General features: G+C 51.1%; 6 protein-coding genes across 17 annotated transcripts; 4 read left to right on the plus strand and 2 right to left on the minus strand.

Annotated features, from left to right (window-relative positions):
• Positions 1-4,276: 4,276 nt before the first annotated feature.
• VPS45 (vacuolar protein sorting 45 homolog) lies at positions 4,277-48,249 on the minus strand. Of its 5 annotated transcripts, XM_084823878.1 has the most exons (15): positions 48,042-48,235; positions 46,668-46,802; positions 45,574-45,634; positions 42,824-42,903; positions 41,494-41,562; positions 40,303-40,440; positions 39,061-39,171; positions 36,868-37,002; positions 35,504-35,617; positions 34,473-34,640; positions 30,269-30,427; positions 29,368-29,475; positions 28,445-28,566; positions 19,226-19,357; positions 4,277-4,921 (listed from the first exon to the last, which is right to left on the minus strand). In XM_084823878.1, the coding sequence occupies exons 1-15, from the start codon at positions 48,132-48,134 to the stop codon at positions 4,828-4,830; spliced, it is 1,719 nt and encodes a 572-aa protein (XP_084680004.1). In that variant the 5' UTR covers positions 48,135-48,235; the 3' UTR covers positions 4,277-4,827. The 5 variants fall into 5 exon arrangements, with proteins under 5 accessions (XP_084680004.1, XP_084680000.1, XP_084680003.1 ...); XM_084823874.1 differs by lacking the exon at positions 19,226-19,357 and having other exon boundaries at positions 4,282-4,921; positions 48,042-48,249; XM_084823877.1 differs by lacking the exons at positions 4,277-4,921; positions 19,226-19,357 and adding an exon at positions 23,434-23,472 and having other exon boundaries at positions 48,042-48,249.
• Positions 48,250-67,422: 19,173 nt separating this feature from the next.
• Positions 67,423-114,457, plus strand: OTUD7B (OTU deubiquitinase 7B). Of its 7 annotated transcripts, none has more exons than XR_014786308.1 (13): positions 67,423-86,192; positions 89,855-90,005; positions 91,836-92,006; positions 92,824-93,045; positions 96,853-96,954; positions 98,495-98,622; positions 99,190-99,302; positions 100,285-100,412; positions 101,423-101,572; positions 102,096-102,210; positions 102,902-102,986; positions 103,768-106,634; positions 106,770-114,457. XR_014786308.1 is itself a non-coding variant. In XM_084824245.1 (13 exons), exons 3-13 carry the CDS (start codon positions 89,921-89,923, stop codon positions 105,109-105,111), a joined length of 2,643 nt encoding a protein of 880 aa, XP_084680371.1. In that variant the 5' UTR covers positions 67,423-84,130; positions 86,098-86,192; positions 89,855-89,920; the 3' UTR covers positions 105,112-114,457. The 7 variants fall into 7 exon arrangements, 6 of the variants coding, with proteins under 6 accessions (XP_084680371.1, XP_084680374.1, XP_084680377.1 ...); XM_084824245.1 differs by having other exon boundaries at positions 67,423-84,130; positions 86,098-86,192; positions 103,768-114,457; XM_084824248.1 differs by having other exon boundaries at positions 67,423-74,298; positions 86,098-86,192; positions 103,768-114,457.
• Positions 114,458-122,550: 8,093 nt separating this feature from the next.
• MTMR11 (myotubularin related protein 11) lies at positions 122,551-165,422 on the plus strand. Of its 2 annotated transcripts, XM_084824690.1 has the most exons (18): positions 125,460-126,009; positions 127,577-127,686; positions 128,983-129,055; positions 136,560-136,696; positions 138,046-138,118; positions 139,334-139,476; positions 140,893-140,971; positions 141,088-141,244; positions 143,484-143,571; positions 145,125-145,213; positions 146,141-146,271; positions 147,784-147,856; positions 150,295-150,365; positions 152,468-152,640; positions 152,957-153,127; positions 154,801-155,055; positions 155,805-156,086; positions 164,519-165,422. In XM_084824690.1, exons 3-18 carry the CDS (start codon positions 129,007-129,009, stop codon positions 164,621-164,623), a joined length of 2,076 nt encoding a protein of 691 aa, XP_084680816.1. In that variant the 5' UTR covers positions 125,460-126,009; positions 127,577-127,686; positions 128,983-129,006; the 3' UTR covers positions 164,624-165,422. The 2 variants fall into 2 exon arrangements, with proteins under 2 accessions (XP_084680815.1, XP_084680816.1); XM_084824689.1 differs by lacking the exons at positions 125,460-126,009; positions 127,577-127,686 and adding an exon at positions 122,551-123,311.
• Positions 165,423-171,385: 5,963 nt separating this feature from the next.
• SF3B4 (splicing factor 3b subunit 4) lies at positions 171,386-177,130 on the plus strand. Its single transcript, XM_084823834.1, has 6 exons — positions 171,386-171,444; positions 173,480-173,608; positions 174,050-174,592; positions 175,052-175,243; positions 175,734-175,904; positions 176,641-177,130. The coding sequence occupies exons 1-6, from the start codon at positions 171,411-171,413 to the stop codon at positions 176,823-176,825; spliced, it is 1,254 nt and encodes a 417-aa protein (XP_084679960.1). The 5' UTR covers positions 171,386-171,410; the 3' UTR covers positions 176,826-177,130.
• A 10,507-nt stretch (positions 177,131-187,637) lies between these two features.
• SV2A (synaptic vesicle glycoprotein 2A) lies at positions 187,638-235,129 on the plus strand. Its single transcript, XM_084823833.1, has 14 exons — positions 187,638-187,725; positions 188,773-188,833; positions 201,362-202,287; positions 216,218-216,398; positions 216,981-217,132; positions 217,626-217,759; positions 218,988-219,077; positions 221,105-221,215; positions 221,413-221,501; positions 227,817-227,981; positions 228,197-228,330; positions 231,006-231,209; positions 232,124-232,283; positions 234,465-235,129. The coding sequence occupies exons 3-14, from the start codon at positions 201,702-201,704 to the stop codon at positions 234,646-234,648; spliced, it is 2,190 nt and encodes a 729-aa protein (XP_084679959.1). The 5' UTR covers positions 187,638-187,725; positions 188,773-188,833; positions 201,362-201,701; the 3' UTR covers positions 234,649-235,129.
• Positions 235,130-237,654: 2,525 nt separating this feature from the next.
• Positions 237,655-241,097, minus strand: BOLA1 (bolA family member 1). The gene is made up of 2 exons (XM_084823835.1): positions 240,995-241,097; positions 237,655-240,551 (listed from the first exon to the last, which is right to left on the minus strand). Exon 2 carries the CDS (start codon positions 240,539-240,541, stop codon positions 240,095-240,097), a length of 447 nt encoding a protein of 148 aa, XP_084679961.1. The 5' UTR covers positions 240,542-240,551; positions 240,995-241,097; the 3' UTR covers positions 237,655-240,094.
• Between the last annotated feature and the right edge of the window lie 27,938 nt (positions 241,098-269,035).

Genomic DNA, 269,035 nt, shown 5'->3' on the forward strand with positions numbered 1-269,035 from the left:
AATGAAATTCCACATGAAATTCAGCCTTGTCTGAAGAATCCGGTTAAAAAAAAATTAAAAATGGGATTTTAACCCTTTCAAATTTGGATTTTCAAGCTGAGATTTTGGAGAGTTTGCTGGTCAACAGGAACTAAAATCCCAAGTCTCATCAATGAATTAAGGGGAAAACTTCTCAGATTAGATTATTTCTGCATTTTCCATTCCACCCCTGAAAATCCCCTCAAATACAGGCAGCCTTCATAGTTCAGGTGGTTAAATATATGTGTTAAATTTTTGCAAGCTGATTGATGCTACGACAATTGGCTGGCAATCCTTCCCCTAATCCCCAAATTTCATTTCACCGTTAGCTCTGCATCTTTCCCAGCTGGGGTCCCCACATCCCCTCCCCTCACGTCACTCCCAGCTTCTTGTTACTTTATTATTCCTGACCAAATTTTCACAGACCTGGGATTGGGTTGCTCCACTCGCAAATTCATAGAACCAACAACCATGCAACTCAAACTAAATTTGTGTGTGGGGGGGGAGGATTAGCATCTCTTTCTTTGCTTTGCTTTTCGTTAAGTAGCACAACACAACATTCAAAAAGTAGGTAGAATTGTTCTCCTTCCTCCCTGGATCCTTATTCTTCTTCTAACAATGAAGGTTTTCTGGAAGAACAGAACACACAGCTGGCCCAAATCCACCTCCTTCCGGCTTCTGCTGTTTGGTTTACCCTTCAGGCCACCTTTGGTTGCGCCACCTGGCGCCAGCTGGATTCAAGGGATGTACACGGTGGCAAGGGGATAAGATATGAAGCAGGACACCCCGAGGAGACAGAACTCTCCAGGTGAGGCAGAAAAATCTGCCTGGGGCTGGGGGGAGAGAAGAGACAATTATCTCTTATCTAGACTATCTAGACCCATTTCAGTCAGGCTTCAGGCCTGGGCATCGGACAGAAACAGCCCTGGTCGCCTTGGTGGATGATATGAGAGGGCTCTGGATAGGGGCGAATGCTCCTTCCTTGTTCTCCTCGATCTCTCAGCGGCTTTTGATACCGTTGACCACGGTATTCTCCTGGACCGCCTGGAGGGGTTGGGCATAGGGGACACCGTATTGCAGTGGTTCCAGTCCTTCCTTTCCAGCAGGTACCAGAGGGTAGCACTGGGAGAGGAGGTTTCGGACCCGTGGCCGCTCACTTGTAGGGTGCCACAGGGTTCCATCCTCTCCCTGATGCTAGTTAACATATATGCGAAGACACTGGGGGCTATCATCAGGAGGTTTGGGGTGCGGTGTCATCAATATGCGGATGACACACAGCTCTACCCCTCGTTCAAATCTTCACCAAGGTTGGCCGTGGAATCCCTGTCCAAATGTCTGGAGACGGTGAGTGGCTGGATGGGGAGGAATAAGCTGAAGCTGAACCCTGACAAGACTGAGGTACTTCTGGTGGGAGAGAAGAGGAGGCTGGGGGATGTTGACCTGGTGTTGAATGGGGTACGGCTACCCTTGAGAGACCAGGTCCACAGCCTGGGGGTCATTTTGGACTCCCAGCTGTCCATGGAGGCTCAGGTGTCAGCCATGAGCCAGGCTGCGCTGTACCAACTCCATCTGATACGGTGGCTGCGCCCCTTCCTTCCCGACCATCTGCTCCCATCGGTAGTACATGCCCTGGTCTCCTCTCGTTTAGACTACTGTAATGCGCTGTACGTGGAGTTACCCTTGAAGACGGTTCGGAAGCTGCAGCTGGTACAGAACGCGGCGGCTCGCCTGATTAAAGGCAGCCACCGGCGAGATCACATCACTCCAGTGCTGAAGGAGTTGCACTGGTTACCAGTTGTTTTCCGGGCCAAATTCAAGGTGTTGGTTTTGACCTTTAAAACCCTATATGGTTCCAGCCCAGCCTATCTCAAGGAGCGTCTCCAGCAACGCCAGACAGGCCGCTCAACAAGATCAGCCTCAGATGGCCTCCTCTCTGTCCCATCAGCCAGGACAGCTAGACTAGTGGGGACGAGGGAGAGGGCCTTTTCTGTGGTGGCCCCCACTCTGTGGAACTCCCTCCCTAGGGAACTCTGCCATGCCCCCTCTTTAATGAGCTTCCACCGTGCATTAAAAACGTGGTTGTTCAGGCTGGCATTTGGGGTGGGTTAGGGTATTGTAGAAAATGTTTTTATTGTAGAATTTTATTATATGCGTTGTACATCGCCCAGAGTGGCTGGGTGACCAGCCAGATGGGCAATTAATACATTTAATAAATAAATGATAAATAAAAACATGCTTGATTCTTTCCCTCCGCCTCAGTTCCCACACAGGTAGCCCTACAGTGGATGAATTCATTTGTCAGCTTTATTTCTTATAGCCCACTTTTGGGTCGGCATGCTGAAGGAAGGCAACCTTCCTTCAACCACCGGCACACCCCTGACAAATCAATGCAAAAAATAAAATAAAAAATAACGCTGCAAATGGGGAAATGAGCGTACAGGACATGGTTCTTGATGGAGAAGTTGACAGGCACTCTTGTTTCCTCCCCGCCACTGATGGCCTTCAGTTTTACTGGGGATGAAACCAATTTTTGTCTACCCTGGTCATTTGGGGGGCCACTTATACCTTGCCAAAAAAAGAGGAACGGCATGACCCAAAGAAGAGGCCCCAAAGGGGGCACCAAGTCGCATAACGTTCACTTATGCAAATATGTGGTGCCACTGCAAATGTAGAAATAACAACTAGAATTCAAATCTGAAATGCGATACATCTCACCGTAGGAGAGAAGCCTGAGCAGGTGAGCTCAGGTGCGCCTGCAGGTCATCCGCTGTCTAGGAGCTACCTGTGGTTGGGCAGCTCCAAGGCCCCCGTCCCTCTCTCCCTCCTTGGGGCTCCTAATTTTAAACCAGACAGACCTTCAAACAGAGGCCACCTTCCAATAGCAGACAGTCCTCTGCCAACTCTCCAGAACACAGGATGGTCCTCCGCAAAGTAGGACACCTGGCTACCTGTAGGCCCCGGTGGGTCATGGGTCAGATCTGCCTTTGTCCTGCCCTACCGCCTTCAACAGCCCCCCCCCCCAAACACCACCTGAGGCAACAGCCTCGCCGAGCCATCAAGGGACATCTTGAAACCAAAACGGTCATAGCGAGCCAATTCTCCCTGCAGCCACGGCCTCCACTCCCCAGCCGACACAGGCGAGCAAATTCTAAAAAGGAGTTTTTCTTTGTCTCAGAGCCAAGCTTTTTGATAAGGTGGATTTGAATCAGGGCTGAATGCTATTTAGCCAAAGCCCCAGGGACAATGGAAGCCCCCAACCTTTGACCCTGCGTGGCCAAAGGAGTGCTCAATGGGAGCGACTCCGGCGAACAGGGGAACTAAACAAGAGAGCAAAGACAAGGCACTCGTTTGGCATCAGGGCTACTAAAAGAGAAAGGAAAGGGGCCCCACAAGGCGCTGCCGCCAGACGCCAGACGGGGCGGGGGGAGTTAACAGAGTAAAAGTGTAACCTAGAGCGGGGTGTTTGTATGGGGTGCTGGTGGAATATGCTCGGCTGAATATGATCTTGGACTTACTCTGGCCAACTAGTGATGGTCCATTGTGCCATTTCCTCCAGGCACTGCAGGGGAATTCGACAACTCCTTCCAAGTTGCCTAGCTTACTAGGAATTAAAATTACTGTTATTAAACGTTAGGGCCCACCTTACAGCCCCAGGAGGAAGTAAAGTCAGGCAAACTCGAGATGCAATTGAAGCAAGGCTTCGTGCAGAACAAGAAGCTACCAGGCAGATTCAAGATGGCGCCAAGAAAGCTCTGGGCCGGCCCACCATCACGTGCCTGTAAATGGGCAGGAGTGTGGCCAAGGGCAGAACACACGTGCACACACAAGCCCTGCCCTGCTTGCATTTGAGATGTCCCCTGGGAGGACACGGCATATCGGAGCGGGGGCAACTTTGGAGGGTCTGGGCGCCACTTTCCAGCCCCTGCAGCCCCCCGCAGGTCATGCGCTTGCTGCAGTCTGGCCGCACAGCAGCGGCAACTCCCCCCAAACCCTTGAAAACAAGCTAAATTCACTCTTTTAAACGACCCACACCGGGGGTTGCCTTTACCGGGAGGCAAACCGCCCATGTGTTTTGCTGCTGAGCAGTGTGGCGCAGGCCATTTCAGCAGTGTGTGCCCCAGAAGAGGATGGGGGGGCACACGTGGCTTGTGTGTTGCCCGCCCCCAGCACAGAGGATCCAGCCCTCTCCCCACAAGCCAAACAACACCACCCACCAATCACACAACGCTCACTCTTCCATTAAAATGAAGACAATGCTAATTATCTGCCAGAAGACCATGAGTTCCTTTTATTGGAGTTCACACCACTTTCATTTCAAGGGACGGGACCCATTGGACCTGGGGCGGGTGGCTTTGCCGATTTGCAGCATGGGAGCAGGTAACAGGCAGGTTTGGAAAGGAGGGAATTCAAACATCCTCATGATAAAGGAGGAAAGGGAGGGGGGAAAGGTGGACGAGAGGTTCCGAATAGGTGACATTCTTTTCTCAGTTCCCCATCGGGGCTGGTAAAGATGGATCTGGAGAGTTCAGCTTCCCGGCCACCTCCAGCCGCTCCTTCTCATTCAGCTCCTTGAAAAAGGAGAAGCAGACAAGTGACAAGAGCAGCATCGAAGCCTCTCCAACTTCAGGGACGTGGAGGGAGACTCGGATGTGGGCTTCCAAAGTGCTTCCCTGGACTTTCAAGCACCGGGCAACGGCTTGCTCTGAAGGAAGGTGAAAGAGTTCAGCAACAGGATGGAGACACGGCCGGACACGCAGCGGATGCTTAGTGGTCTGAGACGGTCAGGGGTAAGAGTTGGGAGACGCAGCTTCAGTGCAGCCGCGTGCTTGCTGGCCTCGCCATCCCCTGCGAGCTCTCTGTGGCCCGTCCATGGAAACCAGCGGCCGAAACCTCTTCCAGGAAGCTGGGAAGCAGAAACAACATGGGGGGATTAACAGAAGGGCCTTGTGCACAAGGGGATGGCTCACGCTTAAGCAGTTTGGGGCTGCACAGCCCAGTCTGTTTGGTTCCGCCGAGCGGGCTGGATTCGGGCCCTGCAAGTGCAGAAAGGGACGGAGGGAAAGTGGGTTTGCGTCAGCCCAGAAGCAGAAAGCCAGGCTGCTCTTGGGCATATAGGGGAGAAAAATGTACCCAGACTGCAGGGCATCACATTGTCAGGATCGGAGCCCATCGCAGGCCCTGATCACAGGATTGGAGCCTGTCCACCTCCCACGCCGCTGCCTGCATCGGTGTCCCCAAACCCAGCGCCTGATGAATCGCCTTCTCTGAGCCCCCCCCCCCCAGCACTCATTGACCGGTCAATGCCATCATTTGCGTCGGCTCTAAATCTCCTTGCCCGCCCCCCGAGAGAAGGCAGGCAAGATGCGGAAGGGACAGTGGAGGCCTACATAGGGATGGTGGAGGCCTACGTTAGTATGAACTGAGCCCCCCACCCCGCCTCACCCCACCGGCAGCTCCTCCTGCATCAGCCCTCCTGTCAGATGCACCCCGGGAACCTCCCACGCCCCGTTAATTAGCCCTCGTCACACAGAGCGGCCGGCTGTGTTTTCGTGAACGGCCCACGCGCGAGGCAAGGGCTGCGACACTGGGAAACTCACACGGCTTGTGGCCAGCACGAGCACCGTTCCCGAGCCCGCCCCTTCCCTGCTCTGCTTCCCTTGGGGGGAAACGCGGGGCCGTTTCGCCCTCCCCACCCCCTCAGTTGGACTGCACGCAAAGGGAAACTTTCCCTCGTGCCTCCCATTCTCTCCATTACAAAGCCAGGAAACGGCTTTGCTCCGGTTTGTTTTTTCCCCTTGCCTCGTCGAGAAACACGCTGTGCCGAACGTGCGTCACGGTGACACGGAGGCCGCAACCCTGCGTGACGCTTTGCCCCAAAAGAAGGAAAGCCCCCGCGCTTGTTTGGCCACGGCCCCCAACTTGATGAGGCAGCCCCCTCCACGGCCCAGAGGCTTCGCCTGGTGCCCCGCTTGCGAGGTCGGCCGGTGGTGCCGGCATTGCCGGGGTGCCATTCCACAACGCGCCCTCCACACACCTGGCGGCCCCCAAGCCCCGCTTCCAAAGAGTGCAACGGGAGCTGGGTGGCAGCCCCACTGGGGCTGAGCCCGCAAAGGGCTGAACCTGTTCCTTGGGCATTTTCTCCATTCAGAATGGGCTGCACTAGGGTGGAGACATGCCCAGCAAATGCCTCCGTGGTACTTTCCTACTTCAGGACCCGGCTTTGTTATGGTCACACGGCAAAGAGGGCAAGAGCTGGCTTTGGTGTTAGCATCTCTCTCTCTCATGCTCACATGCGCTACATTTGTCTACCTGCCAAGATAAAAGTGTACAACATTCAGACCACAATCCAAGAATGACCAGAAGCTAACTACATTTGAGGTGATCCCCTAAAGAAGAGGAGGATGGGGGCTCGGGCGGAGGAAAGCCTCTGTGAGTAGGGATGTACGAACCCCCACTGTCCAGCCTGGGGGGGGGATTGCGGGGCAATTCAGGCCACTTGGGCCCCTACGGAGTCCGGAGCCCAGCCGCATCTGCTGGAGTTGGCGGAGCAGCTCTCTGGCTTTGTACAAAACATGATATGCTCATGGCGGCTGCCATCAGCCTATCTTGGGAAAACTGCAGCCATAAATGACATTGTACGTCATTTGTGGCCACAAAGCACTTATTTTTACCTAAATTGCCACTTTTTACAGCTGTATTTAGGTAAATGTAAGTGCTTTACGGCCGCAAATAGCATACAATGTGCCATTTACGGCCGTAACTTTCCTGCGATAAGCTAATGGCAGCTGCCATTAGCATATCACATGTTATAGGAAGCCGGAGAGCTGCCTTGCGGGAACTCCTCCAGACGCGGGGGTGAGTGTGGCCGGTCCGCCGAGGACTCTGGAGGTCGGATTCTTTGGAATCTGGCCTCATTTGAGTCCATGGCAGATTTCTCCAGCATCCCTATCTGCGAGTAGCAAGTTCCTAGAGTGTTGAGACCACCACTGAGAAGGCTAGGAATGTCATCAAAGCTAGGAACTGAACCCGGAGAGCAAAAGAAATGCCCCCGATAGCGAGGCTACTTAAGACATGGGAAATGATGGCTGCAAAGCAACCCAACGCAGCAAGGCGGAAGGCAAAACGGAAACATCTTTTGGAATCTTCGCACCAGAATGATTTACGTGCAAAGGGATCAAAACAAGAGAAGGGACCAAAATGTGGAAGAGCCGATATTTCTCGCTGAAGGCTTCTTAGGCCGTAAGCCAGAGGGCTGGTTCTTCTGAAGTCAACTACTGTGCAGCGCCTGCAGCACCGCGCAGGACCGCCCTTTAACATAGGAGGATGCTGTATGTACTACATCAGCCCATTGGTCCAGCCAGCTCAGAATCGTTTACACCGGCTGGCACTGGCTCTCTGGGGATTTCGGACCCTGGTCATCCCCAGCCTCACCTGGAGATACTGGGGACTGAACCCGAGACCTTTTGCATGCAATGCAGGTGCTCTCCCACTGAGCTATGGGTTTGCCCCTGAAAACAAAGATTCCAGCCCTCATGGTTCTGAATAATCCATCACCCCCCAAAATAAAACATGGCTGAGTGGGGAAAGGAAGAGGACAGCTGTAATGATATCCTTCTCTTAAAACAACAACAACACGCACCCTAAGAGAGGGGATCCACCACTAATACTCCATCTTATCATCTCTGTGGCTGGTGCTCATTACGGCACAGAAAGAGCCAGATGGGGTTTCTCTAGAAGTGGGTTTATTATTTTTATTTAGCAATTGCTTCCACCACTGGCAGATGCGGCCAAATGAACTTAATCCTCAACTGCGGGTGGGGGCTGGAGCTATGAGAAAAAGAACTTCATTAAGCGGGCAGCTGTGTGTGTGTGTGTGTGTGTGTGTGTGTGTCGGGGGGGGGGATATCCCCTCCCATGCATATTATGTGGGGAGAGGGCAGAGCTTTTAGCAGCTTCCCCCACCCGGTTCAGGGACAGGAAAGCCCAGGTTCCAGTCAGGGAAACGCGGAGAAGCGGAGCGTCAATTCTGGTTTAAAAAAACCCAGAGAAGTGGACATAGATAGTAAGGGAGAAGAGGACGAGAATGACAACGGAACGGAACTTTGGGCGGCAAAATGTCTTGGGCCGGGCCTAGTATGGAGGCAGAGTTCTGGAGCTTTGGGCAGCCAGGACAAAGCAAAAATGTCCCCAAACCACAAAGCCCCCTGCGCTCCAAGCAGCAGAGGCTGGTGGCTCCGGTGTCAGGGCGGCGGTGAATCCACTCCAGGTTTCAGTCAGAACCAGTCGGACCTCTAAAGAAAGCACTTCGGAGAGCTCCTTTAGAGTTCAGGCTGGTTCTGACTGAAACTGGGAGCAGATCCACCACGCCACTGACATCAGCGCCACCAGCGTCCACCGGTTCCAAGCCCAGCACTGGCTTGCTCCACCACAGTAAGCATAGCCCAGATGCGTCCCCTCTGCCGACGGCAAGGCAAGGGGCTGGATCCGTGCTCTGCTCAGGGACACAGGAAGCCGCCTTCTACCCAGCCAGTCCGCTGCACCATCAAGCTCGGTCCTGGCGACAGGAGGGGGGCAGAACCTCTTTCTGCTCAAGGGCCGAAGGCAAATTCGGAGGAGCTTTCGGGGGCCACAGTCCAGCGGTGGGTGTGGTCACAGGCAAAGGGGGCGGGGCCAGAAAAACGACCATATTTTAGCCTGAAGGCCTTAGTGCCAGAAACTAGGTCTGAGGACAGGCATTGCATCGAGAGCTGCGCACGAATGGCCTCTCGAAATTCTCCGGCCTATCTGCGGGCAGAGAAACTGGGGGGACAATGTCCCCGAATTTCTCCTAGGAGAGGAGAAATTCTGCAGCCGCTTCTCGCAGAGAGGGCTCACCATCGGCAGGGGCTGTAGCACAGCTCCTTTCTTCCTTTTCCCCTCGGGGTCGCTGGTTCACTGCGCTGCTGCTGGAGGTGGCAACAGCATCCGCTGCGGCGAGGCTTCCACTTTCCTGAGGCAGGATTTTGAACGTCTTTGGGTGGTATTTTTGAGCTGACCTAATCCCTGCAAGGCGGCCGAGGGGGCTGGGGGTGTTTTCTCCCTCCCTCCCACATCTTTCCCTTGCTCTGCAGCCTCCCAGGCCAACTGCACTTCCCAAACCGAAAAAGCCCCATGGGGGGAATGGCCTCACAACGTCTTCCCCACGATGGCTTTAACTGAAGTGCGGGAAGCTGAGGAGGCCGCCGGCCACCACAGAGATTATTGTCCAAATACAGACAGGATGCTCATGTACACCCCTTGGCTACCTCATAAGCAAAAGAAGGACAAGGACCCCAAAGCCAACCCATGAGAATCTCTCCGAAAGTTCTCCTCCTTTGAAATTTCTTTTCGAAAGCAATGTCTTTTCTATCCAACTGAATGAGAACAGCTGAAAAAAAGATGGGTGAAATTTTCGGCACAGCACTAATTTCTACCTTTTAGAATGAGGAGGGGAGGGAGAGAGAATGCACAGAAGGCAGGAAACTGCCAAAAAAAGGGAAAGAGGTCATGGCCAACTGGGGGAGTCCAGAAGACAGATGTGGCCCTGAGGCTCAACACCTCTGGCACAGGCCGACCCGATGCGGCAATTCCTCAGGAGGCCTGCGAGGAAAGAGTCAGTGGGCGGCGAGGAGATCCCGGAAGACCCAGGCTGACTGGAAGGAGCTGGGGGTGGGTGGAAGAGGCCAAAGTGGCAAGCTGGACGATGGGCTCAAAGGGTCCAGCCCCGCTCGTATGGTGTGCCTTCTCCGCAGGGGTGTATTCGAGGTAGGCAGTGGAACAGGTTATCTGGGGAGGTTTTTGCGGAGGGTGGGGGAATGTCATTTCAAAACACCCTTGCCCTCACCCTAATGTCAGCAGCTCCCCCTGGCACCCCTTTGGGCCAGAGCTGCTAGGAAAAGTCACGCCAGGCCTCAAGAAGCTCCTGCCTGCAAACCCAAACAACGTCAGGCCAAAAGGCCCCAGGTGCCGCGCAACTTGAGCATGGCACCGGCCGGGGTTTCTACAGAGGCCAGGAATAAATGACTCCTCCGGGAGGATCCGATGGCCAAGGAGAGAGGGGGAGGCACTCCAAAGGCCCCTGGATGAACAACGGCCCAGTAGCTCCCCTCTATAGAGCACTCCCAATCAATCATTCATGAAGGTATCCTGTGACGCAGAAACGAGAGAGAGAGAGAGAGAGAGAGAGAGAGAGAGAGGTGCGAGCCACCCCCATGCAAGGCTGGAAGCCAGACAAAAAGATTCATTTACGCAGAGAGTCTGAAAAGGAAGCTGCTCTCCATGGACTTCCTTCCTCCACCATTCCTGAAGTGGAAAGCTATAGCCAAGTCTGCTCTAAACCGCTCCACGGCTAAGCCCAACCCTTTCTTAAGCCAGATGCCAGCTCAGCCTTCATAAGGGCTAGAAACTTGATTTCTAGCTTGCTGGGCTAGTTTTCCTGTCAGCCTGAACCTAAAGTAGTTTTGTATTTTATACTGTATTGTCAAGGGAAGTCAAGATTCTCAGGACGCTGAAGTCTGCACCACGTTCTCCTCATGAGCAGCAATGGATGCTGGGCCTTCCCATAAGCCACACAAATGGACTGGCCCTGCTTTCTGTCCCCATCTTGGCCACTGACTTCCTGGGCGACGTTGGGAAAGGTGCCCCCCACCCCCGGCTGGGGAACAGAATGCTACTTCCTATCCTTGGAGTTCGTCAGAGGCAGCGTCATAGCAGTGGGGCTCTGGAATTTTCAGTGGAGGCTTCAAGGTGGCACAAGTCTCAAAAATATAACCAAAGCTGCGTGTTTTGTGTGTGTGTGTGTGTGTGTGTAAGAGAGAGAGAGGGACAGACAGAGACAGCGAATGAGAAAGAAAGGGAGAGAACAAACAGCTAATTCTTATCATATTTCTGTAGCCAAAGTGCTTTAACATAGTCTAGGATGCCCTACGCACCTGTATTAATTTACCCCAAGCCCCATAAATGTGAGCCACCTCTGGTTGGCTGTGGACAAGTCACTTCGGCCCCCACACACCCACCCACCCACCAGGGCGCTGAGATGAGAGAAGGGTCTGCTGTCACCCGCGGCCCATTTGTGAAAGAAGGTGGCGGAGGCGGAAGGGAGCCCAAAGACTGGTTGCTCCATCCAAGAGACCCTCCCTGAAGCCCCAGAGGAGGACGGTAAAAAGGCTTTGGGATTGTACAGTACTTCTGATGCCCCATATCAACTGCCTTAGTAGTTTTTACAACAACCGTGTAAGGTAGGAATAGTAGCATTACCTTCCCATGATGGGTGAAGGGGCTGGGAAGGTATCTAGTGAGAGATGTTTTTATTAAAATATTTTTAAACATGTTCAGTAGTACATAAATCTATGAAAGAAAGAAAGAAAGAAAGAAAGAAAGAAAGAAAGAAAGAAAGAAAGGAAGGAAGGAAGGAAGAAAGAAGGGGCTTTTCTCTCTCCCTTTGGGCAGCACACATACACGTTCAGGCCATATCACAAACTGTTTTGGAAACCCTCTTCCGTCTCGCAAGTGGTCATGGGCAGCAAAGTGGTGACGGACCTTGCTCCATGAGTCCGGATCAGCATTGCCGGATCAGCATTGCCTGCTGCCAACCACGTGTTAGACGACAACCCACCCCCCGCCCACCCCCCCGCCAGCATGGCGGTGCAGCGACTCTGGTTTTCCAGGCTTCAAAACACGACAGCACCAGCTCAGAGGAGGCTGGTGGCTCCGATGTCAGTGGGGCAGTGATTCTGCCCCAGGTTTCAGTCAGAACCAGTCAAAACTCCAAGGGAGCCATCCAAGGTGGTCCGCACTTCTGGCCGAGACCTGGAGCAGGTTCACCGCCTCACTGACATCAGAGCCACCAGCCTCCACTGGACCAGCTAACTGGAGCAAAATGTGCAGCTTCTGCTGTTCACTGGGCAGGAACAGGACGTCCTTCAAAAGAGCTTCAATGCCGGACCGTTTATTACGTCAGCAAACGCCGCAGGGGCCGGCCTGAAATCCATCTCCAAACCAGCCTTTGGAAAGCCCATCCCCCTACGGAGCAGGGATGCTGCTGCCCAAATCCAGAATGATTTGAATGGGGGGGGGGGGAGGCAGGTGCTTAAATCCAGGAGAGTTTTTCTGGATTTAGGGAGGGGAGGGCTCTCTAGAAAAAGGCCCAGAACAGGTTTCCCAGTAGGCCCAGTTCATGGCTCCCCATGTACCAATGACATAGGGTGGTCATGTGTCCTACTTTACAGAGCACAGACCTCTATTTGACAGGCTGACAGAGCACTATCCCATGTCCTCTGTTTGAGGGGTGCTCTCATTCTCAATTGCAGTTTATTCAAAGAACCCGAAGGAGCTGATGGGCAGGAAGGGGCCTTGAAGTTGCTCATCCACAGTAATCACTTGGATAGCAGACTGAACAGGCAGACATGACAAATCACCTGGGGCTGGATCCAGGCTTTGCCATACTTAGAGTAAACCCATTGAAGTCAATGGGGCTTAAGGTAGTTGTGACTACCTTAACTCCCATTTACTTTAATAGGTCTGCTCTAAGTATGAATAAATCTGGATCCAACCTGTGGGACCTGCACTATGGTGAAGTGTACTGTATTTCTATTCAAATTACAGTAATTATTTCTAGATTTGCATCTATACATATAAGTTAGGGTATGGCATGTTACACAAATCCTTGCCCTCTTTTGTCCTCTGTCTTGGCTGTGCACTTTCTCTTTCTCGGTGATACTTGGTGGCTCACAGCAGTTTCTCTGCAAGGCCTAGCAAAGGAGCTCCAGTAATCTGGGCAGAATCCAAAATGATTTCTGGACTGGACTGGATGGCGTTCAGTCACCTGAGTAGCGATCATTTAAAAAAATAAAATTTCCATTGTCAAGATCAGGGACTAAACAGGCTTTAAGGCTACATGGAATAACAGCTCAATAAGCCATAAAGCATGCAGGGGGGAGAAAGCTAATTTCACCAGGATTTGGTAAAAATGTGGGTTAATACAGACTTGCCTTTGTAACCCACTTTCAGAGAGTTACTTAAACCTGGGATCCAGCTGAAAGGCCGTGTCCCACTTCGGGGAGCAGAACCCCCCCCCCCCCCGTCCTATCCCCATGTGTTCCCAGCAATCGGCAGTCCGTCTCTCCTTTCAAGAGCAAGAAACCAATTAATCTCTCCTGTGCTGTGACAATAAGGGATACTTCTGGGGTAAGCAGATGGGGAAATCTGTGTGAGCACTTCCAGAGAGGGAGAGAGCATAGATGTTATTGAGAGCGGGGCAGGGGTTCTGTCTGCCTGGGCACAACTTCTGCCCTGTGAGCTTACCCTCCAAGACCAAAGGTGTTAAAAAAAACAACTTTAAAAAGACCTTATTTCTATATGCATTTTTTAAAAGGAGAGTCTGTAAAGGCTTACAGAGAGGAGGTAGCTCAGAGGCAGAGTCCTTGCTTTGCAAGCTGAAAGTCCCAGGTTCAATCCCCAGCATCTCCAGGTAGGGCTGGGAGAAACCCCCTGACTCAAACCCCAGAAAGCGGCTGCCAGTCAGAACAGGGAATTCCAAAATAGATGGACCTATGGTCTGACTCAGTATAAGGCAGGTTCATAGGTTCTTATTCCAACCAGCTTTTTATTGAGAACCACGAGGATCAGGACCTAAACCTTCTTACGGACCTAAACCTTCTGTGCTGCCTGTTCTTGCTGCCTTTTGCAAAAAGAGAGTTGCAACGGCGGTTGCTCCCTGTCCTTGCCAGATGCTCCCAAGTGGCAAGTGGAAAAGTCTGCTCATTCTCCCCTCTCTCAGCCCCAAGATGTGGCACTCGCACCCCCATCCCTCCTACCCAAAGTGCCTTTTGGCTTGGAGCTCGTCTGCGGATGAAGACGGAGCAACGCTAGAAGGCACGGGGCACATGCCCTGAGAGACCCTCCCTGTACGCTGCCTTTAGGAAATGTGAAACCGAAGAGCGGAGTCCAGAGGTCCCGCGCACCTGCTCTGAAACTTGAGGGACAGCGCTGTCCTCGCAGGGCCGGGGGGCGGGAGGGGGAGGCAGCTTTTAGCCCTCATTAAACATAAATGCCGCAACCACACGTTGAAACAGCCTGTTCTTAACTGCTCCCCTTGGGATTTTTATCGCCTGCTCACTCCAAAGGAGCCCTTACATGAACTGCCGGCTAAGTGCTTATTTTGAGAATGTGGGAATCGCACTTGCTTGCATCCAAAGCAGGCGGAGGTCTTGGGCGCCCACGGACGGCATCAGCGAGGCCGGCTCCTCTGTACTGCAAGCCTCGCAGTCGGCCCCTGCCAGAAGTGGGCGTTGCTTTGGCTCCGAGAGCAAGCCAAAGGCTGGTCCAACCAAACCTCACCTGAGCGCTCGTCTTTTAATGTTTTAATATCTTTACAATTTTAATATTGATGATTTAATTATATTTTTAACTTTTATACAGTTGTATTTATATTTCTATTTATAGGTTTTAATTGTAGCAGTTTTAACGTTGTAAGGCCACCTTGAGTCCCAGTATTGGGAAAAAGGCGGGATATAAATAAACATAATAATAATAATAATAGGTGGCTGAGCCCTCGGTCTGCGAAATGGGCATAATTGTGCTGCCCTGTCTTAGAAGGCCATTGTGCTTTATGGAGATATTGCAAACGAAGCCCTTCGGACACATGAAAAATGCCACAGAAACAACATCTTCCTCAGAATATTGTAACAAACTGACCGTGGTAGGAGCGTTACAGTCTGTTGAAACTGTATTTATGTGCTGTATTTACGCACTTGTTTCTTCTGGTATCATGGTCATGTGTATTGACTTCCCCTTCTCTATTATCCGAATTCTGGATAATAATTCTGGACTTACCCTGTCCTTTATTCATACATTTGTGTTAATCTTGCCCTGTTGTTTAGACCTGAATGTGTTCCTGGGAATCTGTGGTCTGCTGCTATATTAATAAATAATAAAACAACAACAAATAATAAATAATAATAAGTGATACAAATAAAGAATAGAACAATGCAAATAACAAATCTATGATAATAGATAAATAATTTAAAAAGTCTGGGTTCCCCAACTGAGCCCCATTCAGCCTTGCAAATCTGAGCTGGTGACGGACTGAGCATTGTCCCCGGGTGGGATGTGGAGGGCGAAGCCCAAGACCCGTAGCTCACTTGCCAGAGATGGGTGCAGGCAGGTCCAAGGAAGCGGGCAGGAAGGACGGCGTTCTGCTTGCCTCAGATTCTTGCCTAGATGGGCCAGTGTGGGGCTCACGGCAAGAACCTGAGGGAAGCAGAAAGCTAACAAAAGTTAGCTTTTGTTAACTGGGGGTGGGAGAGGGAGAGAGGTCAACACTGATCGATGGGAAGAGAAAACACAACCCCTGAGAAATGTCTTACTTGGGTGTGGTAAAAAAAAAAAAGGCCACATTGCCTTGCAGTCTAGGCACAAAAAAGGGGGGTTGCAACAGCTGTCCATCTTCCCTGGAGCATTTGGCCCCAGACTCGGAGAACCATCATGTCATGAATGGCAACAGCCATTTCCTAGAACTTGCCTTCTTCTTCTTCTTCTGGCGCCATCTCCTATCGGAGGCTGGCTATCATTGCAGCTATTTTTGCTTTTGACGTAGGGATGTACGAAAGTCACTTACCTTTTAGCGAAATTGATTTGCGGTGGGGGGGAGGCGCTCCGTCCCTCCCCCCGAAATTCTGGCCGGGGGGGAGGCGCTCCGTCCCTCCCCCCTGAAATTCTGGCCAGCTGGCTCCGCTCTGCAGGGACTCCGTGGAGCCGCCAGCTGGCTCCGCCAGCGGCCAGACATCCAGCCGTTGGCTAGCAGGGACGCAAATGGCGGCAGCCGTAGCCACCGCCGTTTGCGTCCCTGCAGTCAGCTGTGATAGGCTACGTAAATGTTTACATAGCCTATCACGGCTGATTTAAAAGAAAAAAAAAAGCAACGCGCATATGCAAATGGCGGCGCCCATGGGCGCCGCCATTTGCATTCTTTATTTTGGCACGTCTTAGTCTACGTAAACATTTATGTAGACTAAGACAGCGAAAATAAGGGGAACGCGAATAGCGTAGACGCTACGCTATTTGCGTTCCCCTTATTTTCGCCGTCATTATTATTTATTTTCCCCTTATTCCCCTTATTTTCGCCCCATGGGCGCCGCCATTTGTGTATGCGCGTTTTTTTTTCTTTTAAATCAGCCACGATAGGCTACATAAACATTTACATAGCCTATCACGGTGGTTTTTTAAAAATCTAGCCGTGATAGGCTACATAAATCTTTATGTAGCCTATCACGTTTTTTTTACTGGAAATGGCGGCGGCAGCAGCCGGTCAGAAGACCGGCTGCTGCGGCCGCCGAACCGCCGCCGGAGCCACTGCCGCCAGGAAGATCCGCCCAAGGTAAGTCCTGTCCCGGGGGGGGGCGGGGGGGCAGACCGTTCCACCACCGATTCCGGGGGGCTGAATGCGCTGGCATTCGGCCTCCCCGAGATTCGTGGCGAAATTCTCTGACATCCCTATTTTGACGCCGCCGCCCTGAAGAGTTGTACAGAAGTATAGCTGAACCAACCTCTCCCTCAGATCCTTTCAGCACGATGTTCGTCTTCTTCCTGTTGGTCTTTTTCCTTCCATTTTCCCTTGTATTATGAGTTGGAGAATGGCGTGTTTTTCGCCTCAGATAATATGACCAAGGTATTGTAACTTTCTTCTTTTGATGGTCTTGCCACTGCATTTAAAACATCTGGAACCAGCGGGGGCCCAGGAAGCTGCCTCATTTTATTTATTTGTTTGTTTGTTTATTACATTTCTACGCCACCCAATAGCCAAAACTCTCTGGGTGGTTCACAACAATTAAAACCATAAAATACAACGTAAGAGACAGTACAAAAGTTTAAAACTACAGTATAAAAGTAAGCGTCAAGACAAAACCGAGCCGCAATGCAAAGATTTGAAATACAGTAGCAGATTTAAAGCAGAGACTGAAAGACTAAAATGCCCGGGAAAACAAGAACAACCCCTGACAACAACAACCCTGGGAGGCAGGGTAGGCGGGGGGCCACAAAGTCGCCCAGTGAGCTTCAAGGCCGAGTGGGGACTCCCCCGAGTCCCAGTCCAGCACTCTCACCACTGCGCCATGCAGGCTCCCTGATGCCAGGTGTCAGAGCAGTGCTAGAGCTGGGTCAGGCCTGTCTCCCTGGGCTTCCAAGCGGGGTCTTCCCTAGCCCCACCTGGAGATGCCAGGCATTGAGACTGGGCACTTCTGCACGCAAAACAGGCGCTCTGCCGCGGAGATGCACCCCCCGCACACAACAGGGGCTCTCTAGACAGACACCCAGGCTGTCTAAGGAGTCCCACACGCAGCCACAGGCTGTTCTAGGAGTCTGGGATTTTGTTTGTTAGCAAAGCTCAGTGCCAGCTGTAGAAGCCGAGGGATTCTAAGCGCAGGTCACGCGCAAGCCAGCGACTGGTTTCCTGCAGAAGCAGAATCCCAAGAGCACGGCTGGAGAACAGCCCCACACATCGCAAAACAGCAAAAGCAAAGGGAGGAGGAATGGAGGGGGGGAGGCAGGAAAGGGCCCACAATGTTGCAATGACTTGCGAGGAATGCAGGAAGCCCCGTCAAGAGCCCCAGCTTCCGATCTCGCTTCTTTGCACGCTGCATAATTCACACTACGAGAGGTGATGACGCAATGCTGCGACACTCTCACAAGGAGAGGGAGGGGGGCGTATCGGGCTATTCGTGCCGGTATCTAAATGAAGCCTCCTTGGACGGAGACAGGAGACCTCTGACTGCCAGCCCACGGAGACGAACCATGCGGGATTTGCTTCTGGCCTTGTGCAGCACGTCCCCTTGTGAGGCGATTCCCTGACTGCTCGCAGAAAGGCTAAAAGCGCCTTGGTCCCTCTGAGCAAATGGATCCCTCTTTTCTTAGGAATGGGTGGCATGCGCCCAAAGAACTCGGATCCAGAATACGTCATGTAAAACTGCATCTGAAGGATCCAGAATACGTCGTGTAAAACTGCATCTGAAGGAGGGGTGTCATCTGAAGGACGAGTATCTAGAGTATCCAGGAGTATCCAGGACTGTCACCTGAAGGAGGAGTATCTGGTGTATTCAGGAGTATTCAGGAGTATTCAGGGGTATCACGAGGAGTATCAGGGGTATCCAGGAATATCAGAAGTATCCAGGAGTGTCATCTGAAGGAGGAGTATCAGGAGTGTCCAGAGTATTCAGGCGTGTCATCTGAAGGAGGAGTATCAGGAGTATCCGGAGTATTCAGGAGCATCATCTGAAGGGGGGGTATCAGGAGTATTCAGGAGTATTCAGGGGTATCATCTGAAGGACGAGTATCCAGAGTATTCAGGAGTATCTGGAGTATTCAGGGGTATCATCTGAAGGTTGAGTATCGGGAGTATTCAGGAGCGTCATCTGAAGGGGGAGTATCAGGAGTATCCAGGAGTATCTGCAGTATTCGGGAGTGTCACCTGAAGGAGGAGTATCTAGAGTATCCGGGAGTATTCAGGGGTATCATCTGGAGGAGGAGTATCCGGGAGTATCAGGAGTATTCAGGAGTGTCACCTGAAGGAGGAGTATCCGGAGTATCCAGGAGTGTCATCTGAAGGAGGAGTATCCAGGAGTACTCTGGAGTGTCATCTGAAGGAGGAGTATCCAGGAGTATCCGGAGTACTCCGGCGTGTCATCTGAAGGTGGCATATCCGGGGTATCCAGGAGTGCCATCTGAAGGCAGCGTATCAGGAGGATCCGGAGGACCCAGGAGTGTCCTCTGAAGGAGGAGGATCGTCTCGCCCCAGTCAGTGCGCAGCGCCCGCAGGCTGCTTTTATTCCCCGCCCCGAGGATTCCAGTCGCAACGGCGGGGCCCGGAGAGCTTCGGCTCCGGGGCAGCGTAGCAATGAAATAAACGGACGCGCGCTCGCCGGCGGATAGCCAAGGGCAGCGGGAGCGCGCCCACGAGCGGGGAGGCACGGGCTTCTCCAGCCAAAAGCAAACAGGCGTGAGACGAGTGCTGCCAGAGGAACAGGGCGCCGCGCATACCCGCGCGGCTTCGCCGGTCTCGGTGGGGTCGGTGACCGCGGCTCCTGCCAGGAGCCCATCGCAGGCTCGGACTCGGCGCGCTCTGCGGAGGACTAGGGCAAAGGCGTCCCTGTCGCCCACCGCTTCCACTGCCCGCTTCGGGCCTCGGCGTCCAGCTTACCTTTTCGTGTTGTGGATGATGGTCCCGCCCAGCACAATCCGGACCCCGGGGGTGGTGCGGTTGAGGTTATAAACAGCCAGGGCCTCCTCATGGGTCGCTCCTCCGATGATGAACACGATGATGTCCTGCGGCCTGCAACAAACAGGGGCAGGTGGGTGGGGCGGGCCAGAGGCGGCCGTGCGAGGCCAAAGTGCTGTGCTGGCGGGCGCCCGGCTGGGCCTGGCCCCGGCGCCTGCTCACTGGAGAGGCGTGAGGCACGGCCGCTCCACCAGCCCTCCTTCCCTCTGCCCTCCCAGCCGCCTCCTCTCGCGTCGCAGCTGTGAGCCTGCGGGCAGGGACTGTCTCATTCCTACTGACCCCCGGGGGCCACTTCACCTGAAGGATGAGACAGAAGTGCCGAGAGCGAGAGGCCGCGAGGCCGCCCACGTCGCTGGGGCAGCAGGGGACGCGGACTCTGCAAACGCCGATTGATCGGGGGAACGCCGGCTGCTGTAATCCAGCCGCCCCCCACCTGGTCCCCTCCGGCTGTGTTGGTCCTCAACACCCGCCGGCCCCAGTAGCACGGCCAGTGCTCAGGGACGGAGGAGCTGAGGCCCGAAACATCTGGAGGGCGCCAGGCGGGGGAGGCAGCGGAACGAGTTACCAGAGCAGGGGTTCAAGTGGCTGCTCAGGGTGCGGGCGCGCATCGGGCGGGGGCAGCGGCTGCCAAGCCCACTCGGGCGAGGGAAGGCTGCTGTGTCGCCAAGGGTTCTGCCCTGTCCTCAGGCACTCGCTCAATTCCGCTGGGTGCTGGCCGGGGCGTTTGCCAACAACAGCTCTCGGAACATTCCCAGCCACTTCTCGCAGGGCAAAGATCGGTGCCGGGAGACAAGATGACCTTCAGAGCCAGTCCGTCGTTACATCTTCTCTCACCCCGGGACCCTCCCTTAGTTTCCAAGGAACTGGGGGGGGGGCGTGGGAGACGGAGCGTTTCAAGACCTCTGGCTCGGGGCTCGCGGCCCGCTGCGCTCCACATCAAGAAAACACAACCGCTGGTGGCCGGTTCTGAGCAGAGGGGTGCGCTCGCTCTCTCTCAACCCCCCCGCCCCGGCTTTCGCTCTGTTCTGCTGCATCCATTTTTTCCCCACTCTGCGTATTGTCATCTCCTGTTGCTAGGCTGTGTCATCGCTGGTAACAATCTCTAGCTGCCCTGGTGCTTTGTAAGAAGTCTAAAAAAAGGACGAGGCTTTTCAGTCGGAACAGATTCCACGCCCTCCTCCCCCCCCCACACCAGGAAGAGGGCCAACAACGTGTCCAAAAACTGAGAAATAAAAGCGGTGCTGCAAGGTTAATTTTGCAGGCTGGTTTGCGCAGAGTGTAAGAGGAGCAGGGCGAGAGCAGGGAGGGAAATCTTCTGTGTGGGTGGGGGGGGGCATTAACGTAGAAATGGGCCCAGTCAAAAATGGGCTGGCATTTGGAATAGTAAGACTCAGGCTTTGGATTGAAGGTTGTCTTTCTTTTCTTTTGCTGCATTGTGTAAATTGTTATTTGTTACTGTTCTCCCCCATTTGATTGGTGTTGGGGGGGGGGGTCAATGTTGTTTATTATACTATGGTTTCTTGTTTGCACCCTGCTTTGGGATTGTTTTATAATGAAAAGCCGGTAAGAAACTTCTTAAATCACACAGATTCACACACACAGACACACAGACTTGCACAAAGACACAGACCTGCAAAGACACAGACAGGCACGCCTGGGGACCCGCCCACACAGACACACTCTCAGACAGACAGACACTCACAGACTCGCACAGACGGAGACGCTCACAGACTCACATGAAGACACACTCGCAGAGAGACACACAGACACACTCACCTCTCCCATCCAAACCCCAAGCTGGAACAAAATGTGAAATCTACCCATCCTGCAAGTCTTTTAAGATTCAGCTGGATATATTTAGCAACTGCACCAAGTCACACCCGCCGGGGCCGGCATGGTTCACCAACATGATGGGTTTACACACCGGTGCAGATGTGAGTCACGCAGGATTCTCTGTGGTTGCAGTCAGCCGGGGGGCGGGGGGGAGAAGAGGGCAGCGTGCAGCATCTGACAGCAGGCTCATTTTTGAGGGGCGGGGGTGGGACACACCATATGGACGGATGCTCGGGGACTGATGGGTAATAAGAGCCCCTGAAAAGGAGAGGAGTAGGGTGAACAGCACGTGCTCCGTATCATCTCTCCCGGCGGGAGCTCTCTCTAAAGGCACTGCCCTGCAAGGCCAGCCCAAGACATGTTGCTGCCTGAGGTGAGGGAGCAAACAGCTCCGCCGCCCCATATCAAGACAAGGAGCGTGATGACCCCCAGGCGGCCAACTCATTTGGACACGTGACGCGGAAAATGCCACACGTGCTTCTCCCCTGCCGTGGAAGCAAAAATACAACGATTAGCCATTTGCTGCCCTGTCGTGACACCCAAAAGTTGCTGCCTGAGGCGACGGCCTCACTATGCCTAGTAGTAGGGCCGGCCCCTCTGCCCTACCCAGTTGTGGAGACCATCATGCCCCTTCTGGAGAACTCCTCTTTGGAGGGTGACCTGAAGTCCCCTGAGCTGAAAAGTGTTGTGCAGAGGGACTTGGAGGCAGATCAGGGGCCTCTTGGGCCCTCGGGAGAAAATGGCCATCGGCCCGCCAATCACGGCATGGTCAGCCCGCTCTTGGACTCAGAGGCAGGCATGGAGTGGCCATCCAGCCCAGGAACACACATGCCCAAAGGGGCAGGCTCGGCCAGCTATCAGACGCAGAAGTGCCTGCCTGAGGAATGAGGACTCCCCGTGAGTAAAGGTATACTTGTGAGTAAGGCTCTACTCCACAAGCAGCACTGAGGGCCTGCAGCAGTGCTCTGGGTGGGGCTCTGAAAACTCAGGTTTACAAGCCTGCGGTCCTAGGCACAGAGGGCTGGAAGAATGCCTGTGCCCCAGCTCCCAGACTTTCTCCTGTGCTAACCTTGCTCTCCTCTGAACCTTGAACTGCCTCTTGACCTCACCTTTGGAACCGACCCCAGCTAATTCCCTGGAGCTCTGCCCCTCCATCACCGTAAGGAAGAGGGTGTCTCTGCTTGGGATAATGCAGACTCGGTTACTCCAAGGTGGCCATCAAGGCAAGGAAGAGCCCTCTGAAAATTTGGGCAGGCGCCCCTCTTCACTGCCCCTTTGCGAAGAACTCAGCGGGTTTCTTCTCGTGCCTGGATAAGCCCTTGTTTGAGATGAGGCAGGTGCGCAAATGACTCGTTGTGCACAAGGATATCGCAATGTGAAATCGTCGCTCCCCCGCCCCCCAGGCTCGGTTAGTGGCAGCAATTTCGAGGTCTGGAGGGTGGGAAGGAGTGGGTGTCTGGCGCTCATCTGCAAACACGGGAGGGAGGGGACTGTCGGCTGCTGAGATCCCAAGAACTGGGGCGACTGAATCTGACGACGAAGATGCGAGCAGACGTGGGCTGGCCAAAAAAAGAGCGCTTTCTGGTGTACCAGTGAAGTGAGTCAGCTTATGGAGGAATCGGAGCATGCAGGTGAAAACAATCCAAGACGCTCACTCCAAATGTTACCGGGGCCTCCCCACCACCCTCCAAAACAAAGATTCTACTGCAAAAAGCCCCACGCCCCAAGACACACGAGACGGGGAGGTGGCGTTTTGTCCTGGCTGGTGTCACGCGGGCGCTTGCGCGGACTGCCGTTGCCCCACCTTTCCAGAGGTTCGCAACGTTGAGGCCCTTGCACTGACAAGCGGCCTGACAAACCTTACCCCATAACTTGTGGGGCGGGAACTAAGAGGGGCCCCAGCTTCTCAGCAATAGGGGTGGAAAAGGTAAGGTCTCCTTTGGCCTGGGGGGTCAGTTGCTCTGCATTGCCCCTGCCCCGTAAGTAACAAAGACATTTAGCTCAATAAGCAGAAAGAGAGAGAGAGATGTTAATTTCCATTTTGCATGCTGTAGACAGGTTGCAGAAATTGCTTTAGCATCATGAAGAATTTGTTGGGGGGGGGGATAAAAGCAGATGGTTCCCAGTAACACCCCCACCTCCCCAATCCATCCATCCATCCATCCATCCATCCATCCATACCCTTCAGAAACAATTGTCGGAATCCGTCATAAACCAGCCCTGAGATCAACCTGGGGCAGAACTGTTATTTTCCTCGCTGGCTATGGAACAGAGAGCAACGCAGTGACGGACATGCAGTTCCAGTAGAAGGTCACAGAGGGGAAAAGCTTCATGGTCTGAAGTGGAAGGAAAACAGCGACCGTGAATCTTCTGCGGTGTTGCTTTCCCAAAAAAGAGAGAGTAACCATTACATTCCCAGTTTCTTGTGTCAGAGAAAAACCTTACAGTCTTTTTTTTTTTAAACAGACTTCCCCAGCATGGCACCTTCCAGATGTGTTAGACAACAGCTCCCATCAGCCCCAGGCTGTAGGGGATAGGAGTTGTGGTAGTCCCACACATCTGGGGGGCACCAGGTTGGGGAAGGCTGCTCCTAAAGCAACAGGAAAGTATTAGCGGGAAGGAAGGGCGAGGGAATGACTGCAGAAAGCTCAGCAGATATCCGTAACAGCCAACGCCAGGGCCTGTTTTTCGGCTAAATAAATACCATCTTGCCCTGGTTATGGCTTTTTCCTGAACTACAGTTGGAGAAATGCAACTTAACAGTTACGTTGCTTGGGGATGGGGGGGAACGGATCGTTTTATGTTGCCATGGTTTGGTTTCTAGCTGTGACAGCCCAGTGTGGAACCCTGTTTCTCTGTGCAAAGCGTCTGGGGTTTCAACAGCGGGGACACAAGTGGTTTTGTGCTGGTGCCGTTGCCGCTCACCCAGTTTGCCCAGGCAGGGAGCGGGCCTCCTCACTACAGCGCCACCCCTGTGGGTGGCCCTGCAGCCGCCACCTCAGCAGAGATCAGGAAAGACAAGCGGGACAGCTGGGCCACTGCCTTTGGCTCCAGCCCAAGAAAATGGGGAGCCAGAGCGTATACGGAGACTCGCTGGAGCCCGTGTGGTGCGGTGCTCCAAACAGAGAGGCGAGACTGGGGCCCTGCCCAGCTGTCAAGTTCACGGCCACGTGTGGGAAGTCAAGAGCCAAAAAACAACAACGACAACCAGGGGACAGGGGGAGAGCAACACCCCAAATAGCCATAGGATGGGGTGGGCCACTCATGGCCTTCCAGATGTTTTGGCCTACATCTCCCATCAGCCTAAGCCAGAAGAGCCAAAGGTGAGGGATCATATTTCTTTATTTATTCATTACATTTATATCCTGCCTTTTTTCCTCTTGCAAGGAACCCGCGGCAGCTTACATTCTCCTCCTCCTCTCCATTTTATCCTCACAACAAGAACCCCGTGAGGTGGGTTGGGCTGAGAGTCTGTGACTGGCCCAAAGTCACCCAGTGAGCTTCCATGGCCGAGTGGGGACTAGAACCCGGATCTCCTGGCTCCCAGTCCAGCATTCTCACCAGTACACCATGCTGGCTCTCCACTTGTAGGCTAGAACATCTGGAGAGGAACAAGTGGCCCGTCCCTGACGTAGGAGCAAAATTAATTCAGCACCACGAGCAGGGGCTGAATTAATTAGCACAAGTAAAATTACCCACATAGTGTGAATTAAGGCTCTTCAGAAGAAATTTCATTTTCTTATTTATATACCACCCTTTCTCCCAAGGGAGCCTCCCAGGAAGAGAAGCTGGGCAACCCACTGATATTGATAAGTTTTCTTTCGGCGTCTAATTCGAGGTTCACATCTCCCCTTCTTTCTTTCTTTTTGCTTTGAGGAAGTACTCATCGGAATTGTCTTTACCCCGCAGTCATTGTAACAAAAAAATCCTGCATCAAGGATTTTGCGTGGCAATAATGGAATGTCTGCATCCTGATAAAAAAACAACAACCCTGTGCCCACATCTCACCCCACATCCTCCAGCATTGGGCGCAGCTGAAAGCGTGGGCTGACTGGGCTTTGCTCGCCCTGCTTCGAGAGACGCCAAGAAGGGAAAAGAGCAGCGCAGGACAATGAAACACCGTCCCTGTCCCGTGAGGGTTCAGCTCAGAGGAGCCGCGCTCTTCTCTTCACACCCGGGAACTAGGCTAGAATTTACTTATATTTACAGTGAAAACTGAGCACGGCAGAGGGCTACGGTTTGCGTCTGGTACCAGAATTCTCTCCTGGCAGCCATGGCAACTGAAACTCAGCCCTCATAGGGAGTTGAAATCGGGACAGAAAGAGGATTTCCCGTTGGGGAGGAAAGCAACCCACTGAGTTCAAGGTGAGATTTAACGTAGGGGCGCAGGGGAGCGAGACTTTCATTTCAAAAGTATTATGTATCCTTTAAATCTCCTTTTAAAATTATTATTACCATTATTACTGGTTAGTAAGATCTTTGGCTGGTTAAATTGTTACGCTATATTACTATATGTTCGCTGAAGGGCAATATATGGTTACTGGAAATGAATTGTAGGCTTGCTTCCTTGCTATAAGACTGATGATATGATACTGAAATGTTAGGTTGATTATTTATGCTGTACTGAATTGTAATATTGCCAATGTTATAGGTATAACTTTTAAGCAGAATGGGATTTGAAATTTCTGTGTAATGGAGTTTAAATTTAATTTCTTTAAATAATTCTTTATGTTTTTTCATCCTGCATCAAGGTTTTTTTCTCTTCCTTCTTCTTCTGTTTTCTCTTTCTTTTCTGTTATTGCTGTGTCCTCTTAAGAATACTGTATTGTTGGGAAATTGTAGTTATTGATTAGGTTGTTGGAATTGTTTATTTCATTTATAAAGTTAAAAAATAGAATAAAAAGTATTTAAAAAGCGGGGGGTCTGGTAAAGGAGATGTTCCTGGTTTACTGGATGCACCTCCGGCTCCCAGCCATCCCCTCCAGATCAGGTCCGTCATGACTGTGACGCACAAGACGATTATGCTGCCGCCGTTGCCACTTCTGAACGGCCAGCCAGACGAGGACTCCTCTGGCCTGGCTCAGAAGCGCTGTGCCACCGCTAACACTCACCGGCTTTGTGCTGCCCCCACCCCCGTCCAGGCGATGGGGGACATTTCCCGGCAGGCCTGACAAACGACCAGCAATTTTGCCTCATGTGAGCTCTTAATTCCCCTTGGCTGACCCGTAACTCCAGTGATTGATGTACCAGGGCTGTCAAGGGCCCTGCGGAGTCCAGGCAACATTTGGGACAACATGTTTTGCACCCCCGCCCAGGGAATTAAAAAAAAAAAATTATCCGAGGGATTGTTAGTCCATACAGTGGAAGGGAAGGGAAGTGAGACTTAGCCACCAGAGAGAGAGTGAAGGCCCCAAATGTCCTGCCCCCGATTCCGTTCCCATGCTTATGTTCCACCTCCATTATCAGCACCTTCATGACTGTATTGCAACAGTCCCTGACCCAGCTTCCTCCTGACGTGGTGTACTACAACTTCTACCATCCCCAGCCAGCACAGCTGGCTGGGGATGGTGGGAGTTGTAGTATGCTGCATCCAAAGGGGGCCAGGTTGGGGAAGGCACCTGTTTGGCGCCACAGCCCTGCTGGAGAGAAGAATACATCCTGAAGCTTTTACGTAACTCCCGAAATCCGATCAATACGCTGTTGCCCCAGGCAAGCGAGCACAGATGTCAAGGGCACCGGACAACAACAACATCCCCACCAGCTGCTGAAACATCATTGCCAGGAACGCTCCAGAGTCACTCTTATGAAACCAGCACATGCATTTGGGCAATTACACTCGGCTTGGGGTATTTATTCTTTGACCTCAAAAAGCCCTAAGGTCGCACTTTGTGCAAAGCCTTGCGAGGAAGGCGTGGTGCCATCCAGGAAGGACTTTGGGAAATAAGAGCCCCATGCCAGTCAGCAGAATGAGCAGCAGGGCTGGCAAACAGAGCAGGGTTGGCAAACCACATTTTGATGTAAATAAAGTCGCACATACAACCATCTAAAGAGGTGCGGGGGGGGGGGGCGGTAAGGCTCATAACACCTGAGTCTAAATGGTTTTAGGGCAAGCAACACAAAGGGCAAAACCTTGAAATCTAATCGGGGTAGGGTTTGATGGAAACTTTGGCGTTGTGACGCATTCACAAACAAATAAATGCAAATTCTTCGGCTCATCCTCACTTCACATGATTTTACTATGGTGCGAGAGTGAGCTTGGGGCAAACATGAAAACGTACTTCATTGCTGAAGGCTGCAAAAACTACTTCGGCACCTTCGTGCTGTAATGCTACACGCCAAGCCAGCCAGGGGACAGAACTCCATGAAAAGGGGCAGAGCAAAAGGGAAAAGGGGTACAGCCAAAGTAGCTTAAGTATGTTGTAGCTTAAAGATCTTCCAGCAAATAACTAAGCCCTGAGGCATTTCAACCTTTTTGAGTGGGGGAAAAACCTACAAAAACTGGGAAACCACCCAATGGGTGATGGCTGTGGGGAAGGGGGCATGGTCATTTGGGGAACCCCAAAAGGCCAAACTGGAACCCCAGGTGGGCTGGATTTGGCCCCTGGGACTGAGGCTGAATACCCCTGCCTTGGAGGGAAGGGGTTGTGGAGTCACTCTCCAGGGTTCATTCCTTCTGCTATCTCAGCACACACACACACCCTCCACTAACCACATCCAACCAGGTCAGGTTACCAGAAAAAACATCCTCCTTGACTGTAGGGCAGCGGGGTAGTGGTAAATCTGGAAATGCAGGAGATCATTGTGACAGTCTCCAAGGGCAGTTCAAAAATTTCAGGCCGCTGTGTCGATCCATGTCAACAAACCAGTTCTAGGAGTCCATCTCCACCAGGAGCACGTCCTTGGTAAAGCGAAGAGGCCTTAACTGCCCATTCCAGGCCAAGGCATCCCAAAACTTTGCATTCCAACACGGAACAACATATTGTTGCTTGGAAAATTCATTCCCCCACAGCCACAGTGAGGGTCTCAGCTGAGCTCAGAGGGAGCAGGGAATTCTGGGGGGGGGGGTGGCAGATGACATCAGAGCCCCTGCTCATGAAACAGTGCAGGGCTGCATCCCTGCGAGCCCGGCCTCCGCTACACCACTGCTGTAGGGCAAGCTGAAACGCCAAATAGTCTCTAGTTGCCACAGGAAAGAAGAAATCCACCACACTTATCACCCTGGAATGTCAGAGACGTTCCCCAATCAGCGATCGTCGCTGACGGGCAAGCCCCACCCGCCCAGCCCCGGCCACATGGCGTCGCCGTTACCTGTCGCGGAGTGTGCTGGGACCGAGGTAGGGGTACTGGTTGTCCTTCAGCTTGCCCTTGATGAGCTGGTCGAGAGTCTCGTGCAATAAAGGCTGGTGCTGGGTGTAGACGTTTTCAACGCCCTGCCCGAAAGGCACAAGAGAGAGCACGGTCAGTCCTCTTGCCCTTTGTAAAGCATCATGCGCAAGGGTGCAAGAATAAAAATAAGCATGGAAAGCTGCATGTATAAATGCTGCCAATTATCAGGGATGTATGGACTTCGTTAAATCCGCTCCGTCTGTGTTTCACAAGCTGCTAGGCATCTTTCATTCTGTCTTCCATTCATTGATGGAACTGGATGTTCCTGTTTTATTACCAGAATTTCGTTCTACTTGAGCTAATTTGCATTAATTAATGTGCGTTTGCACAACTGCGCATTAGCACTAATGTGTATGTGCGCTAATGTGCTTTAGTGCTAGTCTGTTAAGTTAATCTAGTTAAATCCTAGGGTTGGAAGGGGCCTATAAGACCATCGAGTCCAACCCCCTGCTCCATGCAGAAAGTCTGATTCCCAGGAGGTCTCCCATCCTAGTACTAACCAGGGCTGACCCTGCTTAGCTTCTGAGATCAGATGAGATCGGGCGCATCCAGCCCTTAGAGACATAGTCACACAAATGCGTTAATTCACATTAGTTAATGCAGATTAGTGCTCATGCGAATTAGCGCAAATCCCCCCCCCCAAGTGAATAATTGGTTTGCAAGTCTGCAGAATCGGTGTGACTTAGAAAAAGCCAGTCAACAGCAGAACTCGCATGTCGGATTCATAGAAATCCAAACTCATTTTAATCTGCTCAGATTTCTCCGACATTCCTACCAATAACTCTACCAGTAGCATTAACACCACCGATAGTATTAATACTACCAATAGTACCACCAATAATTACCTTCAGTCCTTTGAGGAACTGCTTAGTGATGGCCACAGCATCCTTGGAACTGAAGAGGTCGCTCCCTCGAACCCGTTTTCCTCCATATTCTACAATGGCAGACACCAGCTGTTTGGCAAGAGGAAGAGCAATGCCTGTGGTTAAACCCAGAAACTTGCAGTCCTCGCCACGCTTACTTGGGGGTCCGTCCCACCGTACACAGCGAGGCTGACTCCCAGGCAGACATGCACTGGGCCGCGCTGTCAAAGGAGCTGTGGCAGACTGCCAGGGGTCTACCGGGCATCTGAACGTACGCACAGCCCACGGCGTGCTCCATCCAGGCCTTCCCACACAAGCTCAACGGGTTTCAGGAAGGGACCCAGCCAACTCTGGACATGTCCCAGAAAAAGGCACACATCTAACCAAGCCCACAGTGGGGCTTGAATTCAAAATGGCAATATTTAAAAACACACCCACTGCTCACCCTCCATAACCTTTCCTCCTAAGGAAAAGCTTTCTTCCCCCCAGCAGCAGCAGTGCAGTGGAGTCAGGCTTTGCAGGGATGCTGCGCCAGCTCATCTTTGTTAGCAAGGATGCTGACGTCCTCTGCCCCCCCCCCGACTTCCCTGTTCCCCCTGAGCTTGGCTGCAGTCCTCACTGTGGCTGGGGGAAGAGAATTTTCCCAGCAACAAGGTATTGCCCCTGTTGCAATACAAAGCATTTGGGGGCAGCCTGGTCTCGAATGGGCAATTAGGACCCATTAGCTCTGCAAAAGACCTTCTCCTGGGGGAGAAGAACATGGCTAGGACTGGCTGGTTGATGCACATCAACACACCTGCCTGCATGTTCGGCCTCTCCGGGGGGGGGGGGGCTGTCATGATGAGCCCCAGCGCTTCCGAAGTGACCGCCCCACCCCACCCACCTTGCGATGCCTCTCGGAGACCCCTCGGGTCTTCAGGTCCGCCATGAGGCCCGGCAGGCCGCTGCTGCTGTGTCTCTCGTAGTGCAGGGCGTAGAGCATCACCAGCCGGACCGCGTCCAGCTCCGTCACTTTGGGGTTCTGCAAGAGCCGCCGGACGTTCTGCGGGCGGAGAAGAGGGGCCGCTCAGGGCTGCACCGGAGCGCCGGCGCCCCACACGCTTGCTCGTTGAAGCAGGGCGTCGATTTTGCCTGCGCCTTGAGCGCAGCCATAAAACACGCCTGCATTACGGCCAGGATGTCCACCCGAGTCTTCCCGAAGCTTAGTCGCCACAGGAGGTGGGAAAGAGACACCGGCAGGGAGAACAAACCTTACGGTGCACAGCTGATGCACCATTCAAAGCATCAGGATCTGAGCTTCCAGGAGGCCTCGAACCCAAGCCTGAGGGTTCAAGGCCTGCTGCGAGCCAAAACTGAAACATTGAGGGGCATCGGCGTGTTGGCCGGGATTTTTTAGGCAGGAAAATACCTCTGAGCGCTTACAGAGTGCCTTTGCCTTGCTCCCAGAGATGCGCTCCATAGATTTATGGGGGGGGGCGCGGGCTGGCCCCGCTCAGCTTCTGGGGCTGAAGCCAAGGCTCAGAAAAGCCGCCAGGGCCTGTGGCTAGAAGAGAGCTTTTAATCTATAAAAGTTACATGGCTCTGCATTTTGTGCGTGTGTGTAAAAATAAAAAAAGTATTTGAATCTGTCTCCCACGGCAGTACAAATACTCGAGGACAGCAGGGGCTGAGAGACTGTGCCGCGCAGGGGTGTAGTGGTGGGGGGTCTCACAGCGACGAAGACCCGGGGCTTTTTTAAGAGCCAGGTCTCAGCCAGGTCCCTCCTGCCCCCGGCCTACCGCTGTGGGCCAGGCTCTTGCAGCCATCTCCTCCCCTTCCCTGCCGCCGAGCGAGGGCGACTGTCAGGGTTGGATCGGAGCCCATAGACCCCCAAAGCAGTTCTGATTCTGAGGAAGAGATAGAAACCATGGCAGAGGAACCCGACCGCTGTTCAGAGGCGCCACCGGAGAGAGAGCCCCTCCCTGCTCACATTTCTGAGAGTGGCAGCGACCCTGGCAGGCAGGGGTAAGGACAACTGGAGCTTCGGGACGCGAGGCGCCGGCACAGGGACAAGCGGCAGAAGGAGGGTGCCGAGAGGAGGCGCTCAGCCTGCTTGGCGCGACGTCAACAGCTGCGCCCTGATGCCCCATGGCAAAGGGGTGGACTTTCGCCTCCTAGCCCTTAAGTTCGGAGGCTTCCCGCCTTTACCCTCCAAACGGAGACCAACTGATTCCCTAAGGCTAGAAACCCCTGGTAGGCAGCTCTCTCTTAAGTTTCCCTCATTAGGCTCCGGCAATTAGCATCTGTAAGCATCATTAGGGTGAATGGAAATAAAGCCTTGGAAAGGAGCCCCATCGTCTGCGTGTTGATTCTGGCTACGTGAGGATTTCAGAAGGCAGTGGGGGTGCTCCTGACAGCGACGCTCCCATAGACGATCATATTGTGAAAACCTGAAGTGTTGGTGTTTGAGCGAGGGAGCAAAACAGATCTTAACACCCCTGCATCTTTTCTCAGATGCCCAACTGAAATCCCCCCCACCTTACTCGCAGCTGCCCTGTTTCAGGAACCCAGGTGAAGGCCGTATATCTCACAAGGTTGGACAATCGGAGAAGGGGGCGGGGCTGCGGCTGTCCCAAAGGGACCCCGCACTTCTGAATGCGCCACGGCACTACTGGTGCTACGAATCCGGAAGTCAGCCCTGGGTTCGGATCTTGCCTCTGCCCTGAGCTCGCAAGGTGGCCTTCAGCAGGCCGCTCCCTCCCGGCGCCATCTCCCCTCCCCAAACACACACAGTCCGCAGCACGTGCGATAAGCACGCTGACTTTCCTCATACAGGCGACAATAAGGATAATACGAGAATAGTGCTAACAACGTGTTATGAGTGATCGTGGTTATGATCGCTGCATTATCATCTATTCTTACTTCAACACTTATTCCCAGCATGAAGTCTGGAGGTGGGGGGGGGGGCTGTGCTCTCGGAGGGGGTGGAGTCTGTACTCTTGGGGTGTGGAGGGGCTGTGCTCTCGGGGGGACTGTGCTCTCGGGGGGCTATGATCTCAGGGTGTGGGGGGGCTGTGCTCTCAGGCGGGGGGGCTGTGCTCTCAGGGGTGTGGGGGGCTGTACTCTTGGCGGGTGGGTGGCTGTGCTCTTGGGGGGCTATGGTTTCGGGGGGTGAGGGGGCTGTGTTCTTGGGGGGTGGGGGGGCTGTGCTGTCAGGGGGCTATGCTCTCCGGATGTGGGGGGCTGTGTTCTCGGGGCTGTGGGGGGGCTGTGCTCTCAGGAGGGGGGCTGTGCTCTCAGGGGGTGGGGGGGCTGTGCTCTCAGGAGGGGGGGCTATGCTCTCAGGGGTGTGGGGGGGCTGCACTCTCGGGGGGCTGTGCTCTCAGGGTGTGTGTGGGGGCTGTGCTCTCAGGAGGGGGGGGCTGCACTCTCGGGGGGCTGTGCTCTCAGGAGGTGGGGGGGCTGTGCTCTCAGGGTGTGTGTGGGGGCTGTGCTCTCAGAAGGGGGGCTGTGCTCTCAGGGGTGAGGGGCCTGTGCTCTCAGGAGGGGGGGCTATGCTCTCAGGGGTGGGGGGGCTGCACTCTCGGGGGGCTGTGCTCTCAGGAGGTGGGGGGGCTGTGCTCTCAGGGGGCTGTGCTCTCAGGGTGCGTGTGGGGGCTGTGCTCTCAGGAGGGGGGCTATGCTCTCAGGGGGTGGGGGGCTGTGCTCTCAGGAGGGGGGCTGTGCTCTTGGGGGTGTGTGGGGCTGTGCTCTCAGGAGGGGGGGCTATGCTCTCAGGGTGTGTGGGGAGACTGTGCTCTCGGGGGTGTGGGGGGGCTGTGCTCTCAGGAGGGGGGCTGTGCTGTCAGGGGGTGGGGGGGCTGTGCTGTCAGGGGGTGGGGGGGCTGTGCTCTCAGGAGGGGGGCTGTGCTCTTGGGGATGTGGGGGGCTGTGCTCTCAGGAGGGGGGGCTGTGCTCTCGGGGTGTGGGGGGGCTGCACTCTCGGGGGGCTGTGCTCTCAGGAGGGGGGGCTGTGCTCTCGGGGGCTATGCTCTCAGGGTGTGTGTGGGGGCTGTGCTCTCAGAAGGGGGGCTGTGCTCTTGGGGGTGTGGGGGGGCTGTGCTCTCGGGATGTGTGGGGGGGCTGTACTCTCGGGATGTGTGGGGAGGCTGTGCTCTCAGGAGGGGGGCTGTGCTCCCGGGGGGCTATGCTCTCAGGGTATGTATGGGGGCTGTGCTCTCAGGAGGGGGGCTGTGCTCTCAGGGGGTGGGGGGGCTGTGCTCTCAGGAGGGGGGGCTATGCTCTCAGGGGTGTGGGGGGGCTGCACTCTCGGGGGGCTGTGCTCTCAGGGTGTGTGTGGGGGCTGTGCTCTCAGGAGGGGGGGGCTGCACTCTCGGGGGGCTGTGCTCTCAGGAGGTGGGGGGGCTGTGCTCTCGGGGGGCTGTGCTCTCAGGGTGTGTGGGGGGGCTGTGCTCTCAGGAGGGGGGCTGTGCTCTCAGGGGGTGAGGGGCCTGTGCTCTCAGGAGGGGGGGCTATGCTCTCAGGGGTGGGGGGGCTGCACTCTCAGGGGGCTGTGCTCTCAGGAGGTGGGGGGGCTGTGCTCTCAGGGGGCTGTGCTCTCAGGGTGTGTGTGGGGGCTGTGCTCTCATGAGGGGGGCTATGCTCTCAGGGGGTGGGGGGCTGTGCTCTCAGGAGGGGGGCTGTGCTCTTGGGGGTGTGTGGGGCTGTGCTCTCAGGAGGGGGAGCTATGCTCTCGGGGTGTGTGGGGAGACTGTGCTCTCGGGGGTGTGGGGGGGCTGTGCTCTCAGGAGGGGGGCTGTGCTGTCAGGGGGTGGGGGGGCTGTGCTGTCAGGGGGTGGGGGCGCTGTGCTCTCAGGAGGGGGGGCTGTGCTCTCGGGGTGTGGGGGGGCTGCACTCTCAGGGGGCTGTGCTCTCAGGAGGGGGGGCTGTGCTCTCAGGAGGGGGGGCTGTGCTCTCGGGGGGCTATGCTCTCAGGGTGTGTGTGGGGGCTGTGCTCTCAGGAGGGGGGCTGTGCTCTTGGGGGTGTGGGGGGGCTATGCTCTCGGGATGTGTGGGGAGGCTGTGCTCTCGGGGGTGTGGGGGGGGCTGCGCTCTCGGGGGGTACCTGCCTGCAGAGCGCTGGCGTGGTCATTCTGGCAAGCCAGGTCCTGCTCCACCTCCGACACCTCCAGCAAGTTCCTCTCGCTCACCAGCCGCGAAAGCTCCCCCACGACCGTCACGTGCTTGGAGACGGTGCCAGACATCTTCTTGAACTGCGGGTAGTTCTCCACAAAGGCCTGAGGGACGGGAGAGCGGCACAGCTCACAGCGTCGGTCATCGCAGGGAGGAGGAGCAGGCAGGGGCGATGCAAAGCTATCCCGGGTCAGCAGTCTTTGACCCCGGCGTCAGGGCCGTCTGCAGCCTTTTCCTGCCACCAGAGGGTCACGTGGCAGGCGAGGGGCAGGCGTGCCCCCAAAGAACTCAAGAGCACCCCAGAAACCCTGACAGCGTGGCAGACCACCCTGAGACCCGCATCCCACTCGCTCAGGGGCTCCACCGTGCCCGGAGCAAGGCCCGGCACGAGATGCAGGCTCTGCTCTGGAACGCAGGAAGCCGCCTCCTGCTGAGCCGGTCCGCTGCTCCATCAAGCGTGGTGCTGGCTACAGGAGGGCTGTCGAATCTTTTTCAGCCCGAGGGCCAAATTCCATTTCCGCGAAGCTCTCTGGGGCCGTGCTTGGTGGGCGTGGCCACAGTCGAAGGGGCAGGGCAAAAAGACCGGCAGGTCTCAGCGTGGGGCTCTTGCGGCTAGCAGCCACGCCTTCGGAGAGGCATCTCAGCCTTTGGGAACGAGAGCAGGGGAGCGCAACCCATCGCTGGCTGGGGAAAAGGCAGGGGGCAGCGGGAGGGGCTCTGGCCTTCCAGGGAACCTTCCCACAGACTGCCAGCGTTTGAGGCAGGGGTCTTTTCAGCCCTTCCTGGAAATGCCCAGGACTGGGCCTGGGCTGTCTGCATGCAAAGCAGGGGCTGTACCCCTGAGCTCCGGCCCTTCCCCGATGCCTCTGGCCCAGCAGGCCCCCGGAGCTGCCAAGACCCAAGCAGCTAAGCCAGCAGGGGAGGTGCCTGGCTGCCTGCCCATCCCGACGCCCCACTTCCAGGGTACCTTCATGTCCGCGATTGACTCCACCTTCTGCTGCCCCTTGGGCTTCTTCCGCTGGAAGTCCTCCATGAGGTTCTTGATGTTGCTGCCGATTTCCGCAAAGTTCAGATACATGTTCTGAGAAAGGGTCAATGGGGTGGTTTGAAGAGGAGGCAGCTGGCTTAACAACACGCAGCCGCCCACACGCCGGGGGGAAACGCTTGGCGAGGCACCCCTGTATTCGCACACGTGGAGCATGAACAGGGCGCGCCTCAGCCCTCACATGGGCCGCTGAACGCTCTCCACAGACTACAAAGGCAGTCAGGAATGAACATTCCTCCTCCAGTAAGCCAGTGCGGCGCTGTGGTGAGAGTGTTGGCCCGGGACCCAGGAGATCCGGGCTCTAGTCCCCAAGCGGCCCTGAAGCTCACTGCTATGCGACACTCACTGCCTCTCAGCCTAACCTCCCTCGCAGGGTCGTTGTGAGGGGAAAATGGGAGAGGAGGATCATGGAAGCCACCTTGGGTTCGTGCAGGAGGAAAGATGGCAAGATATCAACGTAACAAATAAAGAATTGGGCGCATAAGACCTGGGAATGTTGACTGGGAGTTATGGTACATGAGCAGCTATTTGTGTAAACGGCCAGCGCGACTGATGCAAGATCTGTTTCCAGACACAACGAGTGCTGCTTTAAGACTGATCACCAGGCTGGCTGGAAGGAAACATGCAGCTGATTAAAATCAGAGCAATTCTGGAGGGGTGTTCATGCTGTCCTTGGGCATCCTGACGGAGCAGAGGAACATTCTGATCAGCTGGAGTTTGTAAAAACGGGCTTGGCACTCACGGCAAGCTTCCTACGTTTTGTAAGTCATTATTTTGTGAATTACTGAAAGGCTGAATGAGATCTTAAATCTTTTTTCCCCAACGCTTGGTTTATAAGGATTTGCTTCTGCCGCTAGAACAGCGGAGAGATGTGGCCCAGCAACAAGTAATTTAAACTGGACCAGAAAACATTTTCTCCCAAGGACTCAAAATCTACAGATATGGACTTGTTAAAGGCAATTTGCTGAAACAGATTTTGACCAAGGAGCAGTTTCGTCTGCAGGGGGGGAAAAAACCCCTGACACACAGCCACAATTAGGACATGCAAAAAAATGGTGTGCTTTGGGATCAGGGCTGGTGGCAAGGATTGGCATGGCTGGGCACCTGCCTAGGCCCAACTGGGACAATTTCCTGCCTGTGATCCTGAGGGGAGGCTTCATTCTACATCCGTAGTATAGACTTCAGTTCAAAACATTTGTTGCGGGTTTGGGGAGAGGAAAGAGAGCACGCGCTGTGGCAGAATCAGAATCCAGATCCTGCCACCACGTCGCAGTCTAAATACTTACGTTGGCGTAGAACTCGTCGTTCTCGGCAGACAAAACCACCTCCCGGAGGTCCTTACTGATCCCCGGGACTCGCGAGAGGTCAATCCGATTGTTGTTAATCCCAAGGAGCTCATGGACCATGGCTTGGTACGTCCACTAGGCACAGGGGGAGGAGAACAAAGTCAAGGAGGAAAAGGCCAGCGAAGGCTCCTAGCTAGGAAGGCTGCATTTTTATTGCTTGCTTGCTTGCTTGAGTGACTGATTGATGGCACTTGTATGCCTCCCCAGAACACAAAGATCTCTGGGCCGCTGGCAACAAAGAACAATGTAAATGCAAAGCAAAACATAAAACCAAAGACAACGTAACATACAACAAAACCAAACCTGCAGCACCCCAAAATTAGATGCACAGATGTTCAACCTGACAGAGGTAGCATGCCCTCCAGATGTTCTGGACTACAACCTCCATCAGCCCTAGCCAGCATGGCCAAAGGACTGGGATGATGAGGGGTGTAGTCCAAACTATCTGGATGTACCCATGTTGCCTAGCCCTGCTGTATGAGTTACTTAAAGGCCTGCATGACCAGAAAATACCACAGGGATGGCGCCAGGCAAACCTCACTGGGAAGACTTTTCCAAAATTGGGGGGCCACTACTGAAAAAGCCCTCCAGGCTCAGAAGAAGAATGGCTCTGAATTCTGGTTTCTAAGGAGAGCCAGTGTGGCATAGTGGCTAGAGTGTTGGACTGGGAGCCCAGAGATCCGGGTTCTAGTCCCCACTCGGCCATGGAAGCTCACTGGGTGACTTTGGGCCAGTCACAGACTCTCAGCCCATCCTACCTCACAGGGTTGTTGTTGTGAGGATACAACAGAGAGGAGGAGGATCATGTAAGCCACCTTGGGTTCCTTGCAAGAGGAAAAAAGGTGGGGTATAAATGCAAGCAAGCAAGCAAGCAAGCAAGCAATAAATAAATAAATAAATAAATAGAAAACAGGACTGGGCTATGTCCTGCTTGTGGGCTTCCCACTGGGGCATCTGGTTGGCCACTGGGGCAAACTGGACACTGGACTAGGTAGGCTTTTTGCCTCATCCAGCCTCAGGGCTCGTCTGATGTTCTTAAGCAGCAGGTGAGCTGTTGAAGCGAGGGAAGTTCCAAAAGCAACTGGAGTGATGGGAGGATGTTCAAATAAACAGAAGATAGCACACAGATCTGATGAGATGTGACATCCTAAAGCAGGGGTGTTGAACCTATTTCGGTCCAAGGCCCATATTTGTTTTTGGAGAGGCTCCCCGGGGGACTGCATTCCAGTGGTGGGCAGAGCTGAAGGTGAAAAGTGTGGGGCCAAAGATAAAAGGTAATGTAACTCTGGATCCTGGCTGCTGTGTTAAAAGAAGGGGGTTTGAGTGCTTTTTGCCCCAGTGCTGATGTAGTCAGGATTTGACCTCTGGACTTGGCCAGGGAGCAAATGCTTGGCGGGGCTCTTGGCGCGAACCCCAAACTTGGTTCCCTGGCTGGGACTGATGGGAGTTGTAGGCCAAAGCATCGTCTGGGGGGTACCAGGTTGGGGCAGGACCACTGATGCTTCAGAACGTACGGTAACGTGAAACAAACAGACACACCACCAGAAGCCAATGGAGGGGCGTGCTACCAAAGAGACCCCCAAGGAGGAAAAGTCTAGCTGACACAAAGTGTGTTTTCTAGCATGCGGATCGTGCCAGTAATAGCTTGAGTGGGTCCAGCCATGGAGAGGTAGACAACGGATTCCACTCCTTGCCCGTAGTAAACCATTTGCCATCACTGTTCACTCGGCCGCCACAACTGCACACACACCTGGTGCCACCCTCCCTTCAGGCCTTGGGGTCCCTTGTAGACACCTTGTGGAGGGGGCTTGTCAGGGCCAAAAAGCAGGTTGTAACTTTTTTTTAAAGGAACACATCTCTTCTCAAAACCCGCCTCTTCCAAGGAGGGCTTTGGCTTAACTGTTAAATCCCCTTCCCAAACTTAAGCCAACATAATTATGTGTAACAATCGTTTTCTACACTGTACATTGTAAGCTCCTAGGAGGCAGGGACTTTTAAGATGTAAATTAAGCTCTCTAAAGCGCCACGCACTAACTGCACATCCTTGCGCAAGCGCTGGGTCAGGTCGCTCACCAGGCCTCTTTCCAGCACCTCAACGGGCCTTTGAAGCAGCGGCAAGAAGAAGAAACCCACCTGGTTCAGGAGCGGGGTGATGGCATCATCTGAACGGTCGAGAAGCAGCAGTAATGGGGGGACTTCGGTGCGCCGGAAGTCAAAAAGTTCGTACTCCTTGGTGATCACTTGCTGTTTGTGGGGGTGGGAGTGGAGAGGACCACTGGTTAACCAGAGATGGGACCACAGAGTTCTCTGTACTCGGAGCACTGCTTTATTCTCTGACCCAGCTTTCCCCGATTTGGGGCTCTCCAGATTGTTGGGACTACAACTCCCAGCATCCCCCCGCTAGCCAAGCTCTAACGCAACACTAACACTGCAGAAGGAGAGAGGCTTGCCTGCAATTGCACAGCGCAACGGAGAACAGAGGGCTCCCCCCACTTTCATCGTACGTTTCTAAACGTACGTTGCCTTTCCTGCCTCTTCAGTGCCCTGCATTTGCCACTCAGTGTCGAGGGGACTGCGTGGCATGGTGCAAAGAGGTTGGACGGTGAGCCGGCATTTCTGGAGGCTCCCTTCCTAAGGATCACAGTGAAGAACAGAAGAGCATCCTTGACGCTGGATCAGACCCAAGGTCCACCTGGTCCAGACACCTCCAGGAAGACCACAAGTGGAGCATAATGAACCCACCCCTGTGGTTTGCACCCTGGTATCTGGTTCTCGGAGGTAGACTCCCACTGTACAGAGAGGCTCTGCTCCTAAGCATCACGGCTTTTAAAAATATAAGAGAAGTTCTGCCGATTTAGGCCTGTTTCCCAAAGGAAGGCACAGAGGCAACAGTGGCCCCTTGTTGTTCCCCCAGGTACACTCCTTCTGAACATGGAGGCTCTGTACTAGCCACCTCACCACCCCTCCTCCTCCTCCAAAAATGTGTCTAATCCCCCCTTACAGCCTTCTAAGCTGGTGGGCATCCCCCCGCCTTGTAGCAGTGCATTCTGCATTGCATATTTATTGGGGGGGGGATATAGGGCTACCTTGCGGGGTTGGTGTTTGGAATATTGCAGAAATGTACATGAATCTACCTGAAAAATATGCCTTAGACCGGGCGGGTGGGGAACCTATGGCCTTTCAGATGTTGGACTGCAGTACCTATCATCCCCAAACATGCTTACTGGGGCTGATGGGAATCTGAGTCCAACAACAGCTTCAGGGCTTCAGGTTCACCCCTCCTGCTTGGGAAATATGCTATGTAAATGCCAAATGCTTTTTTTTTTTTTAGGCGGGTCGCAGAAACCTGTTCAGACCCAGAGAGCGAAACTGTACCTTGACGCATTCTGCAAGCCTCTTCGCCAAGTCGGAAGAGAGCTGGTAACGAATCATGGGGCACTTCTTCAGGGACAGGAGCAAGGCCGTCAGACCTTGGGTGGTGCGGGACAGCTGGGCGGGGTCCCAGCTGCGACCCTGGAAAAGTGCAATGAAAGGAAGATGTCTGCCTGTTCCTGGTTTACGTAGCCCCCCTTCCTGGATCCAGTTTCTTGGCCATGCTAGAGCAGGGATTGTGAATCGCCTGCCTCTAATAACAGAAGAGGATGTGTGTCTGTCTGTCCCTCTGTCAGTGCCATAGCTCCAAGACAGTGAGGCCTAGACACTTGAAACTTGGCACGCATGCTCAGGAGACTCTAGGGGTTTGCACCTCGGTTATTTGGCTTTTAAAATAATTAATTAATTCAAACAAATGTTAATGTGTCCAAGCGGTCAAAGCCTGCAATAACATCTTCAGTCGCTAGGTGGAAGACTTCCCTAACCAGTGCGTAGCTTTGCAGTCCATACGGTCTGAAGCCACATGAGTTTAGTGGGCCGAGGGACAGTGTTATACACCCACCAGGAGAATGGAGTGCACAGACCCTCCCTCAGGGGGCTGTAGGGGTGCACCACGGCAGGGGCCATGCCTACAGGTGCCAACAACTGTGGCTTCATTCAGAAAGGGTGGGCACTATGTGTCCAACTCTGACAGCTGCTTATGTTGGCTTAAAGGCTCCACTGTATCAAACTAAGAACTATCCCAACCCGTGTGAAGTCAGGTGCATTTGCTAGTGAGATATAAAATGAAATTGTGCATTTCACACACTCACACAGTAGCTAGATAATGGCTGTGGAGCACGCAACATTTAAAGTTGAAGGGTTTTTCCCCAATTGTACACTATTTTAGGTGCCCTATAAAATAAGGGTGATGATGATACTAATGCTTCACGATAGCCCCTCTTGCCACACAGAGAAATATTATCAAGCAGCCCACCACCTGCACATACGTCTTAAAATGTCGACATTCGACAGCCGCAGAAGCCAATGACGGCAGGACGACACGGGAAACACCGAGCGACTCTGGCTTTCAGCACATCCGCTTGTCTCTCCACCTAGCAAGCCCAAAGGCAGCAACGTACCTCCCCCAACGAAGGAAGAGGTGGCGAAAGCCTCGGGTTCCGTCCCCCTCCCCAGCCACCCCAGGAAGCATACCTGACAGCAGACTGGGATGTTGAAAGAAAACACATGTGGATTCGTGGCAATGTAATCGCCGTAGAATTCCTGCCAAACAAACGCAAAACGGGCTGATGTCACGCTGAGGCTCTGGCAGCAATTTAACATTGGCAATCAGACGTGGCTGGCCACGAATAGGCTGTGGCTGCCAGCCTGGGCTCCTGCTGCCCTCAGGGCCACAAGGCAAAGAGAGGTGACTGATTTGGGGCACCATTCAGAGGTGGCAAAGTGGCCTCGAATGTACTGTTTCCTCTCTGCAACCGGGCGTGGTGATGTGGGCGGAGAGGACTGGATCACCTGCCAGTCTTCTAGATGTCTAGAGAGACGTGTGATCGAGGTGCAAGCGGCTGCCAGAGGAAGTGCCAGGGTTCCCACGATGGGGGGAACAGCAGCTGGCACAAAGCAAGATGGCGGAGAGCCGCCCCCTCAGCCGACTTGCTGTTCAGCTGAGGTTTTCCCACTGGAAGCAAAGTCGTACGAGCAAAGAGCCTGCCTGGAAACCTACAAATAACCAGGTTTGTCATGGATATGGAGTCAAAACTGACTCAAGTGTCGAGAAAAAAGAGGTGAGTAGGGGACACACGCTCACATGACAGAGGTGCATCAAATTATGCTTGGAGTCAAGGACATTTTTTCTCCCTCTCTCCTAATACTAAGTGCTGGGGACATCAAATGAAGCTGGATGGGAGATTCAGGACAGAGGCAAGCCAGGGTTTCTTCACACACCACAGAGTTACACTGTGGAACTCACTGTTGCAAGGTGGAACGGGTGCCAACTCGGACAGCTTTAGAAGGGAATGAGGTTATGGGGCTGTTCACACAACACACTAATCCACACTCAGCAACTGTGTGTGGGCTGTTTTGAATTGTGGGTTGCTTGTTCAACTGTGAGTTATTGTGTTGTCTGAACACAGCCAGGGAGGGCTTGTTAGCCATGCAGTGTGGCTTATTTTCTAGAACAAAGCCACCTTGAGAACCTACGTTTTGTTGCTGGCTTGTTCAGGGTGGTTAACAAGCCACCTTGGCTGTGTTCAGACAACATGATAACCCGCCCTGCGGGAAGCATGCTGTGTTCAGACAACACGCTCACCCACGGTTCAACAAACGACCCACGGTTCAAAACAACCCACACTCAACCACTGAGTGTGGGTTAGCGTGTTGTGTGAACAGCCCCAAATTCATGGAGGATAAGGCTGGACTTGCTGCTTTTGAAACATGCTGTCGCCGGTTTCCAAAGCAGACCGCCCAGGCAGGCGGGCAGCTCCTGCTCAAGAAATGTGTGCAGAGCAGTTCTTCGGGACAAACATACCTGGACTTCAGCGACAACTTCCTGCTCGTCTGCCTCGGCCAGAGACTTGATGTCACTCTTGCTGATCACGTTGCTGAAATCTAAAACGAGGCAGCATAAGTGCGGCTAGCTGTGCAACACACCAAGGGGACAACAATGTTCCTTGGCGATTCACAAAAGAGCGACAGTGCGAAGGAAACCATCAAGAACCGTTCAGCAGGAGAGCCTGGCCAGAAGGATGCAATTGTGCCTGAGACTGTGGCTACCCCGGGGGGGGGGGGGGGAGAAATGATTAAATAAAATACACAGGGGTAAACGAAGCAGCTTCAGATTTTAAACTAAAGTTCGCTAGTCAAATAATAGGAGGGAAATGAGAGGGGGAGGAGGGCCATTCCGCCAGCCCTGCAAAAGAATTATTTCCCCCCCCCTTCCCTCCCCATTCATTTTCCTTGTGTGTCTTTTTAGATGGTGAGCCCTGTGGGCAGGGACTGTCTTGTGTAACTGACTACATGGAAGCCACTCCGGGAGCCGTTTGGTTTGAGGAGCAGCATGCAAATACTTCAGATTAGGGATGCTGGAGAAATTTTAGATTTATGAGCTTGGATTCATTTCTTTATTTCATTTTTATACTGCCCAATAGCTGAAGTTCTCTGGGCAGTTCACCATGAAAATACAACGGCAAATACAGTATAAAAGATAATAGATTAAAACTACAGAATAAAAACACAACCGGAGTAAAACGGAGCAGCAGTACAGATATTTCTAAGAAACTGCGGAATCCGCTGTGGAGCGCCCCCCGCAGGCCACGCGGAGCCCGTGGACTTTCGGATGTTTTTTTACTTTCCCAAAACTTATGCATATTTATTCGTAGGAAAATACACAAGTTTCTGCTGAGGAAAAGTGGAATGCAATGGGGGACAATACGCTAAAAGTTACGTACTAAGGTAAATTATGTAAATTGTTATGAAACTTCTTACATAATTATTTGCATATTTTTCCGCATGCCAATTTTTTTTTCCACATCCATCTGTGAGCGGATGACAGAACAAAAGGCGCCTGACAATCCATGAAACACAGAGTGGATTTTATACAGTCCGACACCTCTACTTCAAATAAATAATATACTCTTGTCTGTCCAAGTAAAAGCAAAGCTGGCTGTGTGCTGCAAAGAACAGAATCTGTGTTGGGCAGAGGGCAGCATGCTGATAATGTCATCAATCATTTTCTTTCCTTTCTTTTTTTAAAAATCAAGTTTCCAGCACTTATGACATCTAGGTTTGAAAGTATGCTGGCAACGCTAGTGAAACCTCGGAGTTTTGGGGGTGCTGTTGAACCTGGGTCCAGAAATAACGGCCCAGAACAAGGGAAACGGCCATCGCTTTGTGGTAGAACACATCCATATGGCCCCAGGTTCACTCCCTGGCAAGGATGGCCAATAAAAATGGGGTCTCGGATAGCAGGTGATGGGAAAAGCTTTCTCTGCCTGTGACCCTGAACAGCCACTGCCATCCAGGGCAGATAATACTGGCTTATTTATAACATTTCTATCCTGCCTTTCTTCCATTGTGGACCTCCAGGTGGCCACACGTGGCTTCCCAGTGGTCTCCCCTCCAAGCATGGACCAGACCCAGACCTGCTTAGCTTCAGGATGGGGGCTGCCTCCTGTGCCTTCAGACCAGGCTCTGGGACCCCTGGACTCATGGCCTGTCTCTACATAAGGGACCTTTGTGATCACGCCCTTCCCCACAACCAGCCAAAGAATACCCCAGTCTTCTTAGTGCGGAGAAGGCCCTGGTTAAGGTTTAAGGTCTGCTAACAAGGTGTTTTTCCTTCTGAAGAACTATTTCCACAAATTACGGACAGGCAGCCGTGTTAGCGGCATGTTTCAAAACAAGTGGTTTATTCCTCTGCGGGTGCACAGGCCGTGCGGGACACCCAGAGGCCAGAGGGCATTAGCCCGCCCATTCCCGCAGAACCAATGGCCTGTGGTGGGCATTGTTACCCATAATAATGTGCAAATATTTATTAATTGAAAGTGTGTATCCTGCTTGTCTCTCATGAGAGAGGTCTGAGGCGGCTAACAAACACCACTTGGAAACACAATTAAAAGCAACAAAATACGGTATCAATACTACAGAGAGGAAAAAACACTGACTATAAAAGCAAAAAGGAGCAAGAAAAATCCAGAAAACCAGCAGCAAATTCACCTGCAGTCAGGTTAGCTAACTCCCAAATGCCCTCCTAAAGTGGCAGAAGTCTAAAGAGGACATTCCACCCCCACAATAATAAAATATATTATATAGTATTATTAATAATGTTACGACATCAATATAAATCAAGATAGTTTACAGCAAAGCAAAAAAAATCCCCAAACCACATAAAACCAAACAGATACCTGCCTCATGTCAATCTATCAGTTCTTTTGCTCCTGAGCCAAATTTTATTTATTGCTCTGAACATGTGATTTTTTTGTATATTTTGATGCAAGTTGGCCTGAGGATGACACAGAGCAGCGTTCCCAACCTCATGCCCTCCAGACAAATTGCACTACAACTCCCATCACCCACAGCCAGCATGTCTGGAGTCCATGCTGGCTGGGCACTATGTTGGGGGAGCCTGACGCAGCATCCCCATCTCTGCACACAATCAGCAGAAACAGCAGAAATGGGGTTGCATCGATGCTCACGCGCAAGGTAAAATACCCGCGCCACTGGACCGCCCAAGGAGAAGACACGAGGACACAATGATCTGGGAAGACCACACTAACTTACAAATAAAATAGGTGCTGTATTTAGGCCTCCGCAGCTCTTGAATGAGGTATTCTACATTTTCCTAGACAAGTAACAAATTAAAAAAAAAACATGTTAAGATCAGAAGTGAAGTCCCAAATCAGACAGGAAAAGCAAAGGTTTATTTTATGTAGGATTTCTAAGGACACTTGTGGGGGGAGGGAGTATTACTAGAACAATTCAGCAGCCAAGGAATCACTGAATGGGTGGATTCTATTGGGGAACTATTTAAATTGGCCCTTTATTCGGAACCATGAGGACTAGAAACTGTATTTTTAGAGAAAGGGCCTTAACTCAGGGGGAGAGCCCTTGCCTTGCACATGGAAGTTCTCAAGTTCACTTCCCAGCATCTCCTGGTAGGACTGAGAAAGACTCCTGCCTGAAAACCTGGAGAGGCACTGCCAAGTCAGAGCAGACAGTGCTTAGCTAGATGGACCACGGGTGCGATTTGGTATAAGGCAGCTTCTAGGATCCCCCGCAAGAGACCGCTGCAATGTCACCTTTGCTGGCTCTCTTGTGCACTTATTTACGCATTTCAGAACTGATATCCCACCCTTTCTGTATCAGTTTCAGGGCAGCTAACAACTAAAACAAAACAAAACCTCATAATGAACATCATTAATAAAACAGTATCAACCAAGCCAACAAACAAGACACCAAGGGGGGAAATAAATATCCTCCAATTTGGCCTCTGGTGCCATTAAACGCTCGAGAGCACAGGACCCCAACAAAGAGGTCAAGCATGTACATTTTGGAACATGGTCCCAGTTTGGGTGCCCCCACTGAGAAGGCTTTCTCTCTGGTAGCCCCCTGTTTATCCTCAGACAGGGGATCTGTTTGCATGGGACAACCACATCAGAGGAAGGAGTGGGGGGGGGGGCAGACAGAGAGAGAGAGAGAGAGGAGAGAGAGAGAAGGAGGCCGTCTCCCTTAGGGGAGAAAGGCAAAATCCCCAAAGGTGGACAATGAGAACCAGAGATGGAGGCAAAGGGTGGTGACGGCACAGAGCAGTCTCCCCCAACTAGATTTGGACCAGGCTGGGCAAGGCGGGCCTGGGCCTTCATGCAACACCTTACCTTGGTGGGCCGCAGAAAACAGATGGCTTTCAGGTGTTTCATGGTCTCCCGGCTGGCTGAGTCAATCCGCTCAAAGAGATAGACCTCCTTCTGTAGGATCTCCGACTGAGTGTACACCATACTCACGATACCAGTCTGCAAACAGGAGAGCCAAGGAAGGAAAGGAAACATCAAACTGATCCCATGGTGCTAGACTATCTCGTGGAACGCTCGAGGGGAGACGAGGGATTAAAGGCAAGGAGAGTCTTGGGGTCTGTTTCTGACTAGGCCAAGCGTGGGCAACGTGTTGCTCTCCAGGTGTTTTCGCCTACAACTCCTATTGTCCCTCACCACTGGCTGTGTTGGCTGATGGGAGTTGTAGGACAAAACAACTGGAGGCCACCCCTGGACTAAACCATACCTCAACTCAGATCTGGGTTATTCCTTCCCTCTCAGGATTTTGCAAACACAGTTTGAATTGACGCAGCACAATTATCCCTCTGCCACCAAGCACGTTTATAGAGCCAAGGATCAGCCCTAGAATGCGTGAACCGATAACTGAGACAGTGACTTTGAACATGGGCAAAGTGCATTTGTCTCTGCAGAGAAACTTCAGTCTGTCCCCTAAAATCTTGAGATTGCAACAGCCCTTCCATGGCTTGATTGCCCATGATTTGCTTTCAGCGTCTGGCATAGAAAACAATTAAAACAGACAAGAGAGCGCCTGAGCGTACACGGTGTGCGTTTCTATTACCAATTCATAGCCACACGTTTGGTGCAAAATGGCTTTAGATGCTGGGTGGGTCGATGGGGCGGGGGGGGGCATGTTAGAGGTTTATAAAAGTGAAGCAAGGTGTGGGGAAAGGGGTAAGGCAGATAATAGCAGAACTTGGGGTTCATCCAACGAAACTGAGGTGCAGGAGATTTTAAAAGCATCCTTGCTCCAGCTTTTATGGCGCGGAAGCTTAGCCAAACGAGCAGGCGTACTTATTATACCGGCTCAAAATCAAAGGGGCCCTTCGTAGATTTCCAGGCTGAAACTACTGCTGTGAGTAAACCAGTACTTAATCCCAACCCTCCTTCGTTGACAAGATGCACGGTTACTTTGCAAGGGCAAGCCGCCCGTTGCTCTCCAGATGTTTTGAACCGCAGCTCCCATAACCCCCGCCCATTGACCATGCTGGCTGGGGCTGATGGGAGTTGTAGTGCGAAGCATCTGGAGGTGGCCTGCCCCGAGTTAAAGGGATGGCATAACCAGTTCTATCTTTCGCCACCTCAGGCGCTCCTTGCCAAAACGGCTGGGCTGCTGGACAAGCTGTGCGCAGAAATCTGGCCCCCGAGCGTGGAGCTTCCTTGCGCAGGGAAAAGGGGCGCGCACCCTTTTGATCGACTCACCGTCTCCTTATCCATCAGCAGGACTTTCATGCCGGCCCCACTGTCCTCGATCATCTTCGAGATGTACTGCTTGACTGCGAACACCACGTTCATTTTCCCTTGCTTGCTTGGTGCTTCCGCCTCGGGACCCCTCGACGGCGCGGCGCGGCGCAACTGGCCAGACGTTGCAAGAAGGATGCAACTGACCAGCCTCCCCCCGCCCACTTCCCCCCCCCCTTTCTTTTTGCTTATCCAGGAAGCTTGCAAATTTCACTTCCTCCCTTTCTCTCTCTTGCAGCATTGGGAACTGTGGTTCAGTTGTAGCACGTGCTTAAACTACACTTCCCAGAAACCTCCGCTTTGAGGTTTCCGCGTAGCGGAGAGAAAAAGACCCATCTGCGTGTGCGCGTGTGAACAGGGGCACGCCTGCATTCAGTCCAACTTTGGCTTTGGGTTGGGAGGGGGTAGTTTCACTGGAAGGGATTTTGCTGCAGCCCCAGGGAGGTGGGTGTTGCTCAGTCGTTCAGTCGTGTCCGACTCTTCGTGACCCCACGGACCAGAGCACGCCAGGCCCTCCTGTCCTGCGCTCTCTCCCGGAGCGTGCTCAAGTCCATATTCATTGCATCAGTGATGCTGTCTAGCCATCTCATCCTCTGCCGTCCCCTTCTCCTTTTGCCTTCGATCTTTCCCAGCATCAGGGCCTTTTCCAGAGAGTTTTCTCTTCGCATTAGGTGGCCAAAATATTTCAGCTTCAGCTTCAGTATCTGTCCTTCCCATGAGCACTCAGGGTTGATTTCCTTCAGGATGGACTGATTTGACCTCCTTGCAGTCCAGGGGACTCGCAAGAGTCTTCTCCAGCACCACAGTTCGAAAGCATCGATTCTTCGGCGCTCAGCCTTCCTTATAGTCCAGCTCTCACAGCCATACGTTGCTGCTGGGAAAACCAGAGCTTTGATTAGACGGACCTTTGTCGGCAAGGTGATGTCTCTGCTTCTTACTATGCTGTCTAGGTTGGCCATAGCTTTCCTCCCAAGGAGCAAGCGTCTTTGAATTTCATGGCTGCAGTCACCGTCTGCGGTGATCTTGGAGCCCAAGAAAGTAAAATCTGTCACTGCTTCCATTTCTTCCCCATCCATATGCCAGGAAGTGATGGGGCCAGATGCCATGATCTTAGTTTTGTTACTGTTGAGTTTCAAACCAGCTTTTGCGCTCTCCACTTTCACCCTCAACAAGAGGCTCTTGAGATCCTCTTCGCTTTCTGCCATTAGGGTGGTATCGTCTGCATATCGGAGGTTGTTGATAATTCTCCCGGCAATCTTAATTCCAACCTGTGATTCATCCAACCCGGCATTTCTCATGATGTACTCTGCATATAGGTTAATTAAGCGGGGTGACAATATGCAGCCTTGTCGTGCTCCTTTCCCAATTTTGAACCACTCGGTTGTTCCATGTCTGGTTCTTACTGTTGCTTCTTGACCCTCGTACAGGTTTCTCAGGAGACAGGTGAGGTGGTCTGGTACTCCCATCACTTTAAGAATTTGCCATGGTTTGTTGTGATCCACACAATCAAAGGCTTTAGCGTAGTCAATGAAGCAGAAATAGAATTCTATTTTCTGGAATTCTCTTGCTTTCTCCACGATCCAGTGAATGTTGGTGATTTGATCTCAAGTTCCTCTGCCTCTTCGAAACCCAGCTTGTACTTCCGGTAGTTCTCGGTTCGCATACTGCTGAAGCCTAGCTTGTAGGATTTTGAGCATCACCTTGCTGGCATGTGAAATGAGCGCAATCGTACGGTAGTTTGAACACTCTTTGGCGTTGCCCTTCTTTGGAATTGGAATGTAAACTGACCTTTTCCAGTCTTGTGGCCACTGTTGAGTGTTCCAGATTTGTTGGCATATTGAATGCAGCACTTTAACAGCATCATCTTTTAGGATTTTAAATAGCTCAGCTGGAATACTGTCGTCTCCGCTAGCTTTGTTGTTACTAATGCTTCCTAAGGCCCACTTGACTTCACTCTCTAGGATGTCCGGCTCAAGTTCAGTGACCGCACTATCATGGCTATCAGGGACATTCAGATCTTTCCTGTATAGTTCTTCTGTGTATTCTTGCCACCTCTTCTTAATCTCATCTGCATCTGTTAGGTCCCTGCCTTCTTTGTCCTTTATCATGCCCATCTTTGCACAAAACGTTCCCTTGAGATCTCCGATTTTCTTGAAGAGATCTCTAGTCTTTCCCATTCTGTTGTTTTCCTCGATTTCTTTGCATTGTTCATTTAAGAAGGCCTTCTTGTCTCTCCTTGCTATTCTCTGGAACTCTGCATTCAGTTGGATATAGCTTCCCCTTTCTCCCTTGCTTTTCACTTCCCTTCTTTCCTCAGCTACTTGTAAAGCCTCATCAGACAGCCACTTGGCTTTCTTGCATTTCTTTTTCTTTGGGATGGATTGAGTTGCTGCCTCCTGAACAATGTTACGGACCTCCGTCCATAGTTCCTCAGGCACTCTGTCTATCAGGTCTAATCCCTGAAATCTATTCCTCACCTCCACTGTATATTCATAAGGGATATGATTGAGGTCATACCTGAACGGTTTAGTGGTTTCCCTACGTTCTTCAATTTAAACCGAAATTTTGCAAGAAGCAGCTCATGATCTGAGCCACAGTCAGCTCCAGGTCTTGTTTTGACTGACTGTATGGAGCTTCTCCATCTTTGGCTGCAAAGGACATAATCAATCTGATTTCGATATTGACCATCTGGTGATGTCCATGTGTAGAGTCGTCTCTTGTGCTGTTGGAAAAGAGTGTTTGCTATGATCAGCGTGTTCTCTTGGCAAATCTCTATTAGCTTTTGTCCTGCTTCATTATGTACACCAAGGCCATGCCTGCCTGTTATCCCAGTGATTTCTTGACTTCCTACTTTAGCATTCCAATCCCCTATGATGAAGAGGACATCTTTTTTTGGTGTTAGTTCTAGAAGGTGTTGTAGGTCTTCATAGAACCGATCAACCTCAGCTTCTTCGGCCTCAGTGGTTGGGGCATAGACTTGAATTACTGTGATGTTGAATGGTTTGCCTTGGATTCGTACTGAGATCATTCTGTCGTTTTTAAGATTGTACCCCAGTACTGCTTTTCCCACCCTTTTGTTGACTATGATTGCTACTCCATTTCTTCTAAGGGATTCTTGCCCACAGTAGTAGATATGATGGTCACCTGAATTAAATTCACCCATGCCTGTCCATTTTAGTTCGCTGATTCCCAAGATGTCGATGTTCAGTCTTGCCATCTCATGTTTGACCACCTCCAGCTTACCTTGATTCATTGATCTGACATTCCAGGTTCCTAAACAATATTGTTCTTTACAGCATCGGATTTTCTTTTCACCACCAGACACATCCACAGCTGAGTGTCCTTTCGGCTTTGGCCCAGCCGCTTCACTCTTTCTGGCGCTACTTGGAAATACCCTCTGCTCTTCCCCAGCAGTATATTGGACACCTTCCGACCTGAGGGGCTCATCTTCCGGCGTCATCTCTTTTAGCCTTGTGATACGTTCCATGGAGTTTTCTTGGCAAGAATACTGGAGTGGGTTGCCATTTCCTTTTCCAGTGGACCACATTTTGTCAGAACCCTCTGCCATGACCTGTCCGTCTTGGGTGGCCCTGCACAGCATAGCTTATGGCTTCACTGAGTTACACAAGCCCCTTCGCCACAACAAGGCAGTGATCCATGAAGGGGCAGGGTGGTGGTGGTAATACAAATAAAAATATAATAATACTAATACTAATAATATGGCTGCATTAGAAGGCCTATTTTGCTGTAGAGTGGGCATGGTTGGGCACCTGTCATTCAAATGTTTTAGAATTCTAATATATATATATATATATATATATATATATATACACACACACACACACACACATTTAAGTTTTCAATTAAATTCATTGTTTTGTTTGCTGGTTGAAGATTTACTGCTGTTTGGGGGAGCGTTGAAATGTGTCATTGTATGGTTTTTATATCAGATTTGTTTTTAATGTTGTGAACAGCGCCCTGGGATGGAGGTTGGTTTATAAATGTAAACAATTAATAAGTAATAAATAATATCAAGATCTTCTGGATTCAGCCACAGTTTCTTCAGGAGTGTTCGACAACTGCCTCCTTTACAGGATGCCGGGACCACTCCCTTAGGGCGCAATCCTATGCATGCTTAGGCAGATAAAAGGCCTACAAATCCCAGCATGCCCCAGGCCTTTTGTCTGTGTGAGCATGCATAGGATTGTGCCCTTAAAGAGGAGTTTAGGACCACCTGGGTCCCCTTCTTGCCAGATGTCGTCAGCCATGAGGTGCAAAGGCCAAGGAGAGATGTGGTTGGCCGTACTTTGCCAAGCATCTCATCCACATTTCAGGACCCACATACTTAAAAGCATCCAACGATTCAGGACCAGACAGGGCTCTGGAGACTTATACCAACTGCAGAGTCTGAGTGGTGGCAGAGACAGGTGATATTGCCCTCAAAATGTCTAGCAAATGTGTCATGGCATGCTACAGAGAGTCTCGCCATATCATAGTCAGGGCCCTGTCTTAAAAGGCCTATAAACCGCTTGGCAAAGCACCACGCCTAATCCAATACCACAGTGGCTTCTTCAATGGCTTCTCATTTGAAATTCCACAGTGCTCCAACAGAGGGCATGTTGGGACTGGCAAAGGAGCCCACTGGCTAATCTTTTAAGGTGCCATGAGGCCCTCCGTTGAGTCCACTCCGTGGAGAATCGCTCAAGTCCTATCTCAACCCCTGGTGGTGTTTCCATGGGCAATTAAGGTTGCAATCCTGGAGTCACCCCCATTAAACGCTGTAAATGTACTTCTGAGTAGACTGTGTAGGATTGTGCTGTTGAGTGGTTTTGACTTTTACATGCAAAGCTTGATAAGCAGAGCTTATCTTCAGCTCTACACAGAACTGTCAGAGAGTGTACATTTTGTACGTCATTACCATTTGACCTCACTGTTTACAGATTTGTTCTCCTCTGCATCCATTTTATTTCTCCCTTTTGGAGCCTCCTCTGGTGGCTGAGGATGATGTGGACTCTGGTTGATGGCAGCTTCGGCCACAGTAAACCTCTTAGATTTGAAGATGCCAACAATGTGATGTGGCTGCAAAAAAGGCCAACACTCTTTTGGGCTGCATTAATAGCAGCATAGCTTCCAAATCCCGGCAAGTACTAGTTCCCCTCTACTCAGCACTGGTTAGGCCTCATCTGGAGTACTGTGTCCAGTTCTGGGCACCACACTTTAAGAAGGATGCAGACAAGCTGGAGAGGGTTCAGCGGAGGGCAACGAATATGATCAGGGGACTGGAAACAAAGCCCTATGAGGAGAGACTGAAGGAACTGGGCATGTTTAGCCTTGAGAAGAGGAGACTGAGAGGAGATAGGATAGCACTCTTCAAGGACTTGAAAGGCTGTCACAGAGAGGGGGGCCAGGATGTCTTTTCGATCATCCCAGAGTGCAGGACACGGAATCACGGGCTCAAGTGACAGGAAGCCAGATTCCGGCTGAACATCAGGAAAAGCTTCCTGACTGTTAGAGCAAGACGACAGTGGAACCAAATGACCTAGGGAAGCGGTGGGCTCTCCCACACTGGAGGCATTCAAGGTGAGGCTGGACAGCCACCTGTCAGGGATGCTCTGACTTGGATTCCTGCATTGAGCAGCAGGTTGGACTCGATGGCCTTGTAGGCCCCTTCCAACTCTACTGTTCTATGATTCTATAAGTCTTTATTGTTTCCACATGTAAAACATAATACTGAGCCACAAAGGCATCTCTGTAAACATTCAGAGCTACCAGCCTACATAAGTTTCACCAACCTGCCAAAGCGAGTCCTTGTTTATATCGATGAAAATGTCAGCCTAGTGTGTGGCTGCTGTAAAAAAAGGCAAACTCCATGTTAGGCATAATTAGAAATAAAATTGAGAATAAAACTGTCAATATCATACTGCCCCTAATACAAATCCATGGTGTGACCACACTTGGAATACTGTGTACAGTTCTGGTCACCATACCTAAAAAAAGATATTGTAGAGTTGGAAAAGGGCAACTAAAATGATCAAGGAGCTGGAGCAGCTCCCGTATGAGAAAAGGTTACAACAGCTGGGCTTGTTTAGCTTGGAAAAAAGGAGAGTAAGGAGAGACATGATAGAGGTCTACAAAATTATGCACCGTGTGGAAAATGTGCAGAAGGAGATAGAATCATAGAATAGTAGGGTTGGAAGGGGCCTACAAGGCCATCAAGTCCAACCCCCTGCTCAGTGCAGGAATCCAAATCAGAGCATCCCTGACAGGTGGCTGTAAAAAAAGAGGTTTTTCTCCCTCTCTCAAAATACTAGAACCCAGGGTCATCCCATGAAGCTGATGTGATTTAGGACAGATCAAAGGAAGGACTTCTTCACACAGCGCATAGTTAAACTAAGGAACTCGCTACCACAGGATATAGCGATGGCCACCACTTTGGATGGCTTTAAAAGGAGGTTGGACAAATTCCTGAAGGAAAAGGCTATCAATGGCTACTAGTCCTGATGGCTATGTGCTACCTCCAGTACCAGAGGAAGTAAGCTTATGTGCACCAGTTGCTGGGGAACATGGGTGGGAGGGTGCTGTTGCACTCGTGTCCTGCTTGTGGGTCAACAGCTGGTTGGCCTCTTTGTGAACAAAATGCTGGATTAGATGGACCCTTGGTCTGATCCATGTTTTTATATCAATTTTGTTGCCAGAGTTTTTGTATTACGGACATCTTTGCTCTGTTCTAAATGCATACGCTGTTGCATGCTGCAATGGAGCAAGAGATCTCTCCAGGGGTTTGGGACCTACTATGAGTTATTTATTATTGTTATCCTGAGTGTTTCACTATCCAGGCCTGTTCTGTCCCAGGTGGTAATCTCAGACAGACAGGGTTCTAGCCCAAGCAGTGGGTTCTAGGCAAGAGTTTGGCTTCTGGGCATGGAAAGCCAAAATTCAGTCCCCAGTAAGGCAAAGCAAGGCTGAGTCCAGTTTCCAGTAAGGCAGGAGAGCCTCTGGCCTGTGGGCCTGAACCCTCCAGAGCGCGTGCTGGAGCTCGAACGTCGCCTTTCTGTGCTTTGTTTTGCCTTGCCAGAAACAGAATCTTGCCATGCACTGCATCGTTTTGCCTTGCTGCGGGGAGCCTCTGACCTGCGGGGGGTTGGGAACCTTTGCAGACCCCTCTCTGAGCCCTGGAAGGGGAGAGGAATCTCCATGTTAGCCCCATTCTGTGATCAGAGATAAAAGGGGGTTCTGTGTGCCGCTCCCCTTTGCAAGGGGGGGAGGAGTTGAAGGAGTCGGCAGGTGCTTGCAGGACCGGCTCCTTCAAGCACCCGCTATGTCCTTTTCTACATGCCGAGAACGGTATGGAGCTCCGTGCCTCTGTCAACATGGAGAAAAGAAACATGTGTGGGGCCAGTTGATGTCATGGGGATGGGTGGGGCTTTGGGATGGGGGCCCACCCCCTTGACATCACCTGGCCCACTGGCTTGGTCCAGGGAGCAATCTGGCCGCTGGACCAGAGGGGTTGGCCGCCTCTGCAGCAAGGCAGAGCGAGGCCCCGCAGAATTCAGTTTCCAGTAAGGCAAAGTGAGGCAGGGCAACGTTCAGTTTCTGGCCGGGCAAAACCAAGCCTGAGAAGGCGAAGAGGACGTCCCAGGAAGCACCCTGGGGAGCTCCATGTGGGCCTCAGGCTTGGGGATTCCCACAGGCAGGCTGAAATGTTGCTTCAGCGACAGGCAGGCCAAGGGTGAGACCTACATTGGGCTTCTTCAGCAAAGCCCGGGCGCTGAGCTCTGCCTCCGCCAGGAGCAGCCCTCTCACAAGCGGGCCGGCCTGCTTCAGCTGCCCTTGGCCCAACAGCGTGTGGGAGGCTATGGCTTCTGGACCAGGCCCAGCCATGCGGCTTCCTCAGGCAGGGTGGAGAGGCAGGTTCTGGATACGGAGGGGCTTCCGGGAAAGTGGGGTCATCAGGGGTCGGCATGGAGGGCAGCTCCCGCTCCAATGCTCTTCTGCATCCACGGCCCCCTCCGGTGAACCTGGGGAGTCTGACCTGGAGGGTCACGGCAGGTCGCAGCTGACCCCTGACTCCTCCGAGAAGGAAGAGCAGGGCTGCAGCAGTTGCCCCCAAGACATCCAAATGCCTGCAGAGACGTTGGACCAGCTCGCTTGTGGCAGTGCTCCGCCAGTGGCCCGGGCGGGGGGCAGACCGCCTCCTGACACCCCCCCTTATTCCCCCTGGGGCAGAGGCAGTGATGTGCCACGCCAGAGATCCAGAGCGCCCCTCCCAGCTGTACAGAGTCTCCTGACCCAGTGAGCTACGCAGGAGTGGGGCAGGGCAGGGCAGGGGGATCCAGTATCTTTACTCGATCGGGACCTAGCAGTACGCTGGGGCGGGGGGGAGCAACCAGCTCCAATGCACGCTCTCCACCTTGGCCTGACCGGTGCTGCACCACCCCCTGACACGGGTTCTGCCTGGAACTCCCAAGCTCCTGTCCCAGCACCAGGCGCAGTCTTAAGGTCCTTGCGCCCCCCTTCCAGGGATCCGAGAAGCAGACACCCCACGCCTGCAGTTTATCTGGTTCCCGGACTTTTTAGCCCACTTCTTCCTCACTTCCCATTTCCGAAGAAAGACAGGATGGGCCTGTCAGAGGAAAGGATGCCGCAACGGATCCTGCAAAGCAACGAGTGGCACCACCAGAACATGACCAAGCGACTTGCCCTGGCTGTGCCGTGGCTTGGAATGCCCGAGCCCCATTCCCTTGGAGACGGTTGGACCTGGCAGCCGCAGCAGCAGCAGCCTGAGCGAGGAGCAAGAAAACCTCCCCTCGGCTGCTCAGTGGGAGAGTCTGAGGTTTGACCCTCATCCCTGCAGCCCCCACATACAAAAAGCAAAATCAGCGGAGGACTCTCTGAGAGTAACTGTGTCCCAGCGTCTGACAAATTCTGCGTGCCTCTGGCCCATCGGCCATTTCCATTTGAAGTGCAAGCATGGTCTAGAAGGGCCCCCAGAAAGGTTCAAGAAACCGCCTTTGCTCATTTTTAATCTTCTGACATTTGGGGATAGGTGCACTATTCCTGGCACGACACAACTATATAAAGAAGGGTTGAGCATGAGAAATCCAAGCCACCTTCACTTCTACGCCGCTTTTTATTTTTGAAAGGATAAATCCTGCCTTTCCATGAAGCAACACTCTCTCCCTTGCTGTGGAAATGGCGCCTTTGCTCCCTCAAGGCCGGGCTTTTGCTGCGCCTACCTTCCTCCGTGGATTGGGTCCACTCCTCTGAATAATTGTGTTTCAGCCTTCCCCAGCCTGGGCTGCTCCGGAGGTCTTGGGCTACATGCCCATGCTGGGTGGAGACGATAGGAGCTGTAGTTAACATATCTGGAGGGGGGCCGGTTTCAACAAGCTGCCCAAACAGGCCATGTGGAGAACTTGCAAAAAACCCGAGGCTTCATCTCCATATAATTTCCCAGATTTGATTCTAGGCTCAGCTTCCCTCGGACTTCAATTCCATGTTTTGCTGAACCTTCATATGGACATTACAGCTACCCTACAAGCGAGGGATGCTTTCATCTGGTCCTAATTGCATCTTGTGCTTTTCTGGGGGCTAGTTTGATTCAGAATGCTTTCACAGTATCTGGACAGCATTTGCCATTTAATTGGTGCTTTGTTCCCTTGTAAATGTTTTTATAACGTTGTTAGTGATATGATTTTTATATAAATGAGCCCACAGCGCCTCCTGTCTCGACAATCATTTTCTGTTATGGTGGAAAGGAATCTATAAGCGTCTTTCGTTCACGTGGCAATTAGAACTGATTTACTAGCCGTGAACTATCAGACCTGGAGGTAATCAATGCAATATATTTTGCATATATTATATATGCCAATTTGGTACACAGAGTGAAGTGGAGCCCCATCCCACCTCTTTTCAAGTGGGCCGTGATGGCGGACATGTGTCCTGTTTTACAGAGTGTCCCGGGGCCAGGCCTACCGTTAGGCGAACTGAGGTGGGTACCTCAGGCGGCAGATGCCAGGAGGCGGTAGCGAGGCGTGAGGAGAGAGCGGTGTCTGCCACGCAGCCCTGCCCTGCAGCTCCGAAGCCGGACTGCTCACTTCGGACAGCAAAAAGTCTTGAGGTGGCCCTGGCGAGGGCACATGAGCACATTTTATGCAAATTGTCCTTTTTTGGTTATGCATTACCTCTTTGGGGGGACATTGTGTAAGCGGCTACCCTAGTAAACATACTACTTTTTATTTTCTCCCACTCCAGGCACTGTTGCTGTTCGCAATACATGGCTGCGCTAAAAAGACGAAGAAAAAGCCCACAGTCCACGCATCATAATTAATTTTGCTTTTATTCCATCCCACGCAGAACTGCTGCAACTCCAGCCGATGAAAATGGCTCATGGCATCCTACAGTCAAAGAAAGGAAGTCTTATTTGAAACAGCACATTGTGAATGATACTGGCACCTTACGGAAGCTAACTGGATTCCCTGTGTACTTATAAATAAATGGGCAAGGAACAAAACAACAGCAACACCTGACACCGTTTTATGACGTCTTTAAGACCAGCCCATTTCAGATGGCAGAAGCTTTTGTGGACTCGAGTCTACATCATCAGATGTAGACCAAAAATGGCAAGCAGTGGGGTCAAATGGCAATGAAATACAAAAAGGACAGTCATTGGTCACAACACAATCATCCTACCATTGCTAGGCAATGCTGTTGCTACTGTTGTGAATCACCATTGTACTTAATATGCCCACGTTTAAGCTTTAATTGAACTGCCACGCACTGTCTGTTTTGCCCTTTGAGGCAAAAGAATGGGCGATTCCTTCATTAACAGCCTTCAGCCAAGAACACCGACGTGTATTCCCTGAATAAATAAAATACATTATAGTTTAGAATTTACGTCCTGGCCTGAGGACGCTGTACGACATTGAGGCTCAGGGTGGGGCATCCTTTCAGGTAATGTCACGTGGTGCCAAAGGGCCACAAACACAGGCTGATTTGCACAGGAGCTTCTGAAGTCTAGACGCTCCTCTGCAAACTAAACTCCAGTGTCATCGTGCCCTGTGGGCTGGGCCATAAATTCTGCATGCGGCGAGGGCAATAGGCTCAGCAAAAGGCCTGGCCTTGCCTCTTCCTTGAGCATCCTGGCGTACCAGCCATCTGTTCATGTGTCTTTATCCCCTTGCACTCCAGTCCCTCATCCTCTTTATGGCACTCCTCCCATTTTGCCTTGAGGCCACTAACAAATCCACATGATCTCCGCACCCATCGCCAGCTGTGCCGATTCGGGGACAGCGCCATAATCTCTGGCCTTTGGGTTCAGCTGATGGTACACTGCAAAGCTGTAGCGTCCGTTCATTATAAGGTGGTAAATACTGGGTGGTAAGATGTGTGACAGCCATAGCGGGAAAGGCAGATTAAAGGACCTGGGCAAAGTCGCTCTCTCTGGGTGTCTGCTTGTCCTACTTCACAGAGGATAGTCATAGAATAATAAAATAGTAGGGTTGGAAGGGGCCTACAAGGCCATTGAGTCCAACCCCCTGCTCAATGCAGGAATCCAAGTCAGAGCATCCCTGACAGGTGGCTGTCCAGCCTCGTCTTGAACGCCTCCAGTGTGGGAGAGCCCACCACCTCCCGAGGGAATTGGTTCCATTGTCGTCTTGCTCTAACAGTCAGGACGTTTTTCCTGATGTTCAGCCGGAATCTGGCTTCCTGTCACTTGAGCCCATTATTCCGTGTCCTGCACTCTGGGACGATCGAGAAGAGATCCTGGCCTTCCTCTCTGTGACAACAACTCAAGTACTTGAAGAGCGCTATCATATCTCCCCTCAGTCTTCTCAAGGCTAAACATGCCCATTTCTTTCAGTCTCTCTTCACAGGGCTTTGTTTCCAGTCCCCTGATCATCTTCGTCGCCCTCCTCTGAACCCTCTCCAGTTTGTCTGCATCCTTCTTCAAGTGTGGTGCCCAGAACTGGACACAGTGCTCCAGATGAGGCCTAACCAGTGCTGAGTAGAGGGGAACTAGTACTTCCCGGGATTTGGAAGCGATGCTTCTATGAATGCAGCCCAAAAGAGCATTGGCCTTTTTTGCAGCCACATCACATTGTTGGCTCTTCAGCTTGTGATCGACAACAATTCCAAGATCCTTCTCGCTTGTCGTGTTGTTGAGCCACGTATCCCCCATCTTGTAACTGTGCATTTGGTTTCTTTTTCCTAGGTGCAGAACTCGGCATTGATCCCTATTAAATGTCATTCTGTTGTTTTCTGCCCAGCGCTCCAGTCTATCAGGATCACTTTGAATTCTGTTTCTGTCTTCCAAAGTATTAGCTATCCTGCCCAATTTTGTGTCATCTGCAAATCTGATCAGCATTCCCTGCGCCTCCTCCTCCAAGTCATTAATACAAACGGGGAAGGGCACTCTCATTTGAAAGCTGCCTCTGTTTGAAAGACTGCCTTGTCCAGGTCCAGTTTAATGAGAACCCTAGGAAGAGAGGGTAATGGGGACCTTGAAGGTTTACAGCAGGTGGGCAGCAGACTGAGTGGCCACACAGATCACCTGCTCACGGTCTTCTCCGCTCTATGAGGTGTGTGGTGTCCCTGTTTAAATCACGGTCATTATGTCTCAGTTTGCATCTACACATATCCACCTAGTGCCTGAATTTGTGCTTTTCCTCCTCCCTCCCAATCCCTTTTCCTTTTGTGTAGTGTCTGTTAGATTGTAAGCTTACAGGCAGGGACTGTCCTATTTCTTATCTTTGCAAGTTGCTCTGGGAGTCTTTTTCGCTGAAGGGCAGGATAAAAATGCTTTGAATAAAACAAATAAATTATGCATCCTGCTGTGCCTGGCGCCTAACACCTCTCAGTTCAGGTGGAATTACACAGCTACCCCTTCCAAGGAGTCTTGGCATGCAAAAGGTCCCAGGTTCAATCCCTGGCAGCATCTTCAGGTATGGCTGGTAACAACTCCCACCCCTGATGCTCTAGAGCACTGCTGCTAGCTGGTGTGAATGCTGAGCTCGATGGACTGATGGCTCAGTAGAAGGCAGCTTCCTATGGCCCTATTTAAATTAGTCCTTTATTCAGAACCATGAGGACCGGAATCTTGCTTTATTTTTAAGGGAAGCAACGCACGTCAGGGGCAGAGCCCCTGCTTTGCATGCTAATGGTCCCAGGTTCAGTTCCTGGCACCTTCAGTTAGAGCTGGGAAAAAGGAAAGGGAAGGAAAGTTTGGGATTTGTGAAACAGCCTCTTTGCTCACTCATTGCCTGAAACCCACAGAGGCTGTATTTCTCCAGGAACCTGGATTTTTATTCTGATCCTCCCCCCACCCCCGACAGTTGGAAATGCGTCACCTCGAGTACCCGCCAGCATTTTCCCCGTACCTCCCTCCCCGCAACAAACAGAGTGTAAACAGCTTAGCTGGTATTGATTTGTAGCAGAGAGGCTGGCAAGCAAGGCCTCCCCACCCACCCCGCATCACCGCCCTTTGCACAAACATTGTGGTGGAAACAAACCCCCAGAGTTTCATTTAAAAAAAAAAAAGGCCAAGAAAACAAAACTCAATCCAGTCTCATAAGGGAACTGGACTTGCATAGCACAGACTTCCCTTTCTTTGCTGGACTTTTCTGCGTCCCCAGAAATGATAAACAATCCTTTTGTCTGGGTCATAAACAACGGCTGGGCGAGAACAAAAGGAGCAATTCACTTTGAGGGTCAGCTGAGGGGGCCACATGACTGCCCCCCTCCTAGCTTCCTGCTCCCACTGCTGAATGAGCTGCAGGCCATGGGCCAGTCAAATGTGGCCCCATTTTTATTACTTTAGCATCGCCTTCCCTAACCTGGAGCTCTCCAGCTCTGCTTTAGGGAATGAAAGAAACCAGTTCAGAGAGCTAGGATTCATTTCCAGGTAGAGCTCCCCATGGCTTAGCACTAGGATCAGGACCTATTGGTCAGTGCCAGAACTATCCTGGGAGTTGTGAGGAAATTGAACATTTGAAAATAAAGACTTTTTTTTAAAAAAAGTGCACGGTGGCTTTCCTTCACTGCTGGAGAAGCTCAACCAGCCTTCTGTGGGAAATGGGGAAGCCCCGCCCTGCTTCATGGCCTCTGTACAAAGCCTGAGCCCTCATTTTAGAGACAAGTCACTGGCTCAGAGGGGACGAGACCTCCGGAGATATGCGCTGGCCAGATCTTCCCTAAACCAGAGCTGCAGTCCAAAACATCTGGTACCAGGTTGGGGAAGAATGCTCTAAACTTAACCAAGAAAGCACCCATAGGACTGCAGCTTTCAGCAAGCCATTATTTTATAGCCTCAGAGCTTTATGAGTAATTGGGGAGACAATACTGACCTACCTTGCAAGGCTGGCGTGAGAGTTACTGAGGCTATTTATTTAGGCCTTACCCCCTTTTTTTTTTGAGAATCCCACCCTTCCTCCAAGATTGTTAGGGTGACATACGTTGTTCTTTCCTCATAACAACCCTTTGAGGTAGGTTAAAGAGAGGGACTGACCCAAGGATAGTACGGCCGAGTCCTAGACCTGGTTCAGACAACACAACAACCCAGAGCATGGATTGTCGTTGAATTGTGGGTTGTTGTGTGAACCCAGTCACATTAACAACCATGATTTCTTAACTATGAACAACCCATGAAGAGAAACCATGGTTTGTTGTTGGGTTGTGAACTCTGGGTTGTTCATGGTTAACAAACCATGGTTTGTTGGCACAGCTGGGTTCACATGACACAACAACCCACAAATGGGCCAAATTCCATTTCAGAGAAGCTCTTGGGGGCCACATTCCAGTGGTGGGTGGGCCCAAAGGCAAACGGGGCGGGCCCAGCATATTTTACCTTACAGCTCTAACTGCCAGTAACTCAGCCTCAGAAGAGGCATTTCAGTCCTCTAGATCTGGGAGAAACCATGGAAAAGCATCCAGCGATTGGTGATTGGGGGAAGGGTGAGTGGCCACCTGGGGGTGGGACAGACGGAGCCCCCAGCTGGGCCAGATTTAAAAAAAAACTTTTTAGTTGCAAGGTGGGTCAGATTTGGCCTGCAGGCCTGAGATTCAGTGCTGGCACAGATAATGCAGAAGATAAAGGAGGGAGGGAGCTTTCGTGGGGGTACAGCTCACGCAAGGCCTGGGAACAGAAAATCCACGGTGCAGAAGACCCGACAAGGGAGCTTTGCTAGCTGGGCAGAGGACTACGGATCAGAATGAAAGGAGCAGAGAGACTAAGGAGATGGGGAGCCCCCGCCCTCCCGAATTCAGCACCTTGCTTAGAAATAACCAGCTGTGCGTCTTCAAGTGAACACAAGCAGAACCCCAAAGCCAAACATTTGTGGATGTCACAGGCCTGCAAAGACTCTGACCCATCCCTGGCCTTCTAATTCCACACTTCCAGAGCTCCAGCCCGAATGATCCCATCTGCCCCAGGATATATTGATTATCCCCTGCTGACACTAGTGGCTCAGAGGGTCTCTGGGGCCAGTGTTTGATCTACAGATCTGGTGTGGAGTTGGAAGGGGAGGTCCCAGCAGCCATGTGGTTCCCTTTCTGGGTTGTTTGTGGTTAACAAACCATGGTTTGTTGGCGTGGCTGGGTTCACACATCATGACAACCCAGAATCAAAACCCAAATCTGGGTTAGTGCTATGTGTGAACCAGGCCAGAGTCTCTGAGAAGGAAAATGTGAGAGCTAGTGCAGCGTAGTGGTGAGAGTGACGGACTGGGAGATGGGAGATCTGGGTTCTAGTCCCCACTCGGCCCTGGAAGCTCACTGGGTGACTTTGGGCTAGTCACAGACTCTCAGCCCAAACTGCCTTGCAGAGTTGTTGTTGTGAGGATAAAACAGAGAGGAAGAGGATAATGTAAGCCGCCGTGGGTTCCTTGCAAGAGGAAAAAAGGTGGGATATAAATGCAGTAAATAAATAAAATACTTCGCGAAGTCAGTGGATTTTAATATCCAGGGCCAGGAAAAGCACAACATGGTGCCACTGAAACAGGTGCCACTGTTTTCTGACAAACTGGACAGTGTTCACAAAAGCTTCTACCAGAGTACATTTGTTTGACTTTAAGGTGCCCCAAGACTTTTCACTGTTTTTGCTGCAATAGACTGACACGGCAGCCCCTCTGGAAATTGTTTTCCTAAGGAGACCTGTCCTCCTTGCCTTTCGGAAAGATAACACAAACGCCATAAGCTGACCCTGTGCATATTCCGCATGCTTCGCCTGTCAACGCTGCTGGCAGCCCACGACTGAGAGAATGCGAGGCACTCAGCCGCCCCTGGATGGTACGGGACGTGGCGTCCTTCTCCTCGCACAGGGCCCAAGTGCCAGGGCGCTGCCCACGGGCTCATTGTTCCTTGGAGCCTGTTGCTTCTGAGAAGCTGTTGGCAGTGACAAATATTTTCTATGATTTCACAGCTGTGGTTGGAAATTAGCCTTTCAAGCCAGCATGAGGAGATAATAGCCACTGAAGCCACATCCTCCAAGACGTTCCATCACAACCGTGACAATCTGTCGAGGACATCCTCTTGAAAGTAGCCAAGATTTACAGTGTGGGAACATCTGTGGAATTCTCTCTCTCTCTCTCTCGATCCACCAAAGTCTGGGCCTGGGTGTTTTCAGGAAGCAAAGTAAGCCTTTTTATTTCAGAATGTTTTGGTTTCTGGGAATAATTTGGCTGTGCATCTGTGTTTATAACCTACATTTTCCCATGCCATCTACATGAAAGATATTTTAGTACTGCGAACTATCTTGGAGCCTAGGACTGGATCCAGACATAGTCACACTTAGAGAAGACCCATTGAAATCAATGGGATTGATTAAATATGACAAAGTCTGGATTCAATCCATAAAGATTAGGTTGGCTATACATTTGTACTGACCGGTCCCCACTGGATGGCCCGCTATTCCATGTGATTCCCATGCGACCCATACTGATCTGGCTTTAAAATAGTGCTAGAAAAGGTATGTGCAGGCAATTCTACAGTAGAGTGTAAGTATTTCCAGTCCTCCTAGGCAGTGAGACTTGGATAGAGGGGCCTTTTCCAAATGGAACGTTCAACAGATTCACCTTATTTAATACAAGCCACTACCTTCTTTGCAGCTGGGGATCAGACAGGTCCAACTTCTAACCCTGTGGTTTGAAGAAGCAGCTTGAATATTACAAAACTTCCGTGTGTTTTTAGTGATGGTTTTGCAACTAAAAAGCAAACAAACTAAAAATAATATAATTGAAAAGCCCAAACTCATGTCAACTATGTTATTCCTGAATCACGTTTCTTTGATTAAATTTAGCAGGTAATTCAATTCAGCAGTCTCTCCAACACAAATTCAGCCTAACAGTTTATTCCTAGATATATTTTTTTCAATTTTTTATTGTGAATTTTAACAAACCAAACCAAAAACATAACAAAACCAAAATAATAATCTAGTTTATTCCTAGATATGCTTCCAGGACAAAAGTTGTCCTGGACACTGTGGGCTTGTTTGTATGTTATTTAAACCACAGTTAAATATATTTAAAACTAGCACGTGCGCTCATTCACGCATGTTTATCTTTCTACTTGATATAGCCAACTTGCAGTCTGCCCCTTGGCATTAACAGGGCACCTCTAAAATCCAAACAAAGGTCTAACTTGCATTACTGGGGTCAGTGGGTTGCATGACTATGTGTAGTTTGCCCTTTACAGGCTGTACACTTGGGTTGTGATCATAGGAGGATTGCACAAAAAGAGAGCGGGAGAGACAAGAAAACCATAGTGTTTTTTTGTACCAAAAACTTCCAGAGGCAGTTGTGTTGCTGCAACAAAACCAACTGTCTTGTGGCACCTCAAAGTCTAACAGTGCAATCCTATACATGTCTACTCAAAAGTAGCTCCCATTGAGTTCAATGGAGATTACTCCCACCTGTCTGGGTATACAATTGCAGCCTTCAGCACACATACCTGGGAGCAAGTCCCATTGAACATATTGGGACATACTTCAGAGTTAACAGGCATAGGATTGCCCTGTAACTAAATGCTGCAATAAGCTTCTGTGGACAGAGTCCAGTTCATCACAGGCAGGTTCCTGTCCCGCCCCCACCCCTATGCTTGTTGTTCAGTCGTGTCTGACTCTTCGTGAGCCCATGGACCGTAGCACGCCAGGCTTTCCTGTCCTGCGCTCTTCTTCAATGAATATGCTCAAGTCCATATTCATTGCATCGGTGATGCTATCTCACCATCTCATCCTCTGCCGTCCCCTTCTCCTTTTGCCTTCAGTCTTTCCCAGCATCAGGGTCTTTTCCAGGGAGTTTTCTCTTCGCATTAGGTGGCCAAAATATTGGAGCTTCAGCTTCAGGATCTGTCCTTCCAATGAGCGGTCAGGGTTGATTTCCTTTAGGATGGACTGATTGGACCTCCTATGCACACACACGCAAAACCGCTCACTGAAGATCATACCATTTCACTCTCTCTATGCTATAAAACCGAGGTGGGAACCAACCTGGATGGCTTTAAAAGGGGGCTGGCCAAATTCCTGGAGGAGAAGGCTATCCATGGCCACTAGTCCTGATGGCCCTAAGCTACCTCCAGCGTCAGAGGCAGTGAGCCTACGTACACCCACTGCTGGGGAACATGGGCAGGAGAGTGCTGTTGCGCCCATGTCCTGCTTGTGGGTTTCCTGTGAGGAGCTGGTCGGCCACTGTGTGAACAGGATGCTGGCCTAGCGGGCCCTGGCCCTTCAGATGGACCCTCCAAGCGTTGGCCATGCCGGCTGGGGCCACTGGGAGCTGCCGTCCAGCAAGCCAGGGGCACCAGACGCGGAGCCAGGCCCTCGGTCCATCTAGCCCAGTATCGTCGGCACCGGCCGGCGGCAGCGGCTCTCCGGGGCTCCAGGCTCTTCCCCAGCCCTGCCGGAGGCGCTGCTGGGGTCGGCCCGGGGCCTTCGGCGGGCACAGCGGGGGCTCCCGAGCTCCGGCGCCCCCTCCCGGGGCGCCAGGCTGCCGGGCCGCCGCACGCAGGGCCGGCGGGAGGGGCCCGGCGGCGGCGCTGCTCCTCCGGCCCGCCGGGCATCGCGGGGGCCGCACGCGCGCCCTTCCCTCACGGGGCTGGGTGCCGGAAGCCGACGCGCCTCCGAGCCCCCCCCCGCCGGGCTCCCGGAAGCCGACGCGCCTCCGAGCCCCCCCCCCCGCCGGGCTCCCGGAAGCCGACGCGCCTCCGAGCCCCCCCCCGCCGGGCTCCCGGAAGCGGCCGCCGGGGGGCGTGGCGAAGGCCGGCCGGGCGGGGCCCCCGCCCCGCCCGAGCCCGGCGATTGGCTCGCCGGCCGCGTGCCCCCTCGCAGCGCCTCCGGGCGGAAACCGGAGCCGGCGCGCCGCGTTCCGGGGCGAGCGCGGGAGCGAGCGCGAGCACGCGCGCGCGCGCGCGCGCGGAGGCGGGGCGGCGGAGGCTCGCGCGCAGCGGCGGGCGGGCGCGCGCGCGCGGCCCCGGGCATTCCTTCCTCGGCGCCGGCCCCCTCGCAACGGGCGCGTCGGCCGAGGAGGCCCGCGCGAGGGGCGGGCGGCCGGCCGGAGGCCCCTCCCTGCCTGCCTGCCTGCCTGCGGGGCGCCTCGCTTGCCGGCGCCCGGGACGGCGGCGCCTGAGGTAAGCGGCCGAGGGCGCGCCCGGAACTGCCCGCGGCCCGCTCGGGTGCGGCGGCCCGTCGCCCGGGCGGGGCCGCCCACCTGCGGCCGGGGGGCCGCAGCTCCGGCCGGGGCGGGCGGGTCGAGGCCCGGCGCACCTGCGGCCGAGCCGCGCCGCAGATCCGCCGCCCGCCAGGTCCCGCGCCTGGGCCCCGGGGACCCCCGGCCCGCCCTCCCGCGGCGGGCCCCCGGCGTCCGGAGCCGGGCGAACGGCGCGCCGGCCTCGCCCCCCGCGCAGCCCGGCGCTGGCGCCCCGGCGGGCCGCTGACGGAGGCCGGGCCGGAGCCGCCTCCCCGGTGGCCGCGCGGGCCGTTTCTGGCGGCGCGCCGCGGCGCCTTTTGCCTCGCGGGATCGCGGCCGTCCCGGCCGTCCCGGGCGTCCCGTCGGCGCCGGCGCTTTCGCGGTCCTGGGCCGGGCCCGCTGACCTGACGCCGCGGGCAAGCGGGGGCGCCGGGAGCTGCTGATGCCGCGGGGCTGGGCCGCCCGCCCGCCCGCCCGCCCTGTAACTGATACGGGAGCGGGCCGGGCCGAGGGAGGGTGCCTCCGTGTCTCCGGAGCAACTCTCTGGGTTGGCGTGCTTCTCCCACAGGCAGCGGCTGGCACACCGGGCTTCGTGTAGCGGAGAGCAGGATCCGTATCCCCACGTGGCTGTGCGGGAACGGGGCAGATCCCACCTTCCCGACGCCCCCCCCCCATGGGGATGCGTGTGCTGTTGGCAAGGGTGTTGCGGAAGGCATGCAGCGTAAGACGGTGTGCGGTTCTCTGCAGAAGGTGCTGCAAACATAAGAAGAAACGTGTAGCCAATGATTTGGCTGGTTGACTGGAAATCCGTGTGCAGAATCAGGCCCCCCTCCTTCGGTCGTTCTGCCTTGCATTTCACTTGACTCTTCTTGGGCCTCCCTCACACTTGGCTTCCGTTCATATCACCCGTGCATCGCTCTTGTGGCCCTAGGACAGCCTTCCCCAAGCTGGTGCCCTCCAGATGTGTTGGGCTACAGTTCCCAGCATTCCCAGCCATGCTGGCCATCTGTTAGGAAAAGCTGCCCTAGAGGTTGGGTGAGATTTCTCCCCCACTCCTTCTCCCACTCCTCCCAGCCAAGCCAGCTTTTGGTTTTCCTCATAGCAGCCTTCCTGTTCATCAACATTCTGAGACTGACTCTCAAAGAGGCTGGTCTCTTCAGGGCTGGTTCCCCTTCTCATGAGTTGTTGGGTCTTCTAGAGGGATCTTGTGGCTGGCAAGCATCAAAGCCTCCCAGCTCCTCATCCAAACAGAAATCCGTCTCAATCATTCTCTGGATGCAGCTCTTGATCCATGTATTTAGTGGTGGTGGAATTGTTTTCTGTGGTGCACAGTCATTTATTTATTGGTTGCATTTATATCTAGCTGTTCCTCCAAGGAGCCCCAAGGTGGTGTACATAATCCTCTTCTCTGTTTTATCCTCACAACAACCCTGCGGGGTAGGTTAGGCTGAGAGTCTGTGACTGGCCCAGGGTCACCCAGTGAGCTTCATGGCGGAGTAGGGACTAGAACCCAGGTCTCCCAAGTCCCAGTGCAGTGCTCTAACCACTACACCACACTGGCTCTCATCTGTGCCTGGAAGTGGTATTGGCTGTGTGTGTGTGTGTGATCTTTGTTTGCTCTTGTTTTCAGGGTTGTTTCTGTGCTGTTTCTAGCCATTGGCAGTTACAGAACTCGGCCCCTGCCTGGAGGCACATTTGGGTGGGGCTCAAGGATTATGGGAGTTGTAGTCCAACACATTCAGAGGGACCAGGTTGGGGAAGGCTGGGTGAAGTGTTCATGTGCTTGGTTGGGGTTGGGTTGTTAGTATTTGCTACATGTTGGTTCTGACCCGACTTTTATCAGTTGGCCTCATTCTGATGTCATGCTAAACTATAGTTTAGCGTGGCAAGAATGAACTGTAGTAAGCCTTGGGATCACATGCTCTCCCGTCCTTTCTCCTCCTCTGGCACAACCACAAGGAGGAGAGCAGAAGTGTTTTATATTAACCACACTTTTCTATGTCGTCTGAACCCTAAGCTGTAATTAACCTTTTCTGTGATTAGTGTTTGTTTTGCGAACCAGCCAGAGAGCCAGTGGGCGGCATAAAACTGTAATAAATACATACATGGTGGGAACAAGCCAGCCTCGCAAACTACAGTTGGAAGCTGGCTTCTTTCCATTAACCATGGTTAAGATTAACCACAGTTCGTCAGGTCTGAATGAGACAGAAAACTGCTGTTGTTATAAAGCGGAAGCAAAAGCTTCTGAAGTCCTCCTCAAGGTCTGAGGCCTGCTGCAGCTTGTTCTCATCACGTGGTTCAGCGCAATGATGTCCGAATGCCTCTGTTATCTTCAGGGAGCATATAGGGAAAGATTAAATAGAAAATGCCGCTTCCTGGGCCCAGTCATGCATAATGCTTTCAGGCCACTCAGCTGCTCCTGACCTTCCTGACATGCCCTCATGTGGGTCGGACGTCATGCCTGACCCATGGTACCATTGCTGGCCAGACAGCGGTGTGGTTTTGGTGGCAGTTGCACCCTCGTGGCGCTTTTCCACACCCACTTGCAGGTGCAGCCATGCTGGCTGTTCCCCAAGTTGCAGGGTCTAGCGAGGAGACAGGTGGAGGTTGGGCCTCATCCTCTGTAAGCTTGACTTGGCTTCTTAGAGACCGGTGGCACCTGACAAAGACGAATCCTGGAATCTTTTGGCAAGATGCTTGCAGTGCTTCTCTCTGTGACCTTGGCCATTTGCTGTATTGGGGCAGACTTCTCCCTTGGGCATTTGATGAAAAAACAGTATGTCCACAGTTGATGAGGCTTGTGCAAATGCTTCTTCGGCATAAGTTCTGCTGAGGTGCACAACAGGGGCTCCTGCAGGGCTGTGGAACTGGAGGCAACAACATCCCTGTTATCCATCCCTTCTCCCCCACTCCACTGGCAAAGTGAAAATTGATCATTACTTGTCACCCTGTAACGGAGGCCTGAATCCATGGCCCTTGGCAGTTGGCTTTGCTCTTTCCGATGACGGGGCCATCCTGCCCTTCTGGATGTCTCGGCGTGGCTCCCATTGGCAAGGAGTAACGCGAGGTGCCCCTGGCCCCTGCAGCAATCTGTCCATGGACTTTGATTCCGACAGAGGTGACTAACGATAAGTGATGCAATCCTAGGGCTTGGCTGAAAAGACTTCCGAGCCTTGGGCAGGTAAGCGCCTGCTTCAGCCAAGCCCTGTTCCTCCACGCCCATCCGAACAAAGCCCAGTCTCAGGAACGGCTTTGGCTGTAGTGGCCTGTTCCATAGAGCTAGCCCTTCAAGCAGGGCTCGCTCCTGGGCTCCAGCTCCAGCCTGAATGGCATCCGTGGCTCCAGTGCCCTAGCAGTCCTTACAGGAAGGAGGCGGGGACGTAGGAAGCGGCCTTCTGCAGTGTCAGACCACTGGTCCACCGAGCTCCAGGCTGTCTGCGCCAGCCTTCCCACGGCATGGCTCCCTCCGGGCTGGGGATGATGGGATTTGCAGTCCAACACATCTGGAGGGTGCCATTCTGGAGGAAGGTTGCTCTGCCCGGACTGGCAGGGATTGAACCCGGGACCATTTGCATGCAGCACCTATGCTCTGCTGTTGAGCTACGGCCCTTTCTCTGTGGGCATGCTGGAAGCTTTTGCATGCATTTTCCTCTCTTTTCTTTAGTTTCATTGTGTAACCTGTCTGTTAACTGCTTAGAACCTATAACCTATACTGCTTATAACCTATAAGTGCTTGTAACCTATTTGTTACTGTAACCTATCTGGTAATGCTCTTCCCTATTTGATCGTGACGTTTGGTCAGTGTTGTATTATTTTTCTGTACTTTGTTGCTTGTATGTATTTATTTATTTTATTGCATTTATAGCCTGCCTTTTTTCCTCTTGCAAGGAACCCAAGGTGGCTTACATTACCCTGCTTTGGGATTATTTTGTCATGAAAAGCAGACTAGACATTTCATAAATAAACACCGAGGCGGGCCATGGTTCCATCGAGCTCATGGTTATCTCCGTTGACCTGGCCGTAGCTTCCCAGGCATTTGGACGGGCGTCTTTCCTAGAGATACCAGGGACTGAATTCAGGGCCGTTTCCTTGCAAAGCTGCTGGCTGGCTGGTCAGCCCATAGACATGGGGAAGTTGTAGTGATGGAGTCCCTTGTAAACTGGCCACCAATTGTATGCAGAGCACATAGTTAAAAACAGGTCAGCCTTCCCCACCCTGGACTACAGCTCCCAGTCTCCCTCAGCCGGCATGGGGGACTGACATAGGCTCTCATGGAGAGCCTGGGTTGAGTGGTGTCAACTAGGGCTGCGTTGGGCTTCCATTTCACATATGGCTGCTTCCCTTCAGGATCCAGCAGCGTAGGGCTCCAAGCTACTCCAGCTCTCTTCCTTTTCCCCCGCATCTCTATGGGTCAGGCGGTCTGTGTCACAGCAGCTGCCCTGTGTTGTAGGAGGGTCTTTCTTCCTGGCCTCTAAATCTCCTTGCCTGCCTTTTTAGCATCCAGTCTCTTTGCAGGCTTCTGCATTTGCCCCTGCCTTTGCCCGGCTTCTCTGTTTGTAGACCCAATCCTAAATGTAAATCAGAATGTATATAAATGAAATCTGACCAGCTTGTTCTGAATATCTGTTTTTGTCCTATCAAGTCTCTTGTCTAGGCCTGATCCTGCCAGTCTTTTTTGCTGTCCTATGTTGTGTGTGCGCAGCGTCTAATCTCCTTTTTCCGTCAATATATTGATCCAGCTTCTAGTTAGGGCTTATAATAAAAGACTCCCTGAAGCGGTTCGCTGGGAGAACAGGCGGGTGATTGCACGCTGATATGCTGCCACAACCTTTGTGCATTTCTTCTGAGTGGTCTGTGTGGTGGGTGCAATACCAGAGAGAAACTGCTAAAGAACAGTTTCAAAATCCATATAGTGTAATACTTAGAATCATAGAATAGTAGGGTTGGAAGGGGCCTACAAGGCCATCGAGTCCAACCCCCTGCTCAATGCAGGAAATGCTAAGCCAACCAAAAGGTCAGCAAGCTTTTGAGATCTCGATTATGCTACTCAATTACGTGATTTTGATTACACTAATATGGATTTTGGAATTATTCTTGTGGTCAACATGGCTTCCTTGGTGTTGTTGTTTGCTGAAGGAGAGACATACTCACCCAGTTGAGGTCTGTCGTAGATGGAGGGAGAAAAGTAGTATCAGCTTCACACCACAGTCCAAAAATCAGAATAGACTGGTGGGGTGGGGTGGGGTGGGGAACTGTTAGAGAGCCGTATGGCTTTGATTGTGCAGTCGAGAATAAGAATTTGACGGGGCTGCTTTGGAATCCTAAGAATCGCAGCCGGCTCTGTAGCTCCTTCCTGTCTCCCCCACCTTAAGGGTTCCAAAGAAAAAAAGAGTTCTAAGTCCTCTGGCAAAGCTGTGAGATCTTGTGTATATATTTTTTCTTGAAAATGGTAATACATGGCTGGGCTAATTGCAAGGCTAATTCCTGCAAGGGTAAGCAGAATCTACCCAGTAGGCCTCAGAAATTACGTGCGTGCGTATAAGAGAGAAACCCTTGACAGTTAAACGTAACTACGCAACAAATTTTGCTTGCTTGGCCTGAGCTTATATCCGTACGTGTACCACATATTACTTACATTGGCACATCAGTGGCCTGGGGAAAAAAAACAAACACGAACGTGGACATGCCGTCTTACAAATTCTCCCTTGCTTGGTCACCTGATGCCATTATGGCTGAAAAACAGTCTGTTGGACTGGATCCAGATTTAGTCATACTTGGAGTAAACCCACTGAAATCTATGGGACTTAAGTTGGTCATGACCAGATGCTCCGCCCTCTCCCTCTGGTGATGCTGGCCTTTGCAACCCGGATGTTTGCTGTGATCGCAGCTGGCTCCTCGGGTTTTAAGGGGCTGCCAGGCCGCCCTTTCGGCTACTGTGGGGCTGCATTTTCTCTGGGACCGCTTTTGAGGGCAGTTTGAGAGCTACAGCTAGGTCTCTGGCTAGGGGTGCGCAGCACAGAGCGTCTTGCTTCCTCTGTAGCTCAGCTACTTGTCTCCCCCTGCGAAGTGCAGCGTTGATCTTTAGGCGGTCAGGGCCCTGTGTACCAGATGAAGGATCTGCTTCCATGTGGACCTCTCCGTCCCCTGGGGTCATTGGAAGAGCCATGCTGGATCAGGCCAAAGGCCCATCTCGTGCTGCATCCTGCTTGCCGCAGTGGTTGATCAGATGCCGCAGTGGGAAGCCCACCAGCAGGGCACATGAGTGTCAGGGCGCCCTCCTGCGTGCGTTCCCCAGTGTACTGTGTCTGATCCTTGGGGTTGCTTCCAGATGAGGCTTTTATTGTGCTTCTTGGAATTTTACAGGGGGTCCAGATGATGTCATCTTCCAGTTGTAACCCTCCTGTGTTTTCCTACTGCTTCATCCATCTTTTCCCTCACTGCAGAATATCTGTTAAGGAAGAAAAGATGGAATAGCTGCACCACCTGGTAGCACCCTCGAAGGCAATGGGTGGGCTGTGCTCTGCATCCCTTCCTTTACTGAGGTGAGGAAATATTATGGAAGGATCTCCTTGGTCGGTTCAGATGACCCGTTTGCTAACAGTCATCTGTTGCCAAGTTAAAATTCAGCTTTTTCCGAAGGCGTTTCTTCTCGGCTGTGTCAACACACTTTAATTTGCTCGGTTGCTTTTAGTTAGGAAGATTGCTTGGGATTTCACTACAGTTTTATTGAAGGTTTGGGTTGGTTTTTGTCTTGTTTTGTACAGTGCTTTGGGCGCTGTTTGCCGGCCAAGAATGTTGCTTATAAACATCCAAACAAATACACATTTTTACAGTCTGTGACAGTGCTGCAGTGTGTGTGTGTTGTAACTGGTGTTCTATTGTTTGGGAGCTGCACCAGTATTGATCAGCTGTATGTAAATATTTGTTTATTACATTTCTACACCTCCCAATAGCTGAAGCTCTCGGGGCAGTTCACAACAATTAAAACCATAAAATACAACATGATAAAATACAATATAAAAGTTTAAATTAAGATTGGGGTGACAGTGGGATTGTCAGGGTGGGAGGAGAGTATATCATGGGAGTATTGCTAATGTATTAACAAGGCTTATTTAACTCCCTGGAATTAACAGCCATGAGATGGACCAGTTACCATTAGGGTGTTTTTTTTAAGGGTCAGACAAATTCAGGAAGGAGGAGTGGTCTATCAGCAGTTATTAGCCATGGTAGATAAATAGAACCTCCATGTTAGGAAGCAGAATGCCTGTGAATACCAGTTGCTGTGGACAAACAGGGCAGGTTGGTTTGTGGGCTGCTGGACTCAACAGACCCTGGTCTGATCCCACAGCTTAATTCTTATGTCTCCTCCTTGGGATACTGAGGAGTCCCTCTTAAGCTTGGCAAGATGCAGTCTGCGTTCCGTTCTGAAACAGGACCATCACTAAGCCAACAAGTGCTTTGACTGAAGCGGCTCCTGCGCAGTGCTGGGCAGACTTCAGGCTTGCAGGATCTATTTTGCTTCCTCACTAGGCCCCCAAGATCCACCAGTCAGAGCTTGGTGGGAAAGACAGACCTAGGAGAGGCCATAGCTCAGTAGCAGACCATGTGCTTTGCCTGCAGATGGTCCCAGGTTCAATCCCCAACAGCATCCCCAGGTAGGGGAGGAAAAATTCCTGCCTGAAACGCCGGAGAGCCACTGCTGCCGATCAGCATCACCAGTCCTGGGCTAGATGGACGAAGAGTCTGCCCCAGTAGAAGGCAGCTTCCAGTGTTCCAAAAGCCAGGAATTTGTTTTGAGTACTAAAACTGATCGGAGTCCACTGTTCTTCCTCACCCAAATACACTTCTGGGTAAACAAACACCCCCCACCCCCAGCTTTCTTCATTTTAGCAGTATTATTTATGGTCAGGGGAATCATTTCGTCATTATTATGGTTAAACAAGTGGGAGTCAGAAATCTTTACCGAACTACTGCAACTCACCCAAAACTGCTTGAATTTTGCTTCTCTTTTGCAGTGAAGTGGTACCACCTTTTTCTTTTTTTTAAAGCGTTGTATGGTTTGGACTGTTTTGGAAAAACCCGACTCATGTCTGCGTGTCACTTAAGTATGACATGGAGGAGAGTAAGTTGCAACTGGTGGTGGTGGATCGGGGTGGGGGAGAATGAAGAAGGTTTCAGCCTTCTCCACCCTGTATGAGGTTATAAAATATGACCCATGAATCATGGAGCAGCATACAGATTTATATGGAATAATAAGTATGAGCTTACTGCTTTTTAAGTTAAGGATATACAGCTGGAATTCCATACACAGGCAACCTTGCACCCAGCAAAACACACTTAAGATGGGCGTGAACTCAAGCTGTTGCTTGATTTAAAGAAATTGTAGTCTGATAAAAAAAAGTTGATATCTTTTGTGTATGAATAAAACCAAGTTCAGTAGATCAGAAATGGCACATATTTCTTATCAAAAAGAACAACAACCTCCTTTGTTTGTTCCTACCATGTGCAGTATGACAGGTTTCATTACAACTCCCATCATCCCGAGCCCCATGTGTATATAAGATGTACAAAATTCTGACATGGAAAAGGAGATGGTTGTCTTGTAAAACTAGAACCTGATGGAGTCATCCAGTGAAGCCGAGTGGAGGGAGTTTTGCTTGTTCATTTGTTGAATTTTTTCCTGCCTTTCCTCCAGGGAGCCCAAGGCGGTGTACATGATGTTCCTCCTCTCCATTTTATCCTCACAACAACCCTGTGAGGTAGGTTAGGGGGAGAGTCAGTGGCTGGTCCAAAGACATCCAGTGAGCTTCATGGCAGAGTGGAGACTAAAACCCCACTTATTCTCCCTGTCCAACACTCCTGCAGTGACACCACACTGGCTTTGGGACAGGCAAAAGGAAGGACTTCTTCATATAGCACACAGTTAAACTGTGGAACTCTCTGCCATAAGATATAGCGATGGCCATCAACTTTGATAAGGCTGTCAGTGGCTACTATAAATTTCCTCCAGTATCAGGGGCGCTGTGACCCAGAATACCAGTTGCTGGGGAACAGGAGCATGAGGGTATTATTGCTTATGGGCTTCCCATTGGGGGCATCTGGTTAGCCACTGTGGGATACAGGATGGTGGACTACAGAGGCCTTTGGTCTAATCCAGCATGGCTCTTCTTATGTTCCTGAGTTCCTAGGATAGAAATGTGACATATGTATATCATAAGCATTAGTTGCCCCGAATCTCTGTACTGCAGAGAAACAGGAGCTTCTGGCCCCTCATTGACATGGGCCCTGAAGAGGGGTAAGAAAAAAACCATGAACTTGTAATCCTAGAAATGCTTTTTCAGCCTTGATTATATATATTGTCCATGTTCAGTCCTGCCTCGTGCTTGCAGCAGTGCTGCCTCAGTTTTCCTGTTTTAAAAAATGGACGCAGGACACCTTTGTTTGTGTCTTGCTGTCTATGAGGCTTGACTGTAATTAGCCCTTATGAAGTGCCTGACAAAACATGATGTCCCCGTGAGCTAGGTATTCTGGCATGCACGTTCTTTTGCGCTCCTGCTCTCCTTCTCTCCATATGACAAAGCACCTGAAAGATCTGACTAAATGAAGCTGTTTATAATGAGGGTGTCTGCAGCATGTTAATTTGAGCTTTCATGCGTTCTTGCGCGTGAACATGCAGAAGCAACTTGATGAGGAGTGTGTTTGCTTGACTGATGTGTTAAGGTACTTTTTGTGAAGGGGCTTTTTCGGAGAACGCACCAGGAAGGAACATTCAATCATGCCATTTCCCCTGTCCACATTCTGAAGTGGTACAGCCACAGCAGGCTTTACTGTGTGATGTTTGACTTGTTTGATGTTCAGCTCTAAATTAAAAGTGGGCGGGGGGACACACAGCATAACGATGAGGGTTTGGGATTTATGTCTGTCATTTTTGGGTGGCTAAGAGCAGGAGCTATTATTCAGGAAATACTTGGATTGAATCTAATTTCTGGCATCAATTTCATCATCTCATGGTCATAGTCTCCCCACCCATGTTATGGGAATGGGTAATGCTGGCCTACCTAAGGGTTACTGAGGTAATATATAGAAACCTCTTTGAACCATTTAAAGAACTATATAAATGTTAATAGTGCTGTGCATGATCACTGTAAATAATGTGAATGGTGCTTTCTGAACTTAGGGTTTAAGTTTAGTCAGAAAAAAGTCCTACAACTCCCAGCATTCCCCAGCCAGGCTATGCATGACTAAACATGCATAGGATTGCACCCTTAATTTCCTTTTAACTTTGCTGTTTACAACTCTTTCTCTCTCCTCACGACACCATACGTACTGTATGTATACAGCTGAAATTCTCCATACCACTCCAGGCTTCTGGTGAAGTGGACTATAGTCCACAAAAGCTTAGGTCAGAATACATTTGTTAGTTTTTAAGGTGCTACCAGATTCTTTTTGTTTCTGCTGCAATTGAATAACACTGGAAAATATATAAATGCTAGTTATTATGATACCTCCAGGACCCTTCCCACCCCCCACTTGCAGTGTATAAACCATAAATAAAATTTTAACCTGTTAAAAACCAAATAGCGAAATGGTTTGGGAGTAGAGGAATTAAATGGTTAGCTGCCTCCCCAAGTGAGCCTGTTCTCTCTCTTTCTCCCCCCACCCCCCATGACAATACTCAAGGATCTATCAAAGGTGTGGCATCTTCCATCTCCAATAGATCCTTTTCATGTTTTTCTGCACGCATAGTTCGGGGCTTGCATCATAGCTGAAGAGGCGTTCAACTTTGGAGAGTTCCTGCCAGTTCAGGGTCATGCTGTGGTTGTCTCGCAAGTAGTCACTGACTTTTGCAGGAAAGTATCACCGAGGGCTGCCTGTTCTATCTCCTGTTTTTTTTTTTGCTTGCCAGAAATAAAGTGGTATTGTTGGACTCTCCCCTGAAGTTCAAGCTTGCTCCTTCCGTCGGCACTGAGTCAACCCCCAGAAGGTTTGCTTGGTGAATTCTCTCTCTTTCTCCTCTCCCCGCCTGTGCCAGAGGTTACCTGTTTTCACTCGATCGCATTAAATGGGTCTTGGTTTCGTATTGGATGTGTTGCAATCGGAGGTCTGGGGCATAGTCTGGAGTGGATTAATATGAAAGGGTGAAGGACTAGTTGGAATGTTGCCATCTGGTTGACTTTAAAAGAACGGCTTGAAGGAGATAGCTTGAGGTTTTCCCCTTGTGGAACGGTGCTTCATGTATTCAGAGGTGTGTGGGTGTGTATGAGTCAGAATGTGGATTTCTGGGGAAGATTTTTAATAATTTTAAGCATATTGAACTGCCTTCCCGAACCAGGTGCCCTCCAGAAGTGTGGGACTACAGTTCCCATAATCCTCAGGCCAGCATAGGTTGGGGAAGGCTGCTTTTGAAGATTTCTGGTTTCATTTTTAAAGAGACTTCTTAAACACACACAGAGGGAGAGGGAGAGACTGGAGGAGAAGGGAAAATCCCAGTGTATAATTGTGATTTGTATTCCCAGTCTCGGCAATGTTCATGAGGGGGATTAAAAAAAAAAAAAAATTAGCCTTTTAAGGATCTGTTTCATTTGGAAATCTCCTTTCTCGTTGTGTTTTCATTCAGGTTCTTTGTTAGGGTTGTGCACCGAACACAAAGTTCAGCTTGACCCCTGCTTTGGTGATTCATGCCTCTGCATTGACTGTCACTGGAAAATCCACAACTGCTTTATTTCTTGGCAGAATTGGGTGGAATGTGCAGGCATTGTTGCTCCTTCTCGTGGAATGACGCTTGCCCATTTTCAGACCATTTTGTGCAGAGGGGTACAAGAACAGCCTTCATAGTTTTGGGGATTTAAAAAAAAGGGTTCGCTTACCCCCATTTTTTTAATTATTTTTTGGCCAATTTCTAGGGAAATTACATTATAGAGGTAAGAAACCTGCAGGATTTCAGAGGCATAGGTTGGGGGGCAGGGGTGTGCTAGGCTACATACTCTTAAAGTTGATTGGGAGGGAACGAAAAAAGGATTTGCTCCCCAGCCCAGTTTTGTGGGCACTTGGTATGCATACCTCATTGAGGTATCCCTAGGCAAGAAACCTGAACAAATGCAGAAGGATAGGTGGCGTTAGGATGAAGGAAAAATAGTTTTTGGGGGGTTGTTTTCTGCTCCACTGGCACCAAAGTCACAGAAAGTGGAATGCTGAGAGGATGGGGTGGATGTGGGTGGAGGCAGAAGAACTCGGAACATCCTGCATTTTCCAAGCAGACGTCTGTTGCTGCACTTGCCCGGTCTTGCCAGGCATAGACAGATAAAAAGAAGGGCTTCTCCACACAGCACATTGTTAAACTGTGGAACTCACTGCTGCAAGATGTAGTGATGGCCACCATTTGGTGGCCATTTGGATGGCTTTAAAAGGGGATGAGACAAACCCATGGAGGAGAAGGCTGTCAATGGCTTCTAGTCCTGATGGCTCTATGCTACTTCTGGTATCAGAGGCAGTCTGCTTGTGTACACCAGTTGCTGGGGAACTTGGGCAGTAGGGTGCTCTTGCACTCATGTCCTGCTTGAGGGTTCCTGGTCGACAGCTGGTTGACCACTGTGTGAACAGAATGCTGGACTAGATGGGCCCTGGGCCTGATCCATCAGGGCTATTCTTACGTTCTTAAGTTATGTGCATGCCCCTTTACCAGTAGCTGGCAAGCCGTCCCTTGGCATGGTATTCATATTATTCATGGCATGGTATTCATACTATTCACAGGGCACTGTGTCAGAGGAGCAAAGTGTTTTTCGATTAAAGTCTTGTGGTGCTGCACAGAGAGCAACATGCAGTCGGCTGAGCAGGCTGGGGACAAAGCAGGTCGCTGAAACACCGGCCTCAGAAGGTGCCTGCTTCCCTGGTGCTGGTTGCAGGCAACTGTGTGGGTTGAGTACCAGCAGCAGGTATGCCTTAGGCCCATGGTCTGCCTCATCCAGTGTGACAGTTGCCAAGCCCAGCTGCATCATCCTGGCACCAGGTAGGCCAAGAGAGGCAGGCAGCAACCCCAGAGGAGGAGCAGCCCCCATATTAGCGCAGGGGCATCACGCTGCAGCAGCAAAAAGTGTAACGAGTTCAGAGTGGAGCTGCTGTGCTGAGAGAGGCAGGTGGGCGGGCAGAGTGAGGAGGCAGCACTGTGTGCAAAGGCCAGGTGCACAGGTGCCTTAGGCGCCTGCCTCGCCACGTCCAGTGGGACCATCATCGGGACCCGTTCCCCTGTCCCGGCATGAGGCAAGCAGGGAGAGGCAGCGTAGATGAACTGAAGCCTCTTTGCCAACATGCACACAGCGCCAGGAGAACGCCAGGGCACTGCACTGCATTTCAGAGTTTGGAGCTGGAGTGCTTCGTGGGCAGAGCAGAACTAGGCAGAGGTGGCAGGCGGGCAGTGGCAGCTGAAGAAGAAAGACGCTGCCCGTTGAATAGGACTTGATTGTGATTCAATTCCTGCTTTAAACCCTAGGAAAGCATTTCACCCATGTGGTTGGTGATCTCTGGGAGCGTTGGAAACTGCCACCCAATGGCCCCTTAATTGCCGCGCACACGTCCTCCATGGCGGCCTGCCTGAGTTCCCGCTTCCACTTCTTTGGTGGTGGTGGTGGGGAAAGCTTAAGGTGAGAGGGGGATTCGTCTCTCTCTCTCTGCCCTGCTCCGATGCCCCTCCCCTTGCAGCCTGACTTCTCTGCCCCAGCATCTCAGTTGTGGTGCAAGGCCCTGGAACTCCCCCGCCCCTCCCTGCCCCGCTGCTCAAAGTAACCCCCACTCTCACCGAGAGCATCCACTGCATCAGGCCGTTCTTCAGAGTTCTCCATGCGCAGGGGTTTGACTGCTTCTGGGTAGGGTTGCGCTCTCTCCCTGAAAGGCCACATTTGGGGGTCCTGGAGTCAACCCTGTCTCTGGAAGCACAGGTGGCGGTGGTGACTAGGGGGTGTCTGACGCGTCTGCTGCAACCATATAACCTTGCTCCATTACTCATGCCCTGGCTACATCCAGGCTAGACTACTTCAGTACTGTGTCTGTGCAGCTGCCTTTCAAGATGGCTCTGAAGCTTCTGTTGAATGCAGCAGCCCAGATGCGGACAGGGACTAAACATTCAGACCATATTACGTCGGTTCTGCCTCAGCTGCACTGGCTGCCTTTCTGCTTCTGGGCCCAATTCAAAGTGCTGACCTTGAAAGCTCGCTTTTAATGGTTTGGTGGCAAGTTACTTAAAGTTTTACACCCATAAGAACCCGCCAGATCTTGTTTGCCTGCCAGGAAGGGAGATTAGGCTGGCGTGCACAGGAGACAGGGCCTTTTTGGTGCTGGCCCCACGCATCTGGAATTCCCTCCCTCAGGCGATACAAGTAGTTCCCTCCCTGTTGTCTTTTAGGCAGCCCCTAAATACATTTTTATTTCAAACTGCTCTTAATTGAAAAGGGAGATCACATTTGTGTTTCTTCTTAGTGGCCCTATTTTTAGATCTTTTCTGGCTGAAACAGAATGAAATGGTTTGTGTTCATGGCTTTTCTGTCCAACTTTGTTGTGCTGTTCTTATAACGTTAAAATAATGTTCCAAATCGATTTTACTATATAGCTTGCCTCCTTGGGAAAATAATCGTGTTTTGACAGGCAGCTAATACATTTCTTAAATCATGTGTTCTGGCTTTAGACAGCCTTGGGAGGGGCAGAAGGGACAGGACCCTTTCACTCATTCCCTGTTCCCATGATGGACAGACTGGTTTATTGTTCTGAGGTCTACAGGCAGGGAATTTGAGGCTAAAAGAAACTGAAATTCGGGAACTCTGTAATCCAGAGTTCTGCACCAAGATTAGCATATTTGCATCCATTTGGTCGTTTTATTCATGTGAAGAGGCACAAGGTATTGGGTAGCACCAACGTCCTGCCCGTCCATGGGAGACAGTCTCAATCTCTCCATCCTTCCTCTGGCTTCTGATGTGGCCACTTAGTCTTGCTTACACACTTCCAAGCCTGCTGGCTGTTTTTTTTTTTAATTTACTTCAGCAGCCTTCCCCAACCTGGTGCCCACCAGATGTGTTGGACTGCAACTCCCATAACCCCACCAGCCAGCTATGCTGGGGGACACCAGGTCTGGAGAACACCAGGTCTGGAAAGGCAAGCCTCATCCCGAAGGCAGCTTACTTTTACATCCATAAGGGCTAGGAGCTTGTTCTTTTCAAAGGTGGATTTTGAGATTCTCCCAGTACCAAATTTCACTCTTGCTCCTAGACTCTGTGCTGGGTGCAAGTTGGGGAACACGCACACGGCGGCTCTGGGTGTGGGAACATGGAGCCTCCTGCCTTCCTCCTGCTGGAAAGAGGACGTGGGTGTGTAGAGTCGCCCTAGAAATATTTATGCCGAAGGGAGGCATATATGAATTGTTCAAAGGAATGAATAAAATGCAGCCTTTGGGAGCCATTCGGCGCTTCTTGAGCACCGGAGGCCCAGAGTCCTTTTTCTCTGAGCAAAGTATTTTCATGGAGTTGTTTAAAAGCGTTCAGGAAGGTTAAGTTAGATTTTTGTTGTTGTTAAAAAATAACTCCTTAGGGGTAAAGTAGCCTTCTTGGAAACGGGCCAGCCATTGCATTACTAAACCGCGGCTGGTTTTGCCCACTGCATCCTTGCATTTTTGAGGCCAGGTTGGCATGAAACATGATTCAAGATCTGCCTGGATTTGGAAAGTTATAAACACTCAGCCTTGTCAGGAAATGCACAGTGGGTTGCTTTTGCCTTGGCACATGGCACTGGATAGTGTGCGTGTGTGTGCGTGTGTGTGCACGCGCGCGAGCACGCATCTTTGTTCTACACTTGGTGTGATGCAGTTGTGCACATTTTGGCATTGACTGTAAAATTTGAATATATTTAAAATTTCAGCTTTCTTTCTTTCTTTCTTTCTTGATCTCTCTCTCTCTCTCTCTCTCTCTTTTTAAAAAGTTATGCTTCTAGTCCTTAAGGCTGCCAAGATAGGTTTGATGTGGTTAATGCCTGCCAAGTGTGGGGTGGATCAGAGTTAGGGTTTCTAGTGTTTTGGGGTGAGATGCCATTGCCCAATATCCCTATCTGCCCTTCTCCATGAGGAGCATAAGAACGATAAATTTAGCCGAATTGGAGAAATGGGGCAAACTTGTATAATTTATATGTTACAGAACTCAGCTGTTCTTGTCGTGGATTTTTTTTTAAAAGAAAGCACAACACAGCTGTGGTTCCGTGTCCTCCGAAGCCTTCAGCAAGGACTGCAGTGGTTTGGCTATAGGATCTGGGTATCCCCAAGAGAGGAGTGCAAGACAGGGGCCCTGCCAGATGCTTTGCCTTCCTGGTAGGCAGTAGAAGCAAAGACGCTTAACCAACAAGGTAAGAATACTTCGGCAGTAGGTGGACCCGGTCAGAGGATCTCGGTTTTTTAATCCTAGCATGGCCGGGTAGCCAGCCAGATGGGCAGCTAATAAATCTAATAAATAAATAATCCCAGTTTGTGGCACAGTTGAATTTAGAACTGGAGAAGGCAGCAGGGCTTCCCCGGACCACTGAGTCTGGTTCTCTGCCTGTAGCACCTTGAGGTGGAAAAAGAGAGAGAAGTCTCATCAGCTGCCTAATACCATCCCAGGATCGGACACAATCTCAAGATGAGTCTCTAGACTTGTCTGCCATGTAGAAATGAATGTATGAGCTCAAGGCATGCAGGCCACCCCAGCTTTTGTGGCCTGCTCTCTTCCTCGGTTGTGATTGATTGATCACAGTGCAGGCGGCGCATCCTCCCCCCTGCCCCGAAAATGCTGCTAGTTGTGTCTCTGGATGAGTCCCTTCCTCCTTTGGGCTGGCCTCCTTTCCAGCTGGGAGACTTGCTCAGAACAGAGACTCTCTGGCAGGGACCAAGTGAGCAGGTACCTTCTGCAGGTGGGCAGTTCTCCGTGCGTTTCTGCGGGTGAGAGATGCTGTCTCAGTTTTTAATTTGAGGGAGGTGGGAACTGTGTATCAAGATGTTCTCCCATTTACTCCACCTGTCTTGAGCTCGATCTTTTTAATTCAGCCGAGCATTTTGCCTAAAAGACAACTGCCCACCCCAGCACTGAAGATTTGGTTGGCAACCCCGTTCTGTTTCTCCACCAGCTCCTTTCGGCTGGAATAGCCAGTAATTGGTCTGATGTTTTATAAAGATTAGAGCCTGTCTCCTCAATTTGGAAGTCTTGGGAGGTGGATGTAGCAGCCCCCCACTCTACCCTGATCTGTCATCTCAGGGCTGTTCCATGTTCCACAAGCCTGGTGCCTGCAGCACTCAGGTTTCTCACATCCTCACATGTGGGTGGCATCACCCATGTCATGGCGCTACTGTCAGAATGTGCATCATTGTGAGGAGCCAGGGTTTTCAGCAAGTCCCCAGGACAGCTGAGATACTTACTAAGGCATGGGAACCGACAAAGTACCTCGTAAGAATATTTTCCTCCTCCTCGTCATCCTGCCAGCAGGGCTCGAAAGCACGTCACTAGTAGCTTACCGCTACTTCGGTCAAGATACCTGCAACTAGACCACGGTGGCATGATTTGTGTTTCAAGCGGCTTTCCTTTTTCCAGGGCTGTGGCCGCTTGCAGGCTCGCCTCCTGCCTGCACCACCATGTGGGGCTGTTGGCGAAGGGCATGTGTCTGGTGCCCTGCTGAGTCATTGGAGCTTTGTTGGCATGTTGCTGATTAGAGGTGACAGGGCTATTTTTACGGAAGACTTTGTCATACTGTGTTCATGGCTTGAGGCCAGCTACTTCTGCCGTGTGCAGAAATGGAACCTTGGCTTAAGATGGTGTTTTGTGTGCCCCCCCCCCCCGCCCCCCGCCGTCATACAGTATCTGTTACTTGCCTCCAGGTAAAACTTTTTTGACCCTGCATGCTGCTGCCGGTCTCCTTCTCTTGCTACAAGACATGCGCTTTCCCCCTTGTTTCAGGGTATATGCTCGGTTTGTTGGCGTCATTGGCTGTTTACCTCTTGCAAAAAGAAAGATGCAATGCAAAAATAAATAAAGTGGGTGTGAGAGACAGAGTTAAGTAAGCCAAGGTGGGTATTTTGGGTTTTTGCTGTGTTTCCTGTGCCGTTACTGGATATGAAGTCCTGGAAGTTTTGGCTGGCTCATCTCCCGCCGCCCCCCAGCATTTATTAACCTCAAAAGATGTGTTTTTCTCTAGGCAAGCCACTCTGAGGTGGTGGTGTTGATACAGGGCAGGGAGGACACAGCACTCCTGCACTACGAAGGCTGACAAAGCAGACTCCTTGTGAAGCAACTGACTTTCTCTCCCTCTTTCTCCTTTTATTTTTCATCCCGTCAACAATACAGAAAAGCTACTGTGTTGAGGCCTCGTTAAAAAGCACAGCTTGGACTTGGCAGCCTGATCTGCAGTGTCGGACACAAAAGACGTCCCGTACTTGGCTGTGCGTGGTTTTTGTTTTTTTTTTCTCTAGCTCATCTTCTTGGAAACAAAGGTTAGAAGCTTGAAAAAATAAAAACCAACATATGGTCCCGAAAGCCAAGATTCTTTGAATTCTCACTTGTATTCCTATTTATTCCCCATCCTGAAAGCTCAAGGCAGACCACAGTAGTAGGCCAAAACAAAATTTAAACTCTCCCAACTGGAACTAGACTAGAGTGAGGTGGTGAAAACCAGAACACACACTTAAAAGCTTGACCCTGACTTTACCTCTGCTATCAAGGACTAGTAGCCCCCTCCAATATCTGAATGGTTTTGTTTGGCAGGGGAGGGAAAATGCGCTTCACTGCTTTCTTTGAGCAGCAAATTGCTCTGGAGCTCCTACAAGGGAGCAGTGGGATCCTTTCAGTGGGATGGGGGTGCTATCCTCTTTCTCTGTCTGCCTCCCTCTTTTCTCTCCTCCTCTGTCCCCCTGCCTGCCACCCCTTCTGTCTTTCTCTCTCCTTGCCTGCCACCCCTTCTCTCTCTCTCTCTCTCTGCCTGCCACCCCCTTCTCTCTCTGCCTGCCAGTCCCTCGCCTGATTGCCACCCCCTTTTCTCTCTCTCTTACCCTCTGCCACCCCCTTTTCTCTCTCTCTTACCCTCTGCCACCCCCTTTTCTCTCTAGCTCTCTGCCTGTCTGCCAGCCCCTTTTCTTCCCTCCCTCCCTGCCTGCCTGCCTGCCTGCCTGCCTGCCTGCCACCCCTTTCCTCCCCATGCAGCAGGATGCTGAGGGAGGGACAGCTCGCTCTTGCCAGAGGTCTGAAGGGATTGCTTCCTGAGGGCTTTTGGAACTAGCTGCAGGTTTCTCACTGATCTAAGCAGGCAGAGTTCACTAAAGAGGCTAGCTGGTGGCCTGTGGTGAGCGCTGATCACCTCCAGGAGGCAGCATTGATAAGGGAGTTAGTCATTTTGGTAGCACAGAGGTCTGTGCAGGCTCTGCGCAGGCAGGTGGCCGTCTAACGTTTGCAGACTTGTTTGCAAGGCTGCATTAAAAGCATGTAGAAATAATAACTCCCACGTTCTTCGCTGCTGTGAGCTTACCCTTTAATTCTCTTAACACTGGGAAGTGACTGCCACAGAGAGTTTGTTTCCTAGAGAGGTGCTCCTCCTGGCAGGTGAGGGCAGAGTCCCAGACAAACTCCTGCTCGGTCTTGAGGCAAGCATTCATTCCCCCATATTCTGTTGGAGGAGAAGAGGGTCACCCACTTGCCTGCCGGACCCTCGAGATGCCTTGTTTCTGTGGCTGAGGGCCTTTGCTGGAAAGCTATGAATGGCCGCAGCCTTCGCAGGCCCTCCCTCCCAGGATGGGTGGGGCTTTGCTAGGGGCCATTGGAGCACGGGGGAGCAGCCAGCTGCATGTCCCAAGCGCCTTGGCTGCATAATTTATGGTTTTGCTTTAGGGTCCTCTTCTGGGGAAACAGGAGTTGCAATGCGCTTTGCGTTCTCTGGGCATGTGCATGTGTGTGGCTGCTTATCCCTTTATTTTTGTTTTAACTGGCTTCTTTCCTGGCCTGCAGGTAACTCTGGCTGTGTCATCCCTGCCCAGGGGAAGAGCGAACTCTTTACTCCATACTTTAAAAACAAAAAAAAATCTGGACTCGAGGGAAGAATGCAGGCAGTTTTGTGTTAATTGGCAGCTGCTATTTTATAGGCACGACTTGTGTGCCTGGGCTCCAGAGCAAAGCATGGCAGCACGGTCAGGGTGCCCACCCTAAATAGCAGGGCTCCTCTTACTTCATGTTGCACACCCGGATCAGTTAGTGGCACAGGAACAGAATTTTCTTCTGGGCTTTGGGTGATCTACCTGGATGAGGTGGGAGGGTGGGGGCAGAATAGGAGCCTGATGAAGGGGTGACAGGGGTGAAAAGGGTGGTGTTGATCCCCCTCATCTGAAGAGGCAACCTGGTGCCCTCCAGGTGAGTTTGACATCAACTCCCATCAACCCCAGCCAGCGTAGGGCTGATGGGAGCAGAAAATGGCAGCCCAAACTATCAAGGGGCTGGAGCAACTCCCCTGTGGGGAAAGGTTACATTTGGGGCTCTTTAGCTTAGGAAAAAAGGCAAGTGAGGGGAGATGTGATAGAGGTGTACAGCTTGATGCATGGTGTGGAGGTAGTAAGCAGAAGGAAGTTTTCCTCCCTCTCTTATCATACTAAAACCCCAGAGGGGTCATCCCATCAAGCTGAATGGTGGGAGATTCAGGACAGATCAAAGGAAGGGCTTCCTCACACAGCGCATACTTAAAACTATGGAATTCATTTCCACAAGGTATAGTGATGGCCACCAATTTGGATGGCTTTTGAAGGGGATTCGCCAAATCCATGGAGGAGGAAAAGGCTGTCAGTGGCTACTAGTTCCGATGGCTATATGCTACTTCCAGGATCAGAGGCAGTATGCCTATGTACGCCAGTTGCTGGGGAACATGGGCGGGAGGGTGCTGTTGCACTCATGTCCTGCTTGTGGGCTTCCAACAGTCAGCTGGCTGGCCACTGTGTGAACAGAATGCTGGAAGAGATGGGCCTTGGTCTGATCCGGCAGGGTTCGTCTGATATTCTCATGGCCAGTGGTCAGGAATTCTGGGGGTTGTAGTCCGTAGTCCATAACATCTGGATGGCGCCACATTGGGGAAACGAGCTGACCATTCTGGCAAGCTGACCTTTGGTGGCTTGCGCAAAGTGGGAACCGTTGCTCACTCGTGGTGCTGATGGTTCCCTGGCTGGACTGCCACCCCCTGGCTCTGCTGTGCAAGTCATGCCGTGTTGCCGGAAGGGGCTTGTGACTTGGAGGGGGGGGTGTATCAGGACGGGGGCGCTGGGGAGAGATGATGTCGCTGTGCGCGTGGATTCATCTGGCTCCTGCTAATACCCATGTTGGCACGTGGTTTGTACAGCTTGGCAGGAGGGCTGGGGTAAGATCTTCAGCTTCTGGGGCGATGCAAGCGGCTTTTAAATTGGTGTCCCATAGGCCAAGTGGGACTGGTGGTCCAGGTTTGGGGGGCCTTGGGCAAGATGCCCTGAGGAGTCCTCCCTCCGCAGTGCTATTTCCACTGCCTTCTGGGCCCAGAGGGAGAGAGCAAAGGGAGTGGAGGCTGCTTGCTGTGCATCGGATGGCTGGAATACGAGGAGGTGGAGGAGGGCAAGAGGGCCTGGGCTTGGCAGATTCCCGGTAAGGCCGTTCCTTAACACCAGCCAGCTCTGCTCGAATCTCTTGCGTCTGGGCCAGTTAGAAAATACCCTGTTTAAAGTAGGCATATGCTGTCCTTCGGGAGAAGGTCCAGGGCCGTTTCCAAAAACAATATAAAATGCACTGGCCTTCCCCAACCTGGGGGGCACCAGGTTGGGGAAGGCTGAAATGCACAATTCAAGCGTGCTGTTCATTTCAATACCATGTACCTTTTGGTTCGTGGGGATCTTTTTCTGAATGTAAAACATGAGGCCTATGCACAGTCTCGGTTAGTGAATGGTTTATCAAGTCCCGAATATGTAATTCTCCCTCGCCCTGTGAATTATAGGCCGCTCTTATTGGCTACTCCCCCCCCCCCCCACACACAGTTATTCAGACAATCTGCATTTTGGCCTTTGTAACCAGCAGCTGAGCTGTGTCCTTTTCTTGCTTCCTCCTCCAGACTGAAGCGTAAGCCCAGATCAATGTCCCACCACTTCCTGGCCGCCTGTGAGGAATTCAAGATCACATGACCCTGGATATGGACGTCGTCCTCTCGGATTTTGTCCGCTCAACTGGGGCTGAGCCAGGATTAGCAAGAGACTTACTGGAAGGTAAAAAGTAATGTCTCTTTGCATAGATTCTCCTGGGTTTCCTCCTCCTGCTTCTATTGTTTACAAGACCGTTTTAAGAATGAATCAAAACTCTTAGGGCACAACCCTATGCATGCTTAGATAGGGAAAAGAAGTCCTACGACTCTCAGCATTCCCCAGCTAGCATGGCTGGCTGGGGAATGCTGGGAATTGTAGGACTTTGGTAAATATGCATAGGATTGTGCCCTTAGAAAGGGAGAGCTTAGAAAGGGAGATTGCGCCCTTAGAAAGGGAAAGGCCAGGAAACATGTTATAATGAAATGAAAAATGAAATTGTAATGCTGGAAAAGCTGCAGAAAGGGGCAACCAAAATTGTACAGTCCAAAAGAAAATTTCGGACATCCATATCGCCGTAATACCTTTATTAGGCCAGCTCAAGGGCTGCCAAATGCTGTGCAAGCTTTTGAGTTCTCCAGAGTTCCTCATCAGGTAAAATGGTAGACAAACGAAAAGGTGGGGGTGTGGTGGGGGGTGGGAGGGAGGGAGGGGAAAAGTGGCTGATAAAGCCATGGAGTCTGAACTTGGTTACAGTATAAGGATGGAAAGTGGGAGGATGCTGGAAACCAGCAGTTGAGAATCTGTGGGCTCTCCAGATGTTATTGGACTTCCGCTCCCATTCTCCCTCACCATTGGCCATGGTGGCTGGGGATGATGGGAGTGCAGTTCAACAAGATCTGGAGGGCCACAGCCTCCCCCCCCATGTGCTGCAGATATTCAAAGTAGACTCTCCCAGACACAGAGGTGGTTTTGCACCTGAGACCCTCCAAGGGTTGCTGAGAAGAAGAAACAAACAAGCCCACTGATACGGTCAGTGGGGGTTTTAGAAATTTTCTCTTGGCCAACATAGCCACCTTTGCTTTTCCAAATGTTAAAGGGGCTGGAGCAGCTCCCCTGTGAGAAAAGGTTACAACATCTGGGATGGTTTAGGTTAGAAAAAGGGTGAATCGGGGAGACATGAGAGAAGTATACAAAAAGGAAGGGCTTCTTCACACAGTGTAGAGTTGAACTATGAAATTCGCTATCACTGGATGTGATGATGGCCACCATTTTGGATGGCTTTAGAAGAGGTCAGACAAATTCGAGGAGGAGGAGAAGGCTATCAGTGGCTCCTAGTCCTGATGGCTCTGTGCTACCTCCAGGATCAGAGGAGGTCTGCCTATGTACATCAGTGCTGGGGAACATGGGCAGGAGGGTGCTCTTGTCCTACTTGTAGGCATCTGCTTGGCCACTGTGGGAAATCAGTGCTGCCCTTGATGGGTCTTTGTTCTGATCCAGTTCCAGGTCTCTTCTCTTGTCCCCAAAACTGTTTGCAACAAACATTCTTCCCTCCTGGTTTTTCTCCATCTGAGCTCCGAGTCCAGAAATAAGCCTAAAATGAGGCAAAACAGCCTGGGGGTGTGGGAAGGCTTAAGCATCCCCACCTTTATGACCCCCACAAATGCTCCAGCCCACCCCAGTTGTGTACATGCTGTGACAATGTGTTGTTGCAGCCCAAAACGTGTGTTCAGAGGTGAGGAACCGTGGCTGGATTCCTATCCCCAGCCCTAGAGACAACTCGCAAACTGTGAAATGGGCATGCTTGTGATGGTGCCAGGAAGGCTTATAGCGAGGATTTGAAAAAGGAAGAGTGGGGGCAGCATTTTGAGTGTGCTGGGCAGGGGGAAGCATGAGGTGTGCCCAGCTTCCTGCTAACAGAAGGGGCGATTTGCCAAGTGAGAGAGAGAAGGAAGTTTGGTGTTGTGTGTTTTTGAAAGCTGCCTAGATTAACCCGCCCCTCTTCCCCTCTCCTAGGGAAAAACTGGGACTTGAGTGCCGCGCTGAGCGACTTTGAGCAGCTGAGGCAGGTCCATGCTGGGGCCTTGCCGCATTCCTTCAATGAGGGACGCACCTTTAAGCTTGTGGAGAAGGAGGTGGCGCGGCCGGCACGGCCACCGCTGCAGCGCCAAGATGACGTTGTGCAAGGTGAGGGCAGCAGGGGCTGTGGGGGCTGCTGCCCAGGGACTTGCCAACCATGGGAGGCGAAGGGGTGTGTGTGTCTGTTTGAGGAGGACTGCTTAAGCCGCCTGTCCACTGGTGCAGTTGTTTTCTGGGGAAGTGGAGGCAGCTCTGACCGAGTGTTTGATTTCTCCCCTCCTCCCCTTGATTGGTGGGTCGATGGTACTGCCTGAGCCAGGGGTTTGGACCACAGCAGGAGAGTAAAATCCAAAGTGAAACTGGAGGGCCAGCTTCCCTGCAATGGAGATGCCGTGTGTGTGTTCCACGACTCTCCCACTGGAATAAAAATCTCGTCCCCACTGGATGAACATCACCTCCCCCAGATTCTTCTCTCTGTGCCCGCCCCCCCCCAGCCTCTCACTCCTTGGAGTCTCTCCCAGGCAGAGAGCGGAGTGGATCCTTTGCCAGCATCCACAGCCGCCTGCCTGCCTCTCCTCCACGGAGTGAGAACAGTGACTTGGTGCGGGCAACCCTTAAGCACGCACGGCCACTTAAATGCAAGCGGAGGCTGTTTCAGCCAGGAGTCTACTTACGTGGCTTCTGGGCCCAGGAAACGGTTGGATGGTGCGCAGTGTGGTGAGGGTGCTGCCTGTCCCCAAGGGGCCTGAGAAACAAAAGAAAGGAAGTCAGGACCCTGAGGATGCCGACCCACCGCCAGCTGCCCGTGCCTGCTCCCGCTCCTGCCGCCAACTATAAAATGCGGGCAGCCCAGATTGAAACGCGTGTGTGCTCAGCCAGGTGCACGTCTCTCCAAACGTGTCCCTGCTTCTCTGTTCCTTCCCAGAAAAGCGCTTGTCCCGCGGCATCTCCCACGCCAGCTCCACCATCGTCTCTTTGGCCCGCTCCCACGTCTCCAGCAACGGCAGCGGCAGCGGCGAGCACCTGCTGGAGATGCCCATTTGCACCTTCCAGCTGCCCGACCTAACCGTGTACCACGAGGACTTCCGCAGCTTCATCGAGCGCGATCTCATCGAGCAGTCGATGCTGGTGGCGCTGGAACAGGCCGGTGAGCACCAGCGGAGTGTCTGCGGCGGCTTTCTCTGTCGAGGCCCGAAGTCCCCTGGGTGCCCTGTCCCTGAAGGCCAGAGCAGGGAGCAGCAGGAGGTGTCGGGGCCGGCTGCCGTTACGGTATAGCGTTAGAAATGGTGCAATCTGTGCATGCTCAGATGCAGTCTCTTCACCGTGATGTCCATTCAAGGGCTTGGCCCTGCTTTAAAATGGGTTCTGGGGCTAAGCACCAGCATTCCCCGACTTGAAGAGTAACCCCCCCTGTGCCGTTCAAATGAAGACTAGGAGGGATTCGTTGGAGCGTTACCTTTCCAGGGCGAGACGGCTTGAAGCATCCAAAGTTTGGTGGAAATGCACAATGCGGATGAGAGTCCAAATTGGAGACAGGGGTCTGTCATGGTGCTGGGTGCATTCCCTCCGGCTTTCCCTGTCCCCTGGGATGTTTTCAGAGGTGTGGGAAAGTGAATTGAACATTGGCATTTTCAGAACGGGGGTTAGAGCAGTGGAGGCTGGTGTCTCCGATGTCAGTGGGATGGTGAATCTACTCCGGGTTTCAGTCAGAAATCTGAAGGAGCTCTGCAAGGTGCGAAGCTCTGACTGGTTCTGCCTGAATCCCGGAACAGATTCACCACTCCACTGATATCGGAGCCTGGGCTGGCGCTCCCATTCTGTAGAGAGAGAGGTGGGCTCTCGGACAGCTGCCATGGACACAAAGTGCCCGGTGCTCGAGTAGTTCTTGGTGTCAGGGAGAACCACGTTTCTGCTGTATTCAGGGGCAAGCAACCTATAATGAGGGAGGTCTGAGATGGGAGCTGGCTTCCAACGGAAGACTTAAGGTGGTTAGTGGAGTTTGTATTGGGCCCGACCACTCTGTCCTTTCCCCAGCGTGACACTTCTCCTGCCAGGTTTTGGTAGCTGAAATGGGGGAAATCCCATCCCCCCCGGCCCAATCCACTGTGGCTTATAGATGCTTCCCACGAGGAGGGAGGCACCCAATATTAAATGGGAGAAATGGCACTGTAGGGGGAAAGGTTTTCCCCCTCTCTTTTAGCCCTGGCCCTGTGGTTGCTTTAAAAACACACACACACACACACGGAAAATCTGGTCACAAACCTCCTGTATCACAGCCTGTTCGGCCATCCAGAGGTAGCATTACCTCTTTCACCACATTACGACAACTGATTTCTCCCACCCCCATGCCTTTAGGCTTAAGGGGATTTCAGAAGAGATATTCCGGGATAACTGAACTTTATAAACAAGGCCTTGACCAGCCTGGAAACATGTTCAGGCAGCTGCTTGTGCTTCTTTGCTGGGAGGTTTGGGAGTTCCTGCAGACAGGAATATCTTTGTGAGGTGTGTCATCCTCTTGACATAAGCTGCCATTGCTGAGGAAGGTGGGGATGGAAGCCTGTCCAACTCCCTGCTGTCAAAAGCCATGCAGACTTTTCATGTGTGGTGTGTCTGAGAGAGGGAGAGAGAGAGAGAGGATGAATTGTAGCAGTGAAAATGATGACAAATCCACAAGAATTTGTGTGGATTTGTGTGAAACCCCTTTAAACACTCCTGCAGTAAATACTGAAAAATAGCTTTTCTCGGATGTGGGTTTGTCTCAGTTGTGCACGGGCATCCTGCCAGGCAGTGATGGGCTGGGACTTGGCTGTGCCAGACGCTACCTAGCCTGAGAAGCGGCCTGCCTGTCAAGTCGAGCTGTTGTCCAGACCAGCCTGGCTGTGTGCCGGGTGGCTCTTCCGTTTCGGAGGCAGATGCCTTCTCTTAGGCCAGCTGGAATGCTGGCTCCCAGGCAGCTGAACACACCCAAGAGCCGCCTGGAGCCCCTCGAAGGTGGTGTGCGGGGTGTGAATGTTGTTAGTGATGCCCGTGCTACACTGCCCCTCTTCTGAGCTTTCTGGCAGCATGAACATATTCTTGGGACAATCTTCTCTGTCACTCTAGTGGCCCAAGTCCCCTTTCTGTAACTCCTTGGATGTAGTTCAGAGTGTTGCAAGCCCTCCTTCGTTAGCTTGGGGCTGGTGGTTGTCGTCCAACACATCTGAAGGACACCAGGTGAGGGATGTCTAGCTTAAACCACCGGCCCTCTCCGTGTGTCGATGGTGCTGCTGAAGCCAGCTTCTTGCTGGCCGCCCCTCCTGCCATGCTGCCCCTTTTCCTTCCCTGCCAGACCTCTTTTCCTCACCTGCTGTCAGGGTGGACACTGAGCCCATAGAATCCCAGAGTAGTTCTGATTCTGAGGAAGAGCAGTCGCTCCTCTTTCCCAGGGCCAACAGCTGACGGAGATTCCTCCCACCAGCATTCCTAGCTTAGATAGCAGTCCAGGGAGTGACAGAGCGCGGGAAGCAGACTTGGTGGACGCGCGACGCCGATGCAGAGAGCGGCGCCAAATGGAGGGCGCAGAAAGGAGGCGTAGTGCCCAGTTGGCGCGCAAACAACGGCTGCGCCCAGAGGATCCAAGGGAAAAGGGGAGGGACTCTCCCTAGTCCTTAAGTTCAGGGGTCTGCCAGTAATTCCCTTTCAAACGGGGACCAACTGTTCCAACTTAAGGCATAGGTACTGTGCTGCTCAGATCTAGTTGCAAACGGTAGAGTTGTTAAGTTGTAAAAGAAGAATAAAGCTTTGAAAGGAATCCCTTTGTCTGTGTCTGGACTTGGCTACTGGATTAGACTGAGAGAGGCCTCCAAGGAGCCCTTGACATCTGCTGCCCTGCCGTTGTCACTATCTTTCCTTGAGCCAACTCCCCAAGCTTCTGGCAGAAGAGCGCTATGTCCTTTTTCTTTTTTTAAACTGGGTATCCTCCACTCTTAACTCCAGGAAAAATAATATTTAACGTGAACTGCCTGTCCTCCAAAGAGCCCTCTCCATAGGTCACTGTTCTGTGCAAGGGATGCTGGCTAGCCTCTTCTGATGGTGGGTAAATTCTGCTGCTGCTTATGTTGGGAGTGACTGGATGAGCCAGCCATGCCCAAGGCGAAGAATGGCTTGCCCCAGGGGGGTCTGGTTTGGAAGGAGGCAGGGCCAGACCAGTTACTCAGGCAGAAAGCCGTGCGTGCAGTCTTCTGTGGGAGCCCCCGATGATTTGCTTTGCATGGTGGCCATTTGCAGAAGTGCCGCAAAATACCAGGCAGGTCTTATTCCAGCTTGGTTTTCTTTATTTTGAGGCCCAGGATAAGGAGAGGTTTGTGCTGAACTTGCTTTTCAGATTTTTGTGGCATCTGAAGCCTACGTCCAGTTTGGTGGCCCATGAATTTTGTCCCGCCTTGCCAAGATGGCTCTGGGATCCTTGCCTATCTTTAAGGGCAGGGATCCCGCTAGGGGAGTGAGCCTTTTTTGGCAGCCCCTTCCCACTCTTAAGGCAGGAACCCCAAAGCCTGCCTGTGGTTGCAAGGCTGCTAGGACCCAGAGAAGTCTGGCCCAATTTCCTGGTACCTCTTTCCTTCAGTACCCTTTTCATAAACCTATAAATGCCCAGCTTAGCAACCTCTTTCCCAGTTTGCTTTCATAGTCTAATTTGAGTCTGCTTTTCACTGCCTCCTTTCTGCTCTTCATCTCTTTCTCTGTCAGGAAGCAGTTGTATCAGACTGGCTAAGTGTCTGAGCTGGCAAGTGGCCCGTCAGAATCTCACTTCCGCTGTACAAATACTTTGTGGCCCTGGCTCTAGCCACCCCTCAGCTGTAGCCACTCCCAACTGTCATACAGAAGTAATATCTGCCCACCTTAAGGGGCATTGCAGAGACCGTGTGCACGAAATGCTTTGAATGCTAAATGCGGCGTGTTCCTTTGTCCCGCCCAGGTCGTCTCAATTGGTGGGCCAACGTGGATCCCAGCTGTCAGAGGCTGCTTCCTTTAGCAACGACGGGGGATGGAAATTGCCTGCTTCATGCCGCCTCTCTAGGTAAGACACCACCACCTCCCGCCGGCAGAAGCATCCCTGTTTCTTCTGTGCACGCCATCTGCAACGAGGTGCCTGGGGCCCTGTTAACCATCTCTCCTCCGAATTGTTGCACCAGGAAATGGCATCTCTCCGCTTAGCTGGCTTCTGATGTTTATATTTTCCTGGAAAAGCAATAAAACATGAGTCATATTTGACACGCTGCCTCCCACCTCCCCGCGTCCATTAAAAAAACCATTGTAGTGTGGTGGTTAATGTGTCGGACTAGGTTTAAATACCCACCTGGATGCTGGGTGATCTTAGGTCAGTCTCTGTTAGCCAACCTACACCCCCCCTCCCTCCCCCCGTCCCTCTCCCCCCACCCCCAACCTAACTCACAGGGTTGTGAGGTTTGCCTTTTATTTTATGTATTTATTTAGAAGAATTATAAGCTGGCTATTAGGGAAAACCCTCCCAAGGCGGCAGACAGCAGAAACTTAAAACCACAACATGCAATGAAACAATAAGAACATCAGAAGAGTCCTGATGCTGAATGAGACCCAGGGTCCATCTAGTCCAGCATTATGCTCCCGCAGTGGCCAACCAGCTGACGGCAGGAAGCCCACAAGCAGGACACGGGTGCAAGAGCACCCTCCCGCCCATGCTCCCCGTGTATGCAATAATACAAACTGTGTATCCTGCTCTGAGATTGGTGGAGGAAGGGCAGAACAAAAATTAACATTAACAGTGGGATGCAGTATGTAAGAGGGTTGTATAAAATATAATAGGATGTATAGATTTGAAACGTACACAGTTTTCTTTTAGTGAGACTGGTGTGGTGGTTTTATCTGGGACTTTGGTTTCAAGCACTAGAAATACTCTGTGTGTTTAAGTGTTAACACGGAAAGCAATAAGTATACCCTCCTTCAGTTGTTAGGACTCCATGTGATTGAGGTCACATGGGGGGGAGGGGTGCACCTACTGGCCCAGGCCTCCAGCGTGTCCCCTGCTAGCTCCACCCCCAGAACTCTCCATGTGGCCACTGACCCAAAAGAGTTGGGACCCCTGATCTAGCCCGGTGTTGTCAACACTGGCTGGCAGCAAGGGCTCTCCAGGGTTTCCAGCAGGAATCTTTCCAGCCTTAGTTGGAGGTGCCAGGAATCAAACCTGGGACCTCCTGCACTCACAGCACTGAGTTACAGCTCCAGCCTGTGCATGATCAGCGTTTGGCTGGGGCGAGCAGGGACACAGTGGATGCGTGTGGTGGGCGGGCACCCCACCCCCCATTCTTAATCTTGTGCTGAGATGTGATATGTTACATTTGATATTAACCACCCAGAGAGCTTCAGCTCTTGAGCGGTATGGAAATGCAATAAATGAATAGTGTATTCGCATACCAGTCCTTAAGAAAACTGTGTACTTGTTTGTGATTGATGGTTTGCATTTCCAGCACTGTGTGATTTATGGTTTTGAGTAGCAGATGTTATTCTAAAGGAGGAAAGCCAATAAGCTTGACGTTTTAAAAGTGCACTGGAAAAGATGCCTCTTCTCCCCTTCGCTGTAGGCATGTGGGGTTTCCACGACAGGGACCTGATGCTCCGCAAGTCCCTTCACACGCTCATGGATCGAGGCCTGGAGAGGGAGGCCCTGAAGCGCCGCTGGAGGTGGCAGCAGACGCAGCAGAACAAAGAGGTGAGGCGGCAGGGGGGCTGCCCTGTGTTGCTGTGGTGAACGGGGGCTTCAGCACCCCCCAGAGTCATTGGGGATCTTGGCCCATTGGTCCAATAGAGTGCAGTGCCAGGGACAAAGGGCTGACCACACCTGGGAAGGGCTTTTTACACCCAGCGCTCCCTTTAGGGCTACGACGCACCGCCTTTTTCAGCCTGAGAGAGCCACTCTCGGGGCGGCCGCTCCAGCAGTGGGTGGGGCGAAAATGCCCCCAAATGGGGCACGGCCATCCGGGGAACCTCAGAGGGCCAGACTGGGGCAGAGGCTCGGTCTCAGGGCCAGCACCTGTGCTCCTTCCCAGCGCCAGTTCTCAGCCCTGGAACGTGGGGATCCCCCTCCCGAATCCGAACACTGAGCAGATTCATACTTGCTTAGCATCAGTATTGGCTCCTTCCAGATCATGTATGGAGCTCTGGAGAGTAAATCTTACAGGAGCCCCCTTATGGCCATTGTAAAGTCGCTTCACAGCATGGGAAGAAGCCTGAACTATCCCCCCATCCCACCCCTTCGTTCTCCCCTCCAACATCTTAGTCCGGCCTAGTTTACACGGAAGAAGAGTGGCAGAAGGAGTGGAACGAGCTGATCAAGCTGGCTTCGAGCGAGCCCCGCATGCACTACGGCGCCAACGGCGGGAACTGCGGCGGGTGAGTGGCGCCTTCCTATAAAGCGGCTGCTGCCTTGCAAAACTGCAGAGCAACCGTCAAATGGTCTGGCAGCTTCGGTTGCTCCAGAGTGCAGCAGCAAGGATCACAATGCTGTTGGCAGTCCAAGGGCTTTCCCAGCACTGCTCCCTCCACCCCTTTGAGCTGGAAATCTCGGGGACTGAGCCTGGAACCTTCAGCATGCAAAGCACTGGATTCAGTCCTCTTCTTCTGAATGGTGCAGGGACTTGTCTGGGATTTGAATCCACAGCCTATCACATCCCAAGCGGTCATTGCATTTGTATTTGCCGCCGTCGGTTATTTACTTACAAGATTTTTCTACTGCTCTACATCCAATGAAACTCCTGAGCAGTGAACAATTAAAAGGAAGGGGGAAAAGAATCAAAACACAGAGCTGAAATCTTTAAAACCAAATAATGCAAATAAAACCGTGGCTGGTTAGTCAGGGAAAGCTTGTTGAAATAAAAATGTCTTATGCAGGCCTTGGAAACGAAACAATATTGGTTCCTGCCTGATGTCAGCAGGCAGAGAGTTCCACAGAGGGGGGCATTATTGGGGAATTTGTTCAATGAGTTGGTTGAAAGAGCAGTCAGGTCTAAAGTTTGAGATGGGGTGGCACCATCTTTGCAATCATGAGGGCCAGAAACTTTTTTTAAGTGAAAGCTGAGGTTCTTGGGAAGCTGAAATCCATCCCAGTCCTCCGTTCTGCATTCCCACATGTGCACCCCTGACAATGGTGCCTGTAACAGGTCTGCCCTTGTTAACCTTAACTGGTCCTTCTGGCTCAGACCCAGACCACTTCTGCTTCCTCCCACCCTGCATCTCCTAGATGGGGATGTCTTTGGAACCTGTTCTGGTTCCTGTCTCCCATTTCCTGTCTTCTTATTAAGCCAAGCCAGGGGGTGCCAGTGATGGAGCGTTCGTTCAGGTGTTCGAAAGGGTTCCCCTTCCTTTGCCTCCTCAGCGTCGAAGGCTCTGAGGAGCCTGTCTACGAAAGCCTGGAGGAGTTCCATGTTTTTGTCCTTGCCCACGTGCTGAAGAGGCCCATTGTGGTTGTGGCCGACACCATGCTTCGAGATTCAGGCGGGGAAGGTAAGTGGTGTGGCGGAGTGTGCTAACGGAGGAAGAGGTTTTCCTGCCCGAGGCTGAGCAGTAAGTGGCGTCTCTCCCCCACCCCTCCACTTCAAGGTGCATCACACCCAAGGCCAAGCAAGATTTTTCTGCCTCAGGTGTTACCGTGGTACCTGAGGCAGAAAAATCCCACCAGTGCCTCCCTCCCTCCCGCCCTCTGGTAGTAGAAATGCAGCAATCTGTCCAATAACGATTTGCAGCCTTTTCAGGACCCCTGAAATCTGCTGCCTGAGGGCGGTGCCTCACTCTGCCTCATGAGAGGGCCGGCCCTGGCTACGGGCTTCCCTGTGTCAGTCTCGTCACATGCGCTATGGTACTGGACGTATATAGGCCTGGGCACATGACGCCTGAGAGTGGGGCAGCAACGGCCCTCAGGGGCGGGCAGTTCTTGTGCACCCCCACCCCAGTGGCAGCTCAGGGGCACCTGGCCTGCCCCACAGTTTGCCGGTGGTTGCCCTAAGCCCCAGAGCCTAGCTGGCAGCACCTGTTGCACGTTTCCCCAGGAAGAGAATATATAAGGTTTCCCAGTCTTGTGATGTAGGCTTCCTTAAAAAATGTGGGACGCTCATGCCCAGTAAGCTTTTAAATGTAGTGGTGTAAGAGGAGAGATGCACCTCACCCCATCCTGTGCTTCTGCATGAGTCGTTGTTCTGCACCTGCCCTCTGCTTTGGGAGGGGGACTGCTTGGAGCAGCGACTCAGGGGGAGGGCGGCTTCTCCCGCGGGGGGGTCAGTCTTGCTACCTCTCGGTTGGGAACAGTGGGATGAACCCCTTTGCATCCTGTGCAGAGAACGCCCTGCCTGCTGCAGGGGCTGCTTGGACAGAGGCCCGGCCGGGGCATCACTCACGCAGAGGGGCGCTGTCAGGCTCCACTGCAGAAGAGGGTGCCTTGGGGCTCACAGTTCGGGGACTGCCTGGCGGCCGCCAGGACACTCGCTCTCCCCACCAGCTTCTCTCCGTCTGCCTTGCAGCGTTTGCACCGATCCCCTTTGGCGGCATTTATCTACCCTTGGAGGTTCCTGCCGGCAAGTGCCATCGCTCCCCGCTGGTCCTGGCCTACGACCAAGCCCACTTCTCTGCCCTGGTATCCACGGAACAGAAGGAGCCCACCAAGGAACAAGGTGCGTCCGGGAATGGGGCGGGAGCCTTGCCTGCCAGGCTGCTTCCCCTTTCCCCTGAGAACATCAGAAGAGCCTTGCTGCGTCAGACTGAGGCCCGCCTCAGCCGGCATTCTGTTTGCACAGTGGCCAGCCAGCTGCCTCTGGGAAGCCCGCAAGCAGGCACAAGCACAACAGCGCCCCCAGCCCATGTTTCCCAGCATCTCTTACACACGGGCACGCTGCCTCTGACGCTGGAGGTGGGATATAGCCCTCAGGCCTGGTAGCCGCGGAGAGCCTTCCCCTCCAGGAGCACGCCCAGCCCCCTTTTGAAGCCATCCAAACGAGCGGCCGTCGCAACGTCTTGCGGCATGTCTCGTCCCCCTGCCTGCCTGACCCTCCTCAGGCCCTGCGCCTAGGGCCTGTGCCGGATCCTGCAAAAAGCGGCGGGGTAGGAGTCCTGCGGCTGCCGCCTGCCTGTGCTTTCCACACTGCCGCATCTTCTGTCCTTCGGCCCCTGAGGGAGCTGTGCCTCTTTTTGCCACAGCTGTGATCCCGTTGACCGACTCTGAGCACAAGCTGCTTCCCGTGCACTTTGCTGTGGACCCCGGGAGTGACTGGGAGTGGGGCAGAGACGACGGCGACAACGTCCGACGAGCAAGGTGAGCGCGAGGCTCTGTGCAGGGTGGCCCGTGGGGTTGGGCCTCCCAGGTGCTCGGTGCTCTGTGGCCAGAGAGCTGGAGGGGAGCAGGCTGTCCTCCTCGTAACAGAACCGACAAGGGTGGACCCTGGTCTCCCCACTTTGGCCCGCGGGGAGACGGCGGACGGAGAGGGCGAGCATCCTGGGAGTGCGTGTCCTGACCTGCGCTTGGCTGCGTATCAGTTGGGCACGGGGACTGAGGAGTGTGGCCTGAGGCATCACATGGGAGGCAGAGAGAGAGAGCTGACTTCACGTGCGTGCTGGGATGGGGAGTGGCCGGCATAAGGGGCAGCACGATGTCGGAGACTTCTGGGGGTAGCGGAGTGGAAGGAGCAGGTCGAAAGGGGCGAGGAGCTCGTGCTGGATGTGGGAAGGGCAGAGGCACTGATGGGGCAAGGAGCAAGGCTGCCTTGTGGGGCGGGGACTGGAGGAAAGGGCCCGTGGTTCTCAGGCAGCCCTTGTGGGATTTGAAATGTCCTCTCCAGGATCCCACGTGGGTTTTGCGGCTCTTGAGTGCTGCTTCAAAGGCGGGAGGCAAGGGCCATGCCCAAGAGAGACTCCGGACTAGATCCAGGGGCCGCGGGTCTTCCGGCTCTGGCTGAACTCAGCACCGCCACTTTGTGCTTTGTGTCTTTCCGGCTCTGCCTTTTCAGCGTGACGCTCTCGCTGGAAGCCAAGCTGCATTTGCTGCACAGCTACATGAATGTAAAGTGGATCACTTTGCCTTGCGACATGCAGGTAAAGGAATGCGGAGGAAGCCGTCCTCCCTTGGGGGGGTTCAGGGTGTCCCGGAATCCTCCTCCTCCTGGCCGGCCTCTGAGACCGGAGGGAGCTGGGCTGGGCAGAAATGGGCAAGGCTGGCCCTGGGGGGGCGATGGTGCGAGCCAGGGGCCTTGCAGAGCGACCCCCCATGGAACCCCCCATGAAGCCCGCCCAAGGCGTTCGTGTGAAGGCACTGGCTGCATGAATCGGCCATTCAGGAGGCTGGGGGTGGTGGTGGCTGGGACAGATTCGGTCCTTCCTGCCACCTCTTTTCAGCTCCTCTTTCAGCGGGAACGCAAATGGTTGTTCCCGCTCAAGTTGTGGCCTCTGTGTGAAGTCACTGGCCTGCCAGTTTGTCTCCCCCGCTACGGCCTTCTGCAGGGCCTGCCTTCTTCTCCCTGGCTGCCCCTTTTTCTACCCAGTGCACCACAGCCACTCCCAGGGGCTGGTTTTGTGGCTGTCCTCTGGACTGATGGCCAGTCTGCTTGCGTGGGCAGCCCCGAATTTCAATACTGTTCAAGAGGAGGCGAGAAAAACCATCTCTCCGCAGTGTGCGTAGTGTTATGTGCCTCTATCCCACGCGGATGTACACACGCCATTGTCTCTCTCGAGCTGAGGGCTCCAGCCTCTCGGACTCCATGGGGCTGTGGAACAGTCCAACCCTGGGAACCCCCCCGCCCCCCCGGCCTGGTCTTCTGAACGTCGTTCTGGGAGCGCACAGCTGCCTGCGGCTCACTCCACTCTCCCCCTCTCCTAGGCACCCCTGGCACAGCCCGAGTCGCCCACCGCCTCCGCAGGGGACGAGGCCCGGTGGGCTGCGGACTCCGGGGATTCGGACAAGGAGTCTGTCTGCAGCAGCTCAGCGAGCAACAGCGGCGGCAGCAAGGGCAGCAGCAAAGACAAGGAGAAGGAGAAGCCGAAGAAGGAGCGGGAGAAGGACAAGGAGAAGAAGCGGGCCGACTCGGTGGCCAACAAGCTGGGCAGTTTTGGAAAGACCCTGGGGAGCAAGCTGAAGAAGAACATGGGGGGGCTGATGCCCGGCCGTGCGGGCAAAGGGGGGCTGAGCAACGGGCACGGGGAGGCGCTGGAGAAGAAGAAGAAGGGCTCCATCAGGGGGCGGAAGGGCAGCAAGGAGGAGGTGTCTCCCGGGGACGTGGCTGCGCCGCCCGAGAAGCCGTGCCTGGGGAAGGCGGCGGCTGAGGAGCCACTGGTGGAGGCCTGCAAGTATGGCGGCGACGTCAAGCTGAGCCTGAGCATCCTCCGGGCCGCCATGCAGGGGGAGCGCAAGTTCGTCTTTGCTGGCCAGCTCAAGACCAGCCACCGGCACCGGTACCAGGAAGAGATGATCCAGCGGTACCTCTCGGACGCCGAGGAGCGCTTCTCTGCCGAGCAGAAGCAGAAGGCGGCGGAGGAGAAGGCAGCGGCGGCGCTGGGGAGCGGTGGGGCGGTGGAGAAGCTGGACCCGGAGGGCGGCCCCCTCGGAGGCGAGGAGGGGCTGCTGAACCCCGCCGGCCCCCCGGGCCTCTCGCAGTACAGCCTCCAGAGCCCCGGGTTGGCTGCCATGGGGGCGAAGGTGGCCGGCTTCCCCTCCAGCTCCTCGGGGGTCTTCACCATTCCCCGCCCCTCCATGATGAGCAGCGTGGAAAGCGGCCACCCGCCCAGCTACCAAGACAGCCGGCGGCAGCTGGCCGGCGGCCCCTGTGCCCCCCTCCCCTCTTACGCGACGCTGCCCAGGCCCTGTCCCCAGGGCCGCCCCCGCCCCTGCCACGCGAGCCCTCCCCACCTGGGCGGCCGCTTCTCCCCGGCGGAGGTGGACATGCTGCCGAGCTACGTGGCTGCAGACTGCGACGGCTCGGCCTGCCCGGCCCGGCCCGGCAATGGCTACCGGGAGTTCACAGAGCCGGACGGCAGCTCTGCCAAGGGGGCCCCCGGCGACTGGAGCAAAACGCAGCTGCTCTACGGCGTGCAGCAGACCAAGTGCAAACAGCCGAACTGCAGTTTTTACGGGCACCCGGAAACAGGGAACTTCTGCTCCTGCTGTTACAAAGAGGAGCTGAAGCGCAAAGGACGGGAGCGGGAGGCTTTGATACATCGGTTCTGAAAAGCCAGGCTGTGCTCCTGGTGTCTGGACCCATGGGAAGTGGGGAATGCAATAATTTTCTCCCCCCCTCCACCCCCCCTGTTCCCCATCTCATTCAGGAGAAGGGTTGGCCAGTTTTGGGGGGTGGCAAGCTGCGTAGGGCTGAGGAACCAACCCCCTGGCTTCCAGGGCGTGTGGAGAAAAACACTGTTGGGGGGCCGTGGGCACGTAGGGGGCAGTGCACTGGAGGGGGTGGGGAAGTTTGTGGATTTTGCGCAGAACTGAAGTTGTCGAACCGAGCAAATCTTCTAGACCAAAGCTTTGAATTCCGAGGGTAGAACAAACGCAGCGGTGACTGGCGGTTGTGCAGGTGGGCTTTCTGCCTGCCCAATCCTCCCCAACTTAATTTTTTTCTCTTCATTTTAAAGGGATTAAAACCACCATCCCTGGGGGATTTTTTTCCCCTTAAAATGTTTGAAAACTTGGGTCTCTTTTTGTTAAGTCATATTTTTGTTTTGTGTTTTGTTTCGTTTTTATGTATTTTTCGTCTCTTTCCATCCCGCCCTCACCCTAAACATGGACTTCCAAGGTGGAAAGGGAGTTTGGGCTGAAACGTGTGGGTACCTCCCTGTTCCACTGATCCCTCTGCCTCCAAATCCACCCGCCCCTTTTCACAGTCCTCTGATCTTCTGAGCATGCCCTGTTGTGGCTGGCTTTAGCCTTTTTAGATGAGTTGGGCTTGACATGTTCTTTTTAAAATATATATTTTTAAAAACTCTTGCACAGACCTGCAGCGGAGCGGGAGGGAGGTAAGGAATCATCAAGTCACAATAGTGTGTGTGTGTGTGTGTGTGTGTGTGTGTGTGTGTGAAAGGAGGGGGAGAGAGAGAGAGAGAATGTTTACTCTGCAAAAGATGAACCTGTTCTTCATCTAGTCATACTCAAATGTAGTAAGAAGTTGGAGGCCAGAAGTGAAATTGGTGGGGCTTTGATAAGAGCAATAAACTCGCTACAGGCAATGTTGAAAATGGGGGTTGGGGGGAGACGAAAGAGGGTTCCCTGGCATTGCTGGAAACAACCCTTCAGTTTTGCCGCTCTTTCTCCTCTTAAATGCATCGGTAGATAGATCTGTATAACTTTCTCTCACCTGCAGAGAATAACTTCCTTCCGCGCAAGCTATTTTTTTTATTTTCTAGACTACCTCTGTTCTGCTGAGTAGAAATAATCTGGCTCCCTTTTGTCGAGCCAAAACTCTGACCGTGGGAATGGCGAGTAAATACTAAAGAATATAGATATTATATATTTTTAACAGGGCTACATTTGTGTTACTGGGGCGGGGTGGGGGGTTTAAACAGAAGCTAACCACGCTATAGTTTTCTTGCTTTAAAAAAAAGATAATCTGTTTTCAGATCCCCTTGCCCCCAGACCTTGGGAATTGTTGGCATTTTTGACACCACCTGGGTCCACGCACGGTTGACACTGCAGCATTTGTAGCAAATGCATTCCTGGAAAAACCAATCTAAAATTCGACTACTTCTGGGCAGGTGGGCAGGTTTACCTGACTCATTGAAGAGTCTCCAAAACTATGCAATTATTTTCCCCTCCAGAGCTGCTGGGGGGGACCGAGAGAGATGCAAGTGTACTTAAAACATGTTGTCGTTGTTGTTGTTTCAAAACAGTGATGCAGACGGTTTTCTGCGTTCTTGGATGCTCGTTGCACCGCCTTAGTGTGGATGGTAGCGCAGTGCAACCTGGCAACAAAGAACAGCGATGGATCTTAGACTAGCCTGGTTCCATCCTTCCTGCATAGCTGCTTTTGGAGAAGGCACTGAAAGGAGCAGAGGGAGAGGGCCTGAGGACTGCTGTGTTCCAGCTGGCAAGGGCTGCTGCCTTGCATAAAACAGAAGCGGGTCTTGCGGGAAGGATGCTGTTGAAGCCCCATAGACCAGAGTTGTGTCCCCACAGCTGCGAGAGCCCCCTTCTCCAGCCTGGCACTCTCTAGATGTGTTGGACCACACAGCTCAGGATTCCTGACCAATAGGCATGCTAGCTGGGGCTGATGGGACTTGTAGTCTACAATATCTGGAGGGTGCCAGGTTGGGAGAGGCTGTCCTAGTCCTTCCCCTTTGCGGTGTGTGTTGGTGGTGGAAAATTAACTGATGGGTCCAGATTTGTGTGGGTTGACAGGGTGTTTTTTAGTAGGGTGTGCCTAGAACCAGCAGAAGATGTGGAGGGGAAAACGGGGGCAGGTGAAGGATTGTTATGGGACTTCCCTTGTGGGAGAGCGAAGGAAAACTCTGCGTGTTCTCCGGATTGATACAAGAGGCCATTCTGCTGCTCAGTCAACATTGACTAGCACCTTTCTTGGAGGGTGGGTGACTTGGGAGGAGAAGGGGATTATTGGTGCTATCTGGAAATCTAACTTGGAAATGCTGAAGCGGAGCACCCAAAACCGTTCTTGAGGCCTCAAATGAATAAGCGAACAAAGATACCCTTTTGAGGAAAGCCTTGTTGAGTTTGCTGGCAGATCCATAATGCACACAGCAGCTAAACTGATTTTATTGCCTGGCTGGAAGTAGCCATTTTTGCTAATAACGTATACCGTGTGCATGTGTATTGCCTCAAAAGTCAACGTCTCTAAATATATTTTCCTGAGGCCAGCAGAGAAGATGGTTGCATCTGTTGTAATTTCCCCTACTCCCCGGCCCCAGAAATGCTGAGTGCTTTGGAATTCACCAGTTGGGAGTGTTCTCTGGCAGGAGTTCTTATCAATGACTATATTGGCTTTAACCCTTTCAGTGAATCGGGTCCCCCATAAAGGTTCGTATAGAAATGTGTATGTAGTCTGGAAGAGTGGACAAGAGAAATGCAGGATTGGATCTCCCCCCAACACACACACACACACACACACACACACACACACACGAAACATCCGGTTGTCTTTTTAATATGGTTCTCCTTTCTACATCTGCCAGAGTTCCATAAGACCAGCATGTAACGGTCTTCTGATATCCCGCCATTAGTTTTTTTCCATGCAGTGGGAACTCCTCATAGATACCTGGGGTGGGGGCGGGGGTTTGCTTTGTGTGTGTTTTTCCCCTTTTCCTAACTGACAGCATCTAATTTTAAGGTCTTACCTTGACAATTTGTTACAGTCTCTCTCTGATCTCCTTTTTTTTTTTAGTTATTATTAGTATTATTATTACTATTGCAATTAGGCTATATAGATTGTAGCATTTTTTAAATCAAGGAAAAATGAACTTAAACAATTTAAGTTAAAAAAAGGATAATTGAAGAGTATTTTTTCTATAAAAGCCAGAGTTTCACTAAGATCCCTGATTCCAAAGCCTTTCCGCCTTAATGATGTCATAATGAATTCTGATTAATTAACTCTTTCATACAGGTTGAGTTTGAATCAATGTAGTTGTTGACTGACTTTTTCTTTTAGTTTCCTTCGGTTTTCTGATGTTCTAATTTCCTTTATGGTGAAACGACACCCCCCCTTTCCTTTTCCTTAAAAAAGGGAATATTAAAAAAAACATTATTTATTAAAATGACACAAGCTTTCACCCCCACACACACTTTTTATTCATTTCCTTTGCAGCTAAAAACTGAATACAGTGGAAGTATTTTATGGTACCTCCTCGTAGCTCTATTTTTTGACTGGGGTGGAATAAGAAGCCTGGATTTCCAAGCACCTTTTTAACTATTAGAAGTGAACACTAAATAAGCTTTTATTTGTTTGTTTGTTTAATAGAAGGGTGTCGGGGTAGGGGAGAGGAGGGATGTTTTTGGTCCAGCTCCCTCTGGTAGAACGAAATGGTTATGGTGCACCTCAGTGACAAATTTCCCAAGGTTGTTTCACAGTGGGCAAAAGTAGAGGTTGACTCCCCACCCCCACCCCCCAAAAAACTTTAGAAAGTTAAGCTGTGCTTTGTGGTGCAGTATGATATTTGTGGGACTGACCCCTGCCAATTGATTAAAATCATTTTAATTAACCAAGTACTGTCATGCTCAACATCACCTTTTTTCATTTTAATGCACAATAGTACGTTTTGCACAGCAAAAAAGCCCTCATTGGACAACTAGCTTCATTTCCTCCACATGTGCGCATTAATTCTAAGACGTTCTGCCCCTATTTCTTTCATATTACTTTTGAGGGGGAAATAGAATTACAAATCCAGGGTATAACTTTAACCAGCTTGTAGAGTCTCCATAGAAAGGTTTTTCTTTTATGGGTATTTTTCCCCCCGCTAGTTGTCCAAGAAGTGACCTGAATTAATTATCCGGTTGTTGTTGACAATAAAAACTATTTTTTAAAAAACCAGCTTTATTTAAACATACTGGTGTGGGCAAGTTTTATTTGTTGACTTGGCTTTCGAAATGTCTGAACTGCAACACTAGGGGCCACTTGCGAACCAGACTTCTTGAACGGTGTATTTTCTTTTTAACTTTCCATGAACGAGCGAAGTGTCTCCAAGGGGAGGGCTTCATTTGGGAATGTTATGGCCTGAATCTGGAGCCTCTGGAGGAAAGTCTTGGTGCATTCAGACATCGGGCACAGAAGGGATAGGGCGTGCCGCATCCGCCCTTCCAGTTGGCAGGCGCTGTGGAGCCCTTGTGTTAGTCAGGTCTGGCATCAAGCCTGGCCCTCTTGCCCTTGCGTGGTAAATCGATCAGGACCTTTGGCCGTGGAGCATGCCCAGCTCCATTTCTCCTGCTTCCCAGCTCCACCTCCAAGACTAGCCACAGAGACCTTGTGCGAGAGAACACGCCTTCCCGCTCTAGATGTGGCTTGCACCAGCTCCAAACTGGCTGTGGCAAGCAGTGGTGAAGTGAGAAATGTTGAGGTGCAGACACGCATCATGACAGTCTGCATAGCCAGGCCCCCAAGGAGAGGCCCAAAATGCAGGTGGTTACGTTGATCTGTGTCAGCAGGCCAGTTCTAGCCTCAACTCCACCAGGAGCAGCTCTCTTGGAAAGCTCAAGGGTCTTAATTGCCCATTCCGGACCAAGCCGCCCCAAAATACTTGCGTTGCAACAGGGAACACTCTGTTGTTGCTGAGAAAATCCATTTCCTCCCACCTACTGCGAGGACGGCAGCTCAGCTCAGAGGGAGCAGGGAAGTCTGGGGGGTGAATCATAGAATAGTAGGGTTGGAGGGGGCCTATAAGACCAACCCCAGAGGACATCTGCCTCCCTGCTAATAAAAAAGTGCCAGCGCTTCATCCCTGTGAGCGCAGACTCCACTACACCACTGGTGACAAGCCTCGCCATATTAAATCATTTCTGGCCTGTTTTTTTATAGGATGCTTTTACAACACACACAAACCTCCCTTTTATTTCTAAAAGAAGATTGCATTTACTGGAGCTAGTGTCCTATACTTTTGAAGAAGCCAAGCTCCCCCCTCCCCAAGTCCCTAGCAGAGCTGCAAAGTTCTGTGTGCTTCAAGAGGGGAGAGGGGACCAGCATTTCTCAAACAGCACCCCCCCCCCTTTTGGAAGTAGGACAGAAATCCCGCCCCCCTCCCCAACAAATGCTTGGGTTCTCAGTCAAAATGGTGAGCGAGTGCATTTGACACGGCTCTTTCGACCCCAATTGTATATGTAGAATCTGAATTCTTGCCCCCCTTTTTGCGTTACAGCAGCCTTCCGCAACTGGTGTCCTGCAGATGTTTTAGGCTTTAAAACATCTGGAGGGTGCCAGGTTAGGAGAGGTTGTGCTATGGGAATGAACATGTACATTGGATACTTCCTTTCAGAGGAACATTGGAAGCTGCTTTATGCCGGGCCAGACTCCATCCACATCAGTTTATTTTTTATGTATAATGCGGGAAGAAATCCCTTTACTTGCTTGATGCAACTTTTATAGGGCTCAGAGGAGAGAAGGAACGCTTAAATTCTCTCAGAATAAGGATTGGAACGGCCGGGATGAACAAAATGGCCCAGGCCTGATGCAGCTAAGCTCCACTGAAACCAAAGGAGTGTCTGTCGCAGCTTCAGTAAAGTCTTCCAGCTTTCAATGGGGGGTGTTGGGGGCTCACCTTTAGTTGGACTGGGGCCTCCCAGCTTGACAGGAAGAATTTATTTGACCTAGCTTAAAATGGCTTGGTTCAGATACAAGCCTAAAGCAATCCGGAGTCCTAGTGTGGCACCCGGGGCTATTCCCCTGTTTTCTGTTGCTGGCTGCAGAGGATCTCGGTTCTGCAGAGACTTGATGTGAGCCAAAATCCACTCCGGGAATGTGTTTTCCATGTCAGAGAGGAGCACTAGAACATGTGAAGTCATCTTAAAAGCAAAGTTCTGAGCCTTGGAATTCCATTAAGAGCAAGGCAGGGGTGGGGGTTGGCGATAGATTCTAATTGTGTGTTTTTAATTGTTGCCAAATAGATTCCCCTCACCCCTGATCAGATATATGGACATCCTTCAGAGTTTTGCATAGGGTCCCCGTTGCAAAGTCGGACCTCCAGGTTGGGTACCTGGGGCACAGTCAGTGGGAGGGAAAGACGAGCAGGCAGCTCCCAGTTTTTCATCCAAATCCCTATTCTTGTTTGCGGAATAATGGGCTCAAGTGACAGGAAGCCAGATTCCGACTGAACATCAGGAGAAACCTCCTGACTGTTAGAGCAATACGACAATGGCATGAATTTCCTAAGGAGGCAGTGGGCTCTCCCACGCTGGAGGCATTCAAGACAAGGCTCAACAGCCATCTGCCGGGGATGCTCTGACTTGGATTCCTGCATTGAGCAGGGGGTTGGACTCGATGGCCTTGTAGGCCCCTTCCAACCCCACTATTCTATGATTCCGTGAAGGCTTGTCTTTTCCCCTCCCTTTCCTCTTGCACCTTGGGTTGAATCTACACATGGCAATTACACTGTTACCATAACTATTGGTGCCCATTGGTGTCATGTGTAACAACAGTTATGATAACGGTATGGTAACGGTATAACTGCTATGTGTAGATCCAGCCTTACAGGAGAGACCTGTGGACAAAAACCATCTTCAGGCGCCTGCCCGGGACGCACAAACGGGCTGCTGCCGTCCCAGCTCCTGCATCGTTTTCCTTGGCTTTGAGCGCCTTTGGCTGGGGTTTGGTTACGCAGGAAGGAACGTGTTGTTGCATTCATACTGAATGGGCCTCCTGCGTGTGAAACGGCTCCTCTCTCCAGCACGGCCCCTGATTTTTGTAGGGTAAGAAAAACCTGGATGATCCTTGTTCTTTTCCTTCCTGGCATTTTGCAAATGAGAGAGATTGACTGCAGTGACTGGCGTGAACTTTTGTTTGCCCCCATCACGCTATCTGTAGGGCCGTGAGATTCCTATCAGTAGCCCACCAATTGGGAAAGGAGTCTGCCCCCCCCATACTGTTTTTGGAAGGTTACGAGGGGGATGCGAATTGGCTACAATTCTGGAGACTTGTGGAGTGGGGCACATGGATTACCTTTTCCTCCACAAGGTGAGCTTTGCCTACCATCGCTGCATAGCTGTGAGATTGCCTCCCCCCATTCATTCATGACCATCTTGCCTTGTGATGGGCTAGGAACCGTAGCTCAGGGGCAGAGCCTTTGCTCTGCATGCAGAAGGACTGAGGTTCAATCCCTGGTAGCGTCTCCAGGTAGGACCAGGAAAGAATCCTGCCTGAAACTCAAGAGAAACAGCTGCCAGTCAGTGTCGACAATACTGGGCTAGATGGAGCAAGGGTCTGACTTGGTATAAGGCAGCTTCCTGTGCTCCTCTTTACAATCAGCCCTTGGTCTGGAACCATGAGGACTAGAATATTATTAAGGGAAAGGCTACAGCTCAGCATGATAGAGCAAATGCTCTGCATGCACAAGGTCCCAGGTTCAAACCCCAGCATGTCCATGTAGGGCTGGAAAAACTCCTGCCTGGAGAGCCCTCCCTCCCAGTCTGTGTTGACAATACTGGCCTAGATGGACCAAGGGTCTGGCTCAGCAGAAGGCGGCTCCCGATGTTCCTGTGTAACGCCACCTTACCCTTGCCACCTATGCACCACCTCAGGCCTGCATGCCCATTCAGAGAGTGCTGCCCTACAACCCTGGAATTGCAGAGACGCACCGAAGCCTGGAGCCAGCATGAGGCCTCTTCCGATATTTGCTGGTGGGGACCGGAGCAAGGTAGGGTTCAGTCCATATGAGCAGTGTGTGTGTGTGTGTGTGTGTGTGTGTGTCCCCTGGTTTAAGCCAGTGGAGAGTTTTTGTTCGCCTAGCCCTGGATTGGCTCCTCTGAGTCGCAGACATTTTCCCAGGGTCTTGGCCAGGAAGAGGCCTTTCACATCCCTTTCTGTCCAGTCCTTTTAACTGGACATGCTGGGGATCGGACCTGGGACCTCCTGCATGCAGAGCTGGCATGGGGCTCCTTCCTGAAGCATTCAGTGACCGTCGCAAAGGAGGGCTGAAATGAGATTCACTGTGCAATTATAAAACAGCAGCACCTCCTCGCCCCAATGCCACCACGACGAGTGTAGCACCGAAACAGCTCCGTAGCCTGGAACGGTCTTTCTGGGAAGAAAGGTTTGAAGGGGTGGATGGAGGGGGGGGATCTCCGAGGTAAGCCGGCCCATCTCCCTGAGGCACTGCATGGGGGGGGGCAATCGCCCCTCTCCCCCACTGCCCTGCCAGTTTAATTAACTGCATGATCACAGCAACTCTTCAAGTGGTGGCTTCTGCTGCAAGGATGCGAACACGCCCAGCTCAAGTGCTCTTGCTAAGTTGGCCTTCTCCAACCTGGGCCCTCCAGATGAGTTGGACTACAACTCCCATCGGCCCTAGCCAGCATAGCCAATGGTGAGGGATCATGGGGATTGTAGGCCCACATATCTGGATGGTCACAAGTTGCCCACCACGGTGTAGATGCTCCCTGATTTGCACTGGGACTGGAGGGTGAACCTCTTCAAACGGGATAATTTGGTTTTTAACCAGTCCCCCTTCTCCGCTCCTCTTCCTGCCAGAAATTACCAAGCAAGCGTCTTCCTTCCCACTGCAGAACACGTGGAGCTTCTTATCTCCTTTGGTGGCTAAATCCAGTTACACTGCCTTAATCCCATAAAGTCCATGTGATTTCTTGTGAGAGGCCGGCCTTTCTGTCCTTCAGCAAAGCTTTCGACAAAGTGCCCCATGATCTCCTGATGAGCAAACTAGCTCAAAGTGGGCTAGATGAAACAACGATCCGGTGGATCCACAGTTGGCTACAGAATCGGACTCAAAGAGTGCTTATCAATGGGACCTTCTCAAGCTGGGGAGAGGTAACGAGTGGGGTACCGCAGGGCTCAGTCCTGGGCCCAGCGCTCTTCCCCATTTGTATTAATGACTTGGAGGAGGAGGTGCAGGGAATGCTGATCAAATTTGCAGATGACACAAAATTGGGAGGGATAGCTAATACTTTGGAAGACAGAAACAAAATTCAAAGTGGTCTTGATAGCCTGGAGCGCTGGGCAGAAAACAACAGAATGACATTTAATAGGGATAAATGCCAAGTTCTGCACCTAGGACAAAGAAACCAAATGCAGAGTTACAAGATGGGGGATACGTGGCTCAACAACACTACAAGCGAGAAGGATCTTGGAATTGTTGTCAATCACCAGCTGAATATGAGCCAACAATGTGATGTGGCTGCAAAAAGAAGGCAATGCCATTTTGGGCTGCATTCATAGAAGCATAGTTTCCAAGTCCTGGGAACTATAGTTCCCCTCTACTCAGCACTGGTTAGGCCTCATCTGAAGTACTGTGTCCAGTTCTGGGCATCACATTTTAAGAAGGATGCAGTCAAACTGGAGAGGGTTCAGAGGAGGGCAACAAAGATGACCAGGGGACTGGAAACAAAGCCCTATGAAGGGAGACTGAAAGAACTGGGCATGTTTAGCCTTGAGAAGAAAAGACTGAGGGGAGACAGGATAGCACTCTTCAAGTCCTTGAAAGGTTGTCCCAGAGAAGAAGGCCAGGATCTCTTCTCGATTATCCCAGAGTGCAGGACACGGAATCATGGGCTCACGTGACAGGAAGCCAGATTCCGGCTGAACATCAGGAGAAACTTCCTGACTGTTAGAGCAATACGACAATGGAACCAATGACCTAGGGAGGTGGTGGGCTCTCCCAAACTGGAGGCATTCAAGACGAGGCTGGACAGCCATCTGCCGGGGATGCTGTGACCTGGATTCCTGCACTGAGCAGGGGGTTGGACTCGCTGGCCTTGTAGGCCCCTTCCAGCCCTACTATACTACGATTCTATGATTCCTGACCCAGGTGTTGAGATGTGATCTGCGTTGCCTTCCGTGCTTAATTTCCAGGTGCAAAAGTTGTGTGTGGAACTGGCACCCCGTTACCTAGAACCCCTGTTGGCTGGATGCTCTACAAGGGAAGGGCTTTCTGCCTATGCCCAGAGGTGCATTTGTCTCTTCTTACCTGCTGTGTCCCATATGAGTTCTGGCACACAAAACGCAGGTCAAGGTGGATGGAGCATAGCACACCATTGGACCCGGGTGCATCAAACGAAATTCTGCACATATTTTAACATCTGGCAAAAACATCCCATGTTCAAATCCAAACTCTTGGTTTTCAAAAGGTGGTTCTGAGGTGTGCTTCTCATCAAAACGGAAAGTCTTAAATCTTTCACTGACAATGTTTCTGAAGTTCATTCCTAACGTTAGTGCCTTCATACTGCCCACCTGCCATCCCCCATGAATTCCACAGGACCCATAACTGGGAGAGTTATTCAGGGTTGGTTTGTTTATAAAGACAGAAAATGTATCCTCTGTATTATTTATATAGCACCATCGGTGTATTGGAAGGACAGATACTGAAGCTGAAGCTCAAATATTTTGGCCACCTAATGCGAAGAGAAAACTCTCTGGAAAAGACCCTGATGCTGGGAAAGACTGAAGGCCAAAGGAGAAGGGGACGGCAGAGGATGAGATGGCTAGATAGCATCACCGATGCAATGAATATGAACCTGAACACACTCCGGGAGAGTGCGCAGGACAGGAAGGCCTGGCGTGCTATGGTCCGTGGGGTCATGAAGAGTCAGACATGACTGAACGACTGAACAACAAATCGGTGTATGTGGGTTTTTGCAAACTAAAATAAGCCCCTCAAAGACAGGTCTGTGCTCTGGGTAGGCAGCTATAGTCTCAGTGCAGACAGGAGGACAGACAGACACACAACAGCCTTGGCTATCTGAAGCAAATCAGACTTGGCGAATGCTATGAACACAAAGTGATTGCCTGGCATCTGGGTGAGACGTCTGCTGATCTCATCTAATGCTCGGCTTCAACAATGGTGAGCCAGATGCCCCGTTGGGAAACCACAAACAGGGTTGAAGAAGAAGTCTCTCTCCTAACCCCCTGGTCCTCTCTCCCCCTGGTCCTTAGAGCTACGCTGCCTCCAAGGTTCCACTCAGGCATTATGATCAGTAGTCACTGATTCAGACCTCTCCTCCTCCATGAATTAGACGCGTGGATTTGTTTCCCCCACCCTCCTCCCTGCCTCAAGCTTGTTTCCGTTCTTCTAATTAAAATGCACACGAGGGCTGTTCTGGATCTCTGCTTCTCCCTTTTAGCTGCGGGGGAGTGGGGGGGATTCCTTCCCAAGCTGGAGTTCCCTTGCTCTCTGAAGAACTCCTATTCTCCAGCCTGGCTTCAAGCAGGGGAACCGTGTTCAGTGCTGGGCCTGAGCCACCCCCAGAACTCTCTGTACCAAAGAGCTTCCTGCTGTTTCAAACAGACGGTGTCTTGATGTTTTATGGGAGCCAAGCCCGGGGTTTCCTTGGGCTAAGATGCAATCTCTCTCTCTCTCTCTCTCTCCCTCCCTCCCTCCCTCCCTCTGCCAGACTGAGGACTGCATCAACCAGCTCTTCTGGTTGCCGAAGAAGCTAGTACCAGCTCAGAAGCTCCGGTTTCTTGTGCCAAACTAGTCTTCGTACTGCATGGACTTGGAAATCTTAAACCAGTTGAGAGCACAAAGCAGGACTTGCTAATTGCATCGTCTTGTTACAGCACCCTTGCAGAGCGGCACGTCCGCCCGAGGAGGGCTGCTGCCCTCGTGTCTTGTTGGTGGGCTTCCCAGAGGCACCTGGCCAGCCACCGGGCAAAGGGGGCTGCTGGACTTGTTGAACCACTGGCTGCTCCCGCTTCAGGGCTCTATGATGATCTTATGTTCAGGATGGAGGGATTCCATGCGCAGCTGTGCTAGTGGAAGAAACATCTCCTTGGCTCAAGCAGCACCCCTCAGTGGGTTGGGCGTGGCCTGGGGGCTTCCAGTTGCCAACCCCTAGCAGAAATACTGACTTGGTTTGAACAGCATAGAGCCTTGTTGCACATAAAGATGAACAAATTATTGAGTTTGTCTTTAAGGTGCCACAGGACTGTTTGTTGGTTTTGCTGCACGGTGACCCCTCTGGAAATGCCTTGGTTTGGTTTCCATTTTGCTGCTGCTTTGCATCCAGATCTGCAGCCTGCGTTTTTGTGCCTGAGCCCCTAAGGGAGTTTTTCTTCTTCTTTCCTGCCTCTGCCTTAGCCATAAAACCCCACGCAGGGCGTTTTTGTTTCACCCACTCATAATAAGCTGTTTTCAAGGCATGAGTTGCGGCTGCTTAAAAGGGCTCTCCTGCTAGACAGAAGATGTCCTGAGGCATCGAGACTGGAGAAGTAAAAAATGCACAGCAAACTCTTTTTTTTTTTTTTTGAGCTAAATTTGTCCTTCAAGCAAGTGGGGGTGGGGGTGGGGGTGGGGACAAAGCGAGACTATCTAGAAGAGAGGCAGAGGAAGAAGGCAGGAGGCTCGGCCAGATGGTGCTTTCTTTTTCTTTCTTTTTTTGAGGGTCAGTCAATCTGGAATGTGGAGTTCAGAGGCGTTTCAGTATCTCCTTTATGGGGGCCAGGAAATAAAGGATTTTCTGAAATCATCTTCCTGGCTTAACAGTCATCCCCTCTTTAAAGGGGATAACATAAGACTTCCAGTGAAGGCTGAAGGGTGCTTTGCTGTTACTTCATGTGTATCAGACTGGCCTCTCTAGCAGCCACAGCTTTTCTGATTGCAGAAAAAATAGGCTTGATAGATCTGAGCATTTAATAACAGAAGAGTGCTCTGCATATGCTCAGATGCATCCCTTTTATTATGACTTCACCCCTTTCCAAGGGGAACACCATCTCAAACTAAACCCGACTTCTCCTTCTCTTCCTCCGTCTCCTCCTCCTCCTTTAGCTCTGAATGTGCCTTTGACAGATTCAGTGCAGGCAGAAATTAATACAGTGCTGCTTCTCTCAGCTCCTCTGCATCTCTGTGTTAGGAGAAGCTGATCCTGCTGCAAAGCACAGAGTCTCTGCCCAGTCACAGCGTCATGTGCAATGTGCCCCCTGCCCCTTTTAGGGGGAAAAATAGCTTTACATTTGTAGCGTTATTAAACCTTTTTTAGCTGATACTGTGTACTGCAGAGACTTAAAAAGAATTATAAAACTGTTCTTGGCTTTGTGGCCTCTCAAGCACTTACTTGATCCATATATAGTGGCATTAGTCCCATATGCAAAGTCGGATCTCTAGGCTGGATACCTGGGGCACAGTCAGTGGGAGGGAAAGACGAGCAGGCAGCTCCCAGTTTTTCATCCAAATCCCTATTCTTGTTTGCGGAATAATGGGCTCAAGTGACAGGAAGCCAGATTCCGGCTGAACATCAGGAGAAACCTCCTGACTGTTACAGCAATACGACACTGGAATGAATCCCCTAGGGAGGCGGTGGGCTCTCCCACGCTGGAGGCATCAAGACGAGGCTGGACAGCCACCTGTCAGGGATGCTCTGACTTGGATTCCTGCATTGAGCAGGGGGTTGGACTCGATGGTCTTATAGGCCCCTTCCAACCCCACTATTCTATTATTCTATTCAATTTTCTGAGGGCAAATTTTAGGAAAATGCAGAAATAACAGGTACCAACAGACCCTTTGTTTGTTTGTTTACCAAACAGATACCCCACATATTCAACTCCAAGAATTCCTAGGGTGGCAAACAACACAGCTTAATGTACAATATAAACACCCTAAATACAAAGGACTAAAGACAATGAGAATTAACAAACGGAGCACCCTCTCGACCTCAGAGGCTCAAAGCTAAAAGATCAGAGGTCAGTTTGGAAATCATCTTGTTTAGAGGCACATGGACGAAAGCCAGTTCAACTTGTTTATACGTTGCTAAGAGCTGCACATATGTTTTATTGATTGCTCAGTGTTGGCAAGGGGGAAAGCGGTTGTATCAGCACTGTAACTATGGTTGTATAAAACCATCACCTCCTTGAAATGAACATACATCATTAAGTACAGGGAATAAATCATCAGCAACAACAAAGAGCTATGTTTATAGCAGAAGTGGCTGAGAATATCTTACTCTCTGTTGGAAAATGAACCAAAGAAATAGCATTTTCCATTACGCTGATCTCATGCTTTGAGGGGTGGGGTGGGGGATTGAAGTTGTCTAAATGGTCTACATTCACTTGAAGAAAGCATTACTTTATATCTTTTTAAAATATGAGGTTATGGATAGGCCATATTCTTGTATGCGTCTTTTCATAATTATGCAAGAGGTTTCCTGAGCTAGGACAGACTTTCTCCAGCCAGGGGAAAGGACCTTGCACTTTTATTATCCATGTGGGCTACACACTATGACTGCCGAGCGCAAGGGCTCATGCCGAGCGCAAGGGCTCAGCTTTAGCAGGCAAGCATCCAGTTCAAATTTCAGCTTGCATTCCCCTCCTGGGCTCAGTCCTTGTGCTTTCCCTTCTCTTATATGATGAAACCCTCCAGGCAGGGAGTGGCAAATTCATTGGGCCTTCCTCGCTCAGAGCTGTGAGAGGGAGCTTTCAGCTTCTTTGTGAGGAGGAGGAGAAGGAGAGAGTGCTGGAACCTCAGAGTGGTTCTGAAATAATGAAATATTGATTTCATTTATAGCATGCCAGTTGAGCAGGAACAAACTGTCTTTAGGGCAGCAGCAAATCTACCTGGCCTTCCAGCAACCCCCCTTTTTTTAATGTAAAAGCTCAGCATTCTGGCTCACTACATTCTAACTTCAACAGGCAGTTTCTCTCCAGCTCCCACCAAAGTGGGTACAGTGTGTCTTGTCCGTAGCTACTAGGCACCAGACATCAATGCTCATCTTTCAGCCATCTCTGCTTTATCAAGGAATCAATGTTAGTCTTGCTGTGCATGGCCACGCTGATCATAAAATGTGTAGAAGACGGTTAGGGTTAGAGTTACCTCTACTTGACCTGTGCTGAAACAATCACGCCTTTTGCGCCATGGCAATGCAAACCCCACCTTCAGAATGTAGACCTTTTTGATCTAGTCACCAGGTTCGTTTTGCTCATGTGGATGATTTAAACCTAGCACATGGGATGGCCCACAATTGTGGCAGGTTATCAATGAGAATTAATGACTGAGAGTGCAAAGAGCATGGCTTGAGACGGATGCGCAGGAAACAATTGGAGTGTTGCAGGATGTCCTTGACAGACACTCTGTGGGCTTCCCGATAGATAAGAGCAACACTTTGCTCCTTCCTAGCAAAGGCCTTTCCTCTAAACATTAACTTCTCAACCACCGCAGCCCCCTCCCTCTCTTCTCGCAGGAAGAAATGAAGGTACTTCCCCAGGGCAGTAGAGAGACCAGAGCGGGGAGACTAAGAAGCATCCTGATTCTCCAGTTTTCCCTCTCGCCTGTTGCTTGATTTTGACAACAATCGGGGCTTTAACATGTCTAGAAGGCGCAGGGTCAGCCCTGAGATGGGGCAGCAAATGACCCCCCCCCATTCCTCAAGATACATGGTGCCCAAAGGGCAGGTCAAGTTGTTCTGGCAGCAGAGGCAGAACACCCTGTGAGCACCTCTCCCTGGGCATAAAAATAATCTAAATAGCTACCAAGCTGCTGCCCTGTCAGGACACCCCAAACCAGCAGCCTCACTCTGCCTACTGGAAGGGCCGGCTCTGAGAAGGCACAATCTTTTCCTGCAAGCTTCTCTCCCCTTCCCACCCACCCCCCTTCTCACTGGGGCTGGTCACACAACATGCTAACCCACACTCAGTTGAACCGTGGGTTAGCACGTTGTCTGTACCCGGGACGTTCTCTGCAGGGTGGCTTGTTAACCATGCAGTATGGGTTGTTAACCACCCTGAACAACCCAACAACAAACCATGGTTTCTCAAGGCGGCTTGTTTGAGGAAAAATAAGCCACACTGCATGGTTAACAACCCACTCTGCAGAACATTTATCATTTATCAAAATTATTTATTTATTGCATTTTTTTCCTCTTGCGAGGAACCCAAGGCAGCTTACATTATTCTCTTCCCCATTTTATCCTCACAACAACAAGCCTGTGAGGTAGGTTGGGCTGAGAGTCTGTGACTGGCCCAAAGTCATCCAGTGAGCTCCCATGGCCGAGTGGGGACTAGAACCCAGATCTCCTGGCTCCCAGTCCAGCATTCTCACCAGTACACCAAACATGTCCTATGTTCAGACAACACGCTAACCCATGGTGTGGTGTTATACTTTATATAATGTATGTTAATGTTGTTTGTTTTTTAAAAAATTGTGAACTGCCTAGAGAGCTTTGGCTATGGGGCAATATAGAAATATAATAAATGAAATGGTTCAACAAACAACCCCACTCAACCACTGAGTGTGGGTTAATGTGTTGTGCGAACCCTGTGTGTGTGTGTGGGGGGGGGGTAGTCTGTTGCTACATGCTAGCAGTGAAAGAGACTTTCTCTGCATGGGCTCAGAGCCCATCTCATCTTCATTTCTTCATACGTTTGAGAGCAGAACCCGTGGCCACCGAAATCAAGAGGCTTTGGGGCGAGGACATGGCACAACGGGTTTTAAGGAAGGATTTGAACATTGAGCCATGGCTCCTGTTTCAACACTAAAGGTCAAGCAGCAGACACACAAGAAGTAACAGATGGCACCTAAACATGTGCAAAGTGCGTTTCTGTCATCGCCAAGGGCTGGCTGTGCACGGAGCGCAGTGAGGCGGCAGGATGGACGGCACCGCTTTTGGCCACACAGCACTCTTTAGCCTTGCAGCCTGGTCCCTCCAGATGCTTGGACTACAGCTCCCATCCTACCTGACCATATGCACAGATCCTTTGGGGGGCACTCTTCACACCCCTCCGTTGCAAGAACGGCCCGTTTCTTCCTCCCTCCTCCCTGCTTTTCTGTTCTTCCCCCAGTTACTGGCCCAGAACAGGCCCTCCCCTTTATCCCATGCCGCCCTTGGGGTGGGGCTTTGTCAGAAGCCTCTTGACGCCTCCTGGGTCACCCCGGCACGTGCCACGCCGAATCACTGACGATGCCCTGCGAAATTTCCTTTTCTTACCAGGTGGGCGGTGTCATCTCCTCGGGGCAGGGGCCTGCCCTTGCGCTCCCCGCACGCGCTTCGAGGGCGCGGCGTGACGACCGCAGGCGCGGCAGCCCGTCTTCGGGCAGCCAGGGAGGGGGAGCGAAGGAGTGGACGGGCGCGCCTCCCCCCCCCCCGCAGCCGCGTGGGGCGGCGCGCTGCCTGGCTGGCGCCGTGTCAATTTCACCCGCCCCGCTGGGCGCTTCAGCGGGGTGTCAATTTCACCAGGGCGATCGAACGCTCCTGCCCGGGTCCCCGAGAGCAGGACTCGCGGGTCAGCACGAGGGGAGCTGGGGGAGAAGGAAGGAGGGAGGGAGGGAGGAGAACGACTCGAAAGCCCCCATCGCGCATTGCAGGGGGCGAAACAGGAGCCATCACGCGCCCCGGGCCAGCCCTCTCCAAGCCTTCCTCAGCCGGATCTCCTCTTCCTCCCTCTCCAAAGACTGCACGACCGCTCGCTCGCTGGCTGGGGAGGGAACCCGCTCAACATCCATCCAGTCTGTGAACGGAGGGCCTCGCCGCATACAAAGCAGCCCCGCTTCGTTTTAGCCTGCACCAAGAACAGAACAAAACAAAACAAAACAAAACAGCCGCAGTTCAGGACATCTGGGCGCGGAGCGCCTCCCCGCGCGGCATCCCTGGGAACTGGAGAGCTCCTCGCCCTTGCTCTCGCTCTGGATTTTAGGCATACACCCCTCCTCTCTTCAACGGCCTCCCTTTTAAAGAAGAATATTATATATCCCCCCACTTTATTTTTTTATGGGGCACGAAGAAACGGTACCATGCTTTCCATGTCCAAGAACTCCTTTAAAATTAAGCAACATCTTCAGGATACAGGGGTAAGTCGAGGGATACTTTGCCCTTTGAGATTTTGTATTTATTTATTTATTTATTTATTTTAGAGGGGTGGGTCGAGGAACGTGCGTTGCGTGCGTGCGTGCGTGTGCGTGTGCAACGAGGGCAACAGATTTTTTTTTTTTCCTGCTGGGAGTCATTCTAAGGGCATAAAAAGAGAATTCCTGCATTGAACAGGGGCTTGGACTCGATGGTCTTATAGGCCCCTTCCAACCCTACTATTCTATGATTCTGTGTCCAAAATCATGAATCGTGGGCAGGCTATCCACTGGGTATTTAGGATCTGTCTCGCCAAGACACAGTCCTATGGACGTTTAGGCAGTTGTAGGACTTTTTTTCTGTCTAAACGTGCACAGGACTGCGCCTTTAGACTTGGTCGTGTTCTGGTTACATTGCATGGTGTTCTGTGGAATTAAGGAGATAGCAGTAGATTCACCCCCACTCCCCATATTAATGTTGTAGGCTCCCTCTTAACTTTCTAGAAATTGGAAAAAGACACTTAAATGCACCCCCTCCAACCCCACCTGCATTTCTTTTGTTGGTACCTGGTTTTGTAAGCAGAAAGGCAAGTGAGTTATGATGACATCCTGCTACCCTTGGAATATCCAGTTACCTCTTCTGGTGGAGGTGGGTTAATTCTGCATTCGATGCACAGACATACATATGGTCCAGGGTGGCATCTGCATTTTCTAGGAGGCCTTCCGAAATAACCCCAGAAGCAGGTTACAATGTTTTGCAGGCATTTAACTTGTTATTTATGTCCTGAGCTTCAGCATACTTCCCTTTAACCCAGAACACACAGGCTGGAATTTTTAACTCTCCAGAATGGAAGCAAATTTTGTAAAATGCCCCCTTCCCTGCTCCGCAAAAACCTCCAGTTGGATTTAACTCCCAAACTTTTATGTTTGATTCCAAACGTTGGCATTTTTTTTTAAGGCCCTGATAATTTTAGAAGTGAGTGTTTTTTGTTGAACCGTGTCAATACCAAAGAAAACAATTCCCAAGTGCCTCCGCAACAAAGCCCCCTCGAAATGAACAGTGCTGCATATTTCAAAGGGGCTGCTGCAGGAGAACTTCCCAATGGATTGTGCCTCTCGTAAGTTTTGGACTGGGGAGATGGGGAGACAGTAAAACTGAGTGCTGACCAGCTGTCATGACAAAGAATTTTCCCCTTAAATGCTTGGAAATAATATACATTCACTTATTTTAAACAACAAGAAAACATCCAACTACTGGCCTTTGTTTTCTTTGGCCAGGAATAAAATATTACTTGGATTTAAACACACACTGCATTGCCTTGTGTTCTTATACATCCAATGTCTTGCATAACTTTAGAAGGGCAGTCCCCAGCATCTAAACTTTTATGCCTGTTTCCAAACATTAGCCTTAAAAAAAAGAGAGAGAGGACAAAAAGTGGTGATAATTTTAGAAGTGCGTGTTTTTTGTTGTACATCGTGTACTCGGCCATGGAGTGCTTCAACAGGGCAACTTTCCCATTAATGATTCACAAACTTTTACAAAGAATTTAAAAACAAGCAAACCCTGGCTCTCTTGGCTCCGATGCTGGCTTTTGAGCTGGTAGCTAGGAAACCCAGTCTTGGCCTGAGTGCTGAATTCCATAACTGCAGCTATGAACTGGCTGCAGATTTTGGACACTTACGTTCGCTAGCAATGCTTCTGAGGAGGAATGGCAGATAAAGCAGGTTTGCGATTGTGGCTCCAGTCCTTGGCAAAAGAGCACACCTTGGCAGCATTTTAAGGGTTTATTTTATGCATACTCTCTTATGCATTTCCAAGGCAGGTCTGAGTATCTTCCTTGACTCTATGCTCTCTCTCTCTCTGTCTTTCCATGTCTCGCTCTCCCTCCATCTCCCTTCCAGCATTCTTTGCATAATCCAAGAACGTTTTCCAAACTGAAGCAGAAATATGCACCAAAGAAGCCAGCCATCTGAGCTGGAGAGGGAGGGCATGAATTAAACCAGAAATTCTGATGGCAAGAGAGGCAAGATAGAGATGAAAATCAACACCTTGATTTTTCCTAGGAGGGTGAGGGGGAAAGTCCTTTATGAGGCAATCCTCAGATTGTTTACACCACGCTTCGCTTTTTAGCACACAGCCAACCCAATCTCAGTGTGTTAGATTAGGACTGGGCAGACTTGTGTTTGGGTCTCTATTAGCATGTGAAGCTTTGAGTCAGTCATGCCGTTTCAGCCTACTCTGCCTTGCAGGGTTGCTGTGAGGATAAGATGGGGGAACTCTATGTACACTGCTCTTGAGATCTTCGGAGGAAGCTTGGAATAAAAATGTGATTAAAAAGAAAGGAAACGGATTGTGAAGAGCTCCCAGAGGGTCTCCTAAAATTGGGGGAATGGACATTAAAATGGCAAATGCAGTTCACGTCAAGAACAACCATTTGCTCTGGATAAGAAGCTTGGAACGAGTGTTTGGCATTTGATAAGCCCTTTGCTTGAAGTGCATGATGATGGTAGAAATACAGGTCTATGAAACGTGCTGCTGAACACGCGATACTTTATACCGAGCAAGATCCCCACCTCACCCCTGTCCATCTAGCACAGTCTTGTCTACCCTGACTGGCAGCTGCTATCCAGGGTCTCAGATGGGAGTCTTTCCTGTCCTACCTGGAGATGCCAAGGATTGAACCTGGGTTCTTCTGCATGCAAGGTAGGGGCTCTACCACTAAATTAGGGTCCTTCTCCTAATAGCAAAGTAAGGTTCCAGTCCTCATGAATTCTGAAGAAAGGGCTGAATGAAATTGGAACATTGGAAGCTGCCTTTATACCAAGTCAGACCCTTGGTCCATCTAGCCCAGTTTTGTCGACACTGACTGGCAGCAGCAGCTCTCCAGGGTCTCAGTTGGGGGTCTTTCACAGCCCTACCTGGAACTTGGGGCCCTGGGCGTGCAGAGCGGGGGCTCTTGCGCGGAGCTGTGGCCCTTCCCTGTAGCACATGAGATGCTCTTCCTTCTTTCCGGATTCTGCAGGGCGCACTGTCTAGTCCCAGGTAGCCTGTCTGAATTCACCCTTTGCTCCTAAGGACAGGGGGACAGGGGGCGGCGGCATGGGTTTTTTTTTTCCCAGTTGCTGACTTCTGCAGCAGGTTTGAATCAACAGTGATGCTGCAGGGATCTGTCTGTCTGCGTTCTCTAGTGGGCCTGTGTTAAGAGGGACATCCTGCACTGTTAAGCAGTAGTCCTGTTCTGGGCCAAGCAAGAGGTTTTTCGGCAAGCATCGGAAGATGCTGTCAAGCTGGTCAGGCCCTTTGTCCATCTAGCTCCCTGCCATCTCCTGTGACAGGCAGTAATTGCTCTCTGGCATCTCAGGCAGGAAAAAGTATTTTCCACAACAGACCTAGGATTGAACCTGGGACCTCCTCGCATGCAAAGCCGAGTCCATGAATTATTCTGGGGAGGTCTCAGGATTGCAGGCTGGATGTGTCCATCCGACATCCCCGGTTCCTCTCTCACCTTCCCTTTGAAGCGTGCAGATGGCCTTGGGCAAGCCCTGCTCTCAGTTTCCCACCTGCAAAATGGGAACATTTTAATGAAGTGTCTGGGAGACTCAAAGCCTTTTGCGCTCTTTCTCTTGGGGTGAGACCGAAGTGGTGCCCTGTGAAGAAGGAGGTTTGTGGGGGCAAGTATTATGTGAGCAGCTCGGCACAAACGTGGACGACCTTGGAACTATGGAAGAACTTTGGGGAAAAGGAGCATCCTCCCAAGATGCACAGCTGGCACAACCTTCCAAAAAGGGAAGTCCCCCACAGGGCGGGAGATGGCAAGCAGGAGCAATAGGAAGGAGGGGAGGCAGGGCAGCATTGGCTCCTAGAAGTTCAGAAAGGGGAGTGGGCAAGGAGGAATCCTAGAGCGGGAGAGACCATAGCGTTCAACCCCCTGCTCAGTGCAGGAGTCCAGTTTAAAGCCTCCCTGACAGATGGCTGTCCAGTCTCTGCTTGAATACCTCCAGGGACGGAGAGCCCAGGACCTCCCTAGGCAGCTGGTTCTCTTGTCTGACTGCTCTGGCCATGAGACGGTTTCTCCTGAAGTTCAACCCAAAACTGACTTCCTGTAACTTAGCCCATTATTTTGTGTCCTGCAGTCTTGGATGCCAGAGTCGTGGCTGCGGCCCTCTTCTGTGCGACAACCCCTGAGGTCTTTGCCGAGCGCCACCCTATCCCCCTCAGTCTTCTCTTCTCAAGGCTAAACGTACCCAGTTCCCTCAATCTTTCCTCATAGGGTGTAGTTTCTAGACCGCTGATCATCTTTGCTGCCTTTCTCTGGACTCGTTCCAATGTATCTGAATCCTTCTTCAAGCGTGGTGCCCAGAGCTGGACACGGTATTCAAGGTGAGGCCTCACCATCACGGAGGGAACTGTTCCTTCCCATGATTTGAAACTATACTTCTATGGATGCAGCCTACAATTGCATTTGCAAGGAGGAGGAGGGGGGGACACCAGGATGAGTTGAAACGCCACTGCCTTCCAGTTGGTTTGGGGCAAGCTGCTCTTTCTGGCTTCAGTCCCTCATCTATAATGTAACACTGGGGATAATACTGGCCTGCTTTACAGGGCTGTTGTAAGGATTACTGATATGGTGTATACGGAGCACTGATGTAGATGCTTTAAAAAAATTAAATACAAATGCAACGCTAGTATGCAGGATAGAAAATAACAAAACCCAGGCAAAAATAAACGATACGGTGCTATCAGTAGCTCACTAATTCTCTCTGTCTGTCTGTCTGTCTGTCTATCATCTCTTTCTCATCTCTCTCTCTCTCTCATCATCATCTTATAGTTGCTGTTTATTATTTAAGGGATGTGATTTTTTCCCCATGATTGTGTAATTATTATGTATTTATGTGTTTTGAAATTTTATTTGTAAACTGCCACATGCTGGGTAACGTTCCCTGGAAGTTGGGATAGAAATGATTTCATAAATCAGTCAATACATCGCATATATGGAGCCTCTCTTCAGATTATTCAGTTCATGCCTGTTTATCCAGTAACTTCTGCTTCTTCTTATTAGTTCAGTGCCCTCATACCAGGTAACTGACTGGTTGGAAGGGGTTCACAGAGGAACTATAAAGGACGGTCAAGAGCTGAAAAAGCACTGAAAGGTCACTAAAGTGAAATTATGTGTGAATTTGGGGATTCTTCCCTTGAACCGTTTCAAGGGAAGCCAAAAGGGTTTTTAATAAGGCCTGAGAAAGATCTCTGCGGGATTTTGTGTAGCTCTTATTGGACTCTGTCCAAAAAAAGACGGGACAAGTATCTGTCCAGGACGTCTTTGATTTAGGCCAACCGGCTCCAGCTCAAGGGTGCTGGGTTTAAATCTATCTATAAAAGGGAAGAGAAACTCCTCAGCCTCCTCAAAAGGGGAGAGAAACTCCCCCGCGTGCAACCTGCCAGGACCTCCTGCCGCCAAGGAACGGGCTGAACATTCAGAGGCCGGGGATGTCAGGTTGTGCACGGCCTCTTCCCTCGGCCCTGGTGCTGCTGCCCCTGGAGCTCACGCCGCCCCTGGGCATTGCTTGAGACCGTCAGGACGTGGCCTCGCCGGATCAGACCAAAGGTCCCGCTGGCCCAGGCCTTTGCCAGATGGAGCCGCGCCGAGGGCCACCACCTTCTCTTCTGTGCTTGCAGCTCAAGACTCCAAAGTCCCCCGACATGAGTGGCAAGAGGAACAGAAACCGCCCGGCACTGCAGTGCATTCCAGGTACTGGGGAAAGGGCCGAGTCTGGGTCTGTGCAGGGGTGGGGGGAGGCATCCTCCAAGAAACGTATTTTCCCTTTAAGGTGGTTGAGATCCCATGGAAAGGGAGGAGGTGCGATTGGAGGCCCTGAAGCCATTCCTGTGAGCCACGCGAGGTGACGGGGAGCTTGTCCCAGCAGCAGTGTAACTGCCTTTGGGGCTCCGTTTTGTGCTCCCTCACCCCCATCTCACCCAGAAGCGTCTGTAGAGATCCTGCCACACACTCTCAGCTGCAGGCGGCCTGACACTGCTCGCGAGCGTCTGTGGGTACCAATTCAACACCAGGGATTGAATCTTATTTTGCAGGGGCCCAGTTCTGTTCAGCAGAGCCCTGGGTGTCCATTGGTGTCCATGGAAGGGGTTTTCTTTTTTGCTCCTAAGCTTAATTGCTATGCAGGGGGTGATTTTCAGGGGGGGCTGGAACTGAGGAAGGTTAACTTCCCACATGCTGCAACTCCCCCCACACCACCAGAAACTTCCCCTGCATGGAAAGGAAGCTTGGTGTGTGTGGGGGGAATCCTCACTGGATTGGGGATAAACAGGGTCAGGGTGCCAATTAATTGAAGCATTCTTTCCATTTGATATTATTTGGATGAGAAATGAATGGGCTGGCTCTTCTTCCTGTGAAATTTAAATAAATGCTAATAATTATTTCTAAATGTGCACCTATAGATATAAATTAGCATGTGCAGGTTTGTGTCCTATAGGTTGTTGTTGTTGTTGTTCAGTCGTTCAGTCGTGTCTGACTCTTCGTGACCCCATGGACCATAGCACGCCAGGCCTTCCTGTCCTGCGCTCTCTCCCGGAGTGTGCTCAAGTTCATATTCATTGCATCGGTGATGCTATCTAGCCATCTCATCCTCTGCCGTCCCCTTCTCCTTTTGCCTTCAGTCTTTCCCAGCATCAGGGTCTTTTCCAGAGAGTTTTCTCTTCGCATTAGGTGGCCAAAATATTGGAGCTTCAGCTTCAGGATCTGTCCTTCCAGTGAGCAGTCAGGCTTGATTTCCTTTAGGATTGACTGATTGGACCTCCTTGCAGTCCAGGGGACGCGTAAGAGTCTTCTCCAGCACCACAGTTCGAAAGCATCGATTCTTCGGTGCTCAGCCTTCCTTATAGTCCAGCTCTCACAGCCATACGTTACTACTGGGAAAACCATAGCTTTGATTAGACGGACCTTTGTCGGCAAGGTGATGTCTCTGCTTCTTACTATGCTGTCTAGGTTTGCCATAGCTTTCCTCCCCAGGAGCAAGCGTGTTTTAATTTCATGGCTACAGTCACCATCTGCGGTGATCCTGGAGCCCAAGAAAGTAAAATCTGTCACTGCTTCCATTTCTTCCCCTTCTATATGCCAGGAAGTGATGGGGCCAGATGCCATGATCTTCATTTTTTAATGTTGAGTTTCAAACCAGCTTTTGCACTCTCCTCTTTCACCCTCAACAAGAGGCTCTGGAGATCCTCTTCGCTTTCTGCCATTAGGGTGGTATCGTCTGCATATCGGAGGTTGTTGATAATTCTCCCAGCAATCTTAATTCTGACCTGTGATTCATCCAACCCAGCGTTTCTCATGAAGTACTCTGCGTATAAGTTAAATAAGCAGGGTGACAATATGCAGTCTTGTCGTACTCCTTTCCCAATTTTGAACCACTCGGTTGTTCCATGTGTTCTTACTGTTGCTTCTTGGCCCTCGTACAGGTTTCTCAGGAGACAGGTAAGGTGGTCTGGTACTCCCATCACTTTAAGAATTTGCCACAGTTTGTTGTGATCCACACAATCAAAGGCTTTAGCGTAGTCAATGAAGCAGAAATAGACCCTTTTCTGGAATTCTCTTGCTTTCTCCATGATGCAGCGAATGTTGGCGATTTGATCTCTAGTTCCTCTGCCTCTTCGAAACCCAGCTTGTACTTCCGGTAGTTCTCGGTTCGCATATTGCTGAAGCCTAGCTTGTAGGATTTTGAGCATCACCTTGCTGGCATGTGAAATGAGCGCAATTGTGCGGTAGTTTGAACACTCTTTGGCGTTGCCCTTCTTTGGAATTGGAATGTAAACTGACCTTTTCCAGTCTTGCAGCCATTGTTGAGTGTTCCAAATTTGTTGGCATATTGAATGCAGCACTTTAACAGCATCATCTTTTAGGATTTTAAATAGCTCAGCTGGAATACTGTCATCTCCGCTAGCTTTGTTGTTACTAATGCTTCCTAAGGCCCACTTGACTTCACTCTCGAGGATGTCCGGCTCAAGTTCAGTGACCGCACTATCATGGCTATCAGGGACATTCAGATCTTTCCTGTATAGTTCTTCTGTGTATTCTTGCCACCTCTTCTTAATCTCATCTGCTTCTGTTAGGTTCCTGCCTTCTTTGTCCTTTATCATGCTCGTCTTTGCACAAAACGTTCCCTTGAGATCTCCAATTTTCTTGAAGAGATCTCTAGTCTTTCCCATTCTGTTGTTTTCCTCGATTTCTTTGCATTGTTCATTTAAGAAGGCCTTCTTGTCTCTCCTTGCCATTCTCTGGAACTCTGCATTCAGTTGGATATATCTTCCCCTTTCTCCCTTGCTTTTCGCCTCCCTCCTTTCCTCAGCTACTTCTAAAGCCTCCTCAGACAGCCACTTTGCTTTCTTGCATTTCTTTTTCTTTGGGATGGATTGAGTTGCTGCCTCCTGAACAATGTTATGGACCTCCGTCCATAGTTCCTCAGGCACTCTGTCTATCAGGTCTAATCCCTGAAATCTATTCCTCACCTCCACTGTATATTCATAAGGGTTATGATTTAGGTCATACCTGAATGGTTTAGTGGTTTCCCTACGTTCTTCAATTTAAGCCGAAATTTTGCAACAAGAAGCTCATGATCTGAGCCACAGTCAGCTCCAGGTCTTGTTTTCACTGACTTTATAGAGCTTCTCCATCTTTGGCTGCAAAGGACATAATCAATCTGATTTCGATATTGACCATCTGGTGATGTCCATGTGTAGAGTCGCCTCTTGTGCTGCTGGAAAAGAGTGTTTGCTATGATCACCGTGTTCTCTTGGCAACGTGTCCTATAGGACTGGGCCTCAAATCTTTTAAGTGCCTGGCAACACCCCTGATCAACATGAAAAGGGTTAAGGTCTCCCAGTAGTGTTGGCTAATGGGGAGATAGGGTCTACTTGCCTCCGTATCCCATCATTTCATGCTTTCTTAGGGATGCATGAGAAATTCATTTCAGTTCGCTTTTGATCAGGATTTACCCAGTTTGCACCTTTGGTACATGAACATGGACTCGGATGTGATCTGCAGTTGAAGTCCGTACATTTATGAGCTAGCAATGTGATTCGTGGATGAAAAAAGAAGTTTTCAACAGCATGCAAATATTTGAAAAATGCACATGAAAAAATGTGTACTTTTGGAAAATGTGCACAAATGCGCTTTAATCGATGGGAGAAGAATGTGTACATTTCAGAAATGTGGTCAATTGATGCGTACGTACATTTGGAAAAATATGCATTGAATACACATAGATTTTCATGAAAAAAGAAAAAAACCCAAAGCTCAGAATCTGATATGCACCATCTTTGCACCTTTAAGGGTTAGAATCATGTTCTAGGTTTTAAACAACAATTATGCTTATAATGTTGGACTTCACACCTGGAATCAGATCTTCCATTTGAGCAGTGTGATTCATACATGCAAAGTCCAGAATACACCTCACAGGCCTATTTTGGGGTACGCCCGATGATAAGGGACCCACAAAGTTATTTTTAAAATAAAATATTCAGAGTTTGCCATTGCCGCATGCACCTCCATGGTGAGCACAAATGGGGCCATTGAAACATGCCCCACAGGTTTATTTTGTGCCTTTCTCTTGCTTGTCCCTTCTCGCTTGTTAATATGAAAGAGAAACAGGTTCTGGGGCTAAGCCCCGGTGGGCTGTGTTTTAGACTTAATCCCTGGTTCTATCTTTCCGATTTCAGGGTTCTCTGGGCTATTTCTCCCTGAGAAAGCTTCGTCAGAGTGTTGATTTAAAATGGAACTGGTCCGACTCTGACAAGGAGGCTGGGAAAGGTGAACGCTCCCTGACATGCTTGAATGCAACTGTCTGAAGGCATTTTGTGGGCAGGAGGGCCAGGAAGCCCTGAACAATGGTTGCCGGGGCAGATGGTCCGCCACAGCCGTTGCTGGGCCATATTCTTTGGCTTACGTAACCGGCCGAGCACAATGTTCACAAAAGGCTCCTGTTAACGGAGGGCGGGGAATTACTCTTGAAACACAGTGTGCAGAGGCTTCTTCCCCCCCCCCTTCTTCTATTTTTAGGATTCGAGGAGGGGGATTACAGAGATAATTCTAGGAGGTGCCCAGCTGGGTGGGGGAGCCGGGATTCATTGTCACGGTGTTGCTGCGCCCGCTGCTGCTGCTTAGCGACTCCTCCGAAGGGTGGCTGCATGCAGAAGAGAGCGGGTGGTTTTGTTCTGGGCCACTGAACCCTGTATAATTCACCGGTACATTTCCTGGAGCCAGGGCAGCTGGATGCAAAGCAGGAGAAGGGACCTGCCCACCTTTTCCTGGGGTGGCCACTTACACATCCCCCCAAAAGAGGAAATGCACCCCCAAAACAGGGGACAAAAGAGGATACAGATGCACATAAAACTTGCACATAATACTTACTGTGTAAAAGTGCGAATTTAGAAAGAAATACTATAATCTGAATAGAAATGCGGCGCCTGTCACCACGGCAGGGAAGTCCGGGGCCAGGTGAGCTGTGGGCCTGCCACTCGGAACTGCTGTCCAGGTGCTTCTCCCTGTAGATGAGCAACTTCAGGGCCCCTGTGGTGCTGTCCCTCCTTAGGGTTCTTTGGTTTTAAGCCAGGCTTGGAGTGGGCAGCCCGCTGAGGGCACCTTCCAGTTGAGGCCGGCCCATTGCCAGCTCTCCATAGCAGAGGACTGTTCTCTGTAGAGTCAGAGTGGGCCCCCCACACTGAACGGTCGTTGTGTACAAGGAGGCATTTCTCCTGAGGCCAGCTGCCATGCAGAGGGGTGGATGGGTGGGCACAGCTGTGATCCCACCTTCTGCACTCTTTATTTTGGTATTGAACTTGGCAAAGTGCATCCTCCACGGGCGGAGGAGGCTTAGAGAGCATTTGCACTCGATGTAGAAACCACTGAAAGCAACTCATTCCCATCCCTGCACCCTCCAAAGATCCTTCTCCACCTGAGAAGGAGTACAGCTCCCCGCCAGTTTCAGGAAGGGGCTGGATAGACGCCTGCGGGGTGCCGATGTCCTCAGCAGGCCAGAGTGGTCGGTGGTGTGCCTGATGGCTCAGTGTGGAAAGGCACATCCGAGGGGCTGAGCTTTTCAAAGTGACCACAGCCACCGGAGACTGCCACAGCCACAGGCGCTGGCCGTGATCCAGAGACTTTTTCGGCATGTGGGAAATGTTGTATGTTTGGGTATGTCGAGCAGAGAGAGAGAGGGAGGGAGAGAGGGAGAGAGGCATGCAGCCAAGCAGCTGGGCTACTTCGAGAAGGAAAAAAGGTGCTTGTTAATGAATGCTGAAACTAGGTACAGCCTGGGTGCACATGACCAGGGGCGACTCAGAGTCTGGTCTTCCGCGTGGCACCAGTGTGCCCAGAGGGCTGTGTGAAACGGTCCTTGCTCCTTCAGCTGGCCAGTTCATCTGAAGATGAACCATTTCCAGGGGGTTGCCACGTTGGTCTGTTGCAGCAAAAACAACAAGAGCCTTGTGGCACCTTAAAGATGAGCAGAGTTATTTTGGCACGTCCTTTCTTGGGCTGTAGCCCACTTCATCAGATGCATGGGGTGGTAGGGAGAGTTTCACCACATCTGGTGGCGTGGGGGAGAGGACTGTCAACAGCGAGGTCAGGGGGATGTTCCAGTTGCCCTCGCCTGAAGGCCCCTGGTTCGCCAGGCTTGTGGCTTCATTTCACCCTTTGCACCGAGTCTTAACTTGGAGAAGGGGTGTTGTTTTGTCCCTTGGTCTGAACGGCCTGGAGGCGAGAGGCATATTTGGAAACAGGAAGGGAGTGTCCCGTTGGCAAATGTTTAACTGGAGCCTGGAAAAAAGCGAGCAGACTTGGTGTCTCTGAAGCCACAAGGGCTTTGCTCTTTGCAAGGTGCTTCTGTTGCCTGTACACCGGGGCTTGCGGCTACTTGGAGGGCAAGTGGGAGGCGCCTTTGCGCTCGGCAACTGGTCTGTGCAGTGGCCAGCAAAGAGAAACAAGAGGAGAGAAAACCTGTTGTGGATTGTCAGCAAGTGTCATACTCCCCAGCATGTCCCCCAAATTAGGGATGGATGATGTTTCTCCCACATTTGAAGGTTCAAAATCTCAGGTTCTTTCTCCCCCAAATATGAACTTGGCAAATACTGGTAAATTAAAAAAAACAAAAACAAAATTTTCAACCATCTGCACTGGCTTGAATTCAATGGGTACAGCTATTCCCCGCCTGGAAAGGACCATCTTGTACCTGCCTGATGGCCAGGATTCCACCAGCTATAACAGTTGTAATTGGTGGTTTATAACAAACATACTATATTTATATGGTTCAATCACAATTATAGCCACTTTATAACTATATGGTTCTATTCTTCATCTTTTGTACCTACCTGCTATACAGCTGTTAAAGATGAGGAGCCCTGATAGAAAAAAAAGCCCCTAATTCAGCACCACAACACGGCTGACTATGCAGGGATGCAAAGCCAGACTTGCAAGTGCTAATAACTCAGAGCCCTGGGTCTGGATGGACGAATCTGTCCGTTTTGTTTTTCCCCCTATTTGATTCTTTAAAATCTCAAGTTCTTTCCATTCAGGACATGGAGAAATTTGTAAGTGTTGTTCAATTCTTATCAGAACCAAACCGAACTGAAATTCCCACCTGTCCCTACTTCGAACAGCTTGTATGGAGAAGGAAACGGTGTTTTATACCTCTGGGGCTCAGGCCGTCCTCACTCTTCCCTGTGAGACTTGCCAAAGTCCGCGCATCATCTGGAAATAGCACGGGGCCTTCGTAGTTCAGGCTGGCTTTTGGTGGCCAGAGAGAGGGCAAGGTGGGGATTAACCAACTGAACTGGAGGTGCAGGAGATGGTGCAAATGTTGACGTTCAAACTGATACCCGCTCCCAACTCCTGGAAGGAGGTAGGGTATGACCGGAACAACTCAAATAAGGGGCAATCCTATGCATGTACAGACAGAAATGAGTCCTACATCTCCCAGCATGCCCCAGCCAACTGGCTGGGGCATGCTGGGCCTTATGGGCCTTATTTCTGTCTATACATGCATAGGGTTGTGCCCTAAATGATTTTAAAATAGAAGGAGCTGTTGGGAGAAAAACAGCCCTGAAGAACATCGGTTTGCCTTCTGTTCCCTGCCTTGTCCTTCAGGAGCTGTTTCTTAAAGCTTCGCCTTCCCGTGTAATCCACCGCTGAACTCCATCGTCTGGTGCTTTCCCCTCAATTGTTAATTAACTGTTAATTGCAGGTGAATACATCCAAGAAGAGGCCGCCCATGTAAGGAAGAGCGTCTCTTCCCGAGGCGGTGAAGGATACATCCCCGGCACCCTCTACTGTACCAATCTAAGAGTGGCTTTCTTACCAAAACCATCTCCAGACACTGAGGTGGGTTCACCAATGGGCCACTGACCCGTGGCCGCTAATAACCATTCAGTTCGAGGTGCCTGCGGTGGGGGACAGCCCAAGAGACTGGGGAGCGGAAAGGCCAGGGGATGCAGTGCCCAGTGGTATGCTGGGTAAAAAAGCTGGTATGCTGTAGACAATGGACTAGCTACTCTAAACAACTGGCAAATGGCCCTTGGCTGTAATCACTGGATTGATTTGCAGTATCTGTTGCCTTCCAAGTGTAGCATCCAACATTAATCCGATGTAGAGCAGAACCACTGAAATGAATGGGACTTTGTGACTAACTCAAGTCTCGTTCATTTCAATGGGTCTACTCTATGTAGGGCTAACATCGGATACTACCCCAGGTTCACTCCTTTTTTGATCCTAAGGAAGTTGTTTTGGGGATGGCAGACTGTCCTGGACTTGCCAGCATATTGCAGGAAGGGGAAAATACTCTGGGATGCAGCAGGCTAGACAGCTGGACAGCAGCTCATAAATCGTGGGTTCATAGCACCTGCTCAGGCGTGGACTTAGTAGGTGGTTGGCCTTCAGCGGGGGACGCCTGTTGTTTCTGTGCTATGGGTCACGCTACGGGCTTGAATAGCACTTGGCCTGTTTTAGCATCATTCCCTCCAGCATGTTTAAACTGTGCAGAGCCGAGTAGGGGCGGCCGACCTCGCAGGAGCAAAACTCACTTGCACGGGCTCACCGCATGATTGCAGATGCTGGTTTTCCTCCTGCGGTGACCGCGGCGTTTACTTGCAGCAGACCCACGGGAGACACCGCTGCTTCCTCAAATGTATCTCAGGGTGCGTTACGCCCATGCACGCACACGGGAATGGACACGCATGAGAATACGCGGACAGGGAACGTGCACATACAGAAGCCCTCCTCCAGAATAACTCCACAGCCCACTCCAATGCGCTGGAGGATTGTTTTGTGACCTCCAGGGCCATATTCCTTCAACACCCTTAACTTTTAAAAGCCATTTTCTCCCCCAAGGGAGCCCAAAAGAATTGTAGTGGGGGGAGAGGGGACCTCCAACAGAGAATTCCAAGCACCTTCATCCAAACTGCAATGTCCAGAATTCACAGGGGAAGCCAGGAAGATGCTGCTGATACCCAGCCACTCTGTGTCCGCAGCGCAGATATTACTTGTGAGTTGCTCCCTCAAGTAATATATTTCTGCTCTTGGGCTGGGTGCATTTTACAGTATGAGCTGTAGGCCGCTGCTGAAGCCGTCCTGGCTCTTCCAGGAGCTCACAGCCCGGGCAGGCCCAGAGATAAGTGATCGGAAATGTGCTGAGTGTAAACTGGCTCAGAGCTCCTTCTTCTCTTCCCCTCCAGGACTGCGCCTGCCGCCCTTTCATGCACAGCGACTACGATGTGGCCCTTCCTTGTATCGGGAGGCTGGTGGCTGGTAAGGTCAGAGGAAGGTTTAGTCGGTGGGCTCTGCATTTAGGATAGTCGACCGTTACTTTTCTGGCAGGAGTCCCGCACCTTTCATTTCTGCATGGCAGACAGGAATTTAACTGATGCTGCTTTTCCCGGGGGAAGAAAATGGAGATGTAACGATGCCGGAAGCTTCACCTGTTGAGTTTCTGCCTTCACAGTGTTGCTAGACAAGGAGCCTCACTAGAAAAACACAGGAAGCAGCCTCAGAGGTGAAGGCAGGAAGTATATTGGGTAGGGGTTTTTTGTTTTGCATATGGCACTCTTTTTCGGCAAGTGCTTTAGTACACTGACGAAACAGGAAGATATTATTATTTCTTAATCCTCATCCTATGAAAAGGAGGGTGGAGGAGAACGGGCCCCCTGAAGTCCTCCAAAAAACTGTATGGGGCTCAACCAGGCCTGTATGTATTCTGCACTTAACAAATAAAATCAAAGCTCTGCGAGCTGTATAATCCGAACACACTTTGCATATCTTGCTTCGATTCTGCTGGTTGTGTGGAGGGACAACCACAAACCCCACTCAGATGCCCCCCCCCCCCAGTGGGCTCGGCTTCTGAGACCTGCTCATACTGCCATGCTTGCACAGTTTCAAATCAACCTTTGTAGCCTTAAGGGCTAGGAACTTGCCTGAAACATAAAAAAATAAAATAAACATGAGATCCCAGGCTGCGGAATTCCATGGCTGAACCCACACACTGTACTCATACAGCACTCGTGTGGAATGATGAAGCAAGCACTGCCCTGACAATATCCATAATTCCGAAGTCATCTTCTCTCCCCAAATGATGCCACCTTTTCTTCCTCGCTGCCCCGTGTGCTTGGAACTGCCTCCCAGAACTACAGCATGATGCCTCCTATTTTGCTTCCTTCAAACCCCAACTCAGAACCCAGCCTTTTCCAGGAAGCCTGTGGCGTAACCCCCTAGGTCCCCTGCCCTACTGCGTCGACCTTTAGATTGTAAGGTGTTACGGGCAGGGACGTCTCGCTTCTTCATTCCTCTGGAAGCCGCCATTCCCTCTGACGGTTCTCCTGCGAATCATCTCCAGCTCCTTCTGGCAATTGTGTTCATCGTTCCTCATAGAATCATAGAATAGTAGGGTTGGAAGGGGCCTACAAGGCCATCAAGTCCACCCCCCCTGCTCAATGCAGCAATCCTCAGCTTCTGTTCTTCTTACCCCAGTTAACAGCTTCACAAAAGCCAAAGTGCTGACGAGCACGTCCACCTTGAAGTTCATCCCGGAGGAGCTGATCATCTACTGCCGGGATTTCAGGGTGCTGCGGTTCCGCTTCCACGAGAGCGGCTTGGAGCCTCAGGCCTTCCGGGTGAGACATAGGGGAGGCCTGGAGTCCAGCAGGAGCGGGAGGCAAAGGGATGCAGCCTAGGCAGGACCAGGTGCTGCAAGGCTAACAGTTGGGCTTGCACGGCATTTACGCAGCCGGTTCTAGAAGGTCTGGGCATTTGCCCACCTCGCTTTGCAGAGGGCACCCGGGAGGTTTGCATGCTCTGCTGTTTCCAGCATTAAGAGCATCCTCTGCCGCTCCCTCGCCCTGGTTCCGCATTGACGGAAAGAGACAAGAACGCATTGCGATCTTTCCCCATCTTGGTTAGTTAGATCTTGTGGGGAGAGAGGCTGGCCCTGGTAGAGGCTGGCCTGGCCTTGACTGAAACCACCAGCGAAATCTCTCTCTCTCTTTTAAGGAGAGGATTGAGGTAGGCTTTTGTCCGCTGCCCCCATGAGTGTTTGGGATGGGGACAGCACTGTAAACGTATTGGAATTGCAGAGTTAGGAGGGGCCTCAAAGGTCACCTAGTCCAAGGGAGGGTCCGTGGCTCAGTGGGAGGGTCCCTGCTTTGCATGCAGATGGTCCCAGGTTCAATCCCCAACTTCTCCAGGTATGAAAAGTCCTGCCTGAAACCCCACGGAGCTGCTGCCGCCAGTCAGGGTCAGCAGTTCTGGGCGAGATGGACCAAGGGTCTGGCTCAGTATAAGGCGGGCAGCTTCACATGCTCCTGTTTCAATCAACCCTTTATTCAGAACCATGAGGTCTAGAACCTTTATTTCATGGGAAGGGGCCTTAACTCATCAGTAGAGCAGTTTACATGCAGAAGGTTCCAGGTTCAGTTCCAGCAGCATCTCCAGGTAGGGCTGGAAAAGCCCCCGCCTGAAACCCTGGAGAGCTGCTGCTGCCAGTCAGTGTCGACAATATTGGACTAGATGGACCAAGGTTCTGGCTCGGTATAGGGCAGCTTCCTGTGTTGCTGTGCTCCTAACTCCCTGCTGCTGCAGCAAATCTGATGCTACAACATCCCTGACAGGCGTCCATCTAGCGTCCACTGGAAAAACTCTAAGAAAGAGAATCCGCCCCTTCCCAAGGCAGCTTGTCAAGCCCGTGTCCTCAGGAAGTTCTTCCTAATGTTGAGTTGAAATCCCCCCTCTTGTCATTGGCGTCTGCTGGGCTCAGTCCCACCTTCTGAAGCAGCAGAGAACAAGGTTGCTCCATTGCCCATGTGGCACCCCCAGGCGTTTGGAGACGGCTGTCAGATCGCCTCTTATGGTCTCGTATATTTCGTTGCGCTTCAGCGAGGATGGTGTGTGTGTGTGTGTGTCTCTGTGCGCGTAGATGTAGATATATAAAGTACCATTTGGGTTTCCCATCTTGGGCACCAGACTACTCAGGGCCAGCCCTGGGGAGGACCTGGGATCTGGTCTACATCACCTTCCCCCACGTTGCTTTCCAGGTGACAATGGCCATCGCCCAGGCGCAGGAAGGCAGCGGCTGGGACGCCTGCTACGGGAGCGCAGCCCTGAAGGACGCGGGTGAGCCGGCTCATGGGGCGGGCAGGGCGGAGCGGGAGGGGGCGCTGGCGGAGCGGGAGGGGGCTCTGGCGGCCTCGGTGTCGGCCGCTGACAAAATGGGTCTCCGCTTGTTCCAGAGAGCAGCCAGCTGAGCAGAGAACAGGGGGAGCCGGTGGGGGAGCTCCCGACACGGCTCTTCGAGACCCGCTGCGACTGGGAGAAGGAGCTGCAGCGGCTCGGGGCGGCCAGCTGGCGGGTCAGCCCGGTCAACGAGCGCTTTGACATGTGCACCAGGTAGAGCGCAGCCTGCCACCGACCCTCGCCTCGGCCTCGGGAGGCCTGGTGCTGTGCCCCGGCAGACCCAGGCCCAGCTGGGGCGGTGTGGGTCTTGGCAAGTGGCCGGGGGCTGTGGCGTGGCGGGGGCGCTGCGCCAGGGCACCGCTGTCCCGAGCCGCAGAGAATTCCCGGAGAATTCCCCGTCCTGTCCGCGTCGAGCTGCAATCAGCACGGTGGCTGGGGGGAAAGGGGTCTTCCCGGCAGCAGGACATTGTCCCCTGCTGAGATGCCAAGTGTTTGGTCTTGAACAAGCAATGAAGACCCAGTGGCTCTTCCGAAGACCTGGAGACGACAGTGGCCAACGCTGGTTTGTGGGCATGGCTCAAAACGGCGGCCTGCGTTTTCGGCCTCTCCTTGCGGGCCTGGCTAGGGAGACCGTGCTCATGAGCACCTGCATTTCCAAACCGGCCGCTGTACCTCCGGCGAGGAGTGGCAGGGAGCTGCTCAGCCCCCCGAAGCCCTCCGGGGAAGCCAGTTCGATCTGGACGGTCTCCCAGCAGGAGAGGGTTTGGGTGGCCTATTTATCTGTTGCTGTTTTCAAAAAAACCCAAATCCACATGGCCCACTGGTGTGCTGTAAATGTCCGAAGCAAGAGAGCGTGAGCAGGGAGGGTCTCTTCTCTTCTAATATGCATGCATTTGCTCCTGAGAATACGCCCTCTTGCGTAGAAACACAAGAAGCCCCTTTCTGGCTGGTTCTGGTCAAGGCTCACCTAGTTCATGATACAAATCCTGGTACCCACTGGGCACGAGGTGGGCCACCGGAAACGGGCCTCCAGCGGCCCACCATCAGTCTTGGTCAGATTCCGCTTGGCCAGGACACAGACAGAAAGGAGGATTTCTTCACGCCGTGTGTAACTGCTCTCCGGAACTTCATTGCCGCAAGGTGTGGAGACAGCCGCTGGCTTGGGTGGCATTAAAAGAGAGATTAGACCAGCCTTCCCCAACCTGGGACCCTCCAGATGCGTTGGACTGCAATGCCTAGCATCCCCAGCCAGCATAGCTGGGGGGACAGCCAGATGCAGTCCAATGCATCTGGAGGGTCCCAGGTTGGGGAAGGCAGGATTAGACAAATTAATGGAGGGGGATTCAGGACTCATTACATTCTGACCACCTGCCCGCCCCTGTCTCAGAGAAGCTCAAGCCTTACCACAGGACTTGCTCTGGTATGTTAGGGGCTTGGGTAGCAGAGCCAGAAGGGCCCCCCCTTGCCAGCGGATGCACCTTCAGGGAAGGGCCATAGCTCGGGCCGTAGCAGCTGTTTTTGTGTGCACATGGTCCTGGGTTCAATTCCTGGCATCCCCACCTATGGCTGGGAAAGGTCTCCTGTCTGAGACCCGGGACAGCCATTGTTGTCAGCCAGTGTGGACAATACTCAGACAGATGAGGGCTGGGTCGCTTGCAGCACGCCAGATGTTTTGGCCTACAGCACTCGTCAGCCCTGGCCAACAGAGCCAATGCTGCGGGTCATGGGAGCTGTAGGCCCAAACACTGGAAGGGTGTTGCTTGCCTCTGAGTTAAATGAAGCCATGATCTGAGTCTAAACACACCTTCTTGCCTGGACCGAGCCATACGGATCGGAAGCACTGAAATGGAACTAAATGCGTGCATTGCAGAGGATGCCAGGTTCCCTCCTTCTCTGCCTCTCTAAGCTCCTGTCTCAATTAAAAATCCACATGGCATTTAATTTCCAATGCAAAGCTTCCCACATTCCTCCTACTCCAAGAACCATTTTAACAGCACTCTCGGGGAGGAGAATGCAACCTTGGAATTTATTATTATTATTATTATTAGAGTGCTATTATTAGAGGTAACTCTGTGCTGTTCGTAAATCAAAATAAAGAGTCAGGGTTATAATCTGAAATACCAGATGCAGGAGGGAAGGGGGTGGAAGGAGGAGGGAAGGAGATCCTTCGCGACAGCACTCTTGGGTGAGTGTGTTCAATACGGAGTAGAAATGCATGGCCTGGCTTCCTGAAGCCGGTGCCCTCCAGATGTTTTGGACTACAGGTCCCAGCACTCTTGACCACTGGCCCTGCTGGCTGGGCCTGCTGGGAGTTGTAATCCAACACATCTGGAGGGCAACACATTAGGGGAGGCCACCCTATTTGCAGGTCTTTCCCCCTCTCTCTCCCTTTTAAATACATTGTGATTGCAAACCGTTTCTTGCCAACCCTCTGATTGCTTCCTCCCTGCAGCCTCCCCAGATACCTGTGGGTCCCCCATCGGTTTCTGGACAATGAACTGAAGAGAGCCTTTGTACACTTCAACGAAAGGCGCATCCCGGTGAGCACAAGGCTGGGCCCTGAGCATGCTTGGGTTATGCGGGAGGAGGAGAGGGGACATGCGGCCGCCTCTCTCTCAGCTAGAGAAAGACAGTGATGGGCACTTTAGCCCCCTCCAAAAGCTGAAGATGGCATGCTTCTGAAGGAGGGGTCTTGAACTCCACCCCACTCCCAGCAGCCAGGCTCCAGCACCTTGTCTCCTGCACCATCAGGACTTTGTTTCCCCTGGAAATCTAGGGAGGGGCAAACAAACGATGTTCGAGACTGCCAGGATTCCTGGAATGCGTGGTTCCCATTCAGGTTTGCGATCGCTGCTTGCTCTGCACAAAAAGGAAACTTGCACAAATTGAGTAGCAACTGAATGGGAGATTTGCGCAAATCTCTCCAAATCCTTGCACATTTTCTCCATAGACTAAAGCGGGGCTGATTCAGTCTACTGAAGAGGTTTGTGCAAATTAGGAAATTTGTGCAAATCGAACTGGGAATCGGGAACGAGATGAACTTGTTTGACAATTTGCAAACATTTTAAGCAGACATGTGCTCACGTTTGCATTCGGGGCTTTGAAAGGGGCCTGCCCGCATGTTTTGCGAACAGAAACGAACTTCTCATAATCCTTATGCAAAGCTGGCAGGCTGAGCACTGTGCCTTGCAGGAGCCATTTGGGCTGCAGTACCAGCCAGCCTGAGCACCCAGTCAGCTGACCCACAAGGACCAGTCCCAGGCCACCAGGCCCTATCAAGCCCCAGCCTCAAAGCTTGTTTCTCAGCCCGAGCAACCGGTCTTTGTCACAGCCTCAGCTCCTCCTGCTTTCTCCCTGATCCCTGCTTCTGGTCCTCCTGAGCCTCTATTACTGGCTTGGATCTTGACCCCCTTGCCTGTTCTGAACCACACACCTGCTTCTGGACTACCTGGGTTGACAATTAGCTACCACCCTCCTGCCCCCCAGGACTTGGAACCCAACGGCCGGGCACGCAACCCTTGCTGAGGGCTACCAGCCTCCAACATTGGTTGCCATGTGCACACTCATTCCACCATGATGTCTTGGCAGAGCACATTTGCAGGGGCAGAGGCTGGGCCGTGTTTCAAAAGCCTGCCCAAACTATTTCATCAGTGGGATAAAAAGAGTTTGTGCAGCATGGAAATGGCAAGGCTTTGACGTAAACATCCTTCAGAACTGTGTCCAGTGATCTTGAGATCTTGTATTCTCTATTGTTAAACAGGGGCAGAGTTCCTACTACTTCTCTCTCTCTCTCTCTCTCTCACACACACACACACACACACACACACACACGTTCCAGACTGGTTCTATGCTAGTAATCCTTGCTCTCAAGGACCTGATTTCTGGGGGGTTGGATGGGGGTTTCCGATGGCACTCAGAAACTGGAAGGTAAAAACAGGCCATGAGCATGACAGCAGGGAAGGATGTTTCTGCAGTGAAGGAGTGGAGTAAGCAACGCAAAGCGGGCTGGGGTGGGACAGGAAGGGTTTGCTTTTGTGGTCAGCAGCATCTGCTGCATGGAATTCATGTCCCCCCCACCGCTTGTTCTGCACAGCGGTTCTGCTGGCACCACCCAGGAGGCAGCGATCTCCTCCGCGCAGCCAGCTTCCACACTGATTCGGACCCAGAGAAGGAAGACATGAGGTACACCATCGATACGTGAAGAAACTGAGATTGGGTGGAGCAGCAGGCCAAAGGGGGAGACGGGAGAGGAAAACCCCGACGTCCTCGATCAGAGGCAGGGCTGGTGTCAAGGTTCGGCATGGTCGGGCATGTGCAAGGTTCCCCACCCCGCTGACCGGAGCGCTCCGGCCTTGCCCCTCCTCCTCTTGCACGTGGCAACCGGCTTGCTCCCCCGCCTCGCTCCGGCGCAGACAACGGAGGCAGTGAGGAGGAGGAGGAGGAGGAGCAAATGCCATGGCCAACGTGCTCCCTGGCTGTCCGCCTGCCAAGCAAGCAAATGGCAGCCTTGACGAGGAACAGGGGGAGAAGCAGGAGCAGCGGGTGACAGTGGTGGTGAGAAGGTGGACCCCCTGAGGGAGGGGCCCACCGAGGGTGCCTTGCCCAAGGGCCCCAAAACCTGGTGCTGGCACTGATCAGGGGTGTTGGACCTCAGCCTCACAGGCCAAATCTGGCCCGTCTGGGCTCCTAATCTGCCCCTCCTTGGTTCTCCCAAAGGCCATGCCCACACCCTGTTTCCCTGACCATCAATCGTCATCATCATTTATTACATTTCTATACCACCCCATAGCCGAAGCTCTCTGGGCAGTTTACAGAAGGTACATTTGGCAGTTTCCCAGCTTTTGCCATTTCCCCCCCATTCTGAAAGTGGGAATGCCTCTCCCAAGGCCGAGCTACTCGCAGTAAGAGCCTTGTGCTGAAAGAGGCTGGTATTTTCAGCCCCGCCCCTTTTACCTTAGGCCCCACCCCCACTGGAATGCAGCCCCCGAGAGCGTCTCTGAAACTGAATCCCTTCCCCGGCCCGACAGAGGTTCCACGCCTCTGCTGTCGGTCAGGGGCTGTGGCGCGTGCCGCTGAAAATCACCGGCTGGTCCCCACTTGTCTCCGCAGGTCGGTGGAAACGCTGATGCTCGCTGGCCATTCTCAGTGCGTGATCGTGGAGGCCGCCGCTGACCTTCCCAGTCCACCGGAGATCCAGCAGTCCCGCTCCAAACTGTGGAGCCTCTGCCTCTGCCTCGCTGGTGAGAAGCGGGGGGAGAAGTGGACCGTCCTCCTCAAATGCATGCCCCTCTCCGGGGAGGAGAGCCAGGGATGTGGGAGAATCATAGAACAGTAGGGTTGGAAGGGGCCTACAAGGCCATCGAGTCCAGCCCCCTGCTCAATGCAGAGTTCCCTGTGTCGAAGTGTAGAGCTGGGAGGGGCCCAGCTGACACCCCATCCAGAGCCTGGATGGACCCCCTCAAGTAGGGGTCAGCCACAGAGAACGCACCAAAGCGCATGACGATCAAATAGCTCCGAATGAGCTGCCAGGAGAGCGGCTGCCCTCCTTGGTCAGCTAGGGAAACGCTGTAAGAGGGTACCCAGACAAGGCGTACGCGTCAAACGAAACCGCCGCGGGTTTAACGCCCCCAACAGAACCCACGTGCTGAGTCGTGTCAGCTCAAATGTGAAGGTTTTTCAGGGGAGTCTGTTAATAATACATTCAGCTGCTAGGAAATCCAACACTGTGCGTGCTTAATTGTAGTGGAGAGGAGCCTGAGAGGTCCATGATTCAAACCTCACCTTTGTTATAAACAAGCTGGGTGGATTTAGGCAAGCCGCTCCCCCACATCTGCAGTACGGAGGTAATAATAAGGCCCCCTTTCTTTGGAACTCCCTGCCCCTGGAGGTCAGGCAGGCACCACTGTTACATCCTTTGTGTTCACTGATCCAAAATATGTTCTAGATATGGAGCAGTATATAAATATTGTAAATAAATAATACCATTTATTTATTTATTACATTTATGTCCCGCCTTTTTTCCTCCTTAAGGAACCCAAGGCGGCATACATAATCCTCCTCCTCTCCATTTTATCCTCACAACAACAGCCCTGTGAGGTAGGCTGGGCTGAGAGTCTGTGACTGGCCCAAAGTCACCCAGTGAGCTTCTGTGGCCAAGTGGGGACTAGAACCCGGATCTCCCAGCTCCCAGTTTAGCACTCTAGCCACTACACCACATTGGCTCTCAATACTGTCCTACCATATACAGTTGTCGTAAGGATCATGGCAAGAACATGATTTTTTATTTATTAATTAAATCTATCTTAAAATATTAGAAAACACTCAAAAGTAGTTAGTATTTTGATGATGCCTGGGCCTGTATGAACCAGACCCAATTTTCCCCTAAGAGAAATTTTACTTGTGTGCGAAATCCTTCTGTGGACATTCCTGAGGCTGCTTAGCAACTGTGCTGTAAGGGTGTGGGGAGGCCACAAATGGAATAAAAATAATGCCGGACCCTTTTTGCTCAGCTGCCTGGAAACCGGTGACAGTTCCAGAATTCACTTGGGGATCCTATTTTTGGAGTAACAGTGCAGCTGTTTCCTAGGGATTTTGGAGCCTTGTGTTCTAGTTTTAGTTCCTCAACTGATGTTCTGTTTATGTTGCAAAAAGATGGAAGATGTGCGTTGCCTCTCCCTGCCTGCCCCCAGAGCCTGGATCCTGCTTTTAAACCGAGGTCACCTTGCTGCATTTTCTTGCCTCCCCACTTCTAGATGCATCCATTCCACCATCAGATGAGAAGTGGCTCTCGAGCCTGGAAGGCACGCGGTGGCTGGATCACGTGAGGTGAGACGGGTCTCCTGTTCTGAGTGCTGGAGAAGTGACTACAGTTAAGAGAGGTTCCTTTGTGTGAGTCTTTGACTGCTCTGGAGGATAGCCAGGGTGGGTGCTTGTCAAGATAGGCGGAGGGCTTCCTGCTTCACAGAGCTGCCATTTTCATGTTTGCGTTCTCGGTTTGTGCACGTCACCTCTTCCAGGTTGAGAAGGCCACCTGGGTTGCCTTGCCTCAAGCCTGTGCTGTCTCCACTGCAGAACACATTTATCTGTGGTTGTTTTGGAATTGGTTGGGGTGTATTTTATTGATTTAAAAAAACCCACACCGATAAGTATTTTTATTGTAAGCTGCTTTGAGGACTACATGGTGGAAAAGCAACCTATACATTTAGATGTAGTAAGATTTCTCCCCTGTTGCTTCTGTGTTGGAACTGAGTTTTGTGTGTGTGCCATCTTGACAGTCTGAGGCAAATGGGTTCTTCCTCAGGGTATGTGGTCAGAGCTGTCTCACTTGCCTCCCTCCTACGTCAACTTTATATTCAGCTGACCCACAATGTTATTTTATTTTATTTGCATTAATACTATATTATATACCAGCCAACTGGCAATGGCCTCGGGGCAGTTTACAGTCATAACAAGCAAACAAAACAACAATAAAATAACAACCAGAACAATAAATACAACAATGAAAATATCAAAATATTAAAACATTAAAAATATTAAAGATCCAGCAGCAAAGTTAGTAATCAGAGCAGCAGATTAAAGATTAAATGCCTGCTGGAAGAGAAAGGTTTTGACCTTGCGTCTCAATGTACACGGGGTGATGCCAGAAAAATCTTCTGGGGAAGGGCATTCCAGTGTCAGGGGCTGCAACAGAGAAGGCTCTTTCCTGGTAGCCACCCGTCACACCACTGAGGGCAACCAGAGAGGGCACCCAGCTTCCGAAGATTATCTTTGCAGGAACGTATGGGAGAAAGGTGCTCCATCAGGTAGACTGGTTCTAAGTTGCTTAGGGCTTCAGAGTTCATAGAAACATAGAATAGTAGGGTTGGAGGGGGCCTACAAGGCCATCGAGTCCAACCCCCTGCTCAATGCAGGAATCCAAGTCAGAGCATCCCTGACACGTGGCTGTCCAGCCTCGCCTTGAAGGCCTCCAGCGTGGGAGAGCCCACCGCCTCCCTAGGTCATTGGTCCCATTGTCGTATTGCTCTAACAGTCAGGAAGTTTCTCCTGATGTTCAGCCGGAATCTGGCTTCCTCTCACTTGAGCCCATGATTCCGTGTCCTGCACTCTGGGATGATTGAGAAGAGATCCTGACTTTCCTCTCTGGGACAACCTTTCAAGTACTTGAAGAGCGTTATCACGCTGTCCTATCTCCCCCCTGTCTTCTCTTCTCAAGGCTAAACATGCCCAGTTCTTTCAGCCTCTCCTCATAGGGCTTTGTTTCCAGTCCCCTGATCATCTCTGTTGCCCTCCTCTGAACCCTCTCCAGCTTGTCTGCATCCTTCTTAAAATGTGGTGCCCAGAACTGGACACAGTACTCCAGATGAGGCCTAACCAGTGCTGAGTAGAGGAGTTCAGCACCAGTGCTTTGAATCAGGCCCAGAAACTGACAAGCAACTTATCCTTTCGTGGAGGAGAAGGCTATCGATGTCTACTAGTCCTGATGGCTAGTATCAGTATCAGAGGCAGTATGCCTATGTACACCAGTTGCTGGGGAACATGGGTGGGAGAGTGCTGTTGCACTCCCTTCCTGCTTGTGCACTGCCCATTGGGACACCTGGTTGGCCATTGTGCCAACACAATGCTGGACTAGATGGACCCTTGGTCTGATCCAGCAGGGCTCTGCTTATGTTCTTATGTTCTAGTGCAGTTGACACAGCACTAGCCTAATATGTTCAGAACAGCTAGTCACAATAACTGCATGGCTGTGTATTCCTGTGATCTTGCAGGCACCAAGGGAGTTGCGAGAAGATAAAATATCCATTTTGAAGCAGGCTTTAAAAGGTCATAATTGGCTCTGCAAAGATTTCCATTCAATACAGTTCAATAACATACAATGTTAAAGAAGTTTTAACCGCCTTCAGATTTTTGCAGCTGTTAGTACTGAGGCTAACAATTTGAACAGTGTTCAGAAGCATTAAGTAAAGGGATGACAGTGGTCAAATCTGTACTTCAGCAATGAAGCACAGACAAAGTGAACCATTTCCACAACATTTGCAAGTATTGATTGACAGGGGTCTTCTTTGAGACCAATACTGGTAAATTTTAACATTAGAATTGTCCATTAGACACTAGAAGTTGTCAAATTATTACTACAGCTAGTACTTCCAAAATGTTTCCTTCTGAAGCGCAGAATGATACGGGGGGATTTGGAGTTCGCAGTGTATGACTTGTGCCCCTGCCCAATGGAACTGGGGGTGTTGTGATCGTGTACTTTTCCCTTATAGGGCGTGTTTGAAGAAGGCCAGTGAAGTGGCTGTTCTGCTCGCTGAGAGGAGTCGATCGGTTGTACTGCAAGGTAGAGAGAATTCCTTTGTCCTAAACTTCTGCTGCAGAAGGATTGCAGGGCCCACCTCAGGGTGTACAATATCTCACACCTTGGACATTCTTCCAAGGACAATCAGCTGACTGATTGCTCCTGGAGGCTCCAGTCTCTGCTATACAGGTGGCTGCTTCCAGACAGAAGGCTCCCAGCAGTAGAAAATCTCTGTAAGCCTCAAGTGGAATTGCAATTGACCATCCAGACTACAGGAGGTCTAGCGTTTCTTCGGTGTGTGCATCTCACTGTGTCCCATCCACACCATGGGCATGACACATGTAGCCATATGGGCAGTGTTGTCTTCTCCCCTCCTTCCTACCCCACAAGGTCACCCCCTCCTCCTAACATTTTGAACCAGGCGCTTCTCAACACTATTTTAGCACCCTGTTTTGTGTGGGGGTTTTAAGCAGCACAGTTGTATACATTTTAAAATGTTCTTTTTGAAAAGAGTGAATCTAAGCTTACTTCCAAGTAGGCATGGCTAGGGAACCAGGCAGCAAGTACTTTTGATTTCATTGCATCATAGCATCATAGAATCACAGAATTGTAGGGTTGGAAGGGGCCTACAAGGCCATCGAGTCCAACCCCCTGCCTCATCTTGAAGGCCTCCAGCATGGGAGAGCCCACCACCTCCCTAGGGAATGGGTTCCATTGTCGTATTGCTCTAACAGTCAGGAAGTTTTTCCTGATGTTCAGCCGGAATCTGGCTTCCTGTCACTTGAGCCCATGATTCTGTGTCCTGCACTCTGGGGTGATCGAGAAGAGATCCTGGCCTTCCTCTCTGGGACAACCCTTCAAGGGCTTGAAGAGCCCTGGAGAATGATCTCTAGTCAATTTCACAATGGAATAGACAACCTGATCGAGTCAGTTTCACAACAAATCTCGTCAGTTTCACAACCTGGCTTCTGAACTTGCCAGCTTGATTTCCCCTACCTGTTAGTTGCGCTGTGATGCAGAACATGAAATAGGTCTGAAATTGGAAATGAATGGCAAACTATCAAGGAGAGTCATCCCCAACATGTCACCCACCTTCTTCAGGGACAACTTCACCTGATGTGCCTCAATTGTGGATTTTCCTATCCACCCCTACAAAGAGACTGAGCTGTTATTCTGCTGCTTCCCTCCTTAATGGATTTTCTGCACTATGAAAACAGGTGGAAGAAGTGATGGGAAAAAATGGGGGGATTACAACTGACTTAATGATGTTGTCTGGACTCCCTGGAAAATTGTGTGAAGGACCATGCAAATGTATGTTAAAAGCTTTGACTGGAAGCATCTGCACGAGAGAGAACTAACTGACTTGTCTCAATTCGCCCTTGGAATGACAATGGGAACATTTTCCCACAGAAATCCCAGAACACCAGCATACTGTACGGCAGCCTCTTCCAATCTGGTGCCCTCCAGATGTTTTGGACTACAGCTCCCAGCATCCCTGAACATTGGCCAAGCTGGCTGGGGCTGATGGCATTCAAAGCCTAGAACATAGGGAACGGGGTGCCATACAGTTTTGGTGATCAGGCTCTGGTTATCCCATTCCACAGGGGCTGCCATGTTGACAAGCACCAAACTTTTAAGAAGAGTAACTGGAGGAAAACCTCCAGAGGAAGTATCTGGGTGAACCTGTTGCAGCAAAAATGGCAGGGCTTTACAGCACATTAAAGACTAACAGATTTACTGTGGGCGAAGATTTCCTCAGTGTAAACCTTGCTTCATTTCACGTGGTACGTCTGACAAAACTCAAGGGATGCGTGTGCAACCCTGGGTGTGCCTCCTCCTCGATTGGTTCAGCAGCTGCAGGCAGCCTATTTTATGGTGGTGAGGGCATGAGAGATCCTTAGTTCATCAGAGGCTTCACCAGATGACCTGTTTTCATCCATGAGCCCTATAATGGAGGTTCTAATCCATTTCCTACTTTGGCATCATGATGACCAATGCTAATTTCCCTTTTTGGTAGCATTCAAGGCAAATTAAATCCCTCGAAACTTAAGATTCCTCTGCATCTTAACTGAACACATATTCTTCGCACACACACACGCACGCACTCGAAGTTTCTTAAACTTTCTTCCTTTCTGCTCTCCCAGAATCAGATGACAGGGATCTGAATTGTTTGCTGGCCTCCCTGGTACAAGTTCTTTCAGACCCACACACAAGAACCATATCTGGGTTCCAGAGCCTGGTCCAGAAAGAATGGGTTGCAGCTGGACATCCTTTCCTGCAGCGTCTCAACCTGCTCCAGAAAAATGACCGGGATGAGGTAAGTCAGCTGCTGAGTGAGTGAGGAGGAAATGACGCCTGTTGCCATTTCAAATGAACTGAAATGTTTTTGGAAACATTTTGGAAAGAACCCAAAGACTGAGGATGGATTGTTTGTTTTCCTATTTTGAGTTTGGTTCTGACATCCAGTATTAAGGACTCATTGGCTTTAAAACTCATCCTCTTCGCAGTCAAATTTCACATCCCGAAGAAGAGGGTGGGGGTGGGGGCAGGGGATGTTGCTTCTATATTCATTTCCACAGAAGTGGGAGCAATTCAGTGTTTTGCAGCTCCTGTTTTCGCTCCTTTCCTTGCAGTCGCCAGTGTTTCTGCTGTTCCTGGATTGCACCTGGCAGGTGCTGCAGCAGTTCCCACAAGCCTTTGGGTTTACAGAGGCTTACCTGATCGCTCTGCACGATAGCACCTATGTACCATTTTCCAGCACCTTCCTGTTCAACTGCCAGTGGGAAAGAGGTCGAAAGAACCAGGTGAGCCCAGTCTGGTCACTGTGAAAAATGGCCTTCTAATTATGCTGATGCTGGCCCTTTAATCACTGGCTTCCTCAGACTCTGCTATGAAGTTGCATGGGGAGGAAGGCAGGGAACCTGAGTGGATAGATAGGATTTTAGGGCAACTAAAATGATCAAGGGCCTGGAGCAATTCCCCTATGCAACAGCTGGGATTGTTTAGCTTGGAGAAAAGGTGAGTAAGGGGAGGCAAGAGAGAGGTGTACAAAATTATGCATGGTGTGGAAAAAGTGGATAGGGAGACATTTTTCTCCCTCTCTCATAATACTAGAACCCAGAGAGGTCATCCCATGAAGCTGATTGGTGGGAGATTCAGGACAGATAAAAGGGAGGACTTCCTCACACAGCACGGAGTTAAATTCTTGTGGAATTCACTACCACAAGATGTAGTGATGGCCACCCATTTGGATGGCTTTAAAAGGGGGTTGGACAAATTCATGGAGGAGGAGGAGGCTATCCGTGGCTGCTAGTCCTCATGGCTATGTGCTACCTCCAGTACTGGAGGCAGGATGCCCGTGTACACCAGTTGCTGGGGAACATGGGCAGGAGGGTGCTCTTGCACTCGTGTCCTGCTTGTGGGTTTCCTGTGGTTGGCCACTGTGTGACAGAATGCTGGACTAGATGGACCCTGGGTCTGCCCAGCATCAGGGCTCTTCTTATGTTCTAATGATTTCAGTCCTGGGCATTGGGAGGGTCATGCAAATTGGGGCAGGGTACTGGCTAGTGCTACAATCGTAATGATATTCATGGAACCCATCACCTGGGGAGGTGGTGGGCTCTCCCACACTGGAGGCATTCAAGACCAGGCTGGACAGCCACCTGTCAGGGATGCTCTGACTTGGATTCCTGCATTAAGCAGGGGGTGGACTCGATGGTCTTGTAGGCCCCTTCCAACCCTACTATTCTATGATTCTGTGGGTGGGGGAGATGGGACAAGGAGCTCTGAGTCATGCTTTGTGGAGTGTGGATAGAGTTGGGATTCTTACACTGATTGGCTTTTTGACAGCATGTACTTTAACAGGTTTCTGTGCCACCTTTTAGCAAAAGATTCAACAGTTAGCAGTCGATTAAAACAACAATAAAAGTGTAGAAACAGCAAGAATAACATCAACCATTGATTAAAAGCTCAGGGGTCCTGCTCTCTGGAGCAACTGAGAACCAGACTGTTCCGTCTCTCTTAATAGGTCCCTCCCGCACAGGTTAACCCAAGAGCTCAAAAGTGAGCCATCCCTTATAACGCCTGCTGCTGTGATTGGCAGCACCTCTCTGGGGCCTTGGGAAGAGAAATGCCTTTGCCCACCTGCCCTGCAACCTTTTTAACTGCACATGGCAGGGACTGAACTTGGGACTGTCTGTGCACACAGCACTTGCTCTGCCAGTAAGCGGTGTGGCCCCTCTCCAAACAAACAGCACGCAGCAGGCAGAATTAATAAAACAGAAATCAATAAAAGCATAGATCAAATAGCAACAATTTGGTTTAAAAGCCTTGATTGAAAATGGGGGGAGGGAAGTGGTAATCTGTACAACAGCCCTGTGAAGCAGACCAGCTTTGTTCCTTGGACATTAAGACAGGGAGGAGCAGAGGCACACCTGGGGGCAGCTCATTCCATCTTGCTCTCTCCCCCCCCCCCCAGCTTCAGAACCGTTTTCTCAATCAACTCTACACTCCCATAAATGGCTGGCGAGAAACTCTCCACCTAGAAATCCTGCAGAAAGGAGGCTACCCTCTCGAGGACGTGGGGGGTGCAAACTTGCCCACCATCTGGGATTGGGCATTGAGATACAGCCCATGGCAGAGGGCACAGTTCCGGAACCCCTGCCCCAACTGGAGCAGCAATGGCAGCAGCGGCGCTCTGAACGGGAACTTCCTGCCCCCAAACGGTGACCAGGTGCGTTTGGGAAAGCACGGGTGTTGCTTTGTGATTTGGCTGGCCAGATTCGAAGCGGGAGACGTCTGCATATCTTTAAATCCCCCAGTGCTGTAGGAGGCAAGCCGGCCGTGGCGTCCTCTGCCTGGCACTGACTCTGTGTTCCATAGGAAGCTGCTCTATCCTGAGCCAGATTCTGGGCCCACCTAGCTCAGCATGGCCCAAGGGCGTTGCAGCTCTTTCAGCCCAAGGGCAGAATTCCAGTGGTGGGCGGGACCAAAGCAAAAGGGGCAGGGCCAAAAATAATAACATATTGTAGCTTAAAGCTGCTAGTTACTAGGAACATTGGAAGCTGCTTTCTCCCAAGTCAGACTCTTGGTCCATCTAGCCCAGTGTTGTCAACACTGACTGGCAGCAGCAGCTCTCCAGCGTTTCAGGCAGCTTTCCCAGCCCTACCTGGAGATGCCGGGGATCAAACCTGGGACCCTCTGCATGCAAAGCAGGGGCTCTGCCACTGAGCTACGGCTCCCTCTGATTTCACCCTTGGCTGCTTGCTCTGTGGCATTCCTGGAATTACAGGAGGTTAAGGAGGGTGACAGGTTGTGGAGGCCCTGGCCAGGTTCTAAGCCGAGTCTCTTGCCACAGGGGGAGACTTAGAGATGTATGGATGTTATCCAGGTTTGGATCTGGAACCACCGTGATTTGGGGCTGGCTTGTTTCTCCTGTTCGCGGTGTCTTGTTCTGAGTTTTCCCTTCCTTCTTTCCTCCAGAAGGAGACTACTCTTTCAGGAAAATGGGCCTTGTACGTGTTCACCAAGGGCTCCCTCACTTTGCAAACACACTATTTTCCTTGGAAAAATGGGTCCCTCTCAAAGAAGTGTTGCCGTCGGGTTCAGCTGTCAGAGGGTCCTGGAGAACAGGGCAGGTCTTTGAGGGGAAAATCCGCTGGCTGCCTCCGTTATCACAAGGGACTGCTGCTTCTCCCATCACACGCAGGGCCCTTGATCCACTTATGGAAAAGGTGCTACCTCCGTGGGAACACAGAAGTTCAGGTAAAAACAAGAAACAATGCAAGTTGTAAAGAGTCACTTGCAAGATGTGAGAAGGTTTTAGAATTGTCATTATAAAGAAATGAATTTGCATTTGTAAAACTGTGTTCAGCATCTCACCTTTCCCCATCTTCCTTGCCCGGGTTCAGAAAGTCTCACAGTGGCAGGATGTAATCAACAAGCAGAGGATGCTATTTATTTATGTATTCATTCTGAAACATCCCATCCTATCAACGAACCTACTAACAGCAGTTAAAACCTCAAGAAGCCGTACAATGTCATATACTGTAGCTCTCAGAGAGGGTCTTGCAGCATCTTAAGGACTGACAGATTCTTGGTGGAAACGTTTGTAAACTAGACCCCACTTCATCAAATACTACGGGGGAGGAGGGTGTAAACGGCAGTGGTTTGTGAGTGACTGTCTAATATTGTGGCTCTGTAGCACCAGCTAGTGGTCATACTGTTTTTGGTTTCTTTACTTTAAGGTCTCAAAGATGCAACTGTTTTACAGCATCTCTACACCAGCCTAAACTCCTGCATTTAAAATGGGGCTTTCTGCTTCCGTTTTAAATGCAGGATCACAACAACTCCCTTTTTCATGTGCTTCCTTTCCCCCCACCCCCTTCCCCCTCCTTCTCCCCCTATCTGAGTCTTCCATGATCTTTCATTGATCTTGCTCCTTGCCGCTTTTCCTCTTTTCATGGAGGGAACTCAACCAGAAAACAAATGGGTAATTTGATAGCTCATTATCTGCGATCTTAGTGCAGGAGACGCCTTGAATGATCATGGTGTCATGTAAAGAGCCCACAAACGTCCATGAAGGAGCAATCTCAATCGCAGGATAAAAGCTCCGTGTGAAGGAGCCTTTAGAGTAATATACATTAGATTGTACCTTGTTCCCTATATCCTGCAGCAAATTCTTTGATCATCTGGCTGCTTCCAAAGCAGTTTGATCTGGCCCTCGGTTGGTTTTTGGTTTTTAAAGCTGTCCCACAATTTCACTTGAAAGGAGGGAAAGTCATTATATCAAGCTGTAAGAAAGTAGAGGTGCTCCACATGACAATGTTACCTGCATCTCTGTCTTGGATTTTGTATGTAACATGCCTGTAATGTGTAAATGAACATGCTGAGAACATGAGCTCCACAACAGTGCTTTTAGGTGGCACTGATTTTTTATTATGGAATCTCTCAGAACATTTGAAAGAAGGGTGATTTTATGCAGCAAAATAAACACCTGGACCACTTTCTAAAGAACATCCTGGCCTCTGAGAATACAAAATGCAGTTAGCTGCCCCTGCTTTAGCCGCCCTGTTTAAAGGCCAGATCGAAAACGGCACAAGAACATTTAATTTGGACAAGTGTTCTATGGCTGTGGTAGAACCTTTTTAAAGCTTTTTGCTTTTAAGTGTCCATGTTTTCAATTACTGTTACCTGCTCTGAGTCTTCAGTGATAGGATGGATTAATAATCTAAATAAAAAGGGATCAAGACTGCATGTAGATAATGGGGGAATCTCATTATCTGTGTCAACCACACCGCAGAATGGCTTAGATGTACAGTCAGGGCCAGAAATATTGGAACAAGGATAACTGTTTTGGCAGTTGGCCTCTGCACACCACCACATTGAAGTTGAAAGGAAACACACCCAGATGGGAGCAAAGTCAGGACTTTCAGCTGTCCTTCAAGGGGTTTGACAAAAGTGGGGCACTACCCATTCAGGAAGTACAGCCAGTGGCAGACACACATCCCCATCGTTGGTGGCTCATAAGTAATGGAACGAATGGCTGACAAGCAGCTGCATGGCCAGGTGCGGCCTGTTTCCTGGGTGCCCCATGACCAATCAAACAGACAAAAGGCCTGGAGGTGGTTCTGAGTGTTAACATTAGCATTTGGTAGCTGTTCATTGGAACTGTTAACATGAGGTCCAAAGAGGTGTCCATGTGTGTGAAGGAGGCCATCATTAGGCTGAGGAAACAAAATAAACCCATCAGAGAGATAGCAAAAGCAGTGGGAGTGGCCAACACAACAGTTTGGAACAGTTTGGAACATCCTGAAAAAGAAGGAATTAACTGGCAAGCAAAAGGGGGTTTTTGCAAAAAAAAAAAAAGGCCTGGAAGACCACGGAAGACAACTAAAGTGGATGACTGGACAATACTGCTCATGGTGAAGAGGAACCCTTTCACAACATCTAGCCAGGTCAAGAACGCTCTTGTGGAGGGAGGCATCTCATTGTCAACATGTACAGTCAAGAGACGGCTTTATGAATGTAAATACAGAGGCCTCACAACAAGGTGCAAACTACTGGTAACGCTCAAAAACAGGCAGGCCAGATTAGCCTTTGCCAGCAAACACCTAAAAAAGCCTGCCCAGTTCTGGAATAAGATTCTTTGGACTGATGAAACCAAGATTAACTTGTACCAGAATGATGGGAAGAGAAAAGTAAGGAGAAGGAAAGGAACAGCTCGTGATCCAAAGCATACCACAGCACCTGTCAAACGTGGTGGAGGCAGTGTTATGGCATGGGCATGTATGGCCACCAATGGAACCGGGTCACTGGTGTTTATTGATGACCTGAGTGCTAATAAAAGCAGCAGGATGAATTCTGAAGTGTATAGGGCTATACTTTCTACTCAGATTCAGCCGAATGCTGCCAAACTGATAGGACACTGCTGCATATTGCAGATGGATAATGACCCAAAACATACAGCAAAAGCTACCCAAGAGTTTCTCAAGGCAAAGAAGTGGGATGTTCTTCAATGGCCAAATCAGCTACCCGATCTCAACCCAAGAGAGCATGCGTTTCACTTACTGAAGGCAGAAAGACCCACAAACAAGCAGCAGCTGAAGGCAGCTGCAGTGAAGGCCTGGCAAAGCATCTTGAGGGAGGACACTCGCATTTGGTCATGTCCATGGGTTCCAGCCCCTTCATGGATCACTGCCTTGTTGTGGCGAAGGGGCTTGCGTAACTCAGTGAAGCCATAAGCTATGCCGTGCAGGGCCACCCAAGACGGACAGGTCATGGCAGAGAGTTCTGACAAAATGTGGTCCACTGGAGAAGGAAATGGCAACCCACTCCAGTATTCTTGCCAAGAAAACCCCATGGAACGTATCACAAGGCTAAAAGAGATGACGCCGGAAGATGAGCCCCTCAGGTCGGAAGGTGTCCAATATGCTACTGGGGAAGAGCAGAGGGTATTTCCAAGTAGCACCAGAAAGAGTGAAGCGGATGTCCTCTTCATCATAGGGGATTGGAATGCTAAAGTAGGAAGTCAAGAAATCACCGGGATAACAGGCAGGCATGGCCTTGGTGTACAAAATGAAGCAGGACAAAAGCTAATAGAGTTTTGCCAAGAGAACATGCTGATCATAGCAAACACTCTTTTCCAACAGCACAAGAGGCGACTCTACACATGGACGTCACCAGATGGTCAATATCGAAATCAGATTGATTATGTCCTTTGCAGCCAAAGATGGAGAAGCTCCATACAGTCAGTAAAAACAAGACCTGGAGCTGACTGTGGCTCAGATCATGAGCTGCTTCTTGCAAAATTTCGGCTTAAATTGAAGAACGTCGGGAAAACCACTAAACCTTTCAGGTATGACCTAAATCATATCCCTGATGAATATACAGTGGAGGTGAGGAATAGATTTCAGGGATTAGACCTGATAGACAGAGTGCCTGAGGAACTATGGACGGAGGTCCGTAACACTGTTCAGGAGGCAGCAACGAAATCCGTCCCAAAGAAAAAGAAATGCAAGAAAGCCAAGTGGCTGTCTGAGGAGGCTTTACAAGCAGCTGAGGAAAGAAGGGAAGCGAAAAGCAAAGGAGAAAGGGGAAGATATATCCAACTGAATGCAGAGTTTCAGAGAATAGCAAGGAGAGACAAGAAGGCCTTCTTAAATGAACAATGCAAAGAAATCGAGGAAAACAACAGAATGGGAAAGACTAGAGATCTTTTCAAGAAAATTGGAGATCTCAAGGGAACGTTTTGTGCAAAGACGGGCATGATAAAGGACAAAGAAGGCAGGGACCTAACAGAAGCAGATGAGATTAAGAAGAGGTGGCAAGAATACACAGAAGAACTATACAGGAAAGATCTGAATGTCCCTGATAGCCATGATAGTGCGGTCACTGAACTTGAGCCAGACATCCTAGAGAGTGAAGTCAAGTGGGCCTTAGGAAGCATTAGTAACAACAAAGCTAGCGGAGATGACAGTATTCCAGCCGAGCTATTTAAAATCCTAAAAGATGATGCTGTTAAAGTGCTGCATTCAATATGCCAACAAATCTGGAACACTCAACAGTGGCCACAAGACTGGAAAAGGTCAGTTTACATTCCAATTCCAAAGAAGGGCAACGCCAAAGAGTGTTCAAACTACCGCACAATTGCGCTCATTTCACATGCCAGCAAGGTGATGCTCAAAATCCTACAAGCTAGGCTTCAGCAGTATGCGAACCGAGAACTACCGGAAGTACAAGCTGGGTTTCGAAGAGGCAGAGGAACTAGAGATCAAATCGCCAACATTCGCTGCATCATGGAGAAAGCAAGAGAATTCCAGAAAAACGTCTATTTCTGCTTCATTGACTACGCTAAAGCCTTTGATTGTGTGGATCACAACAAACTGTGGCAAATTCTTAAAGTGATGGGAGTACCAGACCACCTTACCTGTCTCCTGAGAAACCTGTACGAGGGTCAAGAAGCAACAGTAAGAACCAGAGATGGAACAACCGATTGGTTCAAAATTGGGAAAGGAGTACGACAAGGCTGCATATTGTCACCCTGCTTATTTAACTTATATGCAGAGTACATCATGAGAAATGCCAGGTTGGATGAATCAGAGGTCGGTATTAAGATTGCCGGGAGAATTATCAACAACCTCCGATATGCAGACGATACCACCCTAATGGCAGAAAGCGAAGAGGATCTCAAGAGCCTCTTGTTGAGGGTGAAAGAGGAGAGTGCAAAAGCTGGTTTGAAACTCAACATTAAAAAAACTAAGATCATGTCATCTGGCCCTATCACTTCCTGGCATATAGAAGGGGAAGAAATGGAAGCAGTGACAGATTTTACTTTCTTGGGCTCCAAGATCACCGCAGACGGTGACTGTAGCCATGGAATTAAAAGACGCTTGCTCCTTGGGAGGAAAGCTATGGCAAACCTAGACAGCATAGTAAGAAGCAGAGACATCACCTTGCCGACAAAGGTCCGTCTAATCAAAGCTATGGTTTTCCCAGTAGTAATGTATGGCTGTGAGAGCTGGACTATAAGGAAGGCTGAGCGCCGAAGAATTGATGCTTTCGAACTGTGGTGCTGGAGAAGACTCTTACGAGTCCCCTGGACTGCAAGGAGGTCAAATCAGTCCATCCTAAAGGAAATCAACCCTGACTGCTCATTGGAAGGACAGATAATGAAGCTGAAGCTCCAATATTTTGGCCATCTAATGCGAAGAGAAAACTCCCTGGAAAAGACCCTGATGCTGGGAAAGACTGAAGGCAAAAGGAGAAGGGGACGGCAGAGGATGAGATGGCTAGATAGCATCACGGATGCAATGAATATGAACTTGAGCATGCTCCGGGAGAGAGCGCAGGACAGGAAGGCCTGGCGTGCTATGGTCCATGGGGTCACGAAGAGTCGGACACGACTGAACGACTGAACAACAACAACAACAACAACAAATGGGTTCCAGACTTCAGGCAGTCATTGACTGCAAAGGATTTTCATCCAGGTACTAAAGGCGATCCTTAAGTTTGAAATGATGTTGGTTTGTTCCATTACTTATGAGCCACCAACGAAGGGGGTGTGTGTCTGCCACTGGCTGTCCTTCCTGAATGGTTAGTGCCCCACTTTTGTCAAACCCCTTGAATTACAGCTGAAAGTCCTGACTTCGCTCTCATCTGGGTGTGTTTCCTTTCGACTTCAATGTGGTGGTGTACAGAGGCCAACTGCCAACACAGTTATCCTCGTTCCAATATTTCTGGCCCTGACTGTAGGTCAGTTTCAGTTCTGACTGAAGTACTTCTCTGTGAAAAGAAACTTGCTTGAAATCAGCTGGTGGCTAACCATCTTAAAGTCAAACTGACACAACTCTTAAGATCAGTGCCAATTAAAATGTAATGTCAGAAACAAAATTTCTGTGACCCAACTGACCTGTCTTACTCCAATTCCTATACACGTTTCCTTAGAAGTAAGTCACACCAATCCAGTTTGCACATCACAATAAGCCAGTACAAGCAACATGCCTGATTGCTTCTTTTGGTCTCTGGTTTGTTTAGCATGACTTGGAAATCCAGACCTCTGGCTTGTCTCTCCCCCAACAAACCAGAGAAATAACCGATGGTTTGTTGGTGTCAGGAGAAAGACAAGTGGGAGAAATAACCCACCAATAAATCATGGGTTATATCTCCGCCTTGTTGGGGGAGAGACAAGCCAAGGGCTCAGGCTCGTAGGTCACGCTAAACAAGGTCTAAACAAGGACCGAATGTCTGTGGTCTGTTCAGCTGTGCCTCCTTGCAGTAGAAGCAATCAGGCAGCGCTCATAAGTGGCGGAGGAACTCTGGCTTATCATGATGTGTGAACCCTCCCACCTGAATTCAGTGGGGCTTGATTTCAAGTAAGCATGCCAGTAAACTTGGTAGGACTTGCTTCTGAGTAAAGGATTGGGCTTGAACTTCCTGGTTTGCAAACTGTTATTCATACTGCTGTTATCACTTGTGGAAATAATGCGGGGAAAATGAAAGGCAAAGAGATTTTGACTATCTGCTGTTTACAGTTGCCTTAGGAGCTGATGATTGGAAACAGATTTTTCACAGCTAGGTCTCTGGGGGCCAAAGCATGCCACGGCCATTAGGTAACTACTGTATTTGTACCTCTTCCCAGTTCATTAAATTAGGAAATACATAACAGTTATTGGAAATATGATCTGAAGCAAAGTTCTGTGAATGCGAATGAGAACAACACCCCTGGGAGACGGTTTATCTTGTTAATGGATTTTGATGGCCAGAGTTGGTGTGCCCTGAAGACCCTGGGAACACAGCCAATGGGCATGCCTCATGCCAAGCACACTTAAGGGTTTCTTTTTTAAATGATGGTGCTTTTTACGCTGTATGGGGTGGGGGAGAGTCCTGCATCAGACAGCCCAGTGCAGCTGTGTAGAGAGGAGAGGTGTGGTGGCTACTGCTACTGAAAAGGATATGTGAAAGAATTCCAGCTGTGAAATGGGGGGAACTTGCATAAATGATGAGGAATCCAGTGCTGTTTCTTGCTGGCGCTTCCAGGTCCCTTGCTGGCAAGGGCATCGCCCCTTTCTCCACAGCTTACAACTCAAACTTAAAAACGTATGAAGCTGGATCAGACCAAAGGTCTGTCTAGAATGGTGTCTTGCTTCCTGCAGTGGTCATGTCACTGCTTCCAGATGCTCACAGGCAGAGCATGAAGGCAAGAGCCCTCTCCCTCCCTGAGGACCAGCCCCAGCAACTGCTTGCACCTAGAAGCGCCCTTTGGCTTGTTATGGATAGTAGCTGTTTATGTACTGAAATAATTGTTATCCCCCTCCTTTATTCATCCTGGAGCAGCTTACTGTCAATCAGTAAAACAGGACAGTCCCTGCCCACAGGCTTACAATCTAAAGAAGACACAACACACCAGGAAAAATGGATGGGGAGGGAAGAGGAAAAAATTAAGTAGACTTTCAGTGGGGCTGGTGAAATGGCTGTGCAACTGGAGGCCCTGATGTTCTCTTTACCTGCCCATCTTCCCCGTTCCTTCTTCTTGTGGCAGTGAGTTCCCAGAGTTAATATTGTCTTAATTATGAGTTAAACATTGCGTACCTCCTATGGTGTTTAAATACACAGGATTCTTAGAAATCGACATGTCCGCACTGATAGGGTGGCCAGCTGCAAAAGAGGACAAGGCTCTGGGACCCGCAACAGTTCTGCAGAAGAACGCATGTGAGCGAAACCTGCTGAAATGTCCTCTTCTGCACAACCGTGCAGGTACAGGAGCCTGTTTTGCATCTGGCCACCTTTGGCCACAATAGTTCAGAGTTTATTTTCTAATTCAGAATATACTAGCAGCAATGAAATCCTAAAAATCCAAGTTATTATCTGAAAATAGGAGCAATGTATTCATGCAGATTTCTTTGAGTAACCCCAATGGTAGAATTTTAGCTTCCTGGTTGCAGAATAGAGGATTAAGAGCAAATAACTGCTACTGTTACTGCTACTGCTACTACTACGACGACGACTATTATCATTGTTATTATTATTTCCAGAGTCGTCATTTCTCCTTACATCCTGCCTGTGGGGAATGGTTTTGGGCATGCTGTTTAAAATGTTTGGAGGAGACTATAAAAGGGCCAGATATATTCTGGATAGCCTGTCTCAGTGCGGTTATGTTCTGACACGGGTTTTTAACAGCAATACATCTTTTGCTTCAGGTCGGTCTCTTTGCTTCCAGCATTGTTAGCCTCTCAGAGGAACTGGATCTTCTTCGAGAGCAAATGAGCTACTGGCAAGCAGGAAGTTTACAACACAGCTCTTGAGAGTGCAAAGGTGCTCCGCCAAGAGCCGATGAAGAACGTATGGCGCTCCCTTTCACTATTCCGTTGAGAACAGGGCTGGACCTTCTGAGTCTCCAGCGCAGAACTGGGACCGACTGCCAGCTGCTCCTCCATGAGGCAGCCACTGAATTAAGCCAGGCTTAAATGGGAGTCTTCACACATTCCCAGAGAGCCGTTTCTGAAGCTTATATCCAGCTTGGACAGCACGAGGTCCTTATGCTGCAGGAAAGACAACAGGATGATGTGCATGTGGTTGGACTGACCCTGGTACATAGCAAGGGTCCATTCAGGCTCTCACCCTGCTTGAATCTATATTCACCATGAAGCTCCTGCCTTTCTAAGCCAGAAGCACATGGTCTGGTTCTGCTTAATACTTAAAGCAACCTCCCCCGAGCTGGTGCCTTCCAGATAGTTTGAACCACAACTCCCAGCAGCCTCAGCCAGTATGGTCAATGGTCAGGGACAATGGAGTTGTCATCCTAAACATTTGGAGGGCAGCAGGTTGGGGAAGTTTGACTTAAAGCCGAATATATCAGTGCTGGGTGATCCAGGGGATGGAACTTGAGTTTAGGAATATAAGAAGTGCCTTGCTGGATCAAATTAATGTCTGGCTATGCCAGCATTCTTTGCCAGAATCCTAGAAGTCTAGAAGTGTTAGATGGTCCTGCAGAAATTGGCCACTGGTCCACAAAGGGAACACAATTTATTTTATTTACAGCATTTATATACCGCTCCACATCCAAACAGATTCTGGAGCAGTGAACAATAAAGATAAAATGATAAAAAAGATAAAAGAAATACAACACCATTTTAAAAATTGTTAGTTTTAAAAACGGAGTATTGATAAAAACCGTCGCTGGTTAGTCAAGGAAGTCTTCCTGGAATAGAGCTGTTTTCAAGGAGGTGCCAGAAGCAACGCAGTGTTGGTGTCTGCCTGACCTCCAGGTACAGGGAGTTCCAAAGAAAGGGGGCCACCACACTGAAGGCTCTTCTCTGGGTGGACTCCAATCGGGCCATAAGTCCATGCAGATCCACCAGGAACAACCCTCTAATGACCTCAGTGACTGGGCAGGTTGATAAGGGAGAAGGCACTCCCTTAGGTGTCCTTCTGCCCCCTACAACAGTATTCAGCCCAGTATTGGATTGCAGAGTCTTCCAGAGTCTCTAATGAAACTGCAGTATTAGACTCTCACTCTTCTTTGTAAGAGAACAGAAGCTAAGCTCCTTTCCTTGTTATTCCTTCTTATGACTAATGTTAAGGATTATTTGACATATTAGGCTGAGCAATCCTTCAGAAGCTTTCATATCCATGGTTGAATTGGGCCCAACTGCTGGTGGTCATCCACAAGGCAACAATGAGAGCTTGAGTTTGTAAATTGCTTGAATGGGGATCCCTCAACTCAACAATTCAGATTTAGATTGGAATGTCTTCAAACGTTAGAAAGATTAGAAAAAACGGGATTCTCTGACGCTTTCCCTATAGGCAGATTCTCTGCCAAGGTGAGCAATAAATAAAACAGCCTCAAAGGCCTTTATGGTAGATATGCAGAATGGACAGAAAACGTTGTTGTTGTTTTAACCTGGGATGTGTTTTATAACTGCTGACCAGATTTGTGTGACCAGATCCAGGGTACTCCAATTATTCCCCAGCACTTTCTATGACCCTGTTTTGTAGTCACGTCTGCAGCCCATTAGCAGTGCAGGCTTAAAATATATATGTTTGCGCTAGGGTGGAGAATGGAGGTGCCAAAAGGGGATCCAGTTCCTGGTTTTACTGGCTACTATTAGCTCTGTTTCTTGTTGGATGGTCAGCGTCTTGGTACAGTTCAAGATGGAACAGCATTGATATGGCAAAAATCCTCCGGGCGAGAGCCTAGCTGTGGGTACGGTGTTCCATCAAAAAACTCCCTCCCTCCTCTGCCTATTATTGCACTTATTAAGAAGTGGCATGTAAATGAGAGAGCTTTTTCTGTTACTGCACTGGTTGCAGTAGGGGGAGAAACTAGTTCGCATGTTCCAACTAATTCTTGGTCTCCAGACAGAAATTGCTAGTTTCTGTAGCACAAACTGTTTGGAAACAAAAAACCAGTACTGTTGTGTGTGCGTATGTTGGCCAGCATTCTGCCCATCCACAGCTCCTCTAGAGCACTTAAAACCACCGCTGATGAAATTGGTACTCAAGATGAGGTTTCACTAAGGCCTGTTAAAATGCCACTAGGTACTAGATAATAGGCTACCTGCAAATTCATGAATGATATTGTCAGATGGCGTTAAATGCTGCTTATACATTCAGTATATATCAGTCATTAAGGCTGAATCCTCAGGCACATAAGTTGCCTGGGTATATAAAAAATTGATGCTGCTACCTAGCAATTTAATACGTCTCTTCAACCCCCACCCTATCTCTGTATATCATGTTTGCACAGTATGTTATTATATCTCATCGCTATGTCTTGAGTGCCTACTGTATATATTTTTCTAACAGGTGGAAATCCATAGAGGGAAAGTATTTCCATTTATGCGATATAGTCTTACCAAGATGAGGGTTGATGCTGCTGTTATATATTTGCTGTTAATGGATTTATTTTATTTTATAAGCTTTTGTTCAGAAGACTTAATAGCAAATGGGAAACGAGCGATTTAAGTTAAAAGTTTTATTTTGTTTTAAACCTTGTGAATACAATACACCCAGCCACCTGACTGTGGTTACCACAACTGGAGCACACCAATAATAGACGAGCAGGTGGGCTTGTGATGTTTGCAGACCCATTTGCAGAGCTGCAGTGCATGCTTAATATATAATGCAAGGTCTGTTCCGGTGCGTTTTTCTATGCCTCTTCATTTAGGCCTGGATCACCACCTGCTTCTTACGAAGCGGCCTGAGATAACAGTTTGCCGAAACCAGGCCTCTGCTGCTGAGATGGCCCCCATCTGAACAGACCCCATTCCTTTTCAGCTTTTTAAGGTGAAGATTTCCCCCTCCTGCTCAATTCACCAGATGTTCTGAGTGGATCCATTGTTCGTTTCCTTTAGAACATCTTTATGCACACAACATATTGTGGGGCCGGATTGAATTACAGAGTGGGCAACTTGCCCGGTCTAATTTTCAGCCTGTGACCCCATGGTCGCATCCGACTTTGTGCAGGTTTCCCTGGAAGTAAAGTCCACATGTGTTCAGTGATGTTTACTCCCAGGTAAGTGTGCACAAGATGGGGGCTTTCTACGTGCCTGATCTACTCATGTATTTTTTACACCTCTCTCTTTCTCCTATTCTTTTCTTTGTCTGTCTTTCTCCACCTAAAACACACACACAACCCTAGACACGAAGGAAGGAAGGAAGGAAGGAAGGAAGGAAGGAAGGAAGGAAGGAAAGAAAGAGGTGCCACTTCTTCTGTTAGGCTAAAACATGATTCACTACTCAAAGTACAACTTCTTAAGACTCTCTTTATCAGATGAATTGCTGATGCTGTGTTTTTGTTTTCCTGTTCCCTGCTTTTACATTATACCATTCACACGAGCATAGTACTCATACTAGCTGGAAAAAAAATAAGTTGCATAGTCTCTCTGAAGGTTTCTCCAGAAGAAGAAATTGGGATGGGAGGGTATGATAACTGTGCTGATTTCCACTTTCCTGGTAGCATGAAGCGCATGTGCAACGAAAGTATAAAGGACATTTTCCCCCACGCAGTCTCTGCATATATTTTTATGGCGATGTTTCTATTTAAGGCTCTATTAAAAGTTCAGTATTTCTAAACCTAAACACTCTCAGTGTGAGTCATATGATTTCTGCTTACCCACCCCAAAGGATCGTGCCTTCAAGATGCTATCATCCTGTTGAGAGTAGCATGTCTGAAAAGAAAAAGTTGGGGGGCTCGCAACAACCCACCTGCATGTTGTTGTTCAGTCGTGTCCGACTCTTCGTGACCCCATGGACTGCAGCACGCCAGGCCTTCCTGTCCTGCGCTCTCTCCCGGAGCGTGCTCAAGCCCATATTCATTGCGTCGGTGATGCTATCTAGCCATCTCATCCTCTGCCGTCCCCTTCTCCTTTTGCCTTCGATCTTTCCCAGCATCAGGGTCTTTTCCAGGGAGTTTTCTCTTCGCATTAGGTGGCCAAAATATTTGAGCTTCAGCTTCAGTATCTGTCCTTCCAATGAGCAGTCAGGGTTGATTTCCTTTAGGATTGCCTGATTGGACCTCCTTGCAGTCCAGGGGACTCGTAAGAGTCTTCTCCAGTACCACAGTTCGAAAGCATCAATTCTTCGGCGCTCAGCCTTCCTTATAGTCCAGCTCTCACAGCCATACATTACTACTGGGAAAACCATAGCTTTGATTAGACGGACCTTTGTCGGCAAGCTGATGTCTCTGCTTCTTACTATGCTGTCTAGGTTGGCCATAGCTTTTCTCCCCAGGAGCAAGCGTCTTTTAATTTCATGGCTACAGTCACTGTCTGCAGTGATCTTGGAGCCCAAGAAAATAAAATCTGTCACTGCTTCCACTTCTTCCCCTTGATCCCCCCTCATATCCATTGGGTGCTTTCCCCACCCCTTTTTCGTTTTGCATGATTTGCCCAATCTTCTTCACTGTTATGTAGCTGTGCACAGTGCCTAGTCCCTTAGCTGTGTTACCACCACCACCACCGTCACAATGATTAAAGGGGCTTCAACTTTTTTGGGTCGGTGTGCACATTTGGAATTTTGAAAGTGTACTGTGGGTGCTCTCACAAAATGTCTTCCAAGGGGGTGGGGCTTGCCCGTTCACAAGATGGCTGCCATGGTGGGCATGTTGTTGTTGTTGTTGTTCAGTCGTTCAGTCGTGTCCGACTCTTCGTGACCCCATGGACCATAGCACGCCAGGCCTTTCTGTCCTCCGCTCTCTCCCGGAGTGTGCTCAAGTCCATATTCATTGCGTCGGTGATGCTATCTAGCCATCTCATCCTCTGCCGTCCCCTTCTCCTTTTGCCTTCAGTCTTTCCCAGCATCAGGGTCTTTTCCAGAGAGTTTTCTCTTCGCATTAGGTGGCCAAAATATTGGAGCTTCAGCTTCAGTATCTGTCCTTCCAATGAGCACTCAGGGTTGATTTCCTTTAGGATGGACTGATTTGACCTCCTTGCAGTCCAGGGGGCTCTTTGATAATCTGGCCTGGGTCAAAACGCCCACGGCCAGAAATTTAAATCAAGCCCGTGTCCCCCTACAGATACCCTTGACTGTGCCACAACCTTTCCACAGGGTGGGCTGGGAGATGCTGCGAGTTCTAGTCCAGCACATCTGGGGGGCACCAGGTTGGGGAGGGGTGGGCTAGACAATCGGTGAGATCCGAGTTCAAATCCCCACCCAGACACGAAGCTCATTGGGTGTCCTCAGTACAGCTGTTCTCCCTTGAGCCGAGCCTACCTCACAGGGTGGTTGTGAGTACAAAGGTGTTGGGGAGGAACCCCAGAACCCCTGGGAGGGAAAGAGTAATAGAAAGATGGCACAAATGAAATAATATATTTTAAAATATACTGATCAAGTATAAAATGGTGCCTCGATGGAAGAGGCATCTGATTTTTAACTAAAAATAACAATTCAAGTGCTTCTAAAAACGGTGTGAAGGGGAGTGATGAACAATTCCAGGAATCCGGCGACAGCCCCGATATGTATTCTTTGTTTATTGGTATTGTTCTTTTAGACTTGTTATTGTTATTTCTGTTGTTATTATAATTGGGAGGCGTGTCTCCCCAATCCCAGCCACTGGGGCGAGCCCGCTGGTAGCTGCATGGGGAAAAGCGGGAATGCACTCCGCACATGTTCAGAGGCACTCCCTCCCTCATTTGTTCCAAGCCTAAATTCCCAGAAAAGCTTGTATTTCTCCCATGGCCCCTCGCCTCGCCTCAGCAGAGAAGGGGAGGCTGGGGGTGCGGAGGGGGAGGAACGCGGCCACTCTGCACATGCTCAGAGGCAACGGAAGCTGGGTGCGATGCTACATCATGCCCCTGAATTGAACCTTGCTAGGAAAAGGCTCTCCAATATTAAATTATAATATTTAATATAACATATGAATATTTAATACTATATATTAATTCTTATATGACATTATAATAATTACATTACAATTTTTTTTAAACGTTAAATTTCTCCTCAGGAATTGCGGGGGGGGGAGGAGACACGCTACGCGCGACTGGCTAACGCGCCTGCGCGGCGAAAAGGCGGGAAGATCGTTGGGCGAGAGGGAGGCGGCGTAGAGCGACGCTCGCGCTGATTGGCTGGCGTCGTTTCTTCTTCGTCTCTCCCACGAGCGGCGCCGGTTCTCTCTTCTCCGTGACGCTCCCTGTGCGTAGTTGCACCGGAAGTGACGTAAAACGCAGGGAGCCATTTCGACCCCTTTCTGTAGCAGAAATATGCGTCGATAACACTGTTTTTACATAGTTGGAGAGAGGGTATCCGCTATTACTTCCTGCTTGTATTTCTCCTCGCACACCCTACTTCCGCCCTCTTTCAAAATGGCGACGCTGGTGGGCGTCGGAGATGGTGGCGCGGTTTTGTTGCCCTTGTTCCTTTTCTGCGTTTAGATATCGACGGCTGGCCGCGCTCTGACCGGCCCCTACCTCCCGCCAAAGTGGAGGGAGCCGAGCGTGGGTGCTTTCGTGGCTTGGCGCGCGTTCTTCCGCCCGAGCTCAAGATGGCCGAAGGAGGCCCTGCCGTGCCCTCGCCACACGCAACGTCCGGTTCCGAGCGGAAGTGCGCCGCGGGAGGTCATCGTGGCTGAGGAGGGGGAGTGTCTGGGCCGAAATGGCGGCCGGGCCCATCTCGGAGAGGAACCAAGGTAGCGGAAAGGGCCCCGCGCTTCGGTCTGAGGGGGCCTGTTGTGTGCGGGTGGGGAGGCCGCATGGGCTACAGCCCCCCTCCTGGGGAGGGAGAATTGCGGAGGGGGCCAGTCCTGTTAGGGCCCCCTCCCCGCTTTGGAAATGGGGGCGAAATTAAAGCTGCTTTTTTTGACGGGGGGCGCTGGGTGGCTTCCTTGGATTGGGGGAGGGAGGCAGGGAGGGAGGGAGGGAGGGGGGCGCTTCTCCTGCTCTCCTCGCCCCCCCCCAGCCGAACATGGTCTTTGTTATCACGGATTGCAGGCTGGGTTGGGGCGCCAAATTCCGGCTGCTGCCGCCGCTGTTACCAATCTCGCATATGCTGTTATTTCTGTGGATTACTTATTTATTAGCAATACTTAAATGAACGTATTGGTATAACATAAATATTGAAAATACGTTTAGGGTGCTTTGGGGGAATGCTGGGAGTTGCAGGACTTTTTTCTGCCTAAACGTGCGTAGGATTGCACCCCTAAATATACTATAAAAACACTATTAACATTTTCAGTAATACGTTTAAAATGCAACTTTTAAATCCATTCAAAACTACAGGAATAACACAGAATGTGTATGGTTCTTTACGTTGCTTCGTGGGGAGCACTTTGGAGCAGGACTCTTCCCCAGGAGGCTGCAGTCTAGAATGATTTGGCACAGGATTGTGCTGGCTGGGGGTGATGGAAGTTGTAATTTGATACAGTGTCCCCAGAAGAGTTTCTAGGGCAGCCTATTCCAACCTGCACCCCCCTCCCCGGTGTTGGACTACAGGTCCCATTATTTCCAGCCAGCAAGGCTGTGATAGTTTGGAGTGATAGGAGCTGTAGTCCAATACAACCGGGGCCAACAGATTAGGAAGAATGATGTAGGCATTTTCAGCAGTTTTTGTCTTAAAAACAAAACCATTTATAGAAGCGTATGCAATATATTCTACTTGCAAGCCCCTTTTCTCAACTGCCTGTTATAACCAAACAGTTATTATTAACAACCTTTATAGAGCTCTGTTCTTCTGTCACAGATGTTTAAGGCAGCTAAAGATTAGACCAATACAAATACAGCAACTCCTATGTAAATTAAAAGCTGATCCTTCCACCCTGATAGGCAGTGCTAGGGCAAAATGGTGCCAGTTCTTTGTCACCTTCTTTCCTCCCTCCCTGTGAAGCAACTAGCTTGTTTTGGGAGCTGTTCGGCATGAAAAGGTGGCTTATGATGCTTCCCTCATTTTATCATCTTTAAAAAGTGCTCCGAGGGATTTAAAATCTATCTGGCAAAAGCCATCTGGTGAATGTTGTGGCTGCTTTTTATTTGGCTCAGCTGGGATCCAAACCTTGAATTCTTTGCACTGCACTTCGCATGCGATGAGTTGGTATGAAGGCCTCTGAAATGCACTGCTTTCTCCAGATTACTCAATCCTATTGCCTACCAATGCTAATACAATATGGTTATAGCAACAGTGGTATACCTGGCACTTTATAGAGTAATGTGGCAAAGAGGACAGGTCCTCCTGTCCCAATGGCTTACAACAGTGTTCCCCAACCTGGAGCCCTCCAGATCTGTTAGACTGCATCTCCCATCACTCTCAACCTGCATAGTCAGGGAACTGTGTGAGTTGCAGTCCAGCACATCAGGAGGGCTCCAGGTTGGGGAAGACTAAATTTCAATACTGGAAGGGAAATGACAAAGGGAGGGAAGGGCAGGAGGAAAGGTGACAGATGGGCTGAGGGCAGCAAGGGATGGATGTGAGCAAATTGCTATTGTTTTATTGAGGCTGGGGGGTGCAGACTCTGGGGGAGAGCTCCTTAGCTGCTTTGTGGAAAAGGTACATTTTGAGGAGGAATTTGAAGGAAGAGGCACCATGCAGGTCCTCTGAGAGCAACTTCCAGGCATGATAGTGACAAATGTGTTGGTCTCTCTTTGGAAGAGTTTTTGGAGCTATGCAAGACCTGTGAAGAGTTCTTGCTATCTGTCTATGTAACCAAGGAGGGATTTTTCTGTTTGTTGCAGATGCAACCGTGTACGTTGGAGGTCTGGATGAAAAGGTCAGTGAGCCTCTCCTGTGGGAGCTCTTTCTCCAGGCAGGCCCTGTCGTTAACACCCACATGCCCAAAGACAGAGTCACTGGCCAGCACCAAGGTATGTGATGTCAGCACCGTGACCAGTGAACACAGCCAGCTTATCCCTTTGGGGGGAGCATGCATGTATTGGATTTGTGCCCTTACTTTGGGGCTGATGTGAGGTATGGCTTTTGCTCGTGAGACTGAGGGTCATGCTCAGCCTTGAGGTGAAGTCCAGCTTGTTCTTGTGTATCTGGATTGTGTCTACACGTGTCATTTTCAAGCACTGTTGGCATGCTTGTCAATAATTACCATAGATTCAGGCCTTAAAGAGCTACATGAGTTCTTGTAAATTCATTTGCTTATTTATTTAAGGCATGTTTATACATATATCCTTCATAATATGTATCCCAGAGCAGTTTACAATGCATATTCAAGCTAAAAGAACCATAAGAGATGGAGACAATAGCCTATACCTCACATCCTGTTTTAAGCATCTCTTACGGATGTGTCCTTTCAGGCTATGGATTTGTGGAGTTCCTCAGCGAGGAGGATGCAGACTATGCCATCAAAATCATGAACATGATCAAATTGTACGGGAAGCCGATCCGGGTCAACAAGGCCTCGGCCCACAACAAGAACCTGGATGTGGGCGCCAACATCTTCATCGGCAACCTGGACCCAGAGATTGACGAGAAGCTGCTCTATGATACGTTCAGCGCCTTTGGGGTCATCCTGCAGACCCCCAAGATCATGCGCGACCCCGACACGGGCAACTCCAAGGGTTACGCCTTCATCAACTTTGCCAGCTTTGACGCCTCTGATGCTGCCATCGAGGCCATGAATGGACAGTACCTGTGCAACCGCCCCATCACCGTCTCCTATGCCTTCAAGAAGGACTCCAAGGGCGAGAGGCATGGCTCGGCCGCTGAGCGCCTCCTGGCTGCTCAGAACCCCCTCTCGCAGGCCGACCGGCCTCATCAGCTCTTTGCAGATGCTCCTCCTCCGCCATCCGTGCCAACTCCAGTCGTCACCACCTTGGGGCCAGGGGTCACCCCGCCAGGTATGCAGACACTTTTTCCCTTGTCGGGGTCAGTATTCCAGACTCCTGTGTGTGTTTCTTTCAGTTTGTCCCATCCCTCGGTCCCATGAATTCATTTCTTTTTATGGTTTGAGTTGTAAAGATTTTAGTGCAAGTGTAGCATTTCATGAATGTCCAAAAAGCAGGCTGCTAAATTAAAAATGAATACCATTGATGATCTAGCTAACCCTTAATGTTGCTATGTGCCTTATAGGACTGCCTCAGTTGATAACAGTGGGGCATGATTTTAATTGGTGAGGTTGAGAGTTAAGGGCACACTTGTTCTTTCTGGTTCTGATGTGTTGCTATAAAGGGTGTGTGCGTGTGTAAATATTAAGGGAAGGCCTTTCTTTCTAACCATGAGTGGTAGCTGTTTGTACAATTCTAAGTTGCCTCATGCTTCCTTCAGTATCTTAGCACGTTCTGCTTTTTCCATGACAGGCATCCCACCACCTGGGTCATTTCCCCCGCCAGTGCCGCCGCCAGGAGCCATGCCCCCAGGGATGCCTCCGGCTATGCCACCTCCACCCATGCCGCCAGGTGCTGGTGCCCCAGGGCCCCCTTCTGGAGGTGCTCCTGGAGGGGCGCACCCTCCCCACCCACACCCTTTCCCTCCCGGTGGGATGCATCCAGGTACGTACATTGCCTTGGGCATCTCCTCTCCTCTGCAGAAGATCACTACCCCCTCCATTGCTATGGACCTCAGCCTCCCTCTTAGGGCGCTGTTGCTGAATTTAGCCAGGAGAGCCTGCCTGTGCTCTTAACAGCTGGCCCTGGGCTTTCTCCATTTTCCACATGATGGCTGATGTTGGTGGTCTGAGGAGGAGGAGGAGGAGGAGGCAGGCAGGGAGACCTGAACGCCTGCCTCTGTGGGGGTGTCAGACTGGCCTGGGGTGGACAGGGCATGTTGACTGACTGAATCCAGTGAAGAATTGTAGGTAGGGGGCACAGGAATGCTGCTGGACTAAGGAGATGGGGGTCTAGAGAGTGGTTGAAAGCGTGTGGGTGCTGCCTTCCATGCCACAAACGGCTGTCCCAGACTCTGCAGAAGCTGCCTCTTGCTGGGATTCTGTGAGAGGAAACACATGTGAGCAACTCCTCCTGCTTTGTTTTGCCTCCCCAGGAATGCCTCAAATGCAGGTCCATCACGGCATGCCCGGCATGGGCCCCCATCACCCAGGGCCCCCGGGAGCAGGAGGCCAGCCTCCTCCCCGCCCTCCTCCAGGCATGCCCCACCCCGGGCCGCCACCCATGGGCATGCCTCCCAGGGGACCCCACTTTGGATCACCGATGGGTAAGTGGGGGCGAAGCTTGGGTTGGGATGTTTCGGAATTCTTTCAGTTCGGTGCCATAGCACCAGGGGTGTCTGTGCATGTGGTGTGTGTGTGTGAATATAGTTCTAACAATAAGGTTTCTCCCCTCTCCCAGTCTTGCTACATACTTGGTCATCTCCCGCCCCCGCTTCTGAAGAAGAGCTCCATCTTCCCATTTTTTCTCCAATCACTGCCCATATACAGGGTGCACAAACTCTTGAGAAGTCACGTGGTAGCTATCGGAGAGGTTGCTCAGTTTTGTCACATACATTCATTGAACTTTGCACCACATATAGACCACTGGTTTTAAATATGCTGTAAAACTTCTTACAGTAGTGAAAAAAGACAAGATGCACAACAAGATTTTCACAGGTTTTCCCGCCGGTCTTGTGGACTGAACCGTATCAGATAACCTAATTCCACTGGGTCAGTGCATGTTTGGAAGAAACTGCCTGGTTCATAGCTAGAGATCTAATTCTTGTAAGATGCATTAAAGGAGAGGAATTGTCTGGGATCTTTCCTTCCCCGAAAACAAGGAATTCTCAAGGAGAATTTCCCGGAACTTCCAAAAAAAATGTATATGTGTGTGTGTGTGAATGTGAGGTTTCTTTCTGTCCTTCAACCTGGTTCTTTCAGTGGGGAAGGGCGATTATCTTTCTGCAATTTTAGTTGCTGCTTCTGGATTTTGTCTAATGTTTGTGTGTCTTATTCCTCCAGGTCACCCTGGTCCCATGCCCCCACATGGGATGCGTGGGCCACCTCCATTGATGCCACCCCATGGATACAACGGCCCCCCGCGCCCACCTCCCTATGGGTACCAGCGAATCCCTCTTCCGCCTCGTCCTGCCCAGAGACCCATGGTGCCTCCTCGCGGGCCCATGCGGGGCCCCCTACCCCCATAGACAAGAGAATGTCACAGGCGAGCATAAAAAAGGAACTTCCAACTGTGGATTCCTCCGGTCTATCCCTTTCTGTTTCTTTTTGGACAAACATTCCGGCAAGTCGCGTCTCACTTCCCTGTGTGAAAAACTCTGTCATTTGCTTTGGCACCGTCAAGACCTTGCTCATCTTGATTTTTTTTAGCTCTCCATTGCCTCCCAAGAAGGTGAACAGATTTCAAAACTCATTTTTTTAAAAATACTCCTCTTTGTTAAACCCAACTTAGAAATGCAATTTGCAAATAAAAGTTGGCAAAGATTCTTGGCAGACTTCTCTGGCGGCTTTCTGTAACCATGTTCCTTGTATGGATTCAGTGTCCTCTGTGGATTTCCAGGGGTCCTACCTATGGCCATTCTATAATTATCTCCCATAGCAGCCTTCCCAACCTGGTGCTCTCCAGATGTTGGAGGAGAGTTCAGCCAGCAATGGCAATGCTGGCTGGGAATTATGGGACTTGTAGTCAAATACATCTGGAGGTCGCCAGGTTGGAAAAGACTGTCCCATAAGCCTCGTATTTGTAGTTGAGGGTGGGACTCACCATTTTGGCCTCTAATATCCTTGAAATAAACAATTGCTTGTATTTGGGGCACGTTACATTGAAAATCACTCACCTCTAAAACATGCAAGACAACAGTATACAGCATTGTGAAGATTCCGAAGTTCTCCACTTGAGCCCAAATCCTGTTTTACAGTTGCGCAGATCAAGTAAACCTGCACTGAGCTGTTCAGGGCCTTGAAGACCTGATCCCTGACAATGGGGAATCCCTTTCAGTCTCTGGCTTTCAGACGGGGCCTCTGACTTGTGAGAGCCTGCAAGCCGTTGCCCACGCATTCAGGCCTCTCTGCCCTTTGGGGAAAGGCCCCCTCTTCTGGGGCCAGGTAGGCAGACTCTCTGAACCTTGGAATCAGGGAGGGATGCTTTCCCCCTCAGCCCTAGATGATAGTTGGGCTTCATGATGAGGGGTGGGCTCTGTTTGAGCTCCATGTGTGCGTGTGTCTCCCCCGATCCCACCAAGCTACTTCAAAAGCAAGATTCCAGAGAAGAGGAGACAGGACTTGGCTACAACAGGAAACATGGGCTTCTCATCCCCTCCCCTCTGTAGTGCCTTCTTTCCCCCCTACCTGATGGCCCAAAAGCCAGTGCTCTGGCCGCTGCTGCAGAGACAATCCCCTCTGCTCATTTGGTTCCATGGTTCCCCCTGCCTGAAATGGTCCAGGAGCCGTTCCAAGTTCTGGGCAAATGCTGCTGTCCTTGCCTGGGGTGGACCAAGAGTGAACGCTGCCGCCACAGCTTCCCTCCCAAACCCCAGATGAGTGACCAGCCTTGCTGAGGTGGAGAAAGGCAGCATCCTCAAGGGGGGGGGGGGAGTACAGAACGAAAAGCCCCAGTTCTCTTGAAGGCTTCCTGTGAAAGCATGAGGCGGAAGGATGCAAGGATCTATAATAGGTGGTGTTTTAAGGCTTCCACCCATTGGAGAAGGGAAAGTGCTGGCCTAGCCCCTCTGTGTCGTGGTGACTGTTTCAGCTTGTCTAGGGGTCAGTTGCCTGTCCCACTCCCTCTGTGAGGGACTCCCCCCCCCCCCGCATCTCCTGCCAGAGCAGGACTTCATAACTCAGGACCAGGAGCCTGAGGTTTCTAATGGCAATGACCCTGAAGAGAAGTTGGGTCCTGTTCCTGGGCCTTAACACATGGGGGCCCCCATGTTGGATCCCACACTTTTTCCTCGCGATCCCTATGAGGCATTGTGGCCCTCTGGCTCAGGAGTGGGCCTCCTCCAGTGAGCAGGGAGGTCCTAAGGAGCATTCCCCAACCAGCTCCTCAGTCAACAGACCCTTGCCATCTCGCAGGGGCCAGTGACTGTGGGAAAGAGCACAAAACCAGTTGGAGTTCCCAGGAGGACCCTCCTAGCCTGGCTATAGAACCCTGCCAGCCGCTCTCAGCCAGTGTTGGGGTAACTTGTCAGAACTCTAGCTGCAGGATTGCTCTCTGTAGTCCTGAAAAAAAATCCATATTTCTCTCCCAGCCATGAAGACTCCAAAGCAGCTTGACAATGTTTAATGCCCCCCCAATAAAGTACCAACATTCACTTTAAAAGAGAGAAAAGCAGATAGTGAATTTAAAAGGGAGAAGAACAGCTTTAAGAATAGCCATGCTGGATGAGACCAAAGGCCTCTAGCTCAGCATTCTGTTCCTACAGCCAGCCAGATGCCTCTGGGCAACCCACAACAGCACCCTCCTGTTCCCAAGCAACTGGCATATGGAGACATACTGTCTCTGGAACTGGAGGGAATATATCATGAACCTTTTCCTCCAAGAATTTGTCCAATCTCCATTTAAAGCTGTCCAAGTTGGTGGCCATCTCTGCATCTTGTGGTTGCGAGTCCCACAGTTCAACTATGTGCTGTGTGAAGAAGTTCCTTTGATCTGTCCCGAGTCTCCCACCATTCAGCTTCATGGGATGGCCCTGTTGGGTTTTAGCATCGGGGAGAGGGAGGCAGTTCTTATATGTACCAAAGGTATGCCAAAGCCACGCCAAAGCCACATGGTTTTCACCGGGCACCTGAAGGCCGTCAGGGAGGCTGGCAGCCAAATTTCCTAGGGAAGAGAGTTGCTTAGCGTGGGCACCGCAGCTGAGATGGCTGTGCCCACATACCTCTGCTGGAACTTGGAGCAGGCTTCTCTCAAGAACATAAGCGCGTATGTAGTAGCATGTTTTTGAAAGGGATCTCATGTGCTGCGAACCCGGGCAAGTTTAGTCGCTAACCCGGGGGAAGTTAAAATGTGTAAAACCCAAGTCTGCATTTGCACTCGGCCATGAAAGATCCTGGAGTGAAAATCAATCTCAGCCTGGCCTACTTCACAGAGAGCTTCTGGGAGGCTAAAATGCCTCTCTTGAGTTCTTTGGAGGAATAATAGGATGGAAATGCTACTCTAGTTATTGTGGGGCAGAAAGTCAGGTGTCAGTGGAAATCTTGCTCAGAGACAATGGTGTATAATCTGTTAGGTGTATTCACCAGTTTCCTGGCTAACTTATTCAGTGTGATCACAGGTGGGAACTGATAATTGAGCTGGCATTTGAAATGTAAAAACACCAGTAACTTAGTAAGGAAAATTCAACACCTTCCTTGACAGCCAGAGAGGCTGCATTTAGACTTAATGTAAAGACTGTCTCCTCTTTGAAGTCTCCATTTTAAAGGTTTAAAAAGATGTTGCCTTTTAATCTTTCAAGACATAATGGATGTCAGTTGTTTCTTGGGGACTGGGGGTATGAGAGAGGAACCTCAGTTCTCTGCATTCTGTTTCTCTCAAACTCCATCGTCTTTCATATGTATATGAAGAACAGAACAAGAGACTCAAGACGTTTGGGAATTAGATGAGTATAAACCAGATAAAAGTGCAAGAAGAAAGAGATTAAGTATGAGGGCACAACTCAGACCAGAAAAGACACACCCACGTTCTTTGGGGTTCTAAATATTTTCAGCTGCATACTTTCTGTAGGGAGCTTGGGTCCCACTCCACCCGCTTTGGAAAGTAATTAGATCAGACCCAGTGCTGGAAACTCCTTGATAATGGAGCCCAAGGTTACATTTGTGGTATGTGTGTAGTAGTGAAACTGACAGTGAAACAGGAAAAACCTAAATACAAATGGCCTAATATATTTAAATATATCATATTGAATAATATAAATGCAATATTTCAGGGTGCGAAGTGCATCACCATCAATGCAGTACAGTGGCAGATGGGAACAGGATGATTTCCTCCTTAGCGACTAGATAGAATCTAGCTTTTAGTATCCCCATAAGTTGGCTGGCTGGCAACTCCTCTTTTTTAATGAATGAATGCATTTTTTAAAACATGAAAGCTGAACATTCGAAAACTGGGCCTGGAAAATCCCAACTGGCATCAGACCTTCTCTGCCCAACTGTTATATCCCCAAATCTTCATCACAAACAACTATGTTTTATCATGTTTGGGTAGGTTTATTGGAAATAGTTTTTAAGTGTTTTATATTTTGTATGTTTTAATAATTTTGTTATAAAGTGCCTTGGGTCCTTTTAAAGAGAGGTGATGAATTATTATTATTATTATTATTATTATTATTATTATTATTTTATTAACTCCAAATATGCAGACCTGCACAGTTGGTTCCTACCACTAGAGGTCATAGCTGAAAAATGAACCCTTGTAGGACACTGCTGGACTGTTGATAGTACACGCCTTAGTACTCTTGCTTGGGACACATTACCTAACTGATAGAAGTCTGACAAAGTTTAATTTGGTGCTGGGGGGCAGGGGTGGGGGAAAACCCTGTTCCCTCTGCAGCACCTGGTTTTATTCCTGTCTGAAAACAGGCTACTGCCCATGTAGTAGACCTGGCTCAGAAAACTCGCACTTCAGCCAAATTAAACCTTATTTTGTGTGTGCAACTTCAGGCCTTTGGTTTATATTTATTTATTGATAAAATGAAAGCGGGTCATAGTCCTGTGATGGGTAGTTAGGTACTGGGAAGAAGGTCACAAAAGTGCCTGGAGCTCTTGACATCAGTCCATGAGTGACAGGGTGTCTCTCTACTTGTATGGGGGTGTGGGGGAGACAGGCTGAGCATGTTTGAGAGTGCCTTTCCCCAAGCTAGAACCTCTGATCCCCATCCCAATGGAAGGAGAGGGTGGGTGGGCTTTCTCACCTTGGTTGCCACCATGGCAGCCATGAACAAGCAGAACGGAAGGTTCCTGGGGACGAATAGGAGAAAAGGCCCGGTAGTGCGTGGTAAAAGGCGTAAATTCACAGCCGAGTCTCCCACTTGCTGTTTGAGCCATGTGTGAGGAGGAGGATGCGGTCAAGGGTGTGGAGATCTCATGTACGTGGGGAGCGAAGCAGTCATATTAATGCCCCCAGGAGTACGCTGGGCGGGGGGTGGAGCAATGAGAGAACTGGCCGCTGGCAACCTCGGCAGCTGCCAGCCGTGTCACTTTGATGTGGCTGGAGTGGCTCGCTCGTGAAAGAACAGCTGTGAGTAATACGTGCAGGTGTGTCAAGAGGCTGATGCCAGTACGCTTGCGCCGTTATGCTTGCCAGGTGTTGTTCCAGGACTAAGGACCACTTCACATGAACAGCAAACCCCGCAAAGGTTGCTGGGAATGGAAGGTGTGCTGTGGTGACTGTTTCCCATGGCTGGATGTCTGTGGGCAGGGGCTTGCTGTGGAGCGGTCTTGGCCACGTTTAGAAGAATGTGCATGGTTCCAGGCGTGCCATCTCAAAAGAGGTGCCAGCAAGTTGGAGACCGCATAGAGCAGGGCAGCTAATGTTCAAGGAGTTGGTGCATCTTCCTCCCTTAACAATGGCGTAATAATAAGAAAGTGTGGCTTCTTAGTCTAGAGTAGCCTTCCTCCAGGTGTCTTGAACTACAAATCCCACCATCCCCTGTTGCCCCCCTCCTTTGCCTTCTGAAATTTCACAGGGCATCGCTCAAATGTGTCCAAGCCTGTTTTCACAATTGTAAGTTCTGGAAGTTTCCTGATTGTTGTGCAATGTTCAGTTTCAGAAAAAGAAGGACGAGATGCTCACAAGCGGCTGAGCTGCTCAGATGCTCACAAGCACCTGTTACTGATGTCCTGTGCCTGCACACCGTAATCACTGATGTGCCAATTAAAGGCTCTCCCACCTCCACCACTGTAAGTACCAGACAAGTTTTTAAAACGTGCAAGTACTGTTGTAGCCACACTTCTCTCATCTCTTTAGTCATTATAGATGGAGGAATATGTGGCAACTCCTTGAACACTTTAGATGCCCTTTTTTGGCCTTGTAGTCCCACCTCTCTCACTTGAGCCACTCAGTCTCTTTAAAGAAACAGATATGACACAGTGGTAGTATGTCATTTTTTTTAAAAGGACACCTGCTTGGTCTTTCTCTCACCACTGTCAAGAGAAGCATCCCCCTGTATGCTTAAAAAGAAGGACAACAGGCCAGATTCCTTGGTTTAGCTCAAATGCTTTGCAAGCTATCCCCAGGTTTGATCCCAGGTAAAAGGATCCCAGGTAGAAGGGCTAGGAAAGACTCCTTATGAGACTTCCGGGAGGTCTTGCCCTCCAGTGCTGGGTTCAGTGGATCAGTGTCCTGTTCTGTGGGCCCTTGAGGCTTGCAGGGGAAACAAATAGTAAAATCAAAGCTGGGAGTAAGATTGAGGCAGGCAGGAAATAAGACCTTGGATAGCTCTAAGTGGGCTTTGCTGGCTGGAATTCTCTCCTACTAGGATAATAGGGTGATGTTGTCTCAGCAGGGAGCTAAAGCCAACTGAATATGTAGGCCTGTAGTGTGGTCAGCTTTGCCCTTCCCGGAGGAGCTGGCTGGACTGTTAAAGGGCCCTTGCCTGCTTTTGCAGTCTGAGGCTTCTGTGAGGCAGGGTTCTGCTGGGGACACATCTGCTGAGCCAGATGGTGATGGGAGGGCTGTGTGCTCTGGCTGGAGGGCCTTGAATGAGGCACTGATGGTCCTGATCCCTTAACTTCTTGCTCCTGATCCCAGACTGCTGATGGCCCTGTGTATTGTCTCTTTCCTGCCAATCTTACAGGAAGCCAGATTCCGACTGAACATCAGGAAAAACTTTCTGACTGTTAGAGCAAAACAACAATGGAACCCATTCCCTAGGGAGGTGGTGGGCTCTCCCACGCTGGAGGCATTCAAGGTGAGGCTGGACAGCAATCTGTCAGGGATGCTCTGACTTGGATTCCTGCATTGAGCAGGGGGTTGGACTCGATGGTCTTGTAGGCCCCTTCCAACCCTACTATTCCATGATCTTCTGATGCTGTTATCTTCCTGGCTTCCAACCTAGGCACTCTTACAGCAACCCTCTTTTGACCCACCCCTGGATTGCATTCCAGCCCCTGCAATCATAACCTAGCTTCCTCGACCATTCTGGTGTTCTCTTCTGGCCTTTGGCTGGCTGAACACCTGGCACTGTTCTGCCACAGACTGAGTAACAATCCGGAGCAGGACAAGCTCCTGCTAACTGGAGTAGCCAGGGATGGGTAGACATCAGGCATAGTCAATTTGTGTGTGTTTTTACTAGAAGCTTGAGATCCCCCAACCAGAGCCATATGCAAAATGGAAGTTTGGGAGGGGGGGTTCTGTACACTTCGGATTAAGGACTGGGGTGTCTTTGAGCATATATTCAGCCCAATAATTTGTTTTCAGGACCAGAATTGACCTAAGGGCCCCCCACACACACACACCAATCCGCTTTCTTTGTTTCAGCAACCTAATTTAGAAAAAAGAAGGAAAGCCTATTTGTTGTTGCTGTTATTAAACCACTGGGAGTGGTAAACTCTTGCCTGATCAATCTTAATCAGGAGTAGGAAACCTCGTGATCGCCAGATATTTTGGGCTACAATTTCCACAAGCACTGGCAGGCATGACCAATGGTCAGGGATTATGGGAGTTGTAGTCCAAACATCTGGAGGGCACCTACTCCCGATCGAAATATTTGCAATGGATCCCAGTCTATCTTCTGCCCACCCCTGGAGTTGGCAATACCTAGATATATAGATGGCCTGACTCCCAGCTAAAGACCTAGACACTGCCCCCTTCCAATTTCTGTTTTTTTGCAAATCTTTTAAAGCGTATTACTGAACCTTTTGCTAATGCTGTATACCAGCTTACCACTGTCTGTCTCAAGCCCCGTAGCCACGACCATGCAGCCACGGTTTTTATGCGTTTCTTTGCCCTGTAATTGTTGGATCAGCTTTCGTGACCCAGCCTCTGCCATGCTTGCATAGTTGCTGTGCCAGTGAAAGCAACCTTCCTCTACCCCCCAATCTTTTAGGGTGCTCTGCGTGTTGTTCTCTGTTCTGAGAATTCTAAATAACACACAACAAAACCTCCAAGAAGGAGCTGTTGCCGACAGGACAATGAGAAGCTGCAATTTACATCCATTTACTGCACACTCTGCTTTAATTTCACAGCCAGCAGAAGTGACGTCGTAAAGGCCTGCTGTTTTGAGAGATGGTTGTTTGTTTAGAGGTTCAGAGACAGAGAAAGAGAGAGAGAAATGAGGTGGAACATGAAATTTTATTTTAAAAAAACCACAATCTTCCAGTGGTGCTGGTTTATTTCTGCTCAGCAGATAGAACTGGATTGTGCAAATGCAGCAATGAGAATTACGTTCAGAATTCAAAGCATCCTGAGAACCCCTTTTTTATCTTCCCCCCCTTTTTTTAAAGCAAGCTCCTAGTCTTTATTGGCTCAGAGATAGGCTTGAAAGAGAGTAGACCATGGCTGATGAAATCTTGGAAAGTGAATGTGGTACTAAGGAGCAGATTCCCACCATAGGACAAAGGGAGAGACTTTAGCCCCTACCTACTAGTATATCTCTTTGCTCCTCTCTGACTCATGAAACCAAAATAAACTATGCAAACTCTTTAAATATACTTCAACTGCATTATTCATGCTGCTTCTCAGAATTCTTGGTTTCTTGGTTCAGAATTTTTGATCACACTGGGTATACAGGTGTTTGTGTACTCTGTGCTAAAATTGGAGTAAATGTCTGTGGAAATTTTGTGCAAAGGAAAGCCTGAACTTTAAAAGCAGAGATGGAAAGGTGTGTAATTTTTAGTATTTTGCAAAATATAGTTGTACGTGCGTGTAAAAGGCTGTGAAACAGTCCCCGTAAATGGCCCCTCCAGGAAATTCCTGACTTGTGTGGCGGATAACTTCCTCCTACAGAAAGTAGAGGAAGGAACTAGAGGATCGGCTATCCTTGACTTGATCCTAACCAACAGAGATGACTTAGTGGATAAAGCAGCAGTTACAGGAACTCTGGGGGAAAGCGACCATGTTACACTTGAGTTCTTGGTTCCAAAGGAAGCAAAAGCTGAGTGCAGCCAAACGCGTACCCTGGATTTTAGGGAAGCTGATTTTAATAAACTCAGAACAATGATCACTAAGGTCCCATGGCAAGCGACTCTAACGAGAAAAGGAGTCCAAGATGGGTGGGAGCCTTTAAAAAAGGAAATTCTCAAGGCACAATTACCAACAATTCCAACAAGAAAAAAAGGTGGAAAACAACAGAAGAAGCCAATGTGGCTTCACAAAAAGCTTAGATATGACCTCAAAACAAAAAAGTACACATATAGGAAGTGGAAAGAAGGCCAAGCAACAAAGGAAGAGTACAGGCAGGTAGCACAGAATTGCAGGGATGGCGTCAGGAAGGCTAAAGCTGAGAATGAGCTGAGGTTAGCGAGGGATGCTAAAAGCAACAAAAAAGCTTTCTTCAGCTATGTGCATAGCAAAACACAGAGGAAAGAAATGGTGATTCAGCTTTTAAATAAGGATGGCAAAATGATAACAGATGACAAAGAAAAGGCAGAAGTGCTCAAATCCAACTTTGGCTCAGTCTTCTCCCCAAAGAGGGTCTATGAGCCCCCTGACAAAGGCAAAGTACAGACTGAAGGGGCAGGATTGCAGCTTGAGATCGATAGGCATATGGTCAAGGAACACCTCATTCCTTTGAATGAGTTCAAATCTCCAGGGCCAGATGAACTGCACCCTAGAGTAATAAAGGAACTGGCAGAAGAGCTCTCAGAACCGCTGTCTATTCTCTTGGAGAAATCACGGAGGACGGGGGAAGTGCCCGATGGCTGGAGGAGGGCTAATGTTGTCCCTATCTTCAAAAAGGGTAAAAAGGAGGAACCTGGGAACTACAGACCAGTCAGTCTGACATCAATCCCTGGGAAAATTCTGGAGCAGATGATAAAGCAATCCATCTGGAAGCACCTTGAAAACAATGCAGTGATGACTCGAAGCCAACATGGATTTGTCAAGAACAAATCCTGCCAGATGAATCTGATCTCATTTTTGGATCAGGTCACCTCCTTTGTGGACTGTGAGAATGCTGTAGACATCATATACCTTGACTTCAGCAAAGCTTTCGACAAAGTGCCCCATGATATCCTGATGAGCAAACTAGCTCAAAGTGGGCTAGATGAAACAACGATCCGGTGGATCCACAGTTGGCTACAGATCAGTCTCAAAGAGTGCTTATCAATGGGATCTTCTCAAACTGGGGAGAAGTAACAAGCGGGGTACCACAGGGCTCAGTCCTGGGCCTAGTGCTCTTCAAATAAATAAATAAAACCAAATAAATAAGCAAACATATCTCTGAGCATACACCAAGTGCCTCTCTGTCACCAGCCTGGCCTCTCTCCTCCCAGAGTGAAAGCACAGGAGTGCCTTCCCATGCAGATGGCAGAGTTCCCGCCTCGGCTTGTATGCCAGAACCTCTTTTTAGGAATTAAGTGCTCTCCTTCCTTCCCTTGACCGCATTCTGAGAACACAGTCAAAGAAAAATCATTTAAAAAAGAAGCAGCAGCAGCTTCTAGGACATGGTGGTATTCTAGTAATGCCACTATGATTTGTGCTGGTTCTCTGGAGTTGCCCATACCCCCCCCATATCTGCTCGACCCCCCACCCCTATTTGCAGCTTCAAGTTTTTGATTTATTTCTCCCCCCCCCCCGGAGGAACTTTGGATCATCTCCATACCTAAGATCTGCCTTTTTTATTATAAAAAAGCAATGATAAAGGGTAGCTTTGATTGCGAATGGTAAAAGCCTGCCAGGGGAGTTAGAGCTGCGCTTTCCACTGTGTGTGTAATAAGGAATTCTACCATCCGCACAGGGCCCATAATCGCTCACTTAACGGCTTTCTCTTCTGCTCAAGGAAAGGATCTTTCAAGAACGACCCTGGGAGAGCTGCCATTTGGCAGGGTTCGCTCTGCTGGCTGGTGACGCATCATGGGTGCCGGAAGAGAGACTGAGGTTCCTGTTGAACCAAGGAAGCGGCTGCGCCGTGAGCGGCAGTAGAGGGGGTGGTGAGTGTGGGTGCCATTTTGGATTTTCCTCAGTCACCAGTACGTCTTGAGCCTGTCCTGTTTAGCCCGCTCTCCTGGAATGGTTAGAACGTTGCACGCTGCTTTGTACGGCGTCAGGCCCTTGGTCCATCGCCGTTGTTGACGCTGACTGGCAGCAGCGGCTCTCCAGCATTTCAGGCAGGATTCCTTCTTAGCCCTACCTGGAGGTGCCGGGGATCACACCTGTGGCCTTCCGCAGGCAAAGCGGGGGCTCTGCCACTAAGCTACAGCCCTTCCCCTGGTTCCTCTTTTGTTTTAAGAACCATTTGAACAGGTATTCTTTGGTCCAGGGAAGACTCCCACCTCCCTTCCAGTGGTGTGGGCCGTACGGCACGAGGCTTTCTGGATCCTGGCACTACATCCCACCAACTTTCCCAGAAACCCCGCCAACTTCAAAGCCATGCCTACTTGCCCCATGTGCCCTTGGAAGCTCCGCCTACTTCCACACGCCACACCATCTCTTTTTGCACCTCCGGCACCTCTTCTCATCCCGACCCTCACTTGTAAATGTGGACAGAGTTTTTAGGAACATGCAGTTGTTTTGAAGTCTCTTACTTCAAATACAAAGGCGAGAGCCTGTCACATTCACTCTGTGTTTTGCGTCTTGTTGATTGTTTCTGACTCTGTAGACAATTTAAGAGCAAACAGCCTCCCCGTTTTTGCTGTTGTGCTTTAGAGCCCACCGACTGGGAGGTGAAAAGCCCGTTTTTTGCTCCCAATTTCACTTTTTTTAAATTGATTTTTGGTATCTGCCAGTGCGTGCGTGTTTAAACTTCCAAGAGTGTAAAGGTGGGTACGTTCACTCCCAGTTATGTAATGGTGAGTTGACTGACCCTGCTAGCTCCCATGTGTTTTGCAATATAGAGATGTGGAAAGCTTGAACATCTTTCTTGATTGGCTCTTGAAGACTGTCGATCTTTTATTGTGCGGGGGGGTGTCATCTATTTAGTGCCTTTGGATTTTCTTCCCAGCTTTTTGGAATCTTTGGATGATTATTTCTTGTTCCAGACTGGACTTTACCTTCTTTTCTGTGCTGCATTGGTAACCCAATCCCCAGTTATCCGGAAGAGTGAGTACTTACCATTATTTAAAATGACAATCAGATGCATTTCTGTGAGTTGTAATGCAGAGCTGGAGGATGGAAGGAGCTCTGGCCTGTCTTGGGGAGAGGCAGCGTTCATAGAATCATAGAATTGGAAGGGGCCTAGACAGTCCCTGCCCCACAGGCTTGCAGTCTAAATAGACATGACACACAAGGAAAAAGGGATGGGGAGGGAAGAGGAAAAAATGAAATAGTCTTTCAGTAGTGCTGGTGGAATGACTCTGCTTCCCATCTCATCTCCCTCTGCTGCAGCCTGTTGGAATGGCTGCTGGTGATGACTAATTTGCGTATTGTGCTCTCAGAAACTTGCTGAAGGTGGGGTGTGTATATGTGTGTGTGTGGCACTTGCTTTCTAAAAAGAGCTGCCAGGTGGGGCCAAGGCCCCTGTGTGGGAAGGCTGCCAGCTGTTCTGGAAGGAGGCACTGCTGCTGCATGCTAAGAAGGTGGCAAACAGGCTGCTGTTGCTCAATGATCAGGGAAATTGCACTCTGTGCATGCTCTGAGGTGTCTTTCCTCATTCAACCTTGCTTCATAACAGTTTTCCTCAGCCTGCCCCCCTCCAGATGTGTTGGACTACAACTTCCATCACCCCCAGTCCCCATGGCCAACAGCCACACGTCTGCAGGGCGCCATGTTGGGGGAGGCTGCTTTATAACTGTTTCCATGAGCTGGGGCTAAATCAGTATAGTTCAGCCTTCACCAACCTGGGGCCCTCCAGCTGTTTTGGACTTTGACTCCCATCAGCCTCAGCCAGCATGGCCAAGGGTCAGGAATCCTGGGAGCTGTAGTCCAAAACGCCTGAAGTGTTAGCCTAGTTTATGTGAGGAGGAGATGGAGCTACAGGACCAAGCAAACCTTGTCCAGGGAGCATCTTTCTCTTCTCGCGCCACTGGACTGGGGAATTCCACGGCCCCTCTAAACTCACTTCATTGAGTAGATTCTATGCTGGACTGAGGCGATGGCTTCATGTGTCTGGCAAAGACCGATGTCCCAAAGTCAAAGGGCAATTGGAGAACAATCTTTTTTTGTCGGGGTGGGTGATGGTACATTTTTCTGACTCTCAGCTGGGGTGCCTGGTGATCTGCCCTTGTTTTAAAACCCACCCTTTTCCAGGCAGGGGCATACAGAGGCACCATCAAGATGCGCTTGGAAAGGTGGATCCCACAATCCGCCCTTGACAGCATGATACATCCATGCCATCTGTCGCACAGTCATGTGCAACCTTTCGTTGTGCAATGGCATTCAACCAGCCAGGTGCATTGGTTCGGTGCCATTTGTGGGCACGTTTGCCTTGTGTCCATTGGAAAAGCCAAGTTGATTATCCTTTCTAACATCAGTGAAGGGGCTTGTTCCATTTTCCCCTAGTCTTGTTAAAAAAAACCCAAACAGACATGAATTTGAACACTGCATACACCTAATCTTTTGCACTAAGGTCCAAACTTACCACAGGAATTTTTGAGCAAAAAGGTGGGTTTTTGTGTGTGGCTTGTTTCCCCTTCTCACCACTGAAAATCCGTCTTCCCAGCAGGCACAGAGTCAGCTCAAACTGCCTAATAACACCATTAGTCACTTTTGCTTTCATCGTCAGTGCGTTTTGGCGAAAGGGGTTAAACTGAAATCCCGAAGAAGGAACCTGATCTTCGAACCGCCTTTCACACACGCCCCTGCGATGAGGGACCACAGATAAGAGAGAACGGATGCCTTTCCCTTTCTCCTTAGCCCGTTTCGGTGTGGTTCCCCGAAACCTTTGTTGGTTTTATTTTTTTCTGTCCGGGAGCGAGCTTGCCTCCCTTCCCTTCCCTTCCGTGCCACAATGGACTCTCCCATCATTCAGCGAGCTCGTTGGAGGCTGCAGTGTTAATTCTCACTTCTGGTCCCCTCCTGTATCTCTGTTGCAGCATCCTTCAGAGATGAGCGCTTGAGAGAAGCTCTGGGTACCACAGGAGGTAAGCAAAGGCAACCAGTGCCTCTCTTTCCAGGTGGGCGCCATCTCCGCCTCACCAGCCCGATCAGTGGAGGATGCTAGAGCAAAACCTCACCAAATTTCTCCCCACATCACCCTCGATGTGGCCATTTTGTCCTCGAAAACCTTGCCTTTGGCGTCGGCCTCTTCCCCCCGCCCCCTCTTGCCGGCGTGTGTATTTTTCCTTCTCGGAGCATCTTTCATTTTCTGTGTCTTGCCCTGCTGGTCTGAAGCCATAGGGGCTTCCTCGCCTTGGTCTCGATCTGCAGGAAGGTTATTTATTTCGGCTCGACAGCTGGCTTTTGCGAGGGGGAAGAAATTTGTAAGGCTGAGGCGTGCGCCAAACGTAAGATGACCTTGGGGTGTTTGGATTGCAAATTTGGGGTTGTGCTGGCTTCTTTAACTCTACCCTGATTGTTCTGCAGTCTGGTGTTTTCTTTTTCCAGAGCCCACACAAATGATTTGAGGGGAGGGGGCAGGTCGGTTGGTTCTAATACGCGCCCCCCCTTTCAAACCAATATCGTCTTTCTGAAGTACGTTGTCTGTGTGGAACAAGGAAGTACGTTCCGTTTTGAGCAATTACACCAATGAAGAACTGACATTTGGACAGGAATGTCCGAAATTTAAGTATCAAAAATTAAAAATAACCCTTGGGCGGGGGGGGGGGGCATGCTGGGGAGGGAATAGAGGCTTGATTGTGTGGGAGGTGTTGAAGACGGCTTTGATTTCCTTCTTCCAGTGCCACTTCCCTTATAAAAATGAGGACCTTTGACATTACAGTTGAAAATGCAGGTTATGAGATGCTGTTGAAGGAAAGGAGAGGTGTGTGTGGGGGTTCTGTACCTTTCAAATTTTGAGAAGCTCCCCACTTTTCCTCCACAGTGGTTGAAAACTAGTTTACCCCCCAAAAGCTTTAGAATTGATGGTTTGAGGGATATCTTTTATGTGCTAGCAAGGCAGAGGTTTTCCAAAAGGGGGTCACAGTGTTTTCCCCGACACCATCATTCCCAGTTGTGCTGTATCTGTTCCAAGCCCAGATCCCCTTATTCCATAGTACACCCCTCTTCCTCCTCACAGGTTCTGTCTCTTTTTCTTTTTCTGTTTTGGCTGTGATATTGAAAAAGGTCATTAGACTTCTGGAAAAGATTGCCCTGCTCAAACTGCAATCCCTCCACCCCATCCAACTGAAGGAGAAGAGAGATTCTGTCTTTCCAAGCCATCAGGTGTGGGGTGGGGTGGGAGGGAAACACGTGACTACTACTTCCTAGGGTTTTTAATTCGCAATTTTTAAACAGTTCCTTCTCCACTGAGTTGTTCATTATAGCAGGATAAATAGCAAGGGTGCTTTCTGGCGGTGTGTTTTTATTGGACGACAGAGGGCAATGGATTTGAAGGGAGGATGCAAAGACGTTTTCAGCTGGTTTGGTGGGTGACCTTGTCAGCTGAAAAGCAGCCTCCCCCTCCAAAAAAAGAAGATGCAGGTGTGTTTTTCTTGCTTTCTTTCTCTCTCTCGCTCTCTGTGCTAATTTAGATGTAATAATGTAATGCGTGAAAAGAACAGTAAGGAGTCTCTGAAGAGAAGTAATTGCCGAGTGGCTGTTTTCTAAAGGGCTTGAGCTGGCTGCAAAGGCCCACTTAGAATCCTGAACATGTGGTGGTGAACGATGGCTACACAAGTGTACTCTGCCCATGCTCAGAGAGATGCTCTGGCATTCAAAATGGGTTTGGGGTTAAAAGGAACCCCTGTGCTTGGTATTTGTTCGATCAGGGAACAGGAAGCAGGGCATGCAGTGTTGCTGAAATATACGGTAAGATCCTGGTATTGTTCTCTCTCTCTCTCTCTTTGTGTGTGTGTGTGTGTTTAGAACCCACTTTCTGGAGGAGTTCTGTCACACTCTAGCGTGACCATGGAACAGAACCCTGGTTGGGGCTATGCAGATTTAAGGGGTGGGACTATGCAGATAGCAGCTGGTTCAGTTCTCAGTGGCTCTTTTGAGTTATATGGGGCTAAGACGATAGAATCTGTGGTGCAAGGGGGTGAGGTGAGGGAGCAAAGTGTGCAAATGGGCACTTTGAACAATGGACAGAATTTCCAGATGAACTGAGACTCTGATCAGTTTTAAATTTCCAGATACCTTTGATAGGAGATGGCTTCCTTCCTTGTCACACGTAGATAAGACATTATGGGTCCAGCCAATCAGATTTAGGCTTGTAAAAATAATTTGATAGTTGATTAATACATGCCTGTTAGAGATTTAGGTGAGAGCAGATGATTCATTTTGCTCCTATTGACACGTTTTGAAATCGGATTTATAGATTATATGACCTAGTGGTGAATTGTTTGAAACGTCTAGTAATACCTTGGCCATGTACCCTTTCAGTCACTTCTTTCCCATTACCTTTGGAGAAATCTCCAAAACAAAAAGTGCCACTCCTCCCCAACTTGTTTCCAGGCACACAGGGGCCAGGGATTTGGGAAGTGTGTAGAGTGGCCACTTGCCCATCATCAAAAAAGAGGAAATGCATCACCCCCGACCCCCAGAAAGGAGGACACCAATTCGCATAACATTTGTGGGAAGGAGGCAGGGCCCTCCTTCCAACAGCAAGCTACACCCTTGCTAAAAGAACTGCTTGGGCTGCCAGTAAGCTCCTGGGCCAAGCTCAAGGTGTTGTTGTTAACATATGAAGATCTAAGCAAGGGGAGCAGGCCATCTCATGAAGCAGCCCAGCCCTCTCATCCCCGACTGTCTCTGCGATCATCAGTGGAATGATGAGGTTTGCAGTAGAGCAGTTAGGGTTGCAGCGCCCACCCCCTCGAACGCTTTGCCTACTGACGTTAGACAGCCCCCCCCCATCCTAGGATGTCTTCTTAGAACTCACCTCTGCACACAGGCTTTCCCTGAAGGGTGGCCCACCCAGCCATAGCTTGGAGCACCCAGCAGAGTGTGCGGTGCTATTGCTGCTTAATTCATGTTGTCCTGTTTCTGTGGTTATATTTATTGGGTTTATGCTGCTGTATTTTATGTTCACTGCTTTGATACTTCTGTGGAAAGCAGTATATAAACTTGAATAATGAATAATATGCAGGTGTAGAAATAATAACTATAATTTTGATAGAAATGCAACGCCGTAGCGGGGAAGACGGTGGCCGGGTGAGCTCTGTGCCGGCTGTGGAGTCTTCTGTCCAGGGGGCTGCTAGCTGCGAATGGGAAATTGCAAGCCCTTCCCTCCTTTCTTGTTGTTCTTTCAGCTTCAAACTGGACTTGGACTGCACAGCCCTTCGAAGAGAGGACACCTTCCAATGGAGGACTGTCCTCTACCAGCTCTCCAAAATGGAGAACTGTCCTTTGTAAAGTAGGGCACCTGGCTACCCTAATTGTAGGGCTGTGGGTAAAACGTACCTGTCATCTTGACAGCAGGTGTGTCAGCCTCCGCCTTTCCCTACCCACAATGGGGGGAAGGGTTACAGCTGACCGCGTGCATGCTCACCCCCCCCCCCTTTGCAGGAGTCTCTGCAGTATAGCTTCTCCTGTCCTCTCATAGCCAGCATGAAGACGGACATTTGGCTAATTAATATCAAATCCCATCATGATGCTTATATGCTTTGCAGTCGATTATTCATTTCTACAACAATTGCAGATTAATGTTTGCCTGTGTGGTGAGTTCAGTGTATTATTCCCACTCTAAAGGTTGGACAACTGAGGCTGATACAGAAACAATGGGGGCCCACCCAAATGAGTCCGTGACAAAGGCTAGATTTGATCTTTGCTTTCCCCGGTTGGAGCTTAACTGGAGCATTGACCCCCAGAACCTTTTGCCAATGCCCTGCAGTTTAAGTAATTATCATGAAAGGATTGTTTCTGAGTGTGTGCAGAAAGTATCTTCTCAATCACAGCTAGCCCTTGAATATCTTCAAGTCACAGGGTGTGGCTTCCAGGCAAGATGAAGCCCAAACATTTCTCCTGTCTCTCTTCCAACTAATGCTAACTGGAGCTCTTGAGTTTATCAGACATCTATGAATAACTATCCCTTGTCTTTTTGATGGAGGCCTTTTTATTGCAATACGTGAGAGTGACATTTGAGTGTGAGCCTTCTATGGGCTTTCTGCCTGGCGATATGGTATGATCATGTCTCTGCCATTATCACTCGAGTCAGCGTTTTCTCCCTCTCATTTTTCTCCCCAAGGGAACCTCAATTTGCATTTTCAGTTCTCTCTGCTTGTGCGTTACCATGTGTTTTTTTTCTAAATCCATTTTCTATATCCTTCAACATCCATGGAAATGATCTCTTTGCTTGACCTTATTGGAGGGGTGAGGGTCTGGGTGGATGGACAGAGAGCGGGCTACACTCCTCTGAATGCTATGTTCCTTTCCTTCTTTCTGATGCAGAAGAGTTTGTTACAGATATCATAGCTAAATACTTCTTGAGAGCAATAAGGATATGGTCTAAAATATTAATTGAACTAGACTACATTTTTTTGCTTGTGTTCTGTTTTATCATTTCTGTTTTTGTTTCCATTGTATAGATAGATATATTTGATTTATATTTTAGAATTTTACTTCTATATGTTAAGCCATGGCTTTGTGTTTTATCCTCCCATGTTGTATAGGCCCTACTGTGAGGTCTGATGACCAGATCAATAATAGAGAATTATAGTGGGGAGCCAAGAAGGCCTGGCCTTATTAGATTTTGTGTTGATCTTTTACCTGTTGCTTTTTAAAGGCCACTGCAGGGGATAATATAGCTAAAACAAACTTCCCTTCCAGACATTTTGGACTACATCACCCATCATCCCTGACCATTGTGCATGCTGGCTGGGGAAGATGGGATATGTAATCTGGAGGTCACCAGGTTGGGGAAGGCTGAACTATGCCAATATAGTGCCACCCATTGTCCGCAAGTTATAAAGCAGCCTTCCCCAAACTGGCACCCCTCAGACATGCGGGACTACAACTCCAGTCACCCCCAGCTTGGGGAGGCTGAGATAAAACTAGCGGAAGATGGGGTGGAGCTTGCGGATTTCATTGAGGGCCTCCCGACCTCTTCCCTGCCCAATTATTCAAGCATGACATTATCCTAAAAAGAAATTAACAATCCAAACATTTATCCGCATGCATATCTAGCAAAGTTTCTCTCTGGCATCTCTTTTTAACACTAGGGCTTAATCCAGGAATGTAAGGTGCATGAACAGAGGGAAATTCTCCTGGACAGAGAGTGCTGTAAAAATAAATAAATCTCCCCACAGACTCCTCACAGGTTGGGGACAGGGGCTTCCAGCGAGATCCAAACCCTGGGCTTCTCTTTTATAAGCAATTAAGCAAAATTAGTTCGAGTGTGTTTTGTGAAATTATGCTTATGTATGCATGTATGTGGAAAGGGTTTATTGATCAAAGATTCTCTGTCTGATCACCTGGAATCAATTCCAGCTCACTACAGGAGACTGGACGAGAAGCTATTTAAAATAATGTATTCACATCCGTACAGACATCTATTCATATGCATGCACTGCCCGGCTCCCGTGCTCTCTATCTTGCTTGCTACTAGACATATTTCTCCTGCTAATGATTAAAAATAGCATCCTATGAAGAGAGGGGTAATGGGCGATTTGGCAAACAGTTGCATCCCTGCATTCAGTGCACATCCATTTCCCCCTCCTTCTCTTCCCTGGGGCATGTGATCAAGAAGTGGAACTGAGTATCTTTGCATCAGTTGGTTGGTCTAGAGGAACCTGTGTCCTGGCCACGGGAGTATTGGTAACTTGTTCCTTCTCTCTCCCCCCACCCTTTATTTAGCGTAATTTGGTTGTGGTGACCACAGCGCTAGCTGAGCCATGGGCATGCATGGCTTGAATGGCCCACTGCATATACTTGTCATGTGTGAATGGCCCACTGCAGATCTAACGCTGCAGATTGGATGTTCTAATCTTGACCTACCCTTCTGTAAAAACCTGCTGCTGAACAAGACTTTGGAGAAGTTCCCATCTTCCACGTGGGAGTCCTCCTCGATGACACTGTTTTGGCTCCCAGCCTGGACTCTTGTTTGGCTGTGAACCCGCTCTAGACATCCTCCATAAATGCTAGCATTTAATTTTTATGAAGGGAGGTTAGGTTGGTGGGAACACAGGACAGGGCCTTTTCTGGATCCCAAAGGCTGCCGGGCTAGCCCCTTCTCTGTTCAGTTGTAAGCGGGCTGTTAAAATGTTTTTGTTCCATATGGCTTCTTAGTATTTTAAAGGTATTCGCGCCACACTCCATTTTTAAGATTCTCCCCCGCTTGTAATTCTGTTGATGGGGATGTTTCAAATTGGTCTTAAAGGTCTCAGATTATTTTAACGTTTTTAAATTATTTTAAGTTTTTATTGGAAGTCAACTTAGGCTGAAATGATACTATTGTGTGTGTGTGTGTGTGGTCTTTTTTGTTTATTTCATTTTTGTTTAAGTTTATTGTTTTGTCAGTCATTTTGGGATATGTTTCAAAGGAGAAGCGGTATAAATAATAAATAGATGAAGTAACTAATACATTTATAAAGACATAAAGAAACAAACTAATAATATAAGATTACAGTATATGCAACCTACTCAGCTTCAAGGTGCATCAGCTTCAACCTACCCCAGCCTGGTGCCTTCCAGATGTTTGGGACCACAATGCCCAGCATTCTGAAGCATTTGCCACACTGGCTGGGGCTGATGGAAGTCCAAAAATACCTGGAAAGCACCAGGTTGGGGAAAGCTGTCCTAAGAGGCGGCCTGTGGCAAACCGGTTTTGTGGGATCGGTTCCAGCTTCTTCCTTCTGATGAAGTGGACAAGGTGTTTCATCTGTAAGGCCGACCACCTGCTTACTTGATCCTTGCCCATCTTGGCTCATTATGAGCTGCAGAGAGAGGCTGGGTGAGGGGATCAAGGCGGTGGTGAACGCCTCCCTTGAGGAGGGAGTGATGCCATCAGCCCTCAAGGAGGCAGTGATAAGACCGCTCTTAAAGAAGCCATCCTTGGATCCTCAAGTTCTGAACAACTTTCTCCCAGTCTCAAATCTGCCATTTTGGAGCAAGGTGATTGAGCGGGTGGTGGCGGTGCAGTTGAAGGCACACTTGGAAGAAACTGATTATCTAGACCCATTTCAGTCGGGCTTCAGGCCTGGGCATGGGACAGAAACGGCCCTGGTCACCTTGGTGGATGATATGAGGAGGGCTCTGGATAGGGGTGAATGCTCCTTCCTTGTTCTCCTCGACCTCTCAGCGGCTTTTGATACCATTGACCACGGTATCCTCCTGGACCGCCTGGAGGGGTTGGGCATTGGAGACACTGTATTGCGGTGGTTCCGGTCCTTCCTCTCCGGCAGGTACCAGAGGGTAGCACTGGGAGAGGAGGTTTCGGACCCGTGGCCACTTACTTGTGGGGTGCCACAGGGTTCCATCCTCTCCCCGATGCTATTTAACATCTATGTGAAGCCACTGGGGGCTATCATCAGGAGGTTTGGGGTGCAGTGTCATCAATATGCGGATGACACGCAGCTCTACCTCTCATTCAAATCTTCACCAAGGTTGGCCGTAGAATCCCTGTCCAAATGTCTGGAGACGGTGAGTGGCTGGATGGGGAGGAATAAGCTGAAGCTGAACCCTGACAAGACCGAGGTACTTTTGGTGGGAGACAAGAGGAGGCTGGGGGATGTTGACCTGGTGTTGAATGGGGTACGGCTACCCTTGAGAGACCAGGTCCGCAGCCTGGGGGTCATTTTGGACTCCCAGCTGTCCATGGAGGCTCAGGTGTCAGCCATGAGCCAGGCTGCGCTGTACCAACTCCATCTGATACGGCGGCTGCGCCCCTTCCTTCCCGACCATCTGCTCCCATCGGTAGTACATGCCCTGGTCTCCTCTCGTTTAGACTACTGTAATGTGCTCTGCGTGGGGTTACCCTTGAAGACGGTTCGGAAGCTGCAGCTGGTACAGAACGCGGCGGCTCGCCTGATTAAAGGCAGCCGCCGGCGAGATCACATCACTCCAGTGCTGAAGGAGTTGCACTGGTTACCAGTTGTTTTCTGGGCCAAATTCAAGGTGTTGGTTTTGACCTTTAAAACCCTATATGGTTCCAGCCCAGCCTATCTTAAGGAGCGCCTCCAGCAACACCAGACAGGCCGCTTAACAAGATCAGCCTCAGATGGCCTTCTCTCTGTCCCATCAGCCAGGACAGCTAGACTGGTGGGGACAAGGGAGAGGGCCTTCTCTGTGGTGGCCCCCACTCTGTGGAAGTCCCTCCCTAGGGAACTCCGTCATGCCCCCTCTTTAATGAGCTTCCGTCGTGCATTAAAAACGTGGTTGTTCAGGCAGGCATTTGGGGTGGGTTAGGGTATTTAAAAAAAAAAATTATGGTAAAATTTTATTGTTTTAAATTGTTTTATGGTGGGTTGTACATCGCCCAGAGTGGCTGGGTGAGCAGTCAGATGGGCGATTAATAAATTTAATAAATAAATAAATAAAGGAAGGAAGGATAATCCTTTGATTCCATCTTGCATTTGTGTGTTTGGGGGGGGGAATGAACATATTCATGAAAATAATGCACAAAAATGCATTCTATTAGTGGAAAATGGCTTGATAACAGATTTATGCTGCTTATTTTTCCTCCAGGGAAAGTCAGGACTACTGATTGCATCCAGCCTGGCTTTCTGATGGGCTGTGGATGTTACATTGATGTCCCTCCTCTGCCTGGGGAAATACGGCACCCTGATTGGTACCCAGCCTGGTCTCTTGATTTGTTGGAAGGTCTTTAGGAGCGGGGACACTGCCCAATGGTATAACACATCTGTTGCATGCCAGTTCAATCTCCAGTTAAACGGATGGATTGGGATGCCGGCAATGGGAGATCCACTGGCCATCTTTGCTAGATGGACCAGTGGTTTCCTTTGTTCATCATCTCCTCACCCAGCCCCATTCACACGTATCTCACAAGGCTGCACAACTTGTGAACCCCAAATTCAGTTGTACCAGCACTCAGTAAAGTATTGTTGTCTCCCCCCACTTTTCATCTAAACTGGAAAAACACACACCAACCCAGGGTTGCAAGACCCTTTTTCAGGCATTTTGTTCCTGCCTGCTGCTGGTGGTGAGTGTACTTAAGAGGATGAAGTACTGCTTGGAAAGAAATGCAGTTGTAGTTCATGAATAACAACTATATTAGAAAATATACCATGGCAGGTTTATTTGTCCCTAGCTGGGGCTGAGGCTTCATTGTCTGTGCCTTTTCATTGCAGCAAATTGCCCTCTTGAATTATTTTTGCCAGTAGGGTTCACTTGTAGCCTGTTGGGGGATGTAATCCGCTTTTTACCTGCATGAGGAATGGATGCACTTAACGCGGGCGGCGCGCTCGTTAGTTATACAGGTTTGTCTTGTTGGTGTGTTTTCCCCCTTACCATCTCATTTCCTAAGCAGGATGGCTGAGATCTGCAGAAGCTTGAGGCAAATTCTTTTTTCTCTTTTTTGGAAGCATGGAGCATTCCAAAAAAGACACTCTTAGCAATGCCAGCTGTTCCTACACAAAGCAGAACTCAATATAAGATTTCTGTGTGTGTGCGTGTGCGCGCCCACGGCAACACTGACCCAAACTATGGAGAACAGAATTACTGCCCTTCGGCTGGCTCTACTTTTGGTCTGTATTTTTTAAAAGCACAAATTTCGTAGAACAAAGGATGGAGAGAATTTTACAAAAAATGTTGGCAAGAGAATAACCAAAAGACCTCTGCCTCTCCCAGAAGGTGCTCACAAAGCAGATCTGAGAGGCTGTGGGGAGGACGTTTGCTGTCTCCTCCCAGCAGCAAATGCAATAGACGCAGCGGCAGTGTTGACTCCTGGGCGTTTGTGACCTGTGCCACTGTGATGGCAACTGTTGTGTGGCCTGCTTCTGCCTTCCTGTTCAAAAGGCCACCAATTATAGCATGCGGACAGTGGGGGAGGCTTGGCTGTCTGGCTGAATCAAGAGAGGAGAGGATGTTTCTGAACGTGGGGTGACTTTTGCGGGATGGGGCTCACGCTTCTATTGCTGCGATCAGATGTCATCATGATGCCATAAAAAACTAGGCTGCCACTTAAACCAGGATGGTGTTCTTGGCTTCATGGAATATTTGAGTACAGTAAAAATAAAAGAGGAGTGGACAATACTAGACCAGTGGATTGATAAATGCCCCAATGCTAGCTTTCTCGTGGCAGGGTGAAAGCAGACACAGTTGCAAGTTACACATCTGGTGAAACCAGTTGCTCAGCCCCTTCGCTGCAAGTGCAACTTAGGCTCAGATTTGCTAAAACTACTTTCATAGAATCATAGAAATAGTAGGGTTGGAAGGGGCCTACAAGGCCATCGAGTCCAACCCCCTGCTCAATGCAGGAATCCAAGTCAGAGCATCAGAGCATTTCCTTTCCACCTTGCGAATTTGGTCATCTGGATTAGCATTTAACATCCAGGTTTCCCTCTGTATGAATTGCCAAACACTCTTGTTCTGTGTTTATGTCTGAAATGCTCTGGCTTTGCTTTATCGTCCTTGCAGGACCGTCTTGGTTCAGCCACAAGGAGCTGCTTCCTGCATTGTCTCTCTCTGACGGTACTCCAGCTTTTTAGACATAAGTTCGGACTTGAGCGGATGGGTTGCTGCTCAGCATCCTCACAGAGCATCCTCGCCAGAGCGGCCCGCCTTGGTCCTCCTCGCTTGCCCACTGGAAGGTCACAGCCGAGCCAGGTTGCTTGAGGGGTCGACAGGTCTCCCAGGGAAGGAACTGTCCGCCCTTCAGGGTGCTGAACGGAGAAGACTCCCCAAGTTAATTGTGTGAGTACATTTCTCTCTCCCTCGAGTCTTGAGATTGGAAGGTTTTGCCAGCCAGGCCAGAGCCATGGATGAAGGTTTCAGGGACCGGACGGCCTTCATCCGTGGAGCGAAAGACATTGCGAAGGAAGTGAAGAAGCACGCGACCAAGAAGGTGGGCAAAGGGGTAGACCGGGTGCAAGATGAGTACACGAAGCGTTCCTACACCCGCTTCGAGGAAGATGACGATGACAACTACCAGCCCCAAGATGGCTACTACCATGGGGAGCCCTCGGTCGATGATGAAGGGGCTTCTAGTGACGCCACAGAAGGCCACGATGAAGACGACGAAATCTACGAGGGAGAGTACCAGGGCATTCCCCGGAACGACTCCCTCAAAGGTGGGGACCACTTGACAGCCAACCAGGAGGTGGTGAGCGAGTTCAGGGACTTTGATGACCTGGAAGGGGAGAAGAAGAAGGAGAGGGAAGAGTTAGCCCAACAGTATGAGCTGATTCTCCAAGAGTGTGGACACGGGCGGTTCCAGTGGACGCTGTACTTTGTGCTCGGACTGGCCCTCATGGCTGACGGGGTGGAGATCTTCGTGGTGGGCTTTGTCCTCCCCAGTGCTGAGAAGGATATGTGCTTGTCGGACTCCAATAAAGGCATGCTGGGTAAGTCCCTGACAAGATGATGGAGTGGCGGTGGTTTGACGTTGGATTAACCTGCTTCAAGAGGCAGGCACCCTGGGGTCGGGGTTCATTGGTGGTGGGGTAATAGGTGCACTAAGTTAATTTCTGTGGTTTCCAGTTCCCTCTTGGGAGTTCTAACACTTCACAGAGGGTTTGTGGGAAAGAGGTGAGCAGGGCATGGGCTGTATGAGACATCTTGCTTTTGTGGGTGAGGTTAATTCGATGGAAAGTTTTTTTGTTTTTTTTTAAGAGATCCCTGTCAAGAGAGCTTTGCTTCACATGTCATGAACCGGGTTTCAACCCCGTTTAAATTGTGTGATTCCCAACGAAGGAATCATGCTTGGGAAATGTAGTTTGGTGAAGGCTGTCAGAATTCCTAGCAAAAAATTTGCAGCATTATGGCGAAAGTCATGCTAGGGAAAGCCAATGCCAATGCAGGTGCATATGCAGTTGAACTAGATTATCTGGAGTACAAGGTAAGCTTTCAGGCTGCACAGAACTCTTTGACAGCCTTAATAAGATGTTTACAGGTTCAGCCAGATTGGTACCTGGCTGACTCTTACCATAAATATTTGAACTCTCCTCTCTCTCTCTCTCTCTCTCTCTCTCTCTCTGTGTGTGTGTGTGTGAGAGAGAGAGAGAGAGAGAGAGAGAGAGAGGGACGGACGGACATGATTCAGGATGAGGCTAGTTCCTTTATAAAGGAGAGGTGCCGCACTCACAAGCAATAGATCATAAGCCTGTCCCTGGGCTGTACTTCTTCAGACTGTAGGTTGGGATTCACACAACTGAATGATCCTCCATGCCAGACATCAAGAAATAAATCCCTGCATACAGAAAACTACTACATCAGGGACTCTTCTCCCTGATACGCTAGCTTTCTATATTCAGGGATTCCATCATGTTTATGTTGGGTTATATTCTTACTGATACAATTACTATGTGCAGGATCTATATCAATATCTTCCATCCTGTCATCCCTTGCCTGCAGTCTGGACTGGTACCAGACAGACACAAGCTGTCTCTCTCTACTGGTGTTTGAGAGAACAAAGCTCCTGATTCTGGATCTGTGGAGGCTAAGCATGTCTACTCCAGAGCCGTTACACAGCTTTACACGGAACAAGGTGGTAGGATCCTGGATGGACTGTACCATGTCCGTGTGCTGGAGTGTTAGGAGATTATTGATTTTGAATGCTTCCCCACATTTGAATGCTTCCCTGTGGCCCCCCCCCCCCAATCCTGTAGTAAGCTGGGACATCAGGGAGAAAGCTCTCTTCCTGATGTGCTAGCTTATTACATGCAGGGGTTTGGGTGGTTTTGTTTTTTCATGGAGAGTGCTCAAAAATATGACCATGCTCCTGTCCATCCACAGTCTAAAGTGGGCCGCTCCTGGATTTGGCCTTCTCCTTCTGCAAAACTGGCTTTAAGCAGTAGGATGTTAAAGAGTGCAGAGTTAAAACTAGGGTCTCCGCTAGCGCAAGGGGTGGTGATGCCCGCTGCGTTTGCTTTAAACGGGGGTGAGACAGATCCATGGAGGAGAAGGCTGTCAGCGGCTACTAATCAGGATGGCTGTCTGCTAATTCTAGGATCAGAGCCAGTGTGGCCTTCAACCCCAGTTGCTGGGCAACGTGAGCAGGAGGGTGCCATTGCGCTCCTGTCCTACTTGTGGGCTTCCCGTTATTGGACCTGGTTGGCCGCTCTGTGAGCAGAATGCTCGACTAGGAATGAGGCCTGTGGTCCGAGCCAGCATGGCTCTTCTTGCAAAGTCGTTGCCTTCACCCCACCCTGAGAAGTCAGCTGGCTACACGCAGAGGAGTGTGCGTGTATTTGGCATGGGGAGCGTTCCAGGAAAAGGGCGACTCTCACCCTGCACTTCCAGTCTAAAACGGGTCAGTCTCGAATGCAGCTGCCAAACTGCGTTTAAGCAGTAGGATGTTACTGCATGCTCAGAGGCGCTCTGTCTCTTTCTCTCTCTCCGTTTTATCATTACGTCACATCCTCTGGAGGTTCCAGAGCTGAACCAAAGTCCCAGCTGCGATTCAAGGGGGTGAATTGTGTCCGGCCAGGTTTTGTGCTCCTATTGTGAGTGTGATTCCTGCTAGAGAAGCTCCGGGACCCAGGGGGGGTTGCGACTGGTGGTGACTCATCTTGCCTCCTCTCTCTGTCTCTCTGTCTCTCTCTCTCTCCCCCCTGCCCTGTAATTTAGGAATAATGTGTCGGAATAACAGTGGCCCTGGGCTTATCTCTCCGCTCCACGGAGGCACTGCTGAGGCCTGGCTGCTGTGGCGAAGAGCTTAGGCAGAATTAAATCCCCGTGAAAGTAACTGTGGCGGGTGGGGGTGGGAGAATGAGGGAGATGTGTGGGGGTGGAGTGCCTGTGCCGGGGAAAACACCGGCATTTTCAGCCGAATTCGGTGCCGGGTTTCCACACACACCGCAGTGCGGCAAAGCTGCTGTCCAGCCACACCTGCCCCCCCATTATCAGCCCCCCCAATATATATTACTTTACACAGCACCCCAACTCGAAGGATCCCCTTTGGCCTAGAGGCAGTGTGTGTTTGGGGGAGACACAGCTGCTGCAGACACAGGTTGGCAGCAGAGAGAAAAAGATTGTCCCTGCAGTTGAGTGTACGAAGCCAAAAATGCCATCAGTGAGGCTGTTCTGAGTGCCCGGGAGCCATCCTGGCTCATAGGAACAGCGCATAGAGCCTCTGACCATGTGCAGAGTGCTGATTTTATTTTTGTTTATCTATTTACAATATTTGCATACCGTTCCACATCCAAAGACTTTGGAGCGGTGAATAGCAGATAGGATAAAAGAATAAAACCCATGTTAAAATAATTACTATTTTAAAAAAGAAACAAGAGTTCTTTTATCCACGGTCAGTCACCCAAGGAAGGCTTCTTGAAATAACACTGTTTTCAGGAGGTGCCGAAAGCAACACAATGTTGGAGCCTGCCTGACCTCCAGAGGCAGGGAGTTCCATAGGAACAGGGCCACCACACTGAAGGCTCTTCTCCTGGTGGACTCCATTCAGGCCATAGATCCATGCGGAAACGCCAGGAGCGAGCCCTCCAACGACCTCAGTGACCAGGCAGGTTGCTTACCTCCCACTCTTGTGGAGAATTGGAGCCAGCCTACCTTGCAGACATCTGGGTTTTAAGGAGCAGGTTTTTCAGGTCAAAGAACTTTGAAACACGGGAAGCTGCCTTATGCCAAATCAGACGGTTAGTCCACCTCTCTCAGTCTTGCCTACACTGACTGGCAGCAGCTCTCCGGAGTTTCCCAGACCTATCTGGGACCTTCTGCACACCAAACATCCGCTCCTGAGCTAGCTGGCCCTTCCCCTAGCAATAAAGTGAGATTCCAGTCCTCATCGTTCTGAAGAAAGGGTTGAATTACATAGAAACATAGGAGGCTGTCTTCTACCAAGTCAGACCCTTGGTCCATTTAGGTCAGACGAAACTGGAGAACATCTAAAATAACCCAATGGAACGAAGAGGCAAAGTCTCAGGATGTTTACATATTTCTTGAAGTAGCCCAATGCGTTTTGAGCATGTGTCATGTATATGGGCCTTCTTCAGGGGTCAATATTTCTAAAAATTGCCCGCAGAGATCTCTGAAAAAGATATGTCTCCAAGATGAATCCTGCAGCATGATTCTTGTCACAGCATTCATCTTGGAGATGTATCTTTTTCAGAGATCTCTGCGGGCAATTTTTAGAAATATGGAACTCCTCAAGAAGGCCCACATGCATGATACAGGGCTGGAACATGTTGGGCTACTTCAAAGAAGAAAAACGTGTCGTAAATTAACACATTTTTTTACCAGCAGTGGGGTTTGCTGTGAAATAGGGTTCTGTTGGTGCTTTAAACTGTGGATTCAAAGGAGTTGTTTAATGCTGGGGCCCAGACGTCACCTCTGCCTTGAACCCAGTCTTTTGGGCAGGTTACTTGCCTTTCGCCATGCCTCCCTTGGCTGCCATTGCGTGGTGGTGCCTAGGACAGTTTCTTCTCAAATTGCCAAATGTCCCTGTGGGCCCAAAAGGTTGCCTCTCTTGGTAATGACTCGCTGGAGTTTCAGACAGGGATTTTCCCCAGCCCTGCCTGGAGAGGCAAAGCAGATGCTGTGCCAAGGAACTATGGTCATGTCCCCATCTTCTTGGCAGACTGAGCCCCAGCACCTCTTAAAGCCTGGGGTTGAACAAACTCCCCTCTCTCTATATATACACACACACACACACACACACACACACTGTGCTTCAAGCAATCGCTAACTTGGTCTGATAGGAACCAGGGATCTCTTGGGGTTTTGCAAGCGTTCCGTGGCCACCTCCTCCAGGATTCCTTCATTCTTGCTATTCTCCTTCTGAACTCAGAATGTCCTCGCTTGGAGATGACCTCTGGATTCCAGCTGGAGAGCAGATGCTGGAGATATCTGGCTTGGAAACTTGGAGTGTTTCCTACAGCCTCTTCTCCAGTTAGGAGATGGTTTGTGCTCCTGACTGCAGTGAGTATAAAGCAGCCTTCCCCAACCTGGTGACCTTCAGATGTGTTAGACTACAACTCCCATCATCCCCAATCAGCAAGGCCTATATAGGCTAGGTAGGCCTGGAAAAACACCTGCCCTGAAACCCCGGAGAGCTGTTGCTGCCAGTCAGTGTCGACAATACTGGGCTAGATGGACCAAGTGGTGTCTAACTCAATATAAGGCAGCTTCGTGCATTCCCGTGTTGTCCTGAGAGCCACCTTGCAATCCAGCCACGTTCAGCCACGCAGCCTAGCCTTTGGGGAGGGGCTGTGTAGCTCAGTGGCAGAGCCCCTGCTTCGAGTGCAGAAGGTCCCGGGTTCAATCTCTGGCAGCGTCTCCAGGCAGGGCTAGGAAAGATTCCAGCCCGAAACCCCAGAGAGCTGCTGCTGCCAGGCAGTGTCAACGATACTGGGCTAGATGGACCCAGGGCCTGACTCAGCATAAGGCAGCTTCCTATGTTCCTATATTCCTAATTTCCCATTTTTCTTTTCCAAATCAGCATTTCAGGGCCACTGAATATGTTCAGATCTCAGTGCGCTGGTGGCTTAAAAACATAATAGTTTTTTGTATTTCTGCAAACATCAGTATTCCTCCAAGCCTGCTGTTGTTTCTCAGTGGCCCCGTTTTGGATACAGCTCTGTTGGCACTCACCACCATAGTTCGCTATTAGTGAGGAATGATCATGTGCCTGGAAGAAAAGTTCCAGATGTTGTGGAAGGGATTGCGAGAGTTCTGGGCCTGGAAATGGGAGCAAGAGATGGGAGATGAAATTCATGTGTATCTCTGATGGCCTCTATGTTTACTGCTTCGGCCTGTGATTCTGGGCCTCCTCTGTGGAGCTCTTCTGTCCGGTATCCAAAGGGTCCTACCTAGTGCTCTGCTGCTTGTTGCAGAACAATGCTTTTCCTTGTCTTCTTGGCCCCTTGGCTGGTCTGCAAGTCCCCTTCCTGTCTGTCCCACGCTTCCCCAACCCGGCACCCTCCAGATGTTTCATCTCCATTTATTGGCCAGTCCTCTGGCTGCCACTGCCAAGTCTGTTTTGGCCGAGTGAGCGAACAGCAAATGAATGACCTGGGCAGTTCTCCATCTAGGCAAAGGCCATGATTTACTTAAACGTTGCTGTCTGAGTGGGGATGTAGAATCGTAGAAGAGTAGAAGAGTAGGGTTGGAAGGGGCTTACAAGGCCATCGAGTCCAACCCCCTGCCCAATGCAGGAATCCAAGTCAGAGCATCCCTGACAGATGGCTGTCCAGCCTCGTCTTGATGCCTCCAGTGTGGGAGAGCCCACCACCTCCCTAGGTCATGGGTTCCACTGTCGTCTTGCTCTAACAGCCAGGACGTTTCTCCTGAATCTGCCTTCCTGTCACTTGAGCCCATGATTCCATGTCCTGCACCCTGGGATGATCGAGAAGAGATCCTGGCCCCCCTCTCTGGGACAGCCTTTCAAGGACTTGAAGAGCGCTATCCTGTCTCCCCTCAGTCTCCTCTTCTCGAGGCTAAACATGCCCAGTTCTTTCCATCTCTCCTCACAGGGGTCTGTTTCCAGTCCCCTGATCATCTTCGTTGCCCTCCTCTGAACCCTCTCCAAATATGTGATAGGACTCTTCAGACTCCCGAAAGCTCGTCGTACCAAAGATGGCTGTCTGCTGACCTGCAGAACAGGGCTCAGTCCACTGGGCTTCAGTTACAGGACGGTAGATTTGGGCTGGACGTTAGGAGAAATTACTGAACAGTGAGGGTGGTTTGGCCATGAAACCAGTTACCTAGAGGGGTGGTTATGGGGTCTCCCTCACTTGGAGGTCTTCCAAGCAGAGGCTGTGGATTCCCTGAATTGAATAGGAGAGGGGACTAGATGGCCTTCAAAGACCCTCCATCTCTCGGATTCTGTGGTTTCCTCCTCACCCAGGAGCGCTTCTAAGCTTCCTGCCAACAGCCAAGGAACACCATCTGCTCTTTCCTGTGTACGTTCCCCAGATCACGGCTCCGTGTGTTTCTCCCCTGCCCCCCAAAGCTCGCTTTCCGCTGCCTCATATGTTTTGCTGCTGGCTTGCCCTGAACGGACCTCTTCTCCAGTCCGATTCTGCTTCGCAGAGCTGATGCAGGAGCTGCCTCACATCTTCTCGCTTGGGAAATGCTGAGCTGCCAGTGTCTGCAGGTTGATCCGCAGGGCCCTTTTGCTCTGGATCCTCATCGTTCCCATCGGGCTTTTTAGTTTAGGGAGGGAGGGAAGATGACTTAAGTGGGAGAGGGGACACGACGGAGGTCTATAAAAAGGATGCAGAGTACGGAGAGTGAATGGTTTCTCTTGTTCCACTCATAACAATCAACTTGGGTCCACTGGATGAAATCTTTTTAGGCAGTAGATTGAGGACAGACATAATGAAGCATTTCTTCACCCAATTTCTGATTGACTTATGGAATTCCCTCCCACAAGATGTGATGACAGCTGCTGGCTGAGAGGGTTTTAACAATCTAAAAATTATAATAATTTATGTATTTGTTTGAAGGCTTTTTACCCCTCTTTTCAGCCGGAAAAGGCTCCCAGATGGTTTACAAAGAACAGTAGTAAGACAGTTCTTAGTTGCTAGGAAAAAGAAACCAAATGCACAGTTACAAGATGGGGGATACATGGCTCAACAACACGACAAGCAAGACGAATCTTGGAACTGTTGTCGATCACAAGCTGAAGATGAGCCAACAATGTGATGTGGCTGCAAAAAAGGCAAATGCTATTTTGGGCAGCATTAATAGAAGCATAGCTTCCAAATCCCAGGAGGTACTAGTTACCCTCGACTCAGCACTGGTTAGGCCTCATCTGGAGTACTGTGTCCAGTTCTGAGCACCACACTTTAAGAAGGATGCAGACAAGCTGGAGAGGGTTCAGAGGAGGGCAACGAGGATGATCGGGGGACTGGAAATAAAGCCCTGCAAGGAGAGACTGAAAGAAATGGGCGTGTTTAGCCTCGAGAAGAGAAGACTGAGGGGAGATAGGATAGCATTCTTCAAGTACTTGAAAGGTTACCACAGAGAGGAGGGCCAGGATCTCTTCTCGATCATCCCAGAGTGCAGGACACGGAATAATGGGCTCAAGTTGCAGGAAGCCGGATTCCGGCTGGACATCAGGAAATCTTCCTGGCTGTTGGAGCAATACGACAATGGAACCCATTCCCTAGGGAGGTGGTGGGCTCTCCCAGACTGGAGGCGTTCAAGACGAGGCTGGCCAGCCACCTGTCGGGGATTCTCTGACTTGGATTCCTGCGTTGAGCAGGGGGTTGGACTCGATGGCCTTGTAGGCCCCTTCCAACCCTACTATTCTGTGATTCTATGATTCCCAAGTTGTTGTAGCAACCAGCTGGAAAGGGAAACAGCTGAAGGAAGGGAGGACCCAAACATGGGTAGAGTCTCAGCTGAGCCAGCAGTGGAGGCCCCTCTGCTGACTCTCTCTCTGCTGCAGCAGGATTGGAGAAATACATAGAAGTGAAGGGTCTATCAGCCGCTGTTAGCTACGATGGTTAAATAGAGCCTCCACCTTTAGGGGCAGCACAAGGCCACATACCGGGCACTGAGGACAAACAGAGGAGGGCTGTCACCATCACACTTATTCCCAGGAGCACCTGGCTGTCCACTGCTGGAAACAGGATGCTGGGTCTAGATGGATCCAGTAAATGGTCCCAGCCTGGTCTGATCCAACCACAGGCCTCTTCTTAGGTTTGCATTTACCATTTATCGTGAACGTTTAAGTGCGTCACATAATTGATTTCATTTTTTCTTTAAAACAGCCCCTCTAAGGTAGTTTTGGTATTATCATTCCAATGCCACAGACAAGATGGTGTGTTGGTGAGAGGGCAGGAGGCTGAAGGAACTAAGGTGAGATCTGAACCTTGGACTTCCTGGCTTGCCCTTCTGTTCATCCTTCCTTCCTCCTCTGCCTCCGTATTCCTCTATGTTTCTTCCTTCCTTCTGGGATTCCTAGAGAGCTATAGTTGAATCAGACAAATTTATGAGCAGGCACACGCTTGGTGAAGGTTTTCCTGGAGGGAATTCTCCAGCCAGCTGATTGGGGGCAGTGACAAAACACACGTCCCCCCCGTCTCCCCTCCCATCTCCCCCCCCATCTCCCCTCCCAATCCCTTCCCAGCGATCTCTAAGCAAACTGCCATTTCTAATCAGCATGGTTTGGGGCGGGAGGGAGAGAGAAGCAAGCAGTGACTCATCCACGTGATGAGGGAAAAGGGAGGGGGAATGTTCCAAAGAGGTTCTGTCGTACTTGGGGGGCAAGGGGGAGGGCGCAAGAACTCGATGACTGCAATGCTCTAGGGAGTGGGACTCTCCCCCCACCCCCGATCACAATTGGACCCTGGCTCATTCCCAAAGCTCAGCTGCTCTGGCAGAAAAGTGGCACCAAGGCCACGTGCTCTGGAAACAGCAGTATCGAGAGCTTGCGTCAGGATGGCCCCCAGTTTGAATCTTCTGGGCCATGAACCCCTTCAGTCCCCGGGGGCAAACCAGCCCCTGTTGGATCAGCTGCGGCCCCTGCCCTCTTGCGAATCTGTAGGATGGGGTTAATAATGGTTAGGGTCATACTGGCCCTACTTTACAGGGGTTTTGTAAGGATTTCCGAAATGATGCATGTGGAATGCAGGGGATAAGCGGCATAAAATCCTAGGCGTTCTTCGGGGGTATTTAGGGCTGCAACGGTGGCACATCCCAAGACCGCAGTTTGTGGAATCTATCTCGATAAGGCATCAGCCAATTTTTAAAAGAGCGGGGAAGAAAGGAGCCAGGGATATGCCTGCAGTATACACCCTCTGGCTGGGTGCCCTCACCTCATCCCAAATGTGCACGGGTGATCATGGTTACCTGGAAATGCGCTCTGTAGATGTTCAGAAGCCACTTGCTTTTCACCTCTCTTCATTATTGCCTCACAGGACTGCCTTCTAAGCCCCCTGTGGCCAGCAGAACTTCGTCTTCCAGGGTGGGGCAGGGGAGTGCACTACGTGGGGGCTAAACATGCCTTGTTCCTTCAGCTTCGCCTGATGGGACTCCATCTCCCCACTGCCCATTCCAATTTGTCAGCATCTTCTGCAAGTGCGGCACCCAGACTTGACCACAGCACTCCAGCAGAGGCCAGTTGCGTCTTGTCCTGCCCTTGGCAGAAAGAGGGCGTAGCAGCGCCCGGCCTTCCCCCCGAGATGCTTCTCCCCTTCTGAGATCCACCGAACATCCCGCACTCTCTCAGCAAGGAAATGAGGGACCCCCTGGAGCTGTGAGATTGGCTGGATATTTGTAGTGAGCGATCCCCCGCCCCCCCGGCACGAACGGAGAAGGCAGTGGTTTGGGAAGTCTTTGCAAGGCATTTAGACATGGGGAAGGGAATGCTTATCGGAACCAGCGCTCTGCCTATGAGGTGGCTTTGCTGAGGTCATGGTTTCCCCATATCCTCCCCCCTCTCTCCCCCCCATTTTTCACCCTGCCAAGATCTGCCTGCCCCCCCAAACCCGCTGTCTTAATTCCTCTCCCAAGCAGCCTGTCACCTGCTATCGCTCAGGCGCACTGGTCCTGTGACTGCAGTTCAAATCTATATGGAAGGCAGGATAAAAATAGCCCTCTTCCTGCTCTGTGCAGCATCCGCTCTGCCTTCCAGCTCCACTCCCATCTTCTGCTGTCCCGCCCCCTCCCCCAGCCCAAATCCTCTCCATCCAGACACCAGCCCCTTGCGAGGTCTCTTGCCTTTTGCTGCTCGGCTGTGGCTTCTGCCCATTTGCCATGTTATTGAGTGCAGATTCGGTGCTGAAAGACCTGGAACTGCTCCTTAGTCATCATGGCAAGGATTGTGGGGCAGTTTTCCATGCACTGCATCAGTTTCCTTTACTGAGAGCCAACTCAGTGGCATCTCCAGGTCAGATTGCTGCCACGCGCTCTATGTGGGGCTGCCCTTGGAGACCGTCTGGAAGTATCGGTCAGTCCAGAAGGCTCCTGTGGCCAGGCGGTTGTCTGGGGCCGGCAGGATAGATCTTATTCATAGTCATGTCTTGTTTTGTGAACCATCCAGAGGGCTTCAGCTATTGGGCAGTATAGAAATGTAATAAATGAATTTACATATATGGGTTTTGGCCAGGGAGTGGGGTCCCTCAATGATTGCTTCCTTCAAGGATTGCTTCCTTCAGCTTCTGAGATCCCACTGCAGATGGTGGAAAAAGAGATTCGAATCTTTGGGTGGCCAAGTGGCCTACTTTACAAAGGACAGAGCTCTGTTTTCAAGAACTGGAAGAAGACAGCCCTCTACTTGCAAGCCTGTCTGGTTTCAAGGCAAAGAGCCCTAAGGAGGGAGAGCAGAACCGCGGCCTTGAAGTGGGCCATCCAGAGTTAACACCTGGACAGCAGCTCACCTGGTCAGTTTTCTCTGCTATGGTGAGAGCCACTGTATTCCTATTTAAATTACAATTATTATTTCTAAACTTGCACCTACGCACATAAATTTGAACGTACCCGTGTTATGCAGATCAGTGCCCTCTTTTCACCTCTTTTTGGGTGAGGCATTTCCTCTGTTTCAGTGATGCATCAGGGATCACCCTAGATTCAATTGCTGCACCCTCTGAGCGGTGTGATTAGGGCCTTCTGATTCTCCGCTTTTCAGAGTGTTTTGCCTTATTGGGCTTTTTTTTTTTTTTTTAACTAGAGCCTTTTAAAATGCTTTTGGCTTTACTGCTTCCGTTTTGCCATCTGCTGTTTTTATTGTATTTTAGTTGACAATGTTGTTATATTGGTTTTTGTTTTAAAATGGAAGGCAGCCTCTCTCAAACAGGTGCCCGCCAGAGGGGTTGGACTACAACTCCCATACTCCCCAGCTGGCATGGCCATTGTAGCCCCAAAAGCCTGGGCAGTACTGGCTAGGACTGATGGCAATTGTGCTTAGTGGCTAGGATGCTGAACTGCAGACCAGAAGGTCAGCAGGACAGCAGTTCAAGACCCGAGTGCCACGTGACGGAGTGAGCTCCCGTCTTCAGTCCCAGCTCCTGCCAACCTAGCAGTTCGAAAGCAAGAAATTGCAAGTAGATAAATCGGTACCGCTTCGGCGGTAAAGGTAACAGCGTTCCATGCACCTCGGTGTTGAGTCATGCCAGCCACATGGCCACGGAAGCGTCTTCGGACAGTGCTGGCTCTTCGGCTTAGAAATGGAGATGAGCTCCCCTCCTAGAGTCGGACACGACTGGCTGGGGACACCTTTACCTTTTACATCCCAGAAGGCACCAAGCTGAGGAAGGCTGTTGTAAAGCCACCTTAAATGCGCATTTCTATCGAGACGCCAGTGATGCGTTTTGGAATAAGTGACATGTTCATCCTTCAGTGGTGGCAGGATCCACTGAGATGACTTTCTGTGTGCGAAGGGCCTATCACAGGTCATATGCCACAGGTAGGTCATCCGTAGCTCTCAACGTCCCTCAAACCCAGTTCTTTGAAACAAAGAACAATTCAGTTCACACGTTCACCAGAGAGTCATCCAGTGTTACGGAGCCCTGAGAGGGCCAGTTCACATACGTTGATTCTTTCACCCTTGTTGCCTTGCGGCTGAGCCGTGTGAACGGGTTCCATCAGAAAGTGTGTTACGAGGCCATGCCAAAGCCACATCTGTGACGATGGTGCATTCGCACACACAAAACCCTCGCTTTGCTATCATGCCGCTGAAGACGCGACGCATGGCTCGCCGCCCCCTCACGGGGAGCGAAACTGAGCGATGCTGTCGCCGCCTGCGATTCTGTCTCCTTGCCTGGGAAAAACGTGGACGCTGCTGCATTGGGCCTGGTGGCAGTTGGAAAGCCCGCCACGTTAGCAAGTGCGGAGGTTTCCTGAGCGACTTGGGGCAGGGAAGGGCTGGGTATCCCATGCTGCAGTGCCGTCTGGAGTGGCACTGGTGCAAAGGAGGAAGTGCTGGTAATCGCTTTTGGACCCGTGCATCAGAGTGCTTGTTGTTCTGGTGAGGCTGGAGGGTCCAGCATGGCCTGAGGGGGTGAGTCCATCTCGGGGAGGGGGGCAGGGAGCAAAACTGCTGCCACCACATCTGTCAGGCTGTATAATTGGCCCAGTGCTTAGTGGCTTAATCCTGGGCTTAGGTGGCAGGCAAGTGAGCAGCTAAACCCCCGTAAGACGAGCGACTTTGGGCACTGCAGGACGCCCAGCGTCAGCGTTGCTGGAGGGATTAGCTGCCTGCCGCCTACACAAGGGCAACAAAGAGTGATGTCTCCCCCCCATGTGCCTGGAGGAAGCACAGTGCCGCAGCGAGGCTGGGGTGCGCCGCCGTGAAAACCGCCAAGGCGCCGTGGTCTTCCGGCTTTGGCTGATGCACCTCCCGCATGCTGAGTCATGCCCCCCACTCGAGACAAGCACGCTTGGCCTGGCCCCCGCATCACCCTCCGCAAATGGAGAAGCTGCGAGGGTTTTGTGCGCTCGCTTCCAGCGTGCCCTGCCCTAGGATAACACACTCTGCGCCCCTTGAGAGCCCCCGAACCCTAGTGCGCCACAAAAGAACGATAATCCGACAACGAAAGGCTCAGGCGTGCACACCAAGAGGAGTCTGCCTGGATGTGCAGGGTCGGTGCCTGGCTGCGACAGGGGATGGCATGTCGGCGAATAAACTGAAGCTCAGTCCAGACAAGACCGAGGCGCTGTTGATGGCGGTCCTTCCGACCGCATGGAGGGTGCGCGGCCTGTTCCGGAGCGGTTGCACTCTCCCCTGGAGCCCTCTTCGTCACTTGAGGCCCGGCTGGCCTCAGCGGCGCGGAGTGCCTTCAACCAGCCTCAGGTACGGCCCCGTCTTTGCAAGAATCCTTCACTGTATTGCCTTAAAGGACCCCCCAGGGACGGCTGGGGTCTCAGTACTGTACGTAGCGGGGCAGCGGAGTCCGGCTCGCAGAGATGCAGCGGCAGCACTCTCTCACAAGCAGGGACGTCCTCTGCCGCCCCTGCAGACCTCCCTGCACCCGCTGAGCTGCGCCGCAGTCCTCCCTGCGGCTGGGAGGGAATGAATTTTCCCAGCAGCACTATATTGTTCCGCAAAGTGTTTGGGGGCGGCTTGGTCGGGGATGGGCAATTCAGGCCCCTCCGCGTCCCCAAAGGCCTGCTCCTGGTTGAGACGCAAACGGCGAGGACTGGCTGGTTGACACGGATCAGCCCAGCGGCCTGCAGTTCTGGCCCCTCCTTGGGGTTGTGGCTATGGGGATGGTCATGAGGCGGGCCTGCACCCCAAAGCCTACCCCTGCACCCAGGTGGCCTATCTTACTGTGAAACATCTGTCCTGAGGTTACAGCTGTGGTTGCAAAGCCTCCCTGACTGTGGCTGATGGGAGGAGGCGTCTCGCGACCTGCTCTCCTTGTCTCGCTCCAGGTCTCATTGTCTACCTGGGAATGATGGTCGGAGCCTTTCTGTGGGGCGGCTTGGCAGACCGGCTCGGACGCAGGCAGTGCCTCCTGATGTCCCTCTCCGTCAACAGCGTCTTCGCCTTCTTCTCGTCCTTCGTGCAGGGTTACGGCACTTTCCTTTTCTGCCGGCTGCTCTCTGGCGTGGGGTAAGGACCTTGTAGGGCTCACAGCCTTGGCACTGCTGGGAGATGTCCCCCAAAAGTACTGCCAGCACATTGCCAGTCTTATTTTCTCTGCCACCATGAGGGCTAGGAACTTAGCTTTGAGGTTTGTTTTTAAAATGGGGGAAAATGGATACTCTCAAGAAGCTGGGAGCCAGGCTCTGCTGGGAGCCAGACTCCACATTTAATGCCGACGAATGTGGACAGGTGTGTCTCTGAGAGGCCAAGCAAGAGCAACCTGCGGGTAGGATGTACAAGTGACTTGTGGCCAAGGCACATCTATCCCCCTCCTCTGTTTTATATGTTAGGATTTTAAAAATGTATAGCAAATGGCCTGTGGCTATGTCGCTGGCCTCGTTCTCTCTCTCTAATATGCGTGCAGAGAGATGGCTATTTGTTTTGTTTTTTTTAACATGGGGACGCAGTCAAAAAGGAGACCCCCCACTGTCTGCAGTCTGAAGTGGTACAGGCCCACCAGGAGTTCAGGATGTGTCATTTTGCTGAATGGCCATTTCAGGGCCTTTGTTTTAGTTCTGAGATTTCTCTCTGTGTCTCTTCTGCTTTCAGCATTGGTGGTTCGATCCCCATCGTTTTCTCCTACTACTCAGAGTTCCTGGCCCAGGAGAAGCGGGGAGAGCACCTCAGCTGGCTGTGTATGTTCTGGATGATTGGGGGCATCTATGCATCCTCCATGGCTTGGGCGATCATCCCCCATTACGGTAAGGGTTGCTGTGGGAGACGTGCCTGGCTGTCCCGGCTCCTCCTCTCTGGTTCCCCCTCTGGGCTCGCCCAAATTCTAGGCTGAGAGAGAAGCCGTTTTTTGCCACCTGTAGAAAGTATATATATGAGGCAAATTTTCATGCATTTACATATTCCATTCCACTAATCCATTGGGGGGGGGCAAGGAGCTACACAGAGTATGGAAACCTCAGCCTCTCAAAACCACTGGAAACTTACTTTGTCCTCTCCTCCCAGGTTGAGACAGCTCACGTTATCTGGGCAGTCTTAGGAACTAGAAACTTGGAGGGGAGAACGGGGTCTGGATTTGGCGTGTCCCATGATTCCATTGGAGAATATACATAAGCCTGTAATTCTTGCATGTGAAATGAAAGGGCCGGTGGGGGGGGGCATCTTTTTCTTTTTCCAACTCCTCCCCTTCTGCTCTTCCTTTTCCCTCCTCCCCCCATTCCGTGGCCTGTCCTGCTGCCACAGGGTGGAGCTTCCAAATGGGCTCCGCCTACCAGTTCCACAGCTGGCGCGTCTTCGTCCTGGTTTGTGCCTTCCCCTCCGTCTTTGCCATCGGCGCCCTCACCACCATGCCGGAGAGCCCTCGCTTCTTCCTGGAGGTAAATTGAACCAAGTGGCATGGCAGGGGTGGGATGCAGAAGGTGCTGCGAGGAAGGGCGGGGGGGAGTGGAGGGAAGGACACATTAGGACCCTGCCCCAACCTGCCCCCCTCGGACCTTTTGGACTACAACACCCAGTATTCTGGACCATTGGCCATGCTGGCTGGGGCTGATGGGAGCTGAAGTCCAAAACATCTGGAGGGCACCAGGTTGGGGGAGGCTGCATTTTGGACCTAATTATGAGTTGCATATAAGAATGACTTTGCTGGATATGATGAAGGGTCCATCTAACTCACCATCCTCTTTCCATTGCTGGACCACCACGGTTCTCTGCCTTCAGTGCGCAGCAGCGTCTGACTGCATGTTTTGACAACCCCCTTTCAGTTTACTCAGGGTGATGTTATAGAACCATAGAATCACAGAAGAGTAGGGTTGGGAGGGGCCTACAAGGCCATCGAGTCCAACCCCCTGCTCAGTGCAGGAATCCAAGTCAGAGCATCCCTGACAGATGGCTGTCCAGCCTTGCCTTGAACGCCTCCAGTGTGGGAGAGCCCACCGCCTCCCCAGGTAATTGGTTCCATTGTCGTATTGCTCTAACAGTCAGGAAGTTTTTCCTGATGTTCAGCCGGAATCCGGCTTCCTGTAACTTGAGCCCATTATTCTGTGTCCTGCACTCTGGGATGATCGAGAAGAGATCCTGGCCTTCCTCTCTGGGACAACCTTTCAAGGACTTTCAACCTTTCAAGTACCTTTCAATGTTGAAGCCTTAGAAATGCCCCCTGCCCTACCAAAAAATCCTCTGCAACTTGTGGGGTTGCACTGTGCAGAGACTCATGTGAAAAGTACTGCTCAGTGGCGAAATGTTTGAAAAGCTGCTGCTCCGCATGCTAAGTGGCAGCCGTGCCATGAAAAGTGGCCCATGCTTCAGACCTTAGGCCACAACGATGATGTTCATCTGCAAGGTGCCACAAACCCTGTTGTTTTTGCTTCTCCCTACTAACATTTGCTGCCAGTGAGTCCCAAAGCCTTGTGGGTGTATGTGTTTGCAAAAAGGCAAATGGTTCTAGCCCCTTTGCAAAGCTGAAACGTTTGGCTACCCCATAGCCTGATTGTCAGGAGGACAATTGTTGGCTTCTGTGCCAACAGGTTGAGCATGGTGGTTTGTTTGACGAGACCAATGCAGAGAGGTGAAACTTTGCTGAAAAGCTTCCTGCTTTTGCCTTTATAGAATGGGAAGCATGATGAGGCCTGGATGGTGCTGAAGCAAGTTCATGACACCAACATGAGAGCCAAAGGCCACCCCGAACGGGTCTTCTCGGTAAGCGCCCCTTCTCCCCGTAGGAACTCGAACTCACTGCATGCCCTTTCAATGAGATGTCACATGGGAACCCCTTCCACCATCCTTGTAACACTCCAAGGCTCACTGCCGGTGCATCTTCCTGCTGTCTCCTTTGCAGAGGGTTTCATGTCATTTCATTTATTATATTTCTGTACTGCCCCACAGCTGAAGCTCTCTGGGTGGTTCACAAAAATTCATCTTATCCCTTGCTTTTAAATTGGTGCAGGAGACGTTATTGCAGAAGAGATGCATGCAAAGATGGTGCTTGTCGTTTTGGTTAAAGATCTGTTGGCAGGCAGGGGAGACGGTGTGATGTGGTGGTCTGATGAGAACCTGGTTCAAATCCCCACAGAGCCATGAAATTCACTGTTGGTGCCTTTAGACCAAGCATGATCTCTTAGCTTGACCTACCTCACAGCGTTGTTGTGAAGGTAAAATGGTGTGTGTGTGTGTGTGTGTGTGTGTGAGAGAGAAAGAGAGAGAGAGAGGGAGCACGTACTCTTTATGTTGCTTGTGCTCCTTGGATGAAAGGTGAGATATAGATATATAAATGCGACAACTCAACAGAGAAATAATTGTCCTCTGATGGAAAATCAGCAATTCCTTAATAAAGGCGGAATGAAGGAGCCAAGCAAAATGAACCTTGCCTAGAGTAGTTTGTGGACACGGCAGACTGGGCACAGGATAGAGTTCATGTGTCTGCATTTATCAACATGCTCACTCATGCGCCCTCTGAAGGATAGCCATGGACTGAAGAACAGCCATTCACACCAATGCAGTTTTAAAAAAGCCTTCTCCAAAATCTTTCTCCCTCCTCCAAGGCAAAATGTGGGCAGTAACTTACCAAGGCCTGCCTCCCCAAAATCGGGTCTGTCCCTCATAAGCAGGGTAATGGGGCATATGGTGCAGGCAGCGCATGCTGAATTTTGGATGAAAGAAGTTGGGCCGTAAACAGTAACAAGGTTCTGGCCGAAGGAGGGGAAAAGCAGGAAGAGTTCTGCTCGAGCTCCAGGGATGACTCTCAACCCAGCCATGGGCCAGAACGGGTCGTGCGATTCTGCGTGACTCCAAGGGGCAAAAATGGTCCAGGTCTCGCTCAGTGGTGTTATGAGGGTGTCTCTTTCCCAGTGAGAGGCTGTCCTTGTCCCCAGCCTCAACATGTCAGGTGCCGGGCTCTGAAGAGAGAACGTATCGGGTGGAACGCCACATCATCCAGCTTCTTGTGTCTAGCGGGGGAGGTCTGTGGCATCCGAGGGAGCCAGAGAGTCAGGGTGGGAGAGAAGCACGCCCTTGGGATTTTTAGCCCTGATGCCAACAGGGTAAAATGGAGGCATTCGAATAGGAGCAGGTGCACCATGCTGTAAAGCCAGGGCACAGAATCTCAGGCTAACCTGGCCCTCTTGGGGTCCCGATCCAGCCTTCTGAGTTTACCCAGGTGGCTGTGCTCCGTTCCCCCAACCACTGAGCATTTGGTCGTTTCCCGGCTTTTGCCCACCCCATTCTGAAAGATTGAACTGTCTGTCCAAAACGTACTGGCAATAAGTTACAGGCGACAAGAGTTTTAAGCTAGAATAGGCTGGTATTTTTGTTTTTATGGCCCCACCCACCACTGGAATGCGGCCCCCGAGAGTTTCTCAGAGATGGAATTTAGCCCTTGGGCGGAAAGAGGTTCTGCACCCCTGATGTAAAGGCCAGGAAGATAAATGTGTCATTCAGTGTGTGGCGTAGTGGTGAGAGTGTTGGACTGGGAGCCAGGAGATCCGGGTTCTAGTCCCCACTCAGCCATGGGAGCTCACTGGGTGACTGTGGGCCAGTCACAGACTCTCAGCCCAACCTACCTCACAGGGTTGTTGTTGTGAGGATAAAATGGAGGGGAGGATTATGTATGCCGCCTTCAGTTACTTGGAGGGAAAAAGGCAGGATATAAATGCAATAAACAAACAAACAAACAAATACAAAAAATAATTCCCTAGGTCATGTTTCCTTTCCAACATTTTACGTTGCAGGTGACCCATATCAAGACTATCAAACAGGAGGACGAACTGGTAGAGATCCAGTCTGATACAGGGACCTGGTACCGGCGCTGGATGGTCCGCTTCCTGAACCTTATGCAGCAGGTAGGCAGTGAGAGCTGGAGGACTTGAGGTGGAAATACGTGATCTGTGGGCCCTGCCACAAACTGGTTTTCACGTCCCTCTCAGAAGCTGCACTGTTTGCCCACATTCCATTGCTGACACTTTTGCCCTGATCAAACCCTCCTTCTGTCATTCCCCAGGAGGGTCGAAATAGCTCTTGGTTTTCTTGCCTTTTACAGGTCTGGGCGAATTTTCACCAGTGCTTTGCTCCCGAGTATCGCCGGGTGACTCTGATGATGATGGCTGTGTGGTTCACCATGTCCTTCAGGTGGGGCTGCAGTGGCAGAAGGGGTGGTCAGGGATCTGACCCTTTCTCTATTGCTTCCTTTTCCCTGCATGGGTTATTCTGTAACTTCTTGTGGCAGGTTAGGGGCAATTATCCCCTGGCTATGTATTTTTAAACATATCTTTGCCACCATGAGATCTAGAAACTTGCTGCTTCCAAATACAAATACTGAGAGTGCCAACAATCCAAGTGTTCCTTTGATTCTTTTTATTTATTTATATTATTTGTTCCCCCACATTCAAGGCAACTTATAGGCACAATTGAAATTGTTTAAAACGATAAAACAATGCATTAAAATACAACAAAACCAGAACAATTACAGAATTATTATTAATAATATTTTTTAAAAAAAACAGTACCCAACCCAACAGGCCCAAAGGCCTGCTGGTGGAAGAACAGCAGAGAGAGAGCGATCCTAAGCTCCCTTGGGTCACCACCTAACACACTTCTGAGGGTAGTGGTCTCAAAAGAGGGGTCTCTCCAGAAGAACTTAAGAACCGTGTGATCTTACTGATACTTCCCCTCCATTCTCAGCAGAACCCCCTCCCCAATTACTCAATATTCCCCCTCCCCATTATTAAAAACATCCTAATTTTCCGTACTGCCATCCCTGTGTGAGCTCATGTGCAGGTGAGTTTCCAGCTGCCGCTACAATATTGAAATATTTAATTCATATAACAAGGTCCGTGGTGCAGTGAGAATCAAAGACCACCGATTTGTGCGGCGGCGTAAGGGGCAATTTTAATCTTTTACAAAGTTTTATTTAAAAAAAAAGCTCACCACCTAGCTCATCTGCCAGTATAACTCAGGGGCTGGGGGAAAAAAAAACCCTTCCTGACATCAGAAGCTATAGTTGGGAGCCGCATTTCTACGACTGATCTGCCGGCAGCTCTGTTAATTGGAGCTGTCCGGAGAAAATAATTGCAAGTAGCTCATTGCTTGGGCATGGCTGGAGGCGGCTGGTTCCACTCGCAGGTGTGCAAACGGTTCTCTGGCTAATTAGGCTGTTTGAAGCCCAATCAACCGGCTCCCTCGTTAACAGAGCCTGGTTCTCTCTCAGCCAAGGCAGCCTGGGCTCATTCAGAAGGAATGACAAAGTGTGCCTCTGACCAGGTGCAGAGTGGTTTTTCTTCACCACTTTGAAGGCATGTTTATACAGTCGGCATAATCAAGTGGTCAGGCTTTTGCTGGACTGTACCATTTCAGCCTCCGGGTGCAGGATTAATTAATTAATTAATTAATAGAATCATAGAATAGTAGGGTTGGAAGGGGCCTACAAGACTATCGAGTCCAACCACCTGCTCAATGCAGGAATCCAAGTCACAGCATCCCTGACAGATGGCTGTCCAGCCTCGTCTTGAAGGCCTCCAGTCTGGGAGAGCCCACCACCTCCCTAGGTCATGGGTTCCATTGTCGTATTGCTCTAACAGTCAGGAAGTTTCTCCTGATGTTCAGCCAGAATCCGGCTTCCTGTCACTTGAGCCCATGATTCCTTGTCCTGCACTCTGGGATGATCGAGAAGAGATCCTGGCCTTCCTCCCTGGGACAACCTTTCAAGTACTTGAAGAGCGCTGTCCTATCTCCCCTCAGTCTTCTCTTCTCAAGGCTAAACAGGCCCAGTTCTTTCAGTCTCTCTTCATAGGGCTTTGTTTCCAGTCCCCTGATCATCTTCGTCGCCCTCCTCTGAACCCTCTCCAGCTTGTCTGCATCCTTCTTAAAGTGCGGTGCCCAGAACTGGACACAGTACTCCAGATGAGGCCTACCCAGTGCAGAGTAGAGGGGAACTAGTACTTCCCAGGATTTGGAAGCTATGCTTCTATTAATATGTGCCTGGGAGGACTATTGGGCAACTCAGGGGGTCAGAGAGATGCCACCGTAACTGTGGTCACGGGCAGGGGGAGGTATGGCGTTGGGGGATTAACAGGCCAGCTGAGGAGAAGAGGGGCTACACACCTTACGGCTGTCCCCTCTTCTGGTTCTTCCCCCAACCTAATGGTTCCTGGCAGCCTTGCCAGTCTGCCCTCGGGCCTGGTGCTGCTGCTGCTGAATGCCAGGTCGGCTCAAAATAAAATCTCCCTCATCCATGATTTGATTGTGGATGCGGGGGCCGACCTGGTATGTATTACTGAGACCGGGGTGGGGGAACTGGGAGGGGTCACTCTCTCCCAGCTGTGCCCTCCTGGGTACTCGGTGCAGCACCAACACCGACTTGAGGGTCGGGGAGGGGGGTTGCCGTGGTCTATAGGAATTCAATCTCCCTCTCCAGGCTTCCTGCTCATTCGAATGCAGATCTTGAGTGTTTGTACCTTGTGTTGGGTACCCGGGACAGATTGGGGATTCTGTTGGTGTAACGCCCACCCCGCTGCCCATCAGACTCCCTGCCTGAGCTGATGGAGGTGGTCTCAGACTTGGTGTTGAGGACCCCAGGATGATGGTCCTGCGGGATCTCAACGTCCATGCCGAGGCCGCTGTATCCAGGGCGGCTCAGGACTTCATGGCCGCCATGACAACCATGGGGCTGTCCCAACATGTCATCGGCCCAACGCATACAAAAGGACACACGCTTGATCTGGTTTTCTCGACTGGGCAGGAGGATGGTGATCTGAAAGTGGAGGAATTAACATCTGTCCCTTTGTCATGGTCAGATCACTTCCTGCTGAGGTTTAGACTCCTGGCGGCCTTTCCCCTCTGCAAGGGTGGGGGACCTATTAAAATGGTCCGCCCCCGGAGATTAATGGATTCCGATGGATTCCAGAGGGCTCTGGGGGATTTTCCTGCTGGTATGGCTGGTGGTCCTGTCGAAGCCCAGGTCGCTCTGTGTAATGCAGAGATGACTCGGGCGGTTGACACGATCGCGCCCAAGCGCCCTCTCCCTCTGAGCAGAGCCCGGCCAGCTCCTTGGTACACACCTGAGCTGAGGGCAGTGAAGCAAGAGGGGAGACGGCTAGAACGCAGGTGGAGGAAAACTCGTGCTGAGTCTGACCGAACACAGGTGAGAGCCCACTATCGAGCCTACTCTGTGGCGGTGAGGGTGGCAAAGAGACAGTCCTTTTCCACCAGCATTGCATCTTCTCAGTGTCGTCCAGTGGAGCTTTTCCGAGTGGTTCGCAGCCTGTTACATTCTGGGCCAGGGAGAGAGACGGTGGAACCCTCGGTAGCACGCTGTGACGAGTTTGCACGGCACTTTGAGGGTAAAGTCGCTCAGATTCGTCATGAATTGGACACCACCATTAATGCAGTTCCATTGGTAGAGGCGTTCAGAGCACCATCTGGTCCAGTTTTATTGGATGAGTTCCAGTTACTGAGGCCTGAGGATGCGGACAAGGTGCTTGGCCAAGTCCGATCGACCACTTGTGTGCTTGACCCTTGCCCTTCATGGCTTATTAAATCAAATAAGGAGGGGTTGTCCGGCTGGGTCCAGGAGGTTGTAAATTCCTCCTTGAGAGAGGGAGTGGTGCCTGCCGCTTTAAAAGAGGCGGTAATTAGACCACTCCTGAAAAAGCCTAACCTGGACCCAGAGGATGTTAACAATTACAGGCCAGTGGCCAACATCCCCTTCCTGGGCAAGGTGCTTGAGCGGGTGGTTGTAGGATAGCTCCAGGCACTGTTGAATGAAACGGATTATCTCGATCCATTTCAATCGGGCTTCAGGCCTGGTTTTGGAACGGACACTGCCTTGGTCGCCCTGTGGGATGACCTCTGCCGGGAGAGGGACAGGGGGAGTGCGACCCTGTTGATTCTCCTGGACCTCTCAGCGGCTTTCGATACCATCGACCATGGTATCCTTCTGGATAGGTTGTCTGGGTTGGGAGTAGGAGGCACTGCACTACAGTGGTTCCGCTCCTACTTGGATGGCCGATTCCAGAAGGTGGTGCTGGGGGATTACTGCTCTGTGCCATGGCAATTGTGCCATGGGGTTCCACAGGGCTCTATTTTATCCCCCATGCTGTTTAACATCTACATGAAACCGCTGGGGGAGGTTATCCGGAGGTGTGGGCTGAGGTGCCATCAATATGCGGATGACACCCAGCTCTACCTCTCTTTCTCATCAAACCCAGGTGAGGCAGTGGCTGTTCTGAATCAGGGCCTGGGCACGGTAATGGACTGGATGAGGGCTAATAAACTGAAACTCAATCCAGACAAGACGGAGGTACTGTTAGTGGGTAGTTCGTCTGCCCGGCTAGGTGATATTCAACGTGTTCTGGAGGGGGTTGCACTCCCCCTAAAGGATCAGGTTCGTCATTTGGGGGTGCTCTTGGATCCAGAACTGTCACTTGAGGCACAGGTGAACTCAGTGGCACGGAGCACTTTTTATCAGCTGAGGCTGGTGTACCAACTATGCCCTTATCTGGACAGAGAGAGCCCAGCTACAGTTCTCCATGCTCTGATAACTTCTCGTCTGGATTACTGCAATGCGTTATACGTGGGGCTGCCTTTGAAAACGGTCCGGAAACTTCAGCTGGTCCAAAATAGGGCAGCAAGATTGTTAACAGGGACTGGCCTGCGAGCTCATATTACGCCAGTACTTTTCCAGCTGCACTGGCTGCCAGTCCATTTCCGGGCCCGATTCAAAGTGCTGGTGTTAACATTCAAAGCCCTTAACGGCTTGGGGCCAGGTTACCTGAAGGATCGCCTCCTCCCATATGTGCCTGCCCGGACCTTAAGATCATCCTCAGCGGCCCTTCTCCGTGAGCCCCTGCCAAAGGAAGTGAGGCGGGTGGCTACTAGGAGGAGGGCTTTTTCTGCTGCGGCACCCCGGCTCTGGAATGAGCTCCCTAGTGAGGTTCGCCTGGCGCCTACATTGTATTCCTTTCGGCACCAGGTGAAGACCTTTTTATTTTCCCAGGCATTTTAGCATTTTAGCTTTCTAAATTTTTATCTTTGCTGTTTTAAATCTGTATTTTAAACTCCTGCACTGCTGCTAGGTTTTATTGTGGTTGTATTGTTATATTGTGGTTTTAATGTTCTATATATTTTAAATTGTTTTATTGTGTGTTTGGTTTTAATTTTGTGAACTGCCCAGAGAGCTTCGCTATTGGGCAGTATAGAAATGAAATAAATAAGTAAATAAATAAATAAAATTAATGCAGCCCAAAAGAGCATTGGCCTTTTTTGCAGCCACATCACATTGTTGGCTCATCTTCTGCTTGTGATCGATGACAGTTCCAAGATCCTTCTCGCTTGTAGCGTTTTTGAGCCATGTATCCCCCATTCAGTCATGTATTACATTTCTTTACCGCTGAAGCTATTGTGATTGCAGATCTGAATGCTCCCCAATGAAAAAGTAATTCTCCTTTCTTTTTGAAATTTGAACCCTGCTCCCTGACACATGTTTATTTTCCATATGCATTTTGGGGGGTGGGGCAAAGCGTTCAGATATGACTGATCCCACCTGCAGCCTCAAATAGTGCAGGCCAGCAAAAGCTGTACCACTGAATCCTTCTGAATCTGCCAACTGGCCATGTGCAACAGCCAGCTCTTGCACCTGCCAGGATTAAAACAGAAGGTAAAGAGGCTCAGCAAGTAGAGCCTCCATATTTGGAAGTAGTGGACCACTGTAAACACACCAGAGATGTGTTGTGGCGCAACACACCAGAGACACGCAGGTCAGCTACTGTTAGGCACAAAACTCAGGGCTCAGTGGTTATGATTGTGTCTCGAGCCTGTTTTTATTTATTTAAATATTTCTATCCCACCTTTCGGTCCCTCATGGGATCCCCAAACAATATACAATCAATGTATACAGTTGATAAAAATAAAACAAAAAGTGGAACTAAAAACTTAGCATCCCAGAAGGAAAAAGAACTAAAGAAAGGAAAAGAATGGCAAAATGGGAGGGTCTTGGCAAAATGGGAGGGTCTTGGCAATACACCAAAATGTCAATCAAGAGGGGAAGGCCATCAAGGGAGTTCCACAGCCTGGGGGCCGCAACTGAAAAGGCCTCCTCCTAGCTGACCGGACTTCTGTTGGCAACAGGATGTGAAGCAAAGCCTCTGATGACAATCACAGTGGGCGTGCAGGATGAGGTGATCCTTCCAGGATCCTGGTGCCAAACCGTACACAGCAGCCACCAGCACTTGCAGCTGCATTTGGAAACAAACCAACACAGATTGAATAATATTCTAGAGTACTACAAATCCTTCTGTGTGCATGGTTCTCAGATCATGGTTCTCAGTCTCCTAGGATTCCTCCCTCCCCTTCCTTCCTTCCTTCCTTCCTTCCTTCCTTCCTTCCTTCGTCTTTCGTTCTCACTCTTCCTGTGTTGTTTTTTCCCTTCTTCTCACTCTCTGGGCACAGCTACTACGGGTTGACCGTCTGGTTCCCAGATATGATCAAACACCTCCAGAACATCGAGTACGCCTCCCGCACGAAGGTCTTCATCAACGAGACAGTGCGCCACATCACCTTCAACTTCACCTTGGAAAACCAGATCCACAGCCGCGGGGAGTACTTCAACGACAAGTGGGTGCCTGCCCCCAACTCCCACCCCCCGGCTTGCTGAATAATTGCTCAATGGGCTGTGATGGAGCCCACGTGATCCTGTGGGTGGACAGAGCTTGGGAGGTCCTTCCTTGGTTCAAATAATGGTGCTGTTGGTGCAGAATCATGGCATGGCTGGTTTATCACCCCCAGTGATAAACCAGCCTCTCTCTTTCTCTTTCTCTTTCTTCTGTCAGGTTCATTGGCCTCAAGATGAAGTCTGTCTCCTTCGTTGACTCCTTGTTTGAAGAATGTTATTTTGAGGACGTCACATCTAGCAATACTTTCTTCAAGAACTGCACGTTCATCTCCTCCGTCTTCTACAACACAGGTAAAGTCCGACACAGCCATGCACAGGACTGCGTTTGTCCCCCGGCACCGGGAGTGGACTTTATTTCATCCTGCACAGAAGGTGGTGTGATAAGGAGCGCCGCCAGGGGTTCAGAAGTCAAGATCTGCTGAGGCAAGTCCCACTTCAGGTGCCCGATGTCCACGGCGGCAGCTTGAGGGGGCTCGATTCTTTTTTGGGTCAAGCAGCCTGTTCCTCAGCCGTCCCTGTTTCCACCTCAGACATGTAACTTCTAGAGTGGAGGTGGGGATCTGGTGGCTCTTGAGATGTTCTTGGACTCCCAACTCCCATCCGCCCTAGCCAGCATGGCCAATGGTCAGGGATGTTGGGAGTTGTAGTCCATCGACGTCTGGAAGACCCCAGGTGCAGGGGTGATGAACCTCTTTCAGCCCAGGGCTGATTCCAATTTCGGAGAAGCTCTTGGGAGTCACATTCCAGTGGTGGGCTGATGGGTAAAGCGTATTTGAGCTTCAAGCTTGTACTGCCAGTAACTAAGATTTAGGAGAGACCATTTTAACTTTTGGAATGGGAAAAAACTGAGCAAAGGCCAGGAAACAACCAACTGATCGGTGGTCTGGGGAAAGGGGAAGGGGCGTGGATTCCCCAGAGGACTGGATTTGGCCCATGGCCCCGAGATTCGACATGCCTTGTAAGGGAAAAACTGGAAGCTAAAATTTCAAAGTCCCTGGGACTGGGTACCTAGGCACACCTACTTTAAACAGCCCTAGATGTTGCAGGCAAGGTTCCTTTGGGGACTGAAACCAAAGTGTTCACATTCATGCAGATTTACTTAAATTCTATAAAGAAGGGCTAAAACAACATAAGCTAAATGCTTTTATCAAAGAAAGATAGAAGATAAAGTTTAACAATCACACAAGCCTTCAGCCAGCAAAGCAAAGGTAAAAGTGGTCCTCACACTTCTAGCAGCACTCTTGGGTTACCATTCATGCAAGTTCTTTTGCCGGTAAAAGGGACCCTCTCCTCAAAGAGAGACCCCGATCCCTTCCATGTCCGAACTTAAATCCCCTCTATCTTGATGTCCTCCCCTCTAATACATATTCCAAAAATGATCTTTTCCACTGGACCACATCACTTCATATGTGTATTTTCGTGAGACATTTTCCAGAAATTCCCTCCTATCTCCGGAAGTGTAGTGGCACATTCAGAAATGCAGGGTCCCTTCATGACTGTCTCAGCCGCGCCCCCTTCTCTGATTGTTCAACCTTGTAAGATATACGGTCTCCAACTGGGATCCAGAAACAGGGCAGCTGAGAGTAAGGAGGGGGATTTCAATTGGATGTCTGAGGAAAGATGCAGGGGTGTTAAGATCTCTTTCACCCACTCACCCTCTCAAACACAAACATTTTAGGTTTGCAAAATATGATACTCTATGGAAGCTTCACCCTCTCAGCTCAGCCCTTGTGGACAGATCCCTTCTCATTGAAACAGTCCCCTCGCACATGCCCTTAGTGCCCCAACATTGCCCATTAGCCTTCCCTAAGCTCCTTCATTATATCTCCCCGTCCAATAGAAACGTCCACACCCAGCTGGATTGAACTACACACAGAGAGAGAGAGTGGTGTAGTGGCGAATTTGGAAATGCAGGAGCTCATTGTGACAGTCTCCAAGGCAGTCCAAAAATTTCAGGCCGCTGTGCCAATCTGTATCCACCAACCAGTTCTAGGAGTCTTCGTCTCCACCAGGAGCACGTCCTTGGTAAAGCGAGGAGGCCTTAACTGCCCATTCCAGGCCAAGGCATCCCAAAGACTTTGCATTCCAACTCGGAACAACGTATTGTTGCTTGGAAAATTCATTCCCCCACAGCCACAGTGAGGGTCGCAGCTGAGCTCAGAGGGAGCAGGGAATTCTGGGGGGGGGGTGGCAGATGACATCAGACCCCTGCTCACGAAACAGTGCTGGGGCTGCGTCCCTGCAAGCCCGGCCTCCGCTACACCACTGCCTATTTCTGACACATCTTGTCTACGCCAAAAATGCTTCAGTTCCCCTTTCCTGTGGTCAAATGGCTCCTTTCTCCTTTTCCTAAAACCAGTTGGAGCCAGCTCTGTTCTTCAGCCTCTGAATGCCTTGTGATAATCTTCTCCTTAGAGCCACCTCATCCTTAGAGATCTGTGTATAGCCTCATCTGATCGCATACATGATATCAATTGAACTCCTTATCCCATCACCTTTCTAAGCTCTAGCAAGCAACTCAAATACCCATCTTCCGACTTGCCCCATTGCAACCCAGGCATCAACCCTGTACAAGCATCATCTCTTACCCCCTTAATCTGTGAACTCCTCGTACCCCATATTGTACCCAAATCTAAATTGCAAGGCCCAAGACAATCCTTTCAGCTTGTTCTAGAGAGACCGAGGGGTGGGGACTGAAACTTGAAGAGTGGCGACTCTCGTGCACATCCTGAAACGTGGCCACATCCTGGTTCAAGAGGAACTGCCAGACCATTTGAAACAGACCTGTATGGGCCAGCACCGAGTGAGCCTAACTGGCATCCCTTCTTGGGGGTGGGGTGAGAGGGGCTCCCACTCATTTGAGGGTCTGGCTTCCTAGTCAGGCTGGCACCCTGGCGCAGCCTCACTTCTTCTAGGGAATGAAGCCCCAAATTCAAGTCCTAACCCCTTGGGCCTCTGACCCGCAGACCTCTTTGAGTACAAGTTCATCAACAGCCGGATCATCAACGGCACTTTCCTGCACAATAAAGAGGGCTGCCAGCTGGACTTCAGTGACGACAACAACGCCTACATGATCTACTTTGTCAGCTTCCTGGGCACCCTGGCTGTGCTGCCGGGGAACATTGTTTCAGCACTCCTGATGGACAAGATCGGGCGTCTCCGGATGCTGGGTAAGGAAGGACCTGAAGAGAGAGGGAGGGAGGGAGGGAGAGAGGGAGGGAGAGTGCGCCAGGGCCGGCTTCCAGGGTTGGCACAGTTGGGCAGCCGTTGAGGGCCCACCCCCAGCAGGGGCCCCCTGACAACAGCCCCTGGACTTAGTCCGCCTCTTCACCACTGCAACCCGCTTGTTCACCTGCCTCTCGCTCTGGCCCAGACCGCGGTGGTGGTGAGGAGGAGGAGCAGGAGATGCCCGGGCCTGTTTTCTCCCCGGCTGTCTGCCTGTCAAGCAAGCAAGTGGGAGCCGTGATGAGGAAAAGAGCAAGAGCGGCTGGTGACAGTGGCGGGGAGAAGGTGGGCTCGCTGCGGGAGGCGGCCCACGGGGGATGTCTTGCCCCAAGGGCCCTCCGAAACCTGGAGGCAGCGCTGCGTATGTGTGTGCGAGTGTGTGCGCACGCATGACTGACTGTGCGTGTGAGTGTGTGCATGTGCAGCCAAGTGTGCACGAGACGGAACGTGTGAAAGTGCCCACAGGCTGGCTGGCAGGTGCTGGGAGTTGTAATGCTAATGCATCTGGAAGACTCCACACACCCCTATATACAGTAAAGTAACTTAACAGAATATTGTTGCTCAAAGATCAATGCTATTGCAGGGACTCTCCCTTTTGTTCTTAACAGTAATTAATGAGAAGCTCTTTCCACGTCCGCTGTGTTTCTGAGCTCTCGCCTGGTTTTCAAATCTTTCTCACCATGAGGTCTAGAAACCTGCTTTTTGTTTATAAAGTAGCTAACTGACCCCCAAGAGACTGGTTTCTGCACCCAGAGAATACTGGGGACAGTCAACGTTCTTAACCCTGCATGGGGACGTTCCTGGCAGTAACGCTCCCATCTTCCCTCCCTGCCTCCCCCCTCTTGCCTTGCCCGTGAAGCCGGGTCGAGCGTGATGTCTTGCGTGAGCTGCTTCTTCTTGTCCTTCGGCAACAGCGAGTCAGCCATGATTGCCCTCCTCTGTCTATTCGGAGGGGTCAGCATAGCTTCCTGGAACGCCCTGGACGTCCTCACAGTCGAGCTGTACCCCTCCGATAGAAGGTAAGCAGCGCCCCCTGGCCCCAATCCCATCTCTTCCCAAAGGCCGCTCGCTCCTGCGTTGATCTCGACATGTCTACGTGGCCACAGGGAAACTGGTTTGGGGCTTGTTGTGACTGAGGCCCCTGACGGAGGCCCCCCTGAGAACTGCAGGCCTCCCCCCCCCCACAATTTCAGCACCCTCATAGGACTGCAGTTCACAGGCGTCTTTGAGGTATGACCCTGTAGCATTGACGGAGATGGTGAACTGGGCATTTCAGAAATCAGCCTATTCCTGTCCTCTTTGCTTTGTGTCCTGCACTGGGGAACCTCTTTGCCTGCCTCTCCTCCCCTTCCCAGACAAGCGGGAAGCAAAAGCAACGAGTCGCTGTAGATCTGTCTTGCATTAGGCCAAACTATCGATAGAAAATGAATGCATGAAATATAGAAAGGGATTTGCAGTGGCAGCCAGTGGGGCGTTTGGGCAGTCTTTCTGAACCCATGTTGCTGTTTTTCTAAAACATGAGGTCTGGAAACTTAGGTTGTCGTTGTTTTTAAAAAAGGAAACTGTTGATTCACAAAAGAGGAGGAGTTTCTACCATGGAGTCCTCGTGTGCTGAAAGCAAGGGTCATTTTACACCTGTAGACCCTGCAATGTAGGACAGCCCCCATTGTGTGCCCTATGGGAGGGAGGAGATAGGGAAGATGGACACCACTTGTGTATGCAATCTGTGTGTGTCCTCAGCTGTCTCCCTTCAAAACCGCTGTGTGGTCATGCTAGCTGACACATATACCGACACACATATATGTTGCAAAGAACTTAGGGAACATTTGGGAGGGTTGTTTTTTTTTGAGGGGTCAACATGGAACTGAGCATCGGACAAAGCATGCCACTGTTGTCGCAGCTGCGGTGAGCATGAGCTGTGGGAGCCCGAGAGGCCGCCTGTTAAATTATGTCCCTCCGCCCGTTGCTACATCCAAAAATGTTGTCTACAGTCCGACCCTCGTGATGATGTTGCCGTACTGGTCTCCTTCCTCCCCACCGCCCCCTTCCCGGTGTCCTTTTGGGATAAGCACTCTGCAAGGGGGAAAGAGAGAGGCTGCGCAGCATTCGAAATGAGGACACGAAAACAAGTGATGCGTTGGATGCACCAGTCACATGCCAGCTGCCAGGGGGGACCTTGGCAGTAAAAGGAAAGGGGGACATTGGGGGGGGGGAGAAGGGTTGATTGCTGCTCCTAGTAGAAAGGCAAAACTCCTGCGTCGCTTTCTCTGGGAGGGAAGGGAGCTCGTAGAGTGAACCCCCCCCCCCCCCGAGATCAGGGACAGCACCAAGCCCGAGTCAGACCTGAACAGGGGAGAGCTCGTCTCCCCTGAGGGTGAGGGGCACAGGGCAGGCCCTCAGTGGAAGATGCAGGTTTATGGCTGGGACTGGAGGTGGGGATGCGGAGTCCCAAGCAAAGCACGAGAGCCCGGAGGGTGGAACAGATCCCGGCTAGCACTGCGTGTCCTGGGGGACAACCCAGTTTCAATGAGAGAAGCTGGATGTGTGCGGTGCTGCTGCCCACGCCCACCTGGTTTCGTGTTTGAATTGGACTTTGGCGGCGGGTGCGCCTAAGAACTCTTAACGGTGCTGGGGAACACGGGAAGCTGCCTTCTGCTGTGCCTGACCCTTGGTCCACTAGCCCAGTGTTGTCCGCGCTGACTGGCAGCTGCAGCTTTCCAGGTTTCAGGCAGCGATCCCAGCCCCACCTGCAGATTCCGGGGATCAAACCTGGGACCTTGTGCATGCAAAGCAAGTGTTCCATAGCTGTGCTACGCCCCCCTCCGCCGAGCTGCAGGATTGTTATTTGAACAAACGGGACTGGCAAATAAACGTTGCCGTCTGGAGTGTTCCCTGTTCGGGGTTCCTCCATTCCATTCCCAATGCCCCCCAACAGTCAATCAGCATTCTGTGGTCACTGAGCACATTCAGTCCTCATCAGGCTGTTTTGGGGACCCCCTCCGTAAGGATTTCCCCCAGCCCTCTTGCATGTGGAGGTGCTGTCTGGGCTGCACAGGCTGCGGCACGCCCCGCCGGGACACAGGCGGGCCGGTGATGCTCAGCCGCATCTTTGCACCGTGTGCCCCCTGCAGGGCACCTGGCAAACCACGAAAAGCCTTGACCACCTGCGCAACTTCTTCTCCGCTCCCCTCCCTTTCCAGGACGACTGCTTTCGGATTCCTCAATGCCTTGTGTAAGCTGGCAGCGGTTCTGGGCATCAGCATCTTCACGTCTTTCGTTGGCATCACCAAAGCCGTGCCCATCCTGCTGGCGTCAGCGGCTCTCGCCGTGGGCAGCTCACTGGCCCTGAAACTGCCGGAGACACGGGGGCAGGTTCTACAGTGAGAGCGATTCGCACCGGCCTTCTTCCGCCCCTGCCCTGTCCCACTGGGGGGAGATTTTAGCGTCGTAGACACCGTGACCGTCTTGTCGTACCATTTCAATGGAAAATCTGTTTTCTGATGGATTTTCTTTCACAAGCTCACTCGCTCTTCCAATTCCTCCTCTTGCCACCACCCCCACTCCCTCCCATGGTTTTGGTGTACATGTGAATCCGCTCCCAGGTAGAGAGGCAGGGGCAACCGAGGAGATGGCAGGGGCAGCGCTCTCTCTCTCCCTCTCTCTGCACCGAATTAATGCAGGGGGGCAGAGGGTAAACCTTCAAAAGGGCAGCGGACCCCGCCAGACCCCGTGGCATTTCAGGGTGTAACACCCTCCCCCCCGCAATTCGCCAGTCCAAGCTGGGCACCCCAGCATCCAGTAGACGAAGCGTGATGTTTTACACCAACGTGTAAGCTTGTAAACAACTCACAGATCTTGGATGTGCCCATGTGCTCTGGACTCTGTCTCGTTTTTCAACGTTCCCAAGAGGCAGGCTTTTGTGTGTGTGCGAGTGTGTGTGTGTGCGTACAGATCAAGGCAAAACACCGCTGGTTTCTCAGCCCATCCCACTGTGTGTATACAAACAACAACATGGCCCAACCTTTAGCGTCTGTTTTTGGGTGTAAAACTAGCGTCGATCCAGGTGTAACTTTGTTTAGCTCGACGTTTCAGGATTTCAGGTAGAATTTTCCGCTATGCCAAGGAACCGGTTTGGCTGCTGGCGAGGGCACCGGGCAAAACAGCCTTGCAGTGTCTGGGTGACGTAAGCAGACTCAGACCCCTTGGCACATCCCTCCACCATCTCCACATTCATTGTATGTCCGTGTAAATTCGCTGGTAGTGGCTCTGTTTTTTCAGGCTGGCATTTTGGAGGTGGATTGCTGAACAAAAGGAATCCGAGAGCTTGCCTTTGACTCTGGGCGATCCCGTTGGCTGGTTTTACACCTCAGTGACCTCAATGTCAAAACAGATAGAAGCGCGCATAAGCACAGGAAAATATGAATCTGCCATCTAGTGCGTTGGGCCGTCCTTAGTCGTTTCACTTGACCCGTGGCAGATCAGGCAGGGATTGACTTCGCCTCATCTTCCCCAACTGGGGGCTCTCCAAATGTTTTGGACAACAACTTCCATCATGCCTGGCCAATGGCTGTGCTGGCTGGGGCTGATGGGAGTTGTAGTTCAGAACATCTGGAGGGCACCAGATTGGGGGAGGCTGACGTAGCACTTCTGCGAGGGCAGCTTTTATTTATTTTGGGTCTCCAAGGCACTTACTTCAGCGGCTCGGGTTCCCGCAAGACCTGTGGCAGGCCTGTGCTGTCACTGGGCCCTCCCTGTGGTCTGATGAGCCCACACGGGACTTAGAGGCAAAGGAGTCTGCTTTCCAAAAAGAGGCACAATAACTTAAAGAGCACAATACCTGTTGGGGAGCTTTTTGTAGATGCCACGAAGGGAGTCTGGGAAACTCCCGTACAAAGAGAGAGGAAGTCTTTCCTTACTAGGACAACTGATTTAAAACTTTGGGACCAAAACTGGGTTAGGCTGGCCTTGGGAAAACTGACACAGCGCTCCTATCTAGACAGGAGAGTGGTTCCTTTGGTTGCCATCCTACCTCCTCTTTCATTATGAACTCTCTCTCTGAACATAAGAGTTGAGGGTTCTGAGGGTGCTTATCCTTCATCCAATGTTGCTCTCCAGATCTTGGCGACCACAATTCCCACCATCCCCATACACGGGCCGTGCTGGCAGGGGAGACAGGAGTTGTAGTCGCACACACTTAGAGGGCACCTGCGTTTGGGGACACTTGTCCCATGCTACAGAATCCACCATCACAGGACAAGGTGGCAGCTGCTGGAGGATCCTAAAAAGCGTTGGTGCAGGGCCTCTTTCACCCGAGGGCTGGATTCCATTTTGGAGAAGATCTTGGGGCCTATGTTCTGGTGGTGGGCAGGGCCACAGGCAAACAGGGCAGGGCTGAAATATCGGAGAGGACGGAAGGCCTGCTGGTAACGGGGCTTGATCCCTCCATGTTCAGAGGCCGTCTACCTGTGGATACCAGCTTCTTGGGACAGACAGCAGGGGAGAGGGCCGTCACTTTCTCTCCCTCCTTGTGGGCTTTCCAGAGGCATTGGCAAAAGACGGACCCTTTGGTGTGGAGCCTGCAGGACTGCTGCTTTTGTTTCAAAATGTGCGTGTATTGAGCAATCTGGATGGATATTTTGGAAAAGTGCCCCATTAGCCGCTCATCCTGTGCAACTGGCACAGAAGGAGGAAGCCAGCCCAGCGTTGCTGTCTTTATAGGTCCAGCTGCAACCCTATTGGTCCCCTGACCTCTGTTGAGCCAGTAGTAGTTGTAAGGAGCCAGTGTGGCGGAGTGGTGAGAGTGCTGGACTGGGAGCCGGGAGATCCGGGTTCTAGTCCCCACTCGGCCATGGCAGCTCACTGGGTGACTTTGGGCCAGTCACAGACTCTTCAACCCAACCTACCTCACAAGGTTGTTGTTGTGAGGATAAAATGGAGGAGGATGTGAGCTGCCGTGGGTTCCTTGCAAGAGGAAAAAAAGGCGGGGTATAAATGCAATAAATAAATACAATAAATAAATAATACCCCCCCCCTTTGGCCATCCGTAGCGGTGGCACTGAAGCACAAAAGCCCCTTCCTTCCTGGCACAGTGGCAGGTAGCAAAGACAGAGATTGCTAGACCCTACAGCCAGAGACCCTGGGACTTGCCTGGCGTATGGCGCTGTGGAACGCTTTTTTCTGCCCCGATCAAGTTGAAACCCGATTAAAAAAAAAAAAATCTGATATCTGGATTTGGGATTTTTCAGTGCAATTCTTGAAATTTTAGGGAGGAAAATTTCTCACTTTTGCTCTGGACCCAAAGAGGCAAGGTATCCCAAAAGGAACTTGGGGGTGAATGCAGATGGCGGCAAAACACGACATTGGCCATCTCAGACCAATCTTTTTCAGAGCTTGTGTGGGAGACCTTGGTCTTGATCCATGCCTGTTTTCTCTTTGGTAAGTTTTATCTCGGTATCCAGTTTCAAACACTGCCCAGCCAAATGTCTGTCAGTTTGAAGAGAGAAGTGTTTTCCGGTGGGACACTCTCAAGCCACAATACAGGAGATTCCCACAGTCTCCACACGTTTTTCTTCCAAATAAATAGGGTTTTGGATGACCAGTGGGGAAATTAAGAGGCTGGTCTGGATGGGTCTTACTTTTCTCTGACCCAGCAGGGATCTTCTTACATTCTTAAGGCTGAGAATGGGTATTATTTTTTCCCTTTCAAAATCTCGATACCTCTTGAAATGGAACGAGCTGTTTATGCCACCTATTTGGAAAGAAACAGATCCATACCCAGTTGAACGTATCCGAGTCCTACGCAATCAAAGTGCACACCCAAACACCCCTCAGTTCCTTGTTCCTTCCCAAATCGTGTCCCTCTCTGACTTTGGTCTCTTTCCATCCTTTTACAGTGTAGCTGGTCTTCTAAACAAAGCCAACATACAAACCATATGTAGTACTGTCTGTATGCAAACAAAGAAACAAAGCAAACCCTGTGCTGTGTTGTAGTTTTTAGATGTTTGTAAAGAACAATTGAAAAAAAAAATCAGGAAAAAAAAGCTTAACTTCAGTTGTGGTCTCTGGTTTGTTTCATTTTGTATAAAAACAGATGCCAAGAATGCTGATTAGATATGACAGTTATTTTAAATGTCATGTTGAGAAAAGGAAAGGGGATGGGGGAAAGACTCCAAAAGGTGCTGTGAATAATAATGATAATTTCACGTTAAAAAAAGAAAAGAAAAAGAGGTTGTGTGTGCAGTACAGCAGGAAAAGGAAAAAAGTTTAAGTCTGGCTCTGGCCATGCACAGACTCCTTTCCCCCCCGGCATTATGAACTCATAGTCAACAAAACGCAATGAAAAAATGAAAATAAAAAACGATTGAAAAAAACAATAAACCTTGCAAGTTTGAAATGTGCAATTTTTAAAACACACACACAAACACAGATGCTGTGTTCTATGGAAAGTGCACTCACTCTGAATTTCAGGCCTTAAAAAAGTTGTATGTTGTCCCTAAATTGCTTTTCCCTCCATGGATCTACACAATCTATAGACCTCTTTGCAAAATTAAAATCAGTGTTGGATCTTCTTTAGTAGAGGTTTGAAATGATCAAATTTAAAGGTAAAAAATGTGGCAGTCTGCCCGGGGTGGGTGGGTGTGTCCATTTACCCTCCCCAAACCTGAAACTCAGCAAAAGAAGATGAAGAAAGAAACCCAGCAACGCTGAAGTAAATGTAGGCTGCAGACTTTGAAACCAGTGTAGCTCTTGGCTCTTAAGAGCTCTGGCTTCAGATGAGCCTTCCCTGGAGATTGGTGCTGAGGGCGTTGCTGAATATCTGCAAACAGTCCAAGTGCTGGCACACGAAGCACAAACTTCACCCCTCACCAGCATTTACCCTTATGATGTTTTCAGATTACTCACAGCCAAGCAACCTACAGGGCAACGCGGCTGGCGTCCTTTGCCAACAGCAGCTTGTGGCCGGGCAGAAATTCAACAAGTGCAGTAGCATCGGGATATCTTAGTGCTGCGGTAGCGTCACCTGTTGAATTTTCGGTCTATCCTGCAGCAGCTAAAAACCTGCAAAACTCGATGAGGGAACACCCTAAAATGGCTAGAGACTGGGGGAGTCCCACGGCGATTGATCAGGTATATTTTAAGGTTCGCCTGTCCTTGAACATAACCCTGTGCAGCTGGTAGGGATCTCTTCTGGCCAGCGTGCGAGATCTACCCTTGTGGGCTACCGTGGACTGGGCATTCTCCGCACAGGAGAGAAGAGGGGTGAGCAACACCGGCCCTTGTGATGGGCTGGCAGCGTGAGGCTCTGACGCTGGCCAGGACTGAAAAGGATACTTGGCCGACATCAACAATCCGAGCCCAGCCCCATCACCACGAGACCGCCCAGGCCTCAGGGCTCCGAGGTGGGCAAAGCAAGGAGAGCGACCCACGACTTCTGCCCCAACCCAGCCTTTCCCCTGGAAAGAAGGGGGCAGCGTCCGGCCTGTCAGGAAAAAGCGAGTGCTGCAAGAGGGGCTCCCTCCCCTGCAAAACAAAGCTGACGATGCTGTTAAGAGGGAGCGAAGCCCAAGGAGTTTAATGTGCTTACATAAACGGCAGACAAACCCGTTCTCGCAATGCCGCAGCCTCTCCCTGCGGCAGGAACAGAGGCCCAAAGCACATGCACGGCGCCCCCGGTAGGAAAGAGCAGCGCTCTGGGGAATGGAGCCAGGGTTTGGCAGCCATGGGGGAAATCGGGGCCAGGCATTTCTTCCTGCTTCTAGCGCGGAGCCCACGGTATCGTGGCTCGCCCGCTGACGTGGCTTCGCAAAGGCCCCCCCGGGCCAGGCTCACATCAATCCCGTCTTCCCGCTTTGCCCGCCGCGTGGGGGTCATTCTTGGATCCCCCGAGACACTCGGGGCTTTGGATGACCTTGGGGTTCTTCTCCCACTGCTGCGGGGTCTTGGCCTGGATGGAGAGGGCGTGGACCGGGCCCGCCAGCTCTTCCTGCAGGATGTCGTTCACCAGGCGGTGGCGGTGGATGAGGGCCAGGCCCTCGAAGCGGCGGCTGGCCACCACCACCCGGAAGTGGGTCTCGGCGCCGCGGGGGACCGCGTGCATGTGGCTGTCGTCGATGATCTCCAGGTGGGCCGGGTCCAGGGCCTCCTGCAGCTTGGCCCGGATGCGGGCCTCCACGGGCTTCTCCACGGGCGCGCCCCCGCCCCGCGCCGGGTAGCCGGCGGAGAAGGGCGGCGGCCGCCGGAGGGCGCGGCGCAGCATCGGGCCGGATCGGGCCAGCATCGGGCGAGGGCTGCAAGGCGGAGGCCGCGGTCACTGCGCCTGCCGGGGCGCTCCGAGGGGCCCGGCCGGAGCTCAGGGCCCCCCCGCCCGCCCTTCCCTTCCCTTCCCCGAGGCCGACGTTCTCCCGAGGCCGGGCCGGCGGCCGCCAGAGCTCCCAGCCACGACCCGCAGGGGCTCGGCGCACCGCTGCCCGCCCGCCCCGGCGCTTCTCCGAGGCCGGATCAGGCCCCGGGCGGGAGGCGGCGCCCGCGCTCGTGGGCCCGATCGGCCGGGGCGCTGCGGAGGGGACGGGGCGCTTCCGGGCCCGCCCGCCAGGCTGCGGGGCGCCGCGTCCCTGAGCGCGCGCAGAGGGCGGGCGCCGCGCCCGGGGGCCGCGCCGAAAGGAGCCCCGCTGGCTCGCCCCGCGAGGAGGAGCCGGCCCGAGCGCGCCCGCCAGCCCCCGCCGCGGCTGACCTTGCGAGCGCGCCCCGCGGCCCCCTGCCCGGCGGGCTCCTAGGCGGCGTCGCTCCCCCCGGGGCGGCGGGCGTCGCCAGCGCCACGTCTCCCGGCAGGCTCCGGGCCGCGCGCGCGCCCTGGGCACGGCCGGCCGCGCCCCCGCGCGCGCCGCGGCGGGGCTCGCGGCCGCGGTCCTCGGCGCGCCGCCCCGGGAGCAAACGCCGGGGGCTTCGGCGGCGCCGGCTCCCGCAGGGCCGCGCGCGCGGCGGCGCCGGCCACCTCCCGCCCGCGACGCGCCCAGCGGGGCGCAGCGGCCCGGGCGGCGCCTCCCCCGGCCCCGAGCTGTTGGCCTGCAGCGCCCATCGCCGCCAGCCGCCAGCTGGGCTCGGTGGGAATTGCGGACCGACACGCGCGGGCCGGGCCGCGGCTGCGGGCGGGCGGGCGGTGGCTGGACTTGAGCCGGCTGCCCCTTGGCGCCTCCTCTCGCTGCTGCTCGCGCTTCACTCCGTTGCCGAACGGCGGACTGCGAGCTCCTCGGGGCGGAGGCCGCGCGCGCCTCTTTTCCCTTCCGCGGGGGGTCCGTCCTCGCCTCGCCCTCCTGGCTGGCTGCGGAGCGCCGGGGGCGGCAGGGCTTCTGTCTCCCTCCGCGCAAGATAGGATCGCGCCCTCCGCCCGATCCGGCGGGACTCTCCTTCGGGCCTGAAGGCGCCTCCGCCCTTTCGTTCCGGGGGCGAAGTTCTGCGGGCCTGAGCCGGGGGCAGCGAGGTCGCGCGCGCGCCTGTCCCGACGTGCCGGGGGTTTCAGAAAGTGCAGAGTCGGGGGTGGATAAAAGGGGCGGGCGGCGGTTTTCTGTGTGTCCACGAGATGGCGAACTTGCCCGTGAAGTCGGCGCAGCGCGCTCTCTCCTCGGTATATTTGCTGTGCTTTTAATGTCGAGAGACGCCTTGGACGGAACGCCGTAAATCTGGGCTTACTCTGTTTCTGGGCTCATCTGGGCGGTACATAACTAAGATGCAATGAAGGCAAACCGGTCCTGCTTGCACTGTGGATTGTAAACTCCTCGGGGCAGCGACCTCCTGCTGGTGATATTCTGTGAAGCGGTCTCCCCCAACCCAGTGCCTTCCAGATGTGTAGGGCTGCAACTCCCATCACCCCCAGCCGGCCAGCGGCCATGCTACCTGGGGATTACGGGAATTGTGGGCCCCAGGTTGGGAGAGGCTGCTGTAAAGCATTTGCGTATCTCGTTGGGGCTAGAAGTCCAGTACTTTCCTTGACTGGGTCACTCCCCATAACTGTGGGTCTGCATGAAATCTGCAAACCTCCCTTGCATGAAATCTGTAGGAACTGTTACTCTCTTGACCTGTCTCAATAAGATAATAACTTAATGGAAAGTTTGGGAACGATTTACTTAACAATTAATAAGCTAATTGACGGCCCTTGTTAATGAATTCAACTCCTCGTGCCTTACCCATAATCCCAGATTTGTCTGGGTGTAGGGATTGCAGCTATTAGGGTGGGTGAGAGAAGGGGGCACTCTTACTATGCTCAGGGACACCACCCTCATAATGATGACTTTGTATGTGTCAACTGGGAGTAGCCCCCACCTTGAGTGCCATTTTTGATAGAAAGGCAGGGGACGCTTGAAACAAGAAAATAATAAATATGCTCAGAAATGTGTCTGGGATCTTGCTTTCAGGGGACATCACTCTGCACATGCTCAGAGGTGCCGTGGATGCAGCCATCACCCCTCTGTACACCATGCCACAGTGCTCCACCGGGCACTGTAGCACCCCACGCACACGCTCCCTCAGTAAGAATGGCTCCGGGGAAATGTTTCTGGCTTTGAGAGCATAAGAATGTTTTGGATCAGAGTAAAAGTCTGTCTAGCCCAGCATTGTGTTTTGTGCCACAGCCAGGCAGATGCCTTTGGGAGACCCCCAAGCAGGGCACAATGGACACAGCAGTCCTTCCCTGCCATTTGTCCCCCAGCAACTTGTGCTAAGGATACACTGCTCCTAAAGCTGGAGGTTCCATTGTGGCTAACAGCTGCGGCTTGATCTCCCCGCATGAAGGTGCCCAACCTCCTTATAATTTCATCGAAGCCCAGGGTTGCCACGTCACCCTTTAATTCACACTTTGCAGAAAGGAGGATTTTCTTTTGCCCATCCTGGAGTCTCTGGCCAGATGGCATCTCTTGCTCCTGACCAAGGGCCAAGAAGAGGAGAACATGCTCGGGCCCAGAGGATTCGAGCAGTGTTGGCAATCCTCTATGCGGGACTTTTGCACTGCCCGGGGTGCCATGATGCACCTAGGGGGAAGTGAGGTTTAAGTGGCCACACCTGGACAAAACAACTCCCCCCCCCACCACCATCAAAGGAAAGGAGACCCCGCCCCCGGCCAACACCTGGAAGGTGATGGATCAACATGAAGCCAAGATTCTCAAGAATGTTCCCTGTTGCCCCCAGCCTAAGCTGCTAATCGCCTCTAATTACGTGTTACAGTCAGACACCCAGGGCGAATGACCTTCTCTGGAAGGGCTGTGGCTACCATGGAGGAGGACCGAGCCCCCCCCCCTGCCCCCAGCCTTTGATGGAGGTCGGGGAGGTGGCAGGTGAAGTTCCCAGCAACTTTTTATCGCTCAGAAAAACGCCTGTCCCTGGTGACACCCGATGGTCACAGCCGGGAGGGGCAGCGCTGGGAGTTCTCCCACCCACCAGTAAGGATGGCTGCAGGTTCTGTTCTGCATGCCCTACGCCAGCCTTGCCCAGCCAGGAAGATGTGTTGGACTACAACTCCCATCACCCCATGGGATGAGTCGTAGAGCAGGGACTATAGCTTGATGGTAAAGCACCTTCTGTGTAAGAAGGAGATCCCAGGCTTGATCCCTGGCGTCTCCAGGTAGGGTAATTGCCTGAAACCTTGGAGAGCTGTTGCTGCCAGCCTGTGTCGACAATACTGGGCTAAATGGAGCAATTTTCTGACTCGGTCTAAGGCAGCTTCCTGTGTTCCCCTCTTCCTTAAAGGCTGGAAGACGGATTGTGCCTGGTGGCGACCTGGGCCTGTTTCATCGGGGGAGTAAGGGGTCCTCATAAGTGAATGGGGCTGCATCACTTTGGGGGGTGCTGTGTCCGGGGCGGTGTGTTGGCGCTGGGCGGGTCAAAACTGGGCAGGCCCCCCCGTGCTCTCTCTTTCTGGCACCCCAGGTGGGCATGAGCTTCAACGCCCCTTTCTCTGGTCGTAGAGAAACTGAAGAATCTAACCAGTTTTCAAATTGGGGCAAAATCTGGCACCGTTCTGCGACGGCCTCCCTCACCAAGGTCGTTTTGGAGGCTGCTGGGTTCTTGGTCCTCTCAATGCTGGACTGGCCCACCGTGCCATCTTCACGTGAAGGATGGGGGAGGTGCCCAGGACAGCCCCCCCTTGGGAAAGGCTATTGGAATGCCAGGGGCTGCTGCAGCGTAGCCTAAGAGCCCTGCTGAACTTAGCTGAGGCCTCCTGGGCCACAGCTGGAATTCTGGCCATTCCGGAGCATCCCACGGCAATGCTGCCAGCATTCTGTCGAAGGTGATCTTCTCCCCCATAACGTGCATCTCCATGGACAGCTTCGCCGGCTGGATTTCTGCCCACTGCAAAGCTGAAAAGAAGGGGGAAGAGCGCAACTTCTGGCCCTCACAATGTTGTTGGAGTGCAAGTCCCATCATCTCTCCCCACCAGGCTGGCTGGGGCTGATGGGACTGTAGTACAACAACATCAGGAAAGCTGCGATTTGCCCACAGTTGTGTTAGAGGAACAGGAGCGCTGCCAGAAAAAAAAAGGTTGGCGGCTGTATGGGATTTAAAAAATTAACTGCATGTCCCTCCTCCCTGTGGGGGAAGGTTGAACGGCAAGTCAGACCGAAATCCAACAGGGTGTTCTCTCTGTCTGTCTCACAGAAGGCCGAGTTTAGGAACCCGTTGACCATTTGCTGACCCCAGCTTTGGAAACTTCCCACCCAAGATATGCAGGCAAGCGGGCGGCGGCGGGGGGGGGTCATGGTGGGTCACGCTGATGCTAACAGGGCGTTCTTCGAATTATATAGCCTGCCAGAATGTATCAAAGTGGCAATGGGGGGACACCCTTGACCCCGAGAGCCGGGGGCTTTTAAAAAATTATTTTTTTGAATGGTGGTAGTGTTTCCTCTGCAACCAGGGGGTGAAAATAGAAGGTCACAGGAGGGTTGATAGGGTGCACCCAGGCAAATGTTTGTTAAGTAGTTAAACAACTTACAGGAAAGACCTGGGTCAGGCTCTCCCCCTCCCCACATTTTTGGGGGTGGGGAGGGGAGGGGAGGGGAGGCAGCTCAAGGAAGGGATATTATGGCAAGATGGGGAGTGGTGACCTGCTCAAATGTATAGGTAGGGCTGGAAGAGACCCCCTGCCTGAAATCCTGGAAAGCGGCTGTGAGTCAGTGAAGACATCCTTTCCCAGTCTGGTGCTCTCCAGATGTGTTGGACCACAACTCAGAACATGCCCTGGGAGTTGCGGTCTAACACATCTGGAGGGCACCTGACTGTTGTACCCCAACAAACACATCACCAGGGACATCACTTCTTATGCCCCTATTTAAACGAGCCCTTTATTCAGAATCATGAGGACTGGAGTCTTGCTTTACTTTTTAGGGAAAGGCTGTCATTCAGTGGGAGAGACCCTGCTTTGCAGGCAGAAGGTCCCAGGTTCAGCTTCCAGCATCTCCAGATAGACCTGGGAATGTCCTGAGTCTGAGAGAGACCCTGGAAGTCCACTGCCATTCAGCGTAAAAGACGCCGAGTAGATTGTCCCGAGGAGGCTTAGTCAGAACGAGGCACCTTCCGTTCTTTTGTGCGTTAGCTCTTGCCGTTTGTGAAACACAAATGTGATGGTAAAGATGGATGAGCTGTGCTGAGCACCTGAATAAGGAGAAAGGTGCCAAAGATAAAAATGGAGGGGAAATTCGGGACCAACCGAGTCCTCTGCAAATCCCCCACGTTCCTTTCCACACCGAATTCTGTTCTGACCCGCCGGGTGGCCTGCCCAGGTTGCTCTTCCTCTTTCTGCTCCCTTGCCTGCCTTTGCTCATCTGGCAATTGGACCTGACATGAGGCTGAGCTCCCAAATGTAATCCTCGGGCTGGGTTTGGTCCCCCTCCAGCACACACGCTGGCAAAATTTAGCTGGGCTTGGCTTCAGAGGGCCTCCGTGAGCCTGTGGCGCTTTCGGGACATCTTCCGCGCTTGTCCTGGGAAGCCTCAGCCCGTGATAGCTTGATCCGAACCCCTTGGCGATCCCCCTTCACCTAAAATCTGCCCCCTTGCGGTGATCCGATCCAGGTTTGAAGTGGCTGTAAAAATAACGGGGAACGTCTTTTTCAAAATGGATGCATTTCCATTTGCCCCTCTGAACGCCTGTCAGTAAGCTGACCGAGTAAGCATTTTCTTACTTTATTTCCTTGAGTCACCATTCTGGAGCACTGTTTTTCAAGTCCCCACGGTTCTCACAAACCTATTAAGGTTGCTTTTAACCTTTTACTGGGCCTCCATTTAGGATTTTTGTTTTCTGAATTTTTGTAAACCACCAGTTGGTCCCAGAAAGATGGTACAGAAGCGCAATGCAATCAGTCTTTTCTTTGGCCCAGATACTTTCCCATATTGGGCCGAAAGGGTCTTGCCAACAGGTTGGTTTCTGGCCCAAAGCAAGCAATCCTCATACTCGATACCCAAAAAGTAACGCTGTTCATAACGGATTGGCCAAATTCACGAAGGACTGGTCTATGAATGCTCTTCGCCATGAGAGTGAAAGGGGCGCTCCGAGTGTTCGGGGGCGAACCACAAGGTTTGGAAAATGTCTTCACTCCCGCTTGGGAACTGCAGCATCCGGCTGGCTGCTGCTGGAGTAAAGATGCCGGAACAGATGGGCTCTGCGGTCTCATCCAGCAACGGTCGTCTTATATTCTCATGACTGATGTGCGGCAACCAAACTCAGATGCTGAAAGCCATTCTAGGCGTTGCCGTGACAGGTCCTCACTGCGTAATCAACTTGGCCCTTGAACTTTACGGCTTGGCCCAACCCCCCAAAGGCCCACCTGAAGGGGCCTGAGTTGGATGAGACGCCCCTAGACATCTGCCGGTTTTTGCAGCTCGCTCCCCCCGGCTTTGCCACATGGCCCCGCCCCCCACTCCTCTGCAGAATAGCTTTTCCTTGTTCTTCGATTTCAACACAAGAAGCTCCCTTGTTCCAGCCGCTGGGCCCGCTCTCCAGCAAAGGTCACAACCTCCCTTGCCCTCCGCGTGACACGTTCGGTCATGCCTTCCCCGCATTCCACACAACCCGCCTCCGGCTGCCCCAGGGAGGCCGAGAGCGAGCGGGCTGCTGCCCCCCCCCAGGCCCTGGACCGGGCTCTGGGTCTCTCCCTGCCCCTGCCGCAAATGCCACGTTAGGAACGCAGCACATGGACATCTCCATCCCAGTTTCAGAGCTCTGGGGTGTGAGATGCCAGAGCAGCCTTGGGGGATGCCAGAAATTGACACGGAGAGGAGGGGCTAGCACTATCTGTGGGTATTATTATTATTATTATTATTATTATCCCTACATTTCTATACTGCCTATAGCCAAGGCTCAAATTAAAACCATAAAACACAACTTGATAAAACATCATATAAAACCATTAAAAGTTAGTAGTTTTGAGAAACAGTACTTCTACATATGCTCAGAGGCACTCTCTGCATGTTCTTCAGGCAACCTCACTGCCGAAACCATTTCCAGGGCTTGAAGGCCCGCCTCCTCTGCCTTGGAGACTGGGTCGGCAAGCCCCCCGTGCCATCTCTTTGGGCGCTCCAGAGAGTGAGTTTCCAAGCCAGGGGCCCGTTGCTTCAGGGGGCACCACGGTGCATTGTGGCTGGTGTGACGCAGGACAGGTGTTCGCCCCGGCATCTTGTGACCAGTTCTGGTTTGGCACTTCCGGGCTTGGCCCACACATCTGCTGTTCCTGGTTGAACCAGAAATGAGGGAACATCGAGCACACACTGTGTGTTTCATTTGGGGCAAAGTGATGCTGAACGTTGCAGGGACAGCTCTGGATCACAAGGTCAAAACACACTCGAAAAAGGAGCAGACAGGGACAGGTGGGAGGAAGGAGGAGGCCCAAGACTGGAGCCGCCCCACCAGTGTCCCTCAAAGCCAAATCTAGCGGAATTTTTACCACTCGTGTTTTAAAAGTTGGCTCACAGTTCCACTTGTAAAAGTTCAGCTTCTGTTGATTATAAATGATTGTCGTTTTATTTCGTATTCACGTATATGTTTTTTAAATGAAGCTGCCCTTTATCCACAGAATCCCAGGGCGGTATACACAGCACTAAAAACAAAGGACCAACCCAATGTAAAAACCATACTATTACACATTAAAAAGCAAGTTCAGCCACCACCACCACTCTTGAACCAGCAAGCCAAATGAAAACCCAACAGTCAGTTCAGTTTTAAAAGAACTTCAACTTAAGGTTTTAAAATTAAAGTGCTAAAATGCCTGAGCAAAATAACATTTCAAATTGTGGGTCTTTCGCCCCCACATTGTGAGCTGTCTTGAATTACAGCGCTTATAAAAGGGCGGTATGTCAGTTTTGACAATAAATAAATAGGGAATACACAATTACATTCAGGTTGAAAGAAACAGCATCTCTCTTTGGGGCTCTGCACGTAATGCACTCCCAGCAGCGGTCTCCTTTGCTGCGGGCGTGATGAAGCAATTCTGGGGGGAGTGGAATCAGGTCGTGGGGTAAAAACATACCTTCCGGAGTGGCTGAGCTCCTTCTGGCCGCTCTGTGGGTCAAATGTGGGCGCCCTCCCAGTGCCCCTGGGACCGATGGCCAGTGAAGGGAGTGCAGGGGGCTTCCTGACGGCCAGCCACACTCTTCCTCGCTGGGGAAGTCGGGCAGTACTGGATGGCGAGCCTGCGCAAAGGCCCCAGAGCCTTTTTCAGTCTTCTTTCAGTCTCGGCCACATGTCCCTGAGGGAACAAGCCCCCTGTCCCTGTGCTCTGCCTGACCACCAGCCTCCAGCCTGGCTGATTTTCTGCTTGCCACCTGCCCAAGGCACTAGCCCACCTGACTCCTGGCCTCGCAGAGCCCAGTCGAGAGAATGGAGTCACCACCAAAACGGGAGTCGGCCCTGGCTGGGCAAGGTGCACGGGAAGAAAAGAGAACCAGTGGACAGGGGCAGGACTATTCCGAGTCTCATGCAGCTCTCCACCAGGGCAAACCACAAATGGGGAACTCGCAGGGCTGGCGTGCAAAAGGGTCCTCTTCTTTGCCATTCTGCATCTCCCATTTTGGCAGGGTTAGCACCACACCAGACCGCGGGAGTGCAGAACGTCTTTCAGCCTCAGGGCTGAATTCTGTTCTGGAGAAGCTCTCGGGGGCCGCTTTCTGGTGCTGGGTGGGGCCTAAGGCAAAAGGGGGTGGGGCCAAAACATGCCAGCATGTTTTAACTGAATGCTCTGACTGCCAGCAGCACAACCTTAGGAGAGGCATTTCGACCTTTTAGAATGGGGGAAAACTGCACAAAAGCTGGAGAATCACCATCGGGTGGTTGGAGGGAAGGGAAAGGGGCCAGATGTGGCCCATGGTTCTGCACCCCTGCCCTATGGGGACGGTCTTTAGCTCAGCGGTCAGGCACATGCTCGGTATGCAGAAGGTCCTGGGTTCAATTTCCGGTATCTTCAGTTAGAAGTCCCAAGAACCCTTTCCCTGCTGCAGTTGGAGTGGGCAATACTGGGCTGAGGCAGGCATGTAGTCTGACCTGGTATAAGGCAGGTTCCTAACGGGTCTCCCTGCAGATGCTTCCCTTGTCCATAGCCAAGGGGCCAACCCAGATGGATCTATCTCAGCTCTGGGGCCACCTGGAAGCTGCCATCTGGATTAGCCATGAAATCAACATTGTCCCGTTTGCACGTCTGCTCCTTCAGACAACCCAGAAGCCAAGTTAGGCGACTGGCTTAATTCTGCGAAACCGCCCTCCGCTCGGAGACTCGTCAAAGCTTTGCAGCCAAGAGCCGTGGATGTTTCGACGTCTGTCGTCCAACTGACCTCTGATTGTTTTGTTTTGTGGAGTTTCTTTGATTTTTAGGGGGAAAGGACCAAGCCACCATTTCCCCGCAGACTGATTTCGATCATTTGATGCTGCACACTCCTCCGCTTACACCGTGGGTAAACGCCCTCAGTACTGATCCTCCTAAGCCGGCTACGGCGTTTCGCTGTTGTTGTTGGCACTGAACACTGAACTAGAAGAGAAGGCGTCAGAACTCCGGGTTCGGTCCAGAATGAATCCTGCGTACAGGAGACTTGATGAAATCACCAGGAATTAGGCTGGTCATGACTAACTTGTCCCAATGATGTCAATGGGTCTCCTCTGAGCAGGACTAAGTCTGGATCCAACCCTCCCCTTGCTTCCAACGTCAGCCGCTGTGTGGTTTGTGGCAGATCCTTGTCTCTCCCCACCCCCCGGCCACCCTCGGAGGGTGAGCAGGCTTGCGAGAATGAACTTTCCCAAGCTCTGAGCCATGACCGCACCACCTGTCCGTGGACATCTCAGCCGAGTCGACACGTTTAAGAGTTTCCCGCACGCCTTGGGCCTCACCTGTTCCGGGTGGTCTCATGGGGTCACGGAGGGAGCACCTTGGTGCAAAGAGGTCACAGGCACTCGCTTCTGGAAAGATGCCATTCCAGAACTCCCCCCTCTCATATCCCAGACAACATCCCTGTGCATCTCCTCCATCCAGACCGTGGTGTCTGGACCTGCCAGCTATTTCCTCCATTCCTGGTGAGTGAAAATCAAATGACTCTTCACTTTGTTGTTGTTGCCAGGGGTGAGGGGATGGTAGTCCTTTGCATTTCTGTCTTGATCCAAGACCAGCTTTTAAGCACACCTTTTTTTCCAGTGTGGATTCTCATTTTTGGAATGGATTGGGAGTGGAGTGCCTGCCCTTAAGCATGTGCAGAGTGCCATTCCTTCACCACCAGCATTTTTAGCTGTTTGGCAAAAGGGCGTCTCTAGGTAAGCGGGTGTGGCATTCGGAGTTGCGAGCCACCCCCCTCCCGGGACATCTCCCTTTGGGAAAACAATGGGCCCATTGCTTCTCCGCTTGCTAGATGGAAGTGTAAATGTGCAAAATTGCCCATATGTTGATTGCGGTCTCAGTCAAAGGCAGCTAAGAAATGCATTAAATAAATTAAGTCCCAGCCTCCCTGAGAGCCCTTTTCTGAGAGCACGACCTTCCGCCTGCTTCGGTCAGTGTGAGGGATTACAGGGACTGTTGCTCCTTCTTCTCCCAGCAGCAATGAACGCCAGTGAATTCCATTGCCATGGAAGAGGCCTCGTAAACATCACAGGAATAAACTGCTTCGTTGCTGACGTCACCCTGGGAGCAGCCTGTTTGTACCTGTACGTGTGCCTGCATTTACTCTGCAAGTCCACAGTGGTCTCTCCTGCACAGGAAACGGGGAGCGTGAGAAGGGCTTTACAATGTGGACTAGAACCTTGATGCTTGGCCCATCTGGCAAATCTTCTCTCTTGTTTCCAGGCCGGTCCCTACACCATGGCTGTCTCCTCCTGGCAGGAGGGCCATCCGCTGTAGGCAACAGCCGTGCTCGGGTGATCTGCGCCAGCTCCATTTTCTCAGGCCTCAGATCCCTGTTGGGATAACCTTTCGGGACCCCTCTCTGAGGAACACAAAAATGAGAGAAGAAAAAGAGGGCGGTGTGTGTGTGTGTGTGGCGAAGTAGGATGCTCCAAAACAATACCAAGGGGATGGGGAGAAGCAGAAAGATCTCCTCCCCTGAGATGCCTCGTGGGCCTGGAGACACGAAAAGAACACAAGGTCAGGACAGGAACTGATTAATCTGGCTGCGTGACGCCAGGACCGGCCATAATTTTACGCGCATAATTAACTCCTTCCCGGACGAGGAAACAGGAGGGTCGCATGTCACGGAGGCCCGGCTGGCAGGCCGCCTTTTGCAGGACGGAGCCGCTTTCCCACCCATGAGTCCTGGATTCCCAGCGCGGAGACCACAGCCCGGCGTGGCTGCGCAGCCTGTCCTGCCTCTTCCCTCGCTCTTTTCGTGTGTGTGTGTGGGGGGGTCTGCAGCCGGCTGCCTCCGGGGGCTTTCTCGCTTCCATGCATCCTTCGCACAAACGGAGGGGCTCCCATGTGCCTGTAACTCAGGGGTGCAGAAGCCCAAACGGAGCCTCCCAGGGTTTCCCAGATGGACACCATCCCCCTGCCACCCCTGGCTCTCCCCCAGCCACCAACCATTTGGCGAATTCCCGGCTCTTGCACAGCCCCCCCCCCCGCCCCATTCTAAGAGGTTGAAATGCCTCTGCGAAGGTTCAGTCACAGGCTGAAGCACTTTGAGCTATGCTGTGCTGGGATTCTGGCCCTGCCCCTTTTCCCTTTGGCCCCGCCCACCCCGGGAACACGGCCCCTGAGAGCGTCTCCAGAATGGAATCCGGCCCTCGGGCAGAAAGAGGTCCTGCGCCCCTGTGCTAGTCCCAGAGTGTGCCGGCCAGGAAGGCTGTGTGCTCTGCTCTACGAGGGCCGGCCCTCTGTTTAGAAAGGCTGTCAGAGAACTGCCTTCTGCTTGAAGGGCTGTCTGGTCCAAGCTCGGTTTAGGAATGGAGAGCCCGAAGACGGCAGAGCAGAGCAGAGCAGGGGGCCGGGGGCTGCCCACCCACGGCTGGCGGGCCGCACAGGCAGCACCCAGCTCACCCGGCCACTGTCTTCCCCACCAGGGTGCGGTGAACTGCATTTCCATCTAAATCACAGGGATTATTTCTGGGTCGGCGCCTCTCTCCAGAAATTAGCATGCACACATCGTATCTGTGTCCTTTTTGGTGCCTCAGTGGCCGCCCCAGTGCAGGGTTTTGAGCTCCACAGAACTCTTCCTCGATAGCCGCAGATGCCCTGCTCACAGCCGCCGCTGCCTTTGGACCTGTGGAACTCCCGGCCACTGGAGATGCAGTTTGAGAACTCTATTTTAAAGCTTCACATCTGCACGTTTCAGCACCAGCAGCGGTTCCAGCAGGCTGTGCTGAGGGAGATGTGGTGGGGAAGGCAAAGCCATTTCATCAGCCCCACCAGAAGTCCAGTCCCCGTTCCCCCGCTATTATTTTCCTCTTCCCTCCTCAACCCTTTTCCCTTGTCTGTCGTTCTCTTTAGACTGTAAGCCTGCGGGCAGGGACCGTCTGCTTCTACTGATTGTAGGGAAGCTGCTCCGGGAGGCTTTTTGGCAGGGGAGCAGAATAAAGATACCCTGAATAAACCAGTATGTAATCTCCTCCGTGGCTAATAGTGGTGTGTCTTATGTTTGCAGCTGGGATCTGGATTGAGGCTATGTGTGCAAGGGTTAGACCAGTGTTCTGCAACCTGGAGCCCTCCAGATGTTTTGGGCTATAACTCCCAGCATTCCTGGCCATGCTGGCTGAGGCTGATGGGAGCTGGAGTGCAAAGCATCTGGAGGGCCCCAGGTTGGGGAAAGCTGAATTAGACCACTTAACTTCCCCCCTCTGCTACCACCGTGATCCAAACTGTTGCTTCCACAGCAGTGGCGCCCCCTGCTGGGCTTACCTGGCGCCAGAGCTCCCCTTTAAATTTCCCACAATGCTCTGGTACTGTGCCGGGAGGAATTGTGGGAAATTGAAATGGAAGCTCCCAGTCTGCTCCCCACCCCCTTAAATTGCAGCTAGGATGGGGAGCGCCATTTTAATTTCCCAGCCCTCAAGGCAACGCCCTTTCAGTCTCCCACAAGGCTCTGCTGCTCTGTTGAGGGCATTGTGGGAAATTAAAACGGCAGCTCTGCACCAGAAAACAGCTCTCCTCCCTAGCAGCGACCCTCCCCCAGAACGCTCCCCGCCGCTTCCTTTAGGCTCCATTCGTGCCAATGGAGACTCTTTCCGAGCCTCAAGGAAGCAAGGGGCGGGGAGGTTTCGGGGGGGGGGGAGTTAGCCCTCCCAAGCAGCGACCCCCCCGTGCTGCACTCAGGCTTCATGGAGCAAGTGAAGCCTTTGTTCAAGCTGCAGTGCAGCGGGGGTTGAAGCGGGGGGCGGGCCATTTCCGACGTCCGCAGGTGGGGGCAAGGAGCAGGGCCGAGGGGGCGCAGACGGGGGGGCAGCCCGGGCCTGGTCTAGAATGGCCCTCTTGGGCGCGGGGTTTGGCCTCCAGTTGTTTGGGACTTCGCATTCCTGACCATTGGCCGTGCTGGTCGGGGCTTCCAGGACCGGGGCATTTCTACGCCAGCCTAAGAGTCGGCATTTGCAACGGGGCTGTCTGCTTCCGTTTTAAATGCAGGATCACCACTGACTCCCTTTACATGCGCTCCCCCCGCCCAATCTGAGTCATAGAATCGTAGAATAGTAGGGTCGGGAGGGGCCTACAAGGCCATCGAGTCCAAGCCCCTGCTCAGTGCAGGAACCCAAGTCAGAGCATCTCCCATGATCTTTCGTTGATCTCGCTCCTCTTCTTGCTGCTTTAACTCTTTTCATGACGGAAACTGAAGCGGAGCACAACGGGGTAATTTGATAGCTCATTATCCGCGATCAATTTAAAAACGGAACAAAGGGCATTTAGGGCCGGAGACGGCTTGGATGACCACGGCGTCACGTAAAGAGCCCGCAAAGTCCCGTGAAGGAGCCATCTCAATCGCTGGATAAAAGCTCCGTGCGATGAAGCCCCCGAAGTCCCAAAGCCCTGGGGATTGGCCTTCTGCCCTCAGGCCCCTGCCCTGGACTCTCGGCAAGGCTGCGTGGGACAGGCGGGCAGTCCTCTCGAACCCACACGTGAAGGTCTGTGTCTCTGGCCTTGGACAGTCCCCTTGCAGCCTGGGCGGATGCGAGAGGGGTGCTTGCAGTGGCCGCTCCACCTCAGGGGACCTTGAGCCCCCTGGGCTCAAACCTGGGGGGATTGCCCGCACTAGGTGTCACTGCTATTTTGATGGCCCTGAAGGGCAACCCGGGTGCAGAGCCTGAACAGGAGTTCCCCAACCCTTCTCCCGACAGCTGGCGTAGCACGGCGGGAATGGATGCCTGGCTGCGGAGCCTGAGTTCGAGTCCCACTAGGTGTGCGAGCCCTTTTTGGCTTGTAAAGGCCAGTTCCAATCAGAGCTCTGGAAGGATCCTGCAGACGTTCCTCCCCAGTACTTCCTATGGCTCTTGGGCATATTGGGTGTTCTGGGAAGCCCAGGGATGTGGGTTCAAGCCCTCCTTTCTCTCTTTGCCTCTCAAAGGCTTCCTAGGACTGGAGCCTCAAATACAAGCTCCGAAAAAGCCTTCCAGCAGCTGGCACAACAGCACAGCAGGGAGACACCTGCTTTGGGGTCCAGAGGCTGGGAGTCCTAATCCCCTCCTCGGCTTACTGTCTTTTTACTCAGAACAGCTGCTTGGGCCCAGAGCCTGAAATATACATTCCGAATAGGTCCTTCCAACAGCGCAGCGGGGAAAGGTGCCTGGCTGCGGAGCTGGGGTCTGTTGTAAGCTCCCGGAGATGCCATCCCACACGCTGGGGAGGGGGCGCCTAGCGTAAAAGGGGTGCGAGGAAAAGAGGCTTTTGCTGGGGTGCCTACAATTTGTTTCTCTTAAGAGACACTACGCGGGAAGACGCTGCTGGGAGTGAACTTCGGCGCTCCCAGGTTACTTCAGGCTGCTCCAGCTGCCCCTGCCCCACAGGCCTCTGTTTCTCCATGCGCCTCGTCCGCAACTGCCAGCTGCGGGCAACTGGGCCGGCCCCTCTCCCAAGGAACGCGTGCCCGCAAGCCTCACAGGCACGCGCCTTACCCCTGTGCTCCCCCAGTCCTTGGGAGAGGCCTTTTCGGGACTTGCCTCTGAGGCTCAAACCCAGCGAGACTCTCCAGGTAAAACGATCCCAGGCCGCAGTGGGGGAGCGACCTCACAGAGCCACAGAAGAGCAGGGCGGAAAGGGCCTGCAAGACCCTCGCGTCCAGCCCCCTGCTCAGCGCAGGAATCCACGTCAGGGCATCCCTGACAGGTGGCTGTCCAGCCTCATCTTGAACGCCTCCAGGGTGGGAGAGCCTCCCTGGGTAATGGGCGCCATTGTGGTATTGCTCTAACAGTCGGGAGGTTTTCCCTGATGTCCAGCCGGAATCTGGCTTCCCGTCACTTGAGCCCATGATTCCGTGTCCTGCACTCTGGGAAGATTGAGAAGAGATCCTGGCCTCTCAGAGAAGGACAACCTGTCAAGGACTTGAAGAGCGCTATCCTATCCCTTCTGTCTCCTCTTCTCAAGGCTAAACATGCCCAGTTCTTTCAGTCTCTCCTCACAGGGCTTTGTTTCCAGTCCCCTGATCACCTCTGTTGCCCTCCTCTGAACCCTCTCCAGCTTGTCTGCATCCTTCTTAAAATGTGGTGCCCAGAACTCCAGATGAGGCCTAACCAGTGCTGAGTAGAGGGGAACTAGCACTTCCCGGGATTTGGAAGCTACGCTTCTATGAATGCAGCCCAAAAGAGCATTGGCCTTTTTTGCAGCCACATCACATTGTTGACTCATATTCAGCTTGTGATGGACAAGCTGGCTCAAAGTGGGCTAGATGAAACAACGATCTGGTGGATCCACAGTTGGCTACAGAATCGGACTCAAAGAGTGCTGATCAATGGGATCTTCTCAAACTGGGGAGAGGTAACGAGTGGGGTACCGCAGGGCTCAGTCCTGGGCCCAGTGCTCTCCCACATTTTTATTAATGACTTGGAAGAGGAGGTGCAGGGAATGCTGATGAAATTTACAGATGACACAAAATTGGGCGGGATAGCTAATACTTTGGAAGATAGAAACAAAATTCAAAGTGATCTGGATAGACTGGAGCGCTGGGCAGAAAACAACAGAATGACATTTAATAGGGATGAATGCCAAGTTCTGCACCTAGGAAAAAGAAACCAAATGCACAGTTACAAGGTGGGGGATACGTGGCTCAACCACACTACAAGCGAGAAGGATCTTGGAATTGTTGTTGATCACAAGCTGAATATGAGCCAACAATGTGATATGGCTGCAAAAAAGGCCAATGCTCTTTTGGGCTGCATTAATAGAAGCATAGCTTCCAAATCCCGGGAAGTACTAGTTCCCTTCTACTCAGCACTGGTTAGGCCTCATCTGGAGTACTGTGTCCAGTTCTGGGCACCACATTTTAAGAAGGATGCACACTGGAGAGGGTTCAGAGGAGGGCAACAAAGATGATCAGCGGACTGGAAACAAAGCCCTACGAGGAGAGACTGAAAGAACTGGGCATGTTTAGCCTTGAGAAAAGAAGACTGAGGGGAGATAGGATAGTGCTCTTCAAGTCCTTGAAAGGTTGTCACAGAGAAGAAGGCCAGGATCTCTTCTTGCTCATCCCAGCGTGCAGGACACGGAATAATGGGCTTAAGTAACAGGAAGCCAGATTCCGGCTGAACATCAGGAAAAGCTTCCTGACTGTAAGAGCAATACGACAATGGGACCCATTCCCTAGGGAGGTGGTGGGCTCTCCCACACTGGAGGCCTTCAAGACGAGGCTGGACAGCCACCTGTCAGGGATGCTCTGACTGGGATTCCTGCACTGAGCAGGGGGTTGGACTCGCTGGCCTTGTAGGCCCCTTCCAACCCTACTATTCTATGATTCTATGATTCTAAGCTGAAAATAAGCCAATATGAATATGAAATTTAAACTTCCAACCTTAGGGCCTGTATGCAGGCTCCTCTTCTTACTCAGCTATACCAGCAGGTGAACATTTCCCCCCAGAACTTATATTTGAGGCTCCAAGCCAAAGGAGCCATTACATAACAAAAAGCACCAAGGGGCACTCAAACATTCAGCCTTCAGACCTGTAAACAAGCTCCTCTTCCTACTGAACTATACCCGCAGCTGAAAGAACCCTTTTGGAACTTGTATTTCAGGCTCCGGCCTTAAGGCTATGAAAAAAGACTTCTCCCCCAGAGTGGATTCAAACTCTCAGCCTCTGACTGCACAACTAGGTCCCTCCACCCCGGCCCACTACCCCCTATGTTATATTGACTGCTGAAAATGGTTTTCGGAACTTATACTGCAGGTGGCAATCCTTGTTTTTTACAAGGCAAAACACAACGATCCAAAGGGAATTTGAACTCTCAGCCTCCAGCTCCAAAGCTTGGCTTCTCTCCCTGCTATGCTGTACCGGCAGGCGGAAGATGTACCCCAGAACTTAAATCTGAGGCACAATTTCTAAGCTGCCTTTCAAGGAAAAAGAATACGAAGCAAGGAAGAGACTTGAACTTTAGATTTTCTCCCAGGCTTCTCTCCTCATTGAGGTACAGCAGCTCCAGCAGCTCTAAAGCAAGTGTTTTCAGAACTTGTATCTCAGGCTCCTGTCCCATGCAGACTTTCAGGTAAAAAAACCCAAACATAATCCACAAAGATGACTCAAACTTCTAGCCACCAGCCCCACAACTAATCCAGGTTGTAAAAAAAAAATAAAAAAAAAATCCCCCCAGAATTTACATTTGTCTCCCAAGGAGGGGAGGAGACTTTACAGCAGGGGTGAGCAGGAAGTAGCTCTCCAGATGTTTTTGACTTCACCTCCCAGAATTCTTGACTATTGGCCATTGCTGGCAAGGGCTTCTGGGAGTTGAGGTCATTTTTGCCTGTTGGGGCAAAAAATCCTAACTTCAAGTATAGCCTGATGGGATCTGAGCTAGCAGTGACCGATCAGGAAAGAGATCTTGGGGTTGCAGTGGACAGCTCAATGAACATGTCAACCCAGCGTGTGGCTGCTGTAAAGAAGGCGAACTCCATGTCAGGCATAATTAGAAAAGGAATTGAGAATAAAACCACCAACATCAGACTGCCCTATACAAATCTATGGTGTGACCACACTTGGAATATTGTGTCCAGTTCTGGTGACCACGCTTAAAAAAAGATATTGTAAAGCTGGAAAAAGTGCAGAAAAGGGCAACTAAAATGATCAAGGGGCTGGAGCATCACCCCTATGAGAGAAGGTTACACCAGCTGGGATTGTTCAGCTTGGAAAAGGAGGGTAAGGGGAGACATGATAGAGGTCTACACAATTATGCATGCTGTGGAGAATGTGCAGAGGGAGACATTTTTCTCCCTCTCTCAAAATATTAGACCCTGCAGTCATCCTATGAAGCTGATGTGATTTAGGACAGATAAAAGGAAGTCATTCTTCACACAGCACATAGACAAACTATGGCATTTGCTACCACAGGATGTAGTGGTGGCCACCAATTTGGGTGGCTTTAAAAGGGGGCTGGACAAATTCCTGGAGGAGAACGCTATCGGTGGCTACTAGTCTTAATGGCTCTCTGCTGCCTCCAATGCCAGAGACAGTATGCCTATGTACACCAGTTGCTGGGGAACATGGGCGGGAGGGTGCCGTTGTCATGTCTTGCTTGTGGGTTCCCGGTCGACAGCTGGTTGGCCACTGTGTGAACAGAATGCTGGACTAGATGGACCCGGCTGTTCTGATGTTCTTAAGTCCAAAACATCTGGAGAGCTACCTTCTGCCCTCCCCTGCTTTAGAGAATCTAACTGCAAGCAGACTTAAAGGAGGCAGCAGCTCCTAAAAAAACCAAAAAAGCCTTCTCTGGAAGATCTTAACAACCATTAGTCAACTCTCAGCCTCTGAGTGCAAAACTAGGATTCTCCCCTCACTATGCTATAGCAGCGGCTGGAAAAAGCTTTTCGGGACTTAGATTTCAGGCGGCAGTCCTTGTTCTGAACAAGGCAAAACACACTCATCCTCCAAAGGGGATCTGAGCTCTCAGCCTTTGCCTCCTCTCCCTGCTGTGCTCCACTGGCAGGTAGAAGATGGACCTCTGAACTTATATTTCAAGCTCAATTTTGAAGCTGCCTTTTAAGGGGAAACAATATAAACCAAGGAAGAGATTCGGACTCCCAAACTCTAGATTTTCATCCACGCTTCTCTCCTCCTTGAGCTACAGCAGCTCTCCAGCGGAACATGTCTTTTCAGGTTCCTGTCCCATGCAGCCTTTCAGGTAAGGAAAAGTGTGTGTGGGGGTGTGGGGTGTGTGTGTGGGGGCTAAGCACGGCTAATCCACGCAGACCAAAAGCAGCTCCGTTCATGGCTATTATGTACACTTCATACCCGAGTCAGCATGAATTCGAAATCCAGGCCGAAGAATGTGGCATTTCTATTTCAACGAAAACGGAAGGTGGGGTTGTCACTTGGGAAGGTTTTTTAAAAATGTATTCATTAGAAAAAACACCTCCCCAAATAGATTTTTCTAGCCACCGTACAACCTAATTAAAAACAATGCAATACAGCACCAATCAAAATAACAACCCGACATGAACTACAACCTGCTCCGTTTGGCTACTCTGTTTCGGGTTGAAGGTACTCTGCACATGCTCAGAAGCAGCCTGCTTCATGTTCTGACCTGCTCAAACACACACCTTTGGCCTGTGGCAGAAAGAAGTCCTGTACCTGTGTTGTCGCTGAACCCTGGCCTGTTGCAGAGGGTTCCTGGGCGTGGGGTGTCCCCCGGTTCATGGAGGATGTTGGCCAAGTTCATAGGGCCTTTACGCTCCTTGTGACCTGGGAGAGCGTGCACCCAGGATCGCACCTGATATTATATTGATACTATATTGCTCCCTGTTGTAATGCAAAGTATTCTGGGGTGGCTTGGTCTTGAATGGGCAATTAAGACCCATTCGCTCTACAAAAGACCTACAAAACACATATATAATACACATCAAGAGAGAGACAGGGAGACATATCAACACAGCTGCCTGCATTTGTGGATAGTCCTTGCCGTGTGGCCACTTCAGAATCTACCTCTACACCCCTGATGATTGATCTTTTCCATCTTGAATTTCCTCACGCTCTCCAGATTCTTCCCAGAGTATTTTCTCAAACCTACATTTTCCCAAAGCCTCCACAGCTGAACACTAGAGGGGAGCTGATGTAGCACAGGCACTAAGACACTCAGCTGAAAATCAGGGAGAGCCCCATTTCGAATGTCGCCTCTGCTCTGCCATGGCCTCACTAAGTGGCAGGCAAGCCACTCTCTCTGAGCCTCACTCACACTCACATCTGCAATGTGGGGGCTAAAAATAATAATAATAACTTACCTTGTTGGGTTGTTGTAAGGATTGTAATTATGTTATGGATGTGAAGCACCTTTTGAACGCTTGAAAGCACCACGTTTATTTATTTTTTATTGTTACATGTCTATCCTGCCTTTTCCTCACAAGGCGGCGTACATGATCCTCTTCATTTTGTCCTCACAACCACCCTGCCGGGTAGGTTAGGCTGAGAGTCAGTCAGTGACTGGCCCAAAGGCCCCTGGTGAGCTTCCTGGCTGAGTGGGAACTAGAACCTGGATCTCCCAAGTCTCTAACCACTACACCAGATTTCTTTTCCTTCTTCCAACTCTTTCTCCCCACCCGCCCTTTTCCTTGGGACTGTGAAACCTTTTCCTTCCACGCCTCGGCTTTGGCCAAGGCTGAACTCCAGGTGTCGGCTCTGGCCGTAAATTACGTCCGCGGCCCCTTCTCCGCTTGGCGCCTGACCTGACGCTGACACGGCCCTTGGTGGCTCCCCGACGCCCCGGTGGCCGGCCATCCGTCCTCGCGCGGGGCCTGAGCCAAGAGGCTGTCCCCAGCCACAGGGCCTTTGTTGTTCTTCGGCCTCCGAAGAATGGGTGATAGAGAGCCGGGGGGGGACCCTGTGCCCTGCCCCCCGCCCGAGCTGGGCGGTGGGGGAGCGGGGGCGGCTGTCTTCCGGCCTTGAATACAACGAGGTGAGGGCGGCCTGCTGTTCAGCGCGCCGTGCTTCCGGCAGCTTTTCTTCCCGGGGGAGTGCAGGGGGACGGGGTTCTATTAATAGCGGGCTTGGGAGGCCCAGCAAGAGATAGCTGAGGCCAAAGATTCAGCAGGCTGCTCCGCATCGATATGGTGGGCATCGCAGCGACCCCCACTGCTCTCCTCTCAGCCCAGTCTGCCTGCCTTCCCTTCTCTAGTCCTTCCCCTGGCCCTCCCGGTGTCCAGGCCTAAGCCTCCCTTGGCCTCCGGTCTCCTCTGGTGCCTTCCCCAAACCCGCTTGCCTGCCCAAAGTGCCATCTAGTGCCATCTGTGCCATCTAGTGCAGCTTAGCCACTCGCTGCTGGGGGTCTTAATCACCCCCTTTCCTAGGCCACGCCTCCCATCCCTACCCTCATGCCCTCCGACCAATCATGTCCCTCTGGAGACTCGGCGTGTCTCAGCCAATTGCAGCCTGCTGCCTGTCCAAAGCCTTCTGTGACATCTAGCGCAGCTTAGCCAATCACTGACGGAGGACTTCATCCTCGCCCCCCCCACTCTAACCCCCCCTTATTAGTGCATTAAATAAATACAGGTAATGTGTACACCGCTTTTTCCTAAGTCCTCAAAGCAGTTCCTGGGGCTTGCTAAGAGTAAATAAAACCTCAAATAAAAAAATGGTTTTCCTCCAGCAAGAACCTACTTCACCTCAGCAGCCATAGCCACCCCCAAGTGATCGGGAGTATTTTATGCCTTGCCGAGTCACACAGCCTTGAGAGGAATGATGGGGCAGAATCCTGAGGTGCTGGAAGAGCAGACTGTATGACTTCAGGCTGAAGAGGTGTGTGGGTGGGCGCCATTTAAATCCCCCCATTAAAAAAAAAAAACATTCTGTAAGTAAAAAAACAGAACTTAAAATATGAGGGTGGGAAGGTAAAGGTTCTAGCCCATCTCCCATCCTCTTGTGCTTGTTTTCTACTTGCAGGGAGGGGTTGTTGTTTCTACTTGCAGGGAGCATTCAAAAGTGTCTTTTCGTACCACTCCAAAAAACTACCTCGGCCTTCTCCATCCGGGCAGCTTCCAATTGATTGGCAGGAAAGCAGGAGACAAAGGGACGTCCATCCACACACTGCTGAGACTTCATCTGTGGAACCCCCTGCTACAAGATTAGACAAATTTGTGGGAGAGGATAAAGCCAATCAGCCTTCCCCAAACCTGGTGCCTTCCACATGTTGGACAACAACTCCCATCAGTCTCAGCCAGCATGGCCCATGCCTGGGGATGATGGGAACTGGAGAAGGCTGCTCTGCCACCTCATTCTGTGGCATGGGCAGATGTGAGGCAATGGAGAATTCCATCTCTCTGGACTGAAGGGCCAGGTTGAAATCCTGTAGCCACTTGGTTGCGGGTGAGCCCCATTGAACTCAGTGGGACTTAGACACTGCACTGTTGGTCATGTGTGAATCAGTCATGTGAGAATTTGAAATGTCTACATTTAATTAGATGACGGATCTGTGGACGGCTTCAGCGTCTACGAATGTTTGTCACTTATCTTTCCTGCTGCCTGTGTAGAAATCTGGAAGACAGAAATGCTAAAATCAGAGTAATTTCAAAATATATTTAGTGTTAAGTGTTCTGGCTTATGCCTTCATCAGTGGCTGTGATGTTACATGGGGAACAAGATTCCTCAGAAGAAGAATTCCTCAGAAGAAGAAGTTAGAGGTGAGAGCGGCACGAAGCTTATGAACTGTCTTCCAGGCTGAGGCCATATGGACTAAGGGCTTGGTCCTGTGCAGGTTTAGACAGAGGAAAGTCCCAGAAAGTCCCAGAAGTCCCAGCATAGCTGGCTGGGGAATGCTGTAAGTTCTGGGACTTTCCTCTGTCTAATCCTGCACAGGATTGGGTCTTCAGAGTTCTGAGTTCATAGATTCCCAAGTTTTCCTGTCTGTCAAGCATGTCAGTGTCCATTTGTGCTGGTCAGGCTCAATAATTTCAGACCTTTTGAACCCCGCATAAACGACTGCATATTTTATATATCCACAAGTCCTCTTTAGGAAATCACACCTGGAGGAAAAACAAAATAAGCATGGCTGAAACTTGAGTCAATCTGCTCACTCAATCCCCCCCCCACGACTCGCCTAGTCCACCCCAATCCTTGGCACACAACACCCTTTTCTCCCGACTTGATAAATCACCAGTGACCCCTTGCAAATCCCCACCTCCAAAGAAGGACCCCCCTTTTCTCTTCTTGCAACTTGAGAAGGGAAAAAAAAGTTAAGGATTTTTTCCTAAAAGGCAACCAGGAGCAAATTTATGGGAGTGGGGAGCAGAGCCCAGCTGACCCTTCTGGGAATTAATAATGCCATTTCAAGCAGAGGCCTTTATGAGCCATTGTGGGCAATGGCTTTATTTACAATCTCTTCCTCTGTCCCATTGCAGGACTTAAGAAAACGGAGCTGGATTTTGTCTGAGTGTGTCTTTGCTGTCTCACTGGCTGTGGCATTCTTGTGTTTCTCTCTGGGGATGCCCAAGGAGATAGTTCAGGTTGCAGTTACACATGGTAACTGAGAACCTGGCCCCAAAGTCTACACACAATCACACAAATATTGGTCTCCTTTTTTAAAGAACAAGTTCCTAGTCCTCATAGTGATTAATTTCTAAAACAAGAGCATCTGGTATTCAAACCACAGCCTGGAAACCCTATCCCAGAAGGCACTCTGCACATGACTGAAGGCACCATCTGGGGAAAAGCTGGTTTGCTGCGCAATCCACAGGTCAGATTCATGAAAATTCAAACTGTTGCAGATTTCTCTGACATCCCTACTTGAGGGTCAAATGGGGCAGCGACTTCCATCATCCCCAGCTGGCTGGGGCCACAAACGTGGGGAAGAGTGGACTTTATATTCAGAGAGGGAAGGTGGCTTTATGTTTTAATCCCCCACCTCCGCCTGCCTGCACAAAGACTCACAGCGGGCCCCATCTCGGGTGCTGCGGCAAACCCAGGAAAGCCGTTTCCGCCGTGAGGTGTCACTTCTCTTCCCCTCCCCAATTCAAATGATCACATCTTCTTGACAAGTCCTGCTGAAGATGTCACTTCGTAGTAACAATGGGATACATTATTTTAAAAAAGCACAAAAAGCACATCTATCTCTCTGTCTTTCCAGAGGATTATGCTTAATTCTTGTTTGCTCCTCCTTGATTAAGATGTATTATCTGCCGGATAGCTGTATGTGTGTGCGTGTCCAGTTATTTCGACCCACACGCAATGATTGGAAAGGACACTTTAAAATGATTGCGTCGATTAATGTGCCAAGAGGCCCTAGTGCTGGGAAAGTTCACGGTTTGTTGCCGTTCTTTCCGTCGTTCCCTCTCTTTTCCCTTCCCCTTCTGCCATGGTTTTTGACGTCACTGATCATCAGAGAGAAAAATCTTAGACATTCCATTTGGCTTCCATCCCCTCTTCATTCTGACAACAGCTACATGGCTGCAATCCACCAGAAGCAGAACATGTTTGGTAAGTCCAAGCAGCTGTTCCCTTGATGGTCAGGCGTAGAATAAGGACCCCAGAATTATTTTGGGGGTGGTAATATGCCCCCCCGACACACATACCATGATCCCATCTTGTACAATCTCATGAGTCAAGGAAGACAATTTTTATGTTAGTTCTGAAGTTACATTTTCTACATACCTGAAAATGTTTGAGGGCTTTTCTACTATGCCCTCAAACACCGCCCCCCCCCCGTCTGCTATATTTTTGTTCAGTATAACATTCATCCTGAAGAAGAGCCCTGCAAAGTTTGCTGACTCTTTTGTAAGTCTTGGGTTGGCCATAATAAAGATATTGGCCCTGTTCAGACATCACGCTAAGCCATGATGGTTAGGAGTTTTGAACTAACCATGTTGGCTATGATGTCTGAACAGGCGTCTGCCCCAGCCATGTTGCTTTATTAACCACAGACTAACCACGTTCACTATCCACTTGCTGTTAGTGGGCTCTACCATGGCTTAGCATGATGTCTGAATAGCCTCCATATCCTGTCAATGTTTTGATGGACCAACAGGGTTGCAAACTTTAACTAACCAATTCACTTGAAAGCTCTATTTTTCTGCCCTTTTTTCATTCTCTCTCCTTATAGCCAGACAGTAGGGTGTGTGCATGTAAATGCACAAAACCTACGAGAACCGCTGGCTCCCACTGGCTCTGGGATCAATGTCCCTGATTATTATGGTGCATTGTCCCTCCCATCTGCCTATGCACAAGGAATTCTGGGATTGGTAGCTCTTGACAAAGCATGTCACAATGGGAAGCACACAGCTGCCTCTCAAACTCCAAATCCTTGTTTAACAGCATAAGCACACTGTCTCTGCCCTCGAGAAGGGCCTGGGCTAGCAGCTTGTTGTTCAACACGCAGCATGTTTTGTACTAACACTGCTGCTAGCAAATCTCCCAAGATCTGGATGACAGATACAGGAAAATACATTTCTGTAAATGTCCTTAAGCATAATCTACAATTTAGCCTCACTTTTCCCCCTCATGGTAATGGTTACTCCCCCGCACCGCTGGATCTCTGTCTCCTGGTAAAGTGTACCCCCCCCCCCCATCTTGCAATACGTCATCAGGGCAAAAGAAAAATGAAATGTATTCATGCTCTAACTTATGTGGATCGCTGCCTTCTGACTAGCAAAGACGTTAATGTCCCTAAATCAAAGCTTCCCATCCCTCCCGCTCACACACACACTTAAATCAGCACAGCCAGAGAGGGGGACGGTGCCCTTCTGTTGCTTTTGAAACACGCTTTGCCCATGTGCAGAGGCACCCTCTGCTTTGGTTATTTCAAAAGAAATGTTTGTAAAATATAAGCCATCGTGCATCTCTCACGCTTCCTCTTTGTAGATGCAAACCTACCTGCACACTATGATCAGTTTATAAGGTTTGGTGGATCGCAACAAGGGCGAGGACCTATTTGGTGGTGGGCCCCGATTATGTGACCTCCGCAGTGAGGTCCTCCTGGCATCAACATTGCTATCTTTTCAGTGCCAGGTTAAGACTTCCTGCTATTCCCAGGCATTCGCCGGCCGTATGATGACGGGGCATATTAGTTTCTTGTCAAGTCCCAAGAACAGCGAAATGAAAGGCACCTGACAATCTGCGAAATACAGATGGAATGGATTTTACACAGTCCACACATCCCTTCTGGCAGCAAGAGCTTTAAACTGAAATACCCGGGCATTTTGGGTGCTCTGGCATTGACAACCCCGGCTCTGAAAGGGGTTCCACGCCTCTGGCGCAGGGAATGCCAGGCCAGGTGGGCCGGCGCCAAAGGGACACATCCTCCAGGAGGCCTCGCCTGCTTCCCAGGAGGATGCGAATGTTGAATGTGTGGCTCGGGGGTGTTTTTATTGGACCGTTTTTCCTTTAGCCATCTTGGGATGCTTGTGATCTAAACGGGAGGCTGAAATGATGGCGGTGTCCGGAAGGGCAGCGGCAGAAACGAGTTGTTGTCTTGTGGCTCCTTAAAGACTAAGAAAATGTGTTTTCGCAGAAGCTTTTGTGGATTGCAGAAGTGGACCGTAGTCCGTGAAAGCTTCTGCCCCAGTACCCCCGTTCAGGTGCCCACGAGCCTCCGCTTGGTTGTCTGAGCAGTAACAGGAATGCTGCTAAGTTCGGGTGTTCCTGTGGCAACGAAAAGGAGGCAGATCAAATGAAGACCCTGTCTTATCTCCCCCCCTCCCCCCCCCCCCGGCAGTAACCAAGAGGTGGCAGGTGGAGGGAGAAAGAGAAAGAAAGAAAGAAGGAAAGAAAGAAAGAAAGAAAGAAAGAAAGAAAGAAAGAAAGAAACGGGGCGCCGAGGCAGAAGGGGAGAGAGAGGGCAAGAGGCTCATGCCCAAGGAAACTTGGAGGCGCTTCGGGGCCGGGGCGTTGCGGCGCCGTCATCGCCCTGCCTCGTTCACGGAATTCCACGGGCGGGCGTCCAGACGACGATGCCGTCGTCCCCTGGCGCCCCCCCCCCCGCCATGTGTTCCCACGGGCGTCGTCTTTTTTCTTCTCTCCCGCCGGAGAAAACCCGCTAAGGAGAAGAGACAGAAGAGCGCCGGGGGCCTTTGGCTGTTCGCGCGAGGAGCCCCGTCTGGAAGCCCCGCCGGAGTCACCGGGCCGGGAGAGGAAAGCGGTGGGGGGAGGCGAGGAGGGAGAGCGAAGGGGAACTGAGACAAGGCGGGGAGGCGGGGAGAGAGGCAGTCGCTTAACGAAACTGAGGCATGGAGAAGAAGGGGGGGAGGGGGAGGGGGGCTTCTCTCCCTCGCCCCCCGCGCCTTCCCTTCTGATTGCGCCGATTTGGGGTTTTCCGCCTCTCTCCGCGCTCTCTTTTAAAGCAGCCCGCCGGCGCCCCTCCCCTCCCCCCCTCCCCCCCGGCTGGGCCAATGGGAGCTCCTGGCACCCCCCCCCCGCGCCGCGTCGCCATGGCCACGTTGTCAATGAGCTGCGCCCCCCCTTGGCTGCTCCGCACGTGACCGGCGCTGGGGGGGAGCGGCAAGGCTGGAGCCCGCGGGGGGGCAGGGCCCCCGCCCCCCGCCCCCCGCCCTTCCTTCCCGGAGAAAAGTTCGGCGCAGCGGCCGGGAGGCGCCTTCCCGGTCCCGCGCCGCCCCCCCGCGCGGAGGGCCCCGCCGTCTGTCCGGCCCGCGGCTCGAGCGGGAGGCGGCCCGCGGAGCCGGGCGTCGCGTCGCGGAGCTGCCCGGGGCGCACCAGAGGCGCGCGCGAAGCCGGGATGCCGGGCATCTCCCGCCCGGCGCGCAGCGAGCCGCTCGCGGAGGGGGCGGCGGCGGCGGCCGCAGCGCCGGCGCCGAGGAGCCCCCTGACGGGGGGCGGCCGCCGCGGGGGCTGCTAGGGGCGCCCCGGAGCCCAGCCCGGCCGGAGCCTCCGCGCCCACCTGGGCACAGGTACGGGTACGCCTTGCTCTGCGTTGGGGCCGGCTCCGGCGTTAGCCCTACTTCGAGGAGACCCGCGGGAAGGGCTGGGGCTCGCGGTGGGCTCCCGCCGGACCCGGCCCTCGGCTTGGACTCCGTCAGCCCGGGAAGCGAGGCGGGCGAGCCGCGGCGCGTCTTGGCACCCTCGATTCGGCCATCGCCCCTGTCTGGGGCAGATTCTGGATCCTTTTAAATTGGGGGCGGGGAGGGGGCTGAAAAGGGGAAACGGGGGGTAATAGATAACGGGAATGTCGCCCGACGGGAGAAAGGAAGGGAGGGAGGAAGTCGCTGCATCG

The sequence above is a fragment of the Heloderma suspectum genome, chromosome 17 (assembly GCF_057233095.1).
Source record: "Heloderma suspectum isolate Gila_16-S chromosome 17, 16-S_ref, whole genome shotgun sequence".
Classification (NCBI taxonomy): domain Eukaryota; kingdom Metazoa; phylum Chordata; class Lepidosauria; order Squamata; family Helodermatidae; genus Heloderma; species Heloderma suspectum.

Excerpts from the sequence above, each read along its gene's own strand:
- VPS45 (XM_084823878.1), bottom strand. The coding sequence starts at position 48,134 with ATGAACGTGGTGTTCGCAGTCAAGCAGTACATCTCGAAGATGATCGAG. Across the intron at positions 46,803-48,041 it reads TGCTGATGGATAAGGAGACG|ACTGGTATCGTGAGTATGGT; the intron begins GTGAGTCGATCA and ends TCCTGTTTGCAG. Across the intron at positions 19,358-28,444 it reads CCCAGCACACTCCGCGACAG|GCCGCAGGACATCATCGTGT; the intron begins GTAACGGCGACG and ends TGTTTGTTGCAG.
- OTUD7B (XM_084824245.1), top strand. The coding sequence starts at position 89,921 with ATGACCCTGGATATGGACGTCGTCCTCTCGGATTTTGTCCGCTCAACT. Across the intron at positions 93,046-96,852 it reads GGTGGCGCTGGAACAGGCCG|GTCGTCTCAATTGGTGGGCC; the intron begins GTGAGCACCAGC and ends TGTCCCGCCCAG. Across the intron at positions 101,573-102,095 it reads GGAGCCCACCAAGGAACAAG|CTGTGATCCCGTTGACCGAC; the intron begins GTGCGTCCGGGA and ends TTTTTGCCACAG.
- MTMR11 (XM_084824689.1), top strand. The coding sequence starts at position 123,255 with ATGCTTTCCATGTCCAAGAACTCCTTTAAAATTAAGCAACATCTTCAG. Across the intron at positions 129,056-136,559 it reads GGCACTGCAGTGCATTCCAG|GTGAATACATCCAAGAAGAG; the intron begins GTACTGGGGAAA and ends TGTTAATTGCAG. Across the intron at positions 140,972-141,087 it reads CGCAGCCCTGAAGGACGCGG|AGAGCAGCCAGCTGAGCAGA; the intron begins GTGAGCCGGCTC and ends CGCTTGTTCCAG.
- SF3B4 (XM_084823834.1), top strand. The coding sequence starts at position 171,411 with ATGGCGGCCGGGCCCATCTCGGAGAGGAACCAAG. Across the intron at positions 171,445-173,479 it reads CATCTCGGAGAGGAACCAAG|ATGCAACCGTGTACGTTGGA; the intron begins GTAGCGGAAAGG and ends TGTTTGTTGCAG. Across the intron at positions 175,244-175,733 it reads TCCCGGTGGGATGCATCCAG|GAATGCCTCAAATGCAGGTC; the intron begins GTACGTACATTG and ends TTGCCTCCCCAG.
- SV2A (XM_084823833.1), top strand. The coding sequence starts at position 201,702 with ATGGATGAAGGTTTCAGGGACCGGACGGCCTTCATCCGTGGAGCGAAA. Across the intron at positions 217,760-218,987 it reads GCCCTCGCTTCTTCCTGGAG|AATGGGAAGCATGATGAGGC; the intron begins GTAAATTGAACC and ends TTGCCTTTATAG. Across the intron at positions 232,284-234,464 it reads CTGTACCCCTCCGATAGAAG|GACGACTGCTTTCGGATTCC; the intron begins GTAAGCAGCGCC and ends CTCCCTTTCCAG.
- BOLA1 (XM_084823835.1), bottom strand. The coding sequence starts at position 240,541 with ATGCTGGCCCGATCCGGCCCGATGCTGCGCCGCGCCCTCCGGCGGCCG.